Here is a 223,530-nt window from a genome sequence, read left to right on the forward strand (position 1 = left end):
CGCTTCCTTTTCTGAATGGACATGAGTTCCTCAATTGTACTATCCCATCTGTAATTACTGTGATAGGAAAGTATTTAACAGCCCATCTTCTGCTTCCCCTTTTATGCTTCATTTCTCACCCTTCCCTCCTCCAAGTTCTCTGCCCTCCACACCACCATATCTACCTTTCCCTCTTCCCTTATCTACTTCTGCTCCACACACACACACACAAACACACCCCTCTCCCTTTCACAAGCCCAATTAATTCTTTGTCTCCCCTTGATTCTGGAGACAGCTTTCCTAACACTGACCAACCCCTCACCCAGAACACATCTTTACCCACCCCATACTGGCTCCATACCTAGCAGCCTCATTCACATCTCTGCTCCCCCTCTTCCTCTCCCCTGGGTCCTCTTCTGTATCTGGCTCCAAACAACTCACCACAGTCACCAATCTGTGTCTCCCATTCTCTCTCACACATACCCTCACCAAAACCTGGCTTCCTCCTCTGACTTTCCTCATCCTGATGATAAAAGTGGAAGTACCCAGCTCTTGCTTTCCTATTCCTGGCACTTCCACTACCTTCCCCCTTCCACTATTCCTCCTCTTCCTTCTGTGAAGACCTGTTGATGCCAGATAAACAAGATGAAGGTGCTAAGTGAGTAAGAGCTCTGCAACAGTGACCTCAAAGAAGCCAGCAGTTCATCACCAGCCCAGCAGGCTAGAGATGAGCAGGGATTGAAGGAAGGGGAGGGCGGAGTATGAGATAGTGTAAGCCCCTCCCTACTGAAAGCATAAGAAAAGGTCTCTGCCCCTCTTCTGGCCTTGGGATCACCTCCACTCCCTCTCTTCCTTCCTCTTCACTGGTTGGTAAAATGCAGAGGGGATCTGAAATGGGAGCAGCAGGAGGAGTTGGTGCCTGGATGAGGAGTTTATGGAGCTTCAAGACTTCCCACCAGTAGTTGGAGTAACACCCACATCTAACGGAAGACGAAGAATTTTTCAAGATGGGAGTCCCCTACACGCCTTTTTTTCCCCCATGGGAAGATCTGTTCTCTTGCTGTTTCTCCTTTTGCTGCTGCCGCCAGCTCTTCCTCCCTGGCACCACCAAGGAAAGCGAGGCCTTGCCATTGGCTTCCTCTCCTTTAAGCACAATCCAAGTGAAAGAGTGATCCTGACAGTTCCCCCCTACCCCCCAATTGCACACTCCACTCTGGAGAAACAAGAGCACAGAGGGAAAGGGATGGAAACGCATCGGATGTTCCCCTAAGCCACAATCTGTATGTGTGTCCAAGCATCTAGGCATAGACACACTTGTCTGGCTATGAGCTTGCTTGTGGACATGGACTCCTCTCAGGTACATTTATTCCTTTATCCCCTTTCTATTCTCTGTACTATGTCCCATCAAATGAGATGATGCAATTTCACCTTGTCACAGGACATCAATACCCATGACAATATACACCACTAGTATTGCTGAGCTTCCTCCTCCCCATTTTGATTTTCTTCAATCACTGATCCAAAGCATTACGTGACAGGCCTGGGTGAAAAGTGACCCTGGTAGCAATGGTACTCACACCACAGCCTTTGTGAAAGGACAAAATCCTGTTGAGCAGAGTCCTAAAGCTTTTAAACAGTGGTCCACAGTTTTAGGATTTGATAATCCAAGTTTTAAATATTAATTTCCGCTAAAACATATTTGTAGAGGGAAAATGGGGGAGAGATGTAAGAATCTTTGTACTGTTTCTTTAAAAACTAGCAGGAAGCCAGGCAGGCAGCAGCAAGGAAAGGGTTAGGCAAAAGCTCTACAGTGAAGCAGAGAAAAAGCAGCTTCAGGGATGACACCGCTTTCCTTTCTTAGGAAAAATTCCTTGTTCTGTGCTAGAAGAAAGTGATTCCCAGGATTATTTACCAGGGTAACATGACAATAATGTCTTCATTTTTTAAATTTAACAGCAAAGCAAGAGGGGAAAAGCCTTCAGAGAAGTATAGCTAATGCAATACAATGAAGCAAAATGCTCCCATGGAGCTGTTAATGTCTGACACTTAAAACATTCATTAGAAATTTCAACAAATGTTTCTAATATGATAAATCATAGTGACTCATTCAGCATGGCACCTGGGCATCATGTAACTATGTGTTTAGACAATTTAAGAGCACTAGACTTAAATCAACCAAAGAGATAATTTTACATAGTGGAAAATTAGTACTTTGGCACATAACGCCATACTATATATACCTACACAACTCCTGACCAAAGGGAGTTATTGTGCACATCAGATAGTCTCTCTGAAAGCTAAATGGTGGTATTTACCCCTGGTCCTGAACATGAGGCATTGGGTCTCAGCAGCGTTTGCACTTCGTGGAACAGGATGCAGTGCTCCACTCTGTGGCCTGTCTAGCTCCTAGGCATATGTGGGGCATGGCTCCCTCTCGTTCCCATACCCTGTGGGTTTCATAGACAGTCTCTTCACACCCTTAAGCACAAGGGCTGCTAGGGATCTTCAAAAGAGCTAGGATCAATAACTCTTGCATCTTTCTATTCCCCCTCCAACATACTGAACAAGGTCCAGCAACAATCTTCCCTTAAGTACTTCAACTGGTTTAGTTTGGGTTCCCCCCACCCACTCCCAAAAATCCCAAAGGCCATTAGGGTCCACAGATGAATCTTTGAGCATTTGGAATTACGCAAAGACAAAAAAATATATATAAATGCCCTCTCTGTCTGCTATTGGGTAATTTAAAATGCCTTGTTAAATGGTTTAGGACAGAGTAAATCATGGACACTGAAGATCCAGTAAGTGTACTGTAGCCTGGGATGTTCTGGCTATAAATTAAATGTTACTTAATACTATGACTCAAAGTTGCTTATGTTAGCATTTCAAAATAGCAACTGCTGTTACTTCAAATGCAAATATTGTTAGGGTGTGATGTTTAGAGAAAACTGGGGAATTTGATTCGTGCTATTCAACTTCTTAGTATTATAAGTGATGGTGTTGCTGGGACTGGTTTTTGTTTTGGATTTTTTTTATTTATTCTATTTCTAAATATTTGTCACCTAGAGTGTTCAGATATAATCCTAAAAAGTAAATACTGAAATGCAAAATGACTCAAAGTGCCAGTTCCTGGTCCTATTAAAATCAACAATAAAAAACTAATAACCACAAGTTTTAGTCTAACGTTTAGCCAGATTATTTATATTTAGCATAATTAATCTAAAAATTATTGCAACACACATACATGTGTATACATTATAAATGTAAATTGTCATAAAACTGCTGACATCCCCTTAAGAGCATTGTTAACTTGCTTAGGCAACACTTTTTACTATATCTCTAAGGTATCACCCAGAGATTTTAAGAAATTAAGGGTTTAGAAAACACATTGTTTGGGGACTTTGTCTTCCAAACATAGGCTACATCATGCTCTGTAATGTAAAGAACCAGCAGTTCTGTGTAGGGGAAGGGCAGAGAGATTTTGCTGAGTCATTTCACCAGGGTAGCAGAGCTGACCATTGGACAGAGTGAAAGCCTGTGGGACCTTGGGCATCTATGTACAGCACATGCCTGTATGCTACTTATTTCATGTGCTACATCTCTCAAGATTAGCATGGCTGCCATGGAGGAAAGTGACATGAGCCCATGAATGAGTTGGAGATTGTTTTAAAACTTTGTTTTAGTCAATTAAAGATTTATATGTATGTACACAAAGTATAATAGAAGGCTCCTCCACAGCTTACTTATGCTTTCATTTAAGAAAGATAGCAAAAAATTATAGATCTCAAACAGAGTGGTCATAATAAATATTATTTCACAATAATGGTGGATTGGATTCAGAGTGATTTTTCTCTACTAAAGGCAGCAAGATTAGTATGTCTCCTCCTTTGTCTAGACTGTCCATTGTGCTGCAGACTTTCCGGGCCTGATCATAGCCCATCGAAGTCAAGAGTCCCATCGAGCTCAAAGGGCTTTGATTCACGTATTTTGAAATGAGACAGGTTGTGCTTTCCTGAGTCTAGGAATACAGGGGCTGCTTTGGTCCCCAGCCTTAGAGGGCTCCTGAGAACAGGAAATTGCCAGGATGTAAGACCACTCTGACCACATCTACCCGCCCCCGCCCTTTCCTCCAGAATGCACCTGACTTGAAACTCTATCAACATCGAAGGCTTCTGCACCAAAGGCTCTGCATTGTGGCCCTTTTGCACCAGCATAGGTAGCACAGAGAGGCCGTGGGACATCTGTGGATCAGCCCTTTTGTTTCTATGCAATATGCCTACCAGCCTCAATGGGACTCCTCAATGGTAACTCACACAGTTACCTAGGCCATGCTTTCCTGAAACATGTATGAAGATTAATATCAACCAAACTATTATTTTTATTAAATGGGAGGTAGCACCCACAATGTGTTGGGTGCTGTATAGACATATAGCAAGACATACACCCTGCCCGAAAGAGCTCACTATCTAAACAGACAAGACAAACAAATGAAAAGCAAAATGTCTGAGATTACAGCAGGATCACATCTGATTCCCCCCCCCACCGCCTTTTCTTCCCCCATATCATCCCTTTCCTTCTTCCCCTCTCTAAGTGCCTCAACTAGCCTGCTTGGCCACTGTTGCCTGAAATGGACCTTCCTTCTAGTGCCACCTTGACTACCTCAGCATCAGTTCATGCTTGGTATAGTAGCCTCAAAGGAACAGCCAGTCAGATGGTGCCCAGGTAAAGAAAGAGTCTGAAAGCAGGTGCATACTAAGTGGGCGGGGGCCTATTTGACTTCCTCTGCCCCTACAGACACTAGCAGCTCTTCCGCTGACTCACTCCTCCATATGGAGAGCTTTGGTGAACCTTCCTTGCTCAGTCATCCTAGGGCCAGAACTCCACCTGCTCACTGTATTTCATTTTTAAAAAAAATAAAATTAATCAGTGCACAACCAAAAATGTTTGGAACACCTGTTTTCCACCAAGCCAAAAGTCACTTTCAGAAGTGAATAACCTTCATTTCAAAAGCATGTTTAAGTTTTGTGGAGGGGACAAAAGTTGTTTTCGGTGTAGGGCAAATAGGTGGGAATTCAGCATTTGTTTCAGGGTGCAAGTTTACTGTGTTTCAGAACACAAAACATTGTATTTGCTGTTGGAAATTGTGGGATTTCATCTTTAACTAAATTTTCAAAATCTTGTGCAAACTGTGAATCCAGGCCCTTCCTGAGTAAAAATTCTGGATAGATAGTGAATGAGAAAGACCTGAGGGAAATGATTGTTGATCGTGAATGAAATCCTGGGGGGCCACAAAAAGCACATAGTAATACATCATACCCTCTGAAGCTCTGCTGTGTAAGGAACTGGAATGCAGAACCACCTCTAATGGCAAATGCGTAGCCCTTTTTATTCTGAAGAACTGCTGCCAGCGTGCGGGGATGTCACGGGGTGCACCACTCACCGCCGGTCTGGCATCTCCCGATTGCTCTGGGGATTAGCTCCTGCAGTAAACACCCTTTTCCATAGTTTGCACACCATTACTCGGTGTCTCCTTCTGGACTGCAGCACCTCTCTCTCTCCAGGGCCCTCAATGTCGCCTTTATAACTTAGCCCTCCGGCTAGGTCACTCAGCGTTCCCCCTTCCGGGGTACAGTCCATCAGCAGCTCTAGGCAGTCTTCCCATTCACTGCCTCAGCTCTATGCCAAACCCTCAGTGGCTGTCAGAGGAACTGGGCCTGCCCTCTTCTCCAGGGACCCTCTGGTCAGGGCTTCTCTCTGCCCTCACTGCTCCTTCCCAGGACTCTCCCTTCCCTCCTGTCTCTGGGTGTACCAGCTCCAAGAACATCTGGTTTGTGCAGCCTGTGGAGTTAATTGGCCTACCCAGCCACTTTAACCCCAGCCAGTCCTGTGTGGGGTGGATACCCCATCACAGGTGCTCAGGAAGAAACATTATAAACGATAGGGGCAAGATAAGGGTCTGGAAATTCAGCAGGTCCAAAGATTTGTACGTGCGGAGTAGCAGCTCTGAGCTAATTCTCCTACCTGTTTTTGGCCATGTTAACTGCAAAGTAGTTACTGTAGATTGGGGACTCTGAATTCCACTGATGAAATAGAGTGAAATCTGGGCCTCACTAAAGTCAATAGGACTTTTACCATTGACTTAAATGGGGCCAGAATTTGACCCCTACTGAAAGGAATAGGACTTATCTGTCTCTAACGTCTATGATTCTGTTCTTTCCCCATCTGTGGTTTTAGAGCAACTCTTCCGTCAGCCGCAAATAGCTGTTTGTTCCCCAGCTGCACTACAGCTTCTGGCTGCTGTCCTTTAACTCTGCGCCTCCCACTATACCTTTCTTATTGCTCTATTGTGGAAACATCTTTTTATTGACACTCCTCCTGGACTCTTCCATCACCTGCTTCCCATTCACTCAGCTAGAGCAAATGTTCCCCTGGTGGGATGCTGTCTTAATTAATAACTGTAACTAAGAGTTCTTTGTCTGGAACTCCATTCATGAGTCCTACTTCTGTTGGGAAGGTGGAATGGAGTGCAAGCCTTCCTCCAGTCCACCCCTCTGGTCTAGATTTGGCTCCTGTAGATTTAACTTCATTACTTAATTTAGCTTTTAGCAATAATTTCAATTTGGATGAAGTTCATATTTTCCATGAAGAATTAGCTAACCTCAAAAGCCATAGCTGCAGTCCCATCAAGTCTTGAGAACTGGCACACAGTTTTAGATGCTGTCACAAAGAAGGTGAAGCATTGAACAACAAGAATCTAAAAAAAAATTTTTTTTAAATCTATCTTTCTTCAAGGAGGATAACTCCAACTCTGACTATCTTATTCATCGGTGAGAAGTCCTCAGGAAGGAAATAATCCTTCACTGGGGTAACCAGGAGTGATCCATCTAAAGAGGATGACACTTAACAGCACACTATTGTTCAGTGTGAGAGTAACTTCTAATTCTGAGGGCTCCTTCCCTTCTTGCAGTCACTGTGTTTTTCAAGTGAGCAATTTGGCAATCATGGAACTTCAGCCTTTATTTCTAGATATAAATCACTGGGCTGTCCCTTGGGTTGACAGTTTCTGTATAAAATCTGAGTCTTTCAAGTTTAAGTGTTCCAGTGCATGAAATTTAAGAAATTGCAGAACACATAAATCTAAACTTTTTATATCCAAGTCAATTACTTGCTTTTAACATAATGCAGACAGGATACAAAGGTGCCAAGAGTGATTGGGTGCAGTGGAGAGTAACAGAGCTATATTCAAAATAAATAGCATTTTTTAAAGCTACCTAATTGCTGAAAGAAAGCAATGTAGAAGGATTGTATAGATGCCCATGGTCAGCTTCACAGGGTCTGTTGGAAATCTATTTGAAGGGAAGGAAATATTCAAATATAAGATCCAGCTGTAGACAGGGAGGGAGCTTAAATATCTATTTGCCAATAGTTTCAGCTACAATGCTCGTAAGTGCCACACGCTACCCTTTCTGTGAAATTCCCCGCTATGCAGAAGGCCAACACCAGGCCTATGCCCCTCTAAGTGCCATTTAAGCCCTCAAAATAGTTCTTAAGTGAATTTAAGTGGTGCATGAGCCTTGTACCTGCTCTCTGCGCAAGGATGAATTTCACCCTGTATGCTAATGGGTCTCCCATTCACATGGGTAGGAATTGCGTGCATCTACATAGGGCAGAATATATCCTAAAAAGTATATAACCTAACCAGGACCAAGAGAAGTGCAGGACAGAGAAGAAAGCCCTAAGCAATAGGTTTCAGAGTGGTAGCCGTGTTAGTCTGTATCAGCAAAAAGAAAGATGAGTACTTGTGGCACCTTAGAGGCTAACAAATTTATTTGGGCATAAGCTTTTGTGGGCTAAAACCCACTTCATCAGATGCATGGAGTGGAAAATACAGTAGGAAGATATATACAGAGAACATGAAAATATGGGGGTTGCCATACCAACTGTAACGAGACAAATCAATTAAGGTGGGCTATTATCAGCAGGAGAATTATCACCTCTGAACAGCATACTAACCCACAGAAACCTTCCTACCAACACTACAAAAAGAAGGATGCTGCGTGGACTCCTCCTGAAAGTCGAAACAGACTGGACTTCTATATAGAGTGCTTCTGCTGATGTGCACGGGCTGAAGTTGTGGAAAATCAGCATCACTTGCCCCATAACCTCAGCCGTGCAGAACACAACGCCATCCACAGCCTCAGGAACAACTCTGACATAATCAAAAAGGCTGACAAAGGAGGTGCTGTCATCATCATGAATAGGTCAGAATGTGAACGAGAGGCTGCTAGGCAGCTCTCTAACACCACAGTCTAGATGCCATTACCCGCTGATCCCACTGAGGGTTACCAAAAGAAACTACACCATCTGCTCAAGAAACTCCCTGAAAAAGCACAGGAACAAATCTGCACAGACACAACCCTAGAACTCCGACTAGGGGTATTCTATCTGCTACCCAAGATCCATAAACCTGGAAATTATGGATGCCCCATCATCATCTCAGGCATTGGCACCTTGACAGCAGGATTGTCTGGCTATGTAGACTCTCTCCTCAGGCCCTACACTACCAGCACTCCCTGCTATCTTTGAGACATCACTGATTTCCTGAGGAAACTACAATCCATTGGTGATCTTCCAGAAAACACCATCCTGGCCACTATGGCCTGGCCTGGCCTACCATCTCTACACCAACATTCCAAACAAAGATGGACTACAAGCTGTCAGGAACAGTATCCCCGATAATGTCACCGCAAACCTGGTGGCTGACCTTTGTGACTTTGTCCTAACCCACAACTATTTCACATTTGGGGACAATGTCTACCTTCAAGTCAGTGGCAATGCTATGGGTACCCGCATGGCCCCACAGTATGCCAACATTTTTATGGCTGACTTAGAACAACGCTTCCTCAGCTCTTGTCCCCTAATGCCCCTACTCTACTTGTGCTACATTGATGACATCATCATCTGGATCCATGGAAAAGCAGCCCTTGAGGAATTCCACCAGGATTTCAACAATTTCCATCCCACCATCGACCTCAGCCTAGACCAGTCCACACAAAAGATCCACTTCCTGGACACTACAGTGCTAATAAGCGATGGTCACATAAACATCACCCTATACCGGAAACCTACTGCCTGCTATACTTACTTACACACAATCCATTGTTTACAGCCAAGCTCTAAGATACAACTGCATTTGCGCCAATCCCTCAAACAGAGACAAACACCTTCACGATCTCTATCAAGCATTCTTAAAACTACAATACCCACCTGCTGAAGTGAAGAAACAGATTGACAGAGCCAGAAGAGTACCCAGAAGTCACCTACTACAGGACAGGCCCAACAAAGAAAGTAACAGAACACCACTAGCCGTCACCTTCAGCCCCAAACTAAAACCTCTCCAGTGCATCATCAAGGATCTACAACCTATCCTGAAGGACGACCCATCACTCTCATAGATCTTGGGAGACAGGCCAGTCCTCGCTTACAGACAGCCCCCCAACCTGAAGCAAATACTCACCAAAAACCATACACCACACCACAAAACCACTAACCCAGGAACCTATCCTTGCAACAAAGCCTGTTGCCAACTCTGTCCACCTATCTATTCAAGGGACACCATCATAGGACCTAATCACATCAGCCACACCATCAGCGGCTCGTTCACCTGCACATATGCCATCATGTGCCAGCAAAGCCCCATGCCATGTACATTGGCCAATCCAGACAGTCTCTACGCAAAAGAATAAATGGACACAATTCAGATGTCAAGAATTATCACATTCAAAAACCAGTTGGAGAACACTGCAACCTCCCTGGACACTCAATTACAGACCTAAAAGTCGCTATTATTCAACAACAACAACAACAACAAAAACTACTTCAAAAACAGACTCCAATGAGAAACTGCAGAATTGGAATTAATTTGCAAACTGGACACCATTAAATTAGGATTGAATAAAGACTGGGAGTGGCTGGGTCATTACACAAACTAAAAACTATTTCCCCATACTAATTTTCCCCCCACTGTTACTCACACCTTCTTGTCAACTGTTTGAAATGGGCCATCCTGATTATCACTACAAATGTTTTTTTTCCGTCCTGATAATAGCCCACCTTAATTGATTTGTCTCGTTACAGCTGGTATGGCAAATCCCATCTTTTCATGTTCTCTGTATATTTACCTTCCTACTGTATTTTCCACTCCATACACCTGATGAAGTGGGTTTTAGCCCATGGAAGCTTATGCCCAAATAAATTTGTTAGTCTCTAAGGTGCCACGAGTACTCTTTGTTCTTTTCCCTAAGCAATCCACTAGCAACATTGACAGACCTATAGTATTTTGTGGGCAAGTAGATATTTTGATAACCATATCTCTCTGCTGCTGCTGTCCCGACTACTAAGAGTCATGCTTTTATTAATCAGTTAGCCTGTAATTACAAGCGGTTATTGTTCTTTCTTGTATTCGGTTTATTGGATTTTTTCAGGTAGCTTTCTGAATTCTGCTGATGCAGTGTTTGGGGAAGAAGGGGACAATTCAATTGTCACTAATGGGGAAAGATGGTCTGTGAAATAGAGAAGTTTGAATCAGACAGTGCCTATATAGTATTGTTCAGACAAAACCTTCAGAGATATTTCCACTGCTGTGATGATCCCCCCTAATAAACCTTTCAGGATTCCTGGGTCCTACATATGCCTATCACAATATGTGGTGTACCTCACCCAGTGCACTAAATGCCCCAGCAACAACTAAGTGGATTAAGCCAGACAATCACTATGCTCCTGCATAAATTCTCATACAGAAGGATAAAAGACAAAAAACTCCACCACCTGTGGGCAAACACTTTTCAAAAAGCGATCACTCTCTGTTCTCATTCTCAAAGGAAATCTGTACAACATCCTCAAAAGCTGAGCTTGGGAACTTAAATTCATAACTCTGCTAGACACTAAAAATCATGGACTCACAGACATTAGTTCTATGTCTCCCTAAACAATTTGTACCATAGCCCACTGACTGCTAACCCTGAACTGCCATCTTCATTTTAAGTGGTCTCTGACAGGATACGTAAACCCCTTTTGCTTAACAACCTCTCTTAACTTGCAATTTGTTTCCTTCCTGAAACCTGAAGAGCTCTGTGATGCTCAGAAGTTGATACCTTCCACCAACAGAAGTTGGTCCAGTAAAAGATATTACCTCACATACCTTGTCTCTCTCATAACCTGTGACCAACATGGCTACAACAACACTAAGCAACTGAAGCACCATTTCATCCCTGTATCCCATTTGTGAACAAACTCTTACCTCTTGTCTCTTGGGTCATCTCTTAGAGAGATGCCTATTGTTCTTTCACCATCATTACATTTTCTATAAACCAAGTTTTATTGATTTATTGCTAGTTATATGCACCTCTTTTCCATCCTATTCTCACCTTACTGCATGGTGTTGTGTTTTTCCACTATAAAACATTGGATCTGAGAATTTAATAAATCAGACCATTTCCTTCACTTCAGGTTGTTTTTAGCCTGCAAGTTCTGATCTTCAGAAGGTTAATTGTTTTGGAGTGGTTGTTTGGTTCCTTTTGAATAAAATTAGATTGAAATTAGTTTGGGCAGTATTCTCCTAGCTGGGCACAGAGTGGGAAATATTTTCTGGATAGATTTCAGATGCAAAATGTTAGGTTCTTAACACAGAATGGGGTCAAAGTTCTTTTTATCTTTGAAGTTAAATGATTGAATTACTTCCTATGAAGTGTATCACCTACTGTCTATGCAACATAACTGTTTATGAACATATAATTACAATATCTACTCTCTTATAACATAAAGCTGAACAACAGTCCAAATCCCCTTAATTTCACTGACAGTAGGTATTCTGGAAAGTATGTCTTAAAGGCTGCAATACAATCTCCCACTAAACTGAGAATCAAAGTACTTTTTCTTTGAATAATCCAACAATTTATGGCCCTATTATAATGAAAATACCAGTGTGTGTAATTAGACTGCAGTAAATTAAAACTAGTTTCTGAGGGCCTGATCCAACTGCCATTTAAGTTAATGAGTGTCTTCATTGATTCCAACGGGTGTTAGATCAAGCTCCAAATGATCGAAACCCCATATCAAAGCACCCCCAAACTTCAGGGACATTTAAAACATGATCTAGACTTTTGAGTTGGCACCAGCTCTAGATAACTTCAAAGCCTATTCTTGGTTCTCTCTTAGATGGCAGTGTGTATTCTAATTATGCAAAATCTCAGCAAAATAAACCTCAGAGCTTCAGAGTGGCACATAAGGAGTTAATACTGTGTCAGTGGAAAATAGTGTAATATTTCCGATGACAATTTATCTTTGAAGGCCCTATAGATCTGTTTTGATATCACTAGATGTTTCCTTCCAATTTTATTTTATTTTTATACTGCTAATAAATGATACGAAGGACTGTCATAGGTCAAGTGTTTTCCCCAGCTTCCAAACACATGCTGCCATGTCCAGTCTCCATTAAGTAGATTTATTTTCCAAACATAAGGAAACCAAACACAAACATTTCCTCAGCTCCCCTTTCTTAGCAACTCCCTTCTTCTGGAGCACTCAGGACCATCTATCTCCCTGAACACGTGGCCCCTTACTCCAGGGTCCCACCCCAGAAGTTAGTGCTACATCTCTGCAGCTGCTTTTTCAGCATAGTCTGCCCCAGTCACTCATCCCTTTCCTAAGCCCTGACATGTCCTAGGTGCAGCCCTGCCCACTTTAACTGGCTCAATTGTGAGCATCTACTGGGATGTAGGGGAGCTGGGTCTGGACTACTCACAGAGACGAGCTGCCCTTGGATGACATTTTATACAAATAACCTGAATCATACAGCAATTATGCAATGTGGTGCTGCTTTGAAAAATAGCTATGTAAAAACTGCACTTTCTTCCTCAGTAAATCTGCTTCCTGTGCACTTTCAGGGCCACAGGCTCATGCCAGTGACAAAAAATAAGTTTCTATGTTTTTATCTTCTATTAGCCCTGCATGAGATAGATTCTCAAAGCATAAGATAGATTCTATCCCTTCATCAACAACAAAATTGCATACTAGATTCCAATTAATTACACATCTCTGCAAACCTGTATTGAAAGCAAGAATCTGAAGACAATGGTGTTGCGGAGGAGTAATTTAGGGCATGATTCAGCCTGCTAAGCATTTATTACTAATAATGATTGTGAAGAAAAGAGCCCAGCTTGGTTCTCAGATCCCAGGTTAAGTTTGCAGGAATGCGCAGTTAAAAAAAAAAATCCTCCCCACCCCCACCCCCCCTCAACATCTTTTTAGATGAAAACTGAGTATACCTTGTAGGGAAATCATTGAGAGATCATTTTTACAGATTCAATTTTCAAAGTAGAACCAATTTTAATAGAGTTAACTGAGAAAAGGTAAGAAATCTATCCTTATCCATTGTACAGAATCATTAAGCCGATCATGTTGTATATATGGTATGCAGAATCACATATAGAGCCAAATTCAGACCTACAGTAAGAAAGCAAAAACTGACTGGAATTCTGCCTTCTTAGAGCAGTCTAGATTTGACCCATTTGTCTGAAGTTTCGAATCCACTGCAACAAGGTGGCACAATGGTGCAAATTCAGGATGAACTGACATTCTGGCAACCTTAATTCTCAATTCCTTTGCTTTTGTCAGCAAACCCAAATCCCTAATTTGAGTGAGCCAATCATCACCTTCATTTTCTTAAATGAATCTGTACCTCACTCTAAAATAATGTGATTGCTGCCATAATAGCTAACATTTTACCCTTGTGCATGGTTTACATTTCTGAAAATAAATGATTTCTAGTCATTTATGATCCGTGACCAATTAAAAGCCAATGCTATGCAAGTACATATAAAACCACTCTTGCACTTGTGCACACTACAGTAAAAAAAAGCTCTCTCTCATTTTCTGTTTCCTAACAGCACCCCCTCTACATACAGTGCACATGTCAGGCTCCTGTTCGGAATTTGGTTGTTTTACAAATGCAGAAGAATTTTTCTTAGCCCTATCAATTTGATATTGACCACAAAGCTGTGGTCAATATCAAATTGCATATATTCCAGATTAAATCAGGTTATTTATCTCTATTTCTTTTCTGCTTTCATTTACCAGGTTTTGCTGCATTCCAAATCCCACATAAAAGTAATCTATTTCCAATTACACCTTAGAGTAGCACAGGAATTTTTGATAAATTTTATTTAAACGTAGAATTGGAACGATTATTTCTATTACGAAACCACCTATGGGCACCAATCAGGATTGCGCTAGGTACTATACCAATACATAATGAAAGCTCATCTCTGCTTTTGCCGGGCAAGCGGCACCAATTTGGGCCTGGTCTCTATGACAGATGTTTAAAGGTCAGCAGGACCTTTTTAGAAATACTTTTGTCAATGGACTGATAAAGCTGAAAGCATGTGATGGACCTGAGAAAAACTATGGTTAACCAAAATCAGGTAATAAATTTAATCCCTAATTTGAAGTTTATTTTTGTCCACAAATGTACTATTAATCTCTGTGGCCAAGATTCCCTTTCCAGTGCTGCCTGTGCTTGCTTGAGCTCTTGATTTGTCTTACATTGTTAGCTCATGCCTTATGAGCTATGAGTTTCATGTAATTCATCTGTTTAATTCATCTGTTTATTTTTATGAAGGATTTACAAAGTTTATTAACCTCAGTAAGAGTGCAACTAGATTCTACACTACACATAACAGAACTTTCATTTTCTTGCACATTATATCTGTTTTAACCTGTGTTCACACATTTTTAGATAGAAGCATGTTTCTTTCCTAGTTCTAGCAGGGCCATTACCATGACTCATGTTTGTTTATTTCAACTTTTAAAATGTACAGTTACCCTTATAAAAACATGATAGCAATTTAGGCCAACAGACTGAGGTCTCCAGAACCAAACTTCTCTCACCATCCTTACCCACCTTCTCATTCATATAGGCAAAGCCTGGGAGAACAAATAGGTTTTGAAGTATAACTCTGAAGTTCAGCCTGAACTTCAACAAATGTAGGCTTTGGTTAGGAATTCTCACTAGCAACATGCTGCCTCTACAGGTCCTTGTGATTAAACCAGCATGGTTCTTAGCATGAGCTCTTCAGATTATCTCAGGAGCTGAAGTATCACATGGGAAGATAAGGTGTCTGTGGTAGCCAGGAATGAACCAGTTTAAGGTATTAAAGGTTAAAACCTTTGTTTTAGTCTTTTGTGATTTAGGCATTTTCTGTCAAATTTTCAAAGTGGGAGCGGGAGGAACATTTTTCTGCACATACATATCCTCCACCTCAGCACGTGGAGTCAGTTTTTACCAGCGCAGCACTGATAAAAACACCATTATGTGATCAGTGTATTTGCAGATGTCTGGAGAAGAACTGGAAACTTATCTTACCCCTAAACTTTTGTGGTTTGGCTAAAATGGGACTGTATTTGTCTCTATATGACTAGCAACATCATCTTAAAGTTGTTAATGTATAACTGACCCCAGAGCTGAACATTCTGTCATTCTAAGTCACTGTACCCTCTTCACCTACACAAATATACTCTATCCTAAAGCCACTTGGTCCTCAGACTTGTTCCTAACCCTCCCACCAGAATGTGCCATTGATCATCCATCTGAATCCATGCAAGCCTCATTCATTTTTCTACATGTCACTGCACCAACAACACTGCAGCTGGTCAAAAAAATAGGTGTGTGGTGGGAGGGGGAGGAAGAATTCATGAAAAGTTTTCCAAAATTTCGATCATTTGAATTCCAGAGGTTTCAAAAAGAAATGATTTTTTTGGTATATTCAGAATTATTATCCATTTAGAAAATGCTCAGTTATTGTTCTTTTGCAGGGTTGGGTTTCTTATATTTAGGGCTTGGATTTTTTGTTTTGTTTTTTAGTTTAATTTTGTTTTCCCCCCACTTTTTTCTTCTTTCCTTTTTTGCTGTGAAAGAAGCAGAGGACAGAAGATAAGGGAGGAAAAAGGAAAACCAAGAAGAGTCTACATTTTTTGTTTTCCATTAAAAAAAAATAAAAAAACAACAACATTTTCACTAGAATAACCAATTTTTTAAAACAGGCCTTTTTTTAAATGAACATTTTGCATTTGAAAATTTAACCATTTCTAAACAGCACTTAAAAGACAGATACAGCATTTTCTCCAGTCCTTCAAAAACTGAAAGTCAAATTCATTTAAATACTCTAAAACTTTTCAAGCTGCCTGAAGCCCAGTCCCAGAAATTTAAACAAGACATATATGAAGCTGAAATTAGTGAGCTTAAAAAATTCTTAGTTGTAGGAATTGCTTGTGGTAACAGAGATTTATAAAATATTTGCCATAAAGATTATCTTCTCTTTGATACATCTTTAATTAATTACACACTGAAAAAGCTAATACAGCTCATTAGAAGACAATAAAGTACTATGCTTCAAAGTGAATACATGCCAGAAGGTTGGTCTATTCTCATTAGAAAAGATCTTTAATTCTGAGTACTAGTTTGGCATATTGAGTCATGAAAATTGTGGAATCCGGTGGCACCTTCAGATTTATTTGGGCATAAACTTTCGTGGGTAAAAAAACCCACTTCTTAGAAGTGTGGTTTTTTTACCCACGAAAGCTTATGCCCAAATAAATCTGTTAGTCTTTAAGGTGCCACCGGACTACTCATTGTTTTTGTGGATACAGACTAACATGGCTACCCCTCTGATACATGCAAAATTATGGCACCCAAATGTCAAGTGAGTTTTATAACTGGAAAGCATGGCTCTAAGAATATCAGGTTGTTACTCACATCATTGGCCAAACAGAATCTGTAACTTACAATGTCCCTGGTTCTGAAGAAAGCCTTTGACTGAGTGGAGTGGCAGCACCTTTTTCCCTTACAGGAAAGCGGGGGGGGGGGGTTTGGGGTGGAGGGGGAATTCTTTATGGATACTACGATTGTACAGAAATACATCTATTTTTATTATTGTGAGAAAATCTCTTCAAAAATAAACAGTATAATTAAAAAGATTTAAATAATAGACAGCCCTGATTTGGATGGAGTATCCTATATGGTCCCAAAACAATAGCTGAGAGGGAGAGGCAGTTGTTAGTGTCAACATTTGGCTTTCTCATTGGTGACTATACACCAAAACAGAGTACTGCAGTACATTGAGTGGACTGAGCCCTGAGCTACACTTGCGGGGGGAATTGATCTAAGTTATGCAACTTCAGCTACATGAATAACGTAGTTGAAGTCAATGTACTTCGATTGACTTACCGTGGTGTCTTCACCGCGGTGAGTCGACTGCTGCCACTCCATCGACTCTGCTTGCACCTCTCGTGGCACTGGAGTATAGGAGTCGACGGGAGAGCGCTTGGGGGTTGATTTATTGTGTCTAGACTAGGTGCGATAAATCGATCCCTGCTGGATCAATCGCTGCCCGCCGATCCGGCAGGTAGTGAAAACATACCCATACAGAAGCCTTATCCAAGCCAAATCTCTAGACCAACTAAGCTTTGCTTTGGGGAAAGACTAGAAGCAGTCTTAAAATTTGTGGTTCTGAGTCATCTCATCTCTAATGTATTTGAATTATAATTCATAAAACCAAGGGGGAAAAATCAAGGATAAAATGTGGCATTTATGTTCTCATCCAGAGAGAGAATTTATTTTCCAAATCTGAAACATAACTGGCCTTTTTATTTATTTGAGCAAGACAAAAAAATAGTAGTTTCAGATGCTTTTGTGCTCCCCTCAGATAAACAAAAAGAAGGTTACATTGAAATAATAAATGTTGCAGTCCTGTGGACTAGTGTCCCTCTGATATTTAAAAACAAAAATAAAACAATTGAGAAGCTAATGTTTAAAATATAACTAAGGGAGAGAGAGTTTCAAAGGAATAAAGGGGATCTCAGCATCCAACTCCCATGGAAAGTCAATGGGAATTGGCACCTAAATCCCCTTTGTTCCTTCGAAAATCTCCACATAAGTGCATTTATATTTTATTGTATGACAGGTTTAATCCCAGTAAAGATAAAATGGCTGACCTCTGGGTCATGATTGATAGGTAGGAGCCAGATCCTGTAAGCTGCTGAGCATCTTCTGTAAGCTGCTGAGTACCCTCAAGGCCCATTGACTTCAATGAAAGTTGAGAAAGCTTAGCTCCTCACAAGAATGTCCATCATTTTTAGATAGTAAAGTGATAGGCTTTTTCTATAGCACCTAAGCACTGAAAAGGTAATTGAGATCAGCAAAACATTTTGGGGAAAAAAAATGAAAAAATCCTCAGAGCCTGATTTCCACAGGTTCTGAGCACCCCCATCTCCAAATGAGTTCCTCTGGAAAACTGAAGGTCCCTGAAAATGAAGCCCCAAGCTTTTAGCCACAAAAAGTCACAGGCATAACAGCTTTAGCAATGAAGTGCGAGGCAAGTTATTTTCAGAACTGATATGTATAATGTGTCCTTCACAGATAACATTCACTTTGGGCAGAGCAAAGCCTATGCACCACTTAATCGTAAAGGAGACTTAAGTGGGACTTAAATAGCATACCGGCTTTGTACAGGATATCTGCAAAGGTGAGTTTCATCCCATGTGTGACCTTACCATATTATCTACCTATTCTGTTTTACAACTCTTCCTTATATTTTGGACTTCCTTGCTCAGGTTTCTTCTCCAAAAGAAAAGCCCATCTTGCCTTTTTCCTATTCAAAAGCCATAGCCTAGCAACATGAGCACAGGTCCAAGAGCCAGGAATACTGGAGATGTAGTCCTAGTTCAAACAATTATTCCTTAGTGTGGCATGGACAATTCATTTAACCTGTCCACTTCAGTTTTGCAAGATTGGATAATTCTTCGGCAAAACTCTTTGGTAATCACAGCCACTAAATTTCTGGGCTTGATGGAAAGGAAAGGAACCTATAAAAGAAACTGAATCAAACTTTGCTTGCATTACCAAGAATCAGTAAATGGGAGCACAGGGAGTGCAAAGAGTGTACAGTTGAGAGGATCATTGTTTTAAAGGGGTGAAATTCAGAGGGCCTCCACACAGTCTGAGCACAACTTATGTCCCACATAGGCTTTGTACCTGCAAGGTGTGAATTTCACCCACTTCATACAACCATTTAAAAAAGTAGTAGATGCATGGGCCTGTTCATAGGTATGTGAGCCCATCCCCACCCACACATTTTGTCCATAATAGCAACAGCTGTAGGCCAAAACACTCATCAATAAGCACACAGATCTGAGAGCAGGATCAGCCCGTAAATGCTTAAGTGAAAGTATGTATTATTAATGTATGTTACCGTACAGCATTTATCTGTGTGCAATGAAGAGTTATGTAACCTTTTTGATTTCAGTTGCCACTTTCATTAATGCACTAATCTTGAATACCATTATTTATTTCCGTTTGGCTTCTTACCAGTTGAAACTATGACTATTTCTATATATCTTGGCTAACAGGAGATTCTGGCTTTGCGATTTATACATCCTGTTTGTGTTCTTTCATTTTGTTACTAGACTTCCAACATGCTTATATAGTATACTCTTTTTTCTATAGTTATATGAAATGTGACAAAACCACCAGGTGTTGATGAAATTCCATAGTCTCAAAGAAACAAATGTCAAATTTTAAAAGTAAAAGTAACACAAAGAATTTTAACAGGACATATGATATGCAAAATGAGAGAGACCTGTTTCACAAAACATGTGGAATTAGAGCCACATTTTCAGTTGGTCCCAGGCAAACAAGAAATGTATTGTAAAACTTTACTATTGAAGACTTAGAGTCATTCCCAACCTTCTCTCTCACTCTGCACTCAAAATAAATCAGTTGACAATACTGCTTGGTTAAATGACTGTAACAGAACCCGTGTCTGCTTCCCCTAACCCTCCTCACCCCACCCTCTCACCCAAAAAAGAGTCTTCAGAAAGGATAGCAAAAAGGGAAATTAAACAACTCCTCTCTCAATGGAAGCAAACTTTGGTGAAGCAGACTACCTCTCTCCTGCTGCAACTTACCACAATTCTAAAGTTTAGAGTTGCATTTTAGTTCTTATAAAACAAAAACCTATCACAAAGCGCTAAGGGCTTTAATATTCATATGTAAAGCCCTCTGGAAACTAGGCCCTGAGAACTTAAGGGCCTCATGCTGCAAGGTGCTGAGCACCCTAAAATCCCCCTAACTCCAAGGGAGTCGAGCTCAGTACTTTGCAGGATTAAGTCCCACTTGATCTCATGTCCTAACTGCAATACGGTGTTTATTGTAACATTGCACCCCCACAGAAGTGTGTTGTTTGCAGACTATTTGTTCCCCTCCTCCTTTGTGCTAATTGGGAATTATTCCTGTGTGTCGAATGGATGGTCTGTTTGAGGATTATTGGGTTTGCCCTTGTGCCAAATCATTTGGTTCTGGTTATGGTCAGTTGCGGCTGGCTGGATCTTTATCTTCATGTTCGGTATAAAAAAATTTTATATGGCACAGATGCCACCTGAAGAGTGCATTACAAATGTAGTAGATACTTTTTCAATCTATAATGCTGTTTAGCATGATGATGATAATCTGGAAAAAACACATACACAGAAAATGTAAAATCCCTAAAGTGCACAAAGTTTCAGTGTTTGTATATGCAGTACATGGTGAATGTGGAAATATGAAATAATTTACTCTCATTCAGAGAGAGCACACGTTTCCTGCAGCATAAAATGGAAAGGCACAGTTAGGGGCTTGATTTTGTCAAACACTAACCTTTGCAAAAGGATTCATAAATGAAAAGAAAAGTCATTTTCCAGGGGGAACATGATACAGCATGTGATATATTTACAGTAGGACATGAATGTTTGCGGCTATAAGTTTGTAATGGGGAGACCATTTCTCCTTCTCCAGTGCTATAAGATTTCAAATGGTGGATTATAATTTTTGGATGAAGTTCAAAATGTACAAAATTCAAAGACTGATGACATAAGTCCCCTCCATCTACAGTTTCATTTAATAGGTCTTGGCTGTATTACTTTTTATAGCTATATTATTTGCTGCCTTATTACTGTATTTGCTAGTCAGTTCAGTTTATAGAAAATGTATCCCATTAGCAGTTTCATGACTTTATTAATGAGCTATTGTGCTTTGGTTAGTTTTTTTATATATCTTAGACCACTCATTGCTTTAAGCTTTTAATCACACACAAAAATTGCAAAGTGCTTAGAGTTTCAAATGCTTTCTTGAGTGCCACAGAAATAAAATCAGATAAGTTATGGCAGCATTTAGCAATCAGCAAGTCCTTAAAGGTACAGTGTCAGATTTGCTGGGATTTAGGATATTAACCCTTTAGAACATTGGTGCTCTATTTCAGACTCCCTGTTCCATTCAATGTTTAGGAGAATGTAAGTACAGGGATTGAGGTTAAGGGGATAAAACTAATGGCAGAGGGAGTGTTCCATCTCTTTGGCCCCAAGAAACTCTGATCCCTCCTCTACACAGCTGCTACCCAGGTGGTTCAAGGAGCCTGCATCACCAGAAAGAAGGCATGGTTAAACAGCCCTCCCTAACTCCCAGAGTGCTGGCCAGGAAGCTGCACTTCTTGTTCTGCACACTTGAATGGGAATAGAATGCCTTCTGCACCTCTCCCTCCTCAAGTCCCTAAGATTTTCACTAACGATATAGGTGTATGCTGCAAGTTACAGTGTGATTTAGCACAGATAGGCACACCCATCACATCTTTAACCTAGCATGGATGACAATAGTAGCATAGATGTGGCAGCATGGGTTCAGTATGGGATAGCCACCAGAGTACAATCCCCACCATGGAGCCTGGGAATATACTCCGGTTGCTAGCCCATGCAGAAGTCTGTGCCACCACATCTTCACTACTACTGTTACATGTGCTAGCTGGAATAAAGAGATCTCCATTCCAGTTTGGCTTAGATCACAAACGAAGATACTTTTGATGGTTTCATAAGGGACAACCCCAGAACTGATTAAGCAGGAATGTTTCTGGGCACATGGGTAGCTCATGTTTGCATTGGTCTCAGTCCTATACGCTATGTTTGCATTGGGCCCTGTAGCCTCTCTTGGAGTTGCTGAGTCAAGGGTACTTGAGAGAGAGCTCAGCACATCCAGGAGCTGCTCCACATTTTGTAGGATCGGAGCGTTGTCCACTCTTGCAATGTTGTCATGCATCTTGTGATCATTGCTGTGTTATTTTTTTTAAACTCTAGTCATTTGGTTAGGTGAGGAGCTCTGCATTCATATGAGATAAAAAGTTTCTAGTTGTCACGGTTGTTGACATGAGCTTGAAAACAAAATGTAGCTGTTTGTAAAAATCTCATGATTTCTAAGCCAATTGCATGATTTTGGAGGCACCCATATCATGATTTTTGAGCAATTCTGGGAGCAATGCCATTATGCAAAACTCGTCCTAGTGCTACGTGTATTGTGCATTATGTGTGAGCCTAGTCCTAAAACAGGTTGAACAGCTTCAATCCCCATTGATCCGAAGGAAGGTGAGGCTGCATAGCATTTCCCAGTAGGCACTCAGAATCTTGCAAATCAGGGTCCATATCCACCTTTACAGAGAAACATATGTTGTCTTAAAAGTGAGATGTGTTTTAAAAAAAAACCCAAAACCTTTATGTAGTACAGATAAAAGGAAAATGTTTAAACATACCCACATTTTTATATAAAAAAAAAATTTATCCTGGCAGTTTACCTTTATATGTCTGTCATTTCTTACAACATGGCAGTAAAGCGAAGTAGAGAGGCAGATCACTTTAGCCATTGATAAGAACATTTTAAAGAGTGGAGTATAAATGGATCAAAATCTACAAACTTAGGTGCCTAAAATCAGGCATTAAAATAAGTGATTGCCTCATTTTTACTTGATCTGTGGGAATTACAGGTACTCAGCATTTCTTAAAATCAGGCTGCTTAGTTAAGTGCTTAAATACAGCTTTAATGGCCTAATTTTAGGCAGCCACATTAGACATTTTTGGCCTTAGCTTGGTTACAGGTGTAATAAGGGATATTTTTTCATTTCAAGGGAATTTACTGTGTCCTTGTGGTATACCTTCATGGGAACCCAGAGATGATCGAGCATCTTGTGCAGCATGCCCCTCTGTGTGAGTCCATGCAATAACGTGCACGCACTTGTCTTTCCCCGCTGTCTCTGGGTACATCCACACTGTGATAGGAGACCATGGCTGACTTAGGTCAGCTGATTGGCTCAGGCTATGGAGCTAAAAAATTGCAGTGTAGACATTTGGGCTTGGGCTGGAACCTAGTCTCTGACACACTGTGAGGGGGTGGGTTGGAGCTTGGGCTCCAACCCAACTCCATATGTCTAAACTGCAATATTATAGCCCCACAGCCCAAGCCAGCTGACTCACACTCTGTGACTCAGACTCATAGAATAGAATATCAGGGTTGGAAGGGACCTGAGGAGATCATCTAGTCCAACCCCCTGCTCAATCAAAGCAGGACCAGTCCCCAATTTTTGCCCCATCTCTAAATGGCCCCCTCAAGGATTGAACTCAAAACCTTGGGTTTAGCAGACCAATGCTCAAACCACTCAGCTACTCGGTGCTGTGGGTCTTTTACTGCAGTGTAGGTATACCTTCCTTTCATGTAACTTGTCTGAGGTTAAGGAAAAATACAGAATCCATTTCACTACAATGCGAGTGGCACATTTCATCAGTGTCTCTGAGAAAAATGTAAATTCCTGGCACCACTGTTGCCTGCCTTGCTTCTTATCCGAAGGCAGAATACTACAGGCCTGAACTGGTGACATGGCACGGTAAAGACAGAGACTTAGGTTGGGAAATAGGCTGTGTTCCCAGGCCCTGGGCTAATGGAGGTGGGAATCTCCAAAGGGGTTTGCTTGGGGGGGAGGGGGGGGCAAAGGGGCACATTAAGAAGCAGATGCTCTCAGTCTCAGAAGGAAAGCTGCTATAATCAGCATACAACATTCTCTCAGACAATCCACAGCTTTGCAGGGGAAAAAAGAAAAAGAAAAAAAGACTTTTAGTTCAGTGCATAAATGTAAGAGGATTGTCAAACTGGGTATGCAGGAGTCTATCATGCTAAAAATATTATTCAAGTTTAAAGTAAGGCATTGTTTAGGTTTTAATGAAGGCAACAGAATTTTAACAACAGAAGTTCTGTTCTTTTTTTTCTTCCACATTCAGTTTCTCTGCCCCTGCACCTGCTTCCAGTTTTGGCTTCTTGGCAACGATGCTTACAGAGACATCAGCTGGCAGTGGCAAACTGCTAAAAGCTCCCCTGCAATGCAGCTTTGCAAATGCCAGCCATTTATCCACTGGTGCATGCCAGTTTAACACAAGGTCTGTCTCCCTCTCCCTCCTCTCCTCTCCTCTGAGGTTTCACTTCCAAATGACAGTAAAGGATCCAAGTAGTGGCCTAGCTCTTTTGGTACCCATTAAATGTGGTCACTTCCATTTACTATGGTTGTAATATTTTGATCCAAAGAGTGTTGCAGAGAATTTGAACTGTTGTACAGTTTCTCCTATGCAGAAATAGCTATTGACAAGGGGGGAGGGGTTGTGTTTTCTTTCTACCATATGGTGGGATAATGGAGCTCTGAGTTTTTCTTTTTCTTTTTCAGTTTCTTGAGAGCTGGGTGCCCAAAATACTAAACAGAAAACCTAGAATAGTTAGGGACAAAAAGGGTAGCCGTGAACTTATCTATGTAGCACAAATGGGCTGTTCTGATGAAGCTTCGGATACTGCTGGCAAAAATTCTGTTCTCTAATACATTTGTGTAAGTCCATAGCATCTACCTGCCTCAGCTTCATTGGAGTTACCCTGGATTTATATAAAATGTCACAGAAACAAAAATACCTTTACAATTTATTGCATTTTTTCAGCAGAAAGTAAAAAGTATTTGCAAAGAATATGTACATTTTTCTTGGAAATTAGAGGATATCTTCGCAGTATACAGTCTGAAGGGTTGTGTTGTGTTTCTAATAAACTAGACTATCTAGGGAGTCGATAAAGAATGTGATTTTTGCAAGCTGAGCTAGCAAAACCTCTCACTAAATCACAAACTTTCAGGCAGCCTACAGATAAAGCCAAGTGGGAGTGAATTTCTCCAATGCTCTTAATATGGGTAGGTTAAAAAGCAAGGAGCTGTAGAAGCTGCTGCTGCAGCAGCAGAAGCAGCAGCATGGCATGGTGCTGCATTGCTAGAGAATCAGTAGCATATTGGGACTTCTGCCTCCTAAGTGACTGAGCCAATTCTTATTGGACTCAGTGGAAAGACTCCCATTGACTTTAATAGGAGTTGGATCAGGCTCTACATTGGTGGCAACCAAACATGTCATGGAGGTGATACACCAGATGGGATGAAGGAGCAAGCAAGACCAGTGTTTCCTGTGTTTTGGGGTGTAACAGAAAAGCCACTGGAAATAAGAGTCTGAGGAAGTCTAGCAAAGTTGAAGGAAGGAGAATAAATGGCTCAGATTGATGAGGTGAAGAATAGCTCTTGCCAAAATGCTTGGGAGGGGCCATCACTATTTCTTCCACATTGAAACTGTGTATGAATTTGTCAGGAACATGCATAGGTGCAATCAATAGAGTGTGTGGTGGAGAAGGGGGTCATAGGTTATTACCTTGGGAATGCCCTTCTCAATGCAGAGGCAGGGCTCATGCAGTCTCACACTTTATGCTCACAGAAACTGTGAGCATAAGAAACTACCAGAGCTGCCTAGAGCGCAGAAAGGTGCTCTGAAAATAAAATAAAAATGTACAAACGCTGTCCCTGTATCTTAATCCTTTAACATTCTTGTGCCCACTTTATTCAAAGTTTGCAAATGGTGCAAAGTTTTGTGCATATTTTATTGTAATGTCAGTTGTCCAGCTAGAAATGAGGGTGAGATGATTAAACACATTCCTACTTGTGACCTAGATTTGAACCCAGGTCCCTAGTCATTAACCATGACATTACAAGGCGAAAGGGAGGGAAGGGAGAGAGGGTGTAACACTGGAGAATAGATTTCACTTTATTTGTTAACCGTGGGGGGGGGGGGAATCACATTAAAATTAGGTAAAAAGAATAGCGCATTTGTACAAATCTGTTAAATTCCAGTTAAGCTTATATTAAATCTATTTCAGAGTTGCAATTGCCTAAGAAAAGTGCAGTAGTAAGCATGGTGAATACCTCTTTTTTGGCAAAAAAATTTCATAAGGCAAAGCAGATAAACTTTTTGCTGTTTTTGACTGGGCACATAGTTTTCAAGATGAAATTTTGAGATTTTGTCTTGGATTTATATCAAAGCCATCTGGCTACGTATTGAGTCTCCCAGGTCAAATAAACCCTTCAGAAGTTTCTCAAAGCAGGGAGAACCTTTGGAAACCTAAACGCAGTACAGGAAGATTGAGAGAATATAGACTGGTTTCATTTTGACTTTTGCCTTCAGCCTATTGGCTTGAAACATAATATAAATGTGCAGTGAAATTCAAGATGTGAAACCCCATGAATACAATGATGAAAAAAGTCAGTCAAATCCCATGTGGACCAAGACCAGCAAATTTCACACAGCTTTAGTTTTCTCAACTATCCTGCAACTTTGTCATACAGGGCTCAATTCTGATCTTCCACCTGAGTAGGGTGACCAGATGTCCCTTTTTTATAGGGACAGTCCCAATTTTGGGTTTGTTTTTTTTTCTTATATAGGCACCTATTACCCCGCACCCATCCCGATTTTTTATACTTGCTTTCTGGTCACCCTACACCTGAGCAAAGTCTGGAATAACTCCATTAAAGCCGGCATAACTCCACTGGCATAAATGAAAACTGAATCAGGCCCATAGTGTTTTGACTGACCTCTAAGGGTTGTTCGAGTAGTAACATTACTTCTAATAGCAGTATTTATAAAGGCACAGGAAATGGCTGCCCAGAATGTCTTTTGGGGTACATTACCCATTTAAAGATTTTGTCTGCTTTTTGAAGAATGAAAAATAAAACATGGTGGTTTGAAATGCCACCACCATACGAACTATTCCATGCACAATCATATTTAAATCCTAATACAGTATATCTACATGACTGACTACATGATCTTTCTTATCTAGCGTATAGAGTAGCATCATCTGAAGCATTCAGAATCTATTGCAGTAATACAAAGTACAACTGAAGGTAAAATTCCTCAGACACAATCGTCTTAAGTTTTTTAAATGCATGTTAACCTTAATAAAACTAAATATCCTAGCAGAAAATTCTCTTAACTACCAATGAAACTCGAAAAGAAAAGTTAAAAAGGAGAAGCAGGCAGGCAGGTTCCACTAGCTCTGATAGGCTAAAGAATGAAGGAACTTCAGGAAAAACAAATTTCTGAAAAGTGAGAAAGACCACACAGACACAACCCACCGAAAGATGACATTCAAATGCAGTCAGTTGCACTTAACTATGTCTGGTACCGTATGCACAGGATATGCAGTAATATCATAGGAAAACAAAAATCAGAGTGTGTGTCATAAGTATAAAGCCTTGGCAAAAGCTATAAAAGAATTTCAAACCTCTTCCAAGAAGCAGTGTGTCTTATCTGCACTATTACTCAGAGTATTACTGGACTAAGGGAATCAGCTATCCAGATTTTCATTTATGCATTCCTGTTAACATGAAAAAAAAATAAAATAAGGAATTAATTGTAATGAATTTGTATTAAATAAAACTTTGGAAGACTTTTATATATCTAAATGTAAAGATTGGGGATTAGAGTACAAAATAGCCTGAGTCAATGCAGTCTTACAGAGTAATACTGATTTCCCAAAGTGCTTTCGGAACAGAAGGACTCTAATAAATAATAAACACTTAGAGCATAACCCTTTACGGCACAGTACAAAGAGACTGGGATTTACAGATATAAACATATATAAGTACTCTCATCTTATTAATGTGTATTAAAGGCCAGTTAGCAATGCACTTGGTTTTAGTGTGGAAAAAGTCAGAAGATAATTGGGGAGGGACACTGAAGTACAGAGTTATCAGGAACATGAGAACACAGTGGCAACGTAGGAGAGCCCATAAACTAGGAACTGTAGAGCTATTATAGTCTTGGGAAACAAACACTGTTTTGAAAACAGAATGGTCATAGATGGGAAAGGCCAAGCCTAGATGGAGTATGTGTTATTTTCCAGGCCTTCAGTGTAGCAGCCTTTGCCCTGGGGTGACATCCTGGCTTCGTTGAAATCAACGATAAAACTCCAACTGATTTCAAAGAGGCTAGGATTTCACCCTGCTCTCTTGGTCAAATTCTAAACAAAGTAATTATATTTCAGCTATCTACAATTCCATTGTCGTTTCAAATTGTATATGGTATTCTTCACTTTCTGTCTAAAGCTGTGATATAGCATCACTGGGTACCACTAAACAGTTGCTATATTTTACTAAGAGCTTGAAGCTTGCACTTCAACAGTGGCTACAGAGTTTTTAAACAAGGGCTTTTATAAAAGAACATGAAAATATGCAATAGACAGTGAATCCCCTTTCTGGGGATCTAGTGGGGTACCTTACAATGGACACCAAATTGCTTGGGTAGTTTGGTAATAGAGACATCACTAATATTTGGAAAGCTATTCAGAGCATGTTGACAATTCACATTCCAAATGTGCAAGCGAGAACATGTTCATTTTATTCCAAACACATTCAGGCTATTTAACTTGCATGTGTATTCAAAGAATATTGCTAACTAACTGTCTCACATTTACACAGCTTCGCATCTTGAAAGGCCACTAGCTCAGGGCCAACTCACCTGAGGGGAAGCCACACAAAGAGATCTCCCCTTTTCCAAGTGGAAGTTTCAGGGTGAGGGGGGGAGGTTCAGCCAACTCTGCAATACTATTCTCCCTTCCTGGGACTCTGAAGAAAGTTCTCCACTAGATCCAGCATCCATGCCTGGAGAGAGGGCAATGGGAGCGTACATTCTGCTGTCTACCACATCTGCAGAAATCCACTCTGTAACTAATGGTGCCTGGGGTTCCAGACATGGCCTCTCCTTGATTTTTACCATATGTCCCTTTTTCCCCCACTCAGAACTAGTCTGACAGGTATGCTCCTGGTTGGAAGAGCAGGCTGGAACAGCAGCAGGCCTCCCTCAAACTACTACTAACATGGCTCAACACATCAGCCAGTAGCTTCCTCCCCTCCCCAGTAGGAGTCAAGCAAGACCAGAAATGATCCAATTCTATCAACTCATACTTTCTGGGAATAAATCTAGAGAGGAGGAGGAGAGGGGGAAGAGAACTATTTTCAGTAGCTCACTGCTAGATTCACTGCTCACATACCTCCTCATGCTGGATGTTATTAGTTCTCCAGACCAAATGCCTGTACGCCCTCCCGCCTTTTCTTTTCTTTTTTAAAGTTAGACACTGTATCTGGCATTTTTAAAGCTTTCAGACTGAGTAGCATACAGTACTCTGCAGTGGCCTCTGTGAAACCTCACTTAGCACGTGGTTAGAATCTCAAGGCAGTTTGAATTTCCTTTGACTCCCCCCCTTCCCCCTGCAGGAAATCAACAGAGGCTGCAAAACTGCTAACATCATATTTTTTGGCACAGCATTTTTAAAGAAGAAGAAGAATTTATCACCCTTTTTACTAGGGTCTGAAGGGTCCAAAGATAATCTTCTTTCAATATGTATTTTATATAGATCCATGAAGTACTTCAAGTCTATATGAAACCCTGGCTATTCCACAATTATTTTCATTTATATTTAACTTTCAAGCACTTCAGTTCAACTGTAAGCAAACAATCTATCATTTGTCATGTAATCAAAACAAAGTAACACTGTAGAACTTCACTGAACAAACAAAATCCACTGCTCACATATGAGATTTTCTGCTCTCATGCGTATCATATGCATTAAGAAGTTATCCCAATTTAATCTAATTTTTTTTAACCTGACCTACTCAGATAAGTTAGATTTTACAGTATAAACGCTTGTTGGTTCACAATTTATAATTGACAGGATACCTCAGTTCCACCCACAAAAGAAGAAAAACCCACCACATCCTTTAAAAATAAATCTATAAAATGTGAGACTCCCCTCTAGAAAAATCTAGACTCCTCTGCCATATCAAAGCCAATACTTCAGTGTTAGGAGTGTGACATAAGCAAAGACTTTCTCCTTCTAAGAACAATAATTAAACCACTTGCCCCAATCAATGTTGCAGTTTAGCTCCCACAATAAGTGTCACCCTCTGCATTATAATTCTACAGGAAGAATTCAGTTCCACACATCTGGCAGTATGCTCAGAAATGTCCTTTGAAAGAAATGGTAGCAAAATGTCTTAATGGTAAATAACCAAGGGCCAATTTCCATTCTTTGTTACTCCAGTGTTTTACACCATGGTTCTCAACCTGGGCCACAGCTGGGTACTGACTGGGCCACTAGGGGCCCATGGGCTGAGAAACTCTGGTTTAGACCAATACAACAGATCAGAATCTGGCTCAAAATACATGTTGATTTGGTGTCCTCAGATTTTTTCTGTAAAGACTTTCAAATGACATCAAGTAGGAAGACTTTTCAAATTCCATGTATATAGATCTTGTTTTTCCTCTCTGCCTCTTTTTTAAAATCCCTACTTATAATGCATAGGTGAAGGCCATAGTCCTACAGACCCCAGCAAGACAGCACTCTTTCACTCTTTGGTCCGGTGTCCTCTTATTTAAATTCCCAAACATTGGTTAGGATTATCCTGTGGAGTTTTTCCAGACAGAGCAGGCCCTTCAGGTATAGAACTCCCCACACAGCTCCCTCAAGGAGGGAATGTCACCATCCCCTCATAGCTTTGCCTCAAACAGATGGGGATTCATATAACAGGGGCAGGCCCATATAGGCCTCAAGGATCTGTAAGACATAGGGGCCAAAGCTCTTGACCATTTTCCTGGGTGGTAAACCTCACCTATTTGACCAGCTGATCTGACTGAAATGCTGTGAGGGGGAAGTGGTCAGTGTTTTCCTTTCCCCAGCCTTCTATAAGTGACACTTACACCTCAGTCTGCCCACTGCTCTTATTCTTTCCCAGTGAGGAAAGGGGGCAAATGCTCTACCCTATCAACTGTTCACACAAGACCCAATTTGAAGCCCATTAAGGCAATGGAAAGATTCCCACTTACTTCAGCTGGTTTCTCAGGCTTAGTTACCCTTTCAAAAGGTTGATTTGCATATATGCTATCAAACTACAGCATTATGTACTTAATCCCTGATTGAAACGAAAATTGTATAGCCTTGTTTTCATTTCTATATAGAAGAGACAGCTTGGTATGGAATATCACTTCAATCCAGCACAACAGAGGACATTATAAAAACACAGCCATCGAACAGTAAAATAATTGTCCCTGTGTGAGGCCTGTCTCATTCCAGATTCATTGAGGAAGGGAAGCATTAAACAGTAACATAAGTTGGGGTAGAGTGCATGCAATCATTTACTAGCATTATTCCTGTAAAGAGGTTACTAATATGAACTGCAAGTAGATTTTTATACTGTGCAAGGACAGGATCTGAATAGACCAGTATGCAGAAGGCAATAGTCTACATTCATAGAGTGTATTTCATTGTGAATGATCCTAAAGTGCTTTAACTATATATAGTTATATATAATTTTGTTGAAGGACACCTGGTCAAATCCCTACTTACATGAAAAAGGTCAAGACATCTTTAACTTCCATACAGAGCAGACAGAAGGCCCTTGACTTTTCCAGTCTTCTCTGAAATATCCCATCACCATAAACACAATTTACCTTCCTTAGAAAGATGAAAGACTCAGTTGATCCTATCAGAAATTGGGCTTGTAGTCCCAAAGCACTTAGATCTTCCAAGTCCAATTTTTAGCTCACTGAAACTATCGCCTAGTGCAAACTCCCCTTTAGCACACTAACTAAATTCCAGCAATCTCCTTTAGGCTCTATCCGTCAAGCCTAGGAGTCAACTGACCAGACGGGTGTGATAGCACATGTACCTCACACAGGTCCTGAATAAGTTAATGTGGGCCTGAGAGGCCAACTAACATACCTGACAGCACCTGCAACAGAGAGTGAGAGAAAGCCAGGCTTAATTGATGATGAAGCCCAGCTGAGGAGAGACTGAGTGGTGATTATAAAGCCAGGAAGTTGAAAACAGAAGGGATGCCTCACGGAGTGAGTCTGCAGTCACTCTGTAGGAATAGAGAGGTTGTGAGGAAGAAGCCTTGGGATCCTAGCCTGCCTGAAAGAGGCTCAGAAGCAGCAACTGGGGTGGAGCGGGCAAGCTTTGGACTGCCAGGTGGAGAGAGACCCCTGGAAGGGGTGGACTAAATTGTGAGCCACCCAGTGGGCTGAGTTATGGGAAGAGAGAATGACTGTTGGTTTGGGGCAGCAGACTGAAAGTGTGCAGTGCCTGGCCAGAAAGGGATGCACTGCAGTGAGTGAACCCATCAAAAAGGGTCACTGTCAAATGAAGCAAAGCAGTCCTTGCTTCCAGGCTGGCAAGCACTCCCTGCACCTTTGATACCCAGGAGCTAGAGATCAGGAAACTAAAGATGCACCACGCCCACCAAGCGCAGAGTACTGGCCCCAGGTGCTTGTTAACTTTATCACTTTGAAACATTAAAGGTTTCTTCTTCCTATCAAATATTCCAGTGAATGAGAGCCTTTGCCTGTGAGATGAAGAAAGACTGAGTCAGAGGGGAGAAAAATGTCTCCAAAGAGCCACACTTAGACACACTCAATAACAGAGGTACATCTATGTATTCACTACCTGTTCCTGTTCACGTTTTTTATTTTATTTAATCTGATGTGTATATTTACATTGGAAAGTGCTGCAGGCATGCTAATGGAGTCGCTGCAGATGGTGGGGAAACAGATGATAATGTGAAAAGCAACCAGAAGGAATTTTGGGCGGGAAGGGAGAGAACATCATCACCAACTTGAAGGAGGGAAGGAGACAGGAGAAGTCCAGGAGAGGTGAGGCAAGGACAGTTAGTCTGCACAGAACTGACTGCTTCATTAGCAGAAGCTGGATGGGTGCCAAAGCATTCCAGAGCAGCATGTTTGCCTTTAGGACCTCCTTGGTTTTAAGTTTTTTCTTCTCCCTCTCATTCCCTTTCTTTCTCTTAGCTGAAGAGAAGGCGTATAATGTCATTTTTCACACCACTGTGAACCCTTTTCTAAAAGAGGGGGTGTGCCCAAAATGAAATTTACACACACACTTCCCTCTCTCTAGCAAGTCATAGTAACTTTTCATTTCAGCCTTCTCTGCCCCCCCTTCCCTTTCTCAGACCTGTACCCAGATTTGAAATTTCCAGTCATTTCAATTTTGTTTCCTCCCCCGCTCCTTGCACAGTATTCAGAAGATTCAGTACGATCAAACCAAAAGGATGCTTGTTCTTTTCTCTTTCCTAAGGGCAGTTTGTTCAGGGTGTTTCTGTGTACAGTCTGTGTGTATCTTGTGTATGCGTATCCTGTTTTGTAACAGTAAGCTTTGCTGTTGAACTGAGCTGGTAGTGTATTGATTTCCCTTTCTTCCCCCCGCCCCCACCTCCACATTCCCTTTCCTTCCTCCTCTTTCTCTCCCCCCTCCCCCCGCCCGTGCTTCCCACAGAAAAAAAAATTGCCTACAGGACTCCATAAGTCCATGTTGGCGGGACTCCTTGTTTGTGGTGCAGGTGTGCCGGAGACCTCCTCCGTGTCGTCGCCACAGCAACCCGCCTGTCTAATCTACTGAATATAAAAAGAAGAAACAGAAAGAGAAAAGCCATCCACCCCCTTCTGCTCCATCCATGAGCCCAAAAGAAGGATATCGTCTCCAAGCATTCCTCATAATCCCCCAGCCATTGCCCAGGCAACAGCCACAAGGAACTGGCGGGCCCTGGGGAGAGAAAGCAGTCCCTGTCTCAAGTTCATTCCACCACCACCTCTCTTTCCCCCCCACACTTCTAAGTTTCACCCCTCTCCTGCTATTCCACACATACATCCTATACCCCTCTGCCTCATTTACCCCTTGCTTCTACCCAGCAGGTCGCAGACAGTGACTATGTACATTTCATCACTCCTGACTTTGGGTGACCCCTCTTCCCAGAACACACACACGGAAAGACCAACAGAACATTTCAAAACTTTTGCCCCGCTTGTATGTTTGCTCTAAATTGACCCCATGTCCCTTCTATTGTGGCTCATTTAATGATTCACTGTTGGCAATAACAGTGTAAATGTTAGGTCTAACTTTGCAAAGTTCAGTTTCCATAGCAAAAACCAAGAGAGATTTATACTACATGATAATTGTTGAGTTCACATGGAACAGTAGCCAGATACTATGGTGATAGGCGCTTCAGAAATGCCAGCTGAGAACTGGCTGTAGGAAAAGAGGGAGGGAGAGGAGAGAAAACGTTGAAGATATTTAAATCTTCAGTCACCTTTCAGAGGAGCTTTGTGTTGCTACAAGTCTGTTTATGTGCTACAGAAAGGGTTGGAGAGAGAATTCTTCTTATCAAAGCCAGTAGTTTAAAAGGCAGTCCCTTGCAGTTTCAGTTATGACAGCTGTTTCTGGGATATGAAGAGGTTTTTCAGAGCTGTGGGCTCTCTATCCCCTGCATCCAGCAGTGAAAGCTCTCATTTGTCTTCCCACCATCATGTTGATGCAGCTGGGTTTGACACTGCTTACCTCAGCACTTTTTTTTGTTAAAAGACAGAAGGCTTCCTTGTGATCCCAGCCTTTTCCTATCAAATGACACTCAGCCAGTGGTTTTGGTGACTTATTTACTGGCAGAAGACCAGTAAAAACAAAAATGAACGTTCACAACTAATAAATCTTTGAGTCTAGATAGCTTCAGCTACACTGGTAGGATTACATCAAACTGTCCAGACTGATACTAAAGTATTCCCTGGGAATGTGAATCCTAGTAAACTGGGGAGGACGGTGTGTGCAAGGGGGAAGATGCCTTTTTTTTTAATACATCACATCTGACACATTCAAATATGCTGTGCTTTGATCATGCAATATACTTTGTGGGTGTGGGTATATCACTAGAATGGTAGCACACACAGAAAGAGCTCTTTCTCTCTGGAATGGTGGAGTCTGCACATATTCTGTATTGTGTAATAAGACTAATCAGAGGAATGACTAGGCAGCTGAGAGGAGAAACTTCAGCTTTCTCCACTGAACTGAAGGATAAGATTTTAGCAAGGACTAAAGGTCAAGAAAGTTTATCTAACGCAAATGTATGCTGCACCCTACTGGCTACTGGCTGAGATCACAGCCCCCACCCCATTATTAGAACTGAGTGCATTCCTGTGATGCTCTGGTGAAAACATTATTTGGCATTACATTTCTTTCTTTCTGGTCACTGTAACTTCATAACAGGGCAGAAGTATAACAACTCTATCAGTGACCGTGTTCAGCTCTCCACATCTCTGACACAGCTGGCCATAAAAAATTTTCCACCGTGTATTTGTTCTAGCTCAGGAGGGATGGTGCATATTTTGATAACATTGGCCAAGCATGCTTACATTGAGACTACCATTTCTATTACCTCGTAGCTACAATTCATCTGATGATGCGTTAAACTGCCTGGAATTTGGTGGGCTGGGAAGTGGGCCTCCATGCAGGGTGTCATGTTTTAAAATAGGGAACTGATCTTTCAGGTCAGCGAGTATGTTTTATGGGAAGGTTACTCCCTTGGCAGTTCATCAAATACAGACTGGGATGGCTTGCTGTCTCACAGGGTTCACCAGTTCCTTGTGGCTCTTGTTAGGGCAATGGTAAGGAGGAAATAAATAGGGAGGTGCCAGCAAAATACTATTGGGGGAGTCAGGGTAACCTTCCCTACATTTTACATAAATCCCCCCACAAAATGTTACCTAATAAATGACTCCTCCTCCTCCTCCACACAACAGCCTGGCAGCAGACAGTCTATTGTCTCCTGAGCATTAGCCCTGCTACCATAGAATGAAGGAGAAAAGCTAATTTTGCCCTTAAGACAGTTGTGAGGAAGGGGTACACAGGAGGCTGCACTACAGTGGAAGCCCCAGGAAGAATTCTAGGCTCACCCCAGGTTCTCAGGGTGAGTGCATGATACAGATGGAGTGCCACCACCCAGTGCACATACAACATTTTAAAAAGACTAAAATGCATGCAAGAGACAAAAGGAATTATACTGTCATAGAAATAGAGGGGAAGAATAGTTTTGTATATAAGAAAGTAGATTGGTATTCAGGAGACCTCTGCTTAATGCCCAGTGTTGCCAAAGGCTTCCTGTGTGACTTTGGGCAAATCACAAATTCTCCTTGCCTCAGCTCTCCATCTGGAAAATTGGGATTCTGTGGCCCTTTGTCCTGTCTGTTTAAACTGTACATTCTGCAGGGCAGGGATCTCTCATTCTGTGTGCCACAATGGGAGCCCATTCTCAGTTGGGATCTCTACACACAGTGATCATAGAAATAAGTTTCATAACCCTAACTGCAGGAAAAAATCCAATAACATGCAGAAAGGAATAAATACAAGTCTGTAAAGAATATAACAAGTAAAGAAAAATATTTTTCTTCCATACAGTATGTTTAAAGTGTTGCTAAAATGTGTTTCCAAGAAATATGGAAACTTCAAGTAAAGATATTAACTTGAATAAATATAAGAGTAAATATTCAACCATCCAAAGCAAGTCCACAGTAGCTGATTCAGACTTAGTCAAACAAGTAAGGACTTAAGGACTGTCTTCCTTAAGCTTCATACCCAGAAACTGGGTCCTTTGTGGAAATCCTCATCCTCTAGGTGTATTTACTTAACCTTTGTTTTTTCTTCATCTAGGTTCATTCATTTTCAGTTACACTTGTTTAGATACCCAGGCAGACCAATACAGAGCTACTAGCCCGCTTAGGAACCAGATCCCTGATGCTGCAAAAAGGGTTGTTTGGCTAAGTGATTACATAAAACCTTAATATCCCCATAAAAGAAAAATACCTTGGTAAAACTTGTCTAGCTAGAGAAGCAGCTCTAACTAGTATGTCAAACTCCCTGGTTCTAGTTATTACCACAGTGAAAACAGAACTTAAACGGAGATTGTAATAGTGGCATCGGAGAAACATGCCATGAATATCTGTGCCACTAAATACAAATGTTAAATCATACATTTTAAGCAATTAAGTAATAAGCCATTTATTTGGTCAACTATTTTCAAATTTTGAAATTTCAATGAAATTTTGAGTTTCAAAATTCCAAAAAGCAATAAAAGAAATTTGGCAAAATTCTTCCTAATTTTTGACCAGGTATTGAACTGGTCAAAATCTCAACCTGGTTCTCATTTTCATCTGGTAAGATTCTAAGTGCCTGTTTTCTGAATGCATCTTCATATGGGCAACCTGGTTAGGCATAACCTGTTGAAATCTATCCAGACCGAAAAGAGTTCTATTTTTTTTTTTAAATGAGGCCTATTACAGATCTTGTAATCCACTTGCTTTGGTAAACAAAAAAGACACTCCCCCTTATCTCAGAAGCATGTCTCTAGGATTTCTACAGTAGGTACATATAGGAAACGCGGGGTTCTTCTCCTCTCCTCTCCATCACTTGAGACCTAGCCAAGTAGTCTGAGACAGGTAAACACTTGCTTCCGAGTTGGTTGCATATTGTCTCTCTTCCAATACATTCAACTGGCTGCCCTTCTAGTACTGAGTAGCCATTGAAAAGGCAGAGAGTATACCCTTCCCTCTCACACAAAAAGAATTTAGGAACAAACATATCCTCTTGACACATTTGCTGTGGAGCCTCTCTTAGGTCAGGGGATATTTCAGGTGAATCCCAGGAAGTTACTTTGAGAACGGTTTACATTGGAATGTTCTACCTCCACCAAAGCCTTAAGGCCTTTAGTGGATGTGCAGCATAAGGAGCCCTTCAGATTCTGAGACAATCAAATTATTATTTAAGTAAATATGCATTTTTACATGCAGAGACCTTAGGCAATGAATGACAAGTCTCAAAACTGAGGCAACGCTGAATCCAAAGGCCAAAAATGTTCACCATTCCACCAGTCATTTCCTGGCAACCTAAGGAACTTTTTGTAGTTTGCAAGAATGCTGGGGAAGACCTTGGTTAGGTCTCCTTTTGCAAGGACATATTCTTTATTTACTCAGGACTGCCCAGTGCCAGGCATTTCATGTAATGCTCACTTATTTAGCAGTCCTGTCACACCTCCCCACATTCCAGCCATAATTGCCTACATTCAGCTGGGATGTGGAATGAAAGCTGCAGTTCCTCTTCCTGGCAGCTAGGGTTGCTGTGGTGCCCAGTTTCAGGCAGCCATATGGTCTCTTACCCGACCAGTGAGAAATGTCATCCAGAGAACTGCAGGACGCATGGCAGTTATGTTTAGTGTTGCTTTTAAGACATTCAGACTGTCCGGGCAGAAATGCTTGGTTTTCATTAAAAGATTTCCCCAGATGACTGACAGTCCCCTTTCCTGTTTCTCTGGCTAAGTGGCCACCTGGCATCCACATGTTCCAATCTGGGAGCAAGTTGCTCCATAGCCCCATCTTGCTAACTTGACTGTCCCAGAAATTCATCAGGCTGGCATGGAGCTTCCACACATTAGAGCTTGGAGCTAATGTGCCTGTCGGGATTAGAATGGGATTAGTGCTTCTAATATGCCTGTTATGCAAAAGTCACTGGTGAGCAAACTTAATCAATGTGCAGAGATGACATGTATGTCTAATTTGTGCATCACCTTGTCCTGCACAAAGTGCACAAGTGAACCGAGAAGAAAAGTGAATCTAATCTAGATCTCAGTACCTCAAACTCAGACAGTTCCAGTTCCAGAATCCATAAACTTAAATAAATGCTGGCACTGAACTTGATTTAGAATTATAATTCAGTACCTAAAGTCAGCAGAAGTCACTGAAATGTCCTCACTGCCTGGAAGCTATGTTTGCTATCAATCACTGAAAGCAAGTGCCGCATTTGGTCCTAAAGTGCTTATTCAGCATGAGCATAGCTACAAGAGGAACCAGGAGTAGAAGTGTTCAGAAAGAAATCAGTGAAAGGAAAAATTCTAAATGGATTTAATCTAGAAAATATAACATTTGCTTTATACACTCAGCTTCCCAAAGAGTAATGGCCCCTGAATAGATTATACACATGTAAAAACAGGATGTGTGTGTGTTTGTACACACAAAGATATCTTATGTAGTTTCCACAAAGCCAAATCCTTGTTCAGTGCACAAACAGAATATAAATAGTTCTTATGGAATTTACAAAGAGACCGTTAGAAAAACCCTCCCAATCTAGAAGTACAAAATACACCAAGAGTAAAACAGTGTTTAGGATTTTAGGGGTTTTTTTAAAAATTTCTTTGTACGGTTTTCTTTGTACCCAGATAAGCAGTCCAATCTGAGATCAGTCACAAGAGACATTGCAAACTCATAGGCTGCAATTCTCACCGTCTGTTGCAGATGAAAGGATGCCAACAAACAAAAACAACAACAAGATAAGCAGTAGGCTGGTGTCTTTGAAAGAGATATACAGCATCTCCCTACATCTCAGCAAAAGCCTCCGCTACAGGGAACCTGTGTTAGAATTTTCATAATGGGAGGAAGTAGAGGCTTGTGGTTAAGGCAATGGACTATGACTCACAAGATATCAGTTCCATTTGCAGTTATGCCACAGACGTCCTGTTTAACCTTGGACCTCTTGTGCCCCCGTTGCCTGTTTGTAAGAAATGGGGATGACAACACTTCCTTTCTCCTGCTCTTCATCAGTCTTTTTCTATTTAGACTGTAAGCTCTTCAGGAACAGTTTCTTATGTGTTTGTATAATGCCTAACACAATGGGGCCCTGATCTTGGTAATATAAATTATTATTAATAATAATAATTAATAATAATAAAACCCAGCTGCTCCCAAAAATTTTGAATGCTATTGCCTGCTGATGTAGGCAGGTTCCACCCCATCCCAAATGATTGTCTCTACTTTGTCAAAACAGGTGCTGAACTTCATTGATGGTGTCTACACAAGTGCAGCAACAAGGTTCAAATGCTGGTTGGAGGGCAAGGGTGAGCCATGTCTGAAATCTGCCATCAAATACAGGAAATTCTACTGTAGACACTGCCTAAAAGAAAACCCACTAGTCCTTCAACATACATTACAAATATAAATTAAATACATCTTCCCATTAAAGCTGTTCAGAAATATTTATACAATTTTCAATTTTTTTGTTATGTTTCCCTTGCTTGTTTCTACCTGTCTCCCTGTGAGAGACAAACTGAACAGCTACTGGCAGTGTTAGGAAGTCCTAGACATGGCTCACACTAAGCCACTAATGTCAGTGGGAATCTTCAATGGGAACAGATCATAAATAGGGAGTGCACATGATGGAGTGAAGTTAGCAACCCATTCCATGACTTCTAAGTTCATCTCAGCGTTGGGAAGAACTTGTGTGGTAAAAATAGGCAAACAAGAAAATCTCCTTGCAGTCAGTGGAAAGTTGGACTTTGAATCAGGAAACTATAAAACCAGAGAGAACTATCAGATCTGTGTTTCTGGCAGCCTCAAAAATCACCTTTATATTCCCTACCACAAGAGTCACTATGGGAAAGGGGGACACTCAAAGAAATCACACAGGGTGTGAGGCTTCTGGGGCAAAGGGAAGCCGTTTTCTTAAGCTAAACTCCTGCACAATTTGGACAGATATCTGTTTATACCCAGGCACCATTAACATGTTAGTCTACTTTACCCCAAGGTCACCCATGTGATGTGTAGGAGCCAGTGAGCCAGTTCAGATAAAAGAATATGTCTGAGACTTTCCCCAATCTTCTAACTGCATCCTCTTTCAAGATATGATATTTGGTCATCCTTCCCCCTTTTGTCACCCACCACCCACCCCTGTAGCAGCAGCCAGTGCCTCTCTTCTGGGAGTGGATGTCTTCTTCAAGGGGATGTTCAAGGGACTATTACTCATCCACCGCAACATATGATTTTGTTCAGGGGGAAGCCTGCTAACTACGATGCTAGGGGTTGCAGGTCTCTGAGCCTCCCCTAAAAGAAAGGGGATGCACCAGAGAGGGGTAGATGGTAGCTGAGCCTCCCTCAAGACAACACAGATAGAAGAAACAAGTGTCTGTTGGGAAGATTAGGAGAGGAGGAGGAGGAGGAGGATCTGATTGGGAAGGGGCAAACATATGGATATGTATCAGATAAGCATCTGAAAGCTTGGGTACAAAGCTAAACCAGACCCCTGAACCATGTGGTGTCAACACATGACTAAATCAGGGTACTCACATGTTTTCTCCATTAGTGTTTTGCTGCAACCCTATTCAGTAACTAGAGGTCTGAAATGAAGATATCCTTGTTAAGAGTTACAAAGCACAACAGTCCAGTGTTGTCAACATTGTCAATGATGTTCTCCTTATTGTTCTCTCCTTCGCTGGAAAGATAAGGAGAACATCACTGACAATGTTGACAACACTGGACTGTTGTCACAAAAAGATAAGACATCTCAAATGGCTGGCCGGTGCCCCTCTGATGCATATGGGCAATTCCCAGTGAAGTCCATTGGAGAGGCTTGTGTGCACCCAAAGGCAAAATTTGACTCAGTTAAGACTTTTACATCACTGCAAGCTGTCACACAATGTTCTACTAACACCAAAGAAAAGAGCTATATCTAGGCATGTTTTGCTAGCCACAATCACACTGTACTGGTGGAAAATGTAAGAAGGTGAGAGAAGCAAAGAGATAGTTTTACTGGACATACTACTCTCCCTCCTCCCTTCCCTTTCCCAGAAGAACAGATAAAGTTTATTTTCTTTGGTATTGTTTCGGGCAGCTGATAATTTGGGTGTGACTATACTTTTTGTTTTGTCTCTGCTTTCTGCTGAAAAGGACTTTCACACGAGTAAATTTGGACAAGAAGATTTTTATACAAAACATGTCATGAGCCAGTATTTTTCTGTGTTCCCTGTGCTGTAAGTGAAGACCAGTTTATGTTTCAATAAGTGATCTCTCCCTCAGGGCTGAGCTTCTCCTCCTGCTTCTTCCTGCAGTTCAGTTATACCATAATGTATTTATTAAATCAGTCTCTGGTTGCAAAGGATTGTTGCAACAAAACAGGCAGGGCAGGATCAAACAGGAGATGGAAGGTGAAAGCCTTTGCCTATACACAAATAAAGCCTTAGGGCTAGAATGTGTCATGAAGGCATTGGCCTTTGATGGGGGTAATGTAGTCACATCACCCCATTGCGAGGCCTGAAGACCTAGGGAATGCTGGGGTACTGTGCATACTACACCATGCTTAGGATAATGCAGCCTGCTTGTTTTCTCTGTACTCAGCCCTAGCAGATTTTGCAGGTTTCAGGGGCGGCCCTGCCTCCTCCCCACCCCATTTTTGAATGGATTACCACTCTGGGTATGCTAGAATGGAGCAGTCCCTGTTCTACCCCTCCCCCCCCCCACCTCCCAGAGTTTGCAAATGTGCTTGGCCCCGTGCACTGGCACAAGGGTCTGGAACAATCTACCCCTTCCTAATTAGCAAACAAGGTAAGAAACATTATGACAAACACGAGCACTTTGGATTTTTAGTCTGATGTATCTCCGCGGTATGTTCACCACTCTTTCCGATAAAAGGGAATTTTAGGCAGAATTGTTTTACACAGACCTAAGGCTGTGACCCACACCCTTCCATCATCTTGCCCAGTGCCCGTAATTGGGATTTTTGGAGTGTGAGCAGTAGAGAGGGTTTTTAAATGTATGCTCACAACACCTCTTCACTGTTTTCTCCTTTGCGCACTTTTTAACAGCAAAGTGTCATTGTGGCTAGCAAAATATACCAAGGTACGAGGTGGGCCACTCACCTGGATTCCCAAAGCACACGTTCAAGGATTTTTTTTTTCATAAAACAGTCATTTAGCCATGCCAATGCAGTCACTGGAAAAGAAGCTTGGACATTTAAAAAGGCATGAGTCTAAGTCCTGTTCACTGTATGGTGAAAAATCTATTAGCAACAACAATGCTTAAACACAAGGATGAATAGTAGTTTCCCTGGCCCTCTTGGACAGGAATGTATTGCCCCCTGCTGAGATCTGAACCAGTCAAATTGTGCTTCAGAGCATGGATCTCAAGGAAAAAAACCTTGTTACAGTGGTCAGGGAAACTATGCTTGAGCTGTACTAGTGACAATGACACTGCTCAGACTGATTAGTGAGCAGAACAGAAGTTAAATAAGGGCTCGGACTCAGGGTCACATTTAACAGTACCAAACTTTCATGGGCAGGTCTTTCAAGGTTGTGGCCACATCCAAACCAGAGCCCTGAAACTGGCTGGATCTGACCTAGAACCACACCTGGAGTGGCAGGTTTGGATATGGGGCTTCTAATCCAACCACCCACCCTACTACCTCCCCCACCCAAAACATTCAAAGGGGATTCTAGATTGTGATTTGTAGTCCCACTCCATTTGGAACACAGTTGTTGTAAGCATGATTTTAACCATACTGCGGAGAGGTCCTTTGTTCCAACTCCTGGAGAAAACCTGAGTTAAGGTTTCTAATTTCATTTATGACTCTTGCCCTCTGGCTCTCTTTGCTTGCTTTTGTGCTGAGTTATGCTTCCTCCTGATCACCAGAAACGGAGCTGAAATAATAAATCTCTGTTAAGAAAAGGTAAATCAGATTAATCAAAAAAAAAAAAAAGAAAACCCTGCACTGACACTAATAAAATAACCAACAGCATCAGGAATGTTCATTAATTAGAAGTAAACGTAGACACCAGTAAATCGGAGAAAGGTAATGAGGGATAAACTGAATACATCTCGCATGTGCTGTGTAACACTATATGTTATTAAAATAGAGGAATATATACTACAGGCAGGTTTGTACTTTTTTTTCATTTGATATAATTCCTTGAATTAGCATTAGCCTTTATGATATCTACTCCTCAGAGCTATGAGTAACTTGAGTGTTTTCCCCCCATTAAAGCATTTTACAGTCAGAATGAAAGCTCCGTTCTGTCCCGAAGGTAAGTGACATAATACTCCAGTTTCATCATATATTCCTCAGAACTGTTCTTCTTTGGAAAGACTGTAGCAGCAAGTGGCTAATATCTCAAATCCAGGACAATCACTGCCTGCACTCCCCTCTGAGAGTATGACTACATTTGGAAACCAGCTCAGCATACTAAATTTAAAGTCAACGTTTGGCAGGTTTTGCAGAACTTGAGCTTGGCAGGCAGAGTATAATAAACAAAGGGGCATTACTTTTAATTATATTTTAAAATATAACTTCTCGCAGATTAAAGGACGCTGTGTGGAAAGAGGCCCCACGTTTGTTTGCCCTTTTCACGTGGGGGGAGAACCCCCTTTATACAAACAAACTTTGTTTTAATTAGTGCGGCAACAGTCCCCTGTTTTGACTCTAATGTTTCAATTGTCTGTGTCTCCCTCAGATAAAACTGTCCCTAAAAGAAAATTCCACACCAAGTCAAAGAAAAGGGGCTAGTCAGTGACTTCACTTTCAATAGGAGCTTTTCCAGACGGACTCTGCAGAGCAGTCCGCAGGGAGTGAGCTGTCGAGCTATTATTACTTGAATGGTTTTCAGCTCCAGTGATGTCTCCCAAGATTAACAAGATAGTTCAGTTAAAAATAACATTAAATACAAGGGGGGGGGGGGAATCCAGCATTTAAATACATCGGGGTCTGGCTTAAACTGACAATAACCAGGAAATTCAAAGTTAAGGCTAAAGCTCCATCCTCAACTCATGCTATTAAGAGGGAAAAAAAATACAAGCACAATGGGATGAGTTAAGGATGAAGTACCAGCCTTAACACTGATTTCCTAGCTTTTGGCAGTTTAAGCCAGGCCCATCATGATATTTATTCAGAGGGGTTTTTTTGTTTTTTTTATAATAGTTTCTTGCAAAAAAAAAATGGCATTATTTACCCAGCATACATTTCACTCTCTCCAATAAACACGTGTATAAACAGATGTTTAGAACTCATTATTTTCAATTATTCAGATGTAGGGAGGAGCCAGGGATATTCCTCCCTAACACACACACAATCCCAAATAATTGTGCTCTCTCGTTATAACACTGAGACTTCCCAGCCCCAGGGAATTTACTTGTCTCTTGCATTTGTATTTCCTGCAGTTTGTATTATAATTTACTAAATATGCATCTGATTTTGCTCCCATTTAAGTTATTGGAAAAACTCTGATTGACTTCAACATATAAAAAATAGCTAGCACTTCCATAATGTTTTTCATCTACAAATCTACAAAAGTGCATATCATTTTACCCATTACAGGTGGGGAATCTGAGGCACTAATACTTAAAGTGATTTGGCCAAGGTCACACAATGAACCAATGGCAGTGACAGGAATGGAATCCAGGTCTCCTGTCTTCATGGGCAGTGCTGTATGTATAAAACAACAGGAGCATAATCAGGCCCTACATTATGTCACATTATTTACCTTCATTCACAATGGCAAGACTGTTATGCATGTGCCCCTTCATATCATTTGTCCCCATGTCTCCAAGCCAGCTTGGAACTTCACAAACAAAGCACTGACTATTTTGAAGGTGTCATACAGATTATGGAGCTGGGAAATTGGCCTGCACGCAACCTATGAATTCTGTTTGATATTATGAACACTGTGTGTATCTATCTCACACTACCAAACTCCATTTTGTTTTCTGGGCAGCATTTGATTATAAGACTGATCTGTGCCTGGAACACGCAGATGGTGTCAGGAGAAATTCTTCCACCTAGCAGAGGGCCAACAATGGAGGATTGTTAAACCTTGATAATCGTCCATTCAAACAGAAGCACCTCAGACAAAGACTGGAGTACTGTCCAGGGCCAGTTTTCATGTTTGGACTCCAAGTTGGTGGTGACCAAGTGACAGATCACCTGATAGGGGTTTTTACATTGACAAAGAAAACTGGAAGTCTTAGCCCTGGTCTACACTAGCTGCGGGGGGGGTGGGAGGGGAATCGATCTGAGTTATGCAACTTCAGCTACGTGAATAACGTAGTCGACGTACTTAGACCTACTCACCGCGGTGTCTTTACTGTGGTGAGTCGACTGCTGCCACTCCCTTGTCAATTCTACCTGCACCTCTCATGGCGGTGGAGTACAGGAGTCAATGGGAGAGTGCTCGGGGGTCGATCGCTGCCTGCCGATCCAGTGGGTTGTATAGAATACCCTTAGATAAGGAAGAGTCCCTTTCTAAAATAATTGTTGAGAGAGGAGAGACCGAACTAGAAGGCAATGCTGTGCAGAAGGAGAAAGGAAAGAGGAAGAATCCTAGACCCCCTAGAGGGCTCTGATCAAATCCCAAAAAATGCTCAAGAGTTGCTCAAGAGCGATAAGGAAACTGATGCAGGGAATTGCATATAAGTGTCTCTTGTAGTGTCTAAAATAAAGAGTGATTGTTTTTTAGGAAACCTTTTGCAAAGTCTGTGTCTGTTTGCTTCAACTATCCCATGTCCCCGAAGGGGTAAACTATACACTAGTGTCCACAAGATGAGAGCTCTGGGAAAAGGTGTGCTTAAGCTACTGGAGAGTCTTGGGGCTGTTCAGCATCGATGTAAGCCAGCTAAGCCACAGGGTTCCAGTTCCAGGAGGGGTACAGACCAAGAAGCTGTGCTCAGGAAGTGTGCCAGAGAGGACAAAGATAGAGACAGTGCTGGAACTTACCCAGCAACCAAGGGGAGTTTAAAAACACAGGGGCCAAGTGAGTGCATCTAAACGCAGCATCCTGGTGAGGGTCCAGAGGGGAAACTTGACCAGAGCTGTGATTGGAGCATTTATTATTTAAACTCACTGGAGAAAACACACAGTCCAACCTGTACAGTCAGTTCATAGTTATCCCCCTCTGGCTTCTTTTTCTCTCTCTCTTTCTTAGTGCCAGTTTGGCCTTAAGACTGGAATAGCTTCTTATATTAAGTTCTTTTAACTTCTAGGGATCATTAACCCTAGAAATTATTCCAGTCTATCATAATTGTGCCTGTGAAATAGCTGATGTTTAAAATACATTCTCATCAATTTGAAGAGAAAAAGGGGTGGAAAATCATGTCCTTCAGGAAACTGGACAATGCTATGAGCTAATTATTGATCAACTTTCTGTTTTTAAATTTAAACCATTTTTGAATTAATGGATGCAAGTGAGGAGATTAAATCTATGGGGCTCCAACCATGCAAGGTGCTGCCTGTCTTGAAGTCAATGAAAACTGAAAGTGCTCAGACCAGTCAGGAGGTACACAGGACCACACAGGTTATGGCCTTTAACACTCAAAAATAACATTTTTAAATATATTTCTTTAGATTATACCAGCAGAGAAAATGTGATTTTAAAGGAGATTTTATGTACTTACTTTCAGCCTAAGTCAATTCCTTATGGCTAAGTTAGGAACCCCTGGTAACAGAACATTTATAATAGAAACACTGGTTTTGCAGCATGGTGAATGGCAATGCAACTGTAACAGTTTTTAAAACTAATTTGTTCCGCATATTCCCCTTCCTATAGGATTTTAAAATGGTATCTCAATGTAGAAGGATTACATACATTATTAATAATTTACAGTTACAAATCCCAAAGAGCTAGGGACAGTCAGGAGACCGGGGGTCTGTTTCCAGTGTTCTTATTGACTGCTATGTGACCTTGATTAAGCCACTGAACCTCTCTGTCCATTTCTTCATTTGTAGAAAAACTCAGGGCTAATGATATTTATCTTACCTTGCAGAGATAAGATCTTTAAGATCTATGAATGAAGAGTGCTAGGTACTGTTATATGCATTATTATACATTGATTTTCCTCCTGAAGGCAGGCAAAGTGCTTTAGGAACTATTATAATGATGCATCCTGTATATACAGGAATCATTTCACTTACCACTGAAATACAGCCACTAGTTGGGGGTGGGGGGGATTTTGTACCTATCTGAAACAATTAGAAATTTTGTATGGGTATAATGTTGTTAGCCAAGATAGAACTAGGGCTGGACACTGTGGCTATGATGCATATTCTTGTGAAAAATGTCACAGGATAGTGAGTGATCACAAGTGGTCTTGACTGTAGTTTGTATTTTTCATCCAAAAGACAGTTTATCCTTCAGGAAAGCTGGGGGGCTTATTCGATATTAATTCACAATGAAGAGTGTCACCTACTAAATCACTAGCACCACTTCCTGCAGCACTGAGTTTCCCATGGAGTTCTCCAGTACAAGTACAATCACCATCCAAGAAGTTACCATAATTAGGATGCATCATCTTTTTCCTGCAAGATGCCGATCTTCATAGCCTATTGAAGTTCATGGGAGTTGTGTGTGCTCTAAAAGGTACAAAACTTCCACAAGTATCAAACTATTCTAGACTGTGGTGTAACAGAAAGTAGCAGATTTAAAGTCTGACAAATAATTCATCATCCAGTGAAATATATTGATTTACAGACTGAACCTGCATTATACTTACAGGGTTTTTTCATGTATGTGTATGTATACACTTATATATTATGTATTATAACTCGGAGGTACACCACTCCCCTAGATGTTTAATAGGGTGCTGAGTGTACCACATGTTGACAGGCCAGCTCTGTAGGCACTCCAAGCACTTCAGGCTCTAGCCCTTGTTGGGTTCCCATAAGAACTCTCAGAGTCTGAGGAACAAAGGATTGTTTTACTAGGACTGCCAGAAATAAACAGTACAATTATCCTTTACATGATTGCTTAAAGCTACAAACAAACGTTGAACCAACAATTCCCAACTCAGCCACTAAGGGCAGTCCAGTCTAGTTCAGGGGCATGACAATTGGGCTCCTCAGGACTACTGCCAAGGATATTCATTACAGGCCACACCTCTCCAGGGATAATCATGCATTGCCCTGGAAATCCCCCAGCTGGAGTCCAGTCCTTCTGTCTGTCCTGTTCCGACCCACATCCACCCAGCCTCCTCCTCCCCCCCATTTATAGGCTGCTCTCAGGCCATAGCTACCGCTGGCCCCCTTGCAAATAAGAGACTGCTTTAGGGATTCCCAGTCTAGTTCTGAGACTGTGCTCCAGCTCCTAAACTACCCAACCTTCTCGCCACAGCCAGCTCGTAGGCTGCATCCTCTGGCCTGCTACTCTGACTTCACATAGCACCCATCTCCCTTAAGAGCCCTGGTTCGCTCTGACATCAGGCAGAACTTCCCTTTCGTGTCCTGGAGAGATTACGGATCCCTGTACTTGCTGGATGTTGCATTGTGGTGGTGAACACAGTGTTCAGTGAGGAGTTTGCTGGTTCATTACAATATTATACACAGAGAGAAAATGACAAGAGGGGAAACAAAGCCCTGGATCCGATTCTTTTCCTACTTACCCACATCATAATTCAGGAGTAATCCCACTGAAGTCAATTTAGTTACAACAGAATTAAGTGTGGGAAGTAGTCAGGCCCCATGCTTCTACATTCATATTTAGTAAGGGTGATATTCTTGAGGGGTGCATCAGACATTGTTGAATAAGTAGTTTTCTTTGCTTGAATGCTTTCTGTCATTGTCCTTCCTACCTTGGATCTGATCTTGACCATATGACAAAAAGTTGGCACTCTCCTGGCTGACATTAATACTAATTTCTCTAGAGATGATAAAACAAAGGGAACTGAGATAATTTATCATGACTGATTAAGGCCTAAGTATTGATGGTAAATTTTTTAAGGCGGTAGTCTCAATTTTTGTTTGTTATTTGCTTGGTTTGCAGTCACCTTAGCTTCTATTTGATGCCCCTCCATATATTGCTTTAGTGATTCAAGCACCAATAAAAAATGTATACACTACATGAAATATAATGCTAAACACACCACATAATGCCATTTGTTTTTATGAACTGGTTATTCACTTCACCCTCTATCGTCTGATTAATCAAATCTGCTTCCTCTACCTTTCTCCAGTCAAATTCACAATTTGCATTCTTTCTGATCCCAGCTATGATATTTCAGCTTTAAGTTATTAAAGTGCAGTCAAAATGCACAGCACAGCTTGTTAGACTGACTGGCTTCCAGAGACACATTGCAGGACTTCTTAAAAGGAATTCTATTACAAGAACATTAATGTTGCGAGGATGAGCACTAAAGAGTCAGGAAATGCCAAAGTTATGCCCATGGAACACAAAAATGCACACTTTCTGCACTTTTTTCCCCCCATATGCAGCTATGTTAGTCTCACAGTCAGCATGGCCTTCGTTATCTGCACACCATGAGGGTGCCGTGCTATTGTTTGAAATTTACTGCACATGTGCAAAGTGCAACTTTCAATCGGTCAAATCAAACCCTATTTCCATTGGAATAATCAAAAGCACTTCTCCATGAAAACTATTTCTGTGCCAGATTTTAGCTTTGACCCACAGACATTTTGCACTAAAGCTCTTCAAAACAACACTGAAAAAAAAAATGTATAGTGGAGGAAATGCGTTTTTTCACTGTCCTGTACCAAAGTACAGCTAATTTGTTATTTAGTTCAAGAGTACTTGTGGCACCTTAGAGACTAACCAATTTATTTGAGCATAAGCTTTCGTGAGCTACAGCTCACTTCATCTGATGCATGCTGTGGAAAATACAGAAGCTGTTTTTATACACACAGACCATGAAAAAGTGGGTGTTTATCACTACAAAAGGTTTACTCTCCCCCCACCCCACTCTCCTGCTGGTAATAGCTTATCTAAAGTGATTACTCTCCAGCACAAATCCAGGTTGCTGGAAATGGCCCACCTTGATTATCATACACATTGTAAGGAGAGTGATCACTTTAGATAAGCTATTACCAGCAGGAGAGTGGGGTGGGGGGAAAGAAAACCTTTTGTAGTGATAAACACCCACTTTTTCATGGTCTGTGTGTATAAAAACAGCTTCTGTATTTTCCACAGTATGCATCCGATGAAGTGAGCTGTAGCTCACGAAAGCTTATGCTCAAATAAATTGGTTAGCCTCTAAGGTGCCACAAGTACTCCTTTTCTTTTTTCGAATACAGACTAACACGGCTGTTACTCTGAAACCTGTTATTTAGTTCAGACATTCCTAAAAAAATGGCCAGGAAAATTTCAGCCATGGACTTCAGTGCTGTTACTCCTGATTTACACCGGTGTATGTTAGAGTAAAGTAAGGCCCACACTGTGTTTATATTTTCATTGGCAGTTTTCTCACCTCCACATGCCTTTTTTTCCACAGTTTCTCTGTATTTGTTTTCCACTCAGCCCACTCTTGGTTCCTTCCCAGCCACCACATACACAGTCACTCCTAAATTAAAGTAAACCCAAAAGCATTCAAGTCAAACTTTCTTATCTAGAGCATGTCTACATAAACAGCTTGCCATGTGGTAAAATCAACTGTGCTCCAGCATACTGTGCACTAAATGCGTGTATGGACTCTGCTGGTCCCTGCGCTAGGGAACTTTTAGTGCACATAGACAATTAGTGTACAGTACACATCAGCGCTGTAGATTACACCTCAGCTTGCCATGCAGGAGGTGCTCATGTAGACATGCCATCACACTACAGGAGTGATCTCTAAGGGCCTGAGCTAAAACCCAATTCTCTCTCTCTATCTTAGATACTGTGCTAATAGGGGCCACATAAGTGACTCACAATCTCTTATGTATTTATCCTGTGACTGGACAGTCCGATATCCTCATTTTGCAGATGGTGAATTTAGATACAGAGAAAACTAAGGGTATGTCTACACTCAAAAAATTTTTTTTAAAAAAAAGCACCAAAAAGCAAACCCATAACAGAATGTCTCAGACCCCAGATCAGCTGACTATGGTGCTAAATTTAGCAGCGTAGACGTTCCTGCTCAGGCTGGAGCCTCGGCTCTGAAACCCAGCAAGTGGGGGAGGGTCTCAGGAGTCCACTCCAGCTGGAGCTGGGAATGTGTACACTGCTATTTTTAGCCCTGTAGCATAAGCCCAAGTCCATTGACCCAGGCTTTGAGACTCACTGCAGCAGGGTTTTTTGCAGTATAGACATACCCTTAGTAACTCACCCAAAGTCACAAAAGAGTCTTCAGCAGGCCAGGGGACTGAACCAAGTCCCAGACTAGTTCCCTAAGCACTGGACCATTCTACCTCTCTCCAACTGAAGTCAAAGGGAGCCTTTCCATTAACTCCCATGAGCTTTGGATCAGGCCCTCAATTAGGCACAACAAATATGCTCATATCTATTTTTAAGCAATAAAAGCTTAGGTCACAATTTTCAAGTTTGAGTGCCTAAATTAGGTAACTAAGGCTATGTCTCCTCTGCCTCACAGGTTGAACTGTAGGGCTGGGGGTGAACAGCAGCACTAATCCTCTTCAAACAGGACTGCATTAATGCAAACTATGAACCTTTTGGTTCTCACCTGCAGTGTCCACACACAGGGGAGTTACAGAGCAGCACTTTGATGCAACTGCTCTTCACCTGCCACCGCAGTAGTCTGACCTGTGGGGCAGCATAGACAAACCGTATGTAAAGGTGACTCAGCATCTCTGAAAATTCAGCCACTTAAAACCTGAAAAACCTTTGTTTTAAGCTGCCCCACACAAAAGATTGCATTTAAGCCTGACAAAGTGTGAAGAATGGGGCAGGCATGGTAGCGTGGTATCAAGCTCCACTTCCCCCCACTAAACCACAAAAACAAAATAACTCAAAAGGCAACATAACATGCTGTCTATCAAAATATACCATCTGTACTGCTCTGAAGAACATCAGCTTATTTTCAAGCACTGTATTGTTCTCTAAGGAATGTGCTTGTTTCTACTTTACGTCACAGTATCAGGAACTGACAAAAATATTTCCAAGAAAAAGGCTGCACCCATTTAATTTAGCGCCATGCTCAGAAAATTCCCAGGGTGGGAGGCACTTCCTCATGTCTCAACTCTGAAATATTTTGGATAATGAAGCCTGCAACTAGAATTAGTACTTCTGAATCTACTCCTTCTGGAAGCCATCTTGCTGAAAACTGACACCAGTGATGTTTACTTTTGATCGTCACACTTATGCAGCAGCAAAGGTAAAAAGCCTGAGGCATTCACAATTGGAAGGCCAGATTCTGCCACCCTTTTTCACAATGAATATACTTTACTTTACAATTTACCCCATTCAATTCAGAGAGTAAGGTACTAAATGCAGGGGATAGATGCTCCACCAAAATTAGACATACTATAGAGTAGGACAACAAAGGGTTGAGGAAGAGTATGGGAGGACGTGGATTACAGCAGTGAAGGATCATTAGATATAATATTGGTACATACACATCTTGTTAGTTTCCTTTATTATCTTAAAATATAGTCAAAGTCAGGATAGAGGCAAAGCAGAGGTCGGTGAGGGAAGGTTGGCCAAAAGAAATCTCCTCTGGGGAGGGTTTTAGAAGAGGAGGAAAATTGCCTAATGAAAAATAAACCAATTTCCAGCCAGCTTTGGATAGTGGTTTAAGAAAATAAAAGAGCTTTGTGTGTGATGGTGGGAAGGACAGATACATTCTGGCTATTCAAAAATTTCCACATCTGTTTTAACATGCACTACTTCAGGATTCCAGCAATCGTGCTGTGGTGAAGGGTGGGCATACGTCATTGAAACCATAAACCCAGGGAACATCCTGAAAAAGAATTATGAGCACAGGAATACGAGCAGCAGGCAATGGTGCTGGTAATTGTCAGATGACACACATATGTCCTGCAAAGGGTTCACTGAAGGTTAGAGTCCCATCCAGTCTGGTGAAATATGTTGGTGGTGCCATTAGCTGAAAGGGGCATTGCTTATGAAATTTCACAAAAGCAAGTAACTTTCTATCAGCTTCTCCCATTTCTACTAGCCTGTGGCCACTTTACAAAGTAATGCCAGCTGCAGTGCAACCTTCCCAGGGTATATAGTAATTCATGACTGCAGAAAAACATTTCTATAGTCCGTACAGAAATGATAATTCATGTCTTACTTGCAAACTAACATCACAGTGAATTCCCCTGGCCTCCATGTCATCTTCCTAAAGTACTGTAAATGCTCCACTTACTTCCAGATTACAGAGCTCATAGATTGTACAGTTAGGTAAACATGCTGTCTGGGGTTAACCTGAAGGAATGTGTAATTAAATCCATCCGGTAACAAATTCCCTGACTCCTTGCTAAAACTATCATTACAGCTGGAAAGAAGGTGCTCTATTACTGCAGTTCGATATTGCTGACCAAAGATTCAGTTATTGGTACAAGTATGTACACTTAGGTTTCTCTCATTAAGTTGATTTAAACAACTGCTGGCTTTTAGATGGAGGTTTCCTGTTGTAGAGTTCAACTAAGAGGTAATTAGAAAACTGTTCTCCACTGAGACATAGCGCTCCTCAGTTCTCGAATAACCACAGTTAAAGGAGAGAACACTGTATAAAGATAGGAGGTACATCAAACTATGCTATCTCGGGGTGGGGGGACGGAAATACATGATACACATAGCTCAATTACAACAAATGGGGAAGTGAATCAAGAGACTTTCAGTACACAACACTTTGGATTAGATCATGTCTACATGCAGAGCTATCAGGGCAGATCTTCAGCTGATGTCAGTCAGCATAGCTCTGTTGACAGCTGAAGAGCTGACCCATAATGTCTATTCTTGTTCTGTGCTAAGCATACATCCAATGATAACCTTCCTAATGATTTTATCAGCATTGCCATTCCCAAGCATTATTAAAAATATCCACCAGACTGGATTAAAAAGCATGAGTTTTTAAAAATACTGTATCTGGCGTTTTTATTTACCTTCTCATTTTTTCACCTTTAGTATCACATTTTAAGCTATTCTCTGCAAGCAAAAGGGTAGAAATGTACATTTTTTAAATGAAAGCTGAGAACATGATGTATTCACATGATTCCAGGCTCAAATGCCTTAAGGACGGACACCAAATATTGTGAGATTTACGCTTAATATCATAAGGGTTGCAAAACTCTGTTATTGAACCTATTGACTTATGAAACAGATTAAACATTTGACATGGCACATTGCAAAAACAACCTTGCGACTTTGCCTTCTAAGATTGCAAATATAATAGTCAGGCATTTACACAATGGTACAAGAAACCTTGTTTCGCTTAGTTTTGACACATTTTTAGGTAGGGCCAAGGAGCGGGTTTGTTGTCCTCTCTAGCCAGAAGGTGCTATTATTCAAAAGTGAATCAAAATTCTGTATTTCAGATTCCTGGGTCCTATTGCTAAAGAAGTGGATCCAGCCCGATATCAAACCCAATGGTTTATGTTTTCTTGTATAGGCAGGAGCAAGGAACACGGAAAAGGCTGTGTGGTTATGGCAGAGACGAACACTATTAGCGATAGCCAGGAAGTTATGGATTGCCAGCACTATTTCCTGGAGTAGTCAGACCTATAATATTGACTCTTTAAATGACTTCCAGAACATTTTGCTCTTTTAGTCCAGCACATTCTGAAGGCTTTTTCCTTCTAGTAATCTTACATGCCAAAGCACTAAAATAACTTACACATGGGTCTCATTTTGCACGTCACAAAGACATAGCCATTTCCATGGTGGAATGCAGTGGCAGTTTGAGCAGTGCTCAGCAACATGGCACAAAAATCAGAACTGGTGATAAAGACATGGGGCCCGATCCAGGACCCTTCTCTATCCTCTTTGTGCTGTAGTGGCTAGCTACCCTGACACCACACTGCAGCCTTCAACGTAAAAAGCATGTCAAGAGCAGGGAGGGAACCTCAACTGGAGTACACTGTGCTCCAGCTATCTCCAGTAGGCAGACAGCTCCGTGGGAGCTATTACCAGCTGGAAGAGTTTAGAGTAGAGCCCATGTTGCTCTAAACTCAGCCAAGGCTGGCATAATACCAGTCCCCAGATCAGAGAACCATAACTCGCTTCTTGATAGTTTCCTCATCCCCTGCTGTGCTCAATGGAGACTAAGCACAGCAGAGTAGCTGGCCCACAGTATCCAACAAACTGAAAAGCTATAAACACTGCAAATTCCCAAGTGTTTGTGAAGAAACAGAATACATCCTCCTTGACTCTTCAGACAATAAGATCTTGCATCCTTACTGACCATTTGGAGCAGTGTTTTCAATCAGTGGGTATGACCCAATGGGGGCTCATGAGGCAGTGGCTATTATGTTGCATTCTACCTAGAAAAATAAAAATAAAAATGAGCACAATTCCTATGGCACTAGGACCCAGCAAGAGCCAGGAAGGGTGGAAAGAAAAAGCTTGCTCCTTTGCTCTCACTACAGGGTGCCGCTTCCCTCATATCTGCAACATAATCTCCTGCAAGGGGAGGTGCCTCTGTTAAGGAGTTGTGAGCCAGTATCCAAGGCTCACCGCTAACCCAGCTTCCATGGCATTCTTGAGCAGCACTCTTCCCCAGAGACAGAGTATGGTACAGGTGGGAGCCAACACCCCAGGGATTGAACTGGGGACCTCCAGAGTTAAAAGTATAAACTGCTATGCCTTGAGCTAAAGATCCAAGCCTTTGTTGCTATGCGCTGTAACTCGTATCCTCTCTGATGAGCACAGAGGGGGCCCCTGTAACCAACACTCAGTTATAACCAAACTTCTGAAGTGACCTGGTAAGTTTTCTCCACTTCCAGTTTCTAACCAGAATCAGAATGAAGGGTAACACAATACTATGAGAGAGTCTGAATTTCCACCTTAAATGGAAGGGAAGGTGCCAAAAAACTAGTAAGAAAGGCAAGGTGGGTGAGGTAATACATTTTATTGGACCAACTGCAGTTGGTGAGAGAGAGAGAGAAGCTATGGAACCAGACCGAGCTTTTCTTCTTCCAAAGCTTCTCTCTCTCTCCCACCAACAGAATTTGGTCCAATAAAAGATATTACCTCACCCACCTTGTCTCTCTAAAATCCTTGGACCGACATGGCTACAGCTCCACTGCATATTAAAAATTAGTAAGTGAAGCCTGGGGTGGCAGTACTGTGAGAACAATTTTTCAGAATCAAGAGGGTTGGATACAATTCAGATAAGCACCTGAAATGTAGGTGCTTGTCTGAACAAAACACAGTCTCTGACACTCTTGAGATACAGCCCTCGCTATCCTTATGTCCCAGGTCTGTGCTAATTGCCAGTGTCTGATTAAGCGTGAAGAGAAGTTTGCAAATTTAGCATTAAGCACTGGTTCTGGAAGAAACAGCCGCCAACTTTCTTTCCTCCACAGTGCAAGTACAGTTTTATGGCTAAAAGCTGAATTCCTGCACCATTGCTACCACTGTTAAGCTTACAAGCTAAATGAATCCATACATGTAAAGAGGCTCCAAAGCGGTGTGGGAGGGAGTTCTCTGGAAAGTACACTTACTGGATCAGGAGTACATCAAGCAAAGGGAGCTGAAGGGGATTAGCTAACAGCCATCCTGCCAACTATGTAAACAGGAAGACCAAAACCCCAGCTCCCTATGGGAACCCCAATAGTTTTTTTTTTTTAAAAAAAAAAAACCTCACACAATTAACTTAAACATTGCTTTAAAAATATATGCTCTCTATTTCAGTTTCAATATTTGTTCTTACAAACATAATGGCTTTATTTTCCCATTGAACGCTGAAAATGCTGAGCCCGGCATTTTTATCATTCTATTTCTTAAACGTCTTAATTGCTAGCAAAATCTAGCATAACTTAGTTGATAATTTTCAGGACAGAACCAATTATAAACTTATCTGCCTGTCTAGGGGGAGCCCGAAGATTCCAGATTGCCAAGGAGAGTGTGGTATGTGCATGTGCAGATGTGATGTAAAAGTGCTTCATTGCATACTTACAACTACACCAGAAATCCTGCTTTTGATGAGCAGCTGCTCTCAAGGAGGTTGTTTCCAAAAATACCTTCCAAAAGGTCAGCCTAGAGGTGCAGTGGCAGCATAAAATGCAAACACACAGGAGGCCCTGGATCAAGGGTAGACTCAAGTGCAACATAGCCACTACTGTGATTTTATCAGGACTCTCACAATATTCAGTGTTTTTCTTAAAAGCCAGCTCCTGAATTCAAGCAATTGCATGAGAATCTCATCTCACATTTAAAAACAAGTAAGTTTCTAGCTTGAAAAAAGTGATGGACGTGTGGCTCAAAAAACAAAGGAGGCAAATAAAAAAGTAAAATTTATTAATTTTTTAATAATATGATTTTGGGAGGGACCTGCTTCAGATTTTTGAATGTTTGGAATAGGCAGGGTTACAAGAGTCTCCCCATTAGCTTCAATTGCAGTGCCAATAATTAGATAGCATAGACCAGAGAAAGGCCATCGCCCAGCTTCTGCGCTAATGATGATCAAACACTTCTGCATGTATCATTTGAAAAAGTGTTGTCCAGTGGCTGAAGTGGGAGACTGGGAGTGACCAGTCAGGGCTATACCAACCTTGCCATGTTTGTTCTGAGGCAGTATTCCTATGGTTTTGATTCACTACGGGGAGATGTGAATAGTACTGTTCAAGTTCCCCTGGTGCTGGAGTTCAGTGAAAAACTTCCATGGGAAATCTCCGTATGTCTCTCCACTAGCCAGTCGCACCTCTTCATTCCACAAACCCTAACTCTACTAGGAACCTCTTCTTAATTTACAATTCTGCAGGTGTGGAGGAGGGTGGTTGTGGGGGAGTGAAAGAGGCAGGCTCAGAGGAAGTGACTTTACCAGCTTTCCAAGCATGTGAATAACTTCAGTCCATCTTCACTCACCTTTTGCAAGCCCAGGCCAAGGTTCATGAACTGTTTGAACCCAAAGCTCAGCTGGAATGGATTTGAGGTTCAACACTTTGGACACCTTTAATCATTTGGGTTCTGTCCCCACTTCTACCTTGGAATCACTCTGTGACCTTAGACAAGTCAATTTCTCCATCTGTAAAATGGGTATAAGAATGACCAACTCATAGGAATGTTGTATCAATTTTGTACAATGTCTCATGATCCTGGGATGCAAGGCACTCTAGAATTAGAGTGTTATTATGCAGAGTTTACTGTTTTGCTCCCAAATACGAAAGCTGTATATAAATGTCCTTGAAAAGAAAGCAAGAAAACAAAGTAATTAAAGCAGAAAATCAGAAACAAGAGAAGAAAAGAAGCCATAATGGATTTGGCTGTGCTATTTTCATCTGTTAGAGGAGGCATCTGAGAATTTAGTACAGAAGGGTCACACTTGCACTAGGTCTCCTCAGTTGTGCCAGCCAAAATGTGTGGGCAATCACACAAAGCAGAGTGATTTCCAGTTTTGCAAGCTCCAAAAAAGATGACCCATCCACTGAGAATTTTCCCCAAAGATGCTAAAGGGAACGTTTCAGCTGGCAGAGACTCTGGTCCATACATAAAAACATGGATGCAAGTGTTCCTATATCAGTACATATGCTTCCATTAGTTGCACACGAAAATGCATAGTCAGCCTTTTACAAAGTAAGACATGCAGTGAAAATCGTGGACACAAGTACAGTCAATGGCATAGGCATTTCTGTTCACAAGCCAGTCTCCACCCACTGAATATCTGCCAAAGAAGCTTGCATTATGATCTGCTCCAGCCTTCTAATCAATGAGGAAGAAACAGGAAAAGACGAGACTGAAAGTTGGTTTATTTTGTTTGTGTGTTTTAAGCAAAATAAGTACACAATTAAATGAAAAATCAGAACTGTTAGAGGCAGAGGACCTAATTTTCAAAACGAGAAAGGATTTCTGGAAAAGAAATAGTTCACAAGATATTTTTTCCAGAAACTCTCACTTCATTATCCTCGTAAAAAGTTAAAATTGCAGAATTACCTTCAGCCATTCTATGTCTGTTTATTTCCAGCTGCAATTTGTATAGAAATGAACAGTGTCCAAAACTTGGAATTTATTAAAAAGTGGTTAAAACAATGTGAATTCCAGCCAGTTGAAAAGAAAGATCATTAAACTTGAAAATATAGTTATTGTGACCTCTCTCTGCCCTATAATTTCAGTCCATTTATTTACAGAGGCCTTAAAGAGACATGATCCGAGAAAGATAATGCTTTGGTAGTGCCGTCAACTATTGTTCTCATCTGGAGAGCAGAACTTTATTGGGGAATGTATATCTCTCATAGCTGTCAAATGGTGTTGAATGCTCCCCTAGTCCTCGAACTTTTGTGTCTACATGTGACTACAAGAGAAGTATAAAGATGGAAATCTCTTACCCTTTCGTTTAAATAGACAGTGTGTGTGTTTCCCAAGAATAATGAGTTTAAGTAAGGCAGCCTTAGCACAGCAATTATAACCCTTGTTTTATAGGTCCAAAAACTATATCATATAAACTTTTAGTTTGGCAGTATCATTCTGGAGCAGACTTTACATTAAAAATGTGGCAGTAAAGCCAAGACACGATGGGGGGCTTATTACCTAAAGCACTCGTTACTCTCAAAGAGCCCAGCCCTGTGGACTGAACGTTTTCAATCCCACTGAAATCCTCAAGTGATTTCTTTTTCTGAACTTCTTGATATTTAAAAAGATATACATTTTTCAAAGTTATTCTGTTCTGTTAATTGCTTTAAATATTATTCACCTTAGTCACTCAAATGCTAATACTGTAATCAAGTATGTGTACAAGGCAAGCCTAGCAACTGATTTACATCTTCAAAAGCCAGGTATAGATTAAGACTAAACTCCAAACCCACCAAAACTGCAGGTCTTCCTCAAAGGTGTTCAAAAATTTATCTTGTTGCACTAGTTCTTCTGTTAGGCAAATAAGTTAATGTGGACACACATGCAGTAAAGTGTAAACTATTGTAAATATGGTTAACATGGCTAAGTTAATGTTGCTATTGTAACACTCTTATATATAAGTCTATACAGTATGTAACAGAAGACATGTATTTGTCATAATATTTTTGCATTAACTTTCTATAAAAAACAAACAAACATATTACTGGCTAAGAAGTCTCCCTTATTTTTGTTCTTCCCTCTTTTCCTTATCCCTGCCTGCCTTGCCTCAACTTTCTTTCCTTGTACCATACATCTTGGAATCTCTTTTCCTCCATCTTTTTCAATGTTTGTTTTCTCTCAGTTTAGTTATTCTTTAATATTTTATCTTTTTCATTTCCTTTCTTTTGATTTTTCCTCCCCATCCTATTTCTTCTCTCTTTTCCTCCCTCCTTCATCTCCCTTTCCTTATCTCTTTCTTTGCCTCTTTACTCTCGCTCACACCAAAAACCAGTCTTTATCCTTCCCCCTTTGGACAGAGGGGCATGGAAAGCAGCATATTTTCTTTGGCCTAGCCATTCTAATACTGCTAGGAGCACAGCTCTGTACTCTGTTATCTCTGCCTGGCCTCAGGAAACTTTGAGACCTGCTGCTGCAATAGATCTGCTACTAGAGGTCCACCTCCGAAGACAAGATCAAGTCCATGGATCCTTGTTTAATCCACTCCTGCAGGGTATGCTACTTACTAGAAATAGGCAAAATGATTGATTTTGGTTTTGGTCCCCCCCACTACAGAAGGGATGTGGACAAATTGGAGAGAGTCCAGTGGAGGGCAACAAAAATGATTCAGGGGCACATGACTTACAAGTGGAGACTGAGGGAACTGGGCTTATTTAGTCTGCAGAAGAGAAGAGTGAGGGGGGAATTTGACAGCAGCCTTCAATTACCTGAAGGGGGATTCCAAAGAGGATGGAGCTAGGCTGTTCTCAGTGGTGGCAGATGACAGAACAAGAAGCAATGGTCTCAAGTTGCAGTGGGGGAGGTCTAGGTTGGATATTAGGAAACACTATTTCACTAGGAGGGTGGTGAAGCACTGGAATGGGTTACCTAGGGAAGTGGTGGAATCTCCATCCTTAGAGGTTTTTAAGGCCCGTCTTGACAAAGCCTTGGCTGGGATGATTTAGTTGGGGTTGGTCCTGCTTTGAGCAGGGGATTGGACTAGATGACCTCCTGAGGTCTCTTCTAACCTTAATATTCTATGATTAAGTTAACAAACTAAAACTACAGCCCAAAACATGAAACTCCAAATTTTGGAAGTTAATGCAATTTCTACTGCAATTTCAGGGTCAAACATTCAAGCCCAAACTGAAAATGGATTTTAAGATTTGCAGAGTGCAGAAGCAGAAGCCAGGGGTTCTGTTGCAGTGCCAAGGGCAGAATCACTATGGAAGGTGCTATATACTAGCCAATGAGGAAGCAGAATACCATCTCCTCACCCCCACCCCTCTCATGTATACCTGGAATGGGATTAGTGCCAGCCATGCTGGTGCTTCTCTCTATCCCCATCACTTGCTCATCCACAGATTTAACAGTCCAGACTCTCTCACTCCCTTTAGTACAGACTGATGAGGATTTACTCTGGTTTCACATTCTTTAATCTTAATTTTTCACATTCCTCAGCACTTTGTAACCTGAGCCTGGATTGGTAATACATGTCCCAGAACACATGCAAGAAAGATGGTTACTTACTGCCCTGGCCAAAACCAGGAAACTAGGACTCTCACAGGGAAACCTAATCACGTGAGACTTCTTGCCTGCTTTCCAGACTAAAAGGATTAGATATGATCAGCTAACATGTCACCTCCCTGGTGAGCCTCTAGACCTTTCGAAGTTCACCCATCATCATCGGATATGCATCTCCCCAACCTGAAACACTTTAGTGAGTCCATTGATCAGTCTAAGTCAAGTACTATCTATTTGATAAAGCTACATTTATTTGATTATTTAAAGACAAAAAACCTGCACCTAATTTTGGTATATGTTTGATGACCATGATTATTTGCAAGAATATAATGCTTCTATCCCTTCCATATTCCTTCCCTCACTTTTTGTGTATATGTGTAATTAGTTTATGTGGACTTAAAATTTTGGACCATATCTTTATTCCTGGGTGATCACCACCACAAATCCTAACAAATAAGCTACTTCCCATTAATTTACAAATGCACTGGATTCTTCTACAAAGAAGAATGCACTGCATGACTGAACATGGAAGAGAGACTCATGCAAATGTATATAATTAGTGATATGTACAACAACCTATCACAGGGCGCTTATTATTTTAGTGTCAATTCAGTTGTATTATAGCTTATTCATTTGAGAAATTTCAATGAAGATGAATATTAACATAAAAATCATGCCGTTTTTGCACATAGCAGAGAGAGCAAGCAACCATGTGTGTGATGTATATATAGAAAAGAATAAAAAGGAGAATTCTCCCTGCCAAAATACTGAATTACAGTAAGTCCCCTACTGTGTACTGTACATTCATAACTAGAACCACACGTCTTCCAACAAAGATGACCTATTAATCCTGCTTTAATGTTTGGTTCCTATTTTGAGTAAGAGGAGTCATTTCTATAAAGACCTGGTTACAAATTGTCCAGACCTTATAATACATTAAAAGCTATGAGTCTCCCATGTAACTGATGAGAAAGATTAAAACATTTTCCAATCAGTCCATATGTTAAATGTAGTTCTTCACTGTGGATTCTTTTAAAATAGCTCCAGAGGGAACACAGTATAAAATAGTTGGCAAATCTAACTTTAAATTTCCTTTCTGCAAAGTAAGGTTAGACCAATTTCCACTGGAACACCATGATTAAAATAAAACAAACAGCTAAGGAGAAAGTGAATGTGGGAGAAAGAACTAATTTCAGTATGAAAGACAAGATACATGATAGACAAGATAGCATGAAAGAAAATGGCAATTGTTTCACAGAGAGTTATTGTTAAATGAACAGGGGTTTTCAGTGCTGCAATAACGACAAGCAATAAAACAATTTCACATACATGCAATATTTAAAATATAAAATGATTGGCTTCATTTTAAACCTAGTGTGTAGATGAGTCTTTTTGGTTTTGTAACTTGATATGGAACAAAAAGTTTTAATTCACATCTCAGTGGGATCTACGTGTGTGTGTGTGTGTGTGTGTGTGTGTGTGTGTTTCTGCTCATAGCTGTTAGGCAACACTGGGAAATAACCACCTCTGGTTAGTATCTGCAGCCTCAGGTATGGTGCAGACAGCCGTAATGTGAGTTTTGTCACTTGGCCTTGTCAGTGACTCTAAGCTGACAGTAGATCATTGCCACATGGCCACACCATTCTCTATGGGAGTGAAAGACATTAACTGTGTCAGTTCCATTGTGCTGTATTAAGTATGACAGTTTTATAAAGCATCCTGCAATCTACTAGGGAGCTGAGCTGAAAGCAGAAATTCTGCACTAATCAGCTTTGAAAAATACCATTTCAGTAGATCCCTCCCTTCTAAGGGATGAAGGCTAAGGCAGCCTCACAACCTTTGTGTCACACTGTGCAGTAGCAGACCTAATGGTTTTATTATATGAGTACTGGGGTTGGAGTTCTGATATGGTAAATTATGGGGAAAATCATGGATTAGCCCGAGTAAAAATGTCAAAAGCAATGGAAATAAGAAAAAAACACAAGTCACAGATATGTGAGATGTATGAAGCCAACCTATCAGTTTAGACCACCTATGATTCTGATTATTAATTATTTATACAACACAATCTTTATGGCACTATGCAGCTGAATATAAGAAAATATCCCTCTCCTGGAGAGTTTACACTTTTAGGTACCAATTTTAGAACAGGACTTCATGCATACACAAGGAGTAAAAGGCAGGAATTTTATTTTTAGATCCATGTAAGCCTTACATTTCATTCTTCAAAGTTACTTCTGCTGACTCTGTGGGCCAGATCCTCAACCCTATTCTAGTGGTTCAAAGTGGATGAAAAATTGGACTGAAAACAGTCAAATAGGGATTTTCTTTGCATAGGGAAATCACACATCTCTTATAGCACTAGACACCTGTTCCTGGGCATAACAGGAGCAGAAATAGGCCTAGCCAGAGCATGCTGCACTCCAGAGATCTTGGGACGGTGGAACAATACTACCAATGTACTTTAGAGCAGTCTTGAGACTGCTCTAATTTGCACTGCAGGTCAAACTATATGCTCAGTAGCTAGGCAGTAGAGGTGGAAGGCCACCTATGCCTCTACTCTCAGGTATGCTGAGAGCTGCTCCCATGCATTGGACAATCTGGTCTCAAGATGTTTTAAGTGCCAAATCCTCTGGCATAACTAAGGACCCCAGAAGGTCCTGAACCCAGCATGAGCTGGGTAGTTCCTCAGTGCAAAAAAGGGCACAATAGTTGAGAAGTTTGTACAGGGAGTCCATAATCCCTGCACCATGGAGGGCCTCACTCTGTCCTGGAATCATGGAACAGCCAGGTGCATCACAGACAGTGGATCCACAAATCGATATCAATCTATCAGGTACTCTTTTCAGTGGGGAGACTGTCTTACTGTGTGTCTGGAAAGCACCTAGCATGTAAATAATAAGCTCTTGGAAGAGGGGGAACAGCAGCTGTGGTGGCAACTGCAGCCCGGCAGCTGATTAGTGCCTTAAGCGAAAGATGCCTTCCTCACAAGCCTTTCTTCCCTCCCCAGCACATAGATACTTACTGAGGATGTGTGCTAGGGAGATGGATCCCAGGGTTTATGAAACATATCCATGGTATCCTGTAACATGGTATCCATGTATCCTTATGCTAGAGCCTAAGTATATCTCCATACTGCAATAAAACACCCACAGCTGGCCTGCGTCAGCTGACTTGGGCTTGTGGGGCTCAGGCTGCAGGGCTATAAAATTGCACTGTAGACGTCCAGGATGGGGCTGGAGCCCAGACTCGGACTGGAGCCCAGGCTCTGGGATTCAGTGTCCCAGAGCCCATACTTCAGCCCAAGCCCAGACATCTAAACAGCAGTTTTATAGCCCTGCAGCCCAAGCTCTGCAAGCCCAAGTCAGATGCGATGGGCCTCACACAGGTATCTTATTGCAGTGTAGAGATACCCTAAGTGGCAGCACATGACAAAATTAATGGACATTCTTTTGGGGGGGGGGGAATAGGCTTGGAGACAAAGTCATTCTAGTGTGAAAGGAGGTTTTGTTTCTTTCCAAAATGAAATTCAACTGAATCCTGTGATTTTTTTCTGTTTTAATATGTTTTCATTTCTTGAGTCATGTCAGCAGGGGCAAACTCAGGACGATGTCATGCAAATTTGGGGGTTCATGTTCCACATGCCTTTCTTGCAAAAGGTATTCATTTCCTGTTTAAAGATCTGCCCTTCACAGGAAAAAAAGTTTGGGCAACTGGGAAGTTTTCCAGGCCTTGTAAAAATAGCTTTTGAAAGGAAATGTAGATAGGGGAGTTCTTGGAAAATAAGAACATGTGCTACACAGTGGGGCTGGACGACATGTGTCCTAGGGTATTAAGGCTACATTGCTTATGGAAATGAAATGCATCCTAGGACATTACTGCAAATAAGTTAGCTAATACATTAATCAAAATGGTTTTGATATGAGCACTGTCCCTTTGACGAAAAGCTACCTGAAGAGCATTTTGGTGGGAAAGGAGGAATTTGGACTTCATGCCTGAAATGTGAAGAGAGTTCCTCATTGATTATCCCCATGAAGAGCAAAAGGGACTTTCCTCTGTCTGTCTGATAGAGAGAGCTTCCATAGTCTTGCCAGTCCCAAACATTCCAAGAGCATGGATCAAGCTCCCAGAAATAATTAAATTCATTTTTAAATCATGAAATCTCTATTTGCTCCCTGGTTTTTGAGCCTTTAAGGTTCATGTTTTCAAGTTTTTCTGCACAAGCATGAGGGCTAGAAAAATACTGGGTGTGTGGAGCTTTGAGGGTTTTTTTGTTTTGTTTTTAAAACAGAAAGCTGAGATTCTTGCATCATTACTCTGGGAGCTGGGGCTTTAAGCAAAACACTAAATATCACAAGTCTCCTGATAAAATCATAACAGCTGACAGCACAGAAGCTGCTATTTGGGGGAAGAAGGGCTGGTGTCTCAAGAAGAGGGAGAGGTGGTCTTCATGGGAGAAGAAATGGGTCTTTGGCAGCCTTCCCTTACTCCTCCACCCTTTTCTCCCTCCCATCTAAACAATGCTGCTGTTTCCAAACAGTAAGGAGAGCTTACCCACATCTCTGCTGCAGCAGAGCCTGGAAGGCACAAGCCACCTCATGCACAGTATATGCTCATTCTTTGATTTGCTATGTTTGCAAAGCTGTTGTGCTTAATTACAGATATTTATTAATTTTAACCTTCTTAAAGCCCTGATTATTTGTTTTAAAAGCTTCTTCTTTCTATGTAGTGGCACCCTCAGGCCTTTATGCGTGTTCTCCCACCCTGTGCTTAGTCCTGACATGAAGGCAAGTTCAGACAAGACCATCAGGTCTTCATCTGAAAGGCCAGCCACTTCACCTCTTCATCTGAAAGGCCATGCTTTCCCCTTCTTTACTCTCAAACACCCTTTCTTCTAGAAGACAGCAGGGGGCTTGAAGGGAAAGCAGTCAGCCCTAGAGGGAGACCTTCATGTGGCTTAGAAGGAGAAAACCTCTGAATGTTTAGAAGTTCAGTTTGGTTCCACACTCGAAAGTCTATATGCTTTATCCATATTATCCAGACTTCTCTGTTGTAGAAACTGAGCTGCAAATCTGGGCAGTAAAGTTGTGAGAGTCCCAAGATTTTGGTTAAAGTCAGAGCAGCAATAGTACAAGAACGTTCTCCATCCAGGTACTTCTACTTCTAGTCCTGACTAAAACCAGGAAGTGGGCAGGTTTGTGACAGTTACCTCTCAAAATGTTCTAAACCACTGTGCTTGTGTCTGCTTATTACTCCTCTGCCTGACAGGCTAGAGGAGTAGCGTCACCTAGTGAGAGAGAATCTGGAATATCAAAGATGGGTTGAAGGGGATTTTGAAGGAGCCATATCTAGCATTTCTCAGAGGGCCAAATCCTAAGGTTTTTATTCAGTTTTCATTCTCCTCAGCGAACGTTTGAATGAGAGAGGACTGATTAGAATTGAAATGTAGACCTCAAGATTTGCCTACAGAGGGTTACTGTCAAAGGGCTTTTAAAGGTCAGAGTAAAAAAGGATAAAATTAGACAGAAACTCAGGATGGGATGGACACCAAAATAAGCAGTGAGAGAAAAAATGCAGAAAGATGGGGGATGTGGAAGTGTTTAAAATGAAAGATGGCAAGAAAACTCACAGAAACAAGGGGGGAGGGGGGTATTTTTCCCCACCAAAACCTAAGCCAAACTGCTATTCTGAATGAAAAGCATATTTTTTATCCAAATAATATATTACTATTAAGTTGTTCATCAAGTTCACGCGGAATAAAACATTTTGGTTTTTTTTTTTTTTTTTTGAAACCCTGCTATGGTCCCTGAGGTTGTCTGCAACATTCTATTCCAGGATGCTTTGGAATGCTGGCTGAGTCTGGTGAGAGCAATGAGAGGGGAAATTGCTGGTGCTCCCAAAGGTATCACAATATTTTCTCCCTTGAGAAGCTGTTCAGGAACATGCTGTATTGTGAGCACAAAGCCAGAAGTGCTGTGAAATCACACTTTTAATTGTTATGGGTTTTTTTAAACTAACAAAAAAGTCCACATTGGATTTCCAATATTGAAGACACTTGCATCAGCTGAACATGACACATAACACAAAGATATGTTTAACTAGTGGCAGACGTAATAATATTGTTCCCTTGTATACTGTTCAGTAATTTAAGACTATGCCTGAAAATATACAGCTTTGTGGGAAAGTTCACGACACTAAAACATGACAAGAAAAGAAACAAGATGAATGTATGTGTTTTCATTTTAAGGAAACAAATTTTAGGAAGATTGCAACATCATTACTTCATTTCTAAATATAGGATATTAAGAGTCCACAAAGAAAGTGAAGAAAGCTATAATGTCAGGTTTTTGAAAAGGCAAGAAAAAGCAAGGGTGCTACAAAGATTTTCATTTTTGCTAAAGAATTAATCAAACAGTTTTAAAATACTGAGGACCTTTATTAGGGCAAAATACCACTTCTACAACCTGTACACCTCTACAACATAGATACCTACGTTCCTAGTAGTCCACAGAGAGGCTTACCCCATTGGTGTCTGGTACTGGAAACGAACACTGGTGCCAAAGGCATGGATACAATTCAGCTGCTACAACTTCCAGCCTGAGGTAAAATCTTGGACCACCAGCCCTCTTTCATAGACATAGCCTTAGTTTGGCCTACCATCAAGAAAAGTAAGGTTTTGAACTCCCCAGGATCATTCCAAATGGCCCCTGGCAACATTTGAATGCTACATGTGCCTTTTACTAGACTTTCCACTAATGATGGCTAAAGCAGAAAGGTTTGATTGGATTGAGATAACAACCCAAAACTTATCTATGCTAGCTGGGCCTCCTGCTGATGTAAAACTGAGCTAGAAAACTTGAGAATAGATTTTCCCTTGATATTTATGATATTTCCTGTTTCCTATGAAGCTGGAAACACCAGGAAAACAGCTTTTCATGCAGGATTTTGGCATTTGCACTTCCGGTCTCAGGAAGTATGGAAGAGGATGAAATCTCATATGCTGAGTTCTGGTTTGAGATTTTTGCAAACATTAGAGTCAAGTCAGTTCTTTATCTGAACCAATTCTTCCATCCCTACTTTCCATTTTTCACAAATACATCCATCCCTTTCACATAGGCTGTGTCCCCCCACTCATCCCCCCTCAAAAAAAAAAAATCACAGCAGATGCTAAAATTGCAAAACTTGAAAAGCCACATGCCTTTGAGCTATGTCAAAGCAAAATATATAGCTTTTCAAAATGCTCATAATGTGGCGCTGTAGATGTCACAGTTTCCTCTGACCCCTTTGGGCCTCCCTGAGAGCATCCCACGGCTATCTCTGCTGTCGCCTTTCTCAAGGTGAGACCCCACATTCTTCTCCCACCAGACTGGGGATTTAGGCTGCAATCCCTCCTGCAATTCACTGATCATCTTAGCGAGTCCAATTTTAGTTCAGCACCTGCCATCCTGTTGTCTCAGGGCAATGACAGGTTTAATCTGTGCCTTGCCAACCCATCATAAAGCAAAGTATTATTTATTCAGAACAAAAGCATTAGACAGAAAAATATCATTAAACGGCATGCAAGTAAGCTATTTACCAGGTAATAGCTACGTAACACATAGGATCCTGGCAGATTTCAAGGTCTTTCACAACCTTTCTGCAGGGCCTCATGTTAGCTCTTGGATCAAGTGAGAGTGACACCTCACCCCAAAAGTTAGGCTACTCACTTTATATAGTTTTCTAGTCCCTTATTTGCCAGGTTTCTCCAAACCTGGTAAAGGCAGTCTTTGTACTTAACCACAGAAGGGTGGGAGTACCCCTCCAGATTTGTTTACCTGCCTAGAGATGTGCATGAATTATCTCCAGGTGATTTTACTTCCTGCTGTAAACTCCTTCAGTTACCCCCGGCAGCCCATACTGATGCATATAAGACTTATAAAGTTGATACAACTGTCTGAATATTCTGTGATTCTATAGCTCAGTTCACAGGTTGACCGTTCCTGATAGTTCATTCCTACCTATATAATTCCTCCCCCGTCTCCCCACCACCACATTGTTTGTCCTGCTTCAGTAAAGAAATTAACCCCTTTCACACTAGGCAGGTAACAATACAAGGTGAGAGGAGAAACTGAGTCACATTATTTTTATGAAAAAATAAAGCAGAAGTTTCCCCGTAGAACTTTGTAAGTTTCCAAGACCTTACAGCTTTACTCTTTACATTCAAAAAAAGTGATATCCCCTACTTAATCCATACTTACCTTCACAGAAGTAGTATTTACGTTGCTCGTCTTTATCACAAATGCTATTTATTGAATCAATACATGAACTAACATTATTGACAGTAAGTTGTTATTATTAAACTGTATTATTGGCACCTGGAAATGGAATTAACTGGTAAAGTGAAAACTTGCAATAGGTACAAAATTGTACTGTAGCAGTCTGAGGTAACAAGCACCAGGAGTCGATGCCAATTGCAAATGAGCGCAGTCAACAAAGTTCAGATCCAGATCCAAATAAGCCCAAAGTTCAGAGTCCAAGTTTTGGTTCAATCTAGTATAGAGACTGGGCTTGGAACTCATGGCTGCCTCCTAGCTTCCCCAAAATTGAAAAGTGGCTGGATTCTGAGTTTTGGTGGAGGCTCCTCTCCGAGTCTCTTCTCTCAATATCAGAGTACATCAAGCTTTGAATCAAGAGAGATCCTGTACCTACAGGGTAATTTTGGGGTGCATGTGTGAGGGACTGAGACACTATTACAATTTATGTTATAAATGGGATAAAGCTAGAAGTTTAAAATAGTCATAGAATAAAAGGCAGGGAAACCACCACCCTCATCCTCCAATGGGTGGAAAAAATCCTATTTCATAGGATCAAAGCTTGTAAATCCACAGGGAGACAGTCATACGTTTATATTAATGTCTAGATTTTCCTGTGGGGCTCATCACCATATCTAAGAGTTTCTGAAATATTAATAAATTTAGTCTCACAATATCCCTGGGAGGTAAGGGAGTATTATCCCAATTTTTTAAAAATTAATCATGTTTATTGTGATAGTGTAAATGGAGCCTCAATGTGCTGGGCATCTTACAAATAGAATAGTAGATGGGCTGTGCCCCAAAGAGTTTTCAATCTAGACAAGACAAACAGGTAGAGGAAGGGGTATAACACACGAGCAGAGTGAACAGTGTGATGACAGCAAACGGCATGTTACTTCCATTTTCAGCAGGGGGTTACTTAAGAGGGACTAAGCTACATGGAAAGAAGAAGGGAAAGGAAGGATGTTGAGAGGGACAGGGGAGAAAAGGAGCAGGATTGGAGTGAAGCTAAAGCAAAGACACTGGGAGGGATTAGCACAAACAGCCAATCAGCACAGGGCAGAGAAGTCCAGTCAAAACTGTAGAAAGTCCTCCAATGTCCAGACATCCCTGCTTTGGCTGCTTCTGCTACCAGCTGGAGCCTCCAGCTGGCTCCTCTCTGAAGTTTCTCCCATAGCCAGCTGGTGGACAGGAAGGGAAGGACCACCTGATGCCCACAGAGTGGAAGGTTTCCACTGCACAATTAAGAGTCCACGGAAGTATGGGGGGGAGGGGGCAAAGAGTGGCCCTATCTGAGCTCCACTGTACCCCATCCATACCTCTCCAGTTCCTGCTTTGGCCACTTCTTCCCTTCCTGGGGAAACTGAGGCACAGAGAGATTAAGCAGGTTATATAAGATCACACATGAAGACTGGCAGAGCAGAGAACAGAACCCAGCTCTAGTTGAGTGCCTTAGCCACAAGACCATCCTTGTAACAGCCTTTATCACTCTATTGTCCATCAAACAAACTTTAGCCCATTTATCTAACAGGAGCTTTATGATTTATAAACATTGTAAGAAATTCTATAGAAAGAAAAAGTGCAAGAAGAGTACAGACTCCTTTGCCTCCAGGTTTTACTACCTTGATCCCTTTTGTATGCATAGATGTGTGTATATGAATGAAGACTTGGCAGCCAATCTTTCAGAGAGTTCTAAATCTACAAATCACCTAGACCAACTCAGCAGTTTATTATGGATGGCAGCTAGACTTCTTGATGGATGGACTCCCCCCACTCACCAACAAAATACCAGTGATACTGTAGCGAAGTTGCAATCTTGTTCTTTTGCTTTTCTGTTATCTATTAGGAGGGATGAATATTTTAGGAAAATCAGAACCAGCTGTGTCTGTATTCAAGCCAGCCAAAATCAAAGGCGAAAGACAGTGTTTTGTCAGATTGATGCCTGCAATATGGTGTCACATCACGACACCAGACCAGAAGAGCCTGCAGGTGTCTACCTCCACAATTCTGAAAGGAGGAGAAAGCAGGGCCCTTCCTCATGAATCCAGCCCTCTCCTGTCACTCCCACTCCATTCCTGGAACAGGAACGGACATAACTCTGGGGTGGTGTTGTGGAGACTTATGTTAGAACATTACAAAACTGAATGGAATTTTCATCGTATCATCTCACAGAGCAGGCTCTGGTTCTCTGGAATTTGTAGCTATCACCCATGCCCCTAAGCATTTGCTCAGTGCTAGTAACTCTTCAAAGGAAACAGCATTTACATATATGTCCTATGGGTCAAAAGTAGACAGAGTACACAGCCTGAGAAATGTGCTGTGCACTGGGTCTCTGCATGGGGGGGACCAGGGTGGAAGGCTGAAGCAGCTCTCCACAGCCCCAACACTGCCCTCACCATAGCAGGGAGGAGCAGAACATACCTGGCAGATTCTTTCAACCTACCCTGTCCTGTCCCCAACTCCTGTGCCTATGTCATGAAGGGATCCTCCATGGAGGTGGACCCCCTCACCATCCAAGGTGTATACACCTTCTGTGCAGCATCCCAATATGCAATCCACAACATCACTTCCCAGGAGACCTCCAGAACTATGGCGATGGGGGATGGATGTGCCCTTGTATTTCATTTATGTACTGATTCACATTGTGCACATCTATTTAGAATGATGGCTTAAATCCAAGCCAGGCCTTGTCCAACCAATCATGCCAATATGAATCAAGCAGGAACATGCATATGTTCTATGTCTAAAGGTAGCAAGCTATTCGAGCTTGCACATGTAATGTATTATATATAGTACTGTATGTGGTCACCTGAGGTCACCATGGGTCTACCACCACTTACAAAAGCTCAGACCTAGTCACTTCTAGTTCTTTTACAGGACATTATTTACTATTTCATAGCAAGTTAAGTTGTGAAGAGATATGTAGTTGATGCTGCTCTTAAATCAATCATCCATATACCCCCTCAAATACAAAACCATGAGGGGACTCTGGAGCAGTTTCATTGAAGAATATGACAAGGAGACAAAACAGGTTTCTATTTTCCTCTTCGTTAAAAGGGGATTCAAAACCCATCTCCAATTTTTCCCAAAGTACAGGGTGTTTATGTCCAGGATTTCATTTTACTTTTGTCCTCGCCTTCAAGGCCCTTCACAGCTCTACTCCTCACTACAGGCCTTCTCTCTCATTTTACCATCCCTCGGCCGTACCACTGATACCATCGTTGTACATCCATTTGTCTGCTTCTCCCACAAATGCCTCTGTACTTTCTTCTTTACTGTCCCTTATGAATAGAGCACTCTTATAAGTAAGGCCCTACCAAATTCATGGCCATGAAAAATGCTTTACAGACCATGAAATCTGATGTTTTGTGCGCTTTTACCCTACACTATATGGATTTGATTGGGGGAGACCAGCATTTCTCAAATTGGGGGTCCTGACCCAAAAGGGAGTTGCAGGGGGGTTTTGGTATTGCCACCCTTACTTCTTTACTCAATTCAGAGTTGGGTGGCCAGAGATCGGTGGCTGTTGGCCAGCCACCCAGCTCTGAAGGCAGCGCCCTGCCAGCAGCAGCGCAGAAGTAAGGGTGGCAATACCATACCATTCCACCATTACTTCTGCAAGGCTGCATTCAGAGCTGGGTGGCCAGAAAGTGGTGGCTGCTGACTGAGGGACCAGCTTTGCAGGCAGCAGCGCGGAAGTAAGGGTGGCAATTCCATACAATGCCATCCTTAATTCTGAGCTTCTGCTGGCAGTGGCTCTGCCTTCAGAGGTGGGATCCTGGCCAGCAGCCGCTGCTCTCCAGCTGCTCAGCACTGAAGGCAGCACCATCACCAGCAGCAGTGCAGAAGTAAGGGTAGCAGTACTGCAACCCCCCTACAATAACCTTGAGACCCCACCCCCCAACTCCTTTTTGGGTCAGGACCCCTACAATTACAACACCATGACATTTCAGATTTAAATAGCTACAATCATGAAATTTATGGTTTTTAAAATTATATGAAATTGACAAAAATGGACCATGAATTTGGTAGGGCCCTACTCATAAGGCTACTACTGTCTCTTTCTAATCTCTTCTTGAGGCCCACTGCTACTGTAAAGCAGAGAATGAATCAGGCAGCTCTTGATGGCTAGTTCAATGTGTGGCCTGGGGCAGCTAAGGGATCATGTCTACTTGTACAATTGTACAGCACCTAGCACAATGGAGCCCTGATCTTCATTGGGACTCTTGGGCACTAACATAACGCAAATATATAAAAATGCACCCAATTCTATTTTTCATTTTATCAGTGACAAATACATGAGTATTCCATGCCATCTCTATTGTACTAACGGGCCAGTAAAACATGGATTTGCAGGTAACCACAGCTTGGAACCATGGATGGGATCACTCTCTTTTTCTATGTCCATTTCTTTAAATTAGGTTTTACTGAGAAGCCCGTTTAAAATAGAACTGCATTAAAAGCCCCTTTCAAAGCCCATTTGAGTCTTTCCTCAACTTCAATCAATACCCTCCTAGCTGTGATTGCTGATGGCTATATTACATTGGCTACCATTAAAAAGTTAGTATTTGCCATACAGGGATATCTGAGGTACTGCAATGTTCTCCCTGGGAGATAGTGTGGCTTAGACTGGGTCTCAAGAGACCTGTGTTCTATTCCCAGCTCTGCCAGTAGTTTTCTCAGTGATCTTAGACAAATTCTTATGCTACGGGGGGGAATAAGGGGGGAGTAATAATATCTCCTTTGTGAAATACTTTGAGATGTATTGATGAAAAGCCCTATATAAGAACTAGGTATTATTATGGTTAGATAGAAGCTCTTTGCATTAATAGCTGGTAAAGTTTGCTGTTCAAAAGATTTCCATTGCGTACAAATCACTATCTGGGCATATTTACATGGTGGGCTAATGTGCTCTACAAGGGTGTGATTTCTAAAGCGCACTAATGTGTTCTGCATTAATTGGTCTGTGTAGGCCCAGGCAGGTAGCATCTTAGTGTATTTGACAAACTAGTCACTTTCACTGTTTCCCCTTTAAATCAATTCTCCCTGTTTTTTTATGAGTCCATCTTTTCTCACATCCATGGGAGAGAGAAACAATTTCTTATTTAAAAAAAAAGTTAACTGTAAAACTACAACGAGTGGGAGGGTTTAATACCTGAAACTATTTTAATTTGATTTTTAAATTACCTTGATTCCAAGTGGACAGTGTCCTTTTTTAATGGCTTTTATCAGTGATGTGCAAACTTTAAATGGTTTGGAGGTTCATTTCATTTATATTGAAACCTGAAGAACTAGGAGTGAAATCCTGGCCTTACTGAAGTCAATGGGAGTTTTGCCATCAGCTTCAGTGAGGCCATGCTTTCACACTGGATATTTATTTGAATCTCTTGGGTCTTCACACCTCACAGATATAGGATTCCTTATGGGATTTCTGTACTCTCACTTCCAGTCCTCCCAAAATAGTGTAGTGGCACGTGAGAGAAAGAAAGCTAACTAATTGTTGTCAAACTTCCAAAAAAGATTTCCACTGAGGAGAGTGAAAGTTCAAGTAGATTTTCATTTTGACATAACATGTTCATCCATCCCTAGAATCAGTTTTCTGGTTCCTCAATCTCCGTACATGATTATCAGTGGCGCTTGCAAGAGATCAAATGGACTGCACCTTTAATATAGCAAATGAGACTTGAGCTGCGCTGCCAGAAATAATAGGTAATTGTTTTATCTAACATGCCTAGTTTATTAAAGCAAAAACCAAATGGCTCGAATGCCATTGTGGCATACTAGCAACAGAAACATGGCTGCTTAAGTTGAAACACAGATCCACCTAGTCAGTCTCCCAAACCCTGATTCTCCTCAGGTGAACCCTGCCTAGCTGATAAATCCAATATACTGTCACTGTGATAGGAGCCACTTCTGTGAACCTTAATTACTGTAGGTAGTAGAATGTTACTCTGTGAATAGCCCCATTCAGATCAATGGTACTGCTTACACAGTAAAGCACTAGAAGGGGAGCAGATTTATTTTATCTGTAAATTTAGCAGACAATATTATCCCTGGTGTAAATCTAATGACATCAGTGGAGTTACACCAATGATTAGTTTGGTTCATTAAGATTAGCAGCTCCTACTACAGCATTGGCAGACTGTCCCCCATTCCAATGACAGTTGGCAAGAATCTGCCCCTTTGGGTATCTTCAGCTTCCTATTACAACTGTCACTTATGGAGATGCTATGTTTGATTTTCTCTCTCTTTTTGTCCAGATCCATCTCTCATTAATGAAATTATTACAACAAACAAACATTTACAGAACATCTAAAAAAACACCCGCCCCAAAATACTGGCCAGTACCCACTTATAATTCAAGTGAACCAGCAATTTAATAAAAAACAACTCCTCCAGAATGTAGCCATAAGGAAAGAGTTTGCACAATCTGTTCGTCTGCATAATTAGTAATTGAAGACCTGAGAACAGTTGGAACATTGCTGTGGGAGACCCCGGTCACATCACTGATAACATAAATAACAAAGATACAGCTTTCCAAAAACTGAAAACATCAGAATGTAACTAACAACAACCCTAATACAAGCACACAAAACAAACAGAAAGAGGAGAAACTCTCAAAGCCATGAAGGGGTAGAAGACGACTGCAGAAAGCAATCACTATGCCATAAATTCCATCTGAGCCATAAGAGAATAAAAAAAATAAAAAGCAGGAAAAAAAGAGTCAAATTTACAAAACACAGCAACTACAGATACAGATTATACACCCAAAGGCACATGTGCACACACACGAGCCAGACACGTATTTACAAGCATTCCAGTTAAGCAATAAAAAATAATAATAAATCCCATTATTTTTACTGATGTCTTAGCAGGAGTAATAATGCTACGAGCAAAAATTCTCTGAGTCACAATGCAATCCGCTCCCTTCAGCTTGGCTATCGTAGAAAAAATGTGCATGACAGAGCGCAAGAGCACCTAGTGCTATGGTGAATGGTGCCTGAGAGGCAGAGTGTGCATTATTCCATCTTCTAAGGCAGGAATGATCATGCCACTTGTGGATTTGCTTCTCTCCACTACTCACAAGATATACTTTCATTACAGATGGGCGTGCCCTGGAACATAGGATCTGGACCATCCAAATCCAGATTCTTGTCATGTGTCTTGTCTACCGCTCCCCGCTACCACCTTTCTCAATCATGGTGATCAACCACCATCCCGTCTGTCACTCAGGCCCATAATCTGGGCATTATCTTTGATTTAGACCTCTCTCTAGGTCCCCACATCCAGGTTGTCTAAATCTTGCAGATTCTCCCTCAATAACATCTATAAATTACAGCCTTTCCTAGCCACCCAGACAGCTAAAACTCTTATCCAGGATCTCATCATCTCAATCCTCGATCACTGCAACATCCTTCTCCCTGGCCTTGACATGCACAAACTTGTCCTATTCGTATCCACTGAGGATACTGCTGCAAATCTTTTTTCTAGCTTGTTGCTTTCACCATGGCCCTCCTCTTTGCATTCTCCTACTGGCTTCCCCTTCTCTATCCCATCAAATAAGCTATATGTCTTCATTTTCAAGGCCATTCTGGGTTGGCTTATCCCCACCCTGCCTATCAACTCCCATTCACTACTGAAATATCCACTCCTACCTCTGATCAGCCAATACCGTTAGCCTCCATTGTCCACTTGTTAAATTTTTAAACAAGCAACTTTTGCTCCTCCCATGCTGCTTGTGAGACGCTCCCCACAAGCTTGGTGGATGTTAACTCATTATTCTCCTTTAAAATCATCCTTAGAACTCTCCTTTGCTTTGAAGCCTACGAAAACAGTGACAACAGTGAGGCTGCTGGTGTGCTAAAACCACCGCCCATCATGCTGACCAACATTATCTAATTGTCTCCTTGTACTCCCCCATCTGCCTGTATCCATCTGTTGTTTCTTGTCTTATACTTCGATTATAAGCTCTTTGGGGCATCTTTTTGTTCTATGTTTGTACAGCACCTAGCACAATGGAGTCCTGCTCCTAGGCATTATGGTTATACAAAGAATTAATAATGGTAATATCCAAAGTTCAAACTTGGCCACCCCAGCCCGTCACCTCCTCAGAGTTTCATACCTGATTTATAAAATAAAAGCTTTACCAAACTAAACTGGCCACCACTATGTGGTTTATCTGTATTTACTTGTCGATCTAATTCTGAGGTCAGTTACAATGATGTAAATAAGAAATAATCTCTGTGGAAGTCTGTCAGTTTACACCAGCATAAAATTGGTGTGAGATGAGATTTAAGCGGAATGGGACTGGTTCACAAGGATTAGTTACCTGGAGCAAAATTTGCTTTTGGGGATCCAGCTTTAGACATCTTATGCCTGATTATCAGAAGCGCAGAGGATTCAGAATTTCAACAGAACTCAGTAAAAACCAGGGCTGCCTCAGCACCTCTAAAAATCAGGACCAATTTATCTCAAATTGGGCATCCAAAAATTGAGGAATGGTCACACTGGTGAATTTTGGCTGTGATATGTACCATAACACATCATTTCTATTGTTTCCAATGGCACTAACGTTACATTTGCTGTATAATACTTACATACAATATTAATATCTTTGATCGAGAGCGCTGAGTAAAGGGTAACAGAGGAACTCAGAAATAAAACAAATAATATTCAACAAAAGGGGAAAATAAAAACTATGCCAGCTAGCAGTGGGCCCAAATGCAAACAAAATGAGTAATATTTAGACAAAATGCTAGTGTTTTTTTAAAAATATGTAAATATTTATAAGTAACTGTAGTACAATTTATATGCGAACACTCTTTACGGCTAGGGGGAAAATATTTAGCTCCCTCCAGAGCAGAGCATGGTGAAAAAGAGCGAGTGAGTGAAGGAGGGAGTAGGGATGGAGTGAGTGGGGCAGGGCCTCAGAAGGGGCAGGGCAAGGGTGTTCAGTTAGAAAGTTGGCAACCCCCTCAGCACAGAGATAAATGGGTGTTGCCCATGCTTGCTCTTGACATGAATCTGATCTCACTCATACTAGTATAACTTGACTGATTTCTGTGGAGTTACTCCATATTACTCTATTGTAACTGAAATCAGAATCAGGCCCACATATTAGAAGAAATATACAAAAAGACAAAATTAAAAGGAAACATGAACTATAGTTTTGTGGAACAGCAGGCCACCTACACAATCTGAAGAAATAAATTCAGAACAGTATTTGATTCTGAAACTCACATGTGATAGCATGAAGTGTGCAAAAAAAAATTCACCATTACTCATACCCCAGGAACAGGGAAGATTCTATAGAGGGCATCTGTGCAAAAATTGCTGCGACATTTACCACAGACAAAACCAAAATGATTTGCTCAGTATTTTTAAAGATACACCAGCCTGGCTCACAAACTTATGAAAGAGATTGCTAGAGGAAGTGGGAAGCTGCCACATTACCTGCAGTCTTTATCCAGCCCCTGCTACACCCCGAACAATTGTGGAGGAGCAAAATCAGCCTCTTAAGGTTCCCCTCTCTCACATTGCAGCAGTTGTGGGGCAGGATCTGATCATGATTGTGTGACTGTGATAGCGGATTTCAGCAACTTACTGTAAAAAAAAAAGTATATCACTGGGAATTTTGAGGGCTACAACCTTCTAGAATTCAGAGTAGATATGCCAATTTTAGTCTACTGAAGATCCAGCCCAACGTCTTGTGAAGGGCAACCACAGCTTGGAATGGAGGGTGTTATCTACTGTGGTTTATTAATGGAGTAAAATAAAGCCATAAGTTTGCAAAGTTGTTTGAAGGGAAAGTACCACCTATTCGGACATAAATAATCATAATAATTAGCACTTGCACTGCATTTTTAATCTCCAAAGTGCTTTACAAACATTAACCAACTGATCAAAAAGCAAGAAATCATTCCCCCTAGGTAAACTGTGAATATTGCTGGAAAGGCCGTTAAACTTGCAAAACAAGTGAGCATTAAAATTAGTTCCACTTAAGTGAATATCTAAAGTTTGACCACAGCCATCAGTCATGATGGAAACTCATGGGAATGCATTTCAAGAAAATCTCATCTTTAAAGCCTTCATAGAAGAACCAGTTTGTAAAGTAGTTTGAACACTGTGGGCCAGATCCACAGCAGGTGTAAGCTGGCACAGCTTCATTGGTTTTCAAACAATTTGAAATCTACTGCTATGAGATGGACCAAAGCAAAGGCCTGGATCTCAGCATCTCAGAACTTTGAACAGAAATTCAGATTGAATTTTGTAGTTTGGGCTCCTCCCTAATCACAGTCTATTACACTATATAAATTACCAATGGCTCTTCGGACCAATAATATAATAATAATGATGGTATTTTGAGTAGGACTGTCAGCTGTTCTGAGCAGGGCCTGTCAAACATACCTTATACACTATATACAATGACTGACAGTTATTTAAACAAATGTATTATTCAATACTATATTTTAATAGTAAAAAAAGTAACGTCCTCTAACTGCAAAGTTAAAAACCGTTATTTAAGTCAGTGATGTGCAGTCTTTTCAGCCTGAGGAACAAACATTATTTCGGAAAGATCAAGAGGGAACAATCAATACCTTGAGGCAGATTCTCTGACCTGTTACATTCCCTTTGTGCCACTGAGGCATTGCAAAGGGAGCAAAAACCCCTGTAAACAACCCCACTGGCTACACTTTCTTCCCTTCTCTGCAATGCAGCAGCCAGAGCTGCTGAGCAACTACCGCTGGGATGGAACAGCCACTGTTCTCAGAGCCCTGTGGCTCACATGAGAGCTGCTCCTGAGGCTGCTGGGGAAGTAGTAGATGGCAGTAGAGGAGGCTCTGTCCCATACCTCCTCCCTATGGTGATGGGGCTGATTCAAACACAGTTTTAAAATGGCAAGGCATGGATCAGGAAGCACACTCTCCATTCATAACCAAACACACCTTTTACTTCTTAACTTACTTGCCCTCAATGGCCAGAATTAAGAGCCTTGATGACCATTTGATACTCCTGATGTGTGTGGTATGAATAGACTGTATATTCAGGGCCAGATCCTCAGTTGGTGTAAACTGGCATTAACTTTGTCACTAGAGCCCCTTCCACCCTGTTAGTGTGACTTCTTAGAGCTTTCTTAGAGCCAAGCTGTCACCTGAGTTCAGGGAACCAAAGGCTAGGCAAAGTCCCAAGAATCAAAACCGGGGAAGCCAGAGTAGACTAACAGAAAGTACCACTGTTCTGTTTTCCTACACAGTCTCTAGAAGCCTGGGAGTGAATGGCTCTGATCGGAAGAAATGGGGAACAGAGACAAATAATTGCTAACTGTCCATTGGCTTGAGTAACCATTTCATAAGGTCCTACCTGGATACAATTAGTACTTAAATGAAAAAATGTCTCTGGATTTTATTGTTCCATTGATTGCAAACAGATTAAGGGTTTGTGACCCACCCATTCTCTGTCACCCTCATCAAAAGCAAATTTTCCGGAAGACTTTCTGGTCCGGAAGACTTTTCTCAGTCCTTTGGCAGGATTACTCATCTGCTGAGCCAGTCAGCTGCTTCATTAAGAATCAATGCCAGGTGGACAGATTTGATGGCAAGGAGATGGTGTTCTGTCCAGTTAAGCAGCTTTCAAGCCTCAAGCCATAAAGAGGAGCTTCCTGGCCCTCCATCCTTGTGTGGGCTATTGCAGAAATATTGTCTGCCTTAGCAGTATTGTTTACCTGTAGCTAAGTTATGGGCCATACAGGTTCATGTGCAGGACTCGATTTTGTTTGAGTTTACTTACTTTATCAATGGAAATTGGCATAAGAAAAATAATGGAGGTCACTGTAGAAGATAATCCTTGCTGAGAAGTCCACCACCAAAGTGAGTCAATTGTGTATCTAGTAAAGTTTAATCTTTCAGAAAGGTGTGGGGGGGTGGGGAGGAGTCTGAAATGGAGATTTCTCTGACCAACAGCTACTACGTAATAACACTGATAGTAGTTCTAGTTAAATATCTGCGACCCTACATGGGACAAAATCAGAGAATAGTGCCAAAAAGGCTTTCTTAAAGTTTGATTAATATCTCCCACTAAACGCTCCATATTTAGCAAAACACAAACCAGAGATTTACATTCCCATAAGGAAAAACTATTTAATATTTCAGTTCAGGATCAACCAACCAAACTCAAAATAGAAAAGGCAAAGGCAGGTTTTCTTAAGACCAGGAGTCACTGCTGTGTCAAGCAGTATTGCTAAGTCCCATGTAAATAACCTACACCACTAAGGCTGCTCAAAAGAGCTGCTTCACTCCAGAAGCTACAGTAGAAAAGACTAGAATCTCTATTTGGTCACAGGAAAAATATCAACATTAGGTTGAGAGGAGGGAGAAATTGCACCATTTTCTCCAGAAAGGAAATTGATTGGCCATGGCAATCACTTTTAGCTTGGAGGTGTAACAGTGAAATATTCTAAGGGAGATATGTTTTGTTGGTAAAAGATTGGGGTGAGGAGTGCTGGCAGTTCATATTTTCAGTGCACGGCTCTATTGGTGGGTACCTACTGGATATGATCTGAAGAACCTGAAGTCAAATGGGAAGTCCATTACTGCTCTTTTGCCACGACTGATTTCTTCTGATGCAGCACAGGAAGGGGGCCAAAAAAGGAGTGAACCTTCTTTTCTATATCTAGTTGTTTCATCTGATTAAACATCAGGAGTTGGTGAAACATTTATTTACAAATAAGATTTCTTTAAAACATTGGCTCTCTTTTCTTTAGCATAGAGTTTGTGGCATATAGTTTGTGACCTATTCCTGATTTTTTCTAATGTATTCATTATTTGCAATAATTTACAGAATAGTTTTGACTATAACTGGTCCCTGTTTTTCACTGGAAAATAGTTTTGAGAGGTTTTCCAATCAGCTCTACTTCTAATTGCCTGCTAAATGTTTGCAAAATGTACTCTTCCATTTTTTTAATCATGTTGTATAATCAGCCACCTAAATCACATGGTATAGTTTCTGTTCCCTGATTGGATGACCACGTTTTTAAACAGGACAAGAACTGATGACAAATAATGAATTTTCCTAATAATTTTTAATAAATTATTTGGTCTAAAAACTCATACACCTTTTGGGATTCACACAATATTTTTATGGATACCCAGGTGTTGTCCATATACTTGCAAAGTACTTGATTCCCTTAATTGGAGCAAACTAAACTCAGCAGTTTTATTCACAAAACTTTCATGAATCTGATTTGGGGGTCTGTTTGTCTATTTTTTACAGTTCTGTCAGGTCCAGTCATTTTTGATCTGGAAAAGCCATTGGGCTGTATTGATAGATAGATATGATAGATCGATAATGAGCCTATCAAGACATATATGCATACTGTATATACCCTGGAGATTCTGGAGTAGTTTTTTGTTAATTTAGGACATATACAATTGGTATGTCAGAGATCATGCTGAATAGAAAGAAGCTAAGAAAAGGAAACTACTACACCTTATATAACTCCTATTTGCAGCTAGCAAGGTGATAGATAATTTTATTCCCCCCATGCTGTGTATTCCATACTCTGAAAAGGAAATGCAAGGGGAGCCTACAAGTCTAGAGTTGCACTGCATAGTGCTATTCAATGTTAAGGTGGTCCTGAAGGACATTCAAAACCTTTGGAAAAATCAGGACACACAGAGACTCTGATCTCAGGGGATCTGATTCAAAGCCCTTTGAATACAGTGGAAAGGCTCCCATTGAAGTCAATGGTCTTCGGATCAGTGCCTGGGTCCCACAATGTTGGAATGCAGGTTTCAAAGCCTGATGGACTATGGAAAATGCCAGCCAGCTTGCCCATGGCAAGACGACATTGGTGAGGCTGCAGTCTTCCAAGCCCAGCATGCAGTGAAGACAGGTGGCCATAGTCAGCCAGCTTGCTGGGAGAAGACCACACTCTGTGTGTGGTGGCCCTGGAACACAGTGGAGACAGGAAAACAGTCTAACCCCAAAGGACCTAACCAAATTCGGGCTAACCAGCAGCTTTGGTTAGCTAGGGTTTAATTAATTGGAACTGTACCATGTGGCAAAATAAACTAGTATTGACTATATGACTTTAAGACTGTTTTTTATCTTGAATATATTGTATGATGGGACAATGGAAACTGCAAGGTCAAAAGGTGAGCAATGCTACCAAAATCCCAAGCTGAAGTGAAGCTCAGGTTAAAAATAACAGATATTAAAGCTGTGAACCCCTTACTCCCACTGGTGAGCAATTACTCACATGAGTATTCTCAGTGGAAGTCAAAGGGGCTATTTTTCTGAATATCTGCTCACTAATAGGAGTTAGAGGTTCACAAGCTGGCCCTCAGGAATTTGCTTATGTTCAGGTGACCAAAGCCTACAGGTAAGTATAAAAAGAGTGATCTTGACAGAGGGCTGGAAGTTGTGGGGGGAAATTACAACAGGGTCATAGGAGCAACAAGTGGGAAAACAGCTAGGGAATCTGTTCAACATCTTAGATGTCCATACATAAATGCAAGTACAGGGAATAAACCAGAAGAATTGGACGTCTTAATACACAAGCTGAAGGATTGCTAAGGATGTATACAAAAGAATAACGCAAGCATGTAGGGATAAAATCAGCACTGGTGAGGCCTCAGCTGGAGTAGTGTGTCCACTTTCTTTAAGAAAGATGTGGACAAATTGGATAGGACATATTGGAGAGAGAGAGTGTCCAAAGCAGAGCAACAAAAAATGATAAAAGATTCAGAAAACTGGACCTATGAGGAAAGGTTGAAAATACGAAGCATATTCAGTCTTTTTAAAACAAAGAGAAGGGGGACCTGCTCAAAGTCTTCAAATATGTTAAGGAATGTTATAAAGATGATAGTAATCAATTATTCTCCATGTCCACACAAGGTAGGAACAAGGAGTAATTGGCTTGATCTGTAGCAAAGGAGGTTTAGGTTAGATATAAGGAAAAACTTTCGAGATATAAGGATACTTAAGTACCAGAAAAGATTACCAAGGGAGGTTTTGGACTCCCCATCCCTAGAATCTTTTAAGAATAGGTTGGACAAACACCTCTCAGGGTGGTATACTCCAGGTATACTCCATCCTGACTCAGCTCAGAGGGGAGGTTAGACTAGATGATCTCTCAAGGTCCCTTCCAGCCCTATCTTTCAATGACTTTCATTATACCTAATGTAGATATTTAATCTAGAATAGGGTTTTGTCATTGATGCCAGCAAATGCCTTTGGGACAAGATGTGCACCTGACCGTTTGTGGTTATTAAAGATCCCATAGCCCTTTTTGTAAGAGTAGGGAGTGTTAGGTCTGGTGTCTTGGCCAAATCTCAGCATGGGTAATTACACTCTGCCAACTTACTTGCCCATGGAGTTTCAATTGAATTGCTTATTTTTCATTTCCTCATCCTAAAAACACTTTTTTGTTCTAGAACAGAATAGCTGCCGTGTTCCACCTCACAGATTGTTGCATGTCAATGATGGTTGAATGAATCTCTATGTACACACAGTTAGTAAAGAACTTCAAGCTGTTTCTGGATAAAATGTATTTTATAACTACCAGGTACTATAACAAGTACAGCACAACATAATGTGTTACATAGAAAGGGCCTGATTCTGTTCTTACACCGGTTTTACTCTGGTGTAACTCCATCAATTTCAATGTATTTAATGTCAATTCAATAATCCTTATCTGTACAGTATGTATCTATTTGTGTATTTATATATTTGCCTGCCTTTTCTCCGATACATACTACCTTGCTCTCTCTCATACACACACACTCACACTAAGCACTAAGTTAGAATGACCTTCTCGATTTAAGAAACAGACTTAGTGGGTGGCAATTTTTAAAGTAGCTTAACACAAAACACACAACAGAACTATAAAAAATCCTCTGGTTACACTGTTTGGCACTTAATGGTTTGGATCCATCCCAAAGCCAAGCCACTGAAAAATCCTCCCACTCCAAGGGCTGCACAAGGTGACAAAGCCTCCTCTAAGAAACATAAACTTTACTTGCACTGCTCAGCCTGCCAATTGTTCTCATCTCGTAAATCACAAATTCTGTGAACGTGCTTGGGGACTAGTATGGGGGAGGAGGTGTGAAAAGTTAAACTGTGGTTAGTGAGGCAATCACTGGGTCTTGGAGTCAGTGTGCTCAATACACAATACAGCAAGCACCCTTTAAACATTTTGCTCAGCCAGGCAAGCAGCACCAGGAAAAATCATTTTCCAATTAGTCAGCAGGTTTCAGCTTCATTAGCTTCTAGATCAGATTTGCTACCATTCAAAAATGCATCAAGAGACAACACAGGAAGAATTAAATATCTTTACTGGAATCTGAAGTCTGTAAGGAGGTGAAATTAGATTAGCTCCATGGAAATGGGAAGGGTTTACATTACCAGAGGGGCTCTACCTGTCTCTAGGCTTAACAATGAACAACGCCTTTAGCATATGGCATTACAATGGATTAGTGATCAAGTGTGATTAATTCTAATATATCCTCTTTTGAACCTCAGTAGCTTGTTAGGTGAAGAAAAAAAAAATCTGCTGTCCCCAATGTGTCAGGTGAAACTCTCATTTGAGGTAGGGCTACCATGTGGAGCTGTGCCTCCATCTGGTGACTTTCTTTTGTGAGATTCAACCAGAAGGTGTTTTAATGAGGGTGTGTTTTTTTAAGCAGACACCACCTGCCACTGATTTTTCTTTTTAAAAAAGGTATAATTGAGGGTTGGTTTTACAGTATGGCTCAAATCCTAACCTTGGGAATTCATCTAGAAATGCAAATCTGGGTGGGATGTAATAACCCTGAAATGCCATTTTGGTCTGAGTGAAGTGGTTATACAAATTTGTGGTTGGCTAATTGCAACCAGTTATATGGTAGCTTCCCCCTTTTCAGATGGATTAATACATGTGTCATCTCAAAATTAAATATCTAAACTGATGGTGACCATATGTCTCCATTCAGTTGCTTGCATATGCAAGAAATAGCAAAAACGCAGTCAGTTCCTAGGACTGGGAGGTTTGCACTACTAAGGTTTAAATGGTTTTGATTTCATGCACACACTCAATCTTATTAAAGCTGCATTCTAAAATGGTTTTATTAAGTAACTGGAGGAATGGGTGAACTGGTTCAGTTAAAATTAAAAAAACAAATCCAATGGGAATCTTCCCTGATGTTCAAGAAAATTAATCCGTTTCCCCTACCACACATCTTCCTGGCAAGTTCTGAGCCTGCTGCTGCTGCCGCCGCCTAGGGGGGAAGCTGAATTCATTGGATGCGTCAAATCTTACACGACATGGGACTTCAGGGTGCATGTACATTCTGGATTATTTATCACAGAAACCCCAGAGGTAGCAAAAGAGGGAGCAAGGAAGCACCAGTGCCTGCTGCTCCTTTGGCAAGGGCAATAAAATCTCCTTTCTAAGGAGTTTTGTGAGTTTACAGTCAAGCCTGAGTAAGTGCATAGCTACACTGTCCCAGAAGCGGGGTAGAACTACACTGTGACTCTGAAAGTCACAGTCTCACCCCTTCATCCCCCTTGCTCCAGGACAGAAGTATTCCAGGACTGGCAGAGTTTACGAGTCTCTCCCTGCCAACTCAAGGGCTTAGCCAATGCTCCACTCAATCTCCATTCTTGCCCACCTATCTATGCAATTAAGGGAGCTCTGTATAGGTGTGCAGCAGGACTCAAGTGGGAGCCCCAAAAGAGCAGCTGCTAAAAAGGGGCCATATCAAGAAGGGCAGATGTGGAGCCTCTCCCCCAAGTACAATGCTTCAAGAAGACAGGCTAAGCAGCCTTCGTCAAGTCAAGAAAATGCCTATCACTGGAGTACAATGAGTGGAGCATAATCCTCCTTCAGAGAATGCTGCTACCATCAGCTAGGCATTCCCCTACAATAAAGATAAATGCTAGGGAGGTGAGAGTTTAGTATCCTCAAGAAGTCTGAATAAGCTTCACATACATACATCATTTGTTCAATATTTAGCCAAATTACCTCTTGAGCAAGGTTAGGCACAAGTGACCAAGTTGAAATCCTAAGCTGGACTGTCTCAATACTACTGGGTATTTGACTTCAGGGTTTGGTTCAACACTTTTGGAAGCCAGAACCAGCCACAAAGTCTGGATCTGGACTTTCCTGAAGTCCAAAAGCAGTATTTGGGTCTGGGAATCTGGTTCAGAAGCCACCTATGCTTTTTGTTCTTCGCACATTGTTCCATGAGATTTAAAATAAAAAAAAAATATGAAAATCAAACATGATGGGCTCACTTTTTTAAAGTATTTTGTACCTCCGTGTGGCAGGTTCCGTACCTCGTCAACCACTTTGAGTTAGGGGGCGAGCAAGTGGTAACCCTGCCTCTCTACGCCTACATCTACGTCTCTTTTACCATCCCCCCTGTAGTCAGTACAGTGTGGCCCAATGGCCAGAGTCTGCTTAATCTCCCTTCTCCCAATGGGATAGCACAGCCTAGCGGCCGGAGTCCGTACAATCTCCTTTAGAAGCAAGACAGAGGACCGCTAGCAGTGGTCGTCGTGAGGGCCGGCGACCCTCCCAGTAAGTGAGCCTGGGCTCCCCGACTTCGCCGGGCCCTGACCCCGGGCCCTGCTAGCAGCGGAGTATGCCACTCCGGGGTCAGCAGGGAATCCTACCAAAACACACTGACCTCATAGTGGTGGGAGGTACGACTCCCATACCTTCCCTGGGTCACTTCCTACCAGTTCTCCAGCAGCAGTAATCCATGTGATATCAGGGTCTCCTGGTTCCTCAGCACCAGACTCTCTCTGGTGTTCTGATAGCGCCAAGGATCTGGTCCCGATTCCTGGGTCTGCCGCTCTCCTAGGTAAGGGCTGTGGTGGCTCCTGTGCGGGAGCCTGTCCAAGAGCCTCTGCCGAGCACCCTTCCTCCTCGGCCACCAGCACCAACTGAGCAGCTCTGCAGGTTTTTATACCTGGTTTCCACTTGGAGCATGCCCAGCAGAGTCCCAGGAACGGGGCTTCCTCTGCTAGAAGAGAAGCGTTAACCCTCTCGGTCCCAGTGCGGGGCCAATCCGTCCTGTCACACTCTAACTAGTAAAATGATGAAATTGATGTCAGGAGAGTATGAAACCACATGGATATTTGGCAAGAACTTCACAGTCACCATCTTATCATAATCTTCTAAAGTTAGGCCACTTTTAAAAAGATAATTTCCCTAAACTGGTGAGATCATACCCACCTCATGATATTCCCAGGGTTTGGGTATTGCAGTCAATATCTTCAGCTATGCAAAAGTTTCATAATGAAACCTGAAACTAGGCAAATGTGGGTGGTTCCAGGTGTCATTGCCCACTTTGCCTAAAGGTTTGTGAACCTTCTAATGCACTGGGCCCAGCTCCTCAAAGTTCTTTAGGCATCTAACTCCCACTGAAATCAACAGAATTTGGGCACCTAAACACCTTTTAGCATCTGGACCTAGGACTGTGTTTCAGCTGAATCTGGGCTTCAGGAGGATGCTATGCGAAACCTGGTAGCTTTGGCAGAGTTTTGCTTTGAGATTTTGGATTTGCTTAAACCAGAAAATTAAATAAGAATTCAAGTGATGCTGAGTTTCACACAACTTTAGAATAACTTTACTCAAAGTAATACCTCATACCAGGAGGCTAACTCTATCTCCTAACTCAATGAAACAATGGGAAATCTCTGCAAAGGAATACTTGCAGTTTTTTCCCTAGCCCATTCCTTGAAGTTTTGAAACAGAAGTGGGCTAGGTCCTCTAAACATGAATCATGTGAAGCTCCTGACTCACAGAACTCCACTACACTTTTACTATGCAGCTAAATAATTATCATCACAGGCATGCACAGTGTTGCCTTCCTTATATGTGCGTAGTACGAGCTTAGCAAGGACTGCATCTAAAATGAGAAGTGCTGTATTGGAATCGTCAAAGGCTCAAAAATCAGCCAGATCAGTGCTGGTGAGTATTTGGCTTAGGTTGGTGGGCTGTCTGTAAGCGAGGACTGGCCTGTCTCCCAAGGTCGCAACAAAAACACCAACCCAGGAACCAAACCCTGCAACAAATCCTGGTGCCAGCTCTGTCCACATATCTATTCAAGGGACACCATCAAAGGACCTAACCACATCTGCCACACCATCAGGGGCTCGTTCATCTGCACATCTACCAATGTGATATTCGCCATCATGGGCCAGCAATGCCCCTCTGCCATGTACATTGGCCAAACCAGACAGTCTCTACTCAAAAGAATAGATGGACACAAATCTGACATCAGGAATTATAACATTCAAAAACCAGTAGGAGAACACTTCAGTCTCCCTGGTCACTCAATAACAGACCTAAAAGTGGCAATTCTTCAACAACAAAAACTTCAAAAACAGACTCCAGCATGAAACTGCAGAACTGGAATTAATTTGCAACTGGACACCATCACATTAGGCTTGAATAAGGACTGGGAGTGGCTGGGTCATTACAAAACCTAAACCTAATTTCCCCCATACTAATTTCCCTCTACTATTACTTCTGTCTACATCTTCTTGTCAACTGTTTGAAATGGGGCACTCATCACTACAAATGTTATTTTTCCTCTTGGTATCCTACTGTTAATTTAATTGTCTCGTTAGACTGACCTCACACTTGGTAAGGTAACTCCCATCTTTTCATGAATTTATACCTGCTCCTGTATTTTCCACTCCATGAAGTGGGATGGAATCTGATGAAGTGGGTTCTAGCCCACGAAATCTTATGCCCAAATAAATTTGTTAGTCTATAAGGTGCCACAAGGACTCCTCATTGTTTTAGCCTGAACTGTGAATGTTTCAGAAAGTTGTGACTAAAAACAGAAGGTTAGAATGGAAAAGGTTACACAACCTTAACAGAAGCAGTAATTAATACCTCCAGTATAATATATACTCATGTGGCAGATGCCATTTGTTTCATCTGGCCTGTGAAGGATCAAGCTATAGGTTGTAGAATGGGAATATAATCACTTGATTATACGCTGCTATTTGGTCAAAGGGATGAGCTGATTACAAATACAAAACCCAAAGCCAAATTGAAAGAAGTGACAGGGCCCTTACCAAATCAAGAGCAAATAAATAAATAAATAAATATGGGACCCGTGGGAATCTACATTGTGTATTTCATGGCAGATACATAGTGGGCATTCCCTTGAAATTCCAGATATTTGAGGCAAATTCATGTCTTATAAAATGGCAACAGTACATAACTTGTTCCCAAAGTCAGTAGAATATTAAAGTGTTCATTTAGAAAGCACACGAGGACAAGCATTACTTTGAATAATGTTAGTTTCTGTGGTATGTTGCCCAAAAGGCAAGAATTTGCATAGCTTGAATGCTGGATTTAACTTGAGCCTTTGGTAATAGGAGTTTAGCCAACTACACCATGGAGCAATCCAAATTACTTTCACAAGGCTCGTAATGTGTCATTCATTAAGAGACTCTCCTGGCGTCCAGTGTGGGTGTCCTCTTGCTCTCCCATAGAGCCTGAGGGAATAAAAGAGATGCCAAGCCACTAAAATAGCTGAGCAATAGAAGCCATTGTGGTCACAGGGCTAATGCCAACACCAATGGCATGTACCAACCAAACTGCAGATGTTAACTTTAGCTATGTAACTCAGCATGTGGGCCTTTCAGATTAAATTAGCTGAAAAATTAGAAAAGTTTTCATCCTCTAGCTTGTGTGTCTAAATAGACCCATAATTCACAATCACTTACTAAATCTTTTAATTTTTCTTCATTCCTCACTCCCCCCCCCACACACACACCTTTTTAGCAGACTGATTTTTACAGGCTCATGTAGAGTCCCGGGATGTTGTGTTAGGAATAATCTCCCTTTTGTATGTAAGTACTCGGACAGTGTCGGTAGGTATACATCTGTAGAGAGGAGTTATTATGGTCAGTAGTATAAACACAAAATTGAGACTCAGTGAAATAACTGCATGCAATCTGCTCTATTAAGTCTTTTTCTACAGACAATTTAGTATTTAAAGGCATAAATTGTTTAAGCAGGATGGTGATCCTACTCTTCATTTCCCTGAGCCACTTGGGGCCAAGGTAAATTTGAAGGAACCCCACTGAATTCAATGGGGTTTCACCAGGATAAAATCAGTATGCAACCTTTGATACGTTGATCTTTAGTGAGCAACAGGAGATTAGAGTTCTAACAAATAACTAGCACTGATTAAATAGTTTGCAACAAACTCTTTAGCTGCTTAATTTGGCCTCTTTCCGGCAAGCAGGCGACAATTTCCTTAAATTCATTTTATTCAAAATTATCTTTTTTAAATTTTAAAAAATTCATTGCAAACAGGTCTCTGTGAGTATTTGATTTTTTGCTATATGATGTGCACTGTTTAGTAAGATAAATCATATAGTATTGGCTCTGTTTCCTGATTGGATGAATGCCCATGCACTGCCAACATGAAATTTCACTTATGTGAACTCCAAATTTTAATTTCTGCAAATACTTGTGCACGTGACTGATCCTTGCTTTGTAGTCATACCACTAAAACCCACTTGCATGAATACTGATTGAAAGTGAACATGAAAAGGGCATGAGCATGGCAAGAGCAAGTTCATTTTCAAATGATGACAGCTTAGTAAGAGAGGTATATAATATATATCAGTGCTGAAGTAGAGATAAGCTTTCAAGTGATGAGACCCAAGGATTATACAGGCACATACAGAGATATGTTGTATCTATGGGATAATTTCATGATCCATGTTTACAAGCGAACAACTGTATCCTGGGCTAAATAAACTCCAAAGCTGAATGCTGAGTTGTCTGTCAGACCAGGCTATAGTTATTACTGGATTACCAGACAGCATCCTCGAGTTATTATTATCCTGAAGACTGCTCTTCCTCCATCTGTCACGTTCTCTATCACATAAAAAGGCTTAGTTCCTGTAAAAGGGCCAAGTCAATACCCAATCCTCAAGAGAGCACAAAGGCCCTGAATTCATGTTCAAACTCACTCCCTTCCTGGAGTGTGGCTTTATTGGTAACTCAGAAATAAGAACACAACACAAACCTCTGCCTAACTCTTAAGTTTCCTTCTCAAGCTTGACTGTTCCTAAGATTTTGTCACACCCCAATGCCTCTCTTCCCGCCCCCCCCCAGGGCGTCCCCTGGGAAGGCAGATCAGCACTGTATATTGCTAACGCTGTTGCAAGTGTCGCAAAGCATTTTGGGGAGGGTCAAAGGTGTGCGAGTGGGGAGTGGAAGTTTCCTTTACAGGGTTTGAGAGGCCGAGAAGGTGGGGGGAGAAAAAAAGAGCAGAGAACGAGTTAATTCAATACTTCAGCTAGCTCAATCCGAAGATAAGACGCTGGCCCTAGCCAGCCCAAGGTCGCAGCTCACAGCCAACGTTTGGCTGCGAGCCGAGAAAGATGGGGGCTTGAAAGTTGCCCGAACAGCCATGAGAAAGAAAATCCAACTGCACAGACATGCACCTCAAGACAGCAAGGCCAGCGAAGAAGAAAACAAAGCCCAGGGCTGCAGAGTCTGAAAACACAGAAGAGACAACAAGAGGGGGAGCCGAGCCAGGCGTCCCTGAAGCCGGGGTGTTTTGGGAAAGGGAAAAAGACCACAGAAAGCCGGTTTGGACTAGCACAAAGATAACCAGGAACAGAGGGCACGGAATGGAACACCCCCAAAGGAGCCCAGGACTTGAAATCGTCCTGAGAACTGGAGCAATTTGGAGAGCACAGCAGATCCTTGGATGGCCTGGGCCCAGGACAGCACACCCATCCACCTACCCCCCCCCCCCCAACTCTTCTTCTGACGTTGCACCCAGACTTGGCCAGTCTGGGTCGTGCGTGTGTTAGTACGAAAGTGAGTTGGGGCTTGGGACATTCACGCTTACTTTCTTCCCCTGAGTGACGTGGGAGCATTCCCAACACTCTCTGATGTTATTTTATTATTTTATTAATAAAGCTGTAAAATGTAGACACTTGGTGTGCCTTGTCATCTCCTCCCCAAAAAGTTCCTGTGACCCCAGCCTGATCAACTGTGGCCCCAGGCAGATTGGTAACGAAAATCTGTCACAATTTCCCTCTGGGAACTCATCCAATGGCCACAGGTGGCCAAAATAAGTGGTGGGGACTGTGTCTCCCACTGACCACATTTTCAAAAGTGAAAGACAGGGACTATGATCAGGAGTGGCAGGGACGTGTTTTTATGGGAGATAAAGATTAGTGGGGAAGTGGAAAATAAAAAGGTCTCTTCCATCTCCCAGCCCTTCCCCCATTCCGAATGAAAAACTGGGACATTCTACTGTAATGGTCAGTGTGATAAAAAGATATAATTTATCCCTCTGTGAGCTCCTTGCTGTTGACTCCTACTTCCAACCTCTCTCTCTCCAATCTAGGTCTTACCCTCCTGCCCACACTACTGTGTCTCCCCCACCACACAGCACCAGTTCATCCATACCTCATTCAACTGTGCTAACTCAAATTCCTCAGCAAACTCCAGCATAATCCTCACCAGTTCAAAAACCCACACACAACCCTATATCCCAGGCTAAAACCTCCCCTTTCCTACCTAAACCTTCCACAGTTCAGCACTATCTCCTCTCCCATCTGACACCCCCAAGCTCAGAATACACACACACACATATACAGGCCTACCTCCAAGCTCAGAAAACCAATTCACAGGTTCAGAATTCTTCCCCCTCCTATCTGATACACACCACCACAGGTGGAAACCCCTCTCCACTTCCCCAAAGAAACCTGCATTCTCTGCTTTGTGCCTCCTCTCTCTGCTGTCTACAGTCTATTGTGTTGCAAGGACTCCAGTGGTTGCAGGCTGCAGTGACCATATCATCAGTCTTGCAATATTTGGTGTTATTTTAGGTTTCACATAATGTTAAAATTCCTGACTTCAAGTTCTCATTTTCCCTTTTTCAAAATGTCTACAATCGCCCATTTTTTTCAATGAGGGTGAAGCCAAACTGCCAAGATGGCCACCATTCTCTGCCAGCTTTGCAAATGGTAGTGAAATTATCCCTAATAAAGGTGGTTACCTGTTTCCTCTGCTTTTAGTGGGATTGAAGCCGGCCTGGACTGCCCTCCAGTAAGATGGTTGCCACCCTATGGTTAGAGACTTGAAAGGAAACTATGAGGAGACAGGGAAGGTGGCCATGGGAGGGAGATGTGAAAAGATTGGGGGTGGGGCAGTGAGAGGGTAGGGGGAGAGTGATTGGGGGTGCAGGAGTGCAGATAGGAAGGGAATGTTGCAGTCATGGGAATAGCAGGTGACAGAGCGAAAATGTGAGAAGTTAGATACTCTAAAGGAAAAGGGATGGAAAATGTGGCAAAACAGAAATGTAGAGGGCAAGTTGGGACAAGAGACCATTGGGGAGCAAGGAGGGACAATGTGAGTGTGGAGGAGACTGGATGATGCAGACAGGGAGACAGGAAAGGGATAGTGATAATGGGAGAGGATGGAGAAGGCTAGAATAGCAACAACCCCACCCCAAAGATTAAGAGGAAATAAGTGGAGTCTGCCTCAGAGCACCCAGCAAGGGGTCCTGTATTGTTGCATGTGCATTTCGGCGAAATCCTTATGTATACTTCGAGGAGGAGCAACTTCCTCCAAATGCTCAAAAACCAGAGCGCAATTTATTATGGTTTTACGCCAATCCGAGGATTTTTGAATTGTTGTCATTGTCAGTGCTGCTGCAGTCTGCTGCTGAAGGCATGTCTACACAGAGTGGGCCACCCAGCCCGGGAGGACAGACTCATGCTCGCAAGGCTCAAGCTAGTTTGCTAAAAATAGCAGAGTGGATGCTGCAGTTTGGGCTGCAGCCTGGGCTCTCAAGACCACCTTAACCATAGGCTTGAGAGCCCAAGCCAGAACGTCTCCACTGCTAGTTGTAGCATGCTAGCTCAAGCCCACTAGCAGGAGTCTGTCTACCTGGGCTGGGAGGCTCTCTCTCAGCTGCAGAGTACATACACCCTGAAAGGCTAGCCCCACAGACGCCTCTATTTCCCAGCACAGTGCCTCCTCCCTGTGCTACAGCAGTCTGCGTACTGTAATGCCAGACACCCCATAGTGGTAAACAGGTGTAACTGCAGGGCTAGAGTGGTTCCAGGCCCACCTGGAGCATAACAAGTGGCACCAGCTGCAAGTGGTGAGATTTTTAAGAGCAGGTTAGACAAACACCTGTCAGGAATGGTGTAAATAATACTTAGCCCTGCCATGAGTGCAGGGGACTGGACTAGATGACCTCTCGAGGTCCCTTCCAGTCCTATGATTCTATGATGTATTATCATCAATGAGGCTTAACCCCCTAAGGACCTGCCATGCCTGATCTCATCTGTCCTAGTTCCCTCCTGCTCCCTTTATATTCTGGTTGGAGCTAAATGGGCCTGCCCCCCAGCATGGCACAGCAGTAGTTATCCTGATTGTTAATGGAGAATTTTAGCATCTAAATCTAGGGTGAGTCAGCAGAAAAGCCTAGTCTTAGAGTCCATCACTTTGTTACCACCAAGAAGAGTAATTTTGTTTTACATTATTATAGTTATTTAAAATAATCCCTCCTGCACCCTTTGACCCTCCCAACATATACAGACAAGTGCATCAACACCTATTAAATATCAATGGCAGGGTTCTGTTGTAGTTTCCTCTTCCCCACTCCCACAATCAGCCCTACTATTATTGAAGTGGGAAGGGAAGCAGGGCCAGGCCATCCATGGGCAGCTCATAGGCACTCCTGAGAGATAAAGCCAGCAACATCAGCTGTCATCAAACCACCTCTTTGTCCCTGTCAGAGTTCCTGCCAGCTACACTGAAGAGCAGTAGGATTCCCACATAGCCCCTCTTCCACTTCCTTGCTTCAGTAAAAGCAGAGATGATTGGGGAGAGTGGGCTGGGAGTCACACAGGCCCTCACCTCAAGCCCACCCTGTTTCCCAATTCACTTTTTAAATGCTATGAGGGGAGAAAAAATTCATTTTAGAGGAATCCAAGAAACATGGTGGAAACTGCCTGATTTTGGACATTTCAAAATAGAGTAAAACAAAAGCCTAGACAATGCAAAATAGGGAACAATCATGCAGTCGGGGGGAGATGGCCTGGATGATCTATTAGGGCATTTTCCATCTCTACCTTCTATGAATCTGTTACTGAGGCTTTTCTGCTCTTTTCCTACAATTCATTCCTGTATAAGGAGATGGAAGTTCCGATACAAGCTGGGATCAGCCGATTAAAGTCTTTGTATCAAAACATTTCAAAATACTCATTATATTTGTTGGCATGTAGTTTTTTCCTACATTGTGTTCAGAAATATATTTGTTAAATCTCCCTTTTGTGCTCTCTCTTTCAGTGTTAGTCCTGTCATAGTTCTTGTTCCCCACCTGTCTCAGTGCTGTATCAAGCAGTTTTCTCTCCTCAAAAAGGGGGCTTCCCCAGCTGATACTGTATATTGTCCCCATATGGCATAGGGAAGCATTTTCTTGGCATCGAGTGATAAAGTTGCACTACTGTTTCCAATGGCAGCCATCCAGCACCAACATAAGGTTGAGAATTAGAGTGACAGGACTGTCCAAGTTCTGTTCAGTTGGGTTGCTGCATACAGTAGTGCATCTGGAAAGAGTTTTCTCATTGTTGTGCCCCGGGATTGCGGTGGGCCTCAAATTCCTGCAAATGTAACTAAAAAATGTTTGCATTTTAGCCACAATATCCAGCACAAATTACGCTTCTCTATTCATCTCAAGTACTGAAGGGATCCTGACCCCATCGGCAAAACCCAAACCCATCTGGTGAGGGGTTTCATTCTAATGAGAGCCACTCAGTCAGTCAAACAAATGTCTCCTCAAACCTGCCATACTGTTTGTGGTATCTTTTTTTTGTGTGGCTTCCCTAAAATGCCATTGTTTGCAGATTCAGCTCCAAGAAGCTTGTGTTGTTGAGCAATGCCCTCTAAAGATTATTGGGAAGCTGGCCCATTCATCTGGGGGTGAAATTCATCCCTGGGAAGGAGGACAGCACAACGTCTGCACTCCACTTAAGGCACAGTTAAGCTCTCAAAATAGAGCTTAAGTATGATCTGAGTGGTGCATAGGCCGGATGCCTGTTTATTTTATTTTTAGGGCTTTGATGTCATTAAGAAGAGTAGTCTAAGACCCTCATCTTTACACAGAGCCATTTGGTGAGCATATTAAGGAGTAGCTCTCTAAAAAAACCAACCTCATCTCCACAGTTGTCATCCTTGAAAAATTAGCTTTAGGAAAAATTCCCTTTCCCTATAAAAATTACACACACTCTTGAGATCACCGTGAAGAAAAACATTAGTACAGAATCTCTTAGACCTGGTCCACACAGTATTTGTACTGATGTAAGTATTTCACTTCAGAATGTAATTTTTCCCCCAAATAGTTATAATGGTAAATTCCCTAGTGTGGACACAGGTATACTGATATAAAGATGCTTTGTACCCTTATAGCACATGCCCCTTATCAGTGGGGCAGATTTGGGGGAGTTTGTACCACTTTAACTATACCAGTATAATTATGTAACCCTTCTGCCCGTCAGAGTTGGCAGCAACAAGGGCCGGGTTCAGTATCTAGGGGTTCCATTTCAATAACACAATGCAAAACCGGCTCGAGCCCCCACCCAGTGACCTGGGACAAGTATATACCACCCCCGCTGGGCGCCTCCAAGAGGCAATACTTCCCCTCTCACAAGCACAGAGTCTGAGTATAGCAAAGCCTTTTAATAACAGAGAGAAACAATGTGGCATTATGTTGGGGAAACACCACCAACAGGATTCATAACACAACCCATGAGCAAAAACCCACCCCAAGCAAATTGGGGCATGTCCTTTCCCTTTGGTTCTTGAGTCCAGCAACCCAAAATCACCCAAAGTCCCAAAAGTCCAACACCCCAAAAGTCTCTGTCCCTGGTCAGTGCAGCCCCAGAGTTCGAAAGTTTATCTGCAGTTTTACCTCCCAACCTGGGCGGAGATGGGGGTGAGGGGGGGTTAAGGGGCACCTTACGTGGTCCAAAGCCGATTGCCCCACCTCTCCATGGGGCTCCACTCCACTCCACCAGCCATCCCATGAATCACTCCGCTCTGCCAGCCGCCCCCATGAGCCGCTCCAGCTGTCCCACAAACTGCTCCGCTCCACCAGCCGCTCTGCTCTGCCAGCGATCCCATAAGTTGCTCCAGCTGTCCTGCAAACTGCTCTGCTCCAAGAGCCGCTCTGCTCTGCCAGCCGTCCCACAAACTGCTCCGCAAAATATCTTCAGGCTCCCCCACTAAACACAACACTCAGTGATTTCAGCTCTTAGTAAGTTTATCTCTTTTGTGATTTCAGCTTGTACTAGGGGAGCCTCAGTGCTAGTGCACCATTGGCCCAAAGTGAATTCAGCTCAGCAGCCTGTAACTAGATTCCTAATGGAATTAAAATTAGCTCTGATATTCCACAGTGGAGAAAGGAGAAAGTGCAATTAGCATGTAAGGCCATCACCATAGGGCCCATACCACCAAGCATTAATACCTATCCCCAACCTCTCTCCATTCACTGGGTTTTGGAACCTATGACCCTTTCCTAGCGAGTGCTGCTTAGTTGATGGTGAGTCCCTCCATCATAACAAAAGGCCAAGTACAGTTCCACTGTCCTTGATTCACATAATCAGGATAACAGTTTATTCCTGCCCCAATAACAGAGAAACTGGGGCTCCTACAGCAGCCAAAGTGACCATCTAGGTGGGGTGGGTGTGCCTATGCAAATGAGATCAGCCTCTGAAGTTCTTTTGCACAACCCACCATGACTCACCACCAGATGTCAGTGTAGAGCTCATCTTGACTCTGTTTACAGTCAGAACAGGTGTTCCACCCCTGTGCAGACGAGCTTTTGGACATGTTCTTCAGTATTGGAGACTGCCCCAACAACCTCCCCTCAATGGGGACATTGCCTTCAAAGCTCTGGTCATCAATATTTTGTATTCTATTTGTGTGTTTTGGAGTGAAAGGTACTATACACCAACCAAATGGCCAGCGGCCAGGCTGAACGACAACAGGGTGTGGTGTGCAATTCAGGAGCTCTGGAAATTAATGGAGCTGGAGTCAGAAGTGACAGAATGCTCCTCCGGCACAGCGGCACTGCCCCCAGCCCTTCCACACAACTGCGTCTCCTGAGTCCTGTCTGAGGTCTGTACAGCCCCACAGAAGGACAAGGCTGGAGGGCAGTACAGCTGCACCAGAGGAGCTGCTGGCCTGGCCTCATGTTCTGCTCCTTTCACCACTGCAGTTCCTGGGAGAGCCCTGACACAACTGCGAAAGGAGCAGAACGTGCAGCTCCTCCAGCATGGCTGCTGTACTGCCCCCTGCCCTTCCATGCAGCTGCATGACTGCGTCTCCAGTCTGGGGTCTGTACAGCAGCCCTGCCGGAGGACAGGACTGGGGGTCGGGCTCCGGGCAGTACAGCCCTGTGATTCAGGGCTCTCCCGGAAACAGTAGCAGCAAAAGGAGCAGAACCCCACGCCAGCAGCTCCTCGAGCACAGCTGTACCGCCCCCAACTTCGCCCTCTGGGGGGGCTCCTGTACAGACCCCACATAGGACTCAGGAGACACAGCTGCGTGGAAGGGCTGGAGGCAATACAGCCATGCCGGAGGAGCTGCTGACCTGGGGCTACCCGGAAGCCCCAAATTCTGTTCCTTTTGCTGCTGCAGTTCTGGAGAGCCCTGTGGTTGAGAAGTCTTCAGCACAGTGGGAGGAGGACAGAGCTCCCCCCTAGTCCCTCCCCCCCACGTAATGTGGGATGGATCATGGGGAGGGGAGGAGGAGAGCGCAGGGTCTAGGCTGGGGGCGGAGCGGAGTCACGTGAGGAGTTACGTGCCCCCTCCCCTTTAACTGGTGCAGAAGTAGTTGGACTTGCATCACTGTAATCTGGCCATATGCAGGTAATTTTTGTGGTGTATGGAGCTTTAAGAACTGTGGTGACTATGTGTCATTACTTCAACTTTAAGTGTTTGTACATTCTGTCCATCACAGGTGCTTATATAGTCCTCCCAACCCCTACTACCCCCCCATCACTGCAGTATCTGATCACCTCACAATTTTCAATGTATTTACCTCATATCACCCCCGTGAGGTGAGGTATATGCTATTATTTCCATTTTACAGAGGAGGAATGGAGGCACAGCAAAGCCAAGTGACTTGCCCAAGATCATAGGACCTGTGGCAGAGCACAAAATTCAATTCAGAGCTCCTAAGGCCTAGGCTAGTGCCCTGACTACTGGGCCATCATTTGCCTGTGTACTGGGATGCAGAATTCAAAACATTTAGAAGTAATTGCAGCAGGATCTAGGTTGGGGACAGAGCCCAAGGGTTTAGTGGGGGCTGAATGTAGCTGGTAAACAAAGCCACACTCAGTGATTTATTTTTGTTATTTTATGTTGTTGTTCTGATGTAAGTAATCATTGCAGTTAATTAGAATTAGTTAGTTAATTTTAAAAGGTATATTTGCCATACTAAATTATTAAAGACATGAAAAAGTCACTCACTCCCAGGATGGGAAACAAAGGTTTTAATGTACTAAAACAGATGCACCGAAGTGATGGCTTCTGAAAGAAGAGACTCAGAGGACATAGAATTAGCAGAGAGAATCTGTCTTAGCAGATATTCCCATTACTGCAAAAATGAGCCATCAAACCTAAGAAAGAATCTGTATTAGCTAAAGTAATACAATATACTCTGCTTGGCCAAATCATATGGAGTCTGATTTTCAGAAGTGCTGAGCTCCCAAAACTTCATTAGGAGTCCATGGTTGCTGTGGGAGCTCACGGTCTCTGGAAATCAGGCCCAAAGCAGATAAAAAAATATCATCCCTATCCCTCCAGAAAAATGGAATTGTCAGTGTAGAGTGATTAGTTACTGTGGCCTACAGGACAGAAATACCAAGGAGTTGATATGTAGGATGCTGAGAGAATTACACTAATATCACTAAGGCACAGTGAAAAATGAAATGTGCAGATACAAGTTTTTTGGTGGCCAGACTCAGACAAAGTCAATGTGAACTCTGTAATAATCACCAAAGCAAGCCATAAATTGGTTCACATCATCCATAGATGTGGGAGATGCTAAGGCTTGACAAAGACTACACATTGATTTTGCAGAGAAGAATAAGAGAATGTATTTAACAGTGGATGATGTTTATTACAAGTGGGCAGAAGTGATATATATGATAAACACTTCTGTCTGCTGCTCAGAGTTTGTTTTTGAGGAATTTCAGATTTTCCTAAATTGAAATTTCCTAAATTGAGTGAAACACACACTAGGTCAGCTGTTTATCACAGGCAGCTGTGTCAGCAGGATACTTTGTGCAGATACTTGACAGGAATTAGAAATACATGAGGCTAGAATCCTGTAATATTGTACTGCAAACTTTGATTGCATAAGTCAATACTGCAGGACACAATACTGAAAAACTCCAGCAGTTATTTCTTAAATGTCACTTACAAATCCAATTCAACTTGATTAAACCAGACATAGCAAAAGAACTAGATGAAATACAGCACAGAGTTAGGAAACCCACAACATAAAACTCAAGAATTTTATGCCTAAATCAAAGGGTGTTGGTATGAAATTACAGGGGAGAAAGGAAATGGGGAATAGTAATTGTTAAGAAAAGAATGAGGAACTGTGACATACGTGGTTGATGTAAATTGAAAAATAAAGAACAGAAACCTCATCCAAAGCCACTGTAGACAATGAAAGTCTTTCCACTGACTTCAATTGACTTTGGCTCAAACCTATATTAACCAGTTGTTATTAAATGGTTCAGAAAGTAGAAAGGGAATATAAATTGACAGGTAATGTCTAAGAAGGAATTTTTGTTGTTTTTTTTCCCCATGATAACATAGTAACTATGATAATGTAGAAATTGAATTTAAATGTGAGTGTTACTGTCCCTCCTCACAGAGGAAACTGAATCAAAGAACTGACAGAAGAGTGGTATGTGGCACTTTCAAATGTGTGGTGACTGTGTGTGGTTACAGTGTCTTCAAAATCTGAAACATTCTGGGATACAGAGTTCAAAAATCTTTACAGTTAGAAGTCACTACAGCTGACGTTGGACTAGAGACCAGAGGACACAGTGGGGCAGGATGTATCTTGTAAATAAGTACCCACTAAGTCAGCTGAGTTCATTTTTTCCACTTTATTTTTCTTATTGCTATTCTGAACCAATTAGTCATCATAGTTAAATACAAATGGCATATTCTGTTTCAGAGGGCAAATTTTGTTTTACGGGTACTTTGTTTAAGGTTTGACTGAAGATCTTCCAAAGTGCTCATATTGCATATATTTATTCTGAAGTGTTTTATGATCAATGGACATACATTTCTGCCCTTGCACAATAGCCGTGTTATAGTAGAAGAAATACAGAATAAACCAGAAACTTCTGTAACAGCTGTTGTGGGATGCATTGCCACTGCACTTGACAGAAGAACCTTATATTTGCCCTTCTGTTTCATACAAATAAAGGGCACCAAAAATCTGTAAGACAAATAAGATTCTGATACAAGAAAGAGGAAGCACCAGAGTATTTTTCATAAAAAGTGGGAAATCTGTAGTCTGATTTCAAAGTGCTGCTTGCACTCTCCCAGGTTCAGACTGCAGGTATAATTAGTCTTAATCAGTGCAATCAAGTGCAAACAGAAGGGTTCACAACTGCCATTATATTAGGTTTTGCTAACTAAAAGCAGAGCAAAAAAGTTGCATAGAGAAAATAATTACACATTCTCCCCACACCACCACATTCCCTATGCTTTATTAATCTCAGATCCAGTGACCCCACGAACAACAGATTACAACCAAGATGGTGGCATTTTTGGAGCTTTCATCCTCCATTTGGCTGTGATCCATTGGCCTTAGGAGAGGAGATAAGAATTTACATTTCTTATCAGTCACCAGATGGCTTTTAAAACCAGAGGCTGCCTGCTAGGACTTAAGTTAATGAACAAAAGTACTTTTATGAAATACTATGTATAGTCAGATGTGGCTCTGGTTATTCAAGACAGTGGAAGAGAATATACCCCATAGTATTTAAACAACTTAATCTAGCAATTGTACAACAACGTTTATGACTCTTTTCTATAAGCACTGTGACTACATGAACAAAAATGGATTTAAGTACAGTGTTTGTAAAGCTCTTGGAATTGTGCAGAGTTCAGGTTTAAACAGAATTTTAGTGCTTTGCAGTGGATGTTGATACAGAATTTTATGACTGGAAAATGTTTTTAAAGAGAATTAAAGCCAATAGTTTATTATATCTTTTTCACATAAAGCAACCCTGACTGTATTTTTTATAATCACTACAAAGATGTGCAATACCTGTTTCTGGAAGACAATACCACAAATCTTGTAGTTAAGTAATAAATCTACAAAAATGTCTCATTTTGTAGAAATAATAAGTATTATACTAGCAATTCAACACAGGACAAAATCCTAGCAACAATTGGTGCTGTACTGAAGGCCAACAGAATGAGTGAAAGAATAATAGAAACATTTTCTGGTGCAGTTCCCTTCATCCAGTGTTGGTGAAATTTGTTAAGACCATATGTTAGTCATATTGAGGGAGGCATGGTTTGACTTTATGAATTTTGGAATTCTCCCAGCAAACTTTCAAACTCTGATGTCTCTCAAACTTGCTGAGCTGCTCATGGAGGCTGTGGGTGGACGTTAAAGGAAAAGTAGAGGAACTGAAAGCAGAAATAAAAGTTGCTTTACATTAAGTTTGTAATCACCTTCTATTAGAAACCCTACCGTTAGCTCCTTTATAAGTGTAGCAAATAAAATTGCCTTGGCATGGAAGCTCCTAGGTGTACTCTGAGAGCAAAGCATAATTTTTCTGCAAAGTTTGAAGACATTTAGTCAAACTCTTTTTGAGTTCTGGTTATTACCCTAATTTGAAATTGTGGTCTCTGTCTCTCTAGCAAAAAAAAAAAAAAAAGGGGGGGGGGCGGGGGAGGGCTTGCAACTATACCTTCAAACTTTCCATATACTTACATTTCCTTAAAATGTGTGTGTAAACTAGATTTGAAACCAAGTTGCAACTAAACACAAGTTATTCATGACTATTGCATTTAATTGTAACAGTTACAGACTTACCTTAGCAATTTGCTCTCTAATGGCTGGTTGTACCTCAAAAAGAGAACATAGGCTTCTTCCACTCTTTACCCATGTAACAGAGGTTTCCCCTTAGCTTAAGTAGAGACCCATGTGTTTTTAGACTGCAGTGTTGGGATTTTGGAATTCCAAGGACAAAATAAAATGGGTCCTCTTTTCTCTAGAGAAGAAGTAGCCTCCATGCCTGCAGATCTTCCATATGACAGCAGCCACTGAGCCTGGTTCTGCATGGACTACACTTCTGATTTAAACTTCTGAAATCTGTACACATTTTCAAGTTAAATTAAGATTAATAAGTATGTGTAAAAGTAGGGGGAAAAAAACACACTTTTCCTTTACTACTGAAGGATATTCAACTAACAAATGCTTTTTATAGTGAAATGATGTATCCAAAAAGCATTTTTAATCATCCTTTATTTGTATTTCTTTAAACATTTTTGCATCAAAACACTCCAGGTCTAGAACTATTGTGTAATAATTCATGCCTAAATGCTGCAATGGTGTTTGGCTTTCAGCTCTGTGCTGAATAGCACATCAGGAAATATGCCTCAAAATTCACTTCTTGTTACTTAATTTACTTCCATAACATGGTAACAACTTTTTGCATCAGCAAATGTGATCCCAATAAAATGACATAAAATGTTACAACCATTTCTATCATATGCATAGAAAGATGATAAAATGATGATACTCCTATCGTTAAACTACAGGGAAAAAATTCCAAAAGTAAATGCTGCTTGAGTGAGATTAATTTATCTTGCACATTCTATGCTATTGTATATGTTAATAAAGTTGTGTGTGTTCTTTACATTCAGTAATTGGAAAAGGAATAAAAAATATGACATACATACAGCTTGGCTGCCCTAATGTTGCCAGAGCAACCCAAATTTGGCGAATGTCCTGACTTTTGAGCACTTGTATCAAGCTTTACTGACAGAACCAGACCATCCTTTGAATCAGTAACTGCACAAGTAGGATCCAATCCTGCAGCCCTTTATCGCATAAAGCAGGTGGAAGAGGCCATTAACTAGTTTCCCGTGCATATGCAGAGTAGCAGTATTTTTAAGACTCAAATCCTGGGGAGCAGCACATAGCCTGAGAACCAAGCTGTGCACTGCTTTGCTACACTAGAGGTGGGTGAAGGCATTCTTTCCCAGTGGAGAATAGGAATCTGCTCCACAGCCATTACTTCAGCAACCTTCACTGTCCCAACCTGCTATGCAGAGAAAAGAATGGGAGGATACTTTTAGCAGTGGATCTTCTCTGCACCTGAACCCACCACTCACATATCTAAGTCCCACTTGCCTCTCTGCATGGATGTGCCACGCTCACAGCTGAGCACATCATGCAGGGGGTGTGCGTCACTCTCCACAATCTTGCCCTAGTGCCATTATGTGGGGAACCCCAGATCTCTAGAGGCAGGACTTGCCCTGCGGGGCACAACTGTAGTCCTAAGGAAATGTTCTACTGGACAGGGTCTGTATGCAAGTTTCAGCCTATTACATTTTTCTTACATGTTAAACCATTTCATTTTAAACATGCAAAAGCACTTCATCAATGGAGACTATGGTCTATGCCACGCTTCAGGCTATTTTGCTATAGCCCTGGCTAGTGTGGTTAGAATATCTTCACATGAAAGCAAGAATATATTTTAACCCTTCCCACACTCCAGAATGGCTGAAGAGATACTGCTCAATTTTTTTTAATTCAGTTTAGAGCAGACACAAAACCTGGACAGTTTCAGTTGAAAAGACAAAATGTTCCAGAAAGTTTCGAACATGTGAAAACAGACAGTTGTAAGTGAAGCTGTTTTGCAACGTTAAGCTTTATAGAGTAGATGAGGGTGTGTGGAGTGGGGAGTCAGACAAGGATTTTGTCTTTAATCCTGCATGTGGGGAGACCCCTGCCCTGATTTCAGTGGGGCTCTGCACAGAATCAGTTTCAGAATCAGGACCAGAATCCTTATATCATCACAGACCAACATATGTTCTACCAGGCTTGGGACCTCTGTTGGCATTCATGTGGTATGGCTATTATCCATGACCGATCAAGTTGTGAGGGCCATCCCAAATGCGTGGCTAACTTTACTTTATATCATTATGGTCCATCGCATGTTTTTTTTTAAGTACTAATTTAGAGAAAAAGTATTTATATAAAATTCTTTTGTATATTTGAATGGTATTTTATTTTTCATATTCCTGTGCCTGTAAAACCAAGCTTCCATACATATTTAAAGCCTGGGGGTTCCAGAAAAAGTGAATCAATTTTTAAAACTTGTAAAAGATCAAAAATAGCTTTTCTGTATACCATTGGCTTGATTTTAAACATCAGTATCTCATGAAACACCAACCAACAAATTCTACATAGTCACAGAGTGTGTCACTCACCACCGGACTGGCGCCTCCTCCAGGTAGCTCTGGGGATTAGCTTTGAGGTCGACGCCCCTGTCCACAGTCTGCACACCGTCACTCCTTCTCTGCATTCTACCAGCAGCCCCCTCACAGCATCAGGACCCTCAGTGTCCTCTTCGAGGCTCAGTCCTGTGGCCATGTCACTTTCTGTGTTCTCTCCTTCTGGGGGAGGTTTAGCTCCTCAGTAGTCCAGCCACTTCCCCAGTGAGGAGTGGGCACCTTTCTTCTTTCGTCCTTAAATAAGGAAAAGCTGACTGACTAAACCCAAAAATATCCCTGAGAGGGCAGAGAGAAAGAAAAGCCAATGAGGAAAGCATTGAGGACAATCCGAGCTTGCTGCACCTTCAGTAGCTAGAAGAAAGCGGAGAGCTTAGTGCATCTTTGGTGGCTAGAAGGAGGGAAATGGCTGTTGGATCACTCCCCATTTTATACCCTCAGATTCCTCTACAAGGAGAGGTTAAGGGATGGACAAGTATCCCCATCAGATGTTGCTTTTTAAGAGATTTCATGGTTTGATGCCAGGGCGTGCCAATTCCATAAGTGGAAAATGTAGAGGCAACACTCTCAAACAACAACATTATTAGAACCCTCACATTGGGGGCAACTCCACTCTCTACCCTGTACCTCATGTACTGTGACTATATGGATTACATACGATACATGTACACACACACACACACCCCATACATATATCAGCTATGTGTGTCATACACACACAAGGTGATACTCCTTAAAGGATTACCAAAATACAAAGATTGCTAAACTGGTGATATTTTGGGTCATTTTAGCAGCACAAGAATAATTTTGTGGAATCTGAACAAATAAAGGGATGGATTTTCTGCCCCATCCTCATGCACGTTCAAACTTGAACACATCTGCCACCCTAGTTTTTCTTTTAAAAAAACCTGTTTTAAGTCCTGCAGGTGTGACTCATGGGGACAGAACATCTGTGATTCACAGGAGAAAATGGAGAGGAACATCTGCAAAGCTAGCAGATGATATCAGCTGCTAGCATGTAACAACCATTGCACTGCTTTGCAAAGCTTCACAAATTCACAAATTATAAATATGCAGCTTAGAGACCAGTAAATTTTTCCAGCTGCACATTCCTAGCTTCTGCAATCTAATCTGGACATTTGCTAACTGCACAAAATGTTTCCTATACATTGAGAATTATTCTACAATCTACCAGCATGTTCTTCATTTACTGTTTGATATGATCTGCAAACCAGAGAGAATTCCTTGGTATTTAGACAAGAGAGTGCCAATAGTCTTCCTTATCAAAAAGATTTTAAAATTGAACTTAAAAAAGATTAACAAGTTTTGATAGTGTTACCTATATTGTAAAACAAACTGTAAATTACTGTACAAGAGCCAAAAATCTGCTGTTGGTTACACCCATGCAATCTTTTAGCATATTCAGCACTTCTAACTCAGCCGAAAATCACGCTGGTGTCAATGGGACAGAGCCTGAAGCCCTTCCTCGGGCAAAATGGCTATTCATTTCATAGTGTTCTGCCTGAAGAATGCTGCAAAATGTTCTCATGTATAACTCATTAAGTGATATGCCCAACATTTAGACACTTAAATAAAATGATCTGATTTTCAGAAGTACTGAGTGCCCACAACTGCCAATGAAGTTAATGTTTAGCACTTTTTGAAAAATCTGGTCACTTTTATTTAGGTTTCTATGTTTTAGTGTTAGGATGAGGTTTTCAAAATAACCTAACTGACTTAGGAGTACAAGTTCCACTGAAAGTCACTGGGATTTGTGCCTCTATAGCACTTAAATGCTTTGGAAAATCCCACCCTTAAGCATTTAACTTTAGATCCTCATTTTTGAAATGCTTGGCCTATAATAACCTACAGTGAGAAACATTTAAAAGTCAACAGTGACCTCCAAGATACCACAATAATTCTTTTTTTTTTTTAAAGATATGGGAATATTGCAATACGCAAGATATTACAGTGTGATAACTTCTGGTAACTGCTGGTAAATGATGAGTTTTTGATGGTAACCATTACACCAATAATCAGACTTTCAGAACGGATTACATATATTTCATGCCCTGTAGGGTGCCGCTGTAAATACATTAGACATTAATATTTAATCCTCAGCTTATTTTTTCCTTGAAACTTAATTTAAGTAATAGAAAATATACAAATGGTGTTGAAAACCTAACTTCCAGTATGTTAATATCTGTAACAGCACTGAGTATCTACGAAATAATACTAATTTAAAGAGGTATTAAAAGATTGTCAGTTTAAAAAAAATATATTTTCTTTAAGAGGATGTAATTCCACTGGAGCCAGATGAACTTGGCCTTAAAAGTACTACATGGTTAATTATTGGTTTTCTTAGCTCCTATTTTGTTATTTTATGGAATTCAAGAAAAAAGATCTTGCAATTATTATGCATGAAGGCCAAAGCTCCTTTTTCATAGTAAAATAGCAAATCTTAGGGGTTTTTTGCACCAAACTGTATTAACCACCCAACTTCTGAGTTATGCATAATTTTTGGATGGGAAGATATCAAGGAAGCCTACAAGAATTATATTACTAAGAGGTCCCATTGAAGAGAGAAAAGACACACTTCTGGGAAAGATGAAGGGCACTGCAGTACCATGTGCTTCAGTTTTTGGAGTAGCTAGCCACAAAATGCAAAAAAATTTCAGCAAGCTTTCACAGCCCTTTTCATCTGAATACAGCCACATCTCTCCACTCTTTGCAAATTGCACCCTAATTCTTAGTCTTAGACAGCCATTGATGTAGCAAAATATAAATGACTCCAAGTGCTGATTTCAGGTGGCAGAAAATGACTGGTACTGAAAGCTGACTAATTTACCATCAATTTTCTGTAATAAGTTGAAGTCTGCTGCTTATCTGTTTTCGCGAACATAGTACTTTGACTTTACCTTAACTCTTAACATATTTCTTCAGATGACACCTCCTATTGGGGAATCTGTGGATCTTCTGCACACATCCATTTGGTAATGGAAATTGGCAATGTAGCATATCAAGGCCATTAGGGCTACTCACATGCTTAAAGTTATGCCTGTGCTTACGTAGTTTTCTGCGTCCGGGCCAGAATGGGCAGCAGTTATTCACATGAGTAGTTTCATGGAATTCAATGGAATTATTCACGTGACTAACTGTTCCCCAATGTGCATAAAGTGTTTGCAATTGTGCACAATGTACTGTAATTACAGTGTAACACTGACATGCAATATTAATCCCATAATATATCAGTGCTCCTTCACAAAAAATCAGTTGTAACTGATAACTTTTATAATGTCGATACCAATAGTGTTCTAAAACTTTCCAGACTATTCTGAGAAGGCATACATGCTCCGACAGTTCTGATGCTACTCCATCTACGTGTTTATTCAAAACTACACTCATTCTGTTTTAAGTTTAGGAGGTTTTAAGGGCTTGTCTGCATGGTGCAGCAGTGTGCCTAGAGGGTTGTGAATTCTAAAATGCACCAACATGCTGTACACTGACCGGCCGCCTTATGGGCACACATTAGAAGCTCCCTAGTATGAGCAAACATGCTGGTGCACTTTAGAATTCATGTCCTTCTGGGGCACATTGCCACACCAGATAGACAAGCTCTTAGTTTATAAAATCAATGGCTCCCATTTGCCTCTACTTAATGTCGGAGCTGGACCTTAGCACTCATCTGAAATCCAAACTTTCCTCGCTTTAAAAATCCTGCTATGCTTTTTTTGACCCATACACCATGAATTACAAGAAGCTTCACATTAGCATATGATAAGGCTGTGACAGTTTTAAACAGACTGCTTTCACCAACACTAATAAGAGCTGTGTGTGCTGATCAAGAAAAAAAAAGTCTCCTAGTTGTGAGCATCCCAAGAATGCATCTCCTCTGATTGAGGTGAACACTTGAAATAGTTCTGCTATCATTTGCAGTCAAAAGAAAACCTTCCAGAACAGTGATATGTTCCCACTCTACATTGCCATTTATTAAGCAGTCATAGCAAGATGCATTATACCAACTTTTGTTATGGTTATTGTATTTGTAACAATAGTTTTATATCACCATACTAACCCAATTGTTTGGGTCATCGTTTTTTCTGTCTGCTTAAAATATTTTAAATATGAATCCAACAGATCATAGGTGCTGTGCAATTTGGGCATAAAGAAAAACAGTTCAACTGAGAAAAAAATCCCAGTGCAGAGCTGAAGTGGAGTTTCACTGCCAGTGGTCTCCCAGGAAACAGAAATGACAGTTTTTTGGGTTGGGCGTCTCCCACAGCATGGGCACTGATGCGTGAATTTCACCCAAGACGTACATTTCAATTCTGAAATTGCACCCTTCATTGACATTAATTACGCTCTTAATATGGGCCCAAGTGTTATTTGGGAAGCTTTAAAAACCACATGTAATATGTAGTGGCTAGAAGTGCGGTTATGGTTAGAAAATGACTATATGAAACTGCCATCTTTAAGTCAACAGATCTTCTCTGACTCATACTGCTTTGTGTTCTGATCATAGTATGTTTTTACTGCTTTTTTTACTATTGTTAGTCCTGCCAAGCCAATCCAGCTATGGGAGAGTGAGCTGGATTCTAGCTAATTCATCATTTGCAGAATGCTTAATTTAGTTTCAGCTGCAGAATGCATTATTGAGCTGCATGAATAAACTAGAGAAAATACTGATTGATGTTCAGATCCTAGGTTGAGTTTCCAGAGTTGAAAGTTAGGGGGAAAATTGTTTTAATTTGAGCAAATTTGATCTGAAAGTCAACAAGGAACTGATATGGAAGCCAACATAGCCATCTTTGCAAAGTTTAACTGCACTTTACATTTTTATGATGTTATCAGCTCTTACAGAAGAAAGACAAAATACTACAATTTGAAGTCTTAGCATGTAAGAATTGATATTGGGATGCCATGGAACAGGCACTGTACTCTTCTACTGACTCAGTGTGTGATCTTGGGCAAGTCACTTAAGGTATCCCAAGGTGAGCACACACAAATTTTCTAATCACTCTTGAAAATGTTGGCCTTGAACTCTGTACATCTCCGTTTCCCTATCTGTAAAACGGATGATCTCGGTCCTTTGTAAAGTGCTTATGGACAAAATAAGCAACATACACTGACCTTAAACATTTCTTTCTAGTTTTAAAGACATTCTAACTTTCAGAACCATTTGCTGTACCTAAAATGGAGAATACTGCTAGAAGCAGTGAGATCTCCAGAAGCAGAATGAACTTTTTAAGCACACCTACTGTAAGTGCTAACTATATAAAAGGTGAGTAAACAGACTGGTTTTCAATACAGGATGCATCACGTCATTTTAGATTCTGTAAGCATACAATCTGCTGATCTGGGATCTTTAATAGTTTGTTCATTTAAACAATTTTTGGAAAGTTTTGGGTCACCTTTATAACAGAACTCCACCCTTAGGAAACCTTAATACATGAATGCATATATAGTTGTTGACCCAAAAGAGGCAAACATTTGCTTTGTTGTGATATTGACTTTAATACGATAAGGTGAGATGTTTCCCTATTCCTACAATGAAACATTGTGGCAAGGTGACCTCAGGGCTCTACTGTAAATGTTTACATTTAGTAACTGCTACAGCTGTGTTCATTCTGCAAAACATTTTCTGCGAATATTATCAGATCATATGTACAAAGAAATTCACTTCAGCTATACTCATGCCCCTTTTGTGTGTGTTATCCAGGTGCACTCATGTGACTGAGTTTTACTGGCACTAATATTCACAGAAAGCGAATTTCAGCATTGCCTGCATATCTACTTACACAACAGGAATTTTAAATTTATATGCAATGTGCATGAGTATTCATACTTATTCACGTGTTTCTGTATACATCCAATTAATAAGGAAGCCAACAGAGTAGTGCAGAAGGAAAGCCATCCTTGCAAGATCACTTCTGCAGATCAGATTTCTCTGTAGAAAGGGGCAATCAGGCCTTATGGGTGTGTAAAGTATATAAACACTACCAGCTTTCCAGTCTGCCAGCCAAAGGAGGCCTAAGATGGTGTATATAGATCTACAGCATCCAAATTATTAAATTATTGCTTGAAAGGATGGAAGTACAGAAATTCTGAGTTAATGAAACTGTTACACCAACAGCTCATCAAAACTGTTACTCTAAGTTACTTCAGAGGTCTTTTAAGGGTATGCAACCTGGTGTACAGGAGTTTAGTTGCATGTGATTCCCACTGATATCAGTGGGGTATCACTCAGCAAAACAGTGATTACCAAGTGATTACTAATGCCTCAGTGTTTTGATGGAGTAACTCCACTGGTGTCATTGAGGTTACATCAGAATTAGGCTTATTGGATTTAGGTAGAAGATTTATTTCTTAAATGTCCTCTCTTGAAAAATATGCAAAAAAAAAATCTCATCTGTCAAAATCAGTAAAAATAAAATTCCACGGGTTATTTTTGTGAGTTCTCTAACAATGAAAGCATTTCTGTGCTGGCTAATTTTTTTTTTTTTTCAAATCACATCAAAAAGCCATATACAAAAAACCTTCATTTCACTGGAAAAATCTGTTTTCACAACAAAGATAGAGAAACAGTTTTTTCTTGTGAAAATTCTCAGTTTGGCTAGTGGCTGGTACATAAAACAAAAAACATTTGCAAAAGACCTAACTTGCAAATGCATGTGAATCAAACATTGGTCATTTTGCACAGCTCCAATCTCTCAACACTGCTGTGCTCAGATTTCAAACTCCATTGTAGTCAGAATATTACCTCCCCTGCACACACGCTGCATGTGCCTCTCTGAAAAACAAAGTCATTGGCTTCTAAAGCAAAGCCATTTTGAGTGAGAGTCAGATGTACATGTGGTCAAATTTTAGCATGTTTTGTACTTTTGAAAGCTGTATCAGAAATTATGCTATCAAAAGACAAACGGGGTAATAAGCAGACCTCAGTTTGTGAAGCACAGAATGACACATTCATTCAGTTTATGAAAAAAAGAGGAAAAAATGTTCTCTGGCAGATAGAACCCCATGAACCTCCTTAATACCATATAGCAAGCGTACAGAGCATGCCATATGAGCCTCGCTGGGGAAATTCAAATAAGGAGCTCTAGCACTGTAACGTGATTTGGCAAGAGCTGGATATGAATGCGGTTGTGAGGTCCCCACAAGCAACATATGCTTTTACTAAGCTGCAGTATTCCTTTCTTTCACAGTCTGAGCTTTTAAACCATTACTTTATATTTTCTAAGATTATATAGTTCTAAGCCAAACCAAAGTTGTTAACTCTGGATGAAACCGTCATATTATGAAATTAGAGTTCATCCTGAGGAAGATAGAAAAAGAGGATATTTAAATCTGGCCTCTAGAAAAAAGGGAAGAAGGAGAAAAGTAAGATGGGGGTAGGGGGGAAGAGGGAGAAACAGACGTCTGCTTATGATTATGAGGTGAACTTTGAACTTTTCCTATTGTTCCGGCCAAGGATTTTTGAAAGTTAATGGAAAAAAAATCTGCTAAGGTATTTTAAAGGGTGTACTGGAATATACAATCCTTTTCCTTACTTTGTGGTTGAAAATAATGTGCATTTAAAAATTATAAGAAAAAAATTCCTTCCAGATATAACTATTTTGAAACATGTCTCAAAACAACAGTTGCCCATCTGGAATTTGAAAACAAAGAACTTTCTTTAATCTCTTCAGCTTCCCACCTGATGAGTGGGATGACGGTGCCGTCGGTGAAGTTCAGACATGTCCTCAAATTGGTCTACATTTTTTCATTTCCTGTTTTCTTCATCAGGTGGAAGCTGACAGCCTTTCCTTTTTAAAATAAGATTAAGTTTAAGCGTGTAAATAAAATCAGTTCTTAGGTTTTTTATTCATACTCGCTCAGAAACATGCCAAGACAGGAGAGGCCTCTTTAAAGGACAAGCTGCTAGTATTACTGCAAAACCAGCCGAACAGTAACACTACCTCCATTTTCCTTTCCAGTGAAAATATCAACCACAGCTTTTATTCTTTAGCAGAGGGATAATACGTGGAAATGATGTACCCCAGTCTGATCACTTGAAATTAAGACTGTGTTTCAGGAATAAATGTCATGGGTCTTAAATGATGATCTGGGGCAGGTTTGGACATAGGATAAGCAGGCAACCCTCTAGGTTGTGCTCACTATGGCACCTGTACAGTCTTGCACCCATTGTGGTCACTAACCCACTGGCCAGTCCTGGATCACTCTTCTCTGGCTGTGGAGTTTACGCATGCTAGTCCCTTCCTGGCCCTGAAAGAAATGCCCCCGTTTTTGCTCAGTCATGTGATCTGGGTCTCAAAGGCACTCCTGAGTCCCTTGTATTGCTTGTTTTGGCACCTCGCCAAACCCAGTCCCACTGATTCTAAAGAGCATTTAGGAATTGTAGACAACTAAACAGAAATAGGGACATATTTTAGGGGGAAAAAATTATGACAGATATGGGACTAGGTAGTTTGGTAGGAGGAAAGGAGCAGGCACTGATGTAAGAAGGGCATCAGATTCAGTCTTTGCCTAGGATGCTGATACACTTATGGGCAGCCCCAAGTGCAATCTAAATAAAACCAGAAAACTTCCATATGGTAGCATTCTGCACAGTCTCACACTGTAGTTCTTTTAAAATGAAAGAGAAGACAGACAGTATGAGGACAATATGACTGAATCTTGATGTACCTGCTAGCATACCCGTGGTAATGTTCTTCCAAAGAAGGGACTGGCATAAGCAATGATATGGCAGATAGTGTCCCCCTTGTGCACACACAATGGAATGGGTAGCAAGCTCCTTATCACACAAAGGTGAGAGGTAACCAGCTCTGTGTGGATTTAGTTATGTTTTGTCAATTAGAATACTACCCATATACTGATGAACCAGCTGTTTCCCCAACTGGATATAAGATCAAAGAGAAAGATCTAGATAATGATTACAAAGCCTGTAGGTTTGAGACACTAGGAATAGAACTTTTTTGGTAGTAAGGAGTTGCCTAAACACAAATCATTTTAAAGGGGCTGTCACCACTACACAGAGAACTATTACATACAAGAAGTCCATCCCAGTGCCCTAGTCGGCACTGAATTTGGAGAATCGTTTTGAAGCACGGTAGTCTGCAAAGCCACTAAAGGTAGCATTTTGCCCTCCAGTCACCATTCATAATATTGGAGGTGTTAACATCCAACTCTATTGCGACCACCTAGATGCTTCCACTTTAAAAATCCCCAGAATGAACACCCAACTGGAATCTTGGTGGTTCAGTCTTAATAACCATGAGGGTCCAGTTTGTGCATTTCATTAAAAGCCCATGATGGAAAACACACTCAAACTATGTGTTTGTATTTCCATATTTTTTATATATAAAATAAACAGATATGGGCCTAAATATAAAAACCTGTACCTGAACACTCCTAAATGTTGGGAAACTTCAGATCCACATCTGGATCCAAGCTGGCCTCTTTCTGTACACTAAGCCTAAGCAAGACCTTGAATCCAAACACCCCAAGCTTTGGGAAAGTTCAGATCTGAGTCCAAAACTGGCAGCTTATATTCATCTCCATTTAGAATGTGCATACCTATCACATAGCCTGTGGGTGGAGTTATCACTTTAAAAACAAAAATTAATTAACACAGATGCAATGAACTGCCAACAATTAACAGTGAACAACATTACCCAAATTAAATGCCAACAACCACTAAGAATTGAGGGAGTGAAAACCACAATCAACAAGTCATTTAGACATAAGACACCTCCCCTGAAAACTCATGCTTTGCTTAACAGCTGGGGCAATAAATGGGTCTTGCACTGTGTCCTCACAGTCAGCAAACTCAGGTAAATGATGTGTTATGGAAGCAGACGATTCAAGGAAATAAACCCTCAAAAACCCTATCTGTAAAATTTTGAGCTGCTGCTTCCTACCCTGTAAGTTTAATAGTTATTAGTTCAGCTGATGTGCAGGTTAGCTGACCCAACCCTGCCCTCCTTATGCAGCCAAATGGTAAAACAGAAGTGGATATTGTATCTCTAAACATTTTTCATTCCTTCTACAGATGTGGGTTGCTCCCTAGTTACTGGTCAGGGATATTAGAAGAGGGACAGATTAACTCAAACATGATTAGAGACCAAGATTTTCCCTGCATTGTCCTCAATAACCATAGCTGGCAAAGAAAAATGTACAGAGAATACAATCATAGCTGATGCTGCAGACTAGCCTCTTTAATCTGATACATTGCTGAAATTGTTCGAGAGCAGTTCATCCATGGGAAAATATAGCTCCTGTAACGCTGCCAAGCTCAGTAAAACCAGAGCAATGATCTGTACAGCAAGTTATAGATTTGCACATTGAATGGACAGTATTAAAGTATTTTGCATATTGTTTTTCTCGCCATTGCTTGTAATGTCCTGTAATAATATTTCTTGCCTTTTATTATCATATCCTTTTCTACATAGCACACCCATTATAAATCCACATGGAAAATGTACATGCTTTTTTAAAATTATTTTTACTGCCTTCATTACCGGTCAGAATCATCATGTTGATTTCAGCAACAGTATGGAAATGGCACATTAATTAACTGGTCCAGTGGTCTGAGCCCAATACTGGGGATCATATGAGCAGAGTACTATTCCTAGTTTTAAAGACTGTTTCACTGTGTGACCTTGAGCAAACCACAGACTCAGCTAAATGAGTTTCCCCATCTATAAAATGGGTTATTACTACTTCCCTACATCACAGGGGTGTTGTGAGGTTTAATTCAGTAATGCTTATCAAGCATTTTGAGATTCTCAGCTAGAAGGGGTGTAGATGTATTGCAGGTAACTGCTGCAAAGGTCAATGACAGTACAAAGTAGCTTGTTTGACAATTAGGGAGTGTCATTTGTTTTTCATTTTTTTGTTTTTAAATTTGCATGTGTTTATAAACCACATTTAGATTCAGAGAAGGTTCCCCACCAGATTAGGCATTGTATAAGACATTGTAGGACTCAATGTGCCTCCAAAAAATTCCTTTCAGCACTCATACCAAAGTCTCTGAAATAAAATTAAAAAGTGTGTCCAATATTATCACTTTGAACAATTTATCTGACAAATTTCTGCAACTGTTTAATTACTCAGCCAACTCTACACAATATGCAACTCACGAATTTGATCAGTTTTCCCTTTTCGGCCCTTTCTAACCTCCTTTATTAACATGAGGGCTGTGAAGATATATATAGTTTCTTTAAATCTGTAGCAAGAGAGAGTGGTTGGGGAAGCTTCTGGGCCAAAGCTCTAGAGTGAAGCAGAGAGAGAGAGAGAGAGAGATTTATGGAGAATCTATTTTTCTTATTCTCATAAAGGTCTTTGTTTGGTGTTAGACAAAAGCAATTCTTTCTTTGATTCTTTATTATCATATGGCAACTTTCTCATCCCTTCCTCTTGCACAAAACTGGCAAGCCTTTGCAGGATTAGATGCTTGAGATGAAGAATACTGCAGAAATGAATTATTGTTAACTCAAATGAGAGGCATATTATATTTTTTTTTCCATTTAAATTATGTAAGACAAAAAAAGAGATCAAAATACCTCCTTCACCGGACACAAGGCATACAATGATAGTCTGTTCAACAGTGCTGCCAGGCAGTGGTATACTTACATAATATTTTTGTTCACAGATTTTTGAAGCAATAATTAAGTAGTTATTTCCTCATTCAGAACAGAATAGCATCTACATACTACATATGTCTGGTTAAAAATCTGAACAAAATGGTTGTTCTTAGTGTGGAGTTTAAATTACATTTTTCCCCCTCTCAGTTATGTTCTGTTTACAAATCAGCAAATAACTTTCTTAACTTCCAACATTTTAGATTTGATCTGAGATCTGAAAGGCAAGCTGAGTGTTCTGGCCCTCACAGTAGTACATTACCAGTGACAAAGACTCTGCAGTCAAATTTAGCTAACAATTGTTCATCATTCAAGAGGCAGAATAGAATCCAACTCCTTCTCTTCCAGACCCCACTGCTGGACTTCGATGGGACTTACGTGTTCTGCTTAATAGAGATGGACATAAGCACACTCATAAAGTGCTTTGCTGAACCAGGGCCCCATAGCATTATTGGTTTTACCAGGAGCAAAGCCATTTTTGATTAACAAAGCAAGCATATATGACTGTCTGCAAGACACACAGGTAGTACATACAGATTTAGACTTTTACTGCCTTTTTTTTTTTTTTAACTCTAATCACTCTTTAATCAAAGAGAACAATGCTCACCTTCTTTGTAGTACTTCAGACCATAGAGTGACACAATGGGAGGAGAAAGAAAAGCTATTCTACTACCAGAGATGAAACCACTGACAACCACAGCGAGGGAGAAAGGAGCAGGACACAGGCAATAGAATGACACTGAGGAATTTCCCAAGGTTTGTGTCACAGCTGGGTCATGAGTGGCCAGACTTAGTAATCAGAGCCAGAGTCTGTGGTTACAAGACAGGAGTCAGAAGCATCAGGACACCAGGAGGTCAGAAGCAGGAGACAAATGGAAGGTCAGAACCATGAATCAGATGCCAGGAAATCAAGTCGGGGGGCGGGATCAGGAAGCACTCAGTCCAGAACAGGGTGGAACCCAGTTGTTCAAACAGCTTCCGGTTTTTGCTGCTGGCTTAAGGAGGGCCAGCAGACCAATCAGCTGCTCTGAGACTCTGCCAATAGGAATTCAGGGGCGGAGTTTAAAACTGGGCTGGGCTTCATAAGCCCCAAGTAAGCAAGCATTAGCAGACTGCCAGATGGCGGGTTGGAATATGGCTGCTCCTATAAACTCTGCAGACCCAGGTTCCAGACCCATGGGTCATGACAGCACCCCCTCGCATAGGGTCCAGGACCCCGCACACTCAGCCCCATCCCCCACACCCAGGCTCCCCATGCTGAGCCCAAATCACCTCCACCCCCCTGCCAGAGTCCCATTGCCCCTGCATCCACAACCCCCCCAACAAGCCCCTGTGCATCCAGATCCCCTCTGGATCTGGACCCCCTCACTGAGCTGCCTCAACCCAGACTGCCCCACACAGAACCCTCTCACCCCACAGTAAGCCCCTCTACGGTTGGATCCTGCTGGGCTGAGCCTGCTTGCCCCACACCTGGTGCATGGAGAGGCAGGCCCTGGCCCTTGTGCTGTGTCAGGGTCAGGTGCAGCCTCACTGCCATGTCCATGTTCCTCGGGGCAAGGGCTGCAGAGTGACCTCCCCGCTCCATGGAGCCAGTGACGTGTGCTCTCCATGGCCATGCTGGAGCCTCCATATGTATTTATTGACAAATTAGATTTGCAGAATTTTAAAAATATTGTGCACAGAATTTTTATTCCCTCAGGAGTAACCAGGGTGGGAGCATGAACTTTTTCCTCTGTCTCCCAAGCTCATTCCCTTAGGCCATAACCTTCCCTATCAATCCCTTTTGATCTCAGAGTCAAGGATTGTGTGTTCAATATATTCCTCTTGTACCTGTACTGGTGGGAGTGGTGATTGGGCTCTATGGGGAAATGTGAGCTCAATGAATGGTTTCAGAAGTGAGATGAGGAGCACAGAGTAGACTCTATGGGATTGAGGGAACTGAAGCTCAAAGGTGATTGGGTTGATTTCCAAATGTAGTATGGCCCAAGGAACCTATAGTCTAATTTCCAGAATGGTCTGTCTGGTTTCTGTTAAAAGTCATACTTTTTGTCCTACAAAGTAAGCAAGGCCCTGTTGTCTATGTTTGTCTGCATGCCTTTTGTAGTCCTTTGGCTTTCAAGGTGACCCTTTCTCCACCCCTTGGATGTGATGAATATGTCCTACTAGTTCCAATTGGGGGAGGATGCACGTAGTTGTGGGTGAATGAGGGCTGGTGCAGGTAGTTGATAAAGAAGGGACTGTGGCCTGTGGTCCATATTATTGTATGAGAACTCCGCATATGATAATAGTGAAGACCAGTCACCCTGGTGATTGTTGATGTAGTGTCGTAAGTATTGTTCAAGAATCTGGCTGAGCCTTTCTGCTTGACTATCTAACTGTGGATGGTATGCAGAGGACAGGTGCATATGGACTCCTAACAAACATAGGGCCTCGTGGCAAAAGCAGGCACTAAACTGTGGTCCCCAGTTGAAGGGGATATGATCCAGGCCACAAAGATGAACTATGTTGTTTATCCAGAACCGGGTGGTTCCTCCACAGAGGGTAAAACCTGTGCAGGGAATAAAGTGAGCCATTTTAGAAAAGGAATCTACCACTATCAGAATAGTGGTGAAACCACTGGATTCTGGTAGCTCCACCACAAAAGTCCAAGGAAATAGCTTCCCAGGGTGGAGATGGGGTGTCCAGAGGTTGGAGGAGACTGCAGGCTTTCTGGTGAGGAATCTTAGTGCTGGCACACTCCTGGCAGGAAGCTATAAAGGTCTTTATCTTGGTGCTCATTCATGGCCACCAGAAAAAATGGAACATTAATCACTGGGTTTTATATTGCCCTAAGTATCCTGCCAAGATGGAGTCATGGCACAGTTGGAGAACCACCACCCTCCCAGGTCCTGGCAGAACGCTGAAGTGGTCTTTCACAAACATTATTCCTTCCTGGGTGTTGTGTGGTTCTCGGATGACAATGGCCAACTCAGATGGAATTCCATAGACAGAGGCAGAGCAGATGAGTGTGAGCAGGGCCTGGTGACGAGTTGTATTAAGAATGCTATGGGATTTGAGAATGTGGGCTGATTCCAGACTGGGACCTTGTGGGGCCATATCTGTGGGACAAGGCATCTGCCTCACTGTTCCTAATTCCAGGGTGGTAGGTCAGGGTAAAGTTGAACTCTGGGAGAAGAATAGGGCCCATCAGAAGCTGTTGTTGGTTCAGGGCTTTGACTCTGCACAAGCACTCCAGCTTCTTGAGGTCTATAAACACTTGGAAAGCATGATAGGCCCCTTTCAAGTAGTGTTGCCACCCCACAAAGGCAGTCAATTGCCAGGAGCTCCTTGGCCAGGATCTCAGTTTTGCTCAGCAGGTGTGAGCTTCCTTGAATAGTAGGTGATGGGCTGCAGTATTTGCTCGGGTCCGTATCTTTGCAAGAGGACTGCCCCAATTGCAATACTAGAAGCATCAACAAAAGCTTGTGCCATTTCAGGGTGGGCCAATACTAGAGCAGTGGTGAAGGCAAGCTTCACTTGCTCAAATGCATGCTGGGCCTGAGGCAACCAATGGAACTTGGCATTTTTTCAGAGTAGGGCAGTGAGGGTCTCAGTTGGTTTTGAAAATTTCAAAATGAACCTCTGCTAGAAGCTTGCAAAGCCTAAAAAATGTTGTAGGTCATGCACTTTGCAGGGGGCTACCAAGTTGTGAACAGCCTAGACCTTGCACAGATAGATCTTGATACCTTTTAGGGACAGGACAAAACCCAGGAATTCGGAGGTCTGATCAAATGCACACATCTCTAGTTTAATTTCGAGACTGTGTGGTCGTAGTATCTCCAGGATTGTGCAGATCTGAATGGTGTGTTGGTCCAGATCATCCAAGAATATCAATACACCATCTAAGTACCCTACCACAAACTGATACAGTAGGTCTCATAGCACATCATTAATGAAATGCTGGAATGTTGCTGGAGTGTTAGTCAATCCAAATGGCATAACAAAATAGTCAAAGTGGCCATAGCAGGTCTGAAAGGCAGTCTTCCATTTGTCACCTTCTCAGATACAGATGAGATAAGTGCCCCTGAGATCCAGTTTCGTGAATATGCAGGCAACCCCCACACAATCCAACAACTCAGGGATAGTGGATAACACTACCAGATTGTCAAATATCAGAGGGGTAGCCATGTTAGTCTGGATCTGTAAAAGCGGCAAAGAATCCTGTGGCACCTTATAGACTAACAACGAGATTGTTATCTGATTTAGGGCTTAGTAATCAACACAGAGGTGGAGGCTCCAACACACACACACACACACACACACACACACACACACACAATGTACTAGGGTGAAGTACAATTTGCAGATGAAGCTCCGGGCCAGTTTCTCTTGGACATATTCTCACCATGCTGCCAGTTCCATCTACAACATTGTGTAATCTAAATAGTATCTTTTCCCCTGGCTGAAGTTCTATGCAACAATCTTAGTCTTGATATGAGGGAAGGTTTTCTGGAGTCTTCTTCTCAAAGAGATCAGAGTAGTCATGGTACTTGGAGGGGAAGTTTGTAGTTCCCCCAGTAGGTGTTCCAACGCAGGAAACTTCCCCTACTTGAGACTTCCCGGGTCTGGGTGCAACATTTGTTGGTCTCTGGCCATGCTGTCTCTGGAGTTCTGATGGGAAATGACTGTTCTTACCAGTGAACAAGTGGGTCATAAAGGCTAAGCCAAGAGCCAAGGATCAGGGAAAATGGGGGGGAATAGATTGTATCGAACTGTATTATTTCTCTCTCCCTCTGAATATTGGCATCCAGGTGGACAGTCTCCTCCACAACTGGACCTGAGCACAGCAAGGAGCTGTCAATAGTTTCAACAGTGTCAGGCATGGCCTTGAGTAGCAGGAGGAAGAGGAGGAGCCGCAGACAATCATGGATGTTGCTACAGCTCAGGCCATACGGTTCCTCTAGGGCCTGAGCTGTAGCTACATCCATGATTGTCTGTGGCTCCTGAATTGATGAGGGTCTGCTGGAAGGGAATCTGTAAGGGGAATCCCCCAGGATGCACAGCTGGATAAGCACCTGCAAATGGAATGCCTGTGGATGGGACGCAGAATGCACATCAGTGAGGACTAGGGAATGGGGAAGTTCTCTTCTCTCAAGGTCCAGGCCAGGTCCCCCTCAATGGGCCTGGACTGGCTTGTTTCCCCATGCTCTTCAGCATTCATACTGGGCAGGCTGAGATGGCATGGCCAGTTTCACCACAGTAGAAGCATAGATGGTGCTGGTGTGCCAGATTGACTTGAATGGGTTCAGCGGGTGATACAGAAACTGGAGTCATAGTACATGGTAAAGGAGGCTGTGGGCAACCCCCTTTCTCCTCCCTTCATTCTCGTAGACAATAATATTTGTAGACGGTGAGTTCCACAAAGGCATCTAGGCCTGTTGGCAACTCTACACTGGCCAGTTCATCTTTGATTTCTTCCCTCAAGCCCCATCAGAACTGGTAAACTGTGCTGTTTTGTTCCACTCTATATCCACTGTGAGGTGGCAGAAGTCCACTGAATAGGAGTCCCGCTCAGCACAGCCTCAGCTGTTCACGCTCAGTGTGGGTCATCGAAGATGGTGGACATTGATTGAAGAAAAGCATCCCAGCCTGACAGCACCGGGTTATGGCTTTCCAGCAAGCTGATTAACATGGTCACCTCGGCCTGGTCAGAGGCATAGATTTGGGGATGCATCAGAAACAGAAGGCAGCACTGATTCATGAAGTCCCAGAGCTGCTGGCAGTTCCCGTCAAACTGTCGGAGTGACAGTATTGCAGGGCCCTCTTTGAGGCAAGGCACTGCATGCTGTGTTCACAGCATAATATTCTCAGTGCTGAGCTACCTCACTTGTTCCTGCAGCAGTCAGTTGTCTGAAGTCAGCCATGCAACTTGGGCCTGCAGTGCTTGATTATCTGTCTAAAGGCAGAGGGCCCATTTTGGTGAGTCTGATGCTTCTAATGGCTGCCGTGGTTCTGCTAGGTCCATCCATCTCGCACTAGGCTTGGCCCTTCACATTGATTGTGGTCTGAACAAGTTGTCACAGCCAGACCTAGTAGTCAAAGCCAGAGTTGGCGGTCACAAGACAGGAGTCAGCTGGGTCAAGATACCAGAAGATCAGAATCAGGAGACAAACTGGTGGTCAGACCCACAAATCAGATGCCAAGAGTCACGCCAGGTCAAGATGCCAGGAAATCAAGCCAGAACAAGGTGGATCCCAGTTGTTTGTTCAGCTTCCTGTTCCTTCTTAAGTAGGGCCAGCAGGCCAATCAGTGGCTACGGGACTGTGCCAATAGGACAACAGGGGCGGAGCCTCAAACTGGGGTAGGGCTTCATGGATCCCAGGTAAGCAAGCAACAGCAGGCTGGCAGATGGAGGGGTGGAGCATGGCTGCTCCTACAGACCCTGGTTCAAGATCCTGTGGGTCATGTCAGTTTGGCCCGTGCTGTAGATATTCTAATCTTAGCTGCTGCACCTCATGCGTACAAAACAGATCAGACGTCGCTCATGACCCCTCCCCTTTTCCCTCATTTGTCGGTAAATTTGAGGCTTCTGTTCAGATCCAAGAAGATGTCTCTCTCTTACTTGGCCATTGCCAAGTAAAATACAATTGGTAACAGTTAATTAAGGTTCCCATTAAGATTATATAGTCACAAAGCTAAGAACAGGGCTTTTCGCTGCCCAACTCCCAGTTGCATGGTTAAAGCCTCGAATACCAAGTTGGGAACATAACCCTTCATTTAGATTTAATATGGAATTTTAGTGTAACTTGAACAATTATCAAGTGATTATTAAAATTTACCTAAAGATTAACAAGCATTATTAATTACATAGTGGCTAACCCTCCATAATTATGTCTTTTGTAGTCAGTTGGCATTTATTCAATTAGTCTTATGCAGTGTTATTATAGCTTTGTACATAGTGTCTATTACACAGTTGTTTAGCCTCATTAAGGATGTTTTAATAGTCTTTTGTTATTTATATTATGTGAAATAACCATCTTAATTAATCTGCATTTAATGCACTTTTGGGAACCAAAATTCAAAGTGCTGCCTACAAGCCACACAGCATCACATAAAGTTAAACAACAAGATGCATATTAGGCCAGCGCACAACTGTTATAGCGAATGTTTTGCACAGAGAGACATGCTTTATAGCCCTTGTTTATAAAACCATTCATATGGGAAAACATTTTACAAGGAGAGGGTCAGATTTAGCTGACGCTAGATCATGAAACACCAGATATTGAATGCAACAGTATCTGGTGTTGCACCATTTAGTACTGTGGACTTGATCTGCACAGCTCAAGCATGGAGTGTTGCATGTACCTGTGTAAATGCAACCTAAAAAATTATGTCGAGTATAGGGAGCGAAGCAATCTGACCCTGCATTCAGGTAAGTACTGCAGCGTGGCCACCCAAGTTACTCCTGGTTGGAAGTAGGAGTGAGGCTAAAAGGATATCACTGAGTACCTCACTTGTATGCTGGGGATCCCAGACATACCTATTCTCTGTCCAAACCACACCCTCTTGCCCTGTTCTGTTTTAGTGAAAGAAGCAATATGCAGACTTCTTGAGACTTCCTCTCAATGCTTATAGCACCAGTACTATAATGTACCCATGTGGGATAGAGTGTACAAGCTGTGTACACCTTGAAAATTATTTGTATAAACATAGCACCCAGGGTCCCTAGCCATTGTTCTGTGCATACATATAGTAAATAATGGCCTACTACTGGTTTTTCCCCCTTCCTCTCAATCATCTGGTACTGGCCACTGTCAGAAACAGGTTTCAGAGTAACAGCCGTGTTAGTCTGTATTCGTAAAAAGAAAAGGAGTACTTGTGGCACCTTAGAGACTAACCAGTTTATTTGAGCATGAGCTTTCGTGAGCTACAGCTCAAGTGAGCTGTAGCTCACGAAAGCTCATGCTCAAATAAACTGGTTAGTCTCTAAGGTGCCACAAGTACTCCTTTTCTTGTCAGAAACAGGAACCTGGAGTTGATGGACCTCGTGTCTGATCCAATGTGGCAACTCCTGCATTTCTAAAAAGACAGTCCCTACTCCGCAGATCTTAAGTCTCATTTTACCTGCACTTCATGTTGAAAATAAATTCAGGGGGTTAATTTAGCTTAGCTTACAGCATTTTTTTTTTTAATCCTTTTACTCTTAGTTTGGCAATCCTGCCATTTGCCATACAGTGATTAGTATGTCCGGCTACACTGAATCACCATGCTAGGGCTATCCCTGACTTACCCCTAAGTGGACTTATGTGGCCAATGAAGCACTTATTCATACAAAAGTAGTTGCATTTTGCTTTTGCTACCTATGGTTAAAAAATAATTCCTGTATAAAAAATAGAAATGTGTGTATTCAAGCAAGTTGCACCAGCCCTAGAATTTTGCTACAAACTAATGAAATTACATCATCGGACGATGACAGACCCAGCACTTCTTGGAGACTGCACTAAGCCCTGAAGTAGTGGAGTTCCTCCAACACAACTGTCTCAGAGTACAGGTAGTGACAGTTTGGAAGATTTAGAGGGTGGAAAATAAATACCTCTGCTTTCATTTGGCACTGAAAAAAACAGACTAATATTTAAAAAAAAAATTTCAAGGTAACAACTGAAAGTTATATTTTCTCATTTAGAAAGACTTCCCATGCAGCGCTAGCTGACTGATTAATGGGCATCGTTAAATTACTGTATTTTAAATGTTGTAATGTACTCAAGTGTTGGCTTGCCTTCCTTTCAAGACCAAGGATATGAAACACATTTGAAAGACTATAAAGATGCGTCTAAAAAAAAAGTAAAATAAGTTGCAAAGGACACATGGTCAGATCATCTTCTGGTTGTAGGCCTGGCTTGCATGAGTAATTGGAAACGCTTGAGGCCTCATTTTTCTGAGAGACAGGATTAGGGAGGTAAATATGTCAGCAGGCTGAAAACAGAATATCCATGCTAGCTAAGATAAGGGAGAACATCCAGGGAACCATTTACAACACACAAGCCAATGGATTAAATAAGTCTGGACCATAAAAATGAGATAAAAGAGTAAGTCATACCTGGAAAGTGCATGGAGAGAGCATGCTGTACAGGGATTGGTTCCTATAAAGTAACCAAGCCAATCCCAAAATGTGTAATGCATTGTAATATGTAAATGTATATAAAGGAAGAGGTTTCCTGTGTACATTTTGATGCGTGGTATGCCCTATACCCAACCCCTATGCGTGAGTCAACTCAGTGTAGCTTTGCAGTATGCCAGATAAAGTAATGAGACTGAATAACAAGACTGGAGTTGAACTGAGTTCTTGGGGAACTGAATGGAAAAGGTCTTGGGGGAAATCACACCGCTGATGTAAACTGGCATAGTTCCATTGATTTCATCAGAACTAGTGTGATCTATACTAGCAGAGGATCTGTCCCACAGTACCTATTTCTTATGAAATTCAGATAAGAAAGAGTAATATTCTAGAATTAATGAACCAGAAGAGAATAATCAGTGATAGTCCCACAGGTAACATATTTTAAGTCCATCTGACACATACATACTGATTTGACCAATTACATACACCTGAGGATGAAAAGCCAGCTGTGGATAGGTTTTCCTGAAAAGATTGGATTGGCATAACCACATAAGGGCAGCCTGACTTGATAGAGGTACAGGTGTTAAAAATTTGAGGGACTGGAATTGACCAATATTTATTTATTTATATGGCGCTATATAGAACTATACTTTGGAAATAGGTTTTTTGCACTTGGAAAGTTAATCATTAATAGATTGCAAACCTGAAATCCCTCATTATTCAGTATGTTGATTGTCAACACATTAAAAATCCCCAAAAGTCATCAAATAACTTTCGATGTATTTGGGAAGTCATTGTGAGGTTAGCATATAAAGTGGACCACTACATAGGAAAACAGCCATAGCTCTTTACCATTTACTTTGTCAAAAGAAGGACAAAGGAACTGTTTTAATGAGGTGTTTTTCAGTTGTCTTTTGTTTCACATTTTACACAGGAAAATGGAAAAATTGCTTTTTGGTTCAGGGCATCTGAATCATATTTCCAGAGGGACAGGCACTTTTAGGACAGTAAGTTCTGAAGTATAAATAAACTTTCAATAAATTAAACTTTAGTCATTTACTTTTTTCATTTTTTGGAACACTCAGGCTTGAAAAGCTCTAGTTGTTCTCTAGTTAAAAAATCACAGTTACACCTAAAACAAAGATTTTTCAGTAAAGGAATAATAATGAGATAATGCGGTATATTATGTATTGGTGAGAAACTCTGCTATATCAATGAATGCAAATGTATTCAAGCTTTCAACATACTGTTAGCCTCTCTGATCTATGTAAACTGCGCAAGACTTCTACTGATTGCGTGAAAACCCACAACAATAGTATTAATTCTGAACAAGACTGGAAAAAAGTTGAGAGAACTCCTAGCTGAAGAGATCAAGATGCCAAATGCTAAAACCACACATTAATTCTCTGCTCAGAGCTTAGTCATATGATCACCAGCAAAACAATAGCCCCCATCTTACCCACCACCTTCAAAGGGGCACTTAAAATAGCTAGAACAGTCTGCATAATATTTTCATTTTCTCTGATGTTTCTACATGCTTTATTTTAAAATTTAATTTCATATTTCACTACTTTAAATAGGGTTAGTTAATTATTGTGCATTACTTTGAAAAATGTCAAACATTATGCAAGCACAAAGTATTGTTTCTGTAAATTAGCATTTTAATGATTTGGGGGATTGGGGATATTCAGAAGAAATGCAACAAATATTCTAGTAGTTAGAACCCTACTGGAGCTCTCCTCATCCTGGATCTTTAAAACCTCCATCCAGCAAGTTGTTCTAGTTATGAAACTATGATGAATGTGGCCCCAGTCCTGAAAGCTGTTCCACACAAACCCTAACCCTCTAATTGCACAGAGTCACATTTAAAGTAGCTTGCAAGATAAGGGACTCTGGTTTCTGTGCACTGCACTTTAAGTTTCTAAGATCTCTTCAGAGACAACAACCAGTTTGTTCTTGGAGCTGCTGCAGCTTGTTATGAAGGGGACACACACACACACAGTTCTGTCATAAAAGGTTTATTTTTGTTTTTTCTTGTTCTTTTCTGTAACCTAAATTAAGCAGTTTCAGATTTAAGGTCTATGGCTGGCCATAACTCTTGCAAGCTGGCACCTCTCACATTTCTTTCATATTGAAAATGGCTATATTTGGGGGCTATGATATGCAATAGAGACCAAGAGTGATACATGTGCATCATGACCCCAGAAAACTAGAGAATCTGTACCAACTAAACTACAGAGTTCACAGGGCTGAAGTCTAATTCTTATTAAAGCATCACTAGTTTCCAGTTCAGAAGTGATGGTTATGCTGCATAATAGGATGCACAGTATAAGGATTAATTATCTAAGCATGTGGTTTATGCTGAGTAAACTGGCATACCTGATAAAACTTAAGAGCTTGAAGTTTTTCATATATAAAACTTTCCTCTTATAACTGCTGCTATGATTTGGGTTAGGAAGTGAGGTTGAGGAGGAGGGAAGGAAGATGCATCAAGATAATGTCTGAAGTCACACAGACTCTCCAGAAGCTTGGATTTTGAAATAGAAATCTAAGCTTAATTGAGGAATATTTTTTAGTTTTTGGAACCAGGGGGAAAAAAATGAGATAAAACTACATTTGTTCCTAAAAATCAAGTCAATTTTCTAAAACATTTAATTGGTTAATCCAGGCATTCTAAATTATATAGGATTGTGCAGCTCAATATATGTATAAACTTGATTGACAATCATCTTAAACCCACAGTTCTAGTGGGTTTAAAATTGTAAAACCAGTGTGAAGTGCTGGATCTCTCTTACAAATAATTAGAGGATGTCAGAGTCTAGGGCTTTCACTTTAGCAGCTTCCATAAACACAAAATTCTCTCTCTCACACACACACACACAAAATGAATCCTAAAAGAAACCAACAAGAAAATATGGGAAAGCAGGCCAGAATATCCAATCAATCAGCTTACCAATTTTGATTGGTGTTCTCATTTTGTGAGAATGGCCCAAAACCAAAAGGCAATGGCCAGCTAAAAAAGAAAGTGGGTCACATATGAGAATTTTTTACATTTCTCAGTGGTTTCCCCATTACGGTGGGATTTTTTAAATTGAAGCTCAGAACAGGGGCACAGCTAACAAAGGAATTCACCTCATACAGAGAGATCATGTCCATTGGAGGTACTTACAGGGGTGCCAGAGGCAGCCCTTTAAAAACATCTTGCCAGATAAAGTCCTTGAAATCTTAATGTATATTTGCTGAAAGCTGTGACATTAATGATATAGAAGTAATGTTCTGGAAGAACCTAAAATTATATCATAGGAGTGTCCATATCAAGCTTATACACTAATTTAACTCTGTGGATTAAAAATTGCTGCCATAGGTTTTTACCACCTAGGAAATTTTTGAGCTATTTTTCAGCACCAGGGCTCAGTTCAAGTGCTTAACTTTAAGCATGTGGCTAGTCCCAGTGACTTCAATAGCACTACTCACTTGCTTAAAGTTAAGTATGAGCTTAAATAACTTCCTGAACTGGGGCCCAGTACAGTTCCACCCGTGCTTACCCGTTAGACTAGTGCACCAGAATAGTGACATCAGTGCCTGGTCTACACTGAAACATACAACACCAGTGGCACCAGAGGTAAAAAAAAAAATGGCTACAAAATAGCCCATGTGTAGTCTCTTCTCTACTTTCAGTTCTTTACACCTGGCAACAGTTATTTCTGAGCGCATCTCAAAGCTTGTTTAGATGACAGCCATTCGAGTAAAAATGACGAAGAGCAGGCATGGACAGGTGACAAGCTAGAAACAAATTTAATTGCAATTCTGATAATAAAAGGAACAATTAAGCATTTTATAGCACTTTTCATCTTCCAAGTTTTTTAGGGGGTGGGGGGGGAAGAGAGGTTGGTTGGTTGTTCCCCCCTCTCTCCGCCAGTCAACTGATGCTCACATGAATCTTGAATAAGGAAAGCTAATTCTTCCAGACGGGGAACTGAGACAGTGGTTAAAATGAATGGCGAACGTCATAAGAGAAGTCAGATTCACGATTAGAACTTCCAGCTTCTGATTTTGTGCTGAAACCATTCCTGTCTGTTACAATGATTTCAATATTCAGTTGGGTCAATTATCTCAAGCTATTTGTGCTAAAGTGTGTCTTTTTCAGGAGCAAAAAAAAAAGTAATGTAGACACACTGAATTGATTTTGTTGAGCAGGCTTCAAAGATGCTTTCGAAAATTTTGCATCCTGGACCAAGTTTATACAATCCTTGAATCTTTGTTTGACTATTTTTCAGCTAGTTCCTCCAATTGAATAAACTGGTGCAGATTCACACCTGCTGGGGATCTGGCCCATGACTTTTAGAGACTGACTGGGTAGAGTGGCCCCGCACTGGTACCGCGGGGTTAACCCTTCCTTCCTAGCAGAGAAAGCCAAGCCCCGGAAGCTCTGCTGGGCATGCTGCAACTGGAGAACAGGTATAAAAGCCTGCAGAGCTGCTCAGTCTGGGCTGACTGCCGGAGGGGAAGGAGGCACACTGCCAGCTCCTGAGGAGGGACAGCCTGCGCACCAAGATACGGAGGCCAGCCAAGCTGGGACACATCCCAGTACTCAGATGGAGTATGCCACAGGAGGGGAACAGACTGGAGGACCACCTGAAGTGGAGAACCCTGTGTTTAGGGTAGGAAGTGACCCAGGGGAACTTTAGAGGCAAACAGCATTAGAGCCACACAGATGCCCAGCGTGCTGCGGGCAGATCCCTACCGAGTTGGTGGCAAGGTGAACTTGCCACTACCATGGCCCTGGGTCGGGACCCAGTGGAGAGGGCGGTCCCGGGTCCCCCTACCACCCTCCTCGCCTCCACATGAATCCTATGGACTCCGGCCGCTAGGCTGCACTAGCCCACTTGCAAGGGGGATTGTATGGACTCTGGCCATTAGGCTGCATTGCTCCCCTGTGGGGAGTGAGTTATATGGACCTGGCCATTGGGCCACACTGCCCTGATGCTTGGGACGAGTTACATGGACTCTGGCTGCTAGGCCGCACTCTGTCCAAGGGGTGATTGTGTGGAGTGAGGCAGTTAGGCTGCAACTGGCTGCCCACAGAGAGGCTAGCACGTGAACTTGTGAGTGGCGAAGATCTGACACCCCATCCCACCAGGCCCATCACCGAGACATATACTCCCCCATCAACCCCCCCATTCTTAACGACAAATGGGGACTCCAAACGAGAAAGTAAGCAGAAAGCTCCACTTTTCATGAATGTAGAGGGGGGAAATCCCTAATTTCTGTTTGCAGCCTTCTAATGAGGTGTCTGGAAGCATTATTTACAGTTCTTAGAAATAACTGTTAAACACAGCCAAGTAGGGAAAACGGATGTATCTTGTAATTAAGATAAATCACTGAACGTATTTGCTCGCTTCAGTTTTACCTATGGGCTATATACTTTTCACAGAATTGGGTGACCCAGCAAAGAAATCCACTTCTCTCCAGTGAAAACAGTTTATTCAAAATCCTCATCTCCCTCCCCCGCCACCCCCTAAGAATAAAACCATTGCTACATCTTGACAAGTACAGTGCAAAAAGACATAATTGTTTGGTCTCACATAACTTACACATTTTCTACTCAACCTCAAAAAAACAATTTAAACTTTGGTTCGCTTTTCCTCTCCACACTTTTGATGTTAGATCAAACATGACAAGCCTTATCAGTCAGCAAAATGAACTGAACTCAGAGTCAAAAGCCTCAAGGGTGAGGGATTTCTTTAATCATATTCAGGCCAATTATGAGGATTTCAGCTACATGCAGTAATGTGGTTCAATATTAACTGTTGCAATTTCACAGCTCAGAAGCCGGGGAGGAGCCCTCCCCACAGAAGAGAGGGATTAGTGAAACTCATGAAAATACATCTGCACACAACTGCACCAGTTTTCTTTCATTTAAGGAACCCAAAGCGATTCCTACACTGTTGCCAAGCATACACAGGGACTTGTATACGAGGGATCCAAGAATAAACCACATTACCAAAGTCTCTATGTCCGGAGAATAGGGTCTGTAAGGATTGCTTGGGGCCCATTGGTGTTTGATTATGCAATTCTCATATCTCTTGGAACCCAATGGACAGTGGAGGAAGCACAAGCATTTAAAGTTGCTGTTGTTGTTTTGAGGCTAACAAATCGCCAGCTACAAGATCTCCTGAAATCCAGTAAACACAGGGGAACATAGCTGTGGTCTGTTTAAGAGACCCACGGAGTTCACATTGCTTCTGGGGTTATACCGCTCGTGCAGTAAGAATTAGTGCAATCAATGGGCATGCTGAGCTTAACTTGTGAGAACAGGCAAAGTACAGCTGACAGAGCAGTGAGGGTAAAAACAGTGTGAGTACAGCCAAACAGCTGCTGTGGGAGGAAGCAGTCCTCTAGGGCTCCCTGAACAAAGCCACAGTTTTAAGCATTCTCTGATTCCCTAAGAGGACACTGCCAACATGATCCTCGGGCCGATCTGCACTAGGTGGGCTGCGCTGCTGATGCTGGGAGAGGAGGTGGGTAATCGTTCTGTCACCGCTGCTGTTAATATACAGTAAACAAATGTATCCGCCAATGCCCCACAAAAAAGTATTAGGCACCATGGATCTAAAATAACTGTGGCGCAGTTTAGGATGACTGAGCAGCACTAGCAGAGGAGGGGACGGCTCAGTGGTCGAAGACTCAGGTGTGAATTATTTAGGCTCCCTAGAACAGTCTTCAAATCACAGTTGGATGGACTTTTCTTCGGATAACAAAATTATTTCATGATCACTTTCATCCAGATCAAAGGAAGGTGTGAGAGCAGCAGAATAAGGACAATGGACTTCAAAAAAAAAAAAAAAGACTAACAAACTCAGAGCACTGGTCCCATAGGAAGAAAATCGAAGAGAAACGGGAATTCAGGATCTGGCAGTTTCTCAAAGAGACAATATTAAAGGCACAGCAGTCAACTATGCCAATGTGAAGGAAAAACAGAAAATAGTAAGATGCCTGAGTATGTATCAAGAGAATTAGGCAGGATTATATTCGGGGGGGGGCTAGCCTGAGTGGTTGCCCATGCTGCTGTAGACACACAGCTATTTTTAGGTGCTAGCTCAAGTGAAGCTGGCGCAGGTATGTCTATGCAAGCTGGGTATCACACCTCCCAGCTCAAAAGTAGACATACCCTATGTGTCCCATGGCAGAAATAAATCTTTAGGGAGAATATGAATGTGAAGAGAAGAATCAACTCTCCCAGCAAGAGCCCGACCGTCTGCATATGTAATCTCGTCCCTGGATGCACCGATGTTCCATTTTGCCTCAAAGTACCTGGCATGTTGGGTGGCAGTTAGAGCTGGTCCGGAAACAGTTATCCCATGAAAATCTGAGATAACAATGTTTCCCATTCTGCAACGTGACAAAGCCAAGATCTTCTGTCTGTTCAAGAAACAGCTTTGGGGTGAGGAGGAGAGAGATTCCTCTCCTCCCCCCAGAATAGCAAATAGCCAGTTGGTTATGGTACTCACCTGATCTGTGGGAGACCCAAATCTAAGCCCTTGCTCTGCCTGATTCAAACCAGGAATGTGAACCTTTGTTTCCTACATCCCAGGTGTGTGCTGTAAACACTAAGCTCTAGGCTGTTCTGAGCGAGTCTCTCCTGTTGGAGCTGATCCACAACAGCATGGGAGCCACTCAGGCTAGCCTCCCCGAATATAATCCTGCCTAATTCCCTTGGTACATACTCAGGCAGCTAGTTCTCACCGCTGCAGACACACTGCTATTTTAGCCACTAGCTCAAGTAGAGCTAGCGTGATACATCTACACAAGCTAGAAATAACGCTTCCCAGCTCCCACAGATGTACCCACAGACACCAGTCCACATCAGTCAAATTCCCAAAACATTGTAAGGCAGGAAGGGGATAAATATTGATAAAGTTTCAAGTAAACTTCTCCTGTGAATCTCCCAATATGCTTTGCCTTATGTGTATAGTAAATTTTAATATAGTAAACTTCTGGGCACAGTGAATATATTTGTATCATATGCAGCACTGAGTATATTTTAAATATTTAAATAATGATTAGGCTGGGGGAGAGAGGAATCATGGCCTGATCTTAACAATATCACATACAACAACATGTTGTTTCATACGCACTGGGTCTTTCATAGACTAAACTATGAAACTAAAAATGTTTCCTGTCTCTGGGACCCTGGCAGGAGAGACAAGATCCTTCCTACAGGCTGATTTAGGGGTCATTCTGGCAATAGAGCACAGAGGATAAGAGTACCTTAAATGCAACCAAAGAGCTGCTGAAATGGAGCAGTGCAGTACTCTGCCACAGTCCCCTGCAGGAAGAAACTGACCACTGTTGATGAGGGCAGTGAAATGCAACAATTTGAGAAGGTGCCTCTAAAGTTGCATCTAGATCGCCAAACCTGAAAGTCTGGGGACTCCTGTCAACTTGAAATCCTTTATTACTCCTCCATTGCTGGTCTATACGTAAAAACAAAAAAACCAAAAAAAAAAAACAAAAAAAAACCAAACAAAAAAAACCCCACCTCATCCAAATCTACTTTCTAAGAACAGGTGGGCAGAGATATCTGGGTCATTCCAGTTAAATCTTCCCAAGACACGTGTGTGCATGCACACACACACCCCTATAAGACCATATGGTAAAGCAAAGCAAGATTCCAGTTTGTGAATGATCCAGGTCCTTAGTTTTAAAATCTAGATCCAAATCTTTCAACAGACATACTCACACTTCCTTAAGCTGAGGATATGCCAGCTAGTTTGCTTTAGGGTGTGCACTAGCAATAGAGCTGGTCACAAAATGGAATTTCTGTCCCATGAGAAATTCCAACATTTTGAAGTTTGACTTACCAATTTGGAAAAACAAAGTCAAAATGTATTTGAATGGTCATTTCACTGTACATTCAGAAACATTTAAATGTTTCATTTTCACAAGGTTGAAATAATATAATAAAAAGTAGCAACAAAGTTAAACAAAATGAGAAAGTTGAAACAATTTGACACTTTTCCATCTAAATTTTCTTAGAAATCTACATGGTCCAGTGGAATATTTTGATTTTCCACAAAACTGCATTTTCTGACAGAAACCTTCCATCCATTTTTTTTTTTTTTTTGAGCAACTGGAACTAGCAGCTTTGCATTTTAGTGAGCACTCAGAGCTCCGAGTACAAACTGGCTCAATTCTGGGGCAGCCCTTTGGAAGTGGAGCAAATTGAATGTTACCTTTTTGAGTGGTTATTGGTTTAACCAACTGAATCAAGTGTTCTGAGTACTGACCGATACTCTTCTGGCTACACACTGAGCCTTAGGCTATATCCTGCTAACCACCTCCTTTTTAAAAAACCCACTTATTTAAAAGGAAAATTATTCAGAATCCAGAAAAAACATGTTTAACCAAGAGATTAATAATTTATATATTGTGGCATGAAAAAAGTCAGAGTAAAATCTCAGTTTCGTAGGCTGGATGGATTTCAGTGTTTGATCTTTTCTTTGCTTCTTTGAGGCTTTCTAACTTAAGGACCAGCCTGCCCCCTTGCTCACTCCCAGTCTGTGTTGGTAGAGTCCTACTTCTCTTTCTGCTGCAGTATAGGCGGTGCTGAGGCTGTAGCTAACTAATCAAAAGTGAGCAACTCCCGTTGTGAACTGAATGAGAAATGAGGTCGTGCTTGGCCTACAGAGAGGGAAGATGACAAGCACACTCTCCGATTGCGTATGGAGCCCTGTTATGACTTCTGTGTTTAAATAAGACACATTTTTGGTTCTCATGCAATTGCATCCTCTGCTTCAAGCAGAATATTTGGCCCAAACCACTAGCCAATATTCATGGTCTTGTGTGTTGTTTCTGTTAGAAGGTGAAATTGATCATAGTCAGGTATTTCTTAGTGTAATCCTATTTACCAAAAAATGCATACAAAGTCCTGTTTGCCAGAACACAGTAGAAAACCAAACGGGAGGCAGTTTCTTTGCTCACAGTTCCAACCTTCTTTTCAGTCAGCACTCTGCCCTGAAAGGGCCACGGTTCCAGTCCTATTCTTGCTGTCTACTTGGCTTTTTTTTTTTTTGCGCGCACGCTTCTCTGGCTACTTCTACTCACAGACACACACACCTCCATCAATCAATACCCAGCAAAACCTCTCTATCCACATCACTGTTTCACAGTTTCTGACCCGCCTTGCATTTGGCCTGTGTTTTGGGTGGTGCATCTGGGAATTTCTACTGCTAGTGTGTGTAGTTCCCCTCATTGCAATTGCTTGAGAATAAACTGTCTCTGATCTGTTACAACCAAACTGAGAACGAAGACTGTTTTCTTCAACAAGCTATCTCCAAAAAGGAGCTATACTACTTCTGACATTTATCTTGAATGAAGGGTGGCTGTCACACCCACCAACTTCAACACAGTTTTATTCAACCACCTTCATAGCCATATGATGAAATACAAGTCCAGTCTATTATCTTGAGGGCAATCCCCTCTCCCCTCCCCTGCCTCCCAGGTGTAGCTTCCAGGTCTTAGTTCAGTAGCTACTAGGACGTCTCCATTTCTGCTTCCAGGGCTCCATCTCTTGCTCAGCCTGCTAACTCTTCTGTTTTCCCAAATCTTTCTGATCTCCTAGGCTTGTCAACTGTTCATTCTTGCTGACCATACTACCTTCCAGTGCCTCTGCTGTTTGCTCTTCCTTCCTCTTCATATTTACATTAAACATAATAAAACACGTCTGTGAGCTCTGTGCTTACTCCCTTCTATGATAGCCAGCTGATAAAGAACACAGTAGTTCAGTTCTTTCACAAACCTGCCCAGAAACTTTCTGCTTGTCCCCAGAGGCCACCCTCCTTAGCAGCATTGCTGTGGAATACCTCTGTGGTGGATAGTGGCATATAGATAAGGACAGTGGCATATTAATAAGGACCAGAAGCCAAATTAGCTTCAGCATTCCTGTTTCCAAGTACTGCAACAACAAAACAAAAAGCAAGCAATTTTTCAAGCTGATGGCAATGAATTCCTTGCAAGCAAGATTAACAGCAACCATATAAATTTCAACCTTTTATTTTGTTAATTTCTTGGGATATGTAGAGTTATTTTTTTATAAAAATAATTTGCATCTGGGAATTTCTACTTCATGGCCTGCAAATTAGGGGTAAATTGGTACAAATGAGCAACCCTCCCAGAACCAACAGCAGCAAAGTGTTTTAAAATCAAAACAAATTTGAGTGAATGTAGTTGACCTGGAAAGAGATTACATGATCTTGTGAATCTGAACATGCTTAAAAGTATTTGTTCCTGAATAGAGCCCAATATAAATATAATCTGTTTATTTGCAATGCACAAAGTGTAAAGGGTGCATATATGTGTACTCAAATGTACAGTGCTGTATTTGTTTGGCATCTGGAAAGTATAAATGAGTTAAAAATGGAGTAGCACTAGGATAATGTTACTATATGAAGTAGCAGGGAATAAAACCACTTCCCTTGGATGATATTCACAATGGGCTATAATATCCTGATGACGTCCACACAGTAGGTATAAACAGGGTGATGATATCCAAACAGCAGGTATAACTTCTCTGTAAACACATCTTTGCAGTAGGTTTTTTGGATATGGTATTTCAAATACAGGTAGAAACTTTCACTTTTTTTTTTTTTTTTTTAAAAGCCCAGCACAGGAAATTTGAGGTGGTCAGGAGGGACTCTGATCTACCAAAAATGAACACTTCCATCATTGTCAGTTGTTACTTTTAGGTTGGGTTTAGAGCATGGAAAAGAGATTTGTATCCCTAGATATATTAACAGACTATTTTAATTCTTCAAGAAAGAATTGCAGGAGGCAGCACCACATAGCCATATTCGTTTTAATACATCAAGATGAGCTGCGGGGCTGTGGCAGATGCCAACATGGCAAATTTTGGTTCCCCCATGGTTTTCTTACCATCTGAAATCTTGCCATTCAAAACATCCCCTTGAAAAGCCTCCATGCTGAAGTAACTGAACAGGAAAAGGACCCAAAACAGGGATATTTGCAAGTTGCTTGATTGAATGACTGTAGGCAGCACAATTGAGGTGCCGTTAGCAGACATGCCAAATCTACTGCTATTCCCAGCCAGTTGCTGGTTTTTGGCTCTTTCTACTGGTCAGATTTCCCAGCAAACCTATCAAGTGCTTTTTCTGGTGTAAGCTCAGTGCAGGGAGATTTCATATGAAATCAGAGAACGATGTGTGTGTTTTAAAAACAGCCCGGCAGAAAAATATTTTAAAGCAATATTCCAGTTCCGTGACTTCTCTCTCAGTTTAGATTATCCAGATCCAGATTCTGCAGGCTCTTTCACAGTGCATAGTCTTAATACTGGGGGGTTTTGCTTCTCTTTTTAACATCCACATTTTTCATATTTCCCACTTCAAGTGGAAAACATTAGCTATGAGAACTTTTGGGGGCTATATGGGACTTACTAAGTTTGTTCCCTATCGGTCAAAGAATAAATCATATTCTAATCCTATAAGTACAGAGATGTTGACGTGGTCCTGACATTTCTTTATTTCCTTTTGAGTTATTTTTACCTTAATTAACCCAATGTTTTAAAAACTGGCCGCTAATCTGGGGTGTCCTGATTTTCAGGTACCCAACTTACTGCACAAGCGGTATAACCCCAGCAGCAACGTGAACTCCGTGGGTCTCAAACAGAAGGACTGAGCACCCACAACTCCATTCAAAGTGCTCAACGCTTCAGCTAATCAGGCCCCAGAAGTCTCAAGTTGTGCACCCAATAAACTAAGGCACCCTTGTCAGTGTCCACCTTTGAAAATTTGAGCCTAAGGACAATATCCTGGAACCCTTACTTATGTCAAATAGTACCTTATTCCAGTGAAGTAAATGGACCATTTGTGGAGGAAGGCAATACTCAGAATGAGTAGAGGTATCAAAACTAAGTGAGTATGTTACAGGTAGTGCTAACAGGCATTCACTCGCATCATTCCCCACTCTCTTAGAATTTGTCACCATGGTAAAGAGAATAGGAACAATTTTGGAAATATGGCAGGGTAATGTATGCAATGATTTCTCTACAGTAGGGTTTGTTACAGTTTAACATTAAAATGGCAATGCATTCTAATGGTTTTTACCTGCATTTATGTAAATTGTCATCCTACTGTTTGTTTTGTTCAAGGATGTTGGCGGGTATGTAATAGTTAAATTCATTCAAATCAAAACTCCTGTCCCTCTCAGCAGGCTGTAGAGCAGACCTACATACATCCTATTCCTGTAAACCAAACAGAGCACATAAAAACTTAATTGGGAGACCAAGCATTTAGCACAGAAGCCTATGCTTGTCCATTGCTCCTTGTCAAACGACATCATGGGATATGCATATGCCTGTAACAATGCTCTTAAATTTATCCCTAAATACTCCGTTTAGAGACAATCTTGCATTACTACCAGTTTCAAAAAGAGATGTTATGATATGTGGAAATAAGCCAAAGCAAAAATATACCTACTGTGAAGTGTGCTTGCAGGGGCCACTAAAATATTCTGCCTGCAGAAGATGTTGCCTTATAGAAGCAAAGTCCATTATATCCATCCCCAGCTAATCAGCATGTCTGGCACGACAGGTATCCAACCTAGAGATAAGTCCAACCCCTGACAAACCTGAACCAGAATCTCTCTACAATATGGGGGTTCTTCATACCTAGGGGTTGGTTTGGGCCCATCTGTAACCAAGCCTCAAAAGAGATCCCGAGGTTTGATTCGAGGCTGGGATGAAGGTACAGTTTGACTCTAATCCAAATCTTTTGGCCCATTCCTGGTTTAAGATATAGGATACAAATTGCTGAACACAGACTGTCCTGAATTCTGTACAACATAGAATGATTTAACCCTTTCTGAAAAAAAATACATCCCTAGAGATTAACCTAAGCCATAAAGCTTGTATGCCAAGCTAAACTCTCCCCTTGTTGGAGGTGGCTCATGCTGGGAGTTCCATTTGGGGCCCTATAGCTAAAAAAATACAAACGTACAAACTGCTTCTTCCCTTGTCGGACCCACTTTTTGTTGTTTCACCTCAGCATGCAGTGTGAAACATGGTCTCTTCTGGGGAGTGAGGATGGGAGTGGAGTGGGAGGGAGAGGAGGAAAATGTAATGCCAACAGGAGAAACACACCAGAAACACTCCAGAGGTATGTTGGGTTATAATTAATAGCATGAGGTTACAACTTGCAGCTGACATTGGTAACAGTAAGAGGTCAGCCTCCTGCTGCACTCTGAATTTACTATTTGGAAGATAGTCTGAAATCTTCTCCCACACATACATACACACACTCCCCTGGGTTTTGCTGTCAAGCGGATAGCTGCAGCATTTTCTTCTTTATTTAACAGTTTTACCCTTTCAAGTTTTAAACAGCAGGTAAAATGGAGAAACAAAATTAATTTGATGCACTTCATCTCTTTGTGCCTCTTTTTCCCTTCCTTTCCCCCTCCCCATTCCTTATGTATTCTTTGTCTACCTTGTCTATTTATACACTTTGGGGCAGGGACTCTTTTACTAAGTGTATGTACAGTGTCTAGCACAACAGGACCAGATCTCAGTTGGGGTCTCTAGATGCCACCATAATACAAATAATGCTCAGCAATTGCCTTTTGATTGACAGCCAGGAGGGCAAAAAAAAGGGAATGTTAGACTGAACATTTTTTTGTTTGTTCCCCCCCCCCCCCTTTCTAATAGGTAGGATGTTCACGGTCAGGCTCCAGACAGCAATTTCAGTGTCAGGGAACTTCCCTAGAAGAACGGAAACCGAGCATTCAGTTCCCATTCACAGTTATTAAAGTTTCCACAGCACAGTTATATATACTTACATATAACATTACTATTATTATGTCAATGCCTGGAGCCTCCAACCAAGAACAGGGGTCATTATGCTAGATGCATAAACAGTAAGGGACAGCCCCTACGCTAGTGTAAATAAATAAGACAAACAAAAGGCAGGAGAAAGTATGTATTATGTATGTATTTAGAGATGGGGAACTGAAGCACTAAGAGATTGGGCGATTTACCCAAAGTCATACAGGGAACGTGAGGGAGGGCTGGGAACTGAACCAAGATATCCTGCAGATATCTATCTACTACTTTAACCACAATCTCCATTAGATGAAGTGAGCAGGACGTGGCTTCTGTGGTTGTTCCCTTATTTTGACAGCAGTTTTGTCATGAGCCTGGTGGTTTCACAGGCAGTTTTTACATACTTTGGATAGACATGGTGAATGCATGCCATGAGTAACAAGTGTCACTATCTGCTTGAAATTCAGGACAAGGCCATAGTAATGGGAGCTTTTTATTGAGTTCAGCGCTACCAATTTTAATAGCAGATATCAAACTTATATGGCATCCTTACAAGAGCACATGTAGTATGTCAGAAGCATCACCAGTAAAAGCAATATCTGGCTGATGGACAGCTGTATTGTAGCATGCTGTTGTGCTATGCAACATGGCTCATAAAAACCTATGAGCCATGTACAACATGACCTGACTGCGGTTCCGTTCAGCTTCAGTAACAGGATAATTAAAAACGTGTACTTGGAAAGATAACACATTTTATTCATGGTGTATTATAAGGGGCACTCTTATATTGCATTAAATACAGCACACTTCAGCTACCTTTGTCTTTAATACAGGAGTATGGCTGAGGGAGACTAAGGGTCCCAGAATGCAATGGTTCTGGATGGAGCATTGCTTGCTAGAACCTGTAGTCTCTCTGGGCTTTATCTCCATATAAAACATTCAGGTGACAACAGGTCAAATTACTAAGGATTGCCATTTTACAAAATAACAAGGTCCACTGACAATTAGGAGAATGTTTCCTCTTCCAAAATTATACAGTTTCAGGGAAGGGACACGCTCTAGTTCAGTTTATGTGCTGGATCATCAGAGATAAGCAGACCTCATGTTTCAGGACAAAAACTGATTAACTGGGAGCAGGAATATATTCCTCACATGTTACTTAGTGAACAAAATCATGGAGAAGTGTAATTTATGCCTTCTACTGAGGTATTTGGAAATTGTCTAAGACAAAAGACTGGTCTAGGTATGTCACTTGTCTGTTCCAGTTCAACAGTTCTTGCAATTCAGTTATAGAACATTCTAACGATTTGTGAAAATGTACGCCAATCCAGTCACTTGAAAAGTGACTTTAAAAAAATAGTGTTGGGACAATATTGGCTAGTGGTTAAAGCAGAGGGCTTCTGAGGAATCATGAGTTCTACTTCTAATTAACCAAATGACCTGCAATATGTTGTTGTCAGTAGGAACTAAGGATTTTTAAAAGTATTTAAGCACCTAGACATGAAGATAGGCTCCCACTGAGAGACTTCCAGATATGTCTAGGCACTTGACTCCCATTGGGGGTCTAAAGATATTTAGGCATCTAAGCATCTTTAAAAATCTGGTCCTTAACCTCTGTGCCTCAGTTTATCCACCTGTAAAACAAGGCTATAATACTTCCCCATTTCACAAGTTTCCTATGGCTTAATTAGGTTAATACACAACAGCACTCTTGTATGTCAGTTAAGGTTGCTTGATGTAAAATATATCTAACCCAAAACTGATGTAAAACTGACTTTTTTTTAAAAAAGGCTCCAGAGGTGAGCTAATGTAATGCTGATTTTTAAACAAGACTCCAGAGGCAATCCTAGTAATTACATGTTAGTAAGCCTAACTTCGGTACTATGCAAATTAATTGAAATTATAGTAAAGAATAGAATTATCAGCCACATAGATGAACATGTTGGGAAGGAGTCCGTATGGCTTTTGTAAAGGGAAATCATGCCTTATCAACCTATTAGAATTCTTTGAGGGGGTCTACAAACATTTGGACAAGTGTGATCCAGTGGATATAGTGTATCTGGACTTTCAGAAAGCCTTTGACAAGGTCCCTCACCAAAGTGGGCAGTATGCAAAGTAGGCAGTCATGGGATAAGAGGGAAGGTCCTTTCATGGATCAGTAACTGGTTAAAAGACAAGAAACAAAGGATAGGAATAAATGGTCAGTTTTCACAGTGGAGATGAATAAATAATAGAACCCCCAATGATCTGTACTAAGACTAGTGCTGTTCAACATATTCATAAATAATCTGGAAAAAGGGATAAACAATGAGGTGGGAAAGTTTACAGATGATACAAAATTACTCAAGATAGCCAAGTCCAAAGGAGACTGTAAAGAATTACAAAGGGATCTCACAAAACTGGGTAACTGGACAAGAAAATGGCAGATAAAATTCAATGTCCATAAATGCAAAGAAATGCACATTGGAAAACAATCCCAATTATACATACAAAATGATGGAACCTAAATTAGCTGTTTGCACTCAAGAAAGAAATCTTGGAGTCATTGTGGTTACCGACAATTAAGGGGATAAGTGATAGAGATCTACAAAATCATGAATGGTGTGGAGAAAATTAATAGGGAAGCCTTATTTACCCTTTCACAAAGCACAAGAACCTGTAGGCACCTAAAGAAATTAATAGGCAGCAGGTTTAAAAAAAATCATAATACTTATTCACAGTTAACCTGTGGAACTCCTTGCCATGGGATACTGTGAAAGCCAAAAGTATAACTGGGTTCAAAGAAGTGGTAGGTAAGTTTGTGAAGGATAGGTCCATCAATGGCTATTAGGCAAGATGGTCAGGGATGCAATCCCATGGTCTGGTTGTCCCTAACCTTATGACTGCCAGAAGCAGAGACTGGACAATCGGGGATGTCGATAAATTGCCCTGTTTTGTTCTTTCCCTCTAAAGCATTTGGTGCCAGCCACTACTGGAGACAGGATACTGGGTCTGACACAATATGGCCATGTTGATGTTCTAAAAAACAAGGACAGGAGAAGTTAAGGAGACCAATGCCATGTACCTTCTACTGTCCCCATACATAGATACGCATCTCATTGCTACCATAAACACCAGAACACACCACAACTTTAATATTGCCCTAATAGAGATACCAGTCATCTAGGACATCCTTCTCTAAATTCAACCCGTTCCCCTCTACTATAAACAGACAATTCTTTTTCCACCCCCCCACCCCAGTCCCTTCTGTACAGTTCTGTGAAACTAGGCATGCTCTGATTTGGGGCTGAGCATGTGGGAAAGTTATCAGTCATTTTTTCTTTTTGATAATTAACCAATTAAGTAACCCCAGAGGGCCAATCAAACTATGCACATTTTTTTCTGCAGTTTGTAGTTTAGGTTAAATAGGCCCAAAAAATCAGTACTCAATGTGAAAATTTGGGGGAGCTGAATTGAATTGATTAGAACTCAGAAACCAATCAAGCAATTTTCTTGAAACTCCTCAGAAAACTCAAACTCAGATTATGTGGTGAAAATTTGGGGCAGATAAACTATGCTTTTCATATATAACAAATTGTTTGAACTCTCACTTTAAGTGCAAAATAGAACAAATTAATTATGGCATTGCAACAGCTCCTCTTTTATGTAAAGAGCATCGAGACTGTTGGCTGAAAGACACTATACTAATGCAAAATGTTATCACGGTTAATGGCTGTGATCATATTTTAAGGATCTCTCGCTGATCCTGTAATGTACACTGATTTAAACATTAATATTAGTCAGGGGTTAAGTGTTTCAAAGGCAGTGCACAAAGGGCCTGATCCAAAGGCTTGCCACTGGCTTTAATGGCTTTGGATCAGGCCGCAAGTTCCTGGAGAGGAAGTCCCCATCACTGCACAGCTACTCCTCCCCTGGCCAATTAAATGAGCAGCGTTTAAAAAGAGATTCAAGATCATCTCTGCAAATGGTGGTTGTCACAGGGGGTCTACATGGTAAGAACATAAAAAAAGGGAAGGGAAAACAAATGGATCCTAGAAGTCGGAAGAGTCTATAAGGGGGAATGCTATATCTGTAGACTGCAGTGTTTGACCAATGTAGTGGAAATCAAACATGGTACCAGCTCATTTATGCAAAGCATTTCACAGACATCAAAAAATGTGAATAAATGGGGTCCTGAAGGAGCAGGGAAATAAACCAGCGGGTTGGGTGACATGTCTGTGTTTTAGTGTCCTAGGGTTCAGTATAGTGGGGTTCGTTACAGGAACAGTGTAATGGGGTCATTAACTGTACTTTGCTACAGCTGAGCCTTTCAAGATCTTGCACCCAACAACTTTCTCATCTCCTCCCCCACTTTTTATTTTTATTTCAGGGATATCATATTTAAAAGCAGATTGAAAACTACAAGCACTACATCTGCTTTACTTCCGTTCTGTTCTAACTTAATTAGGACATTGGAGTTAAGCAATGTGTCACATGTTCTGATAGTTGGCCATCCCTGTTTTTTATCCCCCCAGTGTGGAAAGGCTAATTGTTTTGTTGAGGTAGTGTCATGTGCCAGAAGTGGCTGAGAAGGAGTCAGATAATTAACTAGGCTCCTGCTGAGAATGTAGACCTTTCCCCCTTTCAGTGGGGTTTTTTTTTTCCTCCAGAGCCATTATTAACTTTTACTTAACTGTAGTAAATTGCAGGGAGTGGACAACTTCAACTCTAACATGTGGAAAAGCAAAGAAAGAAAGAAAGAAAACTCCCCTGTGAAGAAGAATTCTTTTAAAAAGTTTTCATGTACCATAACAGAACATTAAAACTACATAGGGTCCCGCACAATGAAAACCTTGTGTTTTATTAAAAAGAAATCTTGCTCAAGGCATCCATTACTCATTTCCGGATTAAATGGCAAACCTTCAAGTTTTAAAGGACTAAGGGCCCTTCAGTTGAACTGTACCTGGGAGCTCTGATAATATGGCACTTTTTGGATATCCATCTTTGATTTTTGCAGGTATTTTTTTTTTGGCTGTTTTCTACTCTTTGCACCAAATCCTTAGAGGAAAACAGTAGAAGTGGAAGCTGGCCCTTAGTAAGATACTATTTTTCTCCTTGCTGCTGGGTAATGCCACCACATTTAAGTAAAAAACGGTCATGAAAGGTGGAGGCTGAAAAAACCTTTGCTGATGGAATAGCTGGGCAAAGAGAGAAAGTTGCTTTGCACTTCCAGATTTCCCCCCAAACCAAAAAAGTTTGAAATGAAAAATTATGACAGCCTTCAAAGTCAGTCTGCAGAGACATGTGGGAGACTCCAGGTAGCAAACAGTAAGCCTCATGCCAGTTTCTCATTTAGACTGTGGAACAAGCACCTGGTCTTCATTAACATCACTACTATAGTTAATGTGTTGCAGGTGTGAAAGTGTGTGGCTGAAATCTGACAAAACACCTGTCTTTTGTGGCACCATTATATCTGTCTAGTGTGGGACATGACCCCCTCGGGTGTGCTTTATCCTGCCTTGAAAGCCACAATAAGCATTGTCCTGTAATTACAAAATCAGGAGTCATCACTGCTGGGAAAGAATTCTTTAGCAAATTATGCCTAATTAGTCTGAAAATTACCTTTAATTCCTGATGAAACCATAGGCTTAACTCTCTTCTATAACACCTTCCTTTTTATCTTTATGCAAATAGGATTATACACTATCACACTGGCACAACTAGGCATAAAACAGCTGCAGCTAGTTCTCTGGTTATTAAATGGGAACTGGATGTGTGCCATTTATGATGTTTTCTGGAATGCTGCATCAAAAAGTATCCCAGAGAACTCAATTTTTCCCTCCCACTCAAAGCACGGATGCTTGGATCTGAAATTTTGGTTCAACCCATTATACAGAGACAAAACAGCAGGGCATTTTTTTCCAAAGTCTGGGTGGTGTCTGGAACTGGAGTTTTGGTTTGGGTCCATATCTAGACTTACTGTCACAGGGAGCCAAAACATACTCTACCAATTTTGCTTAATGAGTTACCTGATGCATTAGATGCAGGTTTGTAAAGGTCTCAAGTGCCCCAAGTTCCCACCTGTTTTATGTAACCAACTTTGGCCATGGTATGCCTGCCACAGGGCATGCTTTCATTAACCCTTTCTGTACCACACAGGGTTCTGCTTTATGAAGGCAATGTATTCCCAGAATGTAATATGGAAAACTAATTGTGCAAGATATTTCCCCCTCATGTCTACATGCAATAAGTGATCCTTCAGTGAATGCACATTATATGTTCTATAGCACAGATAAGACTAACTCAATGCAGAGACAGACTGGTATCTTCCTGGAAAATGATGCTATGGGTAAATTACTTTCTCACTCTGGATTCTCTTCCCCAATATTCCTTTTTTCGGATCATGTTAGAGGACAGCTATGAGGTAGCACTTTGAAGAGATGATATTTCTTCAAATCTGGCAACTTCATATAATTTTAAATAACTTGCAGTCCCTACGTAAGTCTACAAACACTGAGGCTGACTTTTTATTTGTAGTATTTTATACAGCATACAAGCCCTTTGCCATGGGGTGGCCTACTACAGTAACAAGGAGGTTGACAGCTTCGCTGCTAGTGTACCTGGTAAGCATTTGGCAAAAAGGACTGTATTTTTTGTTTATACAGCATCCCACAAGATAAGGTCCCAATCCTGACTGGGGCTTCTGAGCACTACTGTAACACAAATAATATCAGATACATCATTTTGAGGAACCACTTTTGCACTGGAACTTTGCTTAAGAGTAGTCCCTTGTGGAATACAGCAGTAAAGCCATTACAATAAGGAATGGCAACTAGGCCTAGACTTACTGTTGTTTCATTGTTCATTATTTAATTTTTTTAAAAAAAAAGACATTAGCTTTTACATGGCTCTTTGCAATACGCACTGAACTCACTCTAGCAATTTTATTTATGGGGTTTCTTTTTTCCACCATGAGATACAGTAAACCAATAAACCATAAATCAGATTTCAGAGTCTTCTTAATGAAAATGCTCCCTTCTCATTTAATGCCTCCAATGCAGGATCACATTCCCTTTTTGTATAGCAGAAAATGTCTGGTAGTTAAAGTCAAATACACTGATTCCTAAGCCACCATAATCATCATCTCTAACCTGCGACCTAGATGACTTGACAGTTTCTCACTAATTAAAGGATGTTGTTAGAGAGAATGAAAGTTCGTTGTACTCTGCTTAATCAGAATTAGAGAGAGAGAGAAAGAGAATGAGGTTTTCAGGGGCCTCAATCTTTTTATATAGCCCCATTGATGAGCACATCACTGAGCAAAGAACACACCTCCCCATTTCTTTTATTGCACCTTACGGCACCTCCTTTCACATAAGTCTAGTTGAAGAACCAATACTCCTTTGCCAAGCAGCAGCAGAATTCAGGCACTTGCAGGTCAGTTTCCAGTTTGGAGCAGAAATCAATGGTGAGCAGCCATCATTTTCTTAGTGTAATGTGTTTATTTACAAAGTGTACACCAGTCCTGTTTCCTGGAACAGAGTGCACATAAAAAACGGTCTCTTACAGAAACTTTAAGTAAGGCACCTTAGCCTTGTGACTTTCTCTCAATCTCTCTCCAGGGCCTCATCACTTAAGCTCTGTGCCACCATCCTTTCTTCCCTCAGTTCCTGAACTTTTTCACCTCAGAAATGCTTAGTCCAAGGCTATTTGCAGAGACCACATGGCCTAGAAAAGCGAGTTTGGATGTGACCTGCTGTTCTGTCACACAAAGAAAGCTCAAAGGGGTTTAGAGGCCCAGACAGAGAAAAACACTTTAACCCTCATAATTCCTTGAATGAGTCTCTGGGTTTAGTTACTGCATGGCATCTTTTCCTTTTCTATGGAGGGTTTCGTTCTGGGTGCTTATACAGTACTGGCCACTGACATGAAAGCCACTAGCACCTTTTCCCACAACAGAACAATCCATCACCCATTCAGAAATAAGCAATTACTGACCAGGATTTATGGATAGACCAACTGACCCCCACCACCTGCCCAACAATTTGCCCATATCAAAAACCCAGTTCAAAGAAAAATGTGTTCACTTCAGGTTTCCAGCCTAGAATCAGAAGTCCGAACACACCACAAGGAAAATGACTCTCACATCCAGACATCTCTAGGATCAGCAATGCTACAAATCCTATGAGAAAGCTTTTCTGAATCCAACTTCTGCTCTATTGGATGCTTATGCATGTCCAAAATCCATTCCTTTTAAAGTTTACCTATCTCTAGAAGAAATGTTCTTTCTGTACTGGCAGAGCCTTGCTTGTCTCAATTCATGTATCTTGAAATTTGTTCAAAGTCCTGCCTCTGATAGCACTGGCCTTTTCTTGCCTATAAAGTATTAGTCCTAATCAGGGCATGCCCCCATTTTGTTTTCCAGTAATGCCCAAAAGTTCTAAACCTGGTCAGTGGTTCTTTCACAAGGTTGAAAAGTGAAGCCTGGCTGGCAAGTGTGATGCCATTTTCCTCTAGCAAAGAGTTGGCGGGACTTCTGGGAATTAACTAATATTACATTTCTCCCAACACACATGAGTTTTAAAGTGCCCCTGGGCAGGTAGGGTACGTAGAGGTTCCAGTTATTTTGCCCAGGTTAGAGTTCAGGCCTAAATATCTGTTAGCCTATGGACAGCCATGAAATTTGAGAAAGAACAGAGCTTTGAGGAACGAGCTCATCTCTAATTCTGTCCTACCAATCTGTGCCTTTTCTTTTGAGTCTTCCTCTTAATCCTGGAATGTTTTCTGGTTGCTCCCATAACAGCAACCATTACAAATGTAATAAATGGGAGGTAAAACATGGTTCCTTTCCAAAACCATGCCCATTGTACTAAAATAACGCTGGACCCTGCTCTATTATCTATAATTTTCTGGGGTATTCTCTCTCTCTCCTTGGTAATCCCAAATGAGTCCTGACTGACCTCTTCCCGAACACTATAGTAAATGCCTAATGTTACTGACTTTTTTCTGATCACTGCAAGCATGACAACCTGCCATATCTATTTAAGTATCCATTGTGTATTAGAGTCAGAACTTGAACACGAACATATCCAGCTAATAGCAAAGCAATTGATTTTGGTTATAGTATAATGGATGGGCTTTTGAATAATTCATTTATTAAGTAGATGAAGATAGCTTAGAAACATGTCAATGAAATGCATATTATCTTAAGGCAGAAACAATTGACTTGAACAACCCAGTGCACCGTAGCGATCATGGGACTTCCAGGCAATGTGGACAAATGTAAGAAAAATATTCAAGAGATTATGAATAAAATATAGTAATTTGTTCTGCCATAGTTTTAAACAATGAAATTATCTTTCTTTCCAGTTGAAAGAAGGAAGTTGTGGGTGAGAGGGTATGGGGATATGTGGAGTATAGCTAAGGATGTTACCAAGATTCTTGCGTTCTCACTCTGAAAAAAGTACTGATTATTATATCTGAATGGTAATCAGCGGTCCATAGAACTATTGCAGGGACCATGCAGTTATGAACTAGTAAATGTAAGAGAGATTATATGATTCTGCTTTCTGGTTCTGTACCTTTAAATGTATTCAGGCTGAGTGTCAGTCTAGGTGGCAGTGCTGTCATCCAGTTCAAGATGTCTATTAGCATGTGTAACACATTGTTCTCTCCTCTGAATTGTATTTGTTCTTCCTTTGTTTTTCATTTTCCTTTACGTGAAGCAAATGTCATCCAGACTGAAAGTTCATGTTTTGGTTTTTGGAGGCCATAATAATATTGTTCGAGAACCCCTGGGTTCCTTTAACAACCCAAAATACTACACTGGTAAGTGGGATGCAAGAAGTTATGTTGACATCAAAGTGAGTAGTGGCATTTTAATCAGAGTAAATTTACTTTCAACCTAATTCTGTTTGCTGCTAATTTCACACCAAGGCTCTTCCATCTTCTGGATGAGGGATCCATGTGGGGACAACTGCTCCTATATCCATACTTTTCAGCACACATCCCAGCACCTGCAACAGGACTATGATAGAGTGGTGAATCCATTTCACTGAACAGTATACCAGGCAAAGTGAAGAACTGGGCAAAATTTTTGTAAGGGTACTTAATTAATGACTGGATGAGACCCGAGTCTATTATATTAGAGACATGAGTTCTATTCTTAGGTCTGCCTGCAGTGACCTTGTCCAATCTCTCTGGTGTTTTACCTGTATAAAGAGTGAATGCTCATTGCCTCCCCTAAGATAAGAGGTATGAGGACTTGGTTGATAAGAGTTGTGAACTGTTGAAAAACTAAAAACAGTTAGAAGACTGGGCTCTTGGCTTATAGCTCAGTGTGCCTTCCCCTAGGCTATAAGTTATTGACACACAAGATGTGTGACACTCGACAAGCCTTTCCTCCTGAGGGCAGCCGAGTTCTTAGCTGCCCCTGCCAGCAGAATGCAGGCTCAGAAGAAAAAAAATATCAAAAAATTGCACTTTTGAATATTAGCTCTTTTATATTAAAACATTTGTATTGTTATTGGTTTCATCAGCTTTCCTTAATAGCTCCTATCAATGCTAAAGTGGCTCTGCAGTTGTTTAAAGTTGTTGATCACTGGTTTAGTATGCTATATGAACATACATACACAGTGTAAATATGTGTGTGAATGCACGTATTTTACACACACACCTCCCACACAGATACTGAGCTATGAAGCTATGATATAACAATTGTCTACTGACTAAAGGTGAAGACATCATCTGCCTCCCCATCTTATACTTCCCAACACATTCATTTCACTTTTCTGTGGTTCCAGGAACTACTTGTGCCAACAGCAGCTTAATAACTAGAGTTCCAATTAGTTGGAACCTCCTGCTCGAGCTGATGTTTGGCAAGTTGTTTTCATGCTCCAGCTGAGTCAGGAAGATTTTGCAGACAGCTTTTATACAAAATAAACAGTCCAGAGATTCTCAGCCGAGCACCCCATGCAGTTCCAATATTTTCCTGTTTTAGGATAAAAAGGTCTGCTCCAGAATTTATTTCTTTCCTATGTGTCTGTCCCAGGTTCAAAGGCCTTGTGTCTTGTCAAGGTGTGGTTCACTCCAGAGCCTGTCAGCCAACAAAAATATAAAATAAAAATAAAAACTAAAAAAATAAAAGTCCAGCCAAGTATTCTGCTTTCCCAGAACTCCAGCCTTGGAATGAGGGGCTGAGCTCTGCATACTAGCCAAGGCAAGGTAGATAAATTTAGCCACCATCTACAGCTTCACATGTTGGCACTTGGCACCGTTGTCTGACACAGGCAACCCAAGTGTGAAGTACTGGTAAACCACATGCCAAGTTGTTACGGGAGCTCCTTCAGCACAATAGTTTAATTGCATTGTGGTCTTTCTCAAAGCCTTTAATGCAAAGTGCCATGGATGCTTCCCTTTACTATGTGGTTTGGAGCTAGGCAGAGGGTGGAATGGAAAACTGCCCAGAGTGCTGTGACAGACGTGTAATTAAGGAATAAGGCATGATAGGGCATGTGTTATACTAGGTTACTGTCCACACCTTGGGTGTCACGGCTCAGGCAGTTTCAACAGTCTGAGATGTGAAACTCTTAAAGAGACAGGCACTAATTCTCTGTCTTCTTTCTAATATACAGTTATTAGATACAGGACGGTTAATATAACTCTTAACATTTTTATTTCCTGGGGTTAACCCTCAGAATTCTAAGGTGAGGCATTACCTTTTTACTCCTCTTCCATCTCACTGCTGTTCCCGCCCTTCCTCTCAGATGTAGAAGAGCCTCCCCTTTCCAAGATGCCACTGGCCTGCTGGATGATTCTGGGCAACCCACTTTCCTTCTCTGTGCCACGGTTTCCCCATCTGTAAAATGGGGATACTGATACATCTGTAGATCTTAACGGAAAATAAGAGCTTGGTATTATTACTATGAGACTGGACAGATGAGTGGAACGTGGCAGACTGTGCACAGCCAGAGGGCAAGCTCCTTGCTGTATGGGAGCAGGACAAGCCAACTCCTCCCAAAACTGCACTTTTAGGCCACAATCTCTTTCCTCCTGCCACCCACCCCTCTAACAGTCTCAGCAAGTCCTTGGAAACTGGCGATAGCTGGTTACACTAGTATCCTAAGTGTTAAAGTTCATTGTTAGGAGGAGGGAAACCAAAAAAAAAAAAGGTATCAAGAACTTCTGTTGTAATGATTTGAATTTTCACATTATCAGCCTTCAGCACCGAGCATGGAGGTAGGTGTTGCTTTGATTTGTTTCTTAACCCTCTGCTTACATTTATTTTATAGTGTAGGGCAGTTTTTATTTTTTATGACCCATGGTTAGCCTCATAAAAACAAGACAGAAAATATCATGCCACTATATAAATCCATGGTGGTACCCACATCTTGAATACTGTGTCGGGGGTCCAGTTCTGGTCACCATCTCTAAAAGGAGATGGTGGAACTAGAAAAGGTGCAGAGAAGGGCCACAAAGATTATCAAGGGAACAGCTTCCATATAAGTTCAGACTAAAAAGATTAGGCCCGTTCATCTTAGAAAAGACATGACGAAGGGGGGCTACGACCGAGGTCTATGAAAATCAAAGGGTGTGGAAAAAGTGAATAGAGAAGTGTTATTGACCTTTCCGGCAATACAAAAACCAGGGGCCACCTGCTGAAATTAACAGGCAGCAGGCTTAATATAAACAAGAGGAAATACTTCTTCACACATGGCACAATTTAATCTGTGGAACTCATTGCCATGGGTTCAAAGGTATAACTGGGTTCAAACAAGATACGTTCAAATTAGATACGTTCATGGAAGATCGATTCATCAACAGCCATTAGCCAACATGGTCAGGGACACACCCCCATGCTTGGGATAACCCTAAACCTCTGACTGCCAAAAACTGGGAGGCAAAGATGGGTGGATTTCTCCAAAATGGCCTGTTCTGTACTATCTCCTGAAACTGTGATACTGGCCAGTGTTGGAGACAGGATACTGGGTTAGATGTACTACTGGACCAGAGCAGTTCTTATGTTCTTAAACCACAAGTGGCAGAACAAAGCTACAAGCAGGTTCTCACATGATCCTTAGAGAATGAAAATCAAAGTATATTCCATTGTTCTCTGTCACTTGAGAGAGCTGTGTCATGCTTGAGGGATGAAATTCAATGTTGAGTGCAAAGTAATGCGTACTAGAAAAAATAACCCTAACTATACATACAAAATGACGGGGTCTATGTTAACTCTTACCACTTAAGAAAGATTTTAGAGGCATCATGGACAGTTCTCTGAAAACACCTGCTCAATGTGCACCTTCAACCAAAAAAGCTAACAGAATTTGAGGAACCATTAGCAAAGTGATAGATTACAAAACAGAAAATATAATGCTGCTATAAAAAGAAAAGGAGTACTTGTGGCACCTTAGAGACTAACCAGTTTATTTGAGCATGAGCTTTCGTGAGCTACAGCTCACTTCATCGGATGCATAGCATATCATGGAAACTGCAGAAGACATTATATACACACAGAGACCATGAAACAAAACTTCCTCCCACCCCACTCTCCTGCTGGTAACAGCTTATCTAAAGTGATCATCAAGTAGGGCCATTTCCAGCACAAATCCAGGTTTTCTCACCCTTCCCCCCCCCCACACACACACAAACTCACTCTCCTGCTGGTAATAGCCCATCCTTCTTTGAAACCTCTCTTTATAATGCGCATGATAATCAAGGTGGGTCATTTCCAGCACTAATCCAGGTTTTCTCACCCCCCCCCCCCCACACACACACACCCCCCTCCAAAAACCACACACACAAACTCACTCTCCTGTTGGCAATAGCTCATCTTACAATGTGCACAGCAATAATCCAAGTTTAACCAGAACGTCTTGGGGGGGGGTTGTAGGAAAAAAACAAGGGGAGATAGGCTACCTTGCATAATGACTTAGCCACTCCCAGTCTCTATTCAAGCCCAAATTAATAGTATCCAATTTGCAAATGAATTCCAATTCAGCAGTTTCTCGCTGGAGTCTGGATTTGAAGTTTTTTTGCTTTAAGATAGCGACCCTCATGTCTGTGATTGCGTGACCAGAGAGATTGAAGTGTTCTCCGACTGGTTTATGAATGTTATAATTCTTAACATCTGATTTGTGTCCATTTATTCTTTTACGTAGAGACTGTCCAGTTTGACCAATGTACATGGCAGAGGGGCATTGCTGGCACATGATGGCATATATCACATTGGTGGATGTGCAGGTGAACGAGCCTCTGATAGTGTGGCTGGTGTTGTTAGGCCCTGTGATGGTGTCCCCTGAATAGATATGTGGGCACAGTTGGCAACGGGCTTTGTTGCAAGGATAGGTTCCTGGGTTAGTGGTTCTGTTGTGTGGTATGTGGTTGTTGGTGAGTATTCGCTTCAGGTTGGGGGGCTGTCTGTAGGCAAGGACTGGCCTTTCTCCCAAGATTTGTGAGAGTGAGTTTGTATGTGTGGGGGGGCGGGTGGGGGAAGGGTGAGAAAATCTGGATTTGTGCTGGAAATGGCCCTACTTGATGATCACTTTAGATAAGCTGTTACCAGCAGGAGAGTGGGGTGGGAGGAAGTTTTGTTTCATGGTCTCTGTGTGTATATAATGTCTTCTGCAGTTTCCACGATATGCTATGCATCCGATGAAGTGAGCTGTAGCTCACGAAAGCTCATGCTCAAATAAACTGGTTAGTCTCTAAGGTGCCACAAGTACTCCTTTTTTTTTTACGAATACAGACTAACACGGCTGTTACTCTGAAATGCTGCTATATTAATCCATAGTATAGTATAGTATAATCCATAGTACCTTGAATACTGTATGCAGTTCTGGTCATACCATTTCAAAAGAGATTAGAATTGAGAAAGGTTCAGAGAAGGACAATGAAGATGACTGGGATACAGAACAGCTTCCCTATGAGGAGAGATTAGAAAGACTGGGACTGTTCAGCTTAATAAAGGGAGGACTGAGGGGGGATATGACAGAGGTCTATAACATCATGAATGGTGTGGAGAAAATGAAATGGGAAGGGGTGAACAACACTTTCTTAAACACAAGAACCAGAGGTCACCCAATGAAACTAATAGGCAGCAAGTTAAAACAAACCTAAGGAAGTATTTCTTCACACAATTCACAGTCAACCTGTGGAATCCCATTGTCATGGGATGTTGTGAGGGTCAAAAGTATAACTGGGTTTAAAAAAAAAAGTATTAGATGAATTCATGGAGATCAATCAATGGCTATTAGCCAAGATGGTCAGAGATGCAACCCCATGCTCCAGGTGTCCCTAAACTATCGACTGCCAGAAACATCTAGCACTAGTCACCATTGGAGACCAAAGATACGTCTTCACTAGCAACATTAAAGCTCTGTAAAAAAAAAAAATCCACCCGCCCAAGGGGAGTAGCTCCCAGTGCTGGGAGCCTGGCTCCCAGCGCTGGTGCACTGTCTACACTGGTGCTTTACAGTGCTGAAACTTGCAGCGCTTGAGGGGTGGTGTTTTCACACCCCTGGGTGAGAAAGTTGCCACTCTATAAAGTGGCAGTGTAGATAAGGCCCAAATAGTGGGCTAGGTGGAGAATTGGTCTGACCCAGCATGGCCATTCTTATGACAGCATAACAGTCATCATAGGTATCTCCTTGTGGATATACAGTGCTTATAATTAGTTGTTTTGTGCATATTTAGATAAATTTTCCACTAGTATCATACTTGTATGTAGGAGATATAATGGAAAGCAGAATTGTGCTCCTGTATACCACTGTACATCTGGAGTAACTATTGACTTATGGCCAGATTCTGACTTCATTACTCATGTTGACATCTGTGCATATAGCCCCGTACTGCACATATAGCCCCATTGATTTTAATGGGACCAGCCACAGCTTAAGGTACTGATCAAAATGAGTAAGGTTGATCGAATGCATGCCCTAGAATGAAATAGTCTAGATTTACTCTGGTTTATCTGAAAGGGGAAGTAGCCCACAGCATAAGTCTAAGATCTAGCCATCCAAAAAGGACAAATATTCCATACATGTAGGTGTCATGTCTAATTAATTAGTTTAAAAAAATAAGTAAAAAAAATCATTTTAGCATAAGCACAAATGAATAGCTCCTTCATTAAAATATTTGTTTTAATTTGTTTATATTTTAAATACCACAGGCTCAAAAAGCCCGACAAATCCTGTTTCTCATGAGAGGAGAGAGAAAGCCTATTTGCCTGACTTATTTGGGAGGAGTAAGGTTAGTGAAAACAGCCCATCGTTTTCTCTGGATACTTGTTTCACAGGCAACTGAATGAATATTTATCAGTTTCAAAGGCTCTGTGGAGTCTCATTAATACAGACTTTATTAAACTTTTCTGATGCTGTCGTAAGTCAATGGATATGAATGAGAGTAAAATGAGAACTAAATGAGTCCTGCTCATGTGAGTGTATTGAGATTCCTAGCAAAATCCTCTTTTTATCCAGGCACTTTATCGTAACTGAGTCATACGCTACAAATGGAGGAAGGTACCACTGTGCTTGCCACACCACAGGGGCATCACCAGCAAGGAAGGCCTTTAAGAATCACCGTGAGGTTTGATTACAATACCTGCTGGTTTTTTCCATGTGCAAATCTGAAGCCTCCCCCACAAATGATAAGACTACTAGTCTATAACTTCACTGAACACTACCATTTGTTCTCTGGCAATGGATTTTGAAAGAGATACAAAGAAAGGATGAACTACTACATCGCTGCCCCATGCAAGTATTCACACGACAACTCAAAGAATAATGGAAGTGGGATTTTCCTAGCTTGGGACGTAATAAAGTATGATTATGCCCTAAAAAAACAACTGCAATGGAAAAAGAAAATGTGCATGCTTCCTAAAGGAAGGCATGAGTAATCCACTGGAGAAGTTGTTCAACAGTTTATCCTGGTGAAAATATTACTTCTGTAATTCTGCCAAGGTCAGTGTCAGTTTAGGTTATCTGCTATGGAGTGCCAGATAGGAGTGTAAGATTTCCCCCAACAGAGCTAAACTGACATGCACTTAACTCAGCAGAACATTTTTTGTAATGGCAAGGTCCAGCTTTGGTTTTACTTGCTCATTTGTACCAGTTCTACTTCCCCCCACCCCTCATGCTCTTCCTTCTGCCCTGCTTGCATCTTTCTTCTGCCCATCTATTATCTCCCTTAGTCACTCAACTCCTGCTGTCAAGCATTAATGGAAAAATAATTTGGGGTGTGACCAAGATAACCAAAACGATGGTGCCTAAAATCTAATCTTTTTGCCTACAGTCTAAAGCACAGCACATAAAATCTACACTAGACAAAATATTCTTCTACAGGTATGAATTAACTCCCACAGGATTCAGCCCCACAGCACCCCTTGACCTCAAAGAGCTGTGTAGCCAAATTCCATGAAAGTTCAGGAGCAGAAAGTGAATAATTTAGTTTTTAATACAGCACCAACACATAGAGCCCAGTTGTGCTTCCACTTCTGCTGGCATAAATCAGGAGTAACTCCACTGATGTCAAAAGAATTACACCAGAGTAAAACTGACATGAGATCAAATTGAGCCAGTAGTCCTTGGACTGCTTTCCAGAATATGTAATTACAGCCTCAAGGATGCAACAACCTCTCTACTTGAGAACTGGTGTCTCCTGCTAGTAGACTAGCTCCTTCCATTCTTTAATATATATTTAAACTCTGACTGGTGTGGTATTCTATAGAGTTCCCTGATACTTGGACATACAGTGTGCAAAAGGCATAGGTCCTGACAACACTGTTAAGTTTCAGGGAACACATTTTCTTATTTCCACATTTATTAGTTCAGCAGAAACTCCTCTTTACTGCACCATCACCCACCTGGGAGTGCCGCCGTACGGAGAGGGGGAAAGGATATCAGCAGACAAAGGATGGGAACACTAGCAGAAAAGTTAATAAAAGCTTATTATAACTGCAGCCTGGTCAGCAATCTTGAAATTCAGTTATTCCCTCAGAGAAACGGAGGTGTAAATATTATTTCCTGCTCTCTCCTGTAAGCTCTTTCCAAAACCCCCTGCCCCAATAAAGTAAGTAACTTTTTCTTTAAATTAAATTTGGTGCGGACTGGTTAAGCAGCACATCAATGGACATAATATATCCCCTAAACATAGACAAGGGTATTGAAACTGCAGTTCAAAAATACCCTCATAAAGAAAATGGATTCTGCTGTGCTTGCACTATCTTTTGCGGGGGGTAAGAGAAAGTGGAACAAGGGAGAGGAGTGGATCAAAACCAAGACTGGACCCACCTGGCCAAGTCTGTTGCTTAAATTCTTCAATACAGGAGTAGGCATATATTCTAGCAGCAGTTATCTAGCAGCATCTATCCATTTTCCACTGAGGCTGAGAAGATGCAAAGTCAGTCAAGAAGCTCTGGATATTCAGCACTGAAACAATTTTATAGTTCTGGCATTTAATTAGGTGATGGGCAAATCTTAATCAAGAGTTCAGGAGGTCATTTTTAGTTAGATTTAGGTAAGCATTTGGGATATTTATTTGAAGTTCTAGACTGAGGTCTTCTGCTTCCCTCCAGCAAGCCTGACCAATTCCTTTCCCCCAGACTCTGATCCCACTTCCTTCCTTCCCATAAGAGCACCAAGACCACGCTGTTTTCTCCATAAGCTACCCCAGAGGCCCAGTGCATGCTCACACTCAGAAAATAAATGGAAGTTCCTAAACCACTTCTTTTGACTGAATCCACTGAGCTGGCACTAGTGAGTTTTTAGAAAGGTGAGTAATGCTAGGTGAAAAGTCAAATCCAAGCCATGCATACACCTTGTGGTTTGCACAGCCCACCCCCCAGTAATTACATTAAAGTGAATTTATAATCCTGATCTCTCTACTCCCACTTCTGTTTACATAGATGCTGGAACTACGGGTGATGCCACATCCCCCGGCTTGAAGTGGTTTCCATCATATACAGGGTTTACAGTTTGGTTCAATGGCTCTTAGCACTCCCACTATCCAAATTATTCCAATACCCCTGTCTGATTCCCCTTCCCTCGTCAAGCTGTGTTCAGGCCCCTGTCCTGCAAACGCTGAAAAATGTGTTTAACTCTGCCACAGAGAATGGTCTCCACTGAACTATTTCCCCCCTAAGGGAACTACTAATGGAGTGAGATTACGCGCATACTTCAGTGTTTGCAGGATCAGGGCTTTGGATCATAAGCCCCTCATGCCAAAACCACGGTTTGACTGAGGCTGGGACACTGTTTTTCTCTTTGCTTGTGAAGAATCTAGCACACTTTAGGGAGCTATAAAATAATAAGCATTGAGTGCAAAGGACATTTTCTTATTCTTAGTGAATGGATGCATACTGGCACCTCTGTCCTCTACAAGTCAAAAGTCTCTCTAGGGTTCATACGTAGGCCTTTACCACTCTAGTATCTGAGTCCCCTCCTCCCCCGTATCAAAATGTGGTAGGTCAAACAGCTACTGTCACTCTGTTGCACTCACATCCATCAGATAAAATGGTTAAATCTGCACTAGTCATTTGGCATAATAGAAATAATGTCATTGTAATAGAACACTGTCAGAGGAACAATACCTCCTGCTTGGAAAATAAACATTGCTGCCTTTATGCAGCAACAGGAGACCATTAACCTGTGACAATGTTCTATTCCATGAGCATTAGCTCTTAATTATAAATCATTTTAAAATGTTCTATCAAATTAGTGATTATACCCAAACTATTTTGTTAGGAATAAAGGGTTTATTACGGAATCTTGTCAGCAACATACTGCTGCAGTGTTTCGGTAACATTCCATTTTCACAGAATGGGGGCCACAGTGACAAGATGTGTGTGCTAGGAATGCAGGGATGTGGAAGGATCCAAATGGTTGATTCTCAGACACTTATTCATTGCTACTTCCCACATTACCTCCCAAGTTAAGGTTTGTCTCTTTACACCATATTATATACACACAGGTCTGTCAGTCTATGGAAAAACATGCTCAATCTCGACCATGTTTTTAATTGGGCTGAAATTTGCTGTAGAAGTTAATTATGCATTAGTTTGTGAAGTTGTATTCCCATTCCCCACCAGCAGGAATTCAGGGCATTCAGCACCTTTTAGGCTTGGACCCCCGTCCTCATTAAATTGGGATGTTGTTGGTTTTTTCATTGAGTAATTATTTTTTCTTTAGCTTGAGACAAAAGAGCAATAAAGAGTAAGATAAATAAATATTTTTAATGTACTGGTCGTGTTCAAGCTTGAAAGTTAAAAGCTGAATAGTAGTTACTCTTCCTAAATGTTCACAAAAACACACCACCCTCATTCACTTCAGTGTAGTATCCAAGTCATTAAAATGACTGGAAATCTCTGAAGGAGCTCACGTGAACACAATGGAAATGCAAACTTACATCCTTTGAAGAGTCTAGCATGAACCTATTTCCATGGAATCTCAGTTGCAGTATAAATGCATGTGCTGCTAAACAAAATTAAAATCCACACGCAAAACTGTTGCACTGGAACAGCAAGATTCTGACACAAACCTCCTAAAGCAAGGAAAATCGCCACAGCCTCCTTTATCGCAGCCCCTTTGGGAGACAGATGCACATATGGTCTTCTGTCAGGGGGCCTCGAAACAGTGGGTAATCTTACATACCTTTCATGCATACCTGGAAACTTTCATGCTTGGCTGACCCTGAAATTTTTCAACAAATATATATTCTAAGGAGAAAAAGACAACTCGATGATAACCAGCCACATAACAGGATCTTATAATTCCATCCATCTAGGGGTTCTATGGATGTCGTAAACCATGAGATCAAAGCCCTAATCTCTTGCCAGAACCACTCTGGGAGTGATAAAGCAAAACTCCAATTGAAGGACTGCACGAAGAACTGCAGGATCCATCCCCAAAGATGGTCTTTGCTTATATATCATTGTTGCATATTTGCTTTTTCCCCCCCTCATTGGAGCTTTTCAGAGATGGTGAAAGCTGCTTAAATTTGCTTCTGAAACGTTCACCATTTCACTTCAGGAGATTCTGCACCTTCGATATTCCATTGTTCCGCAGAGTTTCAAGGAGTCATTATGCTTTGTTTCCAAAATGTGAAAACAAAAACAGAGCTTTGCTTGAAATGTTGTGCTGAGAAAAGGCTGAGAGAAAGTGAAAGTGTTACCACTGCCATCTTTGAAATGTTTCCTTTCTAAACTTTGGGCAAGGAGAGGAGGTAAACAGAAGAGGAGAGAGAAAAAGATGTACAATGCAGTGGATACTGATGCTATGGAACCCTTCTTCCTAGCTACATTTCTTCCCCGATTATTGACTCAGTGGGTGCTCACACATAAGCTGGTGGTGGTCCAGCCATTGTTACATTATAGACAGGGTGGTGAGGATATGAGAGTAGGATTAGGATTGTTTTGAGTAAAGTACTGCAGCCCTGCCAATAGAGTTACTTAAGCACAACTTTGATTTTGTTCCACTAATGTTATTTTGCAGAAATTATTTAAAATACATTTGCAACCTTAACATCATTTCAATTTTTAATGGGAATTCCCTTTATCCGAAAGGCTTTAGAAAAAGCAGTTCATTACATTATTGGCTTCGAAGCCCTTCCTTGGTTGGTTTCAGCCAGGCAAAAATCAAAAGATACTCCACCCAAGCCTTATGCAACCCCTTCCACCACAAGTTGTTCTCTTTGTCAAGACATGCCAGATTTGAGCACTAGGAAGGAAGAGTGGGGATAGGTGAATGGAAAGCCATGAGTAGATATTAAACTGGAAGGAGGCTGAGGAGTACGTGTAGATATGTGGGGATGGCACAGGTACCTTTACTAAAAAGGTAGGGGGCATTGATAAATAAAGCGGAAGGGATATTTCTTTTTCTTGTAAAACAGATTCCACCAGCTCAAGACTGTTGGAACTATTTCCCCTGGGTAGTAATGGCTGTAACATACAGGCAGTGGGTGAGTGAGAAATAGTTACAGCAGTGCAGCTGCACTGCTGTATTGGACATGTTATGTTATCTTTATAAAAAGTTCTGCCTTATGGCCCTGGTTTAATAAAACATTTCAGCATATCCTTAAAGTTAAGGATGTGCTTACCTCCCATTAAAGTCAACTTTGCTGAATAGCAAAAGTGCTTAAAGATTGGCACATGCATGAATACCTTTTCTAAATTGCAGCCTATAAGGCTATGCCTGATAATGGCTACTGTTCTGTAGTCAAGAGCCCCCATCTCCTTTGAAGTCTGTTAGAACCTTGTTTTATTCATAATACATACATTGCTATAATTTACACATCATATGATTGTAAAACCAGCTTTATGGAGAGGTGGCATAGTAAGAGATATGATTGTACTCTACCAGCCTCAAAAACCACTGTCATCAGGAAAAGGAAAGTGGGCCAAGAGGTAACAGCTTGACACAGATGCTTGAAACCTAGAGGTTGAAAGGAAGCCCCTAAAAATCCTGCTGAAAAAACTGTTGCGAAGTATAATATGCTTCTGTACTGCAATTCCTTACATTCAGGCCTGCCGACAGCAATTCTGGGCCTCAGGGTCAAGGCCATCCCTAGGGAGGGTGTGGGGCCCAGGGCAGAGGTGACAAATCCGTTACTTCTGGGACAGACTGCACTGGCCATCACGCCAGCCCATGGCACCCCCAAAAGCGTGAGGCCTGGGGCGGTCACATGCACCTAGGAGCCCTGTGGCCCACCTGGGCAATTTAAAAGGGCCCGGGGCTCCTCCCCGAGTGATCGTCCCCTTTGCCCACCCCCACCATCCCGATTGGCGGACCTGCTTACATTCAATGAGGCAAAAAGTATTTGTATGCAATGCCGGCCTTAACTCTAAGTGTCCAAGCTTTCGTAGCTTTATGATGGAACATTAAAGTGGTTAATAAGAGTCAGTTTTGGGACATCTTATCACCCTGCTATTCAGTACTAGGAAGTGTAACAGAATCAATGAAAGTAGTACAGCATATCACCATGTCATCTGTAATAGAAGTGAATTAAAAATATAGCAGCATTTTAGTAGCACTCTCCCTTACAAAGGCGACTCTGAAAACAATGATCCAAGGCCACAGTTCGCTATAGTTAGTCTTGAAGTGCTACCAGGACTGAATGCATAAGATCTCATTGCATATCAGGGATAAAAAAAATGAAAGTTTTATTCTATTGGAAAATTGGGATTCTAGACAAAGGGACGGTGTACTTCAACTTTTCTTCAGGCGGCAACAGTGAATGAGATAGTCATTTATGGTAAGACTTCCCCCCCACACTCACACCTAACTCCCCCATCAAATCCAAGCAATGATTCGCAATTTTATTTGACCTTAAAAATTCTAATTACCAGCTTGCAATTTTCTCCTTAAATTTTTATTTTAGCAGCTGCCATCTTAAAAATTACTAGTCAGAGATCAATTATTTCGTCGTTTGAAAACTGAGATTTCAAGACTTCAGATGTACAGTGGTCCCCATTAAACTCTACAAATACCTTTGCTAATTAATATTACTAACAATAGAGTAATCTCAGCATTCCATAGGTACTCACTGTGCTCAGTATAAAACATACTGCAGTGATGATATTTAACCATGAAGGCAAGTTGTAAAATTGTAAAATGTTTTTAAATGGCAGACCCTCTAGCTCTAGCAGTTCTTGAGAAAATGTTATAAATTCAACTGGGAATAGGAAAAAAAAAAAAAAAAAAAAAGGACACAGTGGTCATCACAATGTTGTGATTTTAACATCAGATAGCTTATGTTCTGCCAAGCCCAGATAGAATTTGAATGGCTCTAAGAAAGTTTTTGGACCAGCTGACTTTTCCCAACTGGTCCTAGATTAATTATAAGAAAAAGAAATTGAATTTGAGTACATGAATATAGGCAAAAGAACTATGCCTGGTACTCAAAATTAGGCCCAGTAGGGTTTGCAGGAGGATACCCTTAAATGGTGAGTACTTACTCAATGGTGAGGTTCCTCTCTTCCATCTCTTCTCTTTGAGTGTAGCACCAAATACAGTGCCAGTAGCCAATTAAATTTAAAAACCCACTGTCACCTTCATTTCTGCACTCACTGTTAAAGATTTTATTTTGCAGTGGTGGGACACATTGGAAGCTAAAAATATTGTGGTTCCCTCTTATTTGTGTGCCTCAGAGTTTTTGCTTGCACCAGTTATCAAACTACTTATTGTTTAATGCATTTCTAGTATCCCCCGCATGAGGGTATCCAGGAACACCAGAAAATTAAGACTGCACCTTCATTCTTTCAAAGAGAGGAATTTCTCCTCCTATTTTGTAAGTTGCAGAGTTTGCTTTTTTTTTTTAAATATATATTAAGTGGGCAGACCCTTTCACACAAAAAAGCAAAGCAAAACAGGAAGTGATAGCACAGAAAACCAAACTGAACATGGATAGCTGAGTTCCTGGAAAACACAACTAATGACATTGAAAAAATCCTTATGAATGGCTGTTTCATTTAAAATGCCAACCAACATGTGAAAGTCCACAGCCTTGATTTTTCCCTCAGACTAGTCTAAATCATAAGTAAATCCATCAACGAGAAGTGCCAGCGTTAGTGACGAGGATCACGCCTACTGTGTATGTTTTATCTTTATATTCTCTTATGCTAAATGTCCAAAACAGGTAAGGTTGTCTACTGAAAGATTTTCAGTCTGAATGCTTCATAATTTTGTTGCTCATTGAAAGTGATGGACAGAGTCAAGCAGCATGCCTGTTCTCTCTAGTCTTTAGGAAGCTGTTAAGGGCTGAACAATCTCCCATAATATCAGCAGGGATTTAAAAAAAAATCAAAGTTCTAATGCACAAACATAAAATATGGTTGGAAATCACAATTCAACCTTTCTTTCTACTGCACCAGATTTCACAATCGAGAGTCCTTCTTAATACAAAAGAAGAGTCTTTTCTCCTGTGCTTCCATTTAATATAGAAAAAATAAAGATTTCAAAATTGTGAACACAAAAAGATAATAGGGATCATAGGCCCCTCTGACAGCTATTGAAGTGTCTGGCACAAATGGTGCAAACTCTTTGGTTTAGGAATCCTCCAGGATGCTTAATTGTTCATTACCCAAAAAATCATCCGCAGAGACTCTCATATCATAGTGACATTCATGCAAGCCAAGTAGAGCTGGACATGGTACATCCAGAATGCCAACCAGAGAAGTCATGATAACATGGAGCAGCACAAAACAAGGCAGATGTGCTGTTCTGAGACGGCGCATGGATCCAACACTGGGATCTCCTGAGAAGTTGGCACTGGCTTTATATCATTATTTGTTATTTGCTATGTGCATGGCATTGTACAAGACACAGAAGACAAAGCCTCTTCTCCAACAGACAGCACAATGTACTGACTGATGCAAAGGATGGTTCCTTCTCAGAATGAAGCTTGTACAGGTCTCATTGTAATTTCAGGAATAGATGACAATGTTGTAAACTGAAGTGGGTTAGGGATTATGGGAGAAGTTAATTTTGAAAGGAAATTTGAAAGAGAAGAGAGTAGTTGTCTGATACAGTGGGATACGGATGGGGCTCTGGCTGTAGGGGTCACTGTGGAAGTAAGTTCAGAGGCTGATGTGAAAGGATACAAAGAGTGTTGAAATGGGATTCATTGGACGAAAGAAGGAAGTGAGTATCCAAAAAAGGGCAGAAATGCAGGAAGGGTTGGAGCTATCAGATTGTCCAACGGGCAGAACAAGAAACTGGAAATGGTGCAAAAGGAAGTCAGTGGAGGGATCTGAGGAGAAGAGTGACATGATCCAAGCAATGGATGAAGGTGGGACATGCCTTGAGAACAATCTTTTTTGTGGCCTATTCACTCTCATTTATGTACCTGGATTATAATTACAAACGAGGCTACTGAAAAGCCCCTCCTTAGGAGATGAACTTAGAAGCTTATTGTGATAGGACACTTAAGAGATTGATTCTTAAAGAAACAAAAATCCCAACTGTAAGTACAGCTACCACTTCCCAGTTAATTCTGTAGAAAACCCACTATAACTATATTTTTCTCATTTACCTAAGTTTTACAGTCTGTTCTGTGATCATCCATATCATTTCCTCCAGGATATCCATTTGTCACACGTTCTCCGTGAGGACCGCACCCACTGCAGCACAACAGACTTGGTCAAACCAGTTCTCTGCTCTGCAATTCCAAGCCCCAAATATAATGACATAGGCAGGTTAGAGATTAGAGGAATAAATGACCAGTGATATGGGAGCTCAGTGATAGCAGAGCAATGCACTTAACTCCTCTCTAAAAAATTCTGGATTCAGATTAAGTTTAGTCACAAATGAAAATGAGCTTGTTGCTTCACTAGCCCATAGCAGAGCTGGGTAAATCACCTGAAAAGTTTTGGGAGTTCAATTAGTTTCAGAAAAGCATACATAATTTCAGGTGCTTATCCAAGACTTATATAAAGTGTCAGAACTGCTTTGATATGCAGAAGTGGACGGAAGAGTCAGCAAGAGCAGGCTCTCTCTCTCTCTCAAAAAAAAAAAAAAAAGATTCTCAGATTCCAAGGCAAAAAGGGACCTGTGTGACCATCTTGTCTAACCTCCTGTATAACTAAGACCAGAGAATTTCCCCAGAGTAATTCCCCTGGAGCAGAACTTTTAGGAAAACATCCTATCTGGATTTAAAAGTTGTCAGGGATGGAGATTCCATCATGACCCTTTGTAAATTGTTTCAAAGGTTAATTACTCTCACCATTAAAAAAAAAATTATTCCTTATTTCTCATCTAGCTTCAGCTTCCAGCCACTGGATCATAATATACTTTTCCCTGATAGAATAAAGAGCCCATAATTAAATATTTGTTCCCTATGTAGCTACTTATACACTGCAATCAAGTCACTCTTTAACCTTCTCTGTGTCAAGCTAAATAGATCAAGCTCCTTGAGTCTATCGCTATACCTATAAGGCATATTTTCTAATCCTTTAATCATTCTCATGGCTCTTCTCAGAACCCTCTCCAATTTATCAACATCCTTCTTGCATTGTTGGCACCAGAACTGGACACGGTATTCCAGCAGCGGTCACACCAGTGCCAAAAATAGAGGTAAAATAACCTCTCTACTCCTACTTGAGATTCCCCTGTTTATGCATCCCAGGATTGCATTCATTCCTTTTGCCACAGCATCACACTGGGAGCTCATATTCAGCTGATTGATGCCCCTAATCTTTTTCAAAGTCACTGCTTCCCAGGATAGAACCATATCCTGTAAGTATGGTTTGCATTCTTGTTCCTAGATGTAGACATTCACATTTAGCCCTATTAAGGCCTGCATTGTTTGCTTGTGCCCAGTTTATGAAGCAATCCAGCTTGCTCTGAATCAGTGATCTGTCCTTTACATTATTTACCCCTCCTGCAATTTGTGTCATCTGCAAACTTTATCAGCGATGATTTTACTTTTTCTTCCAGATCATTGATAAAAAAAAAGTGTTAAATAGCATAGGGCCAAGAATTGATCCCTGCGAGACCCCACAGAGGAAACACCTGCTGGATGATTATTCCCTCTGTACAATTACTTTGAGGTCTATCAGTTAAATAGATTAAAAACTGGCTAACGTGTGCCACATTAATTTTAAATCATTCTACTTTTTCCAATCAAAATATCATGTGGTACCAAGTAAAATGACTTACAGAAGTCTAAGTATATTATGTCAACACTATTAACTTTATCAACCAAACTCATTATCTCATCAAAAAAGATATCAAGTTAGTTTGACAAGATCTATTTTATATAAACCCATGTTGATTTGCATTAACTACATTACCCTCCTTTAATTCTTTATTAATCTAGTCTGTTATCAACCACTCCATTGTCTTGCCTGGGATCAATGTCAGGTGACAGGCCTATAATTACCCAAGTCATCCTGTTCGCTTTTTAAAAACATTTTCACTGCTCCCTGTGTCTGACCAGGCTAGAAACTCTTATAAACAATATTTTGGTGCCTCCATTTCAGAACTTAGGAAATACAATGACAACGATGAAAGAACAAGACAAGTTATCCAAACTTTCTAAAACCTCAAAAAAGGTCCAAACCAACCTATCGCATTTAATAGAGATGAAACCAATAGGGTTCTATAGAAATTACTCTAGAAAGCTATGGATCTCAATAGAATGGTCACTTTTGTGAACTATCCCATAGAATTTCATCACTCCCCTGCCCCCTTAAGACCAGCTGCCCTGGGAGGGAGGACTATTACATTCCCTGCTTCTCACCCCCCACCCCCATTGTGCCGGCAAGATGTTCCTCTCCTGCCTCAGGTTCTCCACCATGAGGAGCAATTTGCCATTCTGCTCCATAGTGTCCCTGAATTTCCCTCTGTGCTTTTGCATCATCTTGTGCTATTTACAAAGGCAGCTCAATGACTTTCAGTTTCCCACATAACTGTTGCTGGAGCGTTGATTCCTGTCTGTCCAGGTTCTCTCCGTCCCAGTCATTTTATCCACCATCTCCCTACCACCCACTGCTGAGCATGGGAGATGGCTCCCTGCCCTGTCTATGTCATCACTGCCACATCCCTCGTGCCAGTCCCTGATCTAGGTTGGTTCCGGGGCATCCCTTTGCTATCCCATCCTCTCCTAATAGGATAATGCTTTCTTATACGACCCTCCTCATGGGCTCCAACAGACCCATCCCCTCCCTGTTCATCTCACAGGTGGGACTGTCCTGAGCTCTCACTCTTTCCTGCTCTCTCTGTAAGGCTTCTGTCCCCCATCCCAGTAGGGGTACTCCCTCTGAAGGTGTCCCCTCCTCCCACAGGCATAACACTGCCCTGATTAGGCTTCTGGCCTCCTGATCTTGAGGTCTAGCTTCTTGTCTCAGGCCCTCTGGCCCCTGCTCTCCTCCTGGAGTATCTTAAGCAAATAATACTTCTCTTCTGCTAACTGCCTCAGGAATTCCTGCAGCTCTCTCTGCCTCCCACTGTTGCTGCTGATTCTCTAGGATCTGGCTCATTAGGGTCTGGATTCCCCTTGGTGGCTCATCAACCCTCTTCAGAGGGAGCGGCAACTCTCAAGTCCAGCCTCGGAAGTTACACCTGCCTTCCGCCAAAAAGGCCTCCACACATGGCAGCTTCATTGTCTCTTTGACCCAAGTGTCTGCTATAAAATTATATGGCCAGTATTTGAGGATGTGGCCTAAAGTGACAAAAACCAGAGCAGTTAAAGTTAAGGCCACAATTCATGCCAGTATAAATAAATCAAAGGCACAATGGGTTGAGTTAAGGATGCAATGAGAGGGTCAGCCCTCAATATCCAAATTCCTGGATTGTGTTGGTTGGTGCTAGAAGTACAATATTATTTAGACCTACAGCTTAAAATATAATTTTAAGAGAAGCAAAAAAAACAACCCACCATGAATCTTCACTCTACATTTGAGCTGCTTGGATGGCTCTATCCAATCCAAACTATTAAGCCTTTAGAGATTCTACTGCACTGATTTCATGTGTATCAAAACCTATATATGTGTAAACATATATATCCATTTTATTAGAATGATGTCATCCAGGCTAGGTATTAAGATTACATTTGTCTTTCTATTTTTAATCCTGTTTTCCAGTGAACAACAACTTTTAGTTTTACCTGAATCTTAGTATAAAGTTCTTTTTATTTTTGCTTCTCTTAAAATTATATTTTAAGCTGTAGGTCTAAATAATATTGTACTTCTAGCACCAACCAACACAATCCAGGAATTTGGATATTGAAGGCTGATGCTCTCATTGCGCCCTTAACTCAACCCATTGTGCCTTTGATTTATTTATACTGGCATGAATTGTGGCCTTAACTTTAACTGTTCTGGTTTTTGTCACTTTAGGACACAGCCTCAAATACTGGCCATATAATTTTGTCACTGTAAAATCAAGGCTATATAAAATGGGCACTATTATTCAGCACAGCAGTGTAATCTCCCACATCATAATAATGCTATCCAGTTTGGTTAGAGTAAAGTGCACAGCTCCAAGACAGGCAACGGTAGAAATAGAATTTGCACAGAATTTGTAAAAGGAGGAGAGCCCTTAATAAGACATGTAACATAGATGTCGTGGCATTAATCCTGTTTAACCCAGTGGTGCATACAGGAACGAAAACTGGTTTCTCTCTTTTCCATCTTGAAAGGGTTAATGTTAAGCCAAACTAAAATGGCATGTTTTACCATGTCTTCTGCATGACTGATACTGCAATCGATCTGCAGCGGTTCATTTTCTCTCTGGAATCTCTGCCCACTGAGAACAAATACAAACACATGTGGAACCAATAGGAAGCAGACCAAGGGGTTTAAGAGCACTGTACCAACCTATGTCAGAAAGTTCTCACTTAACAGATGGGGTAATTAATAAAACAGTCAAGTGGCATGACTGCGTCAAGGTGCCTTTAAGTGCTAACAATCCTCTTTTGTCTTACTACTGTAGTGTACAGATGGATTCCAATTCAGAATAAGCACTGCATTGTGCCCATGTTTGCCATCGTACAGTGTCACAGTATTTATAGGGTGCCAGGTGTCCAGTGCCTTTTATTTTAAAGAAAAATAGAATGCCGATTTTTCCCCCTCTAGCATCTTAAGTGCTGACGTGAACACTAATCTGGGTAGAATGAAATCTACAAGTAAATCAGTCCTTTTATCAATTTGAAAAGGAAGGATTTGCCATAAAATACTGCTGACACAATGTAGCCCCAGTTGACATGTATCTTTAATGTATATTGATTCTAGTTATGTATGTATTTTACAGGGCTGTCGATGGACAATTTCTGTTATGTGCTGAATTTCTGAGTTAAACAATATTTTTCATCGCTTGTCTTAAAGGTGAGATGTAAAACACTGACTGCTTGCCATTTAAAATTTAGTGGCACTTTTCACAAGAGTGGGAAAATTAAATGTCCTAGTCCTGGACAAATTCCAATTACCTTCTGCCTATATCACATCCCACCCCCTCCATCTTTTTTCCTGTCCTGACCTGTTGTATAACTTTACTAGTACACAATGACTTTTGTGTTCCACCCCAAAAGTGGCTGCATCCCAGACACGTACAAACTGCTTTGGGATCACTGGGGACGGAAAACTTTTGTAATTACTATTGTTGGTGTAAAAAATAAACAAGAGCATTGGTTGAAACAGAGCATTTTTGCCACTGTCGTGATTCTATTGCTGTTCAGGGATTGAAGTGGGAAATAAAATGACAGTATGTTGGTATTCTACTCCACAGTTCCAGGATGTCATACTTACAGTATGTGCAATTGCAATATTTTCCCTATCCCCCACCAACCCATGTTACTCAAATACATGTGTGAGCAGAGCACCAAAGTGACTTTGATAAGATTGTGGAAGCACTCCAGCAGTTCTGTCAGTTTCACTTTGCCTTTCTGCTTGAGCATAGAATGGACCTGCAGAGTCAAGTAGAAACTGCCAGGACACCATATTGAAATGTAATAGAGCACAGTGATTCCCGATGACTACCATCTACAACTGTTCAACAAAAGCATAGTTAAAGAGTTCAGAAGTAAGCTAAACATGTTTTAGGATTTTCACTTTTATGATGATCAAGCCAGAAATCAAAGACAATACCTTAGACCAGTGGTTCTCAACCTTTCCAGACTACTGTACCCCTTTCAGGAGTCTGATTAGTCTTGCATATCCCTCATTTCACCTCAATTAAACTTACAAAATCAGACATAAAAATACAAGTGTCTCAGCACACTATTATTGAAAATTTGCTTACTTTCTCATTTTTACCATATAATTATAAAATTGATTGGAATATAAATATTGTACTTACATTTCAGTGTACCTAAACTCTGAGCCCTGCCACCTGGGGTGGAAGCTGAAGCCTGAGCCCTACCACCCGGGGCTGGAGTATGTAACTTAGATTCCCATGAGGCCCCTGTGGCATGGAGCCCCAGGCAATTTCCCTGCTTGCCACCCCTTAACACTGGCAACCCCCTTAAACCCATCCTGCAACCCCCAGGTTGAGAGCCACTGAATTAGGCAAATATCTAGATGGAGTTGTCGTACCCCCTGGAAGACCGCTGCATACCCCTGGTGGAGAATCACTGCCAATTTATGGCAACTGACCAGCTAAGAACTGATACTATGAGGGGCAGGAGGAGTTTGGCAGGTTCAACTATGGTGGTAATTGAAGTTGAGAGACGGACCTGGCTAAAACTGTCAAGCCTTCAACAAACACAGTGTGTGACAATGTTCTGACCAGATGTGACAATGTTCTGAACAAATGTTCAGGTGTGGAAGAGCATACCAGGACACTATTTTCTAAACCATGTTTCATACCAGTAGTCCTTCCAAAATACTGGTACTATCATTACAGCATTAAGCAGTGGATTAGAGAAATCACAAGGTAGAAGCAAAGAAACATTTATGTTTACAGAGGGAGAGTTACTAAGAGAGAGAGAGAGAGAGAGAGAATTATTTCAAATTCCAGATCCCACAAGCTGCAGTGGAGAAGGCTTTTGCACCAAGGAGTAGACAAACATACTGAAAGGAACCAGCCAGTGTTTGAGTTGTAAAGAAATACTGTAGATGACCAAAATGGTCTTTTTCTTCTTTCTTATCAGTCCCAAAGCAGTTTTCTGCCTACAGTGGGTTGAAAATATGGCTACACAACATTATGAGATGGTTTGACACATAATTGTCTATTTTCCTTCCACATTTCCCTGACCCCTATCCTCTAACTGCTGCTGTATCAAACATTTCCTGACAAGACAGCAATGCCCATTCTCATACAAATGAATCCCTCTCCATTGGCTGAAGACTCTAGCAAGAGCCCAGAATATTAAAACTCCAAATGGTCTTTTAAGTGAATTCCAGAGAGTGCACTTTAAAGATTTGAGATTGCTCAGAGAAAACACTAAGACACTGCTCCAAGTGTTTTGCTCTCTGCTTGCACAAAAAAAAAAAAAAAAAAAAAAGAGTAAACAAAAATGCAAGCAGGCCCTGGAAATGATCTGTACCATTATGACCTCACCTTCTTATTATTGCTTTGTCCTGCCATGCTGCTTAACTAATGACCATCTGCTTATCCAGCCAGTTTTTCTTCTTTAACAATAATTAATATTGTTATACTTTTACCAATGACAAATGCCAGAAAAGTCAGAAGCTTGAAGTTGCCTCTCAGAGCTTCAGATTCAGAAAAATTCTGCTGAAGTTGAAGGCAAAAAAGAAAACCCTTTTGGTTTTGACCTTTATGGCTTTAGTTTATATATAACAGTGGCATGGCCTCAAACTATTTTTCATTCATGTGAGCAGGGTTTGCAGGATCAAGTCCTGACTACTATAAAATGTAATGAGTCTGTCAGTTCGCCCAAAATTGATGGAGTTGCCCACACCCATTTGTGAAATCATTAAATTAAATGCCACTCAACAGAGAAACCTCTTAACTAAAGCTGAGTAAATACTACACAAGATTTCCCATTAATAGTTGTTCAGATTTTAAAACAAATTTGCTCTAACTGTGTGCGTCTCCTTTTGTGTTCACTTTGGGTGAACACGCCAGCTAATGAGTTCACTGGAAGGAATGTTTGAGCAAACAACAAGCTTCAATGAATGTCAGAGAACATCTGTGGGAAACAAATTGTGAATTTGCAAATATGGACATTCACACCTGAAACCTGATTCTAAGAGTTATATTCTTCTAATTAAAGAACACACACATACCATGATTTCTCCGTGTCCAATTAAAAGTAAGCAATGTGGTTAGAAATTCAAACACTACTTATTTTCAATAAACTGATTGAGTGATCTACAAATCTGAATTATACACAGCAATTTTTTAAGTTGTCTAGGTTTTGGCAGCCTCCCTTTGATGCTCGGTGAGTGCAGCGCTGCATGGTATCTCTGCAGCCCTACATGATGCAACAACCCTGTAACAGGGTGTCTGGTCCTTTAAGGGCTAGAGGCCTGGGCCAGCAAATCCTGATTACTAAGGCACAGAGGGATTTCCACACACACACACTTCCCCAGCACCCTCCCCAGTGGTTGACCAATTACATCATGCAGTGTTGCAAATTTACTCGTGGGTGGAAATTTGAATTGAAATGAATCATTAATACACACTTCAAAAGCATAATGGGTTTGAAAAATACGAACAAAGACTAGCTTCCTCATACAGCTGTTTATGACAATGTCAGCACATGTGTTTCAGATATATTGGCCATCCTAATAATTTCAAATAAGGATTTGAAAGCAAAGCCTGAGTGAGCTCTCCCCTGACAGCTAGTGGAGAGCCAGGGGGTTTCAGGATCAGACTGTATACATGAACACACCTACTCTGCCTAGGTAACCAGCAGACAGAGCTGTGTTGCCCAAGTGATCAATTTTGGCTGGTGTTGGGTCACAAATAATTTTAGTATTGAATGTGGGGGTCATGAAATGTTATCTTTGTTGTATGAGGAAAGGGCAGCAGAACTGTGCCTAGCCTGCTCGAATGAGGGGGTCTCCTTCAGTGCTTAAATTGGTCTGGGGCTTGCCAGGGCTGAGCCCCAGAATCTCTAGGCTTGGCAGGTCACAGCCCTGGGACCTCTGGGCTTGTCACATCAGTTATGAAAGTAACAAACTTTCTTGAGCCCCGGCACCTCTTTCATTACAAATTAAGCACTGTTAACCCTCAATTGAACTGCACTCCTTAAGCAGGAGGTTTGGCGGGGGGCGCACAGGTGTTTTGCTTGGTGGTTTGGGCTCTACCTAAGAGTCAGAGGCATTATTTGACCTGCCCCTCTCCCCTGTTAAAAGATAGAGTTGATTGGGCTCCAAAGGAGAGTCTTTTGGTTTGTTAAGTGACCACTAGAGCTGAAATTGCTAATAAGGGCTTAGACCTGCTGCGAGACAGTGTTTCTGTGGAAGAAACTGACCAGCCTGCACTAGCAGTGAGGTTCCCCCACTGAGCACTGAAATCACTGTGAGCTGGGTGGGACCTTGAGAGACTGACTCACAGAGGTCCCAGTGGCAGGTGGCAGCAGAAGGTGATGGTGCAGGGCCGTTGGGGACGGACTGTTGGAGTGAACAGTGGAATGCGGAACAGCAGCCAGAGCAAGTGGCCAGAGCAAGGTGCCTTATCCCCTGCACACACCCCACCAAAGCCCCGAGGTTAGGAGGTGAACTCATGTGAAAGCACCTCTGTACTCTGGGTCTCCACTGACCAAGGACAACGACTATGAGTGGGGTGCAGTGGAGGGAGAAGGGAGGGACAGGTTAAAGGAACATTTGTTTGTTGGGTTATATTTTAGTGAGTTCACTCCAGAATGCTAGATTTGTGACTGGGAAACATATGTTTCCTAGTAGGCCAACATTTTTAAAAAGCATTATCTGCCAAGGTTGTTATCTCACATCATTGCTATCTCAAGAGGTTATCATCTTGGGGAGTTTCTGTACTAAACTTTATTATTATAATTAATTTTTATTTAAGAACGGCCATATTGGGTCAGACCAATGGTCCATCTACCCCAATGCCAGGTGCTTCAGAAGGTGTGAACAGAACAGGCACTCACGGTAATCCATACCCTGTCATCCACTCCCAGGTCCTGGCAAACAGAGGCTGGGGACACTCAGAGCAAGTTCTTGCATCCCTGCCCATCCTGGCTAATAGACATTGATGGACCTAACCTCCATGAACTTATCTAGTTCTTTTTGAACCCTGTTATAAGTTTGGCCTTCACAACATTCCTGGCAAAAGTTGTATGAAGAAATACTTCCTTTTGTTTGTTTTAAATCTGTAGCCTATTCATTTCATTGGGTGACCTCTGGTTCTTGTGTTAAGTGAAGGGATAAACAACATTTCCTTATTCACTTTCTCCCCACTAGTCAAGATTTTATAGGCCTCTATCATATCCCCTCTGAGTCATCCCGTTTCCAAGCTGAAAAGCCCCAGTCTTTTTAATCTCTCCTCATATGGAATCTGTTCCATGTCCCTAATCATTTTTGTTGCCCTTCTCTATACTTTTCCAATGTCAATATATCTTTTTTGAGATGGGGTGACCGGAACTGCACGCAATATTCAAGATGTGGATTTATATAGTAAAACTGGAGGAGCTTGGTTTGCCAGACAGATCAGCCAAGCCAATACTGACAACCTACATGAAAAGACTGCAAGACACCATTCCTCTGGACTAGATAGACATGCAGAAAGCCTTATAAGTCAGACACTGTTAAAGCCAATTTTAGAAGTACTTAATGAGGCTGTTAAGAATGCTGGAGACACAATATAGTTTATATGAATCAACATGGCTGTTGCATCATACTTTCCATTTAAACAAAGATACCACACACTACAAACTGTAGGCCAATGTTAAGTGCATTGTCACTTAACCAACCTGAAGTTGGACACTGGTTCCGAACAAGACTGGCAAATGCTCACTATCTGTCTGCAAAAACCTCAACTGACTGGCTAGAAGCATGCGATGCAACAGTGAAAGACTCAGCAGTTGAAAAAGTGAAGAACTCTCTCACTGCATTCAAAAAAAATGTGCATATATGGATGATGAATGTATGAATGCAAAGACTTAATACTTGATGCCTATTTGCATATGTTATCTTGATGTCTGTGCTAGGCCAGTAGATGCATTCTAGATGTTCAGGTTATAGAAGACACATCAGCTGCTTCTGTGACATCTTAGAAGAGTTAAATGCTTGTAAATTGAACCCGAAAATAGATGGCTGCTTGTGCATTTGATGGAGCTCTGAACTTTTCTGGAAGACATAGTGGAGTACAAGCTTTGCTTAGAGAAAAGCGTAACCCTAATCTCTCCTATACACACTTCAGAGGCCATCTACTCCAACTAGCACTAATATGAGCTGCAGAATCTTCAAAAGACATTAAAAACCATAACATTAATGGTTGTTATACTCTTTTTCCAGCAAGAGTCCAAAAGGACTGAAAGTCTTGGAAACAAATAGAAGATACACTAAGACTGAAGTTCAGACCAGTCCAACCTGGGAAAATCTGCTGGCTTTCTCATGAGCGATCTTTGGCTGTTGTCTTAAAATTACTGCAACCGTTATTACTGGCTTTTGAAAGTATCTACCAAGATGGGACAGATCTAACTAGTGTAGCTGGCAGACTACTTTTGCTACTGAGTTCAGAGAAGACTATCGCCATTCTCTCTCTTGTAAGTCTACGCTGAAACCACTTAAGTCATTACACAATGCCATCCAGGAATCCGCTACAACAGTAGTAGATCTTTGTCCAGCAATAGAAGCTACTCTTGGATCAGAGAGATATCCATTGAAAACTTCCTGAAAGAAGCAGACTTCAGTCCAGAAAGTTGACTAATAAAGGCACTTATATTGAATCCTTAAGTGAAGACGACAAGAAGTGTTTAAGCCAGTTGAAAAAGTACACAGACTTGATTCTTACAAATCTACAATAGCGATTTCTGGATTCTACTCAACCTCTACGTAGTTTTTACAGATGCCTGTCTTACAAAAGACCTATAGTTGAGTGGAAGGAGGCACCACCAGCAATGGGGCTGCTATGTGATCAGGACAGAATAGAGAATTATGAACATAGTGTGGAATATCATACGATGAACAAATGCAGATTCAACTTCAACTTCTTCATCACCACTAGTTGTTCGACACAATCTATGTTTTCTGGGATGAAAGAAGTAGGAATTCATCTCCTGCTACTCCCAGTCACAACAGCTACAGCTGAGCATTCTTTTCCCTCATTGAATAGAATTTTGTGTTCTGAAAGAACTCACCTTCTGCTTGATCATGAGCGTATCATGAAGGCTTGGAAGTAATGGACACATAAGAAGCCACCAAAGATGAATGCACTGCATTCAAGAAGTTCATTAACAGAGTTGTGCAAAATTACAGCAAGAAACCAAGAAGTATATAGATGTAGTTCTTCATAGTAGACTTGAGTAGCCAACTTTAATTTCTGTGATGATTTTAAAATTTCTGTGATGAGTTTAAAAAATGGTCATGAAACATTTTTCAGTTTTTACTATGGTTCCAGACAGCCCACCTTCACCCTCCGGATCTCATCCCTTGGCCCTCACCCTCCCCTGTATATTCGAACACCCCCTCCTAGTTTCAATTCCTGGGGAAAACACTGGCCATACGTGAGCAGGGATCACATGATTCCCTTATAAGAGGGAAAGAATGCTGTAGTGAGGGGATGCTCAAGGAGAGATAAACAGGAAGCTGTATCAGAGACTGCAGAAGAGCAGCTGTGAGCAGGAGGGCAGGATGTAGGTCTGGAACCAGAGGGTTGAAGGATGCTAAGAGCGAAATAGGGATAAGAGTGGCCTGTCAAGGTAGGGAAGTGCTCCAGAGAGCAAAAGGGGGAGAAGAGATGCCCCAGGAATGAGTTTGGGAATTGCGTCTTATCCCAATAAATTGAACCAGAGAGAAGGCACGTTATGAGACAAAAAAGCTTCTGTGGAGTTTAATAAGCCCTTTGATGGGGGAAACTGAGGCCTGGTGCTGCAGTGCTACCACCAATCTTCTAGAGGAGGCCTGCCCAATTACAACCCCCCTAAGATAACCCACGCATTCCCCTATACAGGGGAGTCCTCAGGGGGGTCCTCAAAAGGCAACCTTACAGCTGCCTCTGCAGTGCCTGCACTTGAGGAATTCTCCCACAGTCAGAACCAAGGGTGTAAGGACTTCTTTATACCTCCCCTGCCCTTTTACCCAGAAAGGGGTGAGAAGCCAACACTGAGTTATTTATACTAAAGGAAAGAATATCACGTCAATTTAAAAGTTTCCTGCATGAATAATATTTAGGTGTGGCTCATTGGGGATCTTTGTCACACACGGTCTCAGCTGGTTGAGTGATACGTCTTTAATCAAAACATCATTTGATACATGGAGAACGTATTTTTGTACAGTGAAGAGGCTTCTGTAACTTTTGTCGAAACAGCTTAATTGTTTTGTTTTATTTTATTTGATTAAAATTAAACTTGCAATAAAAAGGATTATACACGCCCGAAGATGCAGCCATCTGAAAGCCAATGCATCTTTGCTCCATGGTTTCATGATAATTCAACAGTTGGTCAATGTGTACGTATACCTCACTGACTCAGAAAGCAGAGGGAGTGCAGGAAGCCAGGTGTGACACCATGAGTCAGACACCTGGCTGAAGCTCAAGTTAAGGTTCAGCAGGGACTTTGCACTAGGGAGGATTGAGTATAGTGGTGCTCCACCGCCAAACTGGGTGCCTGCATGCACCAACAGGTATTTCAATGTCTAAACCATTCTGTGGACATGCAAATGCCCTATTTGCACATGCCAGTGAAGGAATGAATGGCACATGCCAAATCTGGCTTTAACTGACTAGTCATTTAAAAAATGCTGGGCCAGCAGTACCATATTATACCAAGTTACACACATTTTAATCATTTTTAGGAGGAGGTGATATCCTCTGGCCCCTTCCAAAAGGCTCACATCATTGGCACTCCCTACAAAATCCCTTTGGGCAGGTGCCCAGCTGCAAAATAAACTCTTTGCACACGACCAGCAAGTTTGTCTATCCTTCTTCAAATTACCTATGCGTTTTTATTCATAATATAGTACAGATGGTGAGCCAGATCCTCATCTGGTGTAAATCAGCATCATCCCAGTGAAATAAATGGAGGCACACCAAATTACACCAACTGTGCTCCATAGTGGGGGCGGGGAGGGGGTTATTTTTAATTAAACATGAATACCTTTAGTTTTAACCAATGATTAGAGGAACCACTCTCACTGCCATTCATATTTGCTGTCAAAATCAGTGTTCCCCTCTGTGTTCTTGTCTTTGCAGCACCAATATCTTGATATCAACGTGCCACCTGGAATTACACACCAGCATAGGCCTGTCTCAGCAATATTAAAGATGCCTTTAGGTTCATACTCTTTCACAACATCTGGGAGGGCTTGAATTACCTCGCAGTCATCAACAAATTCATTGGTATCTTATTTCTCATAGTGCTGTTGTTGGAACTCTTCATCTCCGCTCCTTCCACTAGACTTACTATTTGACAAGTTCTCTTCCAATCATCACCTTATATGTTCCACTGAGGCTCTATATCTTATATTACTGAGAGTCGTTATATTCACACATGAGTAACAGCTTGATAGATACATACATAGGTGAATCTAGTAGGGAAGGGTACATATCCCCCACCCAACTTTTTACTGCCCTGCAAATACGGGGCTCACTCACCAGCATTTTGTATCTAATTGCCCCCTGTGCACATATTTGGATTATCCATCTACTCTAATATGGGCATTATATACAATATATATCTTATTAAGTGCTTTGGAATCCTTTCAGATGCAAGATGTCAGACATATGTTCAATAGTATTTTACTGACGTGACAGTGGTGGCACAAGGTGTTCGCAAACCGTCCTCTGTCTTAGGACTTGCCATCACTCAGCACATCACTAAAAATGAGTGACTGGGTAAGGGACGTAGCCAAAGCAGCTCGGGGACATGTTAATGCAACACGTCCATGTGCAGCCTCTGCCAGTGGGGTTCTTATGAAACCCCCAGCAGATATTAAAGCCAACCCCCCCTCAACAGAACTCTAGTGGAACCACCCCCTGCTCTACCTTCAGATGTGAGCCCCTTTCCAGGGCTAGCAGATCAAATAGGCACATGGACATCTGCACTTTCCTAGGCTAGTGGAAATGAAGCTCAATGACATCTTACAAACAATGTCTATGGTGTGTACTTGAGATGGGGGCATTAGTACCCAAGTTTGAATACAGATCCAAACTCTCTCAAAGCTTAGGGATGTTCAGATTGCAGATTCAATTCAGGGCCATCTCTGGTGTGTACTTAAGTGTAGCTAGTGTTCTGTACCCTAACAGGAACCAGATATACCTATAACGTGCCATGTATATCGAACCCCAGTTGTATGTTGTGCAGACAACACCATCGCCGTAAATACATGTGCACCCCTCAACCCACCTTAAAAGACAAAGCAACCACCAGTTTAATTAAATGACTCCTGTTTTGTATCATGCTATTGTTTTGAGAAACAGAGTCTATAGCTTTTATAATGTCCATCTTCCCCTTCCCCAAACACACTGTTTCCTGCCAATCATCCTGGAACACAGAGTGCTGGGCACTTAGACAGGATGTTTGTTTGCTAAAGCAGCCAAGCCAAGTCACAGGTCTCAACGTTTACTTATGTTGAATTTCCATGCACAAGAAAATGGATTGAACAGTTATTTTAGTGCACTAATAGGGGCTGCTTATGGTCTAAAATAGCAACAGGTTATCTTCCAAGTGAGGAAAGGCTGCTGCTGAGCCCATAGGACCTATGTATTGAACTGCCAGACTCCAGGATAGCTGTAGAGCAAGTGTTCAAGGGCACAGTAAGTTTCCCTTGACAGGGACTGTGTCCTGAAAAGCATCTTCAGTAATACAAGGGATTAAACCAGTGTTCCTCAGCCTGGAAGTACTGAAAAACCATTTTGAAATCTTACAGAGACTTACACAGGGTTCACAAAATAAATCACTGTTTAACATTCAATTTATATGTTTGCACTATGATCCTCAGTCACCATTGTGCGAGGACATCAGGCATTGGCACATTACTGTCATGCAAACATGGCAGAACAATAACAGGAATGCCAGAAATACTTGGTGGCTCACTGCACCTCCATTTAAGATACTGTCTTCGCCTTTCCCTGACCACTGGGGTTGGGCTAGTGTAATAGGCTTGCAAAGCACTTCTCTTGTCCCACCCTGTTAGCTGGTGTTGAACTGCATAAACTTGCTGGGTTCATTGTGATAGGAGCAGTTGATCAATGTTACCCATTATTATGAAAATTATCACAATGCAAACATATAAATGTAGTTCTGCAGCTCTTGAGTTCCCAATAAAGCCCAATGCCAGGAAGCAGGATGAATTTGGACAGTAACTCAGAGCATATGTGATGTGCTGAGCACAGGGTAGGGACTGAGCCCATTCACGGGGAAGCTTGTTTTTTCTCCCTCCCCCCCCCCATCTCCTTAATCCATTCTTGGATGTTTGGAAGATAGAGGCTGTGAAGAAACCTTCCTATTTATTTTCCTAGCACTCCTCTTAGGCAGTGCACAGAACACTCTCATAACTGGTGCTCCATTTGCTTTCCGTGAGATTAGGCAGAAAGAAAGGAAAGGAACAACAGTCCATCCCGGTGATTCCACAACAGCTGAATACAGGATTCCAAAAGCTACAGGCTGAATCTTCAGGGCCTCTAAAGCCACACAGTACAACAGGCTTAGATTTAAGCCAAGAATTATACATGTCAGGACTAAAGCACAGTGTGGGGACAGACTCTTCTTTCTTAGGAAAGATATGTCCAATGAAGTCAGTAGTCACACAATAATTTCACTTCAGGCCAACTCTGGAACCCCAGTGCCCCTGCAATGTGGAACCTTCAGGTCTACTTCAGTTCACCTGGGCTCAACAGCCATTGATCCTGACAGGGGTCACTCATATCCAAGCCAGCTACATAGTCCTTACCCAGTTGTCCAATCTTTCTCTCTTCTCAGAAGTCAAGTCACTGTCTCTACCCCACAATGAATCTATATGGCTACTGGACCCATGGATAATGTAAGGGAAGGTAAAACCTCACAAGTGTGAGGAGAAGCAGTTTCTTCCCTGCTTGGGTGACATCTGGATACAAGCTGAGTGGCCAATAATTCAGCCCATAGAAATCTATCAAACAGGACTACCACCCAGGGAGATGAGATCAGAGGCCACAGTGGTCAAAGACAGCCATCTGAATTGGGGGAAGAGGACAGAATCTCTGTTCAGGAATAGTTTTAGTCCCTGCACCTTCACACTCATTACTGGGCAGAATGAAAAAGTCTCTGGGATTTAAACAAGAAACATTATCCTTGCAAGCACCGTACATAAACATATCTAAACAACTTCCCTACAGCCCTAAAAAGAGAGTGCATGCACGCTATCTATTGAGCAGTGCCAGGTTCCAAGAGCATAGCATGCCAATGCTCTACACCCTCTGTTCACTATTAGATCATTGTATGTCTCAGTTCTAACCTCTATGGCCCTGAGAAGACTGGGGCCAGGCTACCACAAAGTTCACCTCTTGATCTGCAACCCTCCAGAACAACTGTGCTCATCAGGAACATGGAAACTATCCATGCCCTCAGTAACACTTAATGGAAGGATGCTCTTTTGGTTCAAGTAATGGAGTGAGACTCAGGACAGCTAGGTTCAGTTCTTTGCTCTGCCACAGACTTCCTACACGATCTTAGATAAATCACAATCTTTCTGTACCTCAGTTCCCCATCTGTAAAATGGGGATAATGCTGCTTCTCTTCTCTACCTGTTTGACTAGATTGTAAGCTCTAGTGGGCAGGGACAGTCTCTTACTATGTGTTTGCACAGTGTCTAGGTCAACAGAGCTTCTGTCTCAGTTGGGACCTCTAAGCAGTACTGTCAGTAAAGAACCTGAGGGCAAGGCATCCTTGTTGCAGAACTGTGGAAGGCCTCCCTGGAGATCAGAAGAAGCTCTAGAATGACCATTTTTCATTGCCCAATGTAAGGATCACTTTTCACAGAAGCCTCCCTAGAGTTCCAGAAACTGGAGAAGAACAAAAAGCAAGTGAGAGGAGGAGGAGAAGAAAATGTCAAAAAAAAAAAAATAAAAAAAAATAAAGGGGCCAAATCCAATCACAGTTCTAGCAAAGCTTGCTTCTGATTATATTTTATGCTTCTGTTACACACCGGATTTTAACACTCAGATACAATGGTGACTGAAGCTCTGTAAAATACCTATAACAGATAGGGGTTTTTTTTTCTGACTGTAGCTGTCCATAAATACTGTCATTCAACACTGAGGTATTTTCATGCTGAAGACCCTAGAGGTCACTGTCCATATTGTTCTTCCCAGGCATGATACTGTGTATATCCCAAAAGCCATATGGGAGAGGTACTTCTTCACAGCTGCAGAGGAAACTGCTTTGCAGAACAGAAAACAGCAGAAATCATAACAGAGGCTTTACTTAGAGTTGAAAGGAAACTGCATGCAAAATTTAAACTGTAGATCTAAAAATCTCATTTTCAAAATATGTTCATAAAGCTACAAGCTGTTGGAAATATTCTAATTGTCAGAATCAAGCTGTTACAATTACATTTCACAGACCACACAATCAACAAAAGCAACAACAAAAGGAACTGTCTCTTGAAGTAAATGTAGCTTTAAAAAACAAAAAGAAGAAGAAGACGACGACGACCAGAGTTCCTTTAGTTGAATTTTGTTTTGTTCCTTACATAAGTTTTGGTGCTGTAAAATGTGGCACGTTTTGTACTGTATGTTCCCTCAGAAAGCCAAACAGAAACTTGTCATCATGGTTTTGAGAGCACAAGGCCTCTCCTTTCTCATGTTTCAACTAAACAGCCTCCACTTGGGCTGAGGAACGTATCATATATCATAAATCATTCTCTGATAGATATTTGGCAGCCAGTCAGCACCCCAGGCAATGCAACATACAGTATGGAATATTTTTAAGGTGGAATCTAGATTTTGTAATTTAAAGACTTAATAGCATCTCAAAACATTTTACTACTTCCTGTTACAAAACGAAATAGCCAGGAAAGCAGTATTATCTGTATGGTTTAGGTTCTCTATAACACATCCACAAAATAAGCCACAGAACTGTAAACTGCAGGGTTTGTTCCATAGAATGAAAATGAAAAAAAAAAAAGAAATTAGGGAACACAATTGCAGCTAACCGCGAAAACAGTCCAGTGGCAAGGAACTTCTAGAATCTGATTTTTTTTGTCTACCAGCAATGTTAACTCTTTCATTTCCCTGAGGTTAATTCATTTTCCAACATATGAACCAAAGTCAAGAGAGACTTTTTTGCGCTTCCTTGGCTACAGTGCACACACACCGTTTACGTTATAACATTCTGCCACCTCACATCACCTAATGCTATGTTCCAACATTAAAATCAAAAAGTTTTCTGTGTATCCAATGCCTTGGGGCCAGATTATGGTGGCCTTTTTAAAGAAATATTTAGCCAATTTTTTTCAGCCAGCAGATTATTTAATGCCCTCTTCCCACCAGTATCCTTCTCTACATCTTAAATACAGTACAAACCATGATAATTAACCCCTTCACAGCAATCTCTCCTTGGCCCACTCCACGATGTGGCCTTTAGCACAACTCCATTAATGTCAATATAGTGGCAGCTGCTAGAAAACAGAGTGGCTCCCAAGGTTATACAAGAACAGCTTCACTGATCTTACATATTGTGTCTAGGGGCACTTATGGGTTAACATCACGTTTTTTGGTCGTGTCCTAGCATTCTCAGTGCACTTAGAATGAGCAATTCTTAGAAGGGCTAAATGAAAACTGGGGGAAATGCAGAGCATGTGGCATGGGGGTTGGGTTTTCAAAACCAGAGATGCATGAAGAACAAAAGAAAGCAACTGAACAAAATCATAGTAAGTTGAGATGAAAATACACATTAATTGTTACAAATTGAGATTTTAAAGCAGTATAAAATGTTAAATATCGTTGATAGTTTGATTTAAGCTCACATCTCATTGACCCTGGAGACTGAAAAATCAAATTATGCTAAAATAAGAGGGACAATCCTATTGGAAAGTTTTATGTCTCCTTTGTTTACTCTCATTGTTTTTAGAAATTGTTTATTTTGTTAATAATTTTTGAAAATCCTTTCATTTTTTTTTTCAGTTTCTAATATAACCTAAGTCAGTCTGCTGTTTGGACTGAAATGCTGCTGTTTGCATTCCTAAATCCAGCAATAGGGTAACCATCTAATTCAAAATCAAGAAACGAGTATCCATCCAGTACTGTGTTTGAAATACTGAAAACCAAAATAAACATTTTGTATATAAGTTCCCTGTGCATTACTCTTCTGAAATTAAGCAGAACAAACTTGACAGATAACTCCACAAGCATATTTCTAAAATGGCCAATATGAGGACATGAGACATAGGTGTTACTAATGATCTTTTAAATGTGCTATACTGTGGCCCTTAGTCTGAATATCATCAGGTGAATGTGTCTGCAAAGCAACTGATGATGTTTTTGAGTAAATTTTACTTTCAGCCTTTTTACTCTATTTTATTTCAGAGATTCTGTTCTCTGAACAGCGAGCTCATTGCTTAACTTGTCAGGAGATTAAAAGCCATTGTTAACTACTGTGCTTGCAATTCCTTCAACCCACAACCTATCTGATTAACATCCTGTTCAAGGCTTAACAATTCTGCCACTTACAGATGCACACAGGCATGGAGGAGAGACAGTAACTGATATTATTAGGATTTCATAATAGTGTCCATTCTACCTCTCTTTTCAGTCACTCAGAACTACCTGAACCTTTCCTGAAAACATGCATCTTCAGGCAAAGACCAAGCCTGGAAAAATTAAATCCTAAAAAAATGACTTTTCAGACTTTTTTTTTTTCCAGACTTGGGCTTTGGACTATATTAGTTACTGGGACAGCCAAACCATCTGCAGCCTCCAGTGAAGGAATACAGATCTACTGGGAACTTTAGGATTAGCACTGAGGCATTTAAAGTTGTAGAAAAGTGAAGTATGAAGAGGTTACTCACCCTGGGTAGTAACTGTGGTTCTTCAAGATGTGTCCCTGTGACAGGGTTGGGACTCACCACCATAACGCCTCCTGCTGACTCGTCAGGGAATTAGTTCAAGTCCAGAGTGGAGCGCCCTCCACTGGTGGTGTCCCATCTGTCTCTCGCCCTCTCTGGGCACCTGGACGCATGTTGCTCCCTTTTTGCGGCGTTCTCTTCAAGATACTGCCCTCCGGCAGTGCACCCTAGTCCTCATTCACCCCCTTACGGGGCAGCGGTTATCAGCAGTCTTTCACTTCACCCAGCCACAGCGGCCAGCCACACCCCAAAGACTAACCCCTTTTGCCAGGGGTCTGGTGCAGTCCACTATCACCACCTCCAACGGCTGGGTGTATGTGCAAGAGGGAAAGGGGGGACACAGGCCCACCCTCTACTCTGGGTCCTGACCCAGGGACCCTTTGGCAGCAGCCTTCCTGCCCTCCTTCTCCCCCCTTTGTCGCTTCCCCTTCATCCCCTTTGCACCGGCCCGGCCCTTCCCTCGGGGCCTACAGCCTGGCAGTTACCGGGCTAGCGTTCCTTCGGCTCGGCCCTGGTGCTAGTCCCCTCTCACAGGAGACAGACCTTCTCCCTCTGAAGGCCTGGGAGAGGCTACCTATTCCCTTCCTTGGTGGCCTTTATATAGGGCTGAGCCTGGCCCTGATTGGCTCTCTCTTACTCGTGCTCTGATTGGCTCCCTAGCAGGCCTTCTCTGATTGGCCGCCTACCCGCACAGCCCCTCTGGCCTGCTGGAGCCCCCTCTAGCATAGGAGTGGGGCAGCCGCCCCACTACAGTCCCCCTATGGGTGCACCTTGATCAGAGATTTTCATTCGCAGCGTCCGTTTGGCCTGTTCATTTGCTGCTGGTATCCTCGTAGAATGCTAAAGTGGGTACTGTCGCACAGGCAGATTGGCGAGATTATTGTGGCGCTTTCTGTAATGTGGTAAGCAATGAGAGAGGACTGAGATTTTTGCAGTTTGCCAGCTATAACAATCTGGTTCTTGCAAACACACTAGGAGCACATAAAGCTAATCGAGATTCTAATCCTCCACTGTCCCATCAGAACTGGTTCTTTGATGATGATGCCTATTGTGGAGCCACATCAAATGGCTCACAGCGTCTCTTTCTCTGGAGCCTGTGCCTTTTCCCTGGGTGGGTTCTGCAGATTTCTGGAATCCAGAGAATTGTACAGCGTGGGATCTCTGGGCCATTTGTAATCTGCTGAACTTCCACTTGTTTGCAGGATTATAAATGCCTAAAGAGCAGACTGTGGCCCTGAAATCATTAAGGGGTATGTAAACAACTCATCAGTGTTCTTTACAAACAACTTCCATCCATCAAATGGGAGATCCTCAATGGTATTTTGAACTTCCCTGGGGGAGACAGACTGTTGAGCTAGGCGCATCAACATCACTGTGGAGATGGAACGGGTCACAGTGTCTGCAGCACGGAGCACTGCCTGCAAAGATGTTCTTGCCAGCAACTGCCTCTCTGTAATGCTGACCTGGAATTGTTCCCTTTGATCTGGAGGAAGGTGCTCAAACAATGACCCAAATTTTGTGTAGTTGGTAATGTGGTACTTGGCCATCAGTGCTTGGTAATATGCAATATGGACTTGCAGCCTAGCTGATGAATAGACCTTCCTTCCCAGGAGGTCCAGGCATTTTTGGTCTCAGTCATATGGGGTGAATTTATTATCGTGTTGTTTGCCCCATTCATTCACTGTATGAACAACCAGAGGAGCCTTTCCCACCTACGATACTGAGCCTTGAGGAAGATCTCTCAGGGGCCACAGATCTGGCTGGAGACAGAAACCTTTCTGAGGGGAGACAAACCAGAGTTCCTCTTTTGAAAAGCTCTGGAGGCAGGCTCCAAGGAATTCTCCTTCCTAGGAGAATGTTGTGCCAAGATGGAAGTGGCACTCAAAATTCCTGGAGACTAACATCCAGGGGGTCATGCCTTGGTTCTGAAGCAGGGTGGAGGGAATCCTCCATCACAAAGTTTGACCTCTTGGATCTTCCGAGCCCTAAATTTCAGGGTTAGACAGAAGTTGCACTTCTGGAGTGTCAGTCACTGACTGGGATGGCCCTTTTTATTTGACAGGCAGCATTTGAACACTAGTGAACAGGGCATGCCCATCATAGGAGGAATTTCCCCAAACAGAAAACAAGTCTCCAGAATAAAGAAGAAAATAAAACTAATAAACTAATTACAACTAACTAGGAGTTCCGAAACTGTCAAGGTAGGCAAGAAGCGGACATGCTAGCTCCGTCTCGGGCCAAGGCAGTTGAGAAGGCACTGAGGGAGCAGTCCACCTGTGCAGCCTTATCTAGCCTTGGAGCAGTGCACAAGGATACCAATGGCACAAGCACAGGCCAAACGGACACTGCGAATGAAAATCTCTGATCGAGGGTGCATGTGACACACCAAGAGCAGAGCACCCATAGGGATATCACTTGAAGAAGCAGTTATGGTGCATTATGTGAAGTATATGATCATGTAGTTAAGATTTTATCATACTACATACACACAGGAGGCAGAGTTTGGAATTTATTTCTAAATCTTATCTTTAGCATTCCTAGGCTTCTGAGAGCTGGATTGTTTTGTATGATACAGCTTTATAGATTAGGCAGCAGGTAGAGCCTATCAGACAGAGGTATTACAATGCAATTTTTGAACCTGACTATGGGACATAAGCCAAAGCCCATTGAGGTCAATGGAATAACTCCTATTGACTTCAATGGGCTTTGGAGCAGATCACTACTGAAAAGCTTCCCCCACTCCCTCATTCTAAGAGATGCAGAGTCTATTTCCTAATGTCTTAGCTATTCTTATAACTTCCTCCCTTGCTTAGATACTACATGAGCAGTTATTTCTAGTGGGGAAGGGACTCAAACTTTACCAGTAGGACTGGTGACCTGTGATGATAAAATTTTATTCACAAACGATACACATACAGCCTGTTGGGGCAGTGTCCAACTCCTGCTGAAACCAACTGGAGTCTTTGTTGGTATCTGCCAGGAGTGGAAAAATAGCTGGCAGCATCCTTGAAGCTCACCCCCTGCTCTGGATCTGTCTGCTGATCCCTCACTTCTCTCAGCAGCCAGTGGAATAGCTGGTAGTGGAAGCAATACATTCAGTAGGCGGATACCTGCCCACTCAGGGCGTAGCAAGTGTCTCTCACCTAACATCAGCATACGTGGTAAGCAGATAAACACTGAGTGTAGAGGAAAGGCACAGTGCCACCAGAAACTTTGGGGTCATGGTAAGGTAAGTAGAGGGTGACATAGGTTGGAATGGACATTTTGGGAAGATATGTTGATTAGCAGGATGTGGGAAGGGATCACTTCAAAGCCGGGAAGCAGTGGCTTGCTTTGAATGTGGGTTTGGGATGGTTATTCCCCTTGCTAGAACCTTTTTGTCACACCTAACACATATGAGTAAGGCCCTTTGTTTTCTTTTTTTACTGAAGATTTCCGGGGTTTTAAAAAAGCCGTTATGGAGTTTTTACTGAGTTTCACCCAAATTTTGGATCACTCAGGTACATGAAATACTGATTATGTTAAGAAAATCCAATACATTACATTAGGTAGATGTGTTAACAATAAATTAGTCAGAGTGCAAATGTAAGGCTGTCTGTTAAATTAAGACAATGTGGTGGAAGATATATACATGCGTGTACATATGTGCACATACTGCTAATGCCCAGTTCAGGAAAGAAACCACAACATTAAACTGTTTTTACTTCCAATTCTCATAGACTTCTCCATCTTGGTGGGGTTTTTTGTTTGTTTTTTTTTTTGACATCCCATCGCCCAATATTAACCCAGAAAAGTGTGAAATCAATTTTTGCACCAATTTTCACCCATTTTAAAAAAAATTATAAGAAACACTGATAAATTCCCAGGAAACAGTAAACAAAACTAAAAATGAAGAGCCTTGCACATGAGTTACTCATCCATTTTTTGTTACCCAAAGGATAGCATTGCCCCATTGAGCTAACGTAATGTATGGTAAATCAAATCAGGCCAATTTCACTATCAAGGACTACCTTTCAAATGAAGTCTGATCCAAATGGAAAAACTCCGACTGACATCAATGAACTTTGGATGAAGCCTTTGGTGCATTGTCTCTCTATGGGGAAAAGTATAACGACATATTAAAAGAGACTTCCTTTCAAGAATGAAAAAAAAAACACAAAGGAAAGGTCTTGTGCATCTCAGGTTCTTTATATTTGATCCCAAGACCGTTCACCAGATTTTTGCAAGGGGATGGGTAGGATGAAATAAATATTTCAAAATGTCTTGTTGGGGTGGATGTGTACGAAGCAGTGCTAAAATTCCTGTGTCTCTGGGCATTATTATCTCAGCTGTAACATACTAAAAAAAACACAGAAGGTCAAATTAATCTCTGATGTAATACTGCTGAAGTCAAAGGAAAGTCAGTGGAGTTTCACCAGAGATGGATTTGTCTAGAAGGTAAGAATTTCAAAACTTCTCACTAGAGCACTGGTCCAGAGAAAGTTAAATGAGCCAGACCATGATCTGACTACTTTCTTCCCAGTTAGAACTGCACATTGGTCTGCAATTATTAGATTGTAAACTCTTTGAGATAGGGTGAAGTATTATTTTGTTCCATGTTTTTACAGCACCTAGTCAGTGAAGTCCTGGTTCACAACTGGGGCACTCTTCTGCACTGCCACAATATACATAAGTAATAATCATCATCATTTTTGTATTATAAGGTGAGGAAAGAAAAAATAAATGTAAAAACTATGCATCCAATCTTACAGCAGCATATTTTTCTAGGAATACTACTTTAGGAAAGGCTGGGGGAGTCCACAAAAGAAAAGGTTTAAGTGTTTTCTGAAAGTCACCAGCACTACTTCTCTGCTATCTCTTCCTGGGAGATTCAAAAACCGAAGGGACTTCCCCTCCTCCTGATTATGAGGTATAATCATTCAGTGAGGAGCAGAAACAATACCATGTGGTCAATCACAATTTATCAACAAAGCTCAACATTTGTATAATGAGAATCAAATATTTACAACGAAGTGTTCATGATCAAAACACAGAGTGTAAAAAATAATTCAAAGAGAGGGAACGAGTAAATTTGAACAACAAATGAATTTGAATAAACTGATCTCCTCATAGACAATCTGAAAGCCAAAAAGGGACGAAGGTTCAGATTTTTGAAGGAATTTAGGCACCTGAAGATGAAGGCAAATAGTGGGATTTTCAGAAGTGCCTAGGCATCTTTAGGCCCCTGAAATACTTAAAAAAAAATCTGACACTGAGGCTTGGATTTTCCAGGGCGGCTAAGGAATTAGGTACCCAATTCTCTTGAAATTCAACAAAAGCTGGGCACCTAACTCTCTTAGGTGCCTTTGAAAATCCCAGTCTAATATCCACTGAGTGATTTGTTAATTGAAAATTATGCATTCAGTTGTACTCCCAACTCCTAACCTGAAACAGAGTAGAGAAGACACTAAGTTGTCCTTGTAAATATTCAGCTCTTGAGCAAGCCTTTTGGGACTGTTGCTGATAGTAATAAAATAAAATCAGCAGGCTCACTACAGATGAATATACTGTAATTATGAACTCTGAATTTTGATTAAGTGTCCCATTTAGCTTTAATTCCTTTTTTCCCCTCCACATAATGTCTAATCAGAAAAGCCCAAAAATATGTCCATAAGAGAGGAGAGACAGACATTTTTACTGGAGCAGTCATTCAAAGTGTTAAATACCATCTTCTTTGTCTCCTAAATAGTGGCTTAAATGGCTAAAATAGACTTGATTTCTAACTGCTTCAGTATTAATTATAAAATAGATTGTGTGAAAGGAAGACACTGTGAGGCTAATAAGAGTTCTGAACTGTGCTAGTATCTAGTATAAATTCATTAGCCATACTTTCAATTATTAAACAAAAATAGTAACAACACACTTCCAAGTAGTGAGGCTATATAGGGATCTCCCATGCTCTTTCTGAGGTCCTGGAAGGAACAAAGTCTTTGGCCTTGTTTCGCACAACGCATCAAAGACAGAAGGGCAAACATGCTACCTGTTAGGAGAAACTGCTTGTACATTTTCTTCAATACCATAAATTGGCCATGAGTGATTCCAAAATCTGACGTATTTATGGAAGGTGTCAAATGCAGAGCTAAAGTTTTAGTGTTTCCTGAGTAATCCTAAACCAGTGTTCTCTTACTCATCTTCACAGGAGGGAATCCTGCCAACTGCATTCCAAGAAGTGGGAACACTTGCCACAAGATGCTATTTACATGTCATGATAAAGAACATTGGAATCCTGTACAATCATATGATGGACAAGAACACAAGACAAAGAAAGGAGGGAAAAGAACAGGAAGTCTTAATGGCAGAACAATTTATCTCAGTGGAGGTTTAACTTGGCAAATTCTTTATGATCAGAAGGTTCTAGCAAGTTAGAAAAAGTTAGAAGAAAGGCACGTGGAAGGTGGCCCTGCTGGAGGTGGAGTTTGAGGTGCCAACATTTTTAGTAAGGGGATGTACCAAGCTATAGAATGCAGTACTTCAGGGAATGGCAATGACCGTTGCACAGGATGTGGAGAATCTGAACGCACCTCCATATTTGGAAGTATTCTACTTGCTCTGGAATTCCTGTAAGTGCTTTAACAGCCACTAGCTATGACTCCTTTTATTTTACCTAAGTTGAGGTTCAACTAAGCTGATTCCCCATATTGTTATTGATTGCTTTTTTAAATCCAACTACTGAATGAACTTGTCTAAATTATAGTATAAGGAGACAAAATGTGGCTCCTTCTGATTTTGGAATTTGACCCTGGTCTTAAACAGCTCAGCAAATTGTAAGTACTTCCAAAAATCTGGGCTGTTAGATTTTGAAGACCAGTCTTGGATATGCAAATAATTTTGCCTACTAGGTCTACCTCTAAAATAAGAGATCTAATCTCCCTGCACTGTTTTCCTCCAAAAAACAGCACTTCTGTGAATGTCACCACAGTGTTGAACAATGCTGACTGGGTTATGCTGGGAGGTCATTCTTAAAAGTATCATCTTCAAGGGACAAACTTCCATGTCTGATTTCCATCTCTGATAACTCAGGCCGCTGGTTAGGTAACCATTCACCCCAAGGTCACAATTAACATCTCTCCCAGTCTGGCATTGGATGAAACCTGTTAGGACCTGTTAATTGTTCATTGGCCTCAAGTAAAACACGTTAGGGGTGTCAGACTAGTTCCTAGGGGACTAGTGTTTACACTACAAAAACCACTAACTGGCAAGCTCTAACAGCAGCAGAAACCAGGGCAGAGACTGAATAGGAAAGAGACAGAACCTCCATCCTGCCCAAATCCAAGTAGAAGTTGAGACATACTGGTGAAGCAGAGAAGGGAAGTTTGCTTGTGCTGTACCTGCTCTGTGAATAAATAATCTTCTTTTAAATTCACTTAAAAAAATAAAACCTATCTTACTTGTTTACCATGTCCCTGCCCTATCATCAGGTTGGGATTTGAGAGGTACCCATAAGCACCTACCAGATTTGTGATTTTGATCTTGACTCCTCTGTTAGCTCAGGCTGCCATTTAAATACTCAAAGGGGACCCGTGCAATCAGCTCACAGAGCAACATTAATCCAAGTCTAATTTTAAATGTGAATACACAATGAGCATTTTGCTCAGAAAGCCCTGCCATTAAGCATGTTGTATTAAGATACACTTCACATTCCAAATAGTGAAAATACAAAATCTTTACGGTTACTGAGGAAACCCACAATCTATCATGTTTTATTGGTTGGAGAGGAAGAAGCAACTTGGCCAGATTCCTGGGGGAAAGATAGCCTGTCATATTTGCTGAGATTTATTTATGAAAAAGCACTCAGGATGATACTTTTTGTGCAACCTGCACTCTTCTGCTTTGAGTACCATTAGAGGAAACTGAATTTCAAGGATTCATCTGAAATTGAAGATGTGAACAGCAGAAAGGGGATTTTCTCTGCTGGGTTCATTGGCTTCTCCTCTTAGTTATTGAAAATTTCCTTATAATTATGACTGCATATTTTAACGTCATGCATCTGGTCCTCTCTCTCTCTCCCCATTTGTTTCTCTAGTCCCGAGGTAATTACATTTTGACAAAAATTTATTGAGACATCTGTTTTTTGCTTCAGATCTCCAGGTCATTCTGCGACTGTAACAGCAGCAGAGCACAGCATGGCCATTCTTACCAAGGGGGCGGGTGTTGCAGCAGAACAACTGATGGCCAGATCGGGGGGGATCTCAGTGTTGATCTGCCCGTTGATTTAAGGTGGAAAGCGGCAGGACAAGGAAGGAGTCTTCAGATAATGCCATTCTGCTGTTGCTTCTGGCTCACCTCTAATAAACCCAACCACTGTAAGAGTCAGTAGTTCCAGCAAGCCAGCTCTCTGTGACTCTCAGGAAGTGCTGAATTAGTGCAGCAAAAAACAGGCAAGCCTGGCAGGGGTAGGGAAGTAGGAGGAATTTTTAATAGCCCAGTGGGCAGAATGCAGATTAAAGCTTTTTGCAGGTTGGCACACAAGATTAAAATAATTCACAGAGGAGACGGGGCTGTGTATCTAAACATGTGGCCCATATGTTTGAAACCACTGCCATCCAGGCTGCTCTAAATTGAGAGAATCTAAGCTACAAGCTAGACTGGATTATAATGCCCCATACAATATCTGAGACTGAAGAGTTTTTAACATAGGCAGAAGAAATACTTTGGTTAAAAAGGATATGAGCAACTTACTACAAACACCACAACCTAATGAAGGCTTTAGGATTTTATTTCTCTTCAAAGATGTGATGTTTCCCCCATACCCAAGAGCAAAATATTTATTTTCAGTAAAGATGACCTTTTAATTCAAGTTAGAAAAGAAAGAAGACCCATAAGATAGAAGAAAGGCACAATGTATCTGCCTCAGTCACTTTCTGCATCTGTCCTCAAATACAAAATGGCAGCTGCCTCTGCAGCAAGGCATTGCAATGGAAGACAACAGCAGGGCCACATTGCCTTTCACTTGCATAGCGATACGCAACACAAGAGGCAAGATGCCAGTGGAGCCTTGTCACATGTTGTGTTGGTAGATGGAAATGTTATTAATAGCATTGACATGTAAGCAAAGGAAGCAACATACTTGGACCTTTGCTTCTGTGTGATTCAGAAACGAAACTACTTAGACCTGGCTTGTGCACAGTTGCAGTTTTCAAGTTAGGGGTCAGAAAGGAGCAGTGTCCACAGCATACTTGTGAATGGCCCTTGCTTATTGGCGCGCCAGGCACACTTGTTTAAATCACCTCAAGGGCACTCCCCCACCCCCGCTGCACCATCTCTGTGTTAATTGTAAAGCCATTCACATCACAATGAGCAGCTATCGCTTAGCCTTCTTGTTTAGCAGATGTATTCCTCTCCCCAATATATTTATAGTCACCTCTGTTTTAATGGTCTCCAGGTAGGCCCAAGCCTAGATGGGCATCTCTGGACACTTCCAATATGCATCCAAGCAAAGCTGCCTGATTTTGAGAATTGAAATATGCTCCTAATAAGGTTTACAGGTAATAATGGATATTATTACATAGCCATGAAAATGCACACAAGCACACACACACCCTGAAGGTCTTGAGGCAGCAGCTGTACGCAGGGTGCATGGAGGAGTAAGTACAGGGCCCATTGCCAAAAGCTGTTCCATTCACTCACCTAAACATTGACCTTGAAAAATTGCCCTTTATGGGATGTGATGAGGTGTGAATTCAATTTCCATCTTCACTCAGTTTCTGTCATTTTCTGAGCATACACTGCCAGCTGTGCCAGCCCACATCAATCGGGCCAGTGATGGGTGTGTAATATTCACAGCTGTCCTCTAGGGGTTAGTGGAAGAGTCCCTATAAACTCATCTCAGGGGTGGAGCTCATTTCAGCCTGAGATCAGATCACTTAGCTGAGATAGGCCCAGAATCAGTTGCATGACATCATCTATATAGCTTAAGGAACATACACTGTGATTGTTGAGACGTGCTTTATTTATTTATTTATTTATTTAATAAGCTTTTATAAGACCCCAGCTTGATTCACTTTCCCTATTAAATTTGCTGGAGGTACAGACCTGATGACCCAACCAGCTCTATTTAAACTCAATTTCAGCGCTCAGGGAAAAAATATCCTTTAATTTTCCTTGTGTGAGTGGAATCAAGTGCAGACTATTTAACTTCATCAAACCTCTGACAACAGGCATTGATAAAGAGGATGGAAAGTATGTAGAACAAAGGAAGAGCCAAAATCCTACAGTTTATATGTCTATTAAAGCCAGATGTTTTGCTGGCTGCTCAGATTTGATAACCGTTAGAATGATAATGACCACTGTATAGCGGTAATTTTATCTCATGGACCCATTCATATTTTTTGTGGTGTCATTCACACAGGCAAAATGTATAGTTCATTACAACACAAACACTTCTGTAAACGTTTAATGTGTGCTCTTTTTTATTGGCTCCTGTATGTGGCTCCAGCTTAATGCATCTGTTTATGCCACATTTTCTATGGCAACATTTATCTGATGCAAACAAAAGGCATTTTGATTCTTGCATTAACAACAATTGAGTGAGGATTGTGATTCAACAAGGGCTATTCAAACAGTCTGAGTGAATGCAATGTTTTAGTTTAAGTCAATTAATAGACCAGCAAGGCTACCACCTTAAGTGTTTAAAATTGCTCTGTCTGCACAGGTAACAATGTGCTGTAAATCCTTGGGATATTATTTGGAATGCAGTCAGTGAATGGAGAGAGCAGAAGGAAATATACATGCTGCTTTTTACATACAATTATGCAATTGCAGAATTCATTAAAGGTGACCTGCAAAGTTATTTTTAAAGGGTTAACCCTATAATTATGCACTCAGTGTCCTAATAGCTACATTAAAAGAATATTCTGCACCTATGTTATTTTAAAGCTACCTTCTTTTGTTATTTTAAGGGTCTCTTATGGTCACCCACTGGCTCCACTTCTGTTGTGAAGCTGATCATTCATTATTGTTTGACATCACAAGTCTGACTCAGAACTGCTGGAGAATGGGGCTCCCCCCTAGAGACACTGAGAAGTAAAGGTTGTTTTCTTAAATGAATTTACGGTGCAGTTTTGATTTTTTAATTTAATATCTCAAATAAAACAAACAGAATCCAAGCGAGGGGCCATGTTTACAGAGGAAAAAAATGTTTTAAAATGATGCTAAAAAGGCAACACACACAAAAATATTGACTTATTATTTATTTTGCATGAAAGGATTAAAATTGCATGATAGCAGAACAGTTTATGACTACAAGTAACTAAACACAATAGGCAAGATCCTGGAGGGCCACACAGCGCAGGGCGGGGGTGGGGGTGGGTTGTGTGTAAAGGTGGCATGCAGCTCACCTTTGCAGTTTCCAGATTTGGGGGCTGCTGCAGGTAGCCTTAGGGCTGCCCTAATGTATGCCACCTGTAAATGATTCCACAGGACCAAAATCATAGCTAGGAAACAGCACAGTGTCCTGGACCCATCATCTTTCCTCTAGGCCAGCAGCTGGCAGTGGGACTACGTAGGAGCCTCTATGCCATTCTCCTTGCACTGGGATGATCCTTCTTGGGCTGGATTGCTCAGATAGCACCAATGGTTCCAGACAAAGCAACTATGCATGCATGTGCACACATACACTCACAGAATCTGGCTCAGTATATTTAGCCTAATTACTTTGTTTTGTGTCCCCTCCCATCCAGGGATGCTGGAATAATTTGTATTGTGGAGGTGCTAAGAGCCACTGAACCAAACTGTAAACTCTGTATGTGATAGGTTACCACCACTTCTGGGGTGCCACCTGATGTACTAGAATACCACTGAACCTGCCTGTTCCACCAGTCTGGGCTCCCTTCCTCTGCCCTGCTGAGCCAGGCCCTCAAGCCTCCTCCAGGACACACATAGGTAGGGACACACCCAGCTGCAGAAAGACACGGACATTGAAATCAGCTCTGCCTCAGAAGACTCAGTTAGGGAATTGCCCAGCACTCAAGTGCACATCCCCTCTGGAGTGTAAACCCAAAATTGTATTGTCTTGTGCTGCACAGAAAACTGCACAACGTAAGATCATGAAATTTGCCTCCTCCCCCAAAGTGGAGGAAGATATGCACAGTTTTTTAGGCCCCCAATTATGAATTCCACAAACTGGTTTTAGAATAAACAAAAAGTGCATTAACTACAAAAGGTAGATTTTAAACAATTATAGGGGATAGCAAACAGATCAAAGCAGATTACTCAGCAAATAAAACAAAAAACTCAATGTAAGCTTAAGACAAAAAAGAAATTGGTTACAAGTTGTAATTTCTCACCCTAATTGTTTTAGGCAATTCTTTCACAGGCCAGACACCTTTTCCAGCCTGCGCTTTCCATCCTCCACCCCTTTTTTCTTTGTTTCTTAGCTGTTTCCAGCAGTCATCCTGGGTGGGGATTCAGTGAAGAATGAACCTGACTAACTCACTTCTCTGCCTTAAATAGGATTTATATATGGCAGGAATCCTTTGTTTCCCAGTTTGATCCCCACCCCCTATTAGTGGAAAAATAATTGTAGTCCAAGATGGAGTTCAGTACCAGGTGACATGATCACATGACCCTGCAGTGTCAAAGCAGCCATGAGTCAAAGGTTGTCTGCAGCATCCCAGGAAGCTTCTCAGGAAGGTGGAAGATTAACATCTTCAAAGTCCTATTGTTCTCCCTAATGGCCCATCCATGCTGAGTGCATTCTGTCTGGTGGGCGTTCCCTAGGTGTAAACTACTTGTAATTGTTACATAGTCAATATTCCTAACTTCAGATACAGGAATGATACATGCGTACAAATAGAATCATCATATTCAGTAAATCATAATGACGAAAGCTTATGCTCAAATAAATTTGTTAGTCTCTAAGGTGCCACAGTACTCCTTTTCTTTTTGCGAATACAGACTAACACGGCTGCTACTCTGAAACCTTTCCAATGATACCTCACATGACCCATCTTGAAAAACACAGGTTTCAGAGTAGCAGCCATGTTAGTCTGTATCCGCAAAAAGAAAAGGAGGACTTGTGGCACCTTAGTCGCTAAGGTGCCACAAGTACTCCTTTTCTTTTTGTATAAAACACGTTAGTTATGCCATATTCATATTGTAACAATATCTCTACGAAGAATATGGGGCATAGTGTCAGAATATATATGATGGAAACCACTTCAAGCCAGGGTGGCAGCACCCCAGCACACATCATTCCAGCACCTATGCTCCCATCCTTACGGAGTTCACATACACAGACTCCTTTTATGACTGCCACAGTAAAACGGCTCAGGCCCTCTCAACTGTTGTAAATGTTGAACCACTTCTCTAGCCATATGAAAGGGTTCACACTATTCTAACACACGGCTAATCTTTGCATGACTTATGGGTACCACTGTCCTGAAGAAGCAGACTTCCTCCCTCCCTCCCTCCCCCCGGTAAGGGATGCATCGCATGGAGCCATGGCAACAGTAGCCTCTAGCAACTCAATGAGAGAAGAGCACAACTGACCTTGATTTCACAGCATACCAGATATGGGAGCTACCACATTCTATGTAATGATAATACGTTTGCATCCCTTCCCGTTAGAACATAATCTTTCCATTCAGACTATGGGGAAAAAATCCCAAGAAGTTCTTCCTTATGAAGAATCAAGAGAGAGCACAGTCACACACATCAAAATCTATCACTGAGCCTCTGGAGACCAAACAGCTCATCTCTCTCTAGGTCACTGGTCACACAGCAATATATCCACCACTGTCTTGTCAAGTTATAAATCCATAACCCCATCAAAAGGACTGTATTTCCTTCTCCATACTGCACCACTTGAGTACACATGACGTTATTTGCCCATTGCCAAATTACTTCTGTTGCTGTGTCTTTATCCCAATGTTGTTATTGTGGAAAGGCTTTTGCAATGAGAGTTATCTTTTATTTTGTTCTGAAAGTTTATAATAGTTTTGGTTCATTCTGATTCCTTATGGAATGGAATTCCATAGCCCAGGGCCAGCTACCAGTCCTGCTCCCAGCCTCTGCAAGCTTCCCCCTATTCTTTTTCAGGTCCAGAGTTCCTGGTGAACATAGCTGTCCTGAAGAAGAGCTCTGTGTAAGCACAAAAACTTGTCTCTTTCACCAGAAGTTTGTCCAATAAAAAGATATTACCTCACCCACCTTGTCTTTCTAATGAGCTTAACGAGCTACTAGTGAAGGAAAGCAGTCCCTAGATGGTGAGGACCCAGTTAGCTGAATATTCCCCAGTCTTCATTTGAAAATATAAAAAGACAAAGAATCCACCACTTCCCTGTATAGTTTATTTCAGTGGTTAATCACTGTCACTGTTAAAATTTGTGTCTAATTTCTCTTTCAAATGAGTCTGGCTTCAGCTTCCAGCCATTGGTTCTTGTTATGATTTTCTCCTTTAGATTCAAGAGCCCTTTAAACCAAGCATTTTCTCCCAGTAAAGATGCTATAATCAGCTCAGCTCTCAATCATCCTTTTGACAAACTAAACAGATTTAGCTTTTTAAGTCTCCACTGTAAGGAATTTTCTCCCACCCTTAAATCATTTCTGTGGCTCTTTTCTGCAATGTCTCAAATTTTTTAACATTCTTATGAAATGTGAAGACCAGAACTGTATGCACTAAGCTAGTATTATTTTTACCCATGCTGTATACAGAGATAAAATTATCTCCCTGCACCTACTTATTACTCCCTTTTTATACACCCAAGGATCACAATTACCCCTTTTTGCCACATCATCACACTGGGAGCTTATGTTCAGTTGCTTGTCCACTATGACCCCTAAATACTTTTTAGAGTCACTGCTTTCCAGGATACGGTCCCCTGTTCTGTAGGTATGGCCTGCATACCTTCTTCCTAAATGCATAGCTTTACATCTGGCTGTATTAAAACACATTTGGTTTCCATGGGCCCAGCTTACCAAGTGATCCAGATTGGTCTGTGGGACTGTTTTGTCCCCATTATTGTTTACCACTCTCCCACTCATTGTGTCATCTGCAAATGTTACTACGGTGAGTTTTATATTTACTTCCAGATCACTGAGCAAATGTTGAATAGCATCGGGCTTAGTCCCAATCCCTGTGGAACCCCACTAGAAACACCTCATTCAATGACTAGTCCCAACTGACAGCTTCTTTTCTGAGATTTGTCAGTTAGCCAGCTCTTAATCCATTTAACATGTGCTTTATTGATATTGCACAGTGCTAAATTTTTAATCTGAATGTCATGCATTACCAAGTCAAATGCCACACAAAAGTCTGTTACATCTACACAGTTATCTTTATCAGCCAAATTTGTAATCTCAAAGAATGAGACATATTTTCCTTAAAACTATGCTGATTGGCATAATATTCCTATCATTTAATTGAATCCTGTATCAGCTGTTCCTATTGTTTTGCCTGGATTGATGTCAGGGTAATTGGCCGATAGTCACCCAAGATCCCACGCTCATCCTTTTTGAATATTGCCACATTAGCGCTCTTCCGGTCTTCTGAAATTTCCCCAGTATGCCAAGATTTATTCAAAATTAAAAGCAGTGAGCAGGAACTCCTCAGCTAAATCTTTTAGAGGTCTTGGTTGCAAGTTATCCAGGCCTACTGATTTCATAGAGGGGACAAACAGGTGGACAAAAAGGGGGCTGGAGAGTGAGCCTTCCCCACACTCACCATACAGTGGCAGCTCCTTTGGGCTCCTGTGTCCCATGGGGTTGGGCTTGGCACCCTGCTCCAGGCATTTCAACCTGGCATGTGGGGTCGCAGCACTGCTCAGGTTTGGCCTCCCCCCCGCAACCCTCCATCATGACAGAGTTATGGGCCAAACTTGAGCAACACTGCAATCCAATGCACCAGGTAACAATGCCTGGAGTGGGGAGCCAGACCCAGCCTTGTAATACAGGAGCCGCAAGACCCACCACTGTAGGGTGAGTCACAAGCAGAAAAAAAGAGGTGGACAAATTGGGGGGGAAGTCACACTATCCATGACATTTTCCTTCACTGTGGCAAACCTGTAGCCCTAATCAAATTAGTAATTTTATCATATCCATCTAGTAATGGGCCTATACCATTGCTAAAATTTCTTTTGTTCCTAATATACTTAAAAAGACTTCTTCTTATTGATTTTAGCCCAACCAGCTAGACAGAGATAGTCCTTGATGTTTTAAGCATCCCTTCTCAATTTTCTATACTTTTTAACTTCTAATTTATATTGATTGCTATCTATTTCCCACTTTTTACATTTGTTATATGTTGCTTTTTTATTTTCAATAACTGTCTTCACTTTGCCACTGAACCAGGACAGCTTTTTAGCCAAAATTGTTCTCTTTCTTGAGTGTGGCTTTTGGGCCATCTAATAAACTTTTCTTAAACGTTTTTAGGCTCTGAGGGGAGTCTGTAAACAAACATAAAACTTTCATTTCAAAGTAAGTTAAGAAGAAGGAAACTATGTCAGAGTCTCTTAATCTCCACTTGACAATCTCCTGTGATGCTTTGTGAAAGTGTCCAAATCAGGAAAAATAATCATCCCTTTGCACAATTGTGTTCAAGAAGATAAAGCTTCCCAGTGCAATGCAGCATTCTTCCAGTGACTGTAAAATTGGAAACCGTAACCAAATATCTTCTAATGTTTTGTGCTGGTTGAGTTAGTTGGTCACAAGTAAATGAGATAAACCTGATCAGATAAGTTAAATATCTAATATAATATTGTTTAAGTTCTTTAGGTACCAAAATTCACAACACATAAGGGGATTTATGTTGTCATGGAGACTTACACTGGACCAGCTTTGGCCACACTCCAAACAATTGACTACCAAGACACAGCAGAGGAAGGAACAGCCATTGGTGCAAACTCAGGATTACATAAAATACATTAGTTGAAAGAGAAGAGAAGAGATAATACTAGACTTGAGTGCATAACCCTCCAATTCTGTGGACGGTTGTGATTTTCCAGATAGTCCACTCACCTGCACAACACAAATCCTTTTAAAACTGACAACATAGCTGCTGAATGGGTTTCATTTGTTCAGCTGACTAAGGCTGCTTTTCTGTTTCGGGCAGACAGTGCCTGCGTTTTCTATTATTCATTCACACAGACACTTGGTCTAGCTAGGCATCTGTGAATCTAATTTTGTGTTACTTATGGCCTTTATCAGGCTCTCCAGCTCCTCTTACTAACCTGCTGAAAATGGTGGTTTATAGTATAACTTAGAGATTGCCTTGCTCCCAGCTTGGCTTTTGAAATCAGTTGGAAGTCTTCTGCTACAATAGGCTTAGAGACCTGGTCTAATCCTGTTCTCAGTTATATTGGTGTAAATCAGGATGTCCACAGAAGTACAACTGTGTAACTAAGATCAGGCACAATACATCATGTAACACATGTGAATGTGCTGTATTACAGGAAGGGGACACTTTCCTTTTCATTCACATGAGCCAATACAAATTCAAATTTTTAAAACCATTCTTAAATTCCACACATCCCCATAGCAAAAACCCACCTTTGAATGTACAACTGAGCATAGTGCATGAAACACATATATTCCATGGGGACAGTTTAGTCAGCCAATTTAGAATCTAAAGACAGTCCAGCTCTCTGCTATGTGCTCTGCTCTGCTGTGTATCCTGGAAAATTAGATTTTGCCTTGATCCAAGTTTGGTAGCCTGTAATAGGTCTTTTCCCAAGTATCAAGGCCTGACTAACTAGGAGAATTCCCATTACAGTAGAACAGTTGGTCTATAAACATAGACCACGCTGGGTAAATAGGTCTCGATTTTATTGTGGTCTTCCAGATGTTACAATGTTGCTTTATGTTCAAATAGGCACAAATAATCAGTTTTCTCTGTGTGAGACTTCTTGGTTCTCTTTCATAAATACAGATTTCTTAGGTTCTTTAGAACAGCATTAATAAGAGTAACAATAATAATATTATAGTAGCACCTCGAGGTCCTAATTGGGGATCAAGATCCCATTGTACTAAGCACGGTACATGGACATAAGAAACAGAAGGTTCCTGCTCCAAAGAGCTTACCATCTAGTTATTGACAAGAGACAACAGGTGAACACAGCAAACAGACAGTGGGGAGCACAAGGTAACAGCAAGATGACCTTTCTCTTACTTGTCTCTCTTATGGACTCTTCAATGTTCAAAACTACCCTCGCTGCCTGGCAGAGCAAACTGTGTTGCCCACTACTTGATCCAGGAGAAGGTTCTCCGTCTTATTCCCCAGTAGTTGGGACTTGATGATTGCATGCAACAGGCAAGCACTCAGCCATGCAATAAACTCTGTCCTAATAAACAGAAAACTGCACAAATAAGCAATGTAACAGCACAGAACATTCCGATATCAGCTTTCCAGGAATTTAAAATTAAAAAAAATCCAGCAAAAGTTAGGAGAGAGTTTCAAAGATGGAGTAAACCAGGCAAGAGGAGGGAGAGTGCCTGTACTTCCACAACAGGATAGAAGGTGGGATCTTGACCCATGTTTTTTTGACAAAGGGGAAAGAATGGAAAATCCCCATAGTCAGGCTGGAGAGCAATAAAAATAAAATAAAAAAACTGCAGCTGTTTTCAGAGATCCACAATGACACCAAGATCTCTTTCTTGAGTGAGAACAGCTAATTTAGACCCCATAGTTTTACATGTATAATTGGGATTTTGTTTTCCAATGTGCATTGCTTTTCACTTAACATCATGGAATTTCATGCATCATTTTGTTGCCCAGTCACAGTTTTGTGAGATCCCTTTGTAACACTGAGGTCTGGATTTAACTATCTTGAGTAATTTTGTATTGTCTGCAAGTTTTGCTACCTCATTATTCACCCCCTTTTCCAGATCCTTTATGAATATGTTGAATAGCACAGGTCCCAGTACAGATACTTAGGGGACCTAGCTATTTAACTCTCTCCATTGTGAAAACTGAGCATTTATTCCTACCTTTTGTTTCCTATCTTTTAAAAAATTACTAATCCTTAATAAGGGATCTTCCCTCTTATCCCATGACTTCTTACTTTGCTTTAGAGCCTTTGGTGTGAAAGGAGCTTGTCAAAGGCTTTCTGAAAGTCCAAGTGCACTGTACCAACTGGATCCCCTGGTCCATATGCTTGTCAACATCCCCAAAGAATTCTAATAGATTGGTGGGGCATGATTTCCTTTTACAAAAGCCATGTTGACTCTTTCCCAGCAGATTGTGTTCATTTAGGTGTCTAATCATTCTGTTCTTTACTATAGTTTCAACCAATTTGCCTGTTTCTAAAGTTAGGTTTACTGGCCTATAATTGCCAGGATCGCCTCTGGAGCCTTTTTAAAAAGTTGGCCTTACATTAAAATCTTCCAGTCATCTGTACAGAGGCTGATTTGAGCAACAGATTTTATACCAGAGTTAGTGGTTCTGCAAATTCATATCTGAGTTCCTTCAGAACTCTTGGGTGAATACCATCTGGTCCTGGTGTGTTATTACTGTTCAATTTACAATTTGTTCCCCCCCCCCCGCCAAAAAGGGCTCAGGATCCCTCCCATCCTCTGCAGTGAAGACCAATGCAAATAATTCATTTAGCTTCTCCTCAATGGCCTTGTCTTCTTTGAGTGCTCCTTTAGCACCTTGATAGTTCAGTGGCCCCACTGATTATTGGGCAGGCTTCCTGCTTCTGAGGTATTTTTAAAAAAATGCTGTTAGCATAGGTGCCAACTCCATGGGTGCTCCAGCCCTGGGTCTGCCAGCAACCCCGCCAATCAACTCCTCCCCCTAACTCCCAGCACCATGTTCTGCGGCATGCAGGAGGTGCTGGGGGAAGAGTGGAGACAGGGTGCGCTCGGGAGAGGGAGCAGAATTGGGCGGAAAGAGGCAGGGTGGGGATGGAGTGAAGGCGGAGCAGGGGTGGGAAGAGGTGGGGTGGGGGCTTGGGAGAACGGGTGGGTGGGGGCGAGGTCTGGGGCAGAATGGTGTGTTGAGCACCCCCAGGGCCTAGAAGAAGCTGGTGCCTGTGGCTGTTATTTTTTGTATCTTTTGCTAGTTGCTCTTCAATTCTCCTTTGGCCTACCTAATTGTACTTTATACTTGCCTTGCCAGAGTTTATGCTCCTTTCTATTTTCCTCAGTCGGATTTGACTACCAGTTTTTATAGGATGTCTTTTTGCCTCTAGCCACCTCTTTTACGCTGTTGTTTAGCCATGATGGCATTTTTTTGGTCCTCTTACTTTTTTAATTGGGGGGTGTACATTTAGTTTGAGCCACTATTATGGTGTTTTAAATATTTTCCATGCAACTTGCAGGCATTTCACTCTTGTGACTGTTCCTTTTAATTTCCATTTAATTAGCTCCCTCATTGAAGTCAAATGCTACAGTGGTAGGTTTTTCTGGTCTTTTCCTCTTACAAGAATGTTAAATTTAATTACATTATGGTCACTATTACAGAGTGGTCAGCGACATTCACCTCTTGGACCAGATCCTGTGCTCCACTTAGGACTGAATCAAGAATTGCCTTTCCCCTTGTGGGTTACAGGACTAGCTGCTCCAAGAAGCAGTCATTAATGATGTCTACAAATTTTATCTCTGCATCCCATCCTGAGGTGACGTGAACACAGTCAATATGGAGATAGTTGAATCCCCCATTATTATTGGGTTTTCAGTTTTTGTAGCATCTCTACTCTCCCTGAGCATTTCACAATCACTATCACCATCCTAGTCAGCTATTCAGTAGTATATGCCTACTGCTATACTCTTATTATTCAAGTATGGAATTTCTATCCATAGAAATCCTGTGGAACAGTTTGATTCATTTAAGATTTTTACTGTATTTGACCCCTTTCTTTCATGTATAGTGCCACTCTCTCACCAGCGCGACATACTCTGTCATTCCTATATATTTTGTACCATAGTATTACTGTGTGCCATTGATCCACCAAGTCTGAGATGCCTATTATATCAGTATCCTCATTTACCACCAGGCTTTATTCAAGTCCACCCACTTTAGTACTGAGACTTCTAGCATTTGTATACAACCATTTATAAAATTTGTCAATATTTAGTTGTCTGCCTTCGTGTGATGTAACTGAATGGAACTTTTTCAATTGACTGTTTCTCTTCAGTTCCTAACTGTACTTTGTCAGCTTCTATTTTCTCCTCTTTACTAGGCTATAGATTAACCCCTTTAATAAATCCTCACCTAAGGGATGTGTCTGTCTGAACTGTGTGCTCCTCCGCACCTGTCAGCTTTCTGTTTTGGTTTAGGTGGAGCCCAATGTTCCTTTATTAGGGTCCTCCTTTCCCATCAGGTTCCCCACTTGCTAAAAAACCTAAATCCCTCCTCCCAACTCTATTGTCTCATCCATGCATTAAGATCCTTGCCTGTCTAACTCGCCCTGCATGTGAACTGGAAGCATTTCAGAAAATACCACCATAGAGGTTCTGGGCTTTGATCTCTTACCTAGCAGCCTAAATTTGGCCTCCCAGCACAGCGGGAGAGGACATAGAGAAAAAAAAATAACCCTTTCTTCACCAGGAACCAGGCAAGCGCCCCTGCACCATCACAGTAACCTAGAGTGGGAGGTTTCTGTGTTAAATAAATCATCTGAAATTACACTCCTCTAGCCGAATGACACTCCTCCAGATTCCATTCAAGAAATGCAGCTTCAGCAATAAAATACAATCCAAAATTGTACATTTGCTAATCATGGAGCCTATAATCTCTGGTCCTAAGACAGGAGTCTTTTATGTTTGCTTTGGAGGATGGAGATGAATGTTTGTGCTTTCAAATGCTAAGGGAATGACATCACTGGAAACCATATCCTTATATTTATTCCAAGTGCAGGCTGGGACTTGTGCTTAATCAAAGACAGGTTACAGGAAGTGAGATGTTAATAAGGACTCTACATATTTCAGTAACAGCTAAGCAGGATCTCACTGGGAGCCAGTTCAAATGGGTGAAATGTTAATTCCCTGTAGGAGATCCTGTCTTTCGGGGCAGCTGGGATTATGGAGGAAATGTTCTCAGTTCCTGGAGTGGATTGCTGTAGCTAGCTGATGTCTGCACATCTCCTAGCAAATTAGCGCTCCCAAGAAAACTCCAATCCTGCTCACCCTAGCTGAAAAATTTGAAGCACAGCACAGCTAATAAAATCAAGTGACTTCCAGGGAAAGGAAGTTGATCTCCAAATTGGCATAATGATAAAAATTTCCTTCATAAAGGTCTGAGGTTCTACTGCTGCCAAGACTTTGGAATAAGTTTATAATCATAGTTTCTAGTTTGTATTACAGTAGTATCTTCAGCTCACAACAAAGATCCCACTGTTCTGAGCATTGTTCCTGTCCCAAAGAATTTACCATCTAAATAGACAAGACATACAAGGAAGTATTATTCCTATTTTACAGATGGGGAACTGAGGCACAGAAAAAGCAAAGGGCATATTTTCAAGTGCTCAGCACCCAGCAGCTCCTGTTATGACATGTATGGCCAGTTTTTGGGATGTGCTGGGAGCTCTTTGGAAAATTTGGGCCCAGTTACAGATGCGGAGCCATTCTGAAAATTCTGGCCTATGTGATTTTTCCAAAGTCACACAGGAAGTATTTGGCTGAGGTAGGGATGGACTCCAGGTCTTTAGAGTCCCAGTCCAACACCACAAGACCATCCTCATATTTTCGCTGCAAACATTACTCTGCTGTGAAAGAAAGGTAAGGTACAGGTAAAAACCATGGTAGTGGGAGGGCTTAACTGAAGCCATGACTGATAAGACTAGTTAAACTAAAACCAAAGTTTTCCGGTTTGTCAGAACAGAGAGGGGGCTTTTCAAGTACAGAAAGGAATAAAGTTGGTCAGGAATTTTCTGTCAAAATGTTTTTTCAACAGAAAATGTGGTTAAGCAGGTCCCCACTAGATGAGCTGCCACTTTGCATCATGAGAGTGCAGTGACCACAATGCATCAAGGGAGATGTGGTCTGGTTAGGAGCCAGTCCATAGAGGAAAATGGGGGTGGGGTGAGGCATTCACTACAACTCTGAACTACATGCTGAACTACAGCTCTCATGATGGAGCACAAGAGCTCAGGCCGGCACAATCTGACATCAAACCGACCCGAAACAGAATGTTTCAATTTGGTTTGACAAACCAAACGAAATGTTTTGACATTTCTGAATCAAAAATTTCTGAAACTTTTCATTCAGTTAAACGTTTTGATATTTTGATTCTTTCTCCTGATTGGGGTGAAAAGAAATGTCAAAACATCAGAATTTAATACAGGATGGAAATTCCAGTTTGCGACCAGCTGTAATTCAGAGTTGTTCATGTTATTCCATTTCTCAATTTTCCAAGCAGACAGTGAAAATTGTATTGGATTTGAGCAGAGTTTCAGTTTACGAATATACATTAATCATCATCGGAGACTGAGTTGAACCTATTACATTTTGAATTTAAACAACAACTTCCAGCAGCTGAACTTGGTGTTGTTTTCAGTGAATGCTAGCATTCATGTTAGTAGTCAGTGAACATTCATGTTTGTGATTATGGGGCGGCCCATGCTGCTCATAGTTAAGGTTGCAGCAGGGTTTCTATTTAAAGTTGTTTTCTCAACCTCTCTATAATGCACATGGTGTAGTTAGAATGCTTAAAAGCTGGCATGCCCGGTCAGGGGCCAGGGTAGTGTTTATAATGCAAATTTGGAGTCATTTAGCCAACGGGTTCCTGAGACACAGCTCCCCACGTGCATACACAACCTGTTTTTAATATTTCAATTTTCGTATAGTGCCTTTTTTGTGTGTGCAGTGGGTGTGAGGGACCAAGAGGAGGGCATGATATCACTGGGCTTCCCCCCATTATGCTCTCCAGCCAACATCAACACTAAGAAGTTATTAGATCTTGGTTTTGGTTCTGCAGAGCGAGCCCCAGCACAGACCATGAGCCATCCCTTGTTTGTAGCCATGATGTACAGACTCTGCAGCTAAGCTGGTGACCTCATATCTAACAAAACTGCTGCTTCTGACTTCCATCCTCAACTCCTGTTTCTCCTGAGACCACTTCAGCTCTATTTGGGAGGCAATGCTGAGAGCTGCAGGGCTCTCAATAATGCAGCTCCAGTTGCCTGAGGAATTGGGATGTCACATGGACAACTAAGACAACTTCAAGATCTACAAGATGATTGGGAGAGAGAGAGATGTGTCCCTGAAGCTGCCTCAGGTGCCTATCCAGCCCCTCAGATAGCTGGTGCTGCTGCAACAATCCCTACTACATGTTCCACTCCACCCTAGTCTCCAGAAATGCCTTCCCAACCAGAATCCCCAACCCCACTACTACTCTGCAAACCTTCAGCCGGCAAGCCAGCTGAGCTCTGTAATCTCAGCCCACCCCACATCCTTCACACTGTAACTTTCTCCCCACAGATACTCCCTCCAGACATGCCACCTCACATATGCTGCCCCTCAATTCCAGAATGATCCTGAGGTACACAGCAGCCAGAGGAAACATTCATCAGGAGAACAGTAGCTACCAGCCCTATTCCAGCTGCTGTCCCCCACCACTACCACATAAAAACTTGTCTCTCCTTCTCCTTGCTCTCTCTCCTGAGAAGAAGGGCAACTCAGAGGTCCTTCCACCCTCAGTGGCCCTCCCAGTCCCATACCTCCCTACACCTCCCCAGGTCAAACAAAACATCCCTACCATCCCCCACTGTTTCTTGCAACATCCCCCAACTCTCCCTAGCCCTTCTTCCCCATTCCGCTGTCCCAAGAGGACTCACCTGTGAAGTCATGCCCCCCCACCAGATTTCTGCCTTCCATTTGGCCCTGCTCCCTGAAGTGCTGATGTAGTAGGGCAGAACAATGGTGTGTTTCTTTGGCTAGCTGTTGCCTGCTTATGGAGTCCACGGCTGTGAGGCAACCCCTTATGATGATAGGGGGAGATCTCTGTTCTGCAGTGACACTGTAATTTTTAGTTCCCCCCCACAACCCAGACAGGCTGGGTGGCCTGCTGAGGTAAGTGAGGGTGTGGGGGTGAAGTCCAAGCACTGCCACCTGGGCCAGAAGCCCAGTTTATTTTGACAGACCCCCCTGAAACCTGCTTGTGGCCCCCCCAAGGGGCCCTGGATCCCTGTTTGAGAACCAGTGCCCTAGGGGAGGTTTGTTTGGGTGGAGTCAGTGTTGGAGAGGAAAGGAGGTCTGAGAAGTGTGGGGAAGTTGAGTGTGTTGAACCAATGCAGGAGGGGATATCCAGGGAGCAAAGTACCCATGGGGAGTGAGGAACATAGCTGGGGGGAGGTATGTGTGGAATGAAGTGGGAGGCAATAGCCTTGTTTACCCATATTCCTGCTCCCCCCCCAAGCCCCCGGGCTCTGCTCTGTCAGAGCTAGTAAGCTCAGATATGCCTTTGACAAGGATCCTTTATTTGTCCAAAAGACTGTCAGTTAGTTACATTTTCATAATCCAAGTTTTTTGACTGGAGCTTTAGTGAAAAACCAGGCTTCAAAATATATAGTTTGTCAACAATCACTTGAGTTCACCTTCCTTCATTCCTACAGGGAACATACTTAGGGGTAGGAGGGAGACACTAGCCCCCACTAGTACTCCCCCAGCTGCTTTCCCAGGCCAAGGCACTAAAGGAACCAGGCCTCAGACCCCAACTATCTGAGTTTGCATGTTAACCCATGTTTCATGTTGAACCCCAGGCAGATAGAACTTGGAATCCCCACTCTGCCGCTCAGAGAAGGGCCCCCAGCTTCCTCTCTGGGAGGGATCTTCCCCTGCCACCACCACTCCAGTGAGTACTTACGCTGACTGGGAAAAAAAACCCCTAGTACTCATTCTAGACTATTATTCTTACTTCCCTGAGGTAGCTGTACTAGAAGATATTACAGCTAAACAGGAGATTGTGCATATCAAATCTGTTTTGGTTAGACATAGTGTACCTGGCATACAAACGACAACAAGCCTCCGTTTAGTAGGCATCGGTTTAAGCAGCTTGAAGTGAAATTTGGGTGTAGAAATGTAACTGCTAGTCCCCATTATCCACAATCCAAAAGCAACTACTGAAGACGACCGTAGAGTCAGACTCAGATCCATATTTACCACTGTTGAATTACAGGATGGCATCATTGAACATAGTTTGTCACCTGCAGGTATTTTAACAGAAAACTGAGATCTAGAATGCCTGTAATGCTAAAAGGTATCAGAGGAACTGTAGAATTGCAGGTGGATAAAGAGACACAAAGCTAGAAAAAGTAAAAAGCAATATGATTTGGGGTTCTGGGAACTGCCACCACTTCATGAACATGACTTGGTGCTCATCTGTGTTGGAAATCAATGGTCACAAACAGCAGTGGTCCCATGAGATTATCACACCAAAGCATATACACTGAGGAGGAGCAGGCAACACCTTCTTCAGCTTCCAGAAGGGAGGGAGATAAGGGGCACTGAGTTGGCCTGAGACGCTCTCAACAAGGTAACCATCACAACAGGTTAAGACAAACATAATACCACCAGAACAAACACACTTACCTCCTTCTGACAACAGTAGTGCTGATATATTTCCAGGGATTTCCTCAAGGCACCTCAGAGATTAAATTAAACATAGTAAATTTAGTGAGTTTGGTGTAGCAGAGTGTCTGGCTGTGGAAAGCTTGAGTTAGCCAATCTTGATTACAGAATGAACCACACTTGGGAGAGGTTAGGGTGATGCAGCCCTATAAAGACCAGCAGGAGGCTGCAATAAAGGTAAGGGGAGAGGATATTGAGATGGCAGAAGGAGAATCAACCAAGTGTTTATGAGAGAGTTGGGATGGGGGGAATGCAAGGCATTTCAGTGTCTCCATTCCTATAACCAAAGGATTATCTTTACAAAAATGAAAGCTGCAAAGGGATGTAAACTGTGTCTGCATGGAGAACAAATAGATCTGGTTAAAACAGTGGTCCCAAAACTTTTTACCTCATGGCCCCTTTACCTCTGTCCATGCCCCTCTCCCCCAAACTGGGAGTGGGGCCGTGGCTCCGGGAGGTGGGGACACAGACAGGGGTAAGGAGGCTGGGGCCATAGCTGGGGGTGGGGGCAGGAGCAGACCCTTGGCCTGGGGCCAAGGCCTACAGCTGTGGCTGGGTGCAGGGAGGGCAGCTACAGCCAGCAGCTGTGACCCCGGGGCCGGCAGCTGGGACCAGGAGAAGAACTGGGCAGTGCTCCCGCCCCGCCCTCTGCCTTTTGAGTTAAAATGTGGATGCAGGAATTGAAAGACAAGGAATAGCTAAAAGAAGTCAAAACTTTTAGTCATAGGAAAATTAGTTATGAATGGATCTAGTTATTAGTTATGAATAGTTATAGTCACATATCCAAATTGTGGAGTTAGATTTATTTTATAAACTTAAGGGTGAAATGGAGACAATAGGTATTAAAATGAAGTATACCAATATATAGATGAAAAGTGGAGTCATTTTTTCCAAATACATACAGACGGGTCCAAAAAAGAAAAAAACCAGGAAGAATGGGGACACCATATTGTATACACCATTTTGGTATATATTTAGGTATACCAAAATTAGGAATTAATACATCCAAAAGAATATCAGATTTTGTAGCTGTCATGACAGCTGAACTAGTAGCAATGATGCCAGCGTTAAACTGGATCTGGGATGTACGCCCAGCAGTGGTGATAATTTTTTCAGACTCAAATATAGGCCTTATGGGTATCTCCAAAAGAGGGTATCTCCATATGTAGAAGTGATTTAATCAATGAAATTGTATTTCTAATAATAATTAGTACAGATGGGGATACATGTAGCATTAGCCTGGACCCCAGCGCATATTGGGAAAAAAAGGAACAAAATGGTGGACAAAGCAGCTAAAAACCCTGTAAGAAATGAAAGGATTGACATGGATATACCCCTGAGTAAACAGGAATGCAAAAGCATATTACAGAAAAATTTAAAAGCGCAAAGGCAAAAAAATGAATCAACAAAAAAAAAAAAAAAAAAGAAAAAGAAAAAAGGAAGGAGATTTTTTGAATTGTGCCCTAGAGTTGAGGATAATGATACACTTCAGCGTCAGGATAGAAAAAATAAAGTGATTTTGTTTAGAGTACTAATTGGTCATTGTGATTTAAACAAAAATCTTTTCTGAGTCAACAAACACAAAGATGGACGCTGTGCACGATGTAAGCTAGAAGAAACAATTGATCATCTTTTATAGGTATGTAAGGGCTTTGATAAGGTAAGGCGAAAGTTTTTCTAAGAATTTAAATGGCTTAATGTAACAAAAATTACATTATGTTTTTTAGTAAAAATATTGGGGAGATGGGGTAGTGTTACATGTCCTGAAAGACACAGGCCAGAATGAGAGAATATAAACCGCTACCACTGGTGGCCACTATAGACTCTCCAGTCATAGAATATTAGGGTTGGAAAGGACCTCAGGAGGTCATCTAGTCCAACCCCCTGCTCAAAGCAGGACCAATCCCCAGTTTTTGCCCTGGATCCCTAAATGGCCCCCTCAAGGATTGAGCTCACAACTGTGGGTTTTGCAGGCCAGTGCGCAAACCACTGAGCTATCCCTCCCCCCAAGTCAAGTGTGCTTCACCATGAAACAGAAAAATAAGAAAAGAAACAAAGGGGGGACATTCAGGAAATTGCAGAAAAACTGTAGAGTGTGTGGGCTCCTGCAGGGAAGACGTTGAGACCAAGGAAGTTCTGTGGGGAAGCTCTGATGGAGTTAGGGACTAGAAGTTTGGGGGCCGAGAGATCATCCTAGAAGGCTAGGCTCCAGCTAGGAAAAGCTGGGAGGATGGGCTGTGAGAACATGCTGGGTGGGGAAAAAAGAGCTCTGGGCCAGAAAGAGATGGCTCAAAGGGGCAAAGCAACCCCTGGCAGTGAGAGGGAATGCTCAATAAACAGCCACCCTGCTCTGGTTGGTTATAAGCTTTTGGAATTGTGTGTTTATATAAATATTGAGTGTTATTACATTTTGGCTGGGAAAGGATGATGCAGTATTGAAAACTGTGTCTTTAAGTTGTTCAGCTTCTCAGCCAAGAAGTCTGGGGGAGAGGAACTGCAGAAGTCCATGTTTTGTTATGCAGAGGAATTGCATCACTGAATAAAGAGGATCTCTTTTAAGCACTTTAGGCCCTGAGTGATTCCAGATCACCACACAGAGGATTTGGTGAACCAGGCAGGGCTTCTGACAGCTAGGGGAAGATTGAACCAGGCAATGACACACTGGGCCTGTTGATTTTCCCCTGGTTCATCAGAGAAGAGCTCCACCTACTGCAAAACAAGGGTTGCTCAATTCAAGACAGGGCTGCCAGGCTCTGCATCACCCTAGTTCTGTTACCCCCAGTCTGCAAAGTTCTTGTACCTTGGAATAAGATGACACACCTGGAGTTGGAACTCTCCTCACAGGCTGCAAAGCAAGTGCTTTAACTGCCTCCACTCTCCTAGCCATCCCTTCAGTCCCACCCCACCTGGTTAAAGAACAAAGGAAATTCACTTACAAAAATTCTGGGTGAAATTCTGTGGCCTGCGTTGTGCAGGAGGTCAGACTAGATGATCATAATGATCCCTTCTGACCTAAATATCTATGAATCTATGAAAAAACATCGTTAAGATTGCTGCTGAACACTGGACTTCACACCCCAAACAAAAATGCTCATTTAGGGTATCCCCACCAATCTCCCAAAAGAATGTCAGTGTTACAAGAACACACACAGGGAAGGGGACAGGAAACAGAGGCCTCTGTGCCAGTGACCTTATCTCCACCTTAACTACACTTTTGTAAGTACTGTGGAAACAATGGCCTAGAGAAACACACAAAACAAGGCAGGCCCACTGAAAGTAACTCTGTCTGGACTTGCAGCATACCTACTATTCTCAGCTTCTGACTTCTCCTGAACAGAGCGTGCTCATCATGCTGGAATGTTCAAATGTGTAACGCTATGGTAAAGTGTTCAGTGTCCAGAAGACCCTAAACAAAGACTATTAAACTATGTCACTTACAGCCTATTTTAACTCAGAACCCTTATTGTACCTTTTGCTCACGTAAAAGACTGGTACATTAAAACACTTCCAGACATCATCCCCATTAAAGTGTGAGGCTTGTTGACAAACTTACAAGTACATGTCCATTACTCTGGATCTACAATGAAGATTCTGTGAAATTGTACAGTGCCACATTTTTTAAAGAAGTTAGAGGACCAGGCATAAATTGTATTGGAAACTGTATGCATACAGTTATGTATATGTACAATCAGTTACTATGACTGGGTGCACAGGAAACCAATTGGAGTGCGCACTCTGAATAATTTCATGCACAAAGGTGTGCATTTCAGTGCATATTTCTGAAGATCTTATACAAAATTAATGCATGCTCAGATAATCAATACACTGGTCATGTTCGTCTGTAATGCTCTGCTAAAGACCACAGACACACATAGGAGTATGATTGAAGACTCTTGAGTAGCCTCACAGCATGGCTGTAGTTTATCACTATTCTAGTACATTTGTCCACTATTGTACACTGCTTTGAGATCCTAAGTTGCAAATTGCTATACATGCTCAAATACTAATACCGACTGTCCTACTGTAAAAAATATGAATGCAGAAACCAACTGAGATATTGCAAACATATACATAAAGAAAGGGCTGTGACATCTCATTACTTAAAAAAACCCAATGCAGCTAAAAAGTCTTCTCTTTTTATTTTAATCTTGGTGGAATTGAAAAGCAAATATAGTATCTAGGGAATTTCACTAAATCCATTTTCTGTTCTATGAAAGAAATCCACTGTAAGCAACTGTGACATTGTTCAATGTAATTATACAGAAAAGGTCACAGAGGGAAGTATTTCAATCTCACATCATTTAGGGAAGAGAGGTTGTACATCTAGAATTGTGTTTGAAAAGTGTTTTAAGGCTCAAACTCAGCCCTCACTTACCTCTGTGTAATCTCATTGACTTAAGAGTGGAGTGGCAGGAATCTAACTGGGGGTACAATCTGGCTCCTAAAATCCGATTGTCCGATCAGGGAATTTTTGAAAATTAGACAGCTGCTTACAAATGATATGGTTCCAGCTCCATAGAGTAGCAGTGATCGGCTTGTCAGCTATGGGAAGAGCTAGTTCCTTTTATCCCTGTTCCAGTCCTGTTGTGCATTAGGCTTCCTTGCTTGCCTGCCCACAGCAACATGCATTGGTTTGGCAGCCTGCAGTGCAACTAAACACAGTCAAAGGAGATCATTGTTTTACTACTGAGCACCAAACCAGCAAGCAGAAACACTTACGTTAGGCTTTGATCCCCTCCTTCTGCCCCAGAGCACCCACTGCAAAAAATCCCACACATGTTAAAACCTAGAAATCCACATTCACCAAAATTAAAGTGCCTGGCCAGCAACTAAGGCCTGATTCAGTTCCTGTTAAAGTCAATTCAAAGACTCTCCTTGACTTCAGTGGAATAGAATCAAGCTTGAATTGCTGTGTGGCTTTGGATAGGCAATACCTCCTGGCGCCTCAGTTTCCACATCTGTAAAGAGGGTTTGGTAATACCACATACCTCACAAGCTCCAGACATTTGTGAGAGAGGTGGCACCAGGCTCAAGAATTGAGAGCATGTGTGTCTGGTTAACAAAGTTTGGATCTGGATTAAAACTTCACCAAATCTCAGTCACATTCAGATCAAGGCTTTTGGTTTGACCCTGCATAGAGCTAGAGGCTATCCACAAAAGGTACGTCTACAGTGCAGCGGAGAGCGAGCCTCCCAGCTTGAGTAGACAGACTTGTGTTAGCTAAAATAGATGTTTGGATGTTGCAACACCGGCAGAAGCTCAGGCTAGCTATCTGAGCTCAGAACCAGTTGGTAGGGTGTGCATGAGCTCGGCTGGCTAGCCCAAGTCTCCACCAGTGCCACAGCGTCTACACAGCTATTTTTACAGAGCTAGTGTGGGCCCTGCTAGCGTAAGTCCTACTCAGATTGGGAGGCTCTCACAGCTGACGTGTAGTAAACTTACCCAAAGTTTGGATCGGTATCCAACATGCCCTAAAATGTCAAGTTTTGGTTTGGGCCCAAGCTCAATTAATTGGGCTGTTTTCTGTGAGTCACCAACCTCATACAAAAATACTTGATAAATGATGCCATGTTTTACCAAGTTGGAAAAAAATCACCCCAAAGGCCAACTATATTTCTTAACTTGAAGCTCTCAGAAGGTGATAGATTGCATTGGCATTGCTTTCTTTGGCGGTAACATAACATGGTTTTCATCTTAAATGGGATCTTAGGTATAAAAGTTATGCTTTTATCACCAACTGCATTCAGTATTGCAATAAATTCAGCATTTATATTGCTTTTACACATTTCCCCTCTTCAGTAAACACACTTGCCTTTAACAGGAACACTGCACCACACAGAATATCACTTCAGAAACGCCCAAATAATTGCACATTGTTTTCATGTTTCCATTACCCTGCTTGCACTGTACAAATCAAAAACATTAATACCAAGTGGGTGAGCGCATAGTTTGCTAATTGTTTAGGATGCCTCAGGCCAACCATAGAGCAAAGAACCCTATTCTAGAAAGGTCATTTTATTCAAGAAATAGCTCCTCTCTGTGCAAAACCCCCAAATTGGCTTATTTTCCCACTTTAAAAAAAATAAGGAAAATAAAAGAATGCTGTTTGTACTTGTCACCCTGATGGCCACATTGGGGCTAAACTCTGTCCTCAGAAACATTCAGTAAGTTCCTACAAATTTAGCTGGGGAGCCGCTTTGGAGAGCAAAATTTGAGATTTGGTGTGTTTTCGTTTAGGCCCTTACATTATGATTCAGTTAATTATCTTATTATTTTAATTATAAAATGCTAACATTTTAATGCTGGTCATTTAATTTGACTAGATCAGGTACTCTGGTTAATGCATGAAGAAAACAGCTTCTTTCTTATAACGTGAGCATAATGGGATATCCAGTCTGTATAATAATTAACACTAATGTGATAGCATCTTTAGATCTCAACTGGCCTGAACCAAAGCCCAGTGAAGTCAAGCTGACTACAATGGGCTTTGGATCAGGTTCAAAGTGTTACAAAGATTGGCAAGTTTTCTTATGTCCATTCTACAGAAAGGTTAACTGAAGCACACAGAAGTTTAATAACTTGCCAAATTATCTGGCACTCTATATCAGTCATACAGTGACTCGAAGGTCTCCTGGCTCCCAGCGTTGTGCTCTATCCCGAGACCACAGCTG

At 41.6% G+C, this 223,530-nt stretch overlaps 2 long non-coding RNA genes across 3 annotated transcripts; one reads left to right on the plus strand and one right to left on the minus strand.

Annotated features, from left to right (window-relative positions):
* The first annotated feature begins 32,120 nt into the window (after window positions 1-32,120).
* LOC122466086 lies at window positions 32,121-40,103 on the plus strand. Its single transcript, XR_006291323.1, has 3 exons — window positions 32,121-32,245; window positions 32,602-32,698; window positions 39,923-40,103. It is a non-coding gene; the product is annotated as an uncharacterized LOC122466086 (long non-coding RNA).
* A 63,496-nt stretch (window positions 40,104-103,599) lies between these two features.
* Window positions 103,600-216,985, minus strand: LOC122465829. 2 transcript variants are annotated; one of them, XR_006290920.1, is made up of 4 exons: window positions 216,821-216,985; window positions 155,421-155,560; window positions 108,135-108,434; window positions 103,600-105,320 (listed from the first exon to the last, which is right to left on the minus strand). It is a non-coding gene; the product is annotated as an uncharacterized LOC122465829 (long non-coding RNA). The 2 variants fall into 2 exon arrangements; XR_006290919.1 differs by lacking the exons at window positions 103,600-105,320; window positions 108,135-108,434 and adding an exon at window positions 150,620-154,798.
* Window positions 216,986-223,530: the final 6,545 nt, after the last annotated feature.

The sequence above is a fragment of the Chelonia mydas genome, chromosome 5 (genome assembly GCF_015237465.2).
Source record: "Chelonia mydas isolate rCheMyd1 chromosome 5, rCheMyd1.pri.v2, whole genome shotgun sequence".
Taxonomy (NCBI): Eukaryota; Metazoa; Chordata; order Testudines; family Cheloniidae; genus Chelonia; species Chelonia mydas.